This window comes from Lepidochelys olivacea, assembly GCF_965140295.1.
Source record: "Lepidochelys olivacea isolate rLepOli2 genome assembly, chromosome: 6".
Classification (NCBI taxonomy): Eukaryota; Metazoa; Chordata; order Testudines; family Cheloniidae; genus Lepidochelys; species Lepidochelys olivacea.
The window spans coordinates 98740684-99001943 of record NC_140416.1 but is presented as its reverse complement, the minus strand read 5'-3'; the positions used below and the strand labels follow the sequence as shown (position 1 = coordinate 99001943).

General features: G+C 42.5%; 3 protein-coding genes and 1 long non-coding RNA gene across 7 annotated transcripts; 3 read left to right on the top strand and 1 right to left on the bottom strand.

The window, feature by feature from the left end:
* Nucleotides 1-4374: 4374 nt before the first annotated feature.
* TRIP11 (thyroid hormone receptor interactor 11) lies at nt 4375-69889 on the top strand. Of its 2 annotated transcripts, XM_084632375.1 has the most exons (20): nt 4375-4844; nt 10474-10550; nt 11179-11289; nt 12785-13063; nt 16220-16288; nt 20162-20327; nt 22701-23066; nt 24706-24746; nt 26564-26770; nt 34000-37032; nt 38760-38900; nt 40792-40985; nt 47898-48061; nt 48426-48529; nt 48840-48939; nt 61780-61861; nt 62768-62882; nt 63505-63630; nt 65091-65235; nt 67734-69889. In XM_084632375.1, the coding sequence occupies exons 1-20, from the start codon at nt 4706-4708 to the stop codon at nt 67952-67954; spliced, it is 5880 nt and encodes a 1959-aa protein (XP_084488501.1). In that variant the 5' UTR covers nt 4375-4705; the 3' UTR covers nt 67955-69889. The 2 variants fall into 2 exon arrangements, with proteins under 2 accessions (XP_084488501.1, XP_084488502.1); XM_084632376.1 differs by lacking the exons at nt 4375-4844; nt 10474-10550 and having other exon boundaries at nt 11203-11289; nt 12928-13063.
* Nucleotides 69890-91285: 21396 nt separating this feature from the next.
* On the top strand, nt 91286-159107 carry FBLN5 (fibulin 5). 2 transcript variants are annotated; one of them, XM_084632433.1, is made up of 11 exons: nt 91286-91597; nt 93785-93839; nt 96710-96758; nt 97894-98124; nt 128402-128524; nt 134815-134931; nt 136303-136422; nt 138911-139033; nt 145547-145673; nt 147885-148080; nt 151146-159107. In XM_084632433.1, the coding sequence occupies exons 1-11, from the start codon at nt 91572-91574 to the stop codon at nt 151305-151307; spliced, it is 1329 nt and encodes a 442-aa protein (XP_084488559.1). In that variant the 5' UTR covers nt 91286-91571; the 3' UTR covers nt 151308-159107. The 2 variants fall into 2 exon arrangements, with proteins under 2 accessions (XP_084488559.1, XP_084488558.1); XM_084632432.1 differs by having other exon boundaries at nt 96707-96758.
* Nucleotides 159108-175514: 16407 nt separating this feature from the next.
* On the top strand, nt 175515-220511 carry TC2N (tandem C2 domains, nuclear). 2 transcript variants are annotated; one of them, XM_084631256.1, is made up of 12 exons: nt 175515-175640; nt 197618-197744; nt 198369-198599; nt 202463-202630; nt 206142-206233; nt 207460-207535; nt 209221-209321; nt 210588-210704; nt 214026-214217; nt 216252-216366; nt 216855-217054; nt 220137-220511. In XM_084631256.1, exons 2-12 carry the CDS (start codon nt 197678-197680, stop codon nt 220245-220247), a joined length of 1470 nt encoding a protein of 489 aa, XP_084487382.1. In that variant the 5' UTR covers nt 175515-175640; nt 197618-197677; the 3' UTR covers nt 220248-220511. The 2 variants fall into 2 exon arrangements, with proteins under 2 accessions (XP_084487382.1, XP_084487381.1); XM_084631255.1 differs by lacking the exon at nt 175515-175640 and adding an exon at nt 175670-176282.
* Nucleotides 220512-230372: 9861 nt separating this feature from the next.
* LOC311522781 lies at nt 230373-248270 on the bottom strand. The gene is made up of 3 exons (XR_014712181.1): nt 248124-248270; nt 231540-231727; nt 230373-230507 (listed from the first exon to the last, which is right to left on the bottom strand). It is a non-coding gene; the product is annotated as an uncharacterized lncRNA (long non-coding RNA).
* Between the last annotated feature and the right edge of the window lie 12990 nt (nt 248271-261260).

Here is a 261260-nt window from a genome sequence, read left to right as displayed (position 1 = left end):
CTCCCCTGCCTCAAAACAGTTCCACCAATCAAACCCATAGGGCCACATGGACATTCTGAGCAAAAGCTGATCATGTACCTATATTTTGGGTGCTAATGCTATTGTTTCAGCCATCTGGTTACAGTGGCTTCTTTACATTTATCCTATATGTAAGGTGGGGCCATGCCCAACCCATAACTACACAGTTTAACTCAACAAGTCCATTTACTGAAAAGCTGATTCCACTTTGATAGCTATTTCTGTTTCTAAGGAAAGTGAATTTCCTCAGAGGGTGAAGTTCTTTAACTTCACCAAAGGTATAGTGCAGGCTTTTTTTTTTTCACAGCACTGACAGCATGCCTCAACTCAAATCAGCCACCCAGAAGTTCACTCTGTGCCTATTGAGTTCTTGACCTCTCTGTACAGTTAAGATTTCAGTTTGTGCTGTGTGTGTGTGTGGGGGGGTGTTGTTTGTCTAATTTTTCAGCGTCACTTAACCTCCTACACCTGTCCCTGAGTAATAACCTGATAACCGCTAAAGTGGCTGAATTCAAACCAGTCCCAATAAGCCATCCAAACCCCTGGCTAGTTTAGTAACAATATGAATATAAATCTTATACCTGCACCTTATACTGATGCATTGTCTGTAAGACTGTGACTGCTCCCCAATTATGTTGTTTCAGGAATGTCTTTTTATTGCCATGGAAAAGCTAAATGGATATACAGTTTCTTTGGGGAGAAAGGTTGTGATTAATTTTTTTTAAAAAAGTCCATGCTGTCTAGGAAATTTTTTTTTTAAAGCTTAATCTTAAACTTAAAAAAACCTAAATACTTCCTGAAAATTCCTGTTAGTGTTAGAATTTGTAATTTTTTTTCTTATACTACCTATATTTAAGGCCTAAATTTCATGAAAATATACTGTTAATAGGTAAGCATGTGTATCTGGGATAAGTTTCACATTAATCATAGGGTTTTATTGGCCCAGTTTATGCTTTTGGGTGACACGTCTGTCTGAATGTGGGGTAATAGCTTTGTTTGTCTGCATGCCTCTGATGCAGCGTCATTTGCTGACACATCAGTGAATGAACGAGGAGACTAATGAAGGTTGCTGTCACAATCTGATTTGTGAGCTATTCATAGAACAGTACCCAGAAGAACTCTCAGTAATTTTGCAATTATACAAAATGGTACCCAAACAAAAAAAGTATAGTTAATGGAAATGATGATCAGGCTAACATACACTTTCTGGTGAGAGAATGACCATAATGGAAGAAACAATGAAATTAGTGCTGGTCAAATTTGCAGATGACACAAAAGTTGGTGGAATTGTGGATGAGTCGGGTCTACTGCCTAATCAAGATCACTTGCTAACATGAGCGGATATGAATAACACACGATTTAACACAGCAAAATGAAAGGTCATACATCTAGGAACATAGAATGGAGGTCACATTTATAAGACGGGACTGTGTCCTGGAATACACTGACTGTCAAAAGGACTTACTTTAGGAGTCACAGCAGCTAACCAACTGAACATGACCTCTCAGAGTTATGCTGTAGCTAAGAGAGTTAATAACAATCCATGGCTGTATAAGCAGGGGAATATTAAGAGTAGAGAGGTGATATTACCTCTGTATACAGCATTACTGAGACCCTTACTGGAATATTGTGTCAGTTCTGCAGTCCAAATGTCAAAAAGGATGTTGAGAACTGGAAAAGGTTCAGAAAAGAACTACAAGAAGTTGAGAAAACATGAGTTATAGTGAGAGATTTAAGAAGCCCAATCTATTTAGTTTGTGTAAGAGAAGGTTAATAGGTGACTTGATCATGATACACTACACACACTATATGGGGAAGAGATTTCTGAGAGGAGATGACTCTTTAAACTAGCAGAAGACATGATGAGACCCAGTGGTTGGAAGCTGAAGCTCAGAAAATTAGGTGCACATTTTTAATGGAGAGGGTAACTATTGGAACAACTACCTAGAGCAGAGGTGGGCAAACTATGGCCTGCAGGACTGTCCTGCCCAGCCCTTGAACTCCTGGCCGGGGAAGGTAGTCCCTGACCCCACCCCTGCTGTCCCCCTCCCCCGCGGTTACACCGCCGCGCAGGCAGCGTGGCTGGCTCCATCAGGGCAGCGGGGCTGTGAGCTCCTGCCACTCTGAGCAGCACGGTAAGGGGGTGGTGCGGGGTGGCGACATTGGGTAGGGGGTCCCGGGGGGGAGGCAGTCAGGGGACAGGGAACAGAGGGCGGTTGGATGGGGCGGAGGTTCTGGGGCGGGGCGGTCAGGGGTCATGGAACAGGGGGGTTGGATAGGGTGTGGGAGTACCGGGGGGCCTGTCAGGGGGCGGGGGTGTGGATAGGGGTCGGGACAGTCCGGGGACAGGGAGCAGGGATGATTGAATAGGGGGTGAGGTCATGGGGGGCCTGTCTGGGAGCTGGGGTGTGGATAGGGGTCGGGGGACAAGGAGCAGGGAGGGTTGGATAGGTGTGGGAGACCCGGGGAGCCTGTCGGGGGCACGGGTGTGGATAGGGGTCGGGGTAGTCAGGGGACAGGGAGCGGTGGATGGGGGATGCCAGGAGGGAGCGGTCAGGGGACAAGGAGTGGGGGGTGGAGGGTTGGATGGGGGCAGTCAGGAGGCGGGAAGTGGTGGGGGCTGCTAGGGGGCGGGGGCCAGGCTGTTTGGGGAGCAGACTTCCCTACCTGGCCCTCCATACAGTGTCACACCCCAGTGTGGCCCTCGGGCCAAAAAGTTTGCCCACCCCTGATCTAGAGAGTCTAGTCAAGAGTGGATATTTTTTAAAGGATATTCTATTGTTCAAACAGAAGATATGGGCTTGATACAAAAATTATTGGATAAGGTTCTTTGACCTGCGTTATGCCATGTGTTTGTGTGTAGCTGCTCTGGTGTGAGAGGACTCAGGAACTCCCCAGGGGCCAGTGTCTGTGTGTGACTGGCAGGGTGCCAGGGGCCAGGTTTGTGTGTTGCTGGCGGATGTGAGGGGCTCAAGGACTCCCCAGAGGCCAGGTTTGTGGGTAGCTGGCAGAATGTGAGGGGCTTGGCTCAGGGACTCCTCAGGGATTGGGTTAGTGTGTAACTTGAAAGGAGTAAGGTCTCAGGGACCCCAGCAGCCAGGTCTGTGTACCTGGCAGGGTGCAAGGGGCTTGGGGATTCCCCAGGGGTCAGATTTGTGTGTAGCTGGCAGGATATGAGGGGTTCCGGGACTCTCCTAGGGGCCAGGTTTGTATGTAGCTGACAAGGTACTAGGGACTCGGGGACTCCCCAGGGGTTTGTGTGTAGCTGGCGGGATGCGAGGGGCTGGGGACTCCCCAGGGAGCCAGATTTGTGTGTAGCTGACGGGGTACAAGGGGCTCGGGGACTCCCCGGAGGCCAGGGTTGTGTGTAGTTGGCAGGGTGCGAGAGGACTCCCTGGGGGCCAGGCTTCTGTGTAGCTGATGGAGTACAAGGGGCTCGGGGACTCCCCAAGGGCCAGGTTTGTGTGTAGCTGGCGGGGTGTGAGGGGACTCCCGCGGGGGCCAGGTTTGTGTGTAGCTGATGGTGTACGAGGGGCTCAGGGACTCCCCGGAGGCCAGGTTTGTGTGTAGCTGGCGGGGTGCGAGGGGACTCCCCAGGAGCCAGGTTTGTGTGTAGCTGGCGGGGTGCAAGGGGCTTGGGGACTCCCCCGGGAGCCACATTTGTGTGTAGCTGGCGGGTTCGAGGGGCTCGGGGACTCCCTGGTGGCCAGGTTTGTCTGTAGCTGGCAGGGTGCGAGGGGTTCAGGGACTCCCCCCCCGGTGGCCAGGTTTGTGTGTAGCTGGCGAGGTACGAGGGGCTCGGGGACTCCCGCCCTGGTGGCCAGGTTTGTGTGTAGCTGGCGGGGTACGAGGGGCTCGGGGACTCCCGCCCTGGTGGCCAGGTTTGTGTGTAGCTGGCGGGGTACGAGGGGCTCGGGGACTCCCCCCCCCGGTGGCCAGGTTTGTGTGTAGCTGGCGGGGTGCGAGGGGACACCCTTGGCAGCCAGGTTTATGTGTAGCGGGCGGGGTACGAGGGGCTCAGGGACTCCCCCCCAGTGGCCAGGTTTGTGTGTAGCTGGCGGAGTCTTCGCACAAATGAGACGAGACCAAGGGCGCCTGGAAGTGGAAGCAGCCAAGTTCAGACGCCCCGTGCGGCTAGTGCTGGCGTGGCGTGTGGCGGTGCGGGTGGCGGTGGCGGACCATCAGTGCACGGGAGCCGCGGACACTTAACATTCGCCTGCACACAACATGTCATTCGACCGCCGCCACTATCCCGAGTGCCTTTGCTGCCTTGTACACGTCCTTGTAGTCGTGACGCCGCTCTAGCCTCACGCAGCGATTCTCTATGGTTAAGCAGGGAGTCTTTGTGGGCTCGGAGGTGTCATGGCGTCCGTCGAGGTGGCAGCGCCTGAAGCTGCCGGGAGGAGCCGCTGACGCCGCTCTCCGAGCCGGGGAGGGAGTAATGGCCGGGGCGCTGGGACTCTTTCTCTAGGCTTCAGCCGGAGCCCGGTCTTTCCTGAGCGTGCGAGCCGGGCGGGGTGGCAGGAGCCGGCTCTCCGAGCCCAGGCTGCCCAGCCCCCGGGGGAGATAGCGAGCCGGGGCTGAGCTGTTCTGGGGTCCAACGCCACCCGTGGTGTGGGTGCTGCCTCGGGGAGGCCTTTAGCCAGCGCTGAGGACAGTTGGGGCCCGTTGAGCAGCAGCAGTAGAGATGGCCTCCTGGTTAGGGGGCCTGGGCTCGGGGCTGGGCCAGTCCCTGGGGCAGGTGGGGGGCAGCTTGTCCTCCCTTACCGGCCAGATCTCCAGCTTCACCAAAGACATCCTGCTGGAGGGCACCGAGGAAGTGGGAGGTAAGTGCGAGGGGTGGGGAGGAGTTGCTGCGGCCACGGGGGTGCCAGCCCTCTGCGATTAGTGTGGGATCGGGCGGCACTGAGTGCTGGGGAAAGGTTGTCGGCTCTATGGGCTGTGATGCTTTCTATATGTGTGTTTAGTACCATGTACTCATCTGGTAGCACATTAATGATAATTAATAACTAAGATGTAGCATTTTTTTAAAGTGGGAAACAGCTTATTTAGGACTGTGCCCAGCTAGACCACCTGAATTTAGAGATAAACATGACTGAGCTTTTAAGAGTCTTACTGGAATATACCAGTTTAACAAGAGAATTGCTACCTTCATTTTCCCTTTTTAAACAATAATAAAGAGAAATAAAATGTTTAGTGGTAGTGGAGTTTGTTGTTACACCTGTTGGATTTGGTGTGGGGTAGCATTAACACTGGTGATCAAAACAACCAAAATTTTGCTGTAACAAATTACTTCTGTGTTTTTTTCCGGAAGGGCCATATGCTTGCTCTCTCTCTTTCCTCTCAAGGTCTTAGTGTGGTGTGCACACAATATCTGGGCTCTGTGGAGAGTAAACTTAGCAAAGCAAACTATGTATAGTATAAACTTATTTAGAGGTATATTGGCATGTAGTCTTATTTTTGTTGTCCTGAAGTGTTGGAATTGCGCTAGGGTACTCTGTTGATCAGGTTTGAAAGCATATCAAACTTGTCTTTAGCTTATTATGTTTATTCAGTTTATCTACAGCTTGGTTTAATCTGTTCCATTTAGAGTGGGGGAGGCTTTCTAAAACTGCAAACAAATTGCTAGTTCCATATTTTCCACATATGTATGTGATTGTAAGTCTGACGTGTCATCCAGGCAAGGCTTTAATATAATTGAATCTTTTCTTATTTATATTACAGTAGTGCCCAAAGAATCCTGTCAAGATCGGAGCCCATTGAATAAGTACAACAAAATAGGAAAACACAGTCCTTGTCTGAAAGAGCTTTCAGTCTAAAATGATAAAAAGAGGCAAAGGGGGGAAAAAAGGGATGCACTGTACAAGGAAAGTGATCAATTCAGTGACAGTCATACACAGTGTTAATTCTATGTCTGTTTTAGTATTGGTGTCTAATTTTTCCAAGGCATTTAAGCTTTTTAAATTAAACGTTGGACTTTGCCTGTTATAGCTATCTGCATAACATTGTGAAAATATACATACGTTAATATAGTTAACATAATTTTACATCTGAAAATTATGGCTTTGTTAGAGAAATACTCTTTAATTGAAGTCTTTGTGATTTTAATGGTTGTGTCATTACCAATAGTAGGCTCAGAATTTGGAATTAAATAACAATTTCACAAGTTTGATGTTATGAAGTGGGTAATCAGCAAAGTAGGTCTCTCTGGTCACGCAATCACAGACATGAAGGTCGCTATCTTAAAACAAAAAAACTTCAAATCCAGACTCCAGCGAGAAACTGCTGAATTGGAATTCATTTGCAAATTGGATACTATTAATTTAGGCTTAAATAGAGACTGGGAGTGGCTAAGTCATTATGCAAGGTAGCCTATTTCCCCTTGTTTTTTCCTACTCCTCCCCCCCCCCCCCCCGATGTTCTGGTTAAACTTGGATTTAAACTTGGAGAGTTTTTTTTTTGGATGAGCTATTGCCAGCAGGAGAGTGAGTTTGTGTGTGTGTGTGTGTGTGTCCCCTGGAAAAAAAAGGGGGGGGGGTGAGAAGGCCCACCTTGATTATCATGCACATTGTAGGGAGAGTGGTCACTTTGGATGGGCTATTACCAGCAGGAGAATGAGTTTGTGTGTGGGGGGGTGGAGGGTGAGAAAACCTGGATTTGTGCTGGAAATGCGCCCAACTTGATGATCACTTTAGATAAGCTATTACCAGCAGGACAGTGGGGTGGGAGGAGGTATTGTTTCATGATCTCTGTGTGTATATAATATCTGCTGCAGTTTCCACGGTATGCATCCGATGAAGTGAGCTGTAGCTCACGAAAGCTCATGCTAAAATAAATTGGTTAGTCTCTAAGGTGCCACAAGTACTCCTTTTCTTTTTGCGAATACAGACTAACACGGCTGTTACTCTGAAACCAGCAAAGTAGGAATTCTCTACAGGTAGGCTGTTCCAATATTAAGTGGGATAAAGATATTTTGGTTACAGGACTGCCTATATAAAAATGCTTCAAAAGAGAGAGGAGTTTGTTCTGATGGCTGCAATGTACTCTGAGAAAAGATTGTCCATTTCCCTCTACTCTGAAAGATCTACAGTTTTAGATTTAATAATTTTTAAAATTCCCAAGCTTATATTACAGTACAAGCTTTGTTATCTGGCATGTTGGGGGAATGCGGGGGTGGGGGGGTGCCAGTAAGTCAAAAATTCAGGTTAACTAAGAGGGAGAGAGTTTGGATGTGGGAGGGGGCTCAGGACTAGGGGTTGGGTACGGGAGGGGGTACGGGGTGCTGGATCTGGGCGGCGCTTACCTCAGACGGCTCCCCGCAAGCAGCGACATGTCCCTGCTGCTCCTAGGTGGAGGTGTGGCTAGGTGGCTCTGCATGCTGCACCTGCGTGTTGCTTCTGCCTGCAGGCGTTGACCCCACAGCTCCTGAAGTGCAGAGCCAGCACGCGGGGCAGCGCACAGAGCCGCCTATCCATAGCAGCAGGGACATGTCGCTGCTTGTGGGGAGTCGCCCGAGCGCCGTCCAGATCCAGCACCCCACACTTCTTCCTGTGACCCCATACCCTCCCCCAAGTCCTCTCCCACATCCAAACTCCATCCCAGAGCCTGCGCCCTGCGTCCCTTCCCACATTCTGAACACCTCGTGGCCGTTTCTCCACCTAGGAGCAGCAGGGACATGTTGCCGCTTCCGGGGAGCCATGTGGAGCCAGATAGGGAGCCTGCTGGCCCCACGCCAACCAGATTATAAACCGGATTTTCAATGAGGATCAGAAATGCCAGTTTATAGAGCTTTCCAGCTGGTAAATTGCCAGATAACACAGCTCTTACTGTAATTTGGTTTTGAACCATATTTCACTTAAATGGATGCATCATCATGGACCATTCTTCTGTTACCTGGAAGTAGTACTAAGGGAGATGCAGGATTCAAACTTTCTTTGACTAAAGAGTTGACAATTCTTTTACTATGTTTGAATGCTGTCTGTAGTGATGTCAGTGTGTGTTGCTGTTGCTCCTGTTCTTCTGCCCAGTGATGCCTTTGGAAATGTGGTGTTTCAGCTCAGTGTGAATTCTTTCCATAAATATTTATATAACCCTTCTCGCACCTGAAGCTAGCAGCAACCAGGGCCAGGTTCAATATCTAGAGGTTCCTTTTCAACAATACAACACAGAACCAGCTCGAGCCCCCGTCGAGTAACCGGGGAAATCTATATACCTCCCCTGGGCACCTCTGAGAGGCAATATTCCTCCACTCCCAAGCACAGAGTCTGAGTGTAGAAAAGAAACTTTTAATGAAAAGAGGGAAGTCACGCGATAGTAATTAGGGAAAATGCCACAATCAGGATTCATAATCATAAAATTGTGAGCAGGACACCTACCCCAGAGTGCGTGGGGCAGTGCCTTCTGCCTCTTGGTTGTAGAAGTCAAGAACATAAGTTCCTTATCTGTGCCCCTCACTGCTCCCTCACCATACCCCACTCACTGTGGTTGTCCTTGGGAAGTGGGGACCCAGGGTTCAGAGGTGCATCTGTCTGAGTTCACCTCCCACCCAGGGAGGAAAGCACCTTGCTTGCTCTGCCATCTGAGCACTTGCTCTGGTTGGCTGCCCCGCCAGTCGGTCATTCCTCTCGGGTGGCCACCCTGTCAGCTGCTCTCCGTCTCCGGTGACCCTCTCCTTTTTCTGCTCTGCTCACCAGCTGGTCACCATTCCACTTGCCGGTCACCTTCTGCCACCTGCCTCTCTTCTGTGACCTCTGCAGGTCAGTCTCTTGAGGTTTCACGCAGCTCTTTGTGATAGTCAGCTCTTAGGCTGGGCAGAAATGCTGTTCTACCACAGTGATTGTAAGGTCTTTTGAGCACTTAAAATAACCAAAGCCTCCTAATGGAGCCTCTGTCTTTGAACAGTGGGGAACAACAGGTTACACCAGACCAGGAATCCTTAGGGAGAGTCCACTTCTCTTGGCTGAGGCTACCTGTCCCCACCCCTCTTACTTTCACAGGGATCTGGTATTCGAGCCCCTGGCTTAATGAGGTCCATTCAGCTGAGGATGACCCTCCTCATTTGGGACAGGTTAAGCACAGTTCTGTTCCCCTTTATTCATACAATAAAGACAACAACATTGAGAGGATTTCACTATCCCTGCATTCTGGACTAAAGTGATTTGTAACCCAACACCAGCCAAAGTTGATCACTTTGAGCCACACTGCTCTATCTGTTGGATATCTAGGCAGAGTAGGTGTGTTTATGTAAGTACAGTTTGTTCCTGAAATCTATCCCACTCCCAGCTAGCTGTGAGGGGAGAACTCATTCAGACCCTGCTTACATCTAGAACCAGGTACTGGTTGTAATTGGCAGCAGGGTCCAGGCCTGTCTGTATGAATCAGTGTAAGTCCCTTTGTGTATGTACCTCACAGTGAACAGCTGCCCCTCCAAACAGAGACATGGTAATAATGGGTCATAGTCATAAGGAAATTTTACAAATGCTAGGGGGAAGTGGGCTAATGGAAGCGAAGGATATTTTCGATTGCATATGACCCTTGGTAATGATACAGAGCACGTTTCCCAATTGCTGCAAATTATTTTGGTTAGTAAAAACTATGGAAGATTGTGAGCAGCTCCAGTTGAATTTAAACACAGTGGTTGCAGGGTGCAGAATTGGTAACATGATGACAAATTACATTTAATTTGGATAAATGTAAGGTAGTGCACACTGACAAAAATGGTCTAAATTTCTATTATATGGGTAATGAGCTCTGAATTTTACAAACTCCTTTGGGGAAGATGATCTAGTGGTCATGCTCAATGAAGAGACATATCCCCCATCACACAACTGTAGTAAAGAAAAAATACAAATAGAATACTGGAGTGCTTTAAAATGGGTTTAAAATCATGCAGAAAATATTATCTACAAAAGGGTAATGTACCTTTAGCTATAATACTGTGCTTTTTCTGATTTTGGTTGTCTTCCTTCAGGAAAGGTATAGCAAAATTGAAAAAAGCTCAAAGAAGTGGGACAAATTTAGAGGCAACTTGAGATTTGTGTTGGAAAAATATGATAGGGGGAATTTCATTGAGGTGTTTTATAAAGGGTACAGTAAAATAGAACATTTAAATAATTTCAGATTAGAGTAGTAGTTTTAGATGCAACAGGAATAGATTTACAGTTTAAGTTACAGTTTGCCATTGGTTCCAAGAAGTTTCTTAAGAAAGCCTTGGTAACAGAAAATATTCCAAAATCCCAAATTGAAGAGGTTTTTTGCACTGTAGTGCATAAAATGTTTTTAAAACATAGAAAGGAAAATAACTAATAAATGTATGGAGTAATAATATGTAACTAAACCATATAAAGACTTTAAAATATTCTCTTTACCTGAGAATGCTATTTTGTGTCTCGTCCTGTGGAACTGTTACAGCCAATTCAGATGAGCACCATGTGAGTGATTTTTTAACTCTTTCAGATGCACCAGCGGAACTCCAAGTATCCAATTCTAGGCTAAGAGAAATAGAAAGTACTCATGCAACACAGAGATTGGAGGTAAGCAATTCTGGAATGCAGGTAATTAGGAGAAATAAAGAGATGCTGATCAGGGTGATTTTGTTTCTACATGCATTAGAAATATGATTTTAAAAAAATGCTCACTCTAGAAATGAGAGTAACAGTGATGTTTAAATCCCAATTTTTCAGCCTGGTGACCATCCATCATCACATTCAGAGGGCCAGATTTGTTTAGTGGGCATGGACATGTGTGTGTTGTAGATTCATCACCTCTTACATTGTTCATGTCAGACAGGGGGACCTTGAAATGTAACAATAGCCCCTGGCTCTGAGATAGTCTCAAATCCAGGTTTCTTGAAAGTTTCAGCATTTTTCTGGCTGATAAGGAAATAAGTAGATGCTTTATGAATGACTGGGTTTGCATTTCAGACTTGGCCACAAATCAAAACTAATCTAGAAGGTGTAATTTCTGTCTTATAACCCTCAATCCAGATTTTTATATGCAGTATTTTAAATTTCAAAGAGGTATTTAAGTTTTAAAGAGTAAAGTAGGACAACATGGAAAGACTGCAACCTAGCTATTTTAATTTTTTCTCCCATTAGCAAATCCCTTAGGAACATAAGATTTAGTTTTACATTTATTAATAGTCACTTTGTGCTTTTCTAGAATGAGAGACTGAAGAAGGTTTGCAGTGATCTAGAAGAAAAGCATGAAGCAGCAGAGCTTCAGATAAAGCAGTTGTCCATAGAGTACCGAAATCAGCTGCAGCAAAGAGAGGTACAGTGCAGCGTAAATAATTTCAGGCAATATATGTCTGTATTCTTTAACAAAAATGTACTACGTTAAGTTTGTATAATAGCTATCTTTATCTCTTCAATTAGTATACAATCTCTAAAGGTGAGAGGCAAGCAAACTGTTCATCATGGTACAAAGTACACTATTGCTCATCCTGTCATTTATGCTGTTGCACGTTTATAAATGTACAGATTGTCTCAATCATTCACAAAATGCTTCCAAATCACGTCACATCAGTTTACACTTACACCTGCTAGATGACTTAATATAATGTAGCTACTGATCTAAATAGCCTCAGAAATATCTTGTCTGATGTCACAGTTTCTCCCTATTTTATTACCACGAAGGAATAACAGAGTAGATTAATCACCACATATTATTATAAATCATTAGATAGTTCTAAATCATGATTTTTGGAAGGATAGGTAAGAAAGGAGAGAATTCTCTTTAAAAGTGTTTACTTCTGTTGTTCTTTCAGATATTTATTTGGTTTAAGAGTAGACTTAAAATGGGACAGAATCAACATTCGCAGCTCTGGAAAGTGGATTTTTGGGCATAAAGTAATCCTCTATGCGTGCAGTTGTATAATGTGAGATTTTTAGAGTCTTCTAAACAAGGAAAACTAGCAGTACATTTGTAAAACTTGCTTTTACAGAATAGTTTTTTAGCAGAAAGAATATCTTTGAGACGTGTGTTGCATCCATTGAAGTCAATACCACATCTCCCATTGACTTCAGTGAGAGCAGGATCAGACCCTTGATTTGTATGTGCATAGGAAAGGACATACTGAAGTTGGAAAAGCAACATCTGGATATTGTAGTATTTTGTGCATTCTGTATCTTACTTAATGTAAGCAATTTTCTTTTGATCTAAGTGACTTCTTTAATATAGTGTGTTGTGAATGCAAAACCAGCAATACATTGAAAAGTTGGAGTATAAAATAAACTCAGTTTTAATATCAAAATATATAACTTGAGGAACCCTGTACTGGTTGGTTTTATTTTAATATTTAATTAAAAAATCCACCACTTTTATATTTAACTGAGTTGTGGGACTTGGCACTCAGAAGCCTTGCTGTAGAATTTAGGTACATTTGCCTGCTGAATACCGCAAAACCTTTATTTACAAGGAAAGCATTCTTTTTAATGGGCAGTGCAGATACTTTGCTTATATGTTGCCTTTAGCTGACTAGTGCTTAAATGGTAAAGGAATAATTTTTAGAAGCAGTTCTACAAGAGTCCTTGCTTTTATAAGAGGCCAGTCAAGAACGTTCCTCTCCATTGAACTGGAGAGAAAACAACCCCTCCTCCCCCGCGCACGCGCACACACAGTGAAAGAACAAGGAGACCTCAGTAATTTTATGTCAGATGAAAATACAAATAGTAGATTTAAATTTCATCTATTTACAAGAGATAAAGTGAATATACTTTGAGATTTTCTTCTTACTAAAATCATGCACTGTATTCTATATATTTAGGTTGAAATCAGCCATCTAAAAGCTAGACAGAATGCACTGCAGGAACAATTGCAGAAGTTGCAGACAGCTGCTCAGTCAGCACAGTTAGGAGCTGGTGTTTTGCCGCCAACCACTACATCAGCTTCCTTTGTCCCTGTGGTTAGACATCATTCTTCAGGTTTTCAAGGGGATGACATGGACTTTGGAGATGTAATCTGGTCCCAGCAAGAAATAAACAGATTGTCCAATGAAGTTTCTAGACTTGAATCTGAGGTTGACCACTGGATGCAGATAGCACAGGTGGGTGATTTTTCCGTATATTTAGTACATTGAGTAAATTGGTCGCTCTTGAAACCAGTCATGTGCAAGTTCATGTTAGGCAATTATATGTAGAGAAATAGCATTTAGGTTGACATAGCTGCTGTGCTCAAGGGTGTTACAAATGCACAGCCCTGAAGACCACATAGCTATGCTGACCTAATCCCCAATGTAGACACGGATAGGATGATGGAAGAGTGCTTCCAACGACCTAACTACTATTGCCAAGGGAGGTGGTGTTCCTACAGCAACTGAAAAACCCTTTCTGTTGATGCAGGCTATATCTACACTGCAGGGTTATGCTGGCATAGATGTGGCACCTTAGTTGTGCTGCATTAATCCCCAAGGGCACTAATACATTCTAACGCTGTTTTTTCTGGTTGGTTGACCCTGGGTACCTTTTCAGTCACTGGTGTCCATTTGTTAAAAAAAAAAAGGTAATACATAAAGACCTGCCTTGCAGAAGTGATGTAAGGATTAATTAACCTGTAGATGGTGCTTTGAAAAATAGCTAGTACTATATAAGTTCTAAATATTATTTTTACTTTCTGAGAAAAGGCGCCATAGTAAGACTTAGTTATGGAGATGAAATTTCTTTACTCTTCAGCATTATATTAATAGTACAGCCTCCCCACCCCTTTAAAATCTGTTAAATTGTTTTATAAATAGGGCTGTCAAGCCATTAAAAAATTAATCACAATTAATCATGCCATTAAAAAAATCAATCACACAATTAAACAATAAGAGAATACCATTTATTTAGATATTATTCGATGTTTTCTACATTTTCAAATATATGGATTTCAATTATAACAGAATACGAAGTATACAGTGCTACTTTTTTTATATTCATTGCAAATATTTGCACTGTAAAAAAAAAAAAAAGAAATAGTATTTTTCAATTCACCTAATACGAGTACTATAATGCAATCTTTTTATCATAAAAGTTGAACTTACAAGTGTAGAATTGTATACAAAAAATAACTGTGTTCAGAAATAAAACAATGTCAAACTTTAGAGCCTACAAGTCCACTCGGTCCTACTTCAGCCAATTGCTCAAACAAACAAGTTTGTTTACATTTTCAGGAGATAATGCTACCTGCTCCTTGTTCACAATATCACCTAAAACTGAGAACAGGTGTTCGTTCTCATGGCACTGTTATAACTGGCCTCACAAGATATTTATGTGCCAGATATGCTAAAGATTCATATGGTCCTTCATGCGTCAACCACCATTCTAGAGGATGTGCGTCCATGCTGATGAAGGCTTCTGCTCGATAACCATCCAAAGCAGTGTGGGCCGATGCATGTTCATTTTCAGTATCTGAGTCAGATGCCACCAGCAGAAGGTTGATTTTCTTTTTTGGTGGTTTGGGTTCTGTCGTTTCCTCATCGTAATGTTGCTCTTTTAAGATGTCTGAAAGCATACTCCACACCTCTTCCCTCTCAGATTTTGGAAGAGATTCTTAAATCTTGGGTCAAGTGCTGTAGCTATCTTTAGAAATCTCACATTGGTACCTTCTTTGAACTTTGTCAAATCTGCAGCAAAAGTGTTCTTAAAATGAACAACGTGCTGGGTCATCATCCAAGACTACCATAACATGAAATATATGGCACAATGTGAGTAAAATAGAGCTGGAGACATACAATTCTCCCCCAAGGAGTTCAGTCAGAAATTTAATTAACGCATTATTTTTTTAGCAAGCCTCATCAGCATGGAAGCATATCTTCTGGAATGGTAGCCGAATCATGAAAGGGCCTACAGATGTTTAGCATATCTGGCATGTAAATACCTTGCAATGCCAGCTACAAAAGTCCGATGCTAACGCCCGTTCTCACTTTCTGATTTTATTGTAAATAAGAAGTGGGCAGCATTGTCTTCTGTAAATGTAAACAAACTTGTTTGTGTTAGCGATTGGTCGAATGACGGAGTGGTCGTAAGACGATGATGATGATGGTCGTAAGACAGAGTGGACTTGTAGGCTCTAAAAGTTTTTTGCATTGTTTTGTTTTTGAGTGCAGTTATGTAATCAAAAAAAAAATCTACATTTGTAAATTGTAGTTTCACGATAAAGAGATTGCACTACAGTACTTGTAAGAGGTGAATTGAAAAATACTGTTTCTTTTTATCATTTTTACAGTGCAAATATTTGTAATAAAAATAATTCTATAAAATGAGCAGCGTACGCTTTGTATTCTGTGTTGTAATTTAAATCAGTATATTTGAAAATATAGAAAAACATCCAAATATTTTAAATACATTTGCAATTGGTATTCTATTGTTTAACAGTGCAATTGTGATTAATTTTTTTGAGTTAATCGCGTGAGTTAACGGCAATTAATAGCCCTATTTATAAGCCTATCCTATTTGTTCAGGCAAAGAGTTTCATAAACATTTACAAGGGTTCTACCCAAAATATTGTAACTTCTTTGGGGATTTTCATATGTAGGCTTCTAAAAAGTACTTTTGCTCTTGTTGTATGTGCTATTGATTGTAAATTACTACTCTGCCAATACACAAAGTGATACCGTAGTTGCAAATTTTTATTAGAGATTTTACCATCTGTAATTTTCCCTTACCACTTCACTTCATTTTCTGTCAGTTACAAAAATTCTCATTGCTGTGATCAGTCCTGCAAACTCTTACTCATGTGACTGATCTTTACTCAAGTAACTAGTGCGTTGGATTTCAGTGATATTACTTGTGTCCACAGCATCTACAGTTATGTATACTGGAAATAAAATATAGTATATATGTTGGTTTTCTTTAAATGCAAGAAACTGTTAAATATGCTAGCATGTCATAAATGCAATCAATATACTGTGAAATTTGCGCACAAAGAAATCCAATAGCTGTTTTTATGTTTCAACAGAGAAATGCTATTTTATATTTTTTTATTAGAAATAAAGCTATTGTAGCTTTAAACTTTACATTTTAATAGCCCCTCTTTATAATCAAAGTACCTACATTTTGAGTGTTGTGGTAGACGCTTACTTACTTTTAGTAAGTACTTTTAGCGTACTTGCATTTTCTATTTTATTAAGAATTATTTGCTGTTGAAATGCTCAAAGGAAAATAAACCGTTGTTTATCTCAATTTATTTCCCAAACTAAAGTATTATTTTTCTTTTTATCTAGTCTTCCAGAGTAGGAGGAACAGATAACGCTGATCAAAGTGAAATCTGCAAGCTGCAAAATATTATTAAAGTAAGGTGACAATTTTGACAAATCAACCCACATACATAATTTTTTTATAATTTGCAGCTAAGCCCCCAGTCCTGCAAACATTTACATGTTTAGTCCCAATGACTTCAGTCACGTTTCATATTAATCAAGTTAAGTGTATGCATAAATGTTTGCACAATCGGGGCCTAAGTCCTCTGTACTAAATGAAGTGTATTGGCATATAATATAATTGTGTTTATAACTGAAATGTTTCCACACCTTCTGTATTTTAAAAAAGATTCTGATTGAGCAGATGAACGAGTGTCTCTCAGGTTGGTCATACAACAGACTTGTTACAATATTATAGGCTTGAAAGTATAAAGTTTGTAAGATTAAGGCCAACGCATCAAAAGTAGCCAGTGATTTGTAGTGCCTCAATTTTTGGCTGCCCATCATGGGATACCTGGAGGTTGCTTTCCCCCCCAACCCCTTGCCCCAGTGTGCTAAGTCTCTACAACTCCAAGTGAAATCAGTGGAAACTATAAGTGTTAAGCACTGCTGAATTTCAGCTCTTTGATGGCTAAATTAGACACCATAAAAATTTTTGTCTTCATTTGTATGGTACATATTTTGTACAGGTGCATATCTGGATGTAATTTTGCTCTATTCTGAGTCCTGTTTCTTAAAAGCTAACCATTCTAACTTATTAATGTACTATAGAGGTGTGAAGGCATATACTGGTAATGTTATATGGTATATGTATATAAATACATATGTAAATGGTGAAATAAGACAAATACATTTTTAGACTTAAAATTTATTTGATTTTCCAGCTTCATTGTATCTTCAATACATGGTAAGGTGAGAGTAACTTAAATTTTCTAGTTTGCTTTCCTCTCATGTTTGTGTGTTTTAATATAAGCTATAATGAATGATGGAGAGGAGACTTCCTGGTAATTATAGGGAATGACAGGAAAACTCCTCTTGATCACACATTGCTGCTATGTGCTGTTAGTTATTGCATCCTTATTATTTATCCTAAGTAAGTAAAGAGTGCTCATCTTTTTTTCTGTATGGAAAGTGGAAAACCTAATTGCACTTTGCCAGGGATGCAGAATTCTAGTTACACTACTAGAAACAGTTATTTTTTCTAGTTCCAATAAGCTTATACCATTTAATTTATAAATATGATTAGAAGGCAGGAATATTGTTGCAGTCGTCTCTTCCCCACAGTCTAGGATACTTAAGGCAACTTTCAGATTAGGAAAAGCTCTAAATCAGTAACTCTCAACTTTTCCAGACTACTGTACCCCTTTCAGGAGTCTGATTTATCTTGTGTACCTCAAGTTTCACCTCACTTAAAAACTACTTGCTTACAAAATCAGACCTAAAAATACAAAAGTGTAACAGCACAATATTACTGAAAAATTGCTTACTTTCTCACATTTACCATATTATAAAATAAATTAATTTGAATATACATACTGCACTTACATTTCCGTGTACAGTATATAGAGTAATATGAACAAGTTGTATGAAATTTTAGTTTCTGCTGACTTTGCTAGTGCTTTTTATATAGCCTTGTAAAACTAGGCAAATATTATCTAGATGAGTTGATGTACCCCCTGGAAGACCTCTGCATACCCCAGGGGTACTCATACCCCTGGTTGAGAACCACTGCTCTAAATAAGTATAACCGAAGTCTGAGTGAACTCTGCAGCCCTTTTTACGTGTACTTTTCATTGGGGACCAGCCTTTTCCTCAACTTATGTGACACTTTGCTCTGTGTCTGGTTCAGAAAGTTAGTCTTTCTTTTGCCTTCTGTGATGTACTGTTATGTTGCCTTTGTCTACTAAGAGGTGTAAATAATCCATACACTGTAACTCTTCCCAAAACAAGTGCCAGCCTCTAGTCTTATGGCCTGTTCATGCTCCAAACGAAGTCTGTTGCAGGGCTCTCATTGACTTCTGTGGGAGTAAGGTTTAGCCCTCTGTGAGAATTTCAGGGTTGTGGAATCTCTTCCAAGATGAGCCCAGGTTACAGAATTGAGCACACTTTCTGTCAAAGAAGGAGCAATCCAGTAGTTAAATTTTTTTATCCATTTGTTGCAAAAGTTGTGTGTTTTTTCCACCAGTATAAGTAAATTGACCATGATCCTGATTCTTCTTTCAAGAATAGTCCCAGCTACTCTCCTCAGTGAGGCTGAATTTTCTTGTTGCTTAAAGAGGACAAGGTTGACGCTAAGGTTGTGGGCTTCATTCTGGCTTTTAGTAAATTCCTGTGTTTGCATAAGGTAAGGGCTTGTCTACGTGGAAAGTTAGTCCCCAGCAAGCCATGATGTGAATCTACATGCCGTCAGCTTGCCACACACTAACTCACCATGCGGACACTGTTACCACACAGTAAAAGTCCTGGAGTGTAGAATAGTACTTTGGCGCTTTCACTGCACTGCAGTAATGTCCCCATGGCGAGTTAATGCATGGCAAGCTCATGCCCTGTAGATTCACATGCTAGCTTCCCAGGCACTAACTTGTCATGTGCACAAGCCCTAAGTTACTTTTTTGGTGAAAGAACACTGCCAACTATCCCTATAGTTGATAAATGTTTTTGTTTTCAATTTTGCATTACGGTCAAGCTCCAAGACTATATTTTTTCCTTTCAGTATTTGTAAAGTTCTTAGAAGATGAGACATGCTGTATAAGTGCTAAGCACTTTTGTTATTTAAGCGATAATGTTCAGAGTGGGCACTTCCAGGGACTTGAGGATCTGAAGAAAAGCTAAGGGGACTTAACATAGATGGTTATTAACTGCTGCTATGGATTGCTTTACCTGGGAGTGTAGGGGGGTTTTGGGTTAAGTGTCACTATTGCAATACTTTGTGCTGAAAAGATCAGAGTAGAAATGCACTTTCATGGGACACAGCATGGTGTTTGACAAAAGTGATCAGACAACATGTACAAATAGGAAAGCAGCATTTTGTGCTCATGATTCCATTAAAAACACACACGCACACAGATTTTTATTACTTTTTGTATACAGACAACAAGAAACGTGTTCACCTGTTTACTTGGCAGCCCTGATGTATCAATGGTTAGAGTTTCCTAATTTACATGAATTCTCCATCCAAACAAAAATTATATTATCTGAACTTTCATTAATAGAGGTTATTTGACATTTGAGACAATATTAACCTGATTATAATTAAACTGTGTGGGTGAGAGTGGAGTGTGTATATGTGAGGGGTGAGATGGTGGTGGAGGAGAAAGAGAATCCAGTCATATACCATCTGGATGTCCTGATGCAGGGATCGACAACCTTCGGAATGCAGCCTGTCAGGGAAATCCGCAGGTGGGCCGGGACACTTTGTTTACCTGCAGCGTCTGCAGGTTCGGCCGATCGCAGCTCCCACTGGCCGTGGTTCACCATTCCAGGCCAATGGGGGCTGCAGGAAGCGGTCGCCAGCATATCACTTGGTGTAGGAAGCGGCATGGGCCAAGTGATATGCTGGCGACCGCTTCCTGCAGCCCCCATTGGCCTGGAATGGTGAACCACGGCCAGTGGGAGCTGCGATCGGCCGAACCTGCAGACGCTGCACGTAAACAAAGGGTCCCGGCCCACCTGCGGATTTCCTTGATGGGCTGCTTGCCAAACGTTGCCGATCCCTGTTCTAATGTATACATTCTCCTGTGTGTGTGAGATCACAAGTTCTTTGAGGTGGGGCTCTTTATTTTTGTAATTTGTACCATGCCAACCACATTGTTTGTATAAATAAATAATTTTTAAAGAGGCATGTTTTATTTTTGGTGTAAAATATTGGGCAGTATCTCTGCAGGCGCAGAAAAATATCCTTTTAAAATGTATACATACTATGTATCTGCATTCTAAATACATTTTTTTTTCAATTACACTTTTTAGGAGCTGAAACAGAATTTAAGTCAAGAAATAGATGAACATCAGCATAAGCTTTCAGTGTTACAGGATGCACATCGACAGAAACTAGCAGAGATAAGTCGTCGGCACCGGGAGGAGTTAAGTGAATATGAGGAGCGAATTGAAGAACTTGAAAATCAGTTACAGCAAGGTATTTATTACCCTGCGATCATTCTATTTTATTGGGTGTTACCCTCAGCTTTTATATGGAATGAATTTTATTCAGAATATCAAATACACATACAAATGAACAGTATAATTGACATCCAGTAAATTCATATGGATTTAGCAAATCTTTAGTTTGGTTATATTTGACTTGAACACATTTAATTGCATTGTTAATGGCTGCTCTTCAGAAGAAAATGCACATGTAGACTTTCAGGTGTCCACCATACAGATTCTGGTCTAGATACTGAGAAACTCTTCAAGCCTGTTAAATTAATTTTTCAGAGCTAAGGGGTTACTACCTGTGGAAGGCTTCTCTCCTACTATTCCCAATCCACTAGAGTTGAAAACTGTCTGAGAAACAGATATATCTCTTCACTTGTATTCATTGTGTGATATTTTTTTAAACTCCTGGACAATAATTTGTCCCCTCATAATCTATTTACATCCATTTAGAGTGATGATATCCTCAGGCAGGTGGTATGCACTAAATCCATAAAACCAACACATGTTTGATTTCAATCCAATATTGATTTGGAAAGAGACTGCAGAATAGAGTGAAAACTTTTCAACCCAAAAAATATTTCTGGAGGCAAGTAGTAGGTACTAAATGGGTCACTCACTGAATGATATGAAGTCAGATGTGATGGTGATGAGGGCTGTATAAGTTCCTGGTTGGATAGGTTTATAGATAGAATACTTTCTAGCAAGAAGTGCCTTTATCTATTTTTCTTGTACTGGGATATCTTTGGATGCATAGAAGTGAAAGTTTTGTATGTCATATTAATTGGGTCTCTCTTTTTGAAGGGGGCCTCATTTACAAGTTCATTTCTAAACTTAATAAGTTTCGTTTGTAATTGATTCATCAAAGCTATGCCACCCAAAGAGCGTGTGTTACCATTTGGGAAAGAGACATACTTCCAATGTCCCTTCTCAGAATGAAGGAGAAACTCCATCACAGACCGTGTCTCCTCAGATATAGAGTAGGCAGAAGCCCCATGTAAGAACCTTTTTGAGGTCTCAACCAGAGGTGGTAGGGGATTGATTCATGGTGTCTTAATGCCTGTTAAAATTGTTCTGTCTTTTGACTTCTTTCAAAACAATCCTTTTAAAGAGTCTTTGGTGAAATCAAAGGCATGAGCCATGCATCTTTTGCATCATGACTTGGCTGTAAGACAAAATACTTCTCACACTTCTTAGCATGATATTACTTACCTATGACCATACCCTTGCTAAATTGCATTTTCACTCATCTGGGATCGTCTGGATGCCGATCCTAGAAATTCTTGTTTTCAGAGTCTGCGTAGTCATGAATGGACAAGCAACATGTCTTCTTTTAACAGCTTCTGTCTAAAGTTTGGCTTTCTGCCTTCTTGAGCTCTGTAACTTGTATAAATGATTTGCATTATAAGTTACGCTGGCTATACGGAGGCTCCTAAAGTTTTAAGGACATTATATGTGGTACCTATAAAAGCCCAGCTTCTCTTGAATATGACCTTTAGGTTTAAAGTCTGAGAGTTTTATTGCAGAATAATATATCTTCGCTTCTATGCTTGGCAATTTACATTTTTAATTTAAACCTTTAAAGGAAAAGTCAATGCTGTTTACTGTACATTGAATTATAAATATAAGGATTTATGTATAAAATGGCAAAACCAAATATAATGAGAATTTGTGTTCATCTATAGAATATATGATTGTCATGAAAACATTCTTTAATTCTTGTAGGAACTTAAAATAAATCTAATATGTTTGTATTGATTACCAATTTCCAGCCACAATCCTGAGAATTTAAATATGGACTAAAATGAATACATGTGAAATATGCAAATTATTATAACCTGTGACAACAGTTCATTAACTGTTACATTAAAACAACAAACCACAAAACCTCATGTCCTTTGATCTGAGATGAACCTGGTAGGCTAACAGTATTTTGGTCAAATAGTTTTAGGAACGTATGAAGGACTGACTAGACAACTTTATTTTTGATACTCATGTTAAGTTTTTTGATTATTTTTCCCTTTTAGTCAGTTTTTTAACTATTGGTGATTAGAACCGTATCTGCCTCACTTCACGTGTTTCAAAATTGCCATTTTATAATTATCAGTATAAGGAGCTGTGAGGTGTATCTCTTCTAAAGCAAATCACATATTTTTATATACTTCAAACATTTGTTCTTCTAAATGTGTGTCTTGCTTTCTATAGATGAAGTGAGTGCCCCCATTTCACTAAAGTTATTGTTTAACATTGCCAACCTTTCAAGAATAAAAATTCTTAGATGGTAGCTGTTCCAGGAGAAAATTCTATAATGCTGACTTTGAACTTAGACTCGTAACCAATCTCTTGTGCTTTTCAGGTGGTGCAGGCATTGAAATCTGTGATCATTCTAAAATTAGTGACCTGCAAAAGAATATTCAAATCCTACAATCTGAAAAACCAGAGGACACGCAGACTATGAAGGAACTGGAGGATAAAGTAAAAAATTTAAATCAGAAATTATCTTCTGTAGAAAATGAGAACAAAATCCTGCTGAACGAAGGAGAACTGGTAAAGGTGGAAAACAGCCAAATAACACAAGAATATGAAAGACTGAAATTTGAGGTTATTAAGCTTCAAAATTATGTTGCAGAACAGGAGACCATTCTGAAAGAAGAGGGGAAAAAACTCCCACTGATGACCTCATCAGAGGAAGAAGTGCTCCGACTACAACAAGCACTGTTGGGTATGAAGCAATTGAGATTTTCAGATCCTATCCAAAAGATTTTACACATTTAAAAATAGAGAGAAGCCATTTTAGGAAAAGTAGTATGAATAAATATGAGATTGATTACTATGAATAGAGCCATCTTAGAAAAGGGTTTACCCCTGAAATGATCAAGTAAAACAAGATCTGAAAGGATTACCTTGGCACTACTCTGATAGTGAGGTAGAAGTCTCTGGATAGCTTAGTGAAGATGCCTGCCTAGAACCTGTCTGAAAGACTAAACCTAGCTGTTTTGCTGAAAGACTAAAATAATAATGCCAGTTTTATGATGATGTTTTCTAAAATTGTTTGCATCACTCTAAAGATATAGCTAAGATTAAAACGTGTAGAGAGAGGCTGACAAATGTTAGAAATATGGCTGGTCTTAAAATGTTGTTGAAAATACTAAGATTAGTTACACTGGAAAGAAGAGAAGCTAAAGATGACAGCTGAACAATTTAAAATTATGGCATGACACACAAAAAATGACCTTTCCTGTTTGCTTGGTTTGCCTTCCCTTATCAATCTGGACTTGATTTCTTTTACTATCCTGCTTCGGATCCATTTGCTGTCTTGCTCTGACACTTTGTCTTGTTTTACTTCTATTGCTCGCAGCAAATCCTGGGCTAGGTATGGAAAACTGTAGATATCTGAACACAGAGGCCCTCTGAATATGCATTTCCCCATCTGCAGTATTTGCTTTTTCCCACAGAACCCACAGATAGTTCTCTGCAGGTCCAGAGATCTTCTTACAGAGTGTGTGGGGGAGGACTGCAGCTCCCCAAAGTAAATCTGCTCAAGAATTAATACTGAGCCCTATCCATTTTAGAGAAGCTACCATTCAAGGGCTTCCAGGGCATTCAGTCTGGGAAGTCCTGGCAACATGATGGTCCAGCCAGGGAGCCTCTGCAGTAGTTTCCCTGACTGCGGAGTCCAGAACAGACTGAGGGGAACCTCATAATGCTTCTTGCCCCCTAAACTTTTTCTACATAGGGCTTTTTGGGGTTTCTTGTGAGGGAATTGCTTTCAAAACGAGACTGTTAGCCATGAGTTTCCCACAGTAATGACCACTTTTAAGTAACAGAAGCATATGCTTTTGCTTGTAGCCGTTATAGAAACTCAGTAGTAAGAGTTACATTTAAATGAATATTTTTCCATTATAACAAATTGGTTTTTGGTGTTATAGGAGTGTAATTCACAAAAATAAAATGCTGTATTTGTGATTTATAGGCAGTGTCTGTGTTGTGGTAAAATATTTAGTTGTTTCATTTTGAATATTTTTCTTTGGTGTTTTATAAAAGTCTTAAGTACTTAGTCATTCAGAGCTAAATTTCAGTAACTACTGATGGACTGTGTCTGAACTTCACTTGTGTTCTAACATCTTGGCCTGAATCTAGCTGCGAAGAGATGAAAACTGGATCATACTGTTGTGTTTTTACATTATGGGTTTTTTCCCACTGATTGGAGCATGCTGATGGAATATAGCAGTTTACTGCTTGGAGACGTTAATTTGGTTTTAGTTACCTAAGATTTTTCTACTTAATCTGTATAGCAATTTAAATGACTTAATCTTCCGGTTGTCAACATAAATAATTTAATTTTGTTGCTGTTTTTACAGATGCAGAAAAAGAAATAATGAGACTTAATACCTTAAATCAGGTAAGCTGCTTTCGAAATGATACCAATGCTGAAGTCATAATAGTAAGAACTAAGTGAATCATAGAATCATGCAAATGTAGGACTGGAAGGGACCTTGACAGGTCATCTAGTCCAGTCCCCTGCACTGCTATAGATCGAAGTATTATCTAGAACATCTCTGACAGGCGTTGTCTAACCTGTTGTTAAAAACCTCCAGCGATGGAGATTCCACACTCTCTCTAGGTAATTTGTTCCAGGCTTAGGTATCCTTACAGTTAGACATTAGGGAAAACTTCCTAAACTAAATCTCCCTTGCTGCAACTTAAGCCCATTACTTCTTGTCCTTTCCTCAGTGCCTAAGAGAACAATTTATCACCCTCCTCTTCATAACAACTTTTTATGTACTTGAAGTCTGTTATGTTTCCCCTCAGTCTTCTCTTCTCCAGACTAAACAAAGCCATTTTTTTTTTTAAATCTTTCCTTACAGGTCATGTTTCCTAGACATTTAATCATTTTTGTTGCTCTCCTCTGGACTTTCTCCAATTTGTCCACCTCTTTCCCGAAGTATGGTGCCCAGAACTGGACACAATACTCCAGTTCAGACCTTCTCAGTGCTGAGCAGAGCGGAAGAATTGCTTTTCATTTTGCTTACAACTATTCTACTAATACAACCCAGAATGTTGTTCGCTTTTTTTGCAACAGTATTACATTGCTGACCCGTATTTCGTTTGTGGTCCACTATGACCCCCAGATCCTTTTCTGCAGTTCTCCTTCTGAAGGTGGTCATTTCTCATTTTGTAGTTGTGCTGTTTGCATTTGTCCTCATTGAATTTCATCCTATTTAATTCAAATTATTTCTTCAGTATGTCAAGATCATTTTGAAATTTAATCCTGTCCTCCAAATTGCTCACAACCCTCTCCAGCTTGATGTCGTGCGTAAACTTTTAGTGTATTCTCTGTGTCCATTATCCAAATCATTTATGAAGATATTGAATAGAAACGGACCCAGGACAGATTCCTGTGGGACCCCACTCATTATGCCCTTCCAGCTTGATAGTGAACGATTGATAATTACTCTAAGTATAATAGTTTTCCAGCCAATTGTGCACCCATCTTATAGTAGATTCGTGTAGGCTGTAGTTCTCTGAGAAGGTCATGTGAGACAGCATCAAAAGCCTTACTAAGAATCATGACACCACCCTCCCTTCCCCGGACTGGTGGCCTGAACCCGGGGCTGGCAGTGGGCTGAGCGGGTCCAGCAGACAGAACCCCAGCTGGCAGAGGGCCGGCAGACAGTACCCCGGGCCGGCAGCGGAGCCCCCAGGACTGATGGTCAGGACCTGGTCGGTGAGAATGCCACTGAAAATCAGCTCACATGCCGTCTTTGGCATGTGTGCCATAGGTTGCCTAGCCCTGCTTTAGAGATTTTTATTAAAATCAAGGAAAAAGTCATAAAAGCTCCAAACCATAGAATCAGAAAGAAATAATATAGTTCTATGGGTACCTGTGGTATCATTCCTTACAAAAGTTACTCACACCCTTCCTTGGGGACCTGGTGATAGGAGACCAAGGATCAACCTTGTCTCTGGCATGCTAGATGAGTCCGATGGTTCAGGTTCCTCAATGCTGAGAAAGTGGATAGAAGGGTCAAATGTAGAGTAACTAAGCTGTACTGCAAAAGCCAACGTGGTAGCTAAACAAAAGAGGAACTTAAAAGAACTAACTCCACTTAGTTATCCACTTAAAATGCTCTGGTTGACTAAATATAAAGCCTGTTTTTAAAACAGTGTTTAAAAACTTGAATAATAATATAAAATCCAATTTATGTCCAATATAAGGAAGAACTTCAGAAGAAACTGGCAAATTTACAACATAAAGATGAGGATATTACATCTGCATCTATTGAAGACCAGAACTTGGAATTAAATCAGTTAAGGCAGGAATTGGAAAGGAAAGAGCATGAACTCAAAGAAAGTATTATAGAAAGAGCAACACTAACAGCAGAATTAGAAGAATTGGACAAGCAGAATCAAGCAACTATGCAGGTAACAAATATTGCTGAGAATTAATGGACTTCTTTACTTTTTTAGACATTCAGTGTGTGATGTTAATCTTTGCTCACAGATATCAGGACCTATTAGGTTCCTAATAATCTCTTCCTGCCATACTGGATAAGACCAGTGGTTTATTTAGTCCATCCTCCTTCCTGACAGTGTCTGATACCAGATGCTTCAAGGAAATGCAAGAAATCCTGTAGTGGACTGTCAGGGTTCCCTCCCCACTCTGAACTCTAGGGTACAGATGTGGGGACCCGCATGAAAGACCCCCTAAGTTTATTTCTACCAGCTTAGGGTAAAACTTCCCCAAGGCACAAATTCTTTGCCCTTGGAGGGTACGCTGCCACCACCAAGTGATTTTAAAAAAGAATCGGGAAAGGACCACTTGGAGTTCCTGTTCCCCCAAAATATCCCCCCAAGCCCTTACACCCCCTTTCCTGGGGAGGCTTGAGAATAATATCCTAACCAATTGGTTACAAAGTGATCACAGACCCAAACCCCTGGGTCTTAGGACAATAGAGAAAAATAGACAACAGTCAGGCTCTTAAAATAAACAGAACTTTATTAGAAAGAAAAAAAGTAAAAGAAGCACCTCTGTAAAATTAGAAGGGAAGCTAACCTCACAGGGTAATCAGATTTAAAACACAGAGGATTTCCCTCTGGGCAAAAACTTTAAAGTTACAAAAAGAAAACCAGGAATACACCTTCCTCTCAGCACAGAGAAAATCACAAACCAAAACAAAAGGAAGCTAATGCATTTCCTTGCTAGTACTTACTAATTCTAATGAAGTTGGATTACTTGCTTTCTTGATCTCTCCCCGGCAAGCACACAGAACAGACAGACAAAAGCCTCCCCTCAAACACCCCTCCCCGCCCCATTTGAAAGTATCTTGTCCCCTTATTGGTCGTTTTGGTAGCCAGGTTACCTGAGCTTCTTAACCCTTTACAGGTAAAAGGATATTGTGCCTCTGTCCAAGAGGGATTTTATAGTACGCATATACGGGAAGGTTGTTACCCTTCCCTTTGTATTTATGACGGACAATTATGGAATAACATACCCGCTATCCACAATGGAAATTTCTTACTAATTTCCGTCAGTTAGTGGTTATGTGCCCTCTATCATGAGGGTTTATTCCCCTTTTTAGGAATGTTGCAGTACCCAAGGATATGTTTAGGTTTATATAATCCTAATAAAATCTTGACCTCCATAAATACTTGTGACAATGTGTTATATAAAAAGTATTTCCTTTTATCAGCTTTACATTTTATTAGTTTGTAGTAGCATAACGTCTTAAATTTTTTTTTAAAAAAATCAGATTTTGAGCAAAATATGTGAAACTTAGTGGTCACAGATTATTTTTAATCAAAATCAAATATTAATAGATTTATATTTGTCACTATTTTAACTGCTATTAAGGTTTTAAAAATGTATTTGAAATACATTTGTTTCAGATTAACTACTTGACTTTTCAGAAGGAAAATGGCCAATACCACAATAATTAGGTCCCTACCAAATTCAAGGTCCATTTTGGTCAACTTCACGGTCATAGGATTTTAAAAATTATAAATTTCAGCTATTTAAATTTGAAATTTCAGGGTGTTGTAATTGTAGGGGTCCTGACCCAAAAAGGAGTTTGTGGGGAAGGGAGGTCACAAGGTTATTGTAGGGGGAACCGCAGCCAATGGGAGCTTTGGGGGAGGTACCCGCAGGTGAGGGCAACATGTAGAGCCCTCTGCCCCCCTCCAGGGGCCGCAAGGACATGGTACCGGTCACTTCCAGGAGCGTGGCTGGGCCAGGGGAGGCAGAGAGCCTGCCTTAGTCCGGCTGCATGCTGATGCCATCCCGGAGCCGCTCCAGGTAAGCAGTGCCAGGCCGGAGCCCACACCTCAAAAACTTCCTGCACCCCAAACCCCTGCCCTGAGCCCCTTGTGCACTCCAACCCCTGCCCTGAACCTCCCACCCCCTACCTTAAGCCCCCTCCTGCACCCCGCATCCCTGCTGCACACCAACCCCTTGCCCTGAGCTCCTTCCTGCACACCACACCCTGCCCCACCTCCCGCACCCCAACCTCCTGCCCCAGCCCTACATTCATGGCCCTGCATGCAATTTCCCCACCCAGATGTGGCTCTCGGGCCAAAAAGTTTGCCCACCCCTGTGCTAGAGCCAAATATACTGATAAAATGACTTCTCTACTACTACTCGAGATTCCCCTGTTTATGCATCTCAGGATTGCATTAGATCTTTTGACCTCAGCATCTCACTGGGAGCTCACGTTTAGCTGAATATCCACCACAACCTCCAAATCTTTGTCAGGGTCACTGCTTCCAGGATAGAGTCCTCTGTTCTGTAAAATATGGCCTACATTCTTTATTCCTCTTCATTATTTACCACTTCTCCAATTTTTGTCATCTGCAAACGTTATCAGTGATGATTTTATGTTTTCTTCCAGGTCATTTGATAAACATGTTAAATAGCATAGGGCCAAGATAACAACCCCAGAGGAACCTCACTGGGAACAGACCTCTTTGATGACAATTCCCTGTTTACAGTTACATTTTGAGACCCATCAGTTAGCAGTTTTTAAACCATTTAATCGGTGCCATGTTAATTTGATATTCTAGTTTTTTAATCGGAATGTTGTGTGGTGCCAAGTCAAAGGCCTGACAGAAGTCGAAGTATATTACATCAGCACTATTATATTTATCAAACAAATTTGTAATCTCTGTAACAGGGTGAGCTGAATCAGGAGTTGACTCAGCATCCTGTCTCTCAAATCCCCACCAATATAGATTGACCCTTCTCAATTAATCAGCTGAGTAGAGCTACAGCTGAAGGGCTAATTAGAGGGGGACGCAACCCTAATATCTGGGAGCCTATAATTTGAGAGGAAGGAAGCCATGGAAGGGGGAGCTGAGAACCAGAAGGAAAGCACAGCTGGGCCGGGTTGACTGCTGCCAGCTCTATTCCCTTCTCCAGAAGCAAGTGGTGGAGCTGGCCTAGGGCTTGTAAATTATAAGGTAGAGGCCGCTGGAACAACAAAATAAAATATGATGGTGGTAAAGGAGACATGAAGTGGTTTGGGCTTTACTTAAGGCCTGAAAGGACTCACAGGGGATCCCCCCCATAACAATTTCATCAAGGACAGATATCAAGTTTGTTTGACAGGATCTGTTTTCTATAAACCCATGTTGATTTGCCTAAATTACATTGCCCTTCTTTAGTTCTTTATTAATTGCATCCCAAATGAGCCATTATATTCTCTTCCCAGAATTGATGTCAGGCTGACAGGCCTATAATTAACTGTGTATCTCATTTACCCTTTTTAAAAATTTGCACATTAGCTTTCAGTCTTCTGGAACTTCCCCAGTATTCCAAGACCAATTGAAAATCAACCTTAATGGTCCAGCGAGCTCAGTGGCCAGTTCTTTTATAACTCTTGAGTACAAGGTGGCTGGACCTGCTTATTTTAAGATGTCTAACTTTAGTAGCTACTGTTTAACGTTCTCCAGAGATCTGAGTGGAATGGAAAGTGTGTTATCACCATATGATGAGACTATATAATCTGTTTTTTCCCCAAATATAGAACAGTTATATTTATTGAACACTTCTGCCTTTTCTGCATTATTATTGATAATTCTACCATTTCCATCTAGTAATGGGCCAATACCATTGTCAGGATTCTTTTTGTTCCTAATATATTTTAAAAACTCCATCGTATTATCCTTAATTCTCGGGGCCATAGATTTCTGCTTCTGTCCATGGGCTTCCCTTATCAATTTTCTACAATTCCTAACTCTGATTTATATTCATTAGTATCAACTTTCCCTTTCTTCCACTTGTCACGTATTTTTTACAGCACAGCCTTCTTCCTTGATTGTGAGATTGTGCCTTTTGGGACATCTAGTAAGGTGTTCTTAAAGGATTCCCAAGCATCATTCACATTTTTCTGATTAAATTCTTTCTCCTGTCTGTGATCATTGCACACACCAGCGACTCCTTGCATTCACTCCAACAAGCCTCTTGTGTGCCACCCTTCTATTCCCCTTTTACTTCAGTGACTCACTGCACACACACAGCCCAGTACCAGAGGATCTTTGCTTTCTGCCCTCCATTCTCACCTCCACCAAGTGTTCTGTGTAACTCCCCATTCCAGAGGCTCTGTGTGCTGTCTCATTACCTCTTCCCCCATACCAGGGTCCCTCAATCTCCCTCCCATGCAAGAGGCTATGTGCACCACTGGACCTTCCTTCCAAACTGTACCAAGGTTCCCCATTCTCTTCCCCCCCCCACCATTAGGGGTTCTTTGTGACCCCTCCATTTCCCCTCATGCCAAGAGCTATGTGTGGCCCCAAATTAGGGTCTTCCCTTTACCTCTTCAGTCAGGGATCTATGTGCTCCCCATTTCTCCCTCCTTCCCAGGCCAGGGGTTCTGAAAGCCCCCATTTCCAGGTCCCCCTTTTTCTGCTGCCAGAGATTGTGCCTGCCCCTATTTCTTCATGCCCCTGTACCAGGATCCATCATTCTCTTTCTCCGTCTGTGTGCACCTCCATTCCCCACCACCATTCTTAGTCTCCTTTCCCTTTCAGTGTGTCAGCAGCACTGGGGGGATTGGCAGAACTCAAATGAGGGGGTTTGTTATGCTAGAATATGTTAATGGGTGTGATAAATAAATTCTTCAATTTATAGACAATTACAAGGGTGGTTGGAGGTGTTAGCTCTGCAAGCCAGATGCTTAATGTGTCCCCCATTTTCCCCTGAAGGTTTTCATATTTTTCACCAAAATGTTTAGTGTTCTGTCCATTAATGCTTAGAATATTCCCTTAATTTTTGGAATTGATTGGATGCAATGGTCAGAAGTTATTGCATTACACCCAAACAAAGAAATGACTCAAGCTTGACCAATAATACATCTGCACAAGGAGGCTGAATTAAGGTTGAATGGGCAACCTTATTCAAGCACTTTATAGGCTTTTTACTTTGCTACCTCAGTGTTTTCTTAATTTTTATATTAATTTAAATTTAAATTCTACATATATTTTTTTAAATGTAATTTCTTATGTTTTTAAAAAGCTTGAATTTTTTTTTTTCAGTTATATGGAACCATGTTGGCCCCCGTGTGGGTTATCTGTAGGATTGGGATCTTTAGATCCATAGCATAGACCTCTGCCATGGATCTTTAGATTCGTTACATAGACTTCTCCCACATGACCTAACAGAGTAACTGGTAGCAATGGAACGCTGTCACCTTCCTTGTGGACCTGCCATTAGATGAGGAGTGAAGACACGCAGTCAGGTGGATTTCACTGCTGTTTGCTAAACAGCAAAAGAATATTGAGGCTCAAGAATAATGGTTTAAATTCTAGGTCCTGTTGGGGAGTGTATCCCAGCGGTTATAGACCCTTCTGCCCCTGTCTTTCTGCTCCTATTCCTGCCTTACCCTCACCCTTATTCTTCATTTGAGTCAAGTAGCTTCTTTCTCTTCTACTTTGCCTGCATGTCTGCAGAGAGAGCATCAAGAGTTGCTCTCAGTTCCTGTCCTTGTCAACAGCTCCTGGCAGGCAGGAGGAGCAAATGCAGTGAAGGTCCTGTTCAGTCCCTGGAAGATGGTGCATGCTCCAGCATGCTGTGGGAACGGCTCATGTGCAGTCTAGTCAGCACATAAGCACTTTGAGGAGTGGAGCATGCTCAGTGCAAATGAAATCTTCAGAGAATTAAGCTGCAAAACTGTAGTGTGTCTCTGAGCATGTGCAAACAGACTTTTTTTCCCAAAGGATTAGAACTTTGCCAAATTTGGATGAATTTTCTCAGGGACAACAAAAGCACATCACTAGTGTTAGTGGAAGAGACTCCTCCTCTTCCCCCCCCCCCATTCCCCCACTACAAAATTTCAAGTCCCTGCTCCAACGTATGGAGGTGCTAGAGATGCTAATTGAAACTATTGTAAGGAGTTTTTTAATGCGGGCAAAAGTGTGTGTTTCACTAATCTCATTCTCAAAAATGGCTGAAGCATTTTAATTGGAACTGTCCCCAAAACATCAGCCTTGGGCACCTGGCATGGGAAATTTCAGCCTAAATGGTTGGTTTGGCAAAATTAATTGAAAACAAAGTCTTACCATGGAAAGTGTCAGGCAACTTAATGGTATGCATCACTGTGCGGCCTATAATAAATGAGCTGTCTGTCAAATTTTCAATTGTGTTGTTACTGCTGTGTTAAGAATTTTAAAGTTCCAAATGTTCATTTGACCTAGTTGAAAAAAGTTTTTCTTTGTCTTAACCAAATCTTATATACACCTGGGGTTTCTTTGATGTTAAGACTTCATGGCTTAAGCTATCTTGTAGCCCAAAATGGGTTCTCTTTTAAATGTAATATGCTATTTCCTTCCAGAACATCACTTGAACTCCAGTGGTTTGATAGAATTATTACGGTATATCTGAAAACCTTATGCAGTCTGCTTTTGGGAAGCACTGACCCCTCTTAGGGGCGCTCAAGCAAGTCCATAAAAGGACAGTATGTTTTGTTAATTATTGGATTTTTTAACATAAAAATGTTCTGAAACAGAGCTGTCTATTGAAAAGTGAATATTCAATAAATTTGTCGTTGCTGTTGTGTGCTAATGTCATTGTGTTTTGACCATGATTTTAAAATACAGTAGTTTTAAATGTTCCATATTTTCCATAGGCTTTTGAAATGGAAGAAATATTCCTATAGTTTCTAATAACATGATTAACCTCTGTTTGAGTCCCAAATATTCTGATATGGTCTATATTAGGCAGGCATGCTATATCAGTTTATCAAGTTTTGTGCAATTCAAATATAAACACTTCTTGCATGTGTTACAGACTGTATGTTAATTCATATTTATGTATTTGTGTGAATGAACATTAATCACATTTACTTACTTGTGACTTGATTTAATGCCTCACTAGTTTTAAATAATAGCTCAAAATATTAGTTCACAGCTAAAATGGATGTTTATTTATGCCAATTTAATTATCCTGAGAAATCCTGGACATTTTTGACTTTTACATTTAACTTATTGTTTTGGAGAGTGATTCTGTAGGTTTGATGGAATATATTTTTAATAATTTGAAAATGACTGCTCAGTCAACTCCTTTAAAAAAAAAAAAAATCCTTACATTCTTTTGTTATCCAGATGATTAAATGAATGAAAGCTCTGTTTTTATCCTGATGAATGCTTGTTTCTGTTTGTTTTAGCATATGATTACCCTGAAAGAGCAGCTATCAAAACAGCATACAGAACCTGATAGTACCATCAACCAGCTGAAACTTGACATAAATTTTGAAAGAAGGAAAGTGTCTGAAGTAGAAGTTGAGAAGATGGAAATGAGTAAGGAACTAGAAACCCAGAAATTAAAAATGAACCACTGTACATTTGCACTTAATGATTTGCATATGAGTAATCAGCAGCTTCAGCATAACATTAAGGATTTACAAGAACAACTAAAGAAATCCCAAGATTGTAACTTGAATAATAAAAAGGAAATTGCAGAATTGAAGCAAAATCTGAAACAAAAAGAGGAGGAACTTTCTGTTTCCCAGAACGAGTTAACAAAGATAATGAATCAAGAATCTAACAGTAACTATCAAGATCTTTCACTTAAAGAAAGAGAAGCAGAAATTGCAAAACTAAATGAAGATATTTCAGAAAATAAACAACTAAATCAAAATTTGGAGAGATCAGTTTGTGATCTTAAAATAGAAAATGGAAAGCTGCTGACAGTCTGTGAAGAACTAAAACAGCAGTTGCATGAAGCCTTTGCTGAGAAAAATAAGGTTTCCCTGGAAAAAGATACTATGTTGGAGGCTTTGAAAATGGAAAAAGGACAGTTGGAAACTGAATTAAGCCAGACCAAAACGCAGCTGTTGGAACAAGCAAAAAAATATGAACAAACCACTGAGGACCTGTCAAATGCACGTAACATGAACACCACTGCATTACAGCTTGAACATGAGTGTCTAGTGAAATGCAATCAAGAAAGGGACTTTGAGATAGCAGAACTCAAAAGGAGCATTGAGCAGATGGAAGCGGACCATGAAGAAACTAAAGAGATGTTGACAACTAGCTTAGGAGGACAAAAGCAGTTGACAGAACTCATAAAAGAGAAAGAGGTGTTTGTTGAAAAATTTAAAAATAGAGCTCTAGAGTTGCAACAGGAACTTGAGGAATATGTTAAGGATTCCAAAAAGCATGAGATTTTAAGACAAAATTTAGAAGAAAAGGACAAAAGTCTTGCAGCCATGAAAGAAGAAAACAATCATCTGAAAGAAGAGATTGAAAGACTAAAGGACCAGCAAAGCAGATCTCCACCTGTGGCTGAGCCTAAAACACTAGATATTATTACTGAACTTGAAACTGAGATAACACAGTTACACGTAATAAAGAATAATCTTGAAGAGGAAATAAAACTTCACAAAAAAACAATTGAAGATCAGAGTCAGAAGACTGTGCAACTTCAACAGTCTTTGCAGGAGCATAAAAGGGAAATAGGTGAGTCTAAATTTCAGTATGAGCAAATGAATGTCATGCATGAAAAGCTTTTCTTGGAGAAAGATGAGGAAATTAAAAATTTGCAGAGGACAATTGAACAAATTAAAACTCAGTTGCACAATGAGAGGCACGTCTTTCAGACAGACTCCTCTGATCTCTTTCAAGAAACCAAAGCCCAGTCGCTGAATGGAGAAAATGGTAATGAAAAACACGACTTGTCTAAGTCTGAAATTGAAAGACTAGTAAAAGGTATCAAAGAGAGAGAGAGGGAGATTAAGCTTCTGAATGAAAAGAATGTCTTTTTAACTCAACAAATTGATCACTTGTCTAAAGATCAAGTTGGTAAACTCACTCAGATCATCCAAGAGAAAGACTTAGAGATACAAGCTCTCCATGCAAGTATTTCCTCTTCATCATATAGACAGGATGTTCTGTACCTTCAACAGCAACTTCAAGCCTATGCCATGGAAAGAGAACAGGTGCTGGCAGTTTTGAGTGAAAAAACTAGAGAAAACAGTCAGTTAAAAACAGAGTACCATAAAATCATGGATATGGTAGCAACTAAGGAAGCAGCTCTGATGAAGTTACAAGAAGAGAACCAAAAATTATCTAATCGGTTTGAAAGTAACAGCCAAGATATGTTTAGAGAGACTGTTCAGAATTTGTCCCGTATCATTCGAGAGAAAGATATTGAAATAGATGCCTTGAGTCAAAAATGCCAAACCTTATTGACTGTCCTACAGACATCCAACATAGGTACTGACAGTGGGTCAGGAGGTGTTAACAGTAATCAGTTTGAGGAGCTTTTACAAGAGCGTGATAAATTAAAGCAACAAGTAAAGAAGATGGAAGAGTGGAAGCAACAAGTAATGACTACAGTCCAGAACATGCAGCATGAGTCAGCTCATCTCCAGGAGGAGCTACACAAGCTTCAGGCACAAATTTCAGTTGACAGTGATAACAATTCTAAATTGCAGATGGATTATAATGGCTTGATCCAGAGTTATGAGCAGAATGAGAAAAAAATGAAAAGTTTTAGTCAGGAGTTAGCACAAGTTCAGAATAGAATAGGACAGCTTCATAATACCAAGGATCTTCTTCTGGGAAAACTTGATATGGTAGCACCACCGCTGCTGATGGCTTCTTCAGTTTCACAAGCATCAGATATTCCAAGCAGTACTTCTCCTGAAATAGTCAGTGATGCGTCCAAACTCCTTCAACAGGAATTGGACCAGCTTAAAAATATGCTACAAGAAAAAGATGTGACTATCAGAACTCTTAAGGAAAATAATCAAAGATTGTCTGATTCTATGGCTGCAACATCGGAGTTAGAAAGAAAGGGACAAAAGGACACTGATCCAGAGATGAAGCAGATAAAGGGAAAATGTGATGTTTTCCAGAAGTCACTTAGGGAAAAAGACCTCTTGATTAAATCTAAAAGTGATCAGTTACTTTCTGTAAGTGAAAATCTCAGTAACAAAGAAAATGAAAATGAGCTTTTAAAACAAGCTGTCACTAATCTTAAAGAAAGAAATCTAATTTTAGAAATGGACATCTGTAAGCTGAAAGAAGAAAATGAAGAAATAGTAGCAAGGTGCAGGGAGAAAGAAACCGAATTCCGGGCATTACAAGAAACTAACATGCAGTTTTCAATGATGCTGAAAGAAAGAGAATTTGAATCCCACTCAATGAAAGAAAAAGCTCTTGCCTTTGAAAAACTATTGAAGGAAAAAGAACAGGTATGTGAGGAATTTTTATTTGTTCTATTAGTTATAAATATTTAAGGGAGAAAGTACAAACTTTTAAAATCATACATGTGACGGAATTCTCACAAATATAATCTGAAAGTATTTGCCTGAAAGTAGCTTCTCATTTACTGAATGAAACTTTGCAGAAGTGAATGAATTTCAAAGTTTTGAGTGATCTTACTGCAAGGTTCTGTTCTGTTCAGGATCTCTTAGAAACCTATATTTGTTTTCAAAGGTTATAAGTATTACTGTTAATAAGAGTAATGTTTAAATAAACCACTGCAAAGTGACCTGACATAGTTTAGTTACGATAATATATTTGGCATCAGTTAGAGCATTTTGTATCTACCAAACAGAATGTAGAGCACCATTTCTCTGAAAAAGAACATTTTCATAGATTTTAAAAATGTATTTGAATTTCATAAAAAGTAATTTAATCTTTATGGCATAGTGTTAATGGCAGTTAAAATTTTGTGTGTGTGTTTTTTAATCCATGACATCTTCAGATACCTGTGAAGTACTCTGCCAGTCCAAGTTTCTTACTCTGTACTATTGTAACTAAATACTATGAAATTGCAATAATAAGGCACTTCAGTGATTTTAAAATAGATTGGTTATGTGTAAATTATAAAATGTCATTGTGGGGTTTCATGTTTACTCTTGATCACTTCCATATCAAATACAGTTACAAATAAAAAAATGTGTTGTTTTTTTTTAAAGGCCAGCCCTGCAAACTCAGTCTGGGCTCTTAAGAGTCAAACTTGTTTCTTTCCATTTCTTGCATAATCCTCAGTAATAAAAGTCATGCAGACTAAATTAGGCCTCTTGGTGTAACCAGTGCAACCCAAATGTTTTCAGTGGGGTTTCACAAATATAACTGACGGGAACTTAGGAAACAACTTGTTTGATGTTGCATGAGATAGTATAAGCTCTCTTAGCTATGTTGGATGTGCAGAGCTAATAAGAGTAGTAACTAAATAAAAAGTTTCTAGTGTTTTTATTAAAGTCAACTGATATGATTTTGAATACATGCAGAGAGCAGATCTCTGTAGATTCCATTTTTTACATAATCATTTTATTTTTATTACTGAAAGTTCATAGTGTGCCTAAAAACATTAGTAGCCACTATTTTGGTTTTTTTATTTCATTTCTACTCATCTGACTTTATACCTTTTGGAATGTGTTTATTTTTATATAGCTATCATAAACAAATAACATAAATAATAACATAAACCACATGCCTAAAGAAGATTCAAATCACATTACTTAGAAACAGCTATCTTAACAGGAAGTATAGCTTCAGAAATTGTGTTTAGGGGAATTGCAATTTTGAAGTACACATGTCTGAAATGGAAGGGTGCTAGATATCTATTTTACTGCAGTTAGTGAATACATTGTAGTTGTGTAGGATGACTTTAGAAACCGTTTTTAATCTATCAGACAATATGTCAATAAAATCATTGCAAAACAGACAACTGTTTCTTTAAAGGATCTTCTGTGCAGTAAGCACTCTCTTCTTCCATATATGTCTGTCTGTCTCATCTATTTTTGGAGTGCAAGTTCTTTGGGACAGAAACTGTGCCTCCTTTTATACAATGTCTAGCATGTTTGTGCAGAAATGCCTAATAAATAGTAATAATAGACTTGTTTAAGCATATATTCCTCCAAGTTTTTATACATTTCCAACCTTTCTTTAATTGTATGTCCTTCTTCCAAAGGGCAAGATGGGGGAGTTGAATCATCTGTTAAATGAAGTTAAGTCAATGCAAGAAAAAGCTGTTTCTTTTCAGCAAGAACGAGACCAAGTCATGTTAGCACTCAAACAGAAACAAATGGAGAGCAGTGCCCTACAGAATGAGGTATGACATTAAACAAGACTAAAGCACAAAAAGGGTGAGTGAATAAGAAAAATCAGAGAATTTACCTTGCCTTAAGAATGATCTTTGATAAGTACCAAAAAAGGCATCTAAAATGTATATCTATGCAATATAATTAGGGCTGTCCATTAATTGAACTTAACTCAAGTGATTAACACAAAACCCAGTTGGGGATTGATCCTGCTTTGACCAGGGGATTGGACTAGATGACCTCCCAAGGTCCCTTCCAACCCTGATATTCTATGTTTCTATGAAAACAAATTAACTAAATTTAAAAAAGTCGTGATTAAGAGCCGTATTAATCATACTGTTAAACAATAATAGAATACCAATTTAAATTTATTATAAATATTTTGGAAGTGTTTCAACATTTTCAAATACACTGATTTCAATTACAACACAGAATACAAAGTGTACAGTGCTCACTTTATATTAATATTTTTGATTACAAATATTTGCTCTCTCAAAAAAAACCCCAAAAGATAGTATTTTTCAGTTTACCTCATTCAAGTACTGTAGGGCAATCTCTTTATCGTGAAAGTGCAACGTACAAATGTAAAATTTTTTTTACGTAACTGCACTCAAAAACAAAACAATGTAAAACTTTAGAGCCTACAAGTCCACTCAGTCCTCCTACTTGTTCAGCTAATTGCTAAGGCAGACAAGTTTGTTTACATTACAGGAGATAACTCTGCCTGCTTCTTACTTACAGTGTCACCTGAAAATGAGAACAGACGTTCGCATGGCACTGTTTTAGCCGACTTGCAAAGTATTTATGTGCCAGATATGCTAAACATTTGTGTTCCCCTTCATGTTTCAATCATCACTCCAGAGGCCCTGCTTTCATGCTGATAACGCTTATTGAAAAAAGAATACGTTCGTTAAATTTATGACTGAACACCTTGAGGGAGAATTTTGTCTCCTGCTCTGTGGTATCACATTCCACCATATATTTCACATTCTGGCAGTTTTGGATGATGACCCAACATATGTTGTTCGATTTTAAGTACACTTTCACTGCAGACTTGACAAAATGCAAAGAAAATACCAATATGAGATTTCTAAAGATAGCTACAGCACTTGACCCAAGGTTTAAGAATCTGAAGTGCCTTCCAAAATCTGAAAGGGACAAGGTGGGGAACATGCTGCCAGAAGTCTTAAAAGAGCAATGCTCTGATGTGGAAACTACAGAACCCGAATCACCAAAAATGAAAATCGGCCTTCTGTGGTGGCGTCTGACTCTAATGATGAAAATGAAGGTGCATTGGTCCACACTGCTTTGGCTCGTTATGAAGCAGAACCACCTGTTCTCACTTTCAGGTGACATTATAAATAAGAAGCGGGCAGCATTATCTCCCATAAATGTAAACAAACTTGTTCGTCTTAGCAATTGGCTGAACAAAAAGTAGGACTGAGTGGACTTGTAGGCTCTAAAGATTTATATTTTGTTTTTGAGTGCAGTTACATAAAAAAAAAATTCTACATGTGTACATTGCACTTTCACAATAAGAGATTGCACTACAGACGAATTGAAAAATACTATTTCTTTTTTTCACAATGCATATGTTTATAATAAAAAATAATATAAAGTGAGCACTGTACAGTTTGTATTCTGTATTGTAATTGAAATCACTATATTTGAAAATGTAGAAAAACATCCAAACATATTTATAATTTAAATGGGTGTTCTATTGTTTAACAGTGTGATCAAAACTGCGACTAATCATGACTATTTTTTTATCTCCCTGTTAATTGCAATTATTTTTTAATCCTTTGAGAGCCCTAAATGTAAATCGAAGGAAATAATTTGATTTGCTTATGGTATCATGCACAAAGAAGTATGAGTCATTGAACGTAAAATATATTTACCCAGGTGCAGCATTTACGTGATAAGGAGCAGCGTCTAAACCAGGAACTGGAGAGGTTGCGCAATCACCTCTTAGAAATGGAGGACTCCTATACACAGGAAGCTTTAGCTGCGGAGGACCGAGAGACCAAGCTAAGAAAGAAGGTCATGGTTTTGGAGGAAAAACTAGTATCCTCTTCTACTGCAGTGGAACATGCCAGGTAATATTTGCCTCCATCCAGCATTAGCATTTCATTGAGTAGTTGTAGTATTCTAGAGTGATGGTGATGTGATTTTTTTAATTAGCTTTAAAGAGTGTAGATGTGCTAAGCACTTAGTAAAATCAAGACATGGAATATTGATATTCTTCAAGTGCTTGTTCATGTCCATTCCAATCAGGTGTGTGCGCGCTGCGTACATGACAGCTGGAAGGTTTTTTTCCCTAGCAACATCTGTAGGGTTGGCCTGGGCCCTGCCGACCCGCCACCCCCCCAGTTCCTTCTTCCTGCCAGTGACGGCTAGCTTCTGCAAGCGCCTTTAGCAGTGTCCCATTTTATTTTGCTTATAGTTAATAGTTTTCGTCTTAAGTTAGTAGTAGTAGCTGCAGCAGCAGCAGCAGCATTAATAGGTTAAGTTTTCATTGTGGGGCCTCTCTGCCCCCCATCCCCACTTCTCCCCCGCCACTGGGGCATGCCTTGGTTTCCGGGGGTTCAAACTCTGTTAAGTTTGCAGAAAGTTGATGCGAAAAAGTGACCCACACACTTCTTGTTTGAAGTGCCTTGGTGAGAGTCACCAAAAGGACAAGTGCCACATTTGTAAAGGGTTTCAGCTGAGGACCCTTAAGGATTGCAAGCAGAGACTCAGACTTATTCTCATGGAGGCAGCCCTCCGCCTGCAATCCAACCCTGGGTTGGCGGAGCCCATGCCAAGCACCGCTGCCTCCGTGTGCAGCGCAACAGCGCCAATGGCGCATGAGTCAGTTCCTAGAAAGGAGACTAAGGACTCCCAGCACTGACACGTCACCGAACATAAGACTTCTGGTACGTGCTGATCTGTATCCCCGGTGCCCCAGAAGACAGAGGCAGGAGGGAGGGCACTCTTCCCCTCCTAAGCCTAAAGAGACAGCAGCAGGGAGACCTCAGCCCACCCAGCCTACTTCGGGCCTGGCAGCTCCCAAGGGCTCGTCAATTCCTGCGCCAAAAGGGGTCCAGTCAAGTCCATTCCACTACCGCTCTCCGGACCGTCATGGCCGGGACATTCAACTCCCCTCCACTCCAGAGACTTTTGATCTGGCACAGGACCTTATTCGCCTGATGGCTCCACCTTCTCCAAGGAGGGACAAGGCACCGCTGGTAGCCAGTCCGCCTATTCCATCTAGGAGAAAGCCAGCGATGATGTCACACCGCTCCCCATCTCTGGTACGCCATTCTCTGGCACTGGCCGCCCACATGGGGGAACCGTATCAGTCCCCAGAGGCTCAGCACTGCTCTTCAGCATTACTCAGTACCGCTCCTCCATGGTCGTCTTTTTTGGAGACCTCGGAGTCCAAGGTGGAATCCTATCGTTCGGATAGGTCCAGCGGCAGGAGGTCTAGATCTAGGCGACACCGCCAGCCTCCTCAGTCACTATAGCCACCTCTACGGAAACCACCAACTCAGTGGCCCTTTTGAACTCCCTGGGCTTACCATCAGGCCCAGGGTCAGAACCAGGCGTCAAAATCCAGATAGTGTTGATCGTGTCAGCATCCATTGCCCCTCTCCAACAACTGGCACGAGGTCCATCTCCGGCGATGACTCCTGCGCCACCGTCTGCCACTTTGAGCTAGTCACCAGCAGCCTTGGCACACCAGCCCCACAAGTACCGCGACCCTCTTGGCACCGCGAGCGATGACCAGGGCCATGGGCTGTGTTTTCATTCTCCCCAGATGAGGCTGTTGTGGGCATGTCAACGGCCCCAGCCTTGGAGGATAGTAGGGTCCTGCCACAGTTGTTGCGCAGGGCGGCCCAGAACCTGGGGATCCAGGCAGAGGAAGTGGTAGAGGATTCCGATCCCATGGTGGACATCCTCACCCCCTCTGGACCTTTGCGTATCGTGCTGCCACTTATTAAAACTATAAGTGAACCCATGAAAACTTTGTGGCAGACCCCGGCCTCCTTGCCCCCGACACCAGGGAGGAATGAAAGATGCTATTTTGTTCTCTCAAAGAGGTACAAGTACTTGCATGCTCATCCTCCACCCAATTCTCTGGTGGTGGATGCTGTGAACCAAAGAGTGCCAGAGTTCCAGGGGTCCTCTCCTAAAAACCGGGAGGCCAAAAAGCTTGACTTATTCAAGTATACTCCCACGGGTGGTTTGCAGCTCCTGATTGAAAACCAACAGGCCATCATTCGTAGATATTCCTTTAATACCTGTGAAGTGATGGCCAAGTTTGCCAAGCTGTTACCACCAGACTTCCAATCTGAATTTAATGCCTTGATGGACGAAGGCAAACTCATTTCTAGGGCCTCCTTGCAGGCGGCTCTTTATGGCGCGGATGCAGCCGCCTGTACAATGGCTCCACGTCTCTTGACTACCTCACAAAGTCCAACAGACCATCCAGACTACCCTTTTGAAGGTCAGGCATTGTTTTCTGAAAAGACAGAAGACTGGACAGTTTAAAAGACTCAAGGGCTACCATCAAGTCCCTGGGTATACACAACATAGGCATTTCAGGCCACAACCTCCTCTGCGGTTTTACCAACAAGACTGTTCCTGGAGGAGAAATAAGAGTGGCAGGAAGAGGCCGCACCCGTCCTCAGGCCAGGGCTCTGGCCAGACCAAGCCTTCTGTGGGCCAGAAACAAGCCTTCTGAAGGCACACAAGAGGACGGCATACCAGGTCAAGAGCTGGATCTACCCCGCCTTACCTTTTCGTCCCAACTATCCCCTTTCTACCGTGCATGGTCCCATATCACTTTGGACCGCTGGGTGCTCTGCACAATAGAGAGGGGATACTCCATCCAATTCTGTGCCCTCCCGCCCTTCCACCCCCTCTTCCCTGTCCTCCTTCAGGGACCCCTCTCACGAGCAGCTCCTTTCGGTAGGGGCAGTGGAAGAGGTTCCTCGGGATCAGAAGGGCAAGGGCTTCTATTCCCAGTATTTCCTAATACCGAAAGCCAAAGGAGGGCTCAGGCCCATCTTAGATCTGTGAGAACTCAACAAGTTCATGAAGAAACTTAAATTCCACATGGTCTCTTTGGCCTCCATCATCCCTTCACTGGATCCAGGAGACTGGTATGCCGCCTTTGACTTAAAGGACACTTACTTTTACATAGCGAAAACTCCGTCCTGCAGAAAATACCTCGGGTTTGTGGTGAACACCACCCAGTACCAGTTCAGTCTTCCTGTTCGGCCTGTCAGCAGCACCTCTCATATTCACCAAGTGCTTGGCAGTTGTGGCTGTGTTCCTGCGCAGGCGACGGGTACAGGTGTTCCCATACCTCGACGACTGGCTAATCAAGGGCTCAAGTAGAGATGCAAGTTGCCTTTGTAAGAGCATCTTCTGATGAACTCAGCCTGCTACTGAACGAGGGGGAATCAAAGCTGTCCCCGGTTCAGAGGATAGAATTTGTTGGGGTGGTACTGGACTCAACACAGGCAAGGGCATTCCTTCCTGAAATGAGATTTCAAGCCCTCAGCAACATCATTCAGGGTCTAAGGCAGTTCCCCACCTACACAGCACGGAACTGCCTGAAATTTCTAGGACACATGGCTGCTTGTACCTACGTAGTACAGCATTGCCAGACAGGCACCAGCAAACAGAGCTGTAAAACAGGGGAGTTTGAGTGGGAATTCTGTTGGAGGAGAAGGTATTTTTATTTTGTTTTGTGTTTGTATTATTTGTATGTGTAGAGGCTTGTAGGGGCTTTGTGCTGGGAGAAAAGCTGAGCCCTGATCAGGGGGCGGGGCTTCTCTGAGTAGAGGTCCTATAAAGGTAGCCAGCCAGTCAGGCAGCAGTGCAGACAGTTGCAGCGGCACAGGAGCCAGCAAACAGAGCTGTAAACAGGGGAGTTTGAGTGGGAGTTTGTAAGGGGAGTTGGTATTGCGGTGCTTGTTTGGGGTTTGTTTTTGCTGTGGGTGCTAGTGTTTTGGTGTGGTTTGTGTTTCCCAGATTAACAGGATTTAGGTGGGAAGGCTATGACAGACACAGAGGCAGCAGTGGGAGTGACCCAAGTAGTGGAAGACACAATGAAGATGACTGGATGTGACAGCTGTGGTATGTACGTGATCCTGGAGCGGGGACCTGGAAAGAGTTTCGGCTACATGAAGTGCTGCCTGATAGAGCTGATGGAAGAAAAGATCTGAGGATTGGAGATGCAGGTGGAAAGTCTGATTGAGTTTAGAAGGGGGTTCGAGCGGATTATGGAGCAAAGACATGAGGCGGCTGAAGGGAACCGCTCAGGCTTGCAGATGGAAGCAGGATCAAAGAACTCTGAGGGGAGACTGCTGGGTGAAGAAAATGGACAGTGGAAGCATGTGACTAAGAGAACCAGGCAGAGGAAAAGATGGGCTAGTGAAGGAGAAACAGAGCTCAAGAAGAGGTTTGCAGAGTTGGAAAATGAAGAAGGGGCTCAGCAGGTGGTCAGTGAAGGTGGAAGGGCAAGGAAGAAGAGAAGAGTGGCTAGTCCTATAGGAAAAGGGGAAGAATCAATGGAGACTACAGCAAATATGAGTCCCAGGAGGATACAGGATGGGTTGAAGAGGATTACAAGGGAGAATAAGAATGGAAAAAACTTGCAGCCAGAGGGAACAGGGAATAGACTGGAGAATCGCACTGTCACCAGGAAAAGGCAGGTCTACGTGATTGGGGACTCCTTACTGAGAAGAATGGACAGGCCTGTAACCAGAGCTGATCCAGAGAACAGAAGGGTGTGCTGTCTTCCAGGTGCTAAGATACAGGCTGTGGACCTGAGGTTGAAGAGGATCCTAAAGGGAGCAGGAAAGAATCCACTGATCGTCCTTCATGTGGGAACAAATAATACCGGTAGATTCTTGCTGGAACGTATCAAGGGAGACTGTGCCAGGCTGGGGAAGACGCTTAAGGAAATAGAGGCTCAGGTGATCTTCAGTGGGATTCTGCCTGTCCTAGAGAAGGGCAACAAAGGTGTGACAGGATTATGACTATCAACAGATGGCTTAGACAGTGGTGCCAGGTTGCTCCAGGCTGGAGCATGTCCTGGGCTGCCTGGAGCAATGAGCCCACCTGCTCATTCCCTGCTGGCCATGTCTGGACCCGGAGCTCACAGCCAGAGTAGGAGGCTGCCCTGTAAGTCCCGTCTCTGGAGGTAGAGCTGGTGTGGGTTGGAAATATGTCCCGTGGGCAGCTTCCCTGGTAGGGACCCCCATGGCTCAGTGCATGAGATCACCCCTACCCATGATTGTCTGGGAACATGCATCGAGGGATGTGTGCCTGACGAGGCAGCCACAACAGGCAGGGTGATAGATAGATAGATATATGTGGATGTGACCCACATAAGAGAGCTGCATTTGTGGACACAATGGTAAATAGTTGAGAACCGCTGCTTTAATACCTGTCATACTCTTGCTGTTAAAGTATGACTATCTTTGTAACAGATTCAGAGATGTAAAATTATCCCGTGATTGTCTTAAAACTCATATGTTAATGTAATCTAACATAAAAGAATGTCTGTCTTATTTTAAAAATATAAAAATTTGCTTTCCTGTCTAATTCCAGCTGACCAAACAAATAAACAAGTGGTCAGGGCTATGGATGGGTGTTCTTTCTGTCTGATATATTCCCATACCTTCTTGTTTTAAAATAAATTTGGAAAATGGGTATTAGTGTTCATGAATGATTAGTTTAATAAAAAGCAAGGGCAGAAACTGTGTCCAAATGTTGTTAAACTTAAAAAATGCTTAGCTTAAGTACAAATTTTTGTGACCTCTTGTTTATAAACAAGTCTCTTGTACAATTTATTGTTTTGCTGTTACCTCAGTCATCACTATAAATTGTGTTAGCACAAAAACAGGGTCTTTGCTTTGCAAAAAATTTTCTGCTGCTTCTTTCTAGAACTGTTGGGAATGACTGAAAGAAGTTATGTGCCTGTCTTCAACAAAATGTTTTTCCAAATTTTTCATAGAAAACTTCAAATAGCCAGCTCTAGTTACTTTTCATAAATTCTAGTCCTAGCATAAAATGGGAGTAACACAGTAATGAATCAAATTGATAATCTTCTGGTTGTAATAAATAGAGGAATGTGACGTCAAATGGAGAATAAGGAACAAGATCAACTGAACTCTGTGACACTAATAACTCACATGAAATTTGATGGAAAGATACCCGTTGATTTCAGTGGGAAAGAGATCGGGCCTTTGAGACCAGAATGCTATTTCTGTGAAAATATCTTCAGTCATGAATAATAAAGGAAGAAAATAGATACAGTAGAACAGCAGTTTGCAAACTGTGGGTTGGGACCCCAAAGTGGGTCGGGACCCCGTTTTAATCAGTTCGCCAGGGCTGGCTTAGGCTTGCTGGGGCCTGGGACCAAAGCCCGAGGCCCACTGCCCAGGGCCAAAGCTGAAGCCCAACAGCTTCAGTACTGGGCAGCGGGGCTCAGGTTACAAGCCAGTCAACCACACATCTCATTTGGGTCCAGAAGTACACAACCAGGCAGCAGCAGAGACCAAAAAATGGTAGAGTACTGTGTTAAATGTAAACTACGACAGAATTAAGGGAAAGCAGTATTTTTCTTCTGCGTAGTAAATTTGCAAAGCTGTTATGAAGTCAGTGTTCAGTTGTAAACATTTGGAAGAACAACCGTAACATTTTGTTCAGAGTTACGAACATTTCAGAGTTATGAACAACCTCCATTCCTGAGGTGTTTGTAACTCTGAGGTTCTACTGTATTCAACAAGTAGTTGACGTGCTATACTACACTACATTCCCATTCATCTGAATGACCTGGGGGACATCCCAAACTTTTGGATAAATGGAAGTGCTATTAATTAATATGGAGAATGCACTCTGGATTCAGATGACTATCAGCTTATTGGATAGAGGGAATTCAGATAACTGGAATTTTATGGGGGTGTTTCTATGTATGTATATAAAAAAAATATTTTCTTTTGATGAAGCCATCAAGCTAGTCTGCAGGTGGAATCCTTGCAAGAGCAGCTGAACCTAGTATCCAGGCAGAGAGATGAAACCTTGCTTCAGCTTACCATGTCACAGGATCAGGTGAAACAGTATGCACTGTCACTGGCCAACCTGCAGATGGTACTAGAGCAATTCCAGCAGGGTAAGTTGCATCAAAAATCTTGAAGAAAAGATTGCAATGAAAATTTTCAGTCAGTATAATAGGTGTGGTTTGGTGCATTGTTTATAATTTGGCTATCACCAATTGCCTTCAAGTAGATTTTAATTTCAAAATCTCTATTTTACCTTTAATACACTTAGGGTGAAATTCTGGCCGCATTGAAGTCCATGGTGAAAATCCCATTGATTTCAGTGGGTTTGGAATTTCACTGTTAGCGGTGCTGTATTTGGATTTCCATACCTAAGGTTTGATGTTATACATCACAACCTAGAGGATTAGAAAGTGTGAACTGATTGTGTGATTTTTTTTTATTTATTTATTCCTCCCCTCCCCCTTTCTTTTTTAGAGGAGAAAGCCATGTATTCAGCGGAACTAGAAAAACATCAAAAGCAGACTGCAGAATGGAAAAAAAAAGCTGAAAAGCTAGAAGAGAGGGTTGAGTCTTTACAGGTGGGCTGAAAAGATTTTTAAATTACTGGATTAAATAATCCTGATTGTTGAGTTTTTAAATACGTTATTACACAGGAATATATTAGATAACACTGTTTATAAGTGATCAGTAGAATTTTTGACTAGTGGAAGGGAGGAGAAAAGGAGGGCAACCTAGCCAATAAGATGAAATTGTGCTGCTTATCCATTTTCTTCTGATGTTTACAGTCCAAGTATTTAAAATAACAGTGATTAAAATCTTTGAGTCTGAAATATTTTATTTTTGTTATCACAATAGATTATTGTGATAGTGACTTTCCTCTCCTTACAGGAAAGTTTAGAGGAAGCAAATGCTGCCTTGGATGCAGCATCAAGGTTGACTGAGCAGTTGGATCTCAAAGAGGAGCAAATTGAGGACCTTAGGAAACAAGGTAAACAAGTTGATTTTTTTTAAAGGTGTGCAAAAAATTGAGGAGATGGTGTAGTACTCCTGAAAAGTTAGCAAAGGTGTGAACTAGTAACTTCTTTGAGTGTTGGTCCCTATGTGTATTTCACTCTGGGATACAAACATTCTCCATGTATCTGGGACTGGAAGAATCTTGTCCATTGGTCACACCTGCTCCCTTGCTCTCCTTGTGATTCAAACCACAGGCATAAGGGGCAGTGCAGACCAACCCACTCTCCAGTTCCTTCTTACTGCCACATGATCTGGGACGGACCCTCCAGTATCCAGAACTGATCCTTTCTCTTCATTCTGTAAATATTCAAAATTACATAAAGTTTTGTGGGGTTTTATAGAGTTTCTGCTAGCTAGTATTAGTTAGCCATTAGTTAGAATCCCACCCCCAGCCCCCTGGTACTCTCCCAGCCTCACCAGTATAGGATTTAGATTATGTCCAGGATACCAGGCTTCAAAAACTGTCTCCTGTCCTTGCTCCTTTTCAATCAGTGACAACCAGCTAACGATTCCTTTATTTCCTCAAGGAAGCCCATATCTCCACTAAGTTCAGTATCTGCTAAAGCTAAAGACCCTTCGTCTGAGTGGTCTTATGAGAGATGGGGACATTCATAAGCATAAAAGCAGATGCCTTTGTAAATCCACTGCAAGAAGGAGGGATCCCTCCCTGGTCCTGTCAGAGTGGGGAGAGTCACTGGATCCAGGCCCCAGAAACTTAGGTCCTCCTAAGCCACATGACCATGATCAAAAGACGCAAAGGAGCAGAGCTCCTTTGGTACTGACCTCTGCACCAGTTCAGACACTGACAAAATCTAAGCACTGGGACTCTATAAGGACCCAGAACCGTTGTTGTCCATGAAGAGCACTCAAAGGGAGATGCATTACCAGCAGTACTGCTGCACCCCTTTAATGATTCACCAACCACTAAGACTCAAGCCATGCTGACTCCGACGGTGCTAGGTGATAAGACTCCATTATCCTCAAGGAGGGTAGAGACTTACCGCTCTGGAGGATATCTTCCTTCTCCCAGGTCTTCAAACTCCCCTATTGTCTGGGCCAACCTGACTCGGGAGATGCTGACTTCAGGAGGAAGAAGCGTCTCTGAAAGAAGTTCACCATCCTGTTTGCTAGCTGCAGATTCAGAGGAACCGTCATCACCTCCACTGAGAGAGAGCAGCCCAGATAGGTGATTGAAAGTCTCTTGCAACCAGCCTCATCCACCCAACCTAGCACATCTTTCTCGGGAGTAGTAGTACCCCGTGCCTTTGGGACCTCCACAACCTACCTTTGATCCCTTCTATTGGCCCTACTGGTACCCAGAATCCATGCGAACAAGTAGGGAGTCATGTTACCCCTCTCCTCCAAGGGGTCAGTCAGAACCTCACCTGGAACCCATGGAAGAGGAAAAGGATGAGCTAGAATCATCAATACCAACAGTGAGATGGTCACTCAGACTTCACTGTTTCCTCCAGGTGTTCATAGAAAGTTCCAGGAGCTGCTATGGAGAGTGGCAGAGGAGTTCCAGATCTCCTTAAAAGAGATCCAGGACACAGCATAAATTTCTGGATATCCTACAATCCATGATATTCAGTTGAATAGTGCTCCTGATCAGTGAAGCCATACTGGAATCGGCAAGACCCATATGGTATATATGACATGTGCTCCTACCCCCAAGAGGGAGCAGAGTTTTTCACCCATCCTGCCCCAAGCTCCTTGGTTGTTCAGGCAGCCACTGAAAGATCCAGGCAGCATCACCCCTGCAGGATCACCCCTGCAGATAAAGGGGCCAAATGCTTAGACCTTTTCAGGTGGAAAGTATTTATATCTACTAATCTCCAATTTGGAATATCAGACTACCAGGTTCTGCTGTTCAAGTATGACTTTATAAATTACTCAAAGTTTCTGGACTTCAAAGAGAAACTCCCTCAAGAAGACCAGGCTAAATTTCAAGTCCTTACAGATGAAGGCAAGTTGGTGGCCAGAACCTCTTTGCTTGTTGCAGCCGACATAGCATCAAGATAAATGGCAACTGCCATAGTGATGTACTGTCAGTTATGGCTACATGCTTTGGGAGTCTCTAGAGAATTCAGAAATACCACAGAGGACTTGTGCTTTGACAAAACCAGCCTTTTCAATGAAAAGATGGAAAACTCCTTGCACTTGTTAAAGGACCCCCAGGGCAGCCCTCTGCTCCCTATATATACACCAATCCTGTAAAGATGATTTCATAAGCAGCCATATGAACATATGCCCTTTCCACACCCTTTTATTATTAGTGTTTATATGAGCCACCTTGCGAACAGCAAAAGGTGCAGTGATCTAGATTCACTGCTCCTTCTACATCAGCTGCATCTACTCAACCTCACCCCCTGCTCAAAAAATATTTTTGACAGAACACTCAGGAGCTGTGAACTGATGTTGATGCCATATCCACCCAATTCCAGTGTTCACTTTGGTGGTCACCTAGCCCGATTTTCCCCATAATTGGAGAATAACAACAGACAGCTGGGTAGTGGATATTATCCCTCCCAGCTATACCATTAAATTTCTCTCTCCAGCCCATTCAAAACCCTGTTCCCTATCTCTCTTCAGGGATCGCTATCACGAGGGGACTCTCCTGCAGGAGATTATTTCCCGTCATAGGAGAGAGACTATCGAGGGGATGCTACCTCGGCATCAGAGAAAAGGATTCTATTTGAAATATTTCGTGGTCCTCAAGAAGAAGGGAGGGTGGAGGCCTATTCTTGACCTACATCAACTCAGTGTTTGTATCTGTAAACAGAAATTTTGCATCATCACAATGACCTCAGTAATTCCATCCCTGATCAAAGACACATGGTTCATAGTTGTTGATGTGTAAGATGCTTATTTTCATGTGGACATTGACCCTTCTCACAGAAGGTTCCTCAGATTTGTAGTGGGTCCTGACCACTACTTGTATAGAATGTTTCCATTTAGCTTGCAGCTGCACCCCAGGGTCTTTACAAATGTCTTTGCAGTCGTAGCAGCACAGCACAGTTGCAACAGCTCCACCATCTTCCCATACTTAGATAGCTGGCTTCTGAAAGGCAGGTTGTCATGGAGTCACCGGCCAATGCTCTGGAACTACTCCATACGAAGCCAGTCAGGACTCTGGAGCAGCATGCCTCCTCTCTCTGAGCATACTGTTGCCAGGGCAAGAAGCTTATATAGCTTCAACTGTACTGGGTCTGACTTTGGAGCATTCAGCATCCCCTTCCACACCGTGCGCTTCCCTCAGCGAGTCTGCCTGGACGGGGCTCCTGGGGAAGCCAGAGGGCCCTGCACCCCAACTCTTCAGTCAGCAGTGACCCTCAGCCAGCACGCAGAACGGAAGGGTTTATTAGTTGACAGGAAGACAGTGTAGAACAGAGCTTGCTATCACAGAAATCAGTGACTTTCAGCGAAGTCCATCTTGGGGAGTCCTGGGCCAGACAGCCTGGACTCCCCCTCTTCCAGTCCCCCAAGCAGACTGCCAGCCTCCAGCTACTCGACCTCAGACATCCTCTTTGATCCTCCTTGTCTTTGTCTCGCTTCCTGGGCAGAGTCACCTGGTTGCATCCCCTTCCTGGGTCTCAGGTTACGAAGGGCACCAGTCATAGCATATGTGCAGGCAGCTAGAGCAGCCTCACTTGCCCCAGAGGTCTCAGCCAAAGTCACTCACCCCTATTCCTACCACAAGGTATTGGTGCAGCACACAGAGAAACTGAGGCACACACAGTATTCATGCAAAACAGTAAAACTCATAGGCTCAATAGTAAGACTCACATACACCATAACAAGGGGAAATCCCCATTTTGTCACACAGGTGATGCCAGAAGTCCTGGCATCAACTCCATTGCTGCTCTATATCTTAACATTCCTGGGTATCTGCCTGAATTTGGAAAAATTTACTCTGACCCCGGCGACAGTCCATAGAACATAGAGAAGTAACTCTGGACTCGGTCAGGGCAAGGGCTTATTTTGCTACAGTCAGATTCCATGCCACAATTGATCTGATAGACCAAGTCATGTGCAACCCTCAGACATCAATTTGGGTATACCTCACTCTTCTAGAGCACATGGCATCATGTACTTATGTGATGTGATGCCGTTTGCCAGACTACAGTTCCGTTGCCTACAAGCTTAACTCTGAACAGTATGTATACCCTCCCGGAAGGCTTCGCTGCCATGGTGGAAAGTTCCTCTGTGTGTATGCGTAGAGCAACACAAAACAATAGTTACAGATACTCTCCTGCTAGGCTGGGGAGTTCATATAGATGATCACAGAGCACAAGGCACTTGAACACTTCGGGAAACTAGAATGCACATAAATTTCCTGGAACTAAAAGCAGTCTGAAGCCTGCATGGCACTCGTACCACTCATATGATCCTGATATATCCTGATAATGTCAGACAAAATTATGACAATGTTCTATGTAAACAAGCAGAGAGGGGCAAAATCCACCCACCATGCACAGAATCAATCGGTCAACTTACGGAATTGGTGTATTGAGAAGCACATTATGCTGTCCTACTAGGTGCCCACAATTCACTGGCAGACAGCCTCACCAGACATTTTGCCACTGATCATGAATGGGGACTACATGACTCAGTGGTGAACAACATCTTCACTCAGAGGGGAACCCCTCCTTGAGATGTTTGCATCCCAGGTGAGCAGGAAGTGTGACACATTCTGTTCCAAGAGACTTCAGGGATGCAGCTCTGAAGGAAATGCTCTCCTGTTGTCTTGGACAGGCCACCTGAGGTATGCTTTCCTCCCATTCTGCTATTACCTCAGGTTCTGTGAAAGATCTGACAGGACAGAGCGCTAGTCATTCTCATTGCTCTCAAATGGCCCAGGCTATTGAAAGCTGTTCATTTTTTCATTCACCTGGTGACATCAAGGGTCTGATTAGAACCCTCCCACCAGTGATGAAACCAACCCCACAATGGGAACTCATCTTCATATTCTCGACATTGACTAGGCCAGGGGTAATCAATTATTTTTTAGTCAAGGTCCAAATTTATTGGTTAAGGTATAGTCAAGGTCCAAATTCCAGAGAAAATAATACAAAAATAATAACAATAATGATCATAAGTAAATAAAAAGATTTTGTAGTCCATTCAAAAGCATCTGGCGGTCTGAATTTGGCCCATAGTCTGCCTGTTGACTACCCCTGGACTAGGCTATTTGAGCCGCTAGCCATGTCCCGCTTGTCCATAAAAGTTGCCTTCCTGGTTGCCCATCACTTCTGCTAGAAGAGTAGGTGAACTCAGGGCCTTGATGGCTGATCCACCATATGCAGTATTTCACAAAGACAGTCTCGCTATGGCTGCACATAAAATTCACCCCTAAAGTGGTTTCAGATTTCTACGGAAATCAGGCGATACACTTACCTTCGGTTTTTTTCTGAAGCCTCATATCACCAATGAAGAGACCCGACTTCATTCCCTCGATGTGAGACATGCATTAGCATTTTACCTGCAAAGAATAAAAAGTATCAGAATGCCACCTGGATTATTTGTTTCTATAGCAGAATGAACCAGAGGGCAAGCTTTATTCTCCCAAAGAATCCCTGAGTGCATCTTGGGTTGTATCTCCCTTCCTACAAAAGCAGCCTCAGTAGTCACTTCATGAGGTGTCCTTCCTTACTTTTGCAAAGCAGCAATGTGGAACTCTAGCCATGCTTTCATGAGGTACCACACCCTCATTCAAGCCTCCACAGATGATTAATTCTTTGGGGTGGCAATCCTACAAGCATCTAAACTGCTTGTAGCTTTGCACCCTCTTCCTACCTCAGTATTGCTTGTGAATCATCCACAGCGGAATACAAACAGGGATGAGCACTCGGAGAAGAAAAGAAAGTTACCTTACTGTCACTGGAATTCTTTGAGATCTGTTGTCCCCAACTACGTTGCACAACCCACCTTTCTTCCCCTCTGCTTCAGATCTTTAAACGATTTGCAGTAGAGAAAGAACCAGAGGTGATTGGTCTGCACCATCCCTTATGGAGTTCTCACACTTCATTGCACCGCCGCCCGCTTCTGATAACAAAAATTACTACATGACCCCGGTGCGGGGGGGGGGGGGGCAAAGCCTGAGCCCCGCCACCCAGGGTGGGAGCAAAGCCAAAGCCCTACTGTTCCATGCAAAGGGCTTCAGCCCCAGGTGGGGGGCCTGTAACCTGAGACCCACCACCCAGGGCTGAATCCCTCTGGCTTCGGCCCTGAGCAGTGGGGCTTAGGCTTCAGCTTCAGCCACAGGCCCCAGCAAGACTAACACCAGCTTTGGTGACCCCATTAAAATAGGGTCACGACCCACTTTGGGGTCCCAATCCATAGTTTGAGAACCACTGCCTTATATCATTGTTACACATTGTTACAAAGCACAAGGAGAGCAAAGACATAGGCATGGACCAATGAACACTGCTTGCAAATTCTTCAGTCCCAGGTGTGTAGAGTGTATACCCCACAGTAGAATACAAGTAACAGCCATGCATATTGAAGAACTCCAGTTACAATATGGGAAATTCCCCTTTTTTCTTCTGTGAAGTAAAAGAGCAGATTTGTGCCATCCTTGAAGATCTTTAATTTTTTCTTAAACTGATTATTTGAAGGAAGTTTATAGTTTTTATTCATGATCTCCTATCAGGAGAAGCCTTTTGTATTCAGACTTCTTTCTAAGATACCTGTGCCCTTGAGTTAGTTTTGTCACCTTCTTTAAAAGCATGTTTCTAAGGTGCTCAGATAGGACCGTGATGAGTGCCATAAAAATATCTTAACTATAATAAAATATAGGTATGCAAATAGCTCTCTCCTGGAACTTCAGCTTTTTCTTGAACGTTCACTGTTTTTCTGTTGTGTTTATAATCCTGGGTCTGTGTTTCTATCCTGTTTTAAAAAAAATACTGTGTCTTTGATATAAATTGTATTTGGAAGTTTTGGTCTGAATTAAATAGTTACCAAGTTAGTAACAGCAGAAGAAAAATGAAAGGTAAGTATAGAGACAAGGGATGAAGATGTGTTTGGCTGAGATTTGAAATGAGTTGAAGAGGCAGTGAGGCAGAGAAGTAGAAGATGTTCCAGCTAGCAGAAGTTGCACCAGCAGAGGTGAGATTGGATGGAGGGGCATACAGAAAGGTAGTGATGGACATTATAGTGGAAAAAGGATATGAAGTGTTATGGCAACAATTTCTTAAAAACTTTTTGACATCTGTGTGGCAGTAGGCAAAAAGCAATTTATATTCATACTTTCTGCTTGTTTTTTTTAATCTTCATAATAAAGCGTCCGATCACCGCACATACACATTGACATCAATGGGAGTTACGTGTCTGTATCAGAGATTAGTTTAAAGACTATATTTTCGGATCTGATTTCACCTGTTTTGGAATGCAAGATTCTTGATTGCTCTATTGTTTAGAAAGATGCCTTGGACATATTTAGAGTACTTAATCTAAGAATGTTGATAAATGTTGTTATAGTGTACTTTATTTTTAAGACACAACTTGGCCAGACAGTGAAGAAGTTTGCCAGGAGAAACAATTTTGAAAAAGATAAATGGTTTTTGCTTTATGACTGCACTTAGACATGAATCATATAAAGAAGAGTTGTGTGGCTTTTTCTTTCATAAACAAGCTGGAGATTAATGATTCATTGACATAGAGTTTTAACATTAAAACAATGTTAGGAAACCTTAAAAGGCACAGTAACATTTTAGTAAAAATGATCAGCTCTGCTTTTTCATATCTGTATCCGCACATTGTATGATACAGTCTCAAGTTCACAAAATGAAAACTTAGTTGTGAAAATTTAGGTATTTGTATATGGCAAACATCAGTAAGGTTAGATTGTGAGAATATTAGTTTTAAAACAGATGCCTTTGATGCAATTCAAATAATGGCTATATGGAGAACTTTGGATTTGTTTTATTTTTATTGTTGAATTCATTGTAGTTGTCATCAGAGTGGTCTGAGAGCATCAAACGTTGTGCTAGCTCTCCTACACAGTTCTGTCAATATAACCCAGTCCTGACTTGTTATCTCTTCTACATTAGTCATGTTCCTTTCTTGAGGCAAGATTTACAGTTATGCTATTGCCTCACATTTTATGGTGGTTTTGTGATCTGAAATACCCACAAATAATTAAGAGTACTGAGCTTGTTAAATAATCTAGCCAAGTTTTAAACCCTTTTTTCCAGGCATGAGGGGATGTTCTGCACCTGTCTTGTTACCTTTTCCTTCTCTTCTCCTTCGCTCTCCTGACTATTCCTCCTTCTGCCCCCCATTTAGGTGACCTAGTCCAACCTGCTTTGCCATTACTCCACTTGCATGCCTTGCTTTCAACCTACCCAGTCCACTGCATGGATTCAGGCTTGATATGAGGATCTGGGAGTAGGAAGAGAGCCAGAAGGTGTCCATGTTAATTAGTGTCTGAAGATGAGGGGATGGCAAAGGGTCACTTGTGCCCTGCAGTCACTAGCAGCTCTTGGTTTCTGCTCATTCTCTTCCCCCTGTCAAAGGGAAATTATTGAGGGATCCTTCTTTCCCTGGGGAAAGGAGCCCAGAGTGTCTCGTTGCCCCCTGTAATGGTAGCTTCTGCTGTTGAGCAATGAACATATTCATCTGATTCCTACCATTCATTTTAAAACTTTTTTGGTGTTTTTATTTTTTTTGTTCCTCATCTGCATTGATCAACTCATTCTTGTCCCTTAAAACAAACTTTTCCTTTTAAAGCAAACAGATAGGAAAGCTTGGGGTCAGAGAGGAAGTAAGGGTGCAAAGTAATTTGGCAACTCTCAACTGTTTCAGCAACAATTCTCCAGAAAAGCTGTGACTCTTACTAGTTGATTGAATGAGTGTTTACTCAAATTCCAGTTGTGTGTGCAAAACTTTGGCCTCCCATGGGCAAAGTTTGGGGTATTTTTCCCTAGTTCACATATGACTTCTACAACGTAAATTAAACATCAAGCCGCGACATGAATGTGCAGCTAGTTACCTTTTTTAGTGAGTTGAACCATCTGTATAGCTTGATTTCAGTATAGTCGTTCCCTGTGAAACTCTTCCTGACACCAAGGACCAAACTGAACCTTGGTGTAAGCAGACAAAACTCCATCTCTTTTGTGAGAGGGTGTGCTCATGCCAGAGTGAACTGAGTCCCATATTTTTGCATTTGGTGATTGTGATGGTGGGAAGGTTGGTAGGTCTCAGTAGGTTTGAACTTAGAGGTAAGGTTGGATCTTAGTATGATTTAAAACAATAATGTGATATTTGCAGTGTTGTTTTAGCCATCTTTGTCCCAGGATATGAGAGACAAGGTGAATGAGGAAATATTCAGATCTCAGGAAGAGCTCTGTGTAACTTAAAAGCTTGTCTCGTCCACCCACAGAAGTTGCTCCAATTGAAGACACTACCTCACCTACCTTGTCTTGCTTAATGTGATGTAAGCAGTTTAATTTAAAAACTTGATGCATAAGGGAAACAACATTTCACTTGGTTACAAGTATCTATCAAACAGTAGATTTTTTTTTTTTCTCAGAAAAGGCTCTCAGGTTTTTAACACGTTATATATTCAAGACAACATATGATGTCCTGTTGAAAATGGGCCAGATACATTCCCAGACGCAGCTTTTTTGGCCAAATCTTTTGAAGAATTTCTTTATGGATTTTTTTTTGGCAGTAGAACTGATATTTAATGGGAAAATATAAGACGTACCAGATGCAGTTTTTTGATTTGCCATAAATGGTTAACAAATTATTGGAGACTGTCATAAATGTCTCATTTACAGCAATCCATGCTGAATTTTGTCTCCGGTCTCGTCTGCTATGCACTCTTTTCATACCCATGAAGTAAATGATTAAATTGTATTCAACTGTGAAATTATACTTGTGATGTCACAATACTTTAGAAGGAAATATATTTCTGAGATGTGGACTGATTAGAAAACTGTTTATTCATTCTACAAATGAGAGTAGATTGACCCTTATTAAACTTATGATGGAATATAGCCATTAAAGTGACCCTTAATGAGCTCATGATAGAATAAATGTTTTGGCAAAAGTAGAATAATATATTTAGCAAGAATATTTTCACTTTAAAAATGTATTGGTAATGTTTGTATTGACTATGAGGAATAAATTTTGAGATGGTCAGTTGAAAAATAGTGTAGGCTAAAACAACATCATTAAGTTGAAATATGGTCAATTTTTTTTAAAAAAGGGAGGGGAGCTGTTAAAAGCTACTTTCAGATACTACATCTGCTCCTGAGTTTCCTTGTCAATTTTTTGGTTTTCTAATCACATTTTCCCATTTTTTAAAACTATTTTCTCTTCCCTGTTGCTCTCTGAAAGACCTACACAACATACAATATCAACTAACATATATAGGCCCCCCAGAGCTGTCATCTTTTCTTAAAATTTCTTCCTTTAAACTTTGGTCTTGGGGAATCCCACATATTAAGTTATTTTATACACATGCTAATTTATATCTTTAAAACCTTGATTTTAAAAGCAATGTGATTTTTCTCTCCCCCACGCCCTTTAATGTCTAGGATTTGCAAAACTTTTGTAATTTTCAAATGTGTTTTTGTATTTAAGCAGCCATTCTTTGGCACTTTACGCATCAGGATGGTTTTCTGATCTCATCGCACCCTCAAAGTTTGTTAATGCTAATATGTGGGATTTCTCAATATACCCTTGTATTCAGAGTGTAATTGATACTGATGTACAATAATAAATCTGATTGCTCTCTCTTTGCAATTACACACACCCCTCTAATAATCAATCTATAAATAGTGTATAGAACAGTTTTTGTTTTGAATAAAAAGCTTAATCCTTATGCCCCTAGAGTATGATTTTCCCAGCATTACACTAGTTACTTTCCTTCCGCTCTGTATTCTATAAAATTCAGTTTGTGAAGCAAAATTATTACAGTTATACTTGGAGTCCTCAAACAGGATACATTAGAACATATCAGTTTCACAGCTAAGCTCTTTGATGTATATAGAAAGTCCTGCTGAGGGTGGCATGGGAGTTATTACTGTTAATTGAGAAAACCCCACTGTGCCAACACGATTGTGGGCTGAATATTACAAAGGATTACAAGCCATGTGGAAATTAGAGTGACGTGTTTTTCCATGTATGTCAGATGATTTGTTACAAAAAAGGTAAATGAAGTTACCCCGCAAATACATATTTACTTATTGATAGTTCTTCATAGGAATTCTACTTACATATTTTAGTGATTGGGGCTAGTAGATGTCCATATCTTATGGTCAGCTTCTTAATACAGAGAATATTGGATTTAAATTTAAAAAGTTTACTTAAAATTTACAAGTATAATTTGAAATTCTGACATATACACACACATGAGCGGGGGAACCTTCTGGAAGGGTAGATTAACTTGACAGACATTTCCTACAGGATTGAAGATGATAGCCACTCAACTCTGCAGAGGAAGGGAAGGAAAAGCTCCTGGTCTCTGTTAGTGTTAGTTTATTTGAGAGTGAAATCCATTTTACCACAGAAGCTCTGCACGAAGCTCCTGTGTCCCAGTTAAGCCTTATATGTGGTACATAGATATTTGTACCTGCCCTTTGCTTTAGGGTGAATGTAACCCTGAGGGAATATGTCTTGCAAAATCCAAACTTGGCAATCATTTTAACCCTAGTCAGGGGAGAAGACATCTCCAGGGTCGTTCATGTCATGAGGGTGTTTGTCAAGGTGGTCAGCTTCAGTATAATCTAGGCAATTGTCCATGTAGCTGAAGTGGCTAAGGGATTCTCTGCCACTGAGGTGAAACTGACTAATGAAACCTTCTGAAAGGGCCATTCCCGTGTCCTGCATGTTGGTGACAAATGTAAACTAGACAAAGATTGATCCAGGTGGTGCTCAAACTGCAAAGAGGCCATTTTCCTTTGGGATTTGCCAGGATGATGATAGGAAAAGAAACCACCATAGTTTAGCATTTAACACTACCGTTTAGCATCTGATACTACCCTGGAAATACCTTTTAGTTCAGGGGTCGGCAACCTTTCAGAAGTGGTGTGCCGAGTCTTCATTTATTCACTCTAATTTAAGGTTTCGCGTGCCAATAATGCATTTTAACGTTTTTAGAAGGTATCTTTCTATCAGTCTATAATATATAACTAAACTATTGTTGTATGTAAAGTAAATAAGGTTTTTAAAATGTTTAAGAAGCTTCATTTAAAATTAAATTAAAATGCAGATCTTATCAATTTAATGTGATCCTTGCCCTTGCTGAGTTTTCCAATGTCTGGCGTGTATTTGGATACTTTAAGCTGCACACAGGCTTCTAAGTGATCAGTTGTTAACCAGCTCCGAGAGGGACAGAAGACAGATTTCATGTGTGAAAATACCTGTTCACAGAAGTATGTGGATCCAGATGCTGAAAGCATTGCAAATGTAATTTTCTTCAAACAGTTAAATTTCACTGGCAGGGACATCCAGTAGGTCAGAATAGATGCCCCATGATCTCTCTCGGTAGCTTCAAGCACACTCCGCAGATCTCCAAACTTTGATGCCCACAATTCTGAGCTTTTTAACTGAATGAGCTGCTGTCTGTGCTTTGGCTCACTTTGCACTGAATGTGCTGGGTATTTTAGCTCATATTAAAATATTAAATACCTTATTAAGTGAACACTTTCCAAATACATCTTTATTTAAAAAAAAGCTTATTTTAATAATATTGATGCATTTTATTTGAAAACATAAACGTGTATATGACGTTGAAGTGTACATTATCTTAAAATCTTCTATTTTAGTTAATTTACAGTGAAATTACATATTAATTCTCTAGGTGAGCTCAAACAAGAAATGTTAGAAGATGCACAAAACAAACTAATGAACCTTATAAACAGCACAGAAGGGAAAGTGGACAAGTAAGTGACTCTCTTTAATTGGTGTATTTATAATTTCTTTGCTCTTCATCCTATACATCCCTTCTTAAAACTACAATAACAGCATAAGAATAGTAGTCATGGTGTAGAATTAGGTTTCTGCATAAAATCTTTCAAAAAATAGTGAATACATGATATTTTCCATTGTACAGTCATTTTAAAGATTAGTTTTGAAAATGGAAATTAAAATGTTTGTCTAAACAAAATTAGCATTATAGATGCTTATTTATAATTCTAGTTTGACTCTAATTTCTTTACTTTCCATCTGTAGTTCAATGCATATACATTGTAATCTGTATAGGGCCTTCTCACATAGCTGGTATCATCTGGATATCAGACTCTCATTTGGTTCCCCTCTCTTAGAATTGATATTAAAACTATAGCCACACTACTGTTTCCTCCCTTAGGACTGGTTCAAGACAGTACTTCGCTTCTTGTTTACATGCTATCGTAGGTAGGGATGATTTCCTACTCGAACGAATGAACGTTTTACCAGATTGTCCAGTTTACGTCAAAGCTAACTCATGCAACTTCAGTTTAGTTTCAGTGGAATTTTCAGTCTCTCTCTCTCGCTCCATCTCCATGAAATATATCACTTCCTCAGCGTGTGAATTATTGTTCCCTCAGTCTCCGTAGATAATGCCGTTTGCAAGCGTCTCCAAATTATAACCCACAGTATAGGAAGTGTTTTGGGAGCTTAAAGGAAATTTGTGAGGTTCCCATTTATTTCTTGAATCATACATTTTGACTTTGGTGTATCATGATGATAAATTAGAAAAGAGTATGTGAAATCATTTCAGGAATAAGGATTAATATGTTAATATTTTGACGCCTTGAGTTCTGTAAAAGCTGAATGGATTAATTAGCTCTTTCTCTTCATTTTTGTAGGGTCTTGATGAGAAATCTCTTCATTGGGCATTTTCATACTCCAAAGAATAAGCGTCATGAAGTCTTAAGGTTAATGGGAAGTATTTTGGGGATCAAAAAGGAAGAGCTAGATCAGGTAATACTGCATTAAAAACTAGACTTCCTCTTTCATTTGACATATATTTGTGATGTTAGTAAAACAGAATGTTGTTTTCTGCTGCTACGTTAAATGTCAAGGCAAAGCAATGTTTATGGAAAATAAAAAATTTGGCCTTTCATCTGTGTTCATTCTTAAAGAGGGGCATGCTGATCCTACTGGATCTTATGATGATTTTAATAGAATAATAGATGCAGGATGTCATTTTCTCTGATGGATGTTGATGTAGTGGAAGGAAAGAGCTTCACTTGGTTGCTAGTACAGTAGCTGTAATATGACAGTCTCAGAATGTTTACTTCAGTTAGTCAAACTAGTTTAACTCATATATATAGGCTTATTTAAACAATGGTTTTATGCATAACAGGATTTTAGATCAGGAGGATATTTCAGAGAGGTGGAGAACAGTTTTCAAGCTTTTGTCAGTAAATAAGGGTTCGCTGTTCATCAGTAGGATGATCTGGATCAGTTCCCTTTGCCATTTGTGAGCAAATGTAAGGGAGCCAGGCCATAAGCTGATTGTTTTGTTTGCTTTTTGTTGGTTGGTTTTGCTGTTTTTTCTTTGTTTCAGCATTTCTCTTTTTTTAAAAAAAATTCTCTCTAGTTATTGTCTGAAGACCAAAAAGGTGTTACAAGATGGGTGACTGGTTGGCTCGGTGGAGGAGGAGCTGGATCAAAGAGTGTCCCGAGCACACCTATAAGACCAACTAATCAATCGGTTTTCAGTAGCGTAAGGATTAATTATACAGTTCTCTGCATTTTAATGCAAAAACCATGACAGTTACATATAAATGCTAACATTTTTAGTTTTGGTATTTTGGTCTTGATTTAATGTTGGTTTTATTGATAACAGATCTTGAATTACTTGTGTGGTTAGTGCAACTACTTTGTTTTCCAACCTTTTTTTAAATGAGTAATAAATAGAAGGTTAAAAATCATATTGGCCTGAGGTCCGTGCTAAGTGCTGGGCTACTACCAAAATATTACAGCTCTTCTAGGGACTGATGACACCATTGTCCACCAGGGACCTTTATTGTGTGGACCTTCAGAGTTAGAGGTTAAATATGTTGTTTGAAAGCTGGGAGTTTTTTCAGCAGGCTGCAGGATATCAGACCATGAAATCATACTTTGATTACAATTTTGTCCTTCCCTTTCCCCAAGTGCCCCCCCCACCCTCCTTTCAATTTTAACTTGAAAGCTGGAATTCCTAGCTTTTCTGTGCTGTACATCATTGGTCTTAGGTTCAGAAGTTCTTGAGAAAGCAGCCACTTTTCAAGTTGTATAAAGTGGTGATTCTGACACAGTAGAATGGAGCTGGCGTTGGTGGTCGGCAGAATGGGATGTTTTTGGGGTTGTTTTTTGTTCACTGTTCCACAGAATAAAAATGTTGGAGAATTGATGTAAAGCATTAATCTCTAACTGTAAGGTTATGGGAGGATACTGGCTACTAAAATGACCCAAGCAATGAAGTGGAGTAGTAAAGTAAGTCACCAGCCAGAGTTGTGATTTTTAAGGTGTAGATGTCAATTAATTTAATTTAGAACAGGTTTTTTCCAGTGTGTTTGCTAATTATAAAAATTGACTCAGTAGCTTCACAGGCATAAAGAGGAAGGTTAATAATTTTGTATCTGCAGTGCTTGTTCTCCTAGCAAAGTCTGAGTCTGATGCTCTTGCTGACATCATAAGCAGTTCCTGTTCCCATTGCCATGGCATAGTGTCTCAGGTAAACAAAGTGGAGAAAGTAATGGCCTTTAAAAAAAAAAAAAAAAATCTGGCATTTTCTCCTCTTTATTAAGCTGTTGTAACTTGAGTGACAATATTCCTGTGTCCATGTTCTTCTGCTTATGATGTCAGTAGCAGCATGGGATTCAAGAAACAATCAGACTTTGATGGTGGAGGTACAAATGTTACCTTTGAAATTATTAAAGTTTTAAATTATATTTTTGCTGTGTCACTGAAGGTTAACTGATAATTTTTTAAATAAATTCCATGATCACCACATGTTAAGGTCTGATTTCTCGTGACCTTAGGACTAGAAAAATTCTAGTAGCCCAGTAAAAATCTTTTCGGGACCAGTCATACTTTCTAAATCCTGGCCCCGAAGCAGTTACTAATTAAAGAAAATTATGTTCCTTAATGTACCCATAAAATTATTGAAAATGTTCTAATTAGTGGGCATGTTCTTTCTAGTCCTTTTCAGAACTGTTTGTGAAGTTCCTCGAAACAGAATCACGTCCAAACCTTCCCCTACCCACACTCTCTGTTCACGACATGAAACCTTTAGGAGCAACAGGAATTTGTAATCCTAACAGTACCAGATCCAGCAGCCTTACAGGTAACAGCATATCTTAGTGGAAAATTTTGAAGTTCTGTGTTAAACTTTAAAGGGAGAGGGAGAGACTGTGTGTGTGTGTCCGTCCATCCTTCCGCCCTTTCATTCTGATTGGATATTCTAAAGGGCATATGGGAGTTAAGCTCCTAGCTCCTTTAGACCACTTTGAAATTCTGTTTCTCCCTTCCCCCATCCCCCAAAAAGTCCCCTTAATCTCTGAGTGAATATATTGCTTTTGATGGTGAGAGCCAGCACTAGAGCCAGACAGATGGTGGTTAATCTTCCCTGCATGTGGTTATGTCTGTGCTCTAGTCCTGATTTGCAGCATCCCTGCTGTTCAGCCTGGGTCTCATAGAGCTAACAACGCCAAGCTTGTGGTGGTTTGTGATGTGTAACACCAGTTCACTTCCTAAGTATTAGGCTAAAACTAGCAGATTAGTTCACATTTTTAAACAATCTGAGATTGATTTTTGATCTGAGAAAGGATCTCTAATTTGTTCTCCACGTTGGTAAAGTCAGAATACTTGAACAATTATGCCTATGCTTGAAATACTTCCTAGCAGGTATGTGCAAAAATATCAATTGACTTTCCTTTAGATTCTGATCCTGTAAGACACTGAGCACATGCTGCTGAGTAATATATGTTTAGGATCCTCAGCACTTTGTAGGATCAAGTCCTTAATTTAATTAATCAGAGTTTTGCATATGGAATGATTTTTTTTAATATGCTTTTTAGGACTTCATCTTTAGATGCCAACTGTTGCTGATCATAGAACCTTTTTAAATTAAAACTTCAACAACTGTAAGCTGCAATATTAAGTTTTAAATAACTGTTTCATGCTACAGGTAAATTGGAGAAACATAAAGAATGAATTTCCAATTTGCCCTACCAGCTTATCTCTGAAAGTAATATTTTCAGTAAAGCTAAATTAGGTCTCATATTTCTTTGTACTCTTGTCATTTATAATATAATAGGCAGGGTACCCTATTTTATTTGGCAAAAGCCCATTTTCATCGTATGGAAAAACTAAGTTCTGAGGTACTTTATTCATTCAGGAACCATATTGTTCCCTTATAAAACAAGACACCCATCCTATATCCCTTAATTGTTTTGGTATCTAAGTTTTCAGTTGCTAGAGATAAACCATATGGAAGAAGCATAAGATAAGGATGTAAATCCCATACCAATGCAAAAGGACGTGAGTAGCCTTGCTGTATTTATAGGAGTTTGAGCCAGTTGTGTGGTAAAAGATCTTCTTTTTAAAAAAAAATAATAAACCTATTGAATTATTATGGAGTGGCAGTAGCAACTTAATTTCCACTATAAACCTGATTATTTTTGCCTGCTTCCTCTTCTGATATTTGAACTCAAAAGAAAAACATAGGTTATATCTAGGGCCCTACCAAATTCACAGTCCATTTTGGTCAATTTCAGGGTCATAGGATTTTAAAAATCATAAACGTCACGGTTTCAGATATTTAAATCTGAAATGTAAGTGTTGTAACCTTGGGGATCCTGACACAAAAGTGGATCATGGGTGGGGTCGCAAGGCTATTTATTGGGCGGGGGAGGAGGAGAGCGCTCGCGTTATTTCCACCCTTACTTCTGCACTACTCGTGGTGGCACTGCTTTCAGAGCTGGGCAGCTGGAAAGCAGCGGCTGCTGGCCGGGCCCCCAGCTCTGCAGGCAGTGCCGCCGCCAGCAGCAGCACAGAAGGAAAGGTGGCATGGTGTGGTGTACTATTGTGGGGAGCCTCACGGTATTGCCACCCTCGCTTCTGTACCGCTACTGGCGGGGACGCAGAAGAAAGGGTGGCAGTTCCATACCATGCCACCCTCACGTCTGTGCTACTGCTGGTGATGATGCTGCTTTCAGAGCTGGGCTCCCAGCCAGCAGCCATGGAGCTTCCTGCAGCTGGGGGGGTTCCCGGAGGTGGGTCTGACCCAGCCCCAGGAGTGGTCTCATCCCTCCCCAGCCCAGCTGGGACTAGCAGCTGGAGCCTGATGCACAGTAGGAGCCCCCCAGCCCTGCCACTCCACTCCACTAGACAGATTTCATGGGGGAGATCAGATTTCACAGTCCGTGATGCATTTTTCATAGCTATGAATTTGGTAGGGCCCTAGTTTTATCTGGGACTGAGAGAATTTTTATACTGAATTTGAAATTACTTGAACACAAGCTAGTATGGGCAGGAGTTTTGTATAAGAGGGGCAGATTGTGAGAAGTTGATACATGGGCAATCAAAGCTGGTATAATTTTACCATTGGGATGTAATAATAAAGCAGATAAGTTGAGAGGATGCAGAGTTGTGAAAGGCCTTGAAGTGTAGGGCAAGAAGATTCAATTTGATGCAATGGAGGAGGAGGAGCCAGTTGAAAGCCAGCTGCTTTCTACACATACGTGTTGAAAATTGGTGGATTGTGAATGTTTTCTAACGTGATTTTTTTTGTTTTTTGGTTTTGTTTTATTTGTTTTTGTTTTTGTTTTTTTTAAATCTCAGAAACTACAGGCTCAGGAACCAGTAGAAGACCAGATGTGAATCCATTCTTGGCACCCCGATCTGCAGCAGTGCCCCTCATCACCCCCACTTCTCTTGGAGCAGGTGGATCGGGGCATCTGCTTATGAAACCTATTTCTGATGCCTTGCCTACTTTTACACCACTGCCAGTGCTGCCTGATGCCAGTGCTGGTGCTGTACTAAAAGACCTCTTGAAACAATAGATGGTTTTGAATCAATATTGATGATGATAGCACTTTAAGGAAAATGAGAACTCTATATTTTAGATAATTTATCACAAAGAGGCCTTTTGTAAAAAGTTGTGTACTTGTTTGCAGATGTACATCGTTTTTCTTTTAAATTTAATTATGAACTAAACAGTGCTTTGGAAATTGTAGGAGTCACGGAAATAACTGTCCTCTTTATTCATATTGGTTCTGAGGTAGGTTTTAACTGGAGAAAAATTATTCTATCTCAGTTGTAGAATTGTAAAACAAACTGTTGGACTCATAAACACTAGCTATACTCTTGAGTTGTTTCAGGAGTGCAACAACAATATTAACTCTTCGGTTTTGGGGTCAGTTTGTCAAAGAGCACAATCTGTTGACAATGGGCATGTGAGGAACCACCACTGCAAATTAAGATTTCTAACCAAAATTTATACAATATTTGGGGTGTGCATTCATGACACAAATTCCAAAGAATGAGGTAGGGAGGCATGTAGGAGCTTGATTATTGGAGATGACAAAAATACTTGCAGTTACTCAACTATATTTATGTAAAAAGGTATCCCTCTCTTAATAAGAGGATAAGTTGCACCCCAAATTTTGGACCACTTTGAGGCACATCAGTCCTTTTTGCACCAGGAGCTACATTTTTCCCAGTCTAATAGCCGCTTATGGCAATCCAAAGTCACTGGCACCAAGGTATTAATTCTGGAAACAAAGGAGTTGGAGAATATCTTTGATTTTTTTCTAAAATCTTCCATGTGGTGCATAGCTATCAATGGAGAATTTAACAGGTCCATGGGAATATTAATATATATACACATGCTGCAGTACAGTAATGGTTTAAGATGTATATTTAAGACTTTTATCTTGCAGGATTTGATTTGAAACAGGTTTAAAGTTTGAACATATGTATAGAACTTAAAGGTAAACAGATGTTTACTTATCCCAGATTTGTAAATAGGTCTATATAAGACCATAGCCAAAGCCAATTATTATGTAAATTTTGCTGTGATGACTTGTACATTTTATACTACATGTTGCAGATAAAGTATTGAATTGCATACTGAAAGTTAAAACTGACCTTAGAAAAACAGTTAAAATCTGCAACAAAGTTTCTTCATTTAAAAATGTCTAGTTTCTAATCCTGTTTGTCATCCCTTGTTTAGTCAGTGTTAAAGGTGATTATTGTGCAAGTTCTATATTAGAACTGTCAGCCTTTGATCCTCTCCATTTTTATTACATACCCTTAGTTTAAATCATTATGAGAGTTATGTTTAAATAAAATTAATCACAGAATCTTGTATAGAATCTGCCAAAATAATGACTGCAACAAAACTTTTCTTTCTTTATTTATAGATAAAATGGTAAAATCCCTTCATTTCCTTTAAACTCTTCTCTAGCAAAATTTCTCAATTTGTTACTCCAGTCATCACGAAGAATTCAACTTCGGAATCACTTTCATACAATGACATTCCCCAATGTAGCAGTGTTTTATGGATTTGAAATGGAAGGTTAATGCAAATTTAGAAGCAGATCAATCATGCTAAATTTTTGTTTCAGATCACTAGTATCTGTTATAAAATCTCTATTATGGATAAATTAATGAATGCTTTAAAGTCCTTTGAAATTTGATTTCTGAAAGGTCAGCAAGAATATTTCATGTATGAAAGCAAGTATTATGTTGTATAAGAACTAAATTTTAAATTCCTATTAAATTTTTGGATACCTTTGTTGAGAATATTCAGGTAGGTTACTTAAAATGTGTATTGTCATTGAAAAACCACCATCATGGAATGGTTATTTTTTGTCCAAAAGACTCTAAAGAAAGTTTAAACCATGTGGTGTGTCTGTGCAATCTCTTATATTCGTGTAATTATATTTATTTCGGGGTGAGCAATCACTTCAAATAAAATCCTTTTGATGAGCTGATATATACAGAAATATTTACCTTTTAAAAATAATGTATTTTACAGATTATTCATACAAGTGGACATAGGCTGGCAGCTGTCTCCTGAATATAGTGGTTGACAGCCACATTTTGGCTGATTACTATTTTTCACAAAAAAGTCATCTTGATTTTTAAAAACTGTATAGAACTTAAAATGCACAGAAGTGAAACAAGTTAGCTTCATAGCTACCAGGAAATACTGTATATTGGGGACCATTGACTTCAGTGGACTTTAGATCAGGTCTTTTATGCAATAGCTTGGTAACTGCCACCTAAATCTTCCCATGCTATGGAAAACTTGGGCAGAGGGCAAAAATAGTCAGGAAATGTCAGAGTCCCTAATTCATGTTTCTTTTGGAGAAAGGAAAATGTATCAAATTCTGAGAAGCCTATGGAATTGTAGAGATTGCTTCTGTAGGCTTGGGAGTATCTGTTTAGAGGGAATGGGGTTTCCCCACTGCATTCCTCCTTGGGAAATAATGGCCATTATTCAGCTGCTAGGGAGTACAGAAAGGACTGAGTTAACTTAAGTACACTTCCGTCTGAGAATGTTTTGCCTGCTGCTATTGTAAGTAATGCCCAAGATTGCTGTTACTGAAAGATCAGTGAAAATATCTTTTCTTCTGATCTTTTCTCTTTATTTGCTTTGTGCATTTGATGATTCTTCTACATAGTCTGTTTCCCATATTTACAGTCAATTAGTTAATCAGTTTTTCCTGTTATTTGTGTGGGTCTTTCCCACAGTAGTGGCTGGAGAGAAACCTTTTACATAGCAAAAAGATGAGTATAAAATCACAAATTGTCAGTGGGGCTTAAGAGCAGGTGCAGTCCTTGAAACTTCTTTTCACTTAATGGACTAGATTTTTCATTTTTAATTTGACTCTGTCCCCCAAACCTCCTTTCCCACAGGAAGAGCTGCATAGTGAGTGCTCCCCAGGTTTGATCTGATAGGCCCATGTATTATCTGCAGTGAGAGAACTACATGATATTAATGTGAAGAAGCTTTTGGTAGGCTCGATATAAAGGGAAAATCAGACATTGCACCATTTTGGGTTCTTTGCTCAACTCCAGGCTACACAATTGAAGGGAAGTATCTGGCACTTCATAGTAGTTCTGTTGGAAACCAGGGGCATTATGCAATAACGTACATCTTGCATTAAAGCTCTTCTGTGCAACTGTATCTGCAACTGGCTTATATCACTGGTGTAAAATAAAAATGAACGCGACTCGTTTATCACAGTGTAAACAAACTGTTGGCAGCAACCTAGGTGGACACAACTAAGTCAAATGGCAACTCATAATCTGATTCTCATTTACCTTCCTGATAATTTATGCACTTGACAATGATATTTCACTAATAATTTGTAACAAGGCAGGCGACTTGAAAGAAGAATTTATAAAGCAATAGTTGACTGATATATTGCATTATTAGTACAAAAGAAAATGTAATTTAACTCATAAATGTTTCTTTCACATTGTGAGTAGGCTTGGAAGAAGGATTAGTTTATCAGTAAATGTTTATTTCATTGTTTACACACAAACCCGATGAAAATAAAATGTCTTGTCAATGCTAATTGAAATTTACTGAGAGTCAAAGTAAGAAAAACACTACTTGAGAACTTATTGGACTCAAAACCCAGTGATTTAGACTTCTGAATTAGGCTTATTGCAAATGGACTAGCAATTGATTAGTAAAAATAAGTGAGATGTTGATATAAGAATATTTAATTTGTATATTTTCACATATGATGTTGACAAATTATGCTTTAACAGTTTATAAGGCTTAAATAATTCTGACTTCCCCCAGCGCATAATTTCCAACAACTGTGAAAATTTAAAATGTTTAAAAACGGGGAAAATGGTTAAACCCATAATTTCATGCAACTGAGAAAATTTAAATCAATAAAATCTAAAACAATGCTTAAAAAGAAACATCAATATTATGCACTGAAATTATTTTAAAAAATTGAATCCTGCCAAGCCTGTTGCTACCACAGTTTTCCAAGTAGCTCAGCTGCTACTTTACCACTGTCTTAAAGTTCAAGACTTATATTTCAGTCAGTTGCAATAAATCATTTAATATGTTAAATACACATTTGTTTAATTATGTGTTGTGGTTTTCTAGGTATCTTGACAGTCCCAGTTCGGGAGAAGATTTAGCTGTAACAAAATGTCATTAAACTTTTATTTAAGAAAAAAATGCAAATTTTTAATTTACTTTGGAGAGAAAAACTTTGCTGTGAAAACAGCAGTGACAGCTTAAAGAATCAATTGCACAAATTCAAGCAGGGCCTAAATTTGGAAGGACAAGAAGTATTTATAAAAAGAATTTTGAAATCTGAGCTCAACTTACATTCTGATACAAATAATACCAAGAGTGTTAGATTTATGTTTATGTTCAAAGTCTTCCTTTCATCAAAGTGCAGTTTTTGGAAATGCCTAAATATCAAATGCAAATTGAGAAATTTAATTCTGTCCATATAAATGAGAGAGCATGCCAGCAGGATGTCTTTAAACATTTAAAAAAAATTCTGGCATATTTTGATATGTCTTTACAGCAGGAGATTTCTTATTTTGCCACACCTGATAGTTACTAAAATCCTTATTAGCTGTTAGGTAAGTGAATATCTGTAAGGTGAAAATCTACAGCTTGTGGCATTTGTTTTGTGCTGCATTGTGCTATATAAGTTTATATACTTTTCCATTTTTTTTGCAGAATTGCAAAGCTTAAAAGCTAACAACAAAAATGATACATGTAAGTTGGCAATGTATGTTGCACAATAAAAAAATTAGCAAAACAGCTGCTGGCTTTTATTTAAAAAAATAACTTGCACATGTTGTTTACAGCAGCACAAATGTCATATGTTGGGTGAGCTGTTGCATGCAATTTCCACAAACTTACACTTAAGGACAGTTTTTGGGTTTTTTTTGTTTTTTGCAGTTAAGATTTAGAAACCTTAAGTGTGTAATATCAGTAGAATACTTTTTGTATCAAATAATTTAGTGCCCCAGAGAACTGATATATTAATAATAGCTAGGGATAAAAGAGGAAGCAAGATCAGAGAAAATATGGCTCTTCTATGGTGGCTGTATTAGTTGATATTTTAGAATTGTAATTTGACCAAATTACTAACGCTTTCAGATTTGGTCAAACAAATGAGAAGTAAAAGCAATTGATCAAAGAAATAAATGTGCTTGTTGAAATAAAGGTTAATATCAATTAGACATAAATACCAGAGGACACTTATCCAGTAAGTGCACACATTGCGTGATTTGGCATTGTTCTGTGCTTCCTTACTGGCGCATGTGACATGGACTATTAATTTTCATTTTTTTTTTTAAGGATTGCTGTTTGTGTCAACTTTGAGCACACTCTTTTAATGAATTTGTTCGCAGCCAGTGTAAGGTTCTTATTGAATGGCTTCTCACAGTCTTGATGGGGTTTAATGGCATATTTGCTCAGAATTTTCTGACAGCCCATGTTTTCCTGGCTTTGAGAGGTGACCCTCTATTGGTCTTTGATGGACAACCCATAAATATTATTGTGAATTTCACGGTAACACTAATAATGTTTCCTCAATTTTCAGACCTCTCTAAACAAGCAAAATGGATACTACTTTGTAAATTTCCCTCTCTGCCAGCAGACATTTTGATTTGATTGTTTTATCTTTTTTTTTCCTACTTGCTCCTACAGAGCTGCACCATAGTTATCTGCTTGATAGTATTTTACTTCCTCTAGGAAAAGACACTGAATCCCCTGATGATATTTTAAGCTAACACTCAAATGGAGTGTTTACATGATGGGTAGAGATTAGGCCTATTTTAAAAAATAATAAAGGGAGATTCTCTTTGAAGAAAGACATTCATCCTTTGACTCCAACTTGCTGCTATATGTGTCTATAATAACTGTGTAAACAAAGGGTTACTATTGTGATTGCATAATTTCCTTGGCCACCTCCCTCTTTTTCTGAGAAGATGCTGTCTGTTATTTTCCCCAATCCTGTCTTTCTCCTGCCACAGTTCTAGCTTTTTCCATCTGGCTTTGAAAATACACTCTTCACAGTGCTCCCGCACCAGTAGAAGATTAGGACACATCCTGCTGCAACAGTCAGCGTGACTTTCCTGGTTGCAGGTGCATAAGATATAGATCCTGCCAAAGAAACCACCATAGTCCTAGAGACTGGAGAGATCCTCTTGGTGCCTTCATGCAGCTGGGATGTGTGGAGTGGTGGTGAAAGGATAATATTCGGGTTTTCTTGTGGCCAAAGAAGAAAAGATACAGCCTTTCCAAAGAATGGAAGTGAAGAAAAGCATCTTGTACACCACTAGTCCTAACTGACGAGAAGTCACAAGTGCTTCTCTGCAGCCACATATTGGGAGTAGAAGAGTTTTGGCAATATTAAGTGTCAGCAGCAGTCTTTGCAGTGAATTATCAAGTCCCTTGTGGTGTAAAATATATGTAATCAGTGACATGGTCCCTGAAGGTCTGCCTTCATAAGTCCAGAAAAAATAAATTGATCTGTATGTCTCATTTTCATCAACCCTCAAATCCAGCTACAGGCTATTTACATATGAGCCAACTTGGCACTCATCACCTTGCTCGATTTAAAACTATATTCATGTTTGCTGATAATAAACAATAAAATATTCAACTTTATAGCCATCACATCTGCTGCTTAGGGAAAAAAATCCTGACTGAAACATTGATACTTGGGAAAACGCCTGTATAAACTGATGAACCCTACCTTCTGTTCTCAAGTTGCAAAAGCTGGGCTGACAGACCACAACAAGGAACAAATTCAACAGCTAAGGATCTGTCTTTTAAGACTGCCCAGCTACAAGCCTTCAAGAGAAGAACCCTGGGAATTGAAGACCACAGTACCCCTAGCTGACTTCTGCAGTTGCAACAGGCAACTTCTAAACCAAGTCCCTGCATCATATAGCACTATCAAGAAGTTCTTCAGTGGTCTTGAAGGATAGCCTAAAGTAAAGCACATTGCCGTAGTCTAATCTGGAAGTGATAGAGGTTTGAGAGAGGGGTGCATGGCTGGGGGGAATAGCTTAGTGGTTTGAGCATTGGCCTGCTAAACCCAGGCTTGTGAGGTCAACCCTTGAGGGGGCCATTTAGGGATCTGGTGCAAAAACTGGGGATTGGTCCTGCTTTTGAGCAGGGGGTTGGACTAGATGACTTCCTGAGGTCCCTTCCAACCCTGATATTCTACGAGAAGGCTGCCATTTCTTGGTCAACCACAGATGAAGAAATGAACTCCAGGCCACAACTTTTATCTAAGATCCTAGCAACAGTGATGTATCCAGTAGGACTTCAAGATTGCCGTCTGTTGACAAAGCCTCTGCCACATACTGTCACAACCAGCCAACATCCTCTTATCTTTTCTGGATTGTGCCCCAGACAGTTTGTTCTCATCCAAGCCTCAATCTCCTGCCAGAAATTAGGAAAGCAAAGAGACTACAGAGAATATAGAGACTATAGAGTATATAGAGTACCATCTACATTAAGATTTCACTACAACCCTAAATGTCTCAAAATCTCCTTTAGTGACCTCAAATACACATTGAACAGGAAGGGTCCCAGGAAGAAACAGTGTGACCCTGCACAAGAGAGCCCCCACACATATATTTCTAATGTCCTTTTTCTACTGAACAGTTGCTCTGGAGAAATCCAACCTGCAATTGGAACTTAAACCCCTGTTTTAAAGAAATGTTTAGTGCTGACCTTCAGCTGATTTGATTGCATTTTTCTTTGTGTTTTCTGAGATCCTATTTTTATGGTTTTTGGTAAAAGTTACAAGCAAGGTACTGTAGAACACAATAGAACAGACAGTGAATGTTTTGGAGTACTAATAGTTACAGAGAAACATTTTAAGGAGTCCAAGCCACAAATTGGCAAGAATGCGACTTAGCGAGGTTGAGAATGTTGATCAACAACAATGAGGGCCAGCTATTTTGTATGTGGAGGGGGTAGGGGTGATGAAACTGCATGGTTTCCTAAAAGGACGCTTATCTTTTCTGGCCTATGTGATTCTTGAGTCTGCTAAACTAATCTAGCGATACTGAAATATTTATTTGGGGAGAATTCATGCGCGTTCTACAAATTTAAAAAAAAAAAGAAATTTAATAGATACACATTTAAAAATACATCTTATAGCATCTGGTACACACTTTTTTTTCTATCCAGCTATTGATTTCAGATCTGACACAAGATGGGTAGCGTCTTTAAAAAAATCTGTATTACAAGACCAAAAAGTCATGTTTTTAGGATATGCATCACTGTTTAAGAGCGTGATTAGAAAAGACAGATGTATCTGTAATGTAATACAATGCATACAACCTGTGAGTAGTTCCAAGGAAAAAATTAATAATTTACTCCAAGTGAAGAGTATTTTGCAACCCATCAAAATGCTTTCACATTCATGCAGCTGTAGATGCAGGCTGTATTTCTAATTTCAAAACCTTAATGGAAGGAACTTACTAGAGGAAGATGGTCCTCGTCATGGGTTTGATTAGGAGAGTATTTGCTTTTATAATATAGCCAATGAAAGCTTCATCCAGATCATTGGGAATACTTGAAAACAGCCCTTCTCCATGCTCTGCCTGTTTCTACAATATTTGAAGTCTGACTGTTCTGTAAACGAGATATAACAAGTGAAGTGAAACTGAGGTACTTGTACTAGATTTGTGAGACTCAGAACTCATTCTGTCAGTGTATTAAATGCTTGTGAAAGGTGCCGGATTGAAAGCTGTAAAGGGTGACATCCTGAGCCTATCCACAGAACAAGAACAATATTGACTGCATGGTATTCCCTCAGTGCCTTGCCAACTTCCCTCAGTCCTGGAGAGGATCACTTTTATGGGCGAGAGGGTGCTGTGATTTAGTCTCTATAGTAAATCAGTGCTTGGCCTGACTGCTGAGCTTTCCAGCAGTGGTTAGTTTTCCATGTGTGTCCACTGGGAAATGAAATTAAACATACTTGTGTAGTGTGTACCTCTGTACATATGGCAGTTTTTGAGAGGGAATGGATGATAAAATCAGTGTCTCCAAAACCCTAGTTTTAAATGCTTTTGATTTAAACATTTGTCTTCATGAGAAAAACGCCTCATTTTTCAACATTGTTTGGAAAGAAGCAAGAAGACTTCTAAGATTAGAGTTAGGGCAGAGTTGATAGGGGAGAGTCCTGCGTCTGTATTCACCGACAAAAACTTAGTTCACGCAGATTTGAGGTTGCCTAGAGATATTTCATCATTCCAAAATGTCGACTTTAGTTAAACTTGGAGCTCTGAAAACCAGGAAACCTTAATTTTGCCCTTCTGGAGTTGGTAATAGCCACTGGGAATGGTTCAGTAAGGGTGACGCAAAGGCTAACAAACTACCATGGGACATCAAAGATGGGAATGGTGAAGAATTGTAAAAGGGGATGAAGAGGTTATACAATTTAACAAGTGTGAGCTTTTCTGTTGAGTAGCCACCCTGAGTGTAGAGCAGGGGTAAGTGGCTTCTGTTGAGTACACCTGACCTAAACACAAGTTTTGCCTTGCCAAATTAAAGGTGTTAGGTTCTGTCCTACAGTGCTCATGTTCCCTATTTATTTAATGTTCTGTAGTATCTGCAAGAACATTGTGATAGTACGTGTGTCATGAGGGTATTGGGGCCTGCTCAAAGAGGGCAGCATTAAGGTTGCATTGCACAGTTGTGTAGCTTAACTGTATTGCCTAGTTTCAGGAGTTGAGGAACAATTAGAGCCATAGTTCCAAACCCAGGTATGTGCCAAAAAATGTATGAAAGAATGAGGTAGTTCTGTAAAATGCTGTTTTTAGGAGAGTGTATCTTGGAAATACCTTGCTCAAATGACCCCAGATTTGTACTAACAACCCTACTCCAGGAGCCACAGCAAATTTCAAGACATTCCAAGTAAGTGTGCAGATTTTAGAGAATTTAGAATAGTCAAACTTTAAACAGAAAGCAATACCTCAACTTGAACTTGAGCAGAGCTCCTGCTCTGCTGTAATATATGTAAATAGGTAATGTGTCAGTAGATGGTGCTCAAGAATATTCTGAATTGTCCACAGGTTTTTTAAGATGAATAAAAGTAGTTGTGTACTGCAAATGGTTCCCTTTGTGCAGCTCTTTACATCAGATTTTAACCAGCGTGGTGAGTGTGAAGGGCAGATTGAGAAGGCTGTGGAAAGTGGTATTGCAGAAATTCCACTAAGGCAAACACCCATTCCTTTTTTCTGGAAATAGGTTTCTTCACTGTACTCAAGACCAGCCCAGACAGTGGGTGTTATACACTTCTGTCAGCATATGGAAACAGGAAAAATAAAAACTTTTGTTATGTAATTCCCTCTCTAAAGGGAGCTGGTTAGCTGGAGAGTGCTCAGTTCTCCTCTTGTACTCAGCAGATAGACCCTCTTTAGATTAGAATAATAGAAACATAGGGCTTGAAGGGACCTCAAGAGGTCATCTAGTCCATCCTCCTCTGTTGAGGCAGGACCCAAGTCAACCTAGATCATCCCTGACAAGTTTTTGTCTAACCTGTTCTTAAAAATCTCCAATGATGGGGATTCCATACTGGCTGATGAACCAAAGCTTTTAGCCTCAGGTGTTTCTTTGTCAGCGGCCTTGCTCTGCCTCCTTTTCTTGGCACTCTTAGTGAGTGTGAAATGTGATAATGACCAAAATCAACTGAGCCAGAAGGCTGACCACCAGTCATATGAAGTGCACCTCTCCACTACAAACATGGGTATTCATGAGCACAACTTAACTGCAGAGACGTTTATCTTGTCTTGACCCACCTAAATAACTTGTCAGACACCCCTTTAGTCAAATCCCTTAGTGGAGAGAGAGTTCAGTAATCAAAAAGACCAAAAACACAATATAATTTTTTTTGTAGATCTCATAACTTGGGGCCCAATCTCATGGTTTTTGGGGTCTGATTTATGATTTTTGGACCCTTATTGAAAATACTGTAACTTTGGGTAATCTGCAAGTTTAGCTACCTCACTGCTCACCCCCTTTCCATATCATTAATATATTAAACAACATGGTACCTGACATACAACAATGATGCACTGCTGTTAACCTTTTGCCATGATGATATCATTTAATCCTACTTGCTTTCTGTCTCCTAGCTAGGTTTTGATCCATGACAATATTATGTCCCTCACCCCTTGCCAGCTAAATTTCTTTAGCAGCCTGTTTTGTGGGACCTTGTTAAGGGCTTTTTGGAAGTCTAAATAAATTGTCAACTGGTTTTCCTTCATCCACTAGTTTGACATGCTCAAAGAATTCTAAGAGATTAGTGAGACACCATTTCCTTTGCCTCGTGACATCAGCAAGTAACTAAGAGACAAACTTTCAAAAGTGGCCACTAGAGTTGGGTGTCACAAATTGGGAGCCCAGCTGTAGATGACTAGGGCCTGATTTTTCAGAGGTTCAAAGCACAGGCAGTTTCCATTGACTTCAGTTGGACTTGTGTTGAGCACCTCTGAAAATCCTAGCCTTTGTGGCTAAAGCAGAGCACCCAAAGTTAGAGACTGCTTTGGAAAGTGCTGGTCTTAACCTCTCTGTCCCTCAGTTTCCTCATCTGTAAAATAGAGACAGCTTCTAAACTCTCTGGGAAGATGATAGCATTAAAGTTTGTAAAACACTTTAGCTCCTCAGATGGAAGATTCCATAAAGTATAACACATTATGTTATATCTGTATTTAATTTCTATATGCATTTCTGTAGTCAGCATAAACTTCCTTGCATCTGTCTAGTAACGTATCTCTGTAGTGTCTGTGCTGACAAATGCTTGAGTCAGTCCTAAGTGGAGCACAGGATCTGATCCAAGAGGTGAATATAGCTGAACAGCTCAGTAATAGCAACCATAATGTAATTCAATATAACATCCTTGAAGGGTGGGGAAATGCATAGAAATCCCACCACAGTAGCATTTAACTTCAAAAAAGGGAAATACAGAAAAATGAAGAAGCTAGTTAAAAGGAAATTAAAAGGAACAGTCACAAGAGTGAAATGCCTCAAAGCTGCATGAAAACTTTTTAAAAACACCATAATAGATGCTCAAACTACATGTATACCCCAGATTTAGAAAGGGGGGGGGAGGGGAATAAGAGGACCAAAAAATGTCACCATGGCTAACCAGCAAAATAAAAGAGGTGATTAGAATCAAAAAGGCATCCTTTAAAAATTTGAAGTCAAATCCTACTGAGGGAAATAGGAGAATAACTATGGCAAATCAAGTGTAAAAGTATAATTAGGCAGGCGAAAAAAAAAGGAATTTGAAGAGCAACTAGCAAAAGACTAAAAAATTGCTGTTCGTTTTTATAAGTATATCAGAACCAGGAAGACTGCTAAACAATCAGTTGGGCCACTGGATGATCAAGCTGCTAAAGGAACACTCAAGGAAAACAAGACGAATGCAGAAAAGCTAAATAAATTCTTTGCTTTGGTCTTCACTTCAAGCGATGTGAGGGAGATTCCCACACCTGAGCCATTCTTTTTACATGACAGCTCTGAGGAACTCTCTGATTGAGGTGTCAGTAGAGGAGGTCTTGGAACAGACTAATAAACAGTAATAAGACATCAGGACCAAATGGTCAGTATTCACCGAAGAGTTCTGAAGGAACTCAGCTATGAAATAGCTTATATACCACAGTTAATAGTTCTGCAATTGCTTAAATCAGCCTCTGTACCAGATGACTGGAGGATAGCTAATGTAATGCCAATTTTTTTTTAAACGGATCCAGAGGTGATCCTGGCAATTACAGACCAGTAAGCCAAAATTCAGTACCACGCAGATTGGTTGAAATAACAGTAAAGAAGAGAATTATCAGACACAAAAATGAACCCGGTATGTTGGGGAAGAGTCAACACAGCTTTTGTAAAGGGAAATCATGCCTCACCAATCTATTAGAATTCTTTGAGGATGTCAACAAGTATGTGGGCAAGGCTGATCCAATTGCTATGGTGTACTTGGACTTTCAGAAACCCTGGGACAAGGTTCCACATGAAAGGCTTGTAAGCAAAGTAGCCAACCATGGGATAAGACGAAAGGTCCTCTCATGGATCAGTAAGTGGTTAAAACATAGGAAATAAAGGGTAGGAATAAAAAGTTAGTTCTTCTTTGCTTGCTTGCTTATGTCTATTCCATATTAGGTGTGTGCTCACCACATGCACCAGTGCCAGAAGTTTTTCCTTCAGCAGTATCCGTAGGGGACCAGCTCTGGGGCCCCCTGGAGTGGCGCCCGCATGGCATGATATAAGGGGTGCCACTGGCTCCCCCCACCCTCAGTTCCTTCTTGCTGCCAGTGCTGGCGATGGAACATCTGCTGCTTTTGGCTAGTGTTGTTTTGTTTTCTGTTCTTGTGAACTTTAAAAACCTGTAATATAGTTAGTAGTTTCTTAGTTACCCTTAGTAGTAGTTCTCAACTGTTCATTAGTCCCAAACGGGACTCAGCTGGGGGACAGGGCATGTCCCAGTCCCCAGACTTTAAGCCATGCGATCGCTGCAAACAGCCTATGCCCGTCAGCGATCCACATACCAGCTGCCTAAGGTGCCTAGGCATAGGGCACATAAGGGCACGTGCTGTATCTGCAAGTCCTGTAAACCTAGGATGAAGAAGGAGTGCGATATTCATCTGAAAGCACTCCTAATGGAGTCGGTTCTCCGGCACTGGAGCAGCGGTCTGACTCCGCACCGAGCACCACACCTTCTGTGCACAGTGCTCCACCAGTGCTGTCCACAAGCCAGCACCGGTCCCCCACCACAGATCCAGGGAAGAAGCCGAAAAAGACCGGGAAGGGAAGATCTCCTATCTCCCGTAAGAGACAGGAGAGGGTTGGGGGTGAAATGGGTAGCTCAAGTTCAGGAAGTCAGGCCCCACCTCAAGTCGAGTGGTGCAGCCCATCCCATGCTTTGCCTGCAACCCCAGATAGTGGTGCAGGCCCTAGCCAGCTTCAGGTGCCGTCAACGCTCGAAGCTCTTCGAGTGGCTCAAGAGATCCTGATGCTCCCAGTGCTGCTCACACTGGCTCCTGCGGTACCCCCGTCTCGGGGAAAACCATGTTGGGGCCTATGTGTATATTCCCACCTCAGAGGTACTAATTCCCATTGAGAGGGAAGTCCCGCCAGCATTTGCCTGCCTGAAGCCATCATGCCTCAGGACTGGGCAGGCAGGCTCAGTGGAGCCCTCTTTGGTCCCCACACCAGGAGCACCGATCGAGGGACTCGAGGCATACCTCACTGGTAGATTGGGGCAGACCCTCTGAGGCACGCGCCACCCGGAACCCCGATCGGACACCAGAGACCACCGATTGCTGGGCTGTCATTCCCTGTTGCTAAGAAGGCGGTCGCCCAACTCCAGACGATCCTCCCAGCAGCCGGCCCACAGTAGCTCCAGGTCCCATTTGATGTCCCGGTACCAGTCAAGTAGAGTGAGGTGTGGATTGTCAGGTATCCGATGCAGATCCACCAAATGCCGTCGGTCCCCAAGAGCCCAACCAAGACAGTCTCACTCCGACAGGTCAACTTCAGGACACAGTGACCATCACCGGTTGGACAAGAGCCACCGCTCAGCCCGATCCTGGTCACCCAGTACCGACCACTCGGCTGGTAGCTCCAGCTTGGAGCGAGGTTCCCTGCCCGGGGGACAAGCCCCAGTACCAGTGGTGCCATCTACATTATCGGCACCAAAACCTGTCCTGGGGCTGGCACCATGGAACCCTTGGGGGTTCACCAACCTTCCCAGGCTGTCTGATGGGTGTCAGGCACCTCAGAGAGGCCAGTGGCCTCGGTATCCCATCCCTCTCTGGTGCTGGAGACTTTAGGGAGTATCATAGAATCATAGAATATCAGGGTTGGAAGGGACCTCAGGAGGTCATCTAGTCCAACCCCCCTGCTCAAAGCAGGACCAATCCCCAATTAAATCATCCCAGCCAGGGCTTTGTCAAGCCTGACCTTAAAAACTTCTAAGGAAGGAGATTTCACCACCTCCCTAGGTAACGCATTCCAGTGTTTCACCACCCTCCTAGTGAAAAAGTTTTTCCTAATATCCCACCTAAATCTCCCCCACTGCAACTTAAGACCATTACTCTTTGTTCTGTCATCTGCTACCACTGAGAACAGTCTAGAGCCATCCTCTTTGGAGCCCCCTTTCAGGTAGTTGAAAGCAGCTATCAAATCCCCCCTCGTTCTTCTCTTCCGTAGACTAAACATCCCCAGTTCCCTCAGCCTCTCCTCATAAGTCATGTGTTCCAGTCCCCTAATCATTTTTGTTGCCCTCCGCTGGACTCTTTCTAATTTCTCCACAGCCTTCTTGTAGTGTGGGGCCCAAAACTGGACACAGTACTCCAGATGAGGCCTCACCAGTGTCAAATAGAGGAGAACGATCACGTCCCTCGATCTGCTGGCAATGCCCCTACTTATACATCCCAAAATGCCATTGGCCTTCTTGGAAACAAGGGCACACTGTTGACTCATATCCAGCTTCTTGTCCACTGTGACCCCTAGGTCCTTTTCTGCAGAACTGCTGCCGAACCATTCGGTCCCTAGTCTGTAGCAGTGCATGGGATTCTTCCGTCCTAAGTGCAGGACTCTGCACTCGTCCTTGTTGAACCTCATCAGATTTCTTTTGGCCCAATCCTCCAATTTGTCTAGGTCCCTCTGTATCCTATCCCTACCCTCCAGCGTATCTACCTCTCCTCCTAGTTTACTGTCATCTGTAAACTTGCTGAGGGTACAATCCACACCATCCTTCAGATCATTTATGAAGATATTGAACAAAACCGGCCCCAGGACCGACCCTTGGGGCACGCCACTTGATAGTGGCTGCCAACTAGACATGGAGCCATTGATCACTACCCGTTGAGCCCGACAATCTAGCCAGCTTTCTATCCACCTTATAGTCCATTCATCCAGCCCATACTTCTTTAACTTGCTGGCAAGAATACTGTGGGAGACCGTGTCAAAAGCTTTGCTAAAGTCAAGGAACAACAAGTCCACTGCTTTCCCTTCATCCACAGAGCCCATTATCTCGTCACAGAAGGCAATTAGATTAGTCAGGCATGACTTGCCCTTGGTGAATCCATGCTGACTGTTCCTGATCACTTCCCTCTCCTCTAAGTGCTTCAGAATTGATTCCTTGAGGACCTGCTGCATGATTTTTCCAGGGACAGAGGTGAGGCTGACTGGCCTGTAGTTCCCAGGATCCTCCTTCTTCCCTTTTTTAAAGATGGGCACTACATTAGCCTTTTTCCAGTCATCTGGGACTTCCCCCAATCGCCATGAGTTTTTAAAGATAATGGCCAATGGCTCTGCAATCACATCTGCCAAATCCTTTAGCACTCTCGGATGCAACGCATCCAGCCCCATGGACTTGTGCACATCCAGCTTTTCTAAATAGTCCCGAACCACTTCTTTCTCCACAGAGGGCTGGTCACCTGCTCCCCATGCTGTGCTGCCTAGTGCAGTAGTCTGGGAGCTTACCTTGTTCGTGAAGACAGAGGCAAAAAAAGCATTGAGTACATTAGCTTTTTCCACATCCTCTGTCCCTAGGTTGCCTCCCTCATTCAGTAAGGGACCCACACTTTCCTTGACTTTCTTCTTGTTGCTAACATACCTGAAGAAACCCTTCTTGTTACTCTTAACATCTCTTGCTAGCTGCAACTCCAGGTTTGATTTGGAGGAGGGCTGCAAATTCCAGGTGTGATTTGGCCTTCCTGATTTCACTCCTGCATGCCCAAGCAATATTTTTTTACTCATCCCTGGTCATTTGTCCAATCTTCCACTTCTTGTAAGCTTCTTTTTTGTATTTAAGATCAGCTAGGATTTCACTGTTAAGCCAAGCTGGTCGCCTGCCATATTTACTATTCTTTCGACACATTGGGATGGTTTGTCCCTGGAACCTCCATAAAGATTCTTTAAAATACAGCCAGCTCTCCTGGACTCCTTTCCTCCTCATGTTATTCTCCCAGGGGATCTTGCCCATCAGTTCCCTGAGGGAATCAAAGTCTGCTTTTCTGAAGTCCAGGGTCCGTATTCTGCTGTTTTCCTTTTTTCCTTGTGTCAGGATCCTGAACTTGACCATCTCATGGTCACTGCCTCCCAGGTTCCCATCCACTTTTGCTTCCCCTACTAATTCTTCCCGGTTTGTGAGCAGCAGGTCAAGAAGAGCTCTGCCCCTAGTTGGTTCCTCCAGCACTTGCACCAGGAAATTGTCCCCTACATTTTCCAAAACTTTCTGGATTGTCTGTGCACTGATGTATTGCTCTCCCCCACAGGTCCAGGAGGACCCAGGGGAGCAAGCTGCTGGACCACTAAAGGACATGGAGGTTCCTGTGGCACCAGCATTGTTCTCGTCATTGCCGGACAAGGCTATTACGGGGCCCCCTCATCCAGTTCCTCAGGATGATGCCAAAGTGCACCAGGAACTCGCTTCTAACCTGGGGCTTCAAGAAGAGGAATTGGAAGAGCCTTTGGACTCCCTGTTTCGATGTCCTCTGCTCCTCGGCTCCTGCCAGGGTGGCGCTAACCCTTTGTGAAGGGGTTTCCAAAATCACTAATGCCCTGTGGCAAACCGCCTCTTCCCTGGCCCCTAACTCTAAAAGGGCCAAAGGCAAATACTTCGTGCCAACCAAAGGGCATGAGTACTTATACTCCCACCCAGCCCCTAATTCCCTTGTGGTTGAGGTGGTTAACCACAAGGAGAGGCAAGGACAACCCAGGGCCACCACCAAAATGAAGACTTGAGGAGGCTGGATTTCTTTGGATGTAAGGTTTATTAGTCTTCCAGCCTTCAGCTGAGAGTGGCCAACCCCATCAAGGCCTCCTTGGCCAATATGGTTTTAATATGTGGTAAGCCATGGCTAAGTTCGAAGGGTCACTCCCTGAGGCTTCCAAGAAGCAGTTCAGAGCCAGCCTTGGGAGGACCAGCCCCATAAATGAGCCACCTGAGCCACCTGCCTCCATCCTCGGCCCAGTCGGGCTCGACCCATAATAAGTAAGGGGCCAAACAGTCATTTTGAAGGTGCGCCCGAGGGCAACCTACCAGACTATTTCCCGGATCCATCTTTCCCAGTGTCCTCCAACTGCCTTTCCCCTTTCCTCCCAGCGTGGACCACTATAACTTCAGACCGCTGGGTCCTCAGCACAGTGGAATGGGGTTATACCCTCCAGTTCCTTTGTACCCCCCCTTCCTACCCACCTTCCCTGTCCCTCTTCAGGGACCCCTCTCACATGAGTCTTCTCATGCAGGAGGTAAAAGGGTTGCTACAGCTGGGTGCAGTGGAAGAAGTTCCTCTAAGTACAGGAACAAGGGGTTCTATTCCTGGTACCTTTTAATCCCAAAGGCCAAGGGTAGTCTACAGCCCATCCTGGACCTGCGAGACCTCAACAAGTACCTACAGCAGCTAAAGTTCTGCATGGTCTCTCTGGCTTCTATTATCCCCTCCCTAGATCCAGGAGACTGGTATGCTACCTTCAACTTGAAGGACGCATACTTCCACATAGCAATCTTTTGAGGACACAGATGCTTCCTCCAGTTTACGGTGGGGCCCCACCACTACCAGTTTACGGTCTTCTCGTTCAGCTTGATGACAGCACTGAGAGTATTTACCAAGTGCACGTCAGTGGTGGTGGCTTACCTCAGGCGCCGGGGTATCCAGATCTACCAGGACTTTGGTGCCTGGCTTGTCAAGGGTGGTTCCAGGTCTCAAGTCCGAAGGGATGTCGCAGTGCTTCAAGCCACGTGCCACTCTCTGGACCTACTGGTGAATGACAAAAAGTCTACGTTGGTGCCAGTGCAGAGGATAGAGTTCACTGGAGCAGTCCTCGACTGTACCTTCACCAGAGCGAGCGTTCCTGCTGCTGGAAAGGTTCCACACAATGGCGAACCTCATCACAGAACTCTCAGCATTCCCTCTGATTAAAGCCAGGGTCTGCCTGCGCCTGCTGGGCCACATGGCAGCGTGCACTTACGTGGTTTGCCATTCCAGGCTCCAGATGTGGCCCTTGCCTCAATGGCTGGTGACAGTCTATTCTCAGTCCCAAGACCCCCTGGAGATTATTGCCATTCCCCTGGCGATACTTACCTCGCTGAGATGGTGGACCGACTACAGGACAATCCTAGAAGGGTTTCCGTTCAACAACCCTCCTCACTCCATCGAGTTGGTGTCAGATGCCTTGGACCTCGGCTGGGGTGCACATCTCAGCAACCTCCAGACACAGGGAATGTGGTCCCTGGAGGAGTCGCGGTTACACATAAATGTCAGAGTTCCAAGCAATCCGGCTGGCATGCAGAGTCATCTTGCCTCACCTGTTGAACAAGGTGGCACGAGTCCTGACGACAACATGGCCTTGATGTTCTACATCGACAGGCAAGGGGGAGTGAGCTTGTTGGCTGTCTTTCAGGAGGCGCTCCATCTGTGGGACTTCTGCATCAGCGACAAAATCCACCAGGAAGCTTGTCACCTTCCCAGCGTCAGGAATACATAGCAGACCAGCTCAGCAGTAACTTCTCCTCTCACTATGAGTGGTTGCTCCATACAGTGGTAGCCTACATGATCTCCCAAAGATGGGGAACTCCCCAAGTGGACCTGTTCGCTACCAGACAGAATAGGAAATGCCACCGGTTTTGTTCTCAAGATGGTCCGAGACTCCTCTCTGATGCCTTCCTCCTGTCATGGTCAGGGAGCCTGATGTATGCATTCCCTCCGATTGCACTCATCAGCAGGGCCCTGGCAAGGATCGAGACCAGGCACAGGTTACCATGATCACCCTGGCATGGCCTTGCCAGCATTGGTTCGGCACGCTCATGAGCCTGTCAGCAGCCCCTCCCTGGCCCCTGCCCAACCAACTGGACCTGCTGTTGCAGGACCATGGTCGGCTCTTACACCCCAACCTCGGGTCCCTCCATCTCTCACCATGGATGCTGCGTGGCTGAACCTGGAGGAGTGGACCTGTTCAGAAGGAGTCCAACAGGTCCTCCAGGAAAATAGGAAGCCCTCAACTAGACTGACTTACCTGGCCAAGTGGACGAGGTTTTCCCGCTGGGCATCCAAATGGGGCATCTCTCCCTTGTGTTCCTCCATACAGGCTGTCCTGGACTACCTGCTCCATTTGAGGAACCGGTGCTACACTCTTGGCGCACACTTCCATTAGAGTGCATCTTGTGGCCATCTCTGCTTTTCACCCACCAAACCAAGGCCAGACTGTGTTCTCCCATGACATGATGGTCAGATTCTTGAGAGAACTGGAGAGACTCTTCCCACAGGTGTGGGCTCCTGGATTTGTGCTGGAAATGGCCCAACCTGATGATCACTTTAGATAAGCTATTACCAGCAGGACAGTGGGGTGGGAGGAGGTATTGTTTCATATTCTCTGTGTATATATAAAGTCTGCTGCAGTTTCCACGGTATGCATCTGATGAAGTGAGATGTAGCTCACGGAAGCTCATGCTCAAATAAATTGGTTAGTCTCTAAGGTGCCACAAGTACTCCTTTTCTTTTTGTCCTGCAGTGGTATCTTAACTTGGTCCTCTCTAGCTCACTTGCCCACCCTTTGAACTGCTGGGGTCCTGCTCCCTTTCCCAGCTGTCATGGAAGGTCACATTCCTGGTGGCAGTGATGTCAGCGAGACAGGTCTTGGAAATTAAAGCCTTGACCTCAGAACTGCCATACACCATCTTCTACAAAGATAAGGTTCAGTTGTGGCCCCACCCGGCCTTCCTGCCAAAGGTGGTCTCCATCTTCCATATGAACCAGGACATCATCTTCCCAGTGTTCTGTCTCAAACCGCACAAGACTAGTGAAGAGAGGTGTCTTCATGCCCTGGACATCCAGAGGGCCTTGACTTTTTACTTAGAACATATCAAGCCTTTCCGTAAATCGACTCAACTCTTCATCACTACAGTGGATAGGATGAAGGGTCACCTGGTGTCCTCACAGAGGATTTCCAATTGGATCACCTCATGTATAAGAACCTTTTACGACCTGGCGGGGATTCTGCCACCGCCGATTGTCAGACGAGAGCTGAGGCATCTTTGGCGGCCTTCCTGGTGCACATCCCTATCCAGGACATCTGCAGAGCTGCAACATGGTCCTCAGGCCATGCGTTTACCACTCATTATGCCATCACTCAGCAGGCCAGGGATGACGCTGGGTTCAGCAGGGCTGTGTTGCAATCTACACGTCCGTGAACTCCTACCCACCTCCAGGGGTACTGCTTTGGAGTCACCTAGTATGGAATGGACAAGAGCAAGCACCTCTCTCCACTGTGAAAAAAGACAATTACCTTTTCCATAACTAGTGTTCTTCAAGATGTGTTGCTTTTGTCCATTCCATGACCTGCCCTCCTTCCCCACTGTCGGCGTTTCCGGCAAGAAGGAACTGAGGGTGGGGGGAGCTGGCAGAGCCCCTTTTACTACGCCATGTGGGTGCCACTCCCGTGGGTGCCAGAGCTGGCCCCCTACAGATACTGCTGAGGGAAAAACTTCTGGCACCAGTACATGTGGTGAGCACACACACCTAATATGGAATGGACATGAGCAACACATGTCGAACAACAACAGTTACAGAAAAGGTAATTGTCTTTTTTCACAGTGGAGAGAGGTAAATGAACAGCATAGGTCCCAATACAGATCCCTGGGGGACCCTGCTAATGTGTTCATAAATGATCTGGAAAAGGGGGTAAAGAGTGAGGTGGCGAAGTTTTGCAGATGATGCTAAATTACTCAAGATAGTTAAGTCCAAAGCTGATTTAAAAGAATTACAACAGGTTCTCACAAAATTGCAGATGAAATTCAGTATTGATCAATGCAAAGTAATGCATATTGGAAAAAATTATCCCTACTATATAGGCAAAATGATGGGTTCTAAATTAGCTGTTACCACTCAAGAAAGAGATTTTGAAGTTGTGGCTAGTTCTCTGAAAACATCTGCTTGTGTGCAGCAGCAGGCAAAAAAGCTAACAGAATATTAGAAACCATTAGGAGAGGGACAGATAATAAGACAGAAAATATCACAATGCCACTATATACATCCGTGGTACACCCACACCTTGAATACTGTGTGCAGTTCTGGTCGTCCCATCTCTAAAAAGATACATTAGAATTGGAAAGGTGCAGAGAAGGGCAACAAAAATTATTAGGGGTATGGAACAGCTTCCATATAAGGGGAGATTAAAAAGACTGGGACTGTTCAGTTTAGAAAAGAGATGACTAAGAAGGTATGTCATAGAGGGCTATAAAATCAGGAATGGTGTGGAGAAAGTGAATAAGGAGGTGTTATTTACTCCTTCACATAACACAAGGATCAAGGGTCACCCAATGAAATTAACAGGTAGCAAGTTTAAAACAAACAAAAGGAAGTACTTCTGCACACAATGCACAGTCGATATGTGGAATTTGTTGCCAGGGGATGTTGTGAAGGCCAAAAGAATAAATGGGTTCAAGAAATAATTAGAATTCATGGAGGATAAATCCATCAATGGCTATTTGCCAAGATGGTCAGGGATGTAAACCCATGCTCTGGGTGTGGCTAAACCTCTGACTGCCAGAAGCTGGGACTGGATGACAGAGGACTGGTCACTTGATATTGTCCTGTTCGCTTCATTGCCTCTGAATCATCTGGCACTGGCCACTGTCAGAAAGCAGGATACTGGGCTAGATGGACCATTGGTCTAACCCAGGATGACCGTTCTTACATTCTTATATATGTTCCGCTTGACATACTAAAAGTCTGTGGCAAAGTCACACAACACCTGACAAAGTATTTCTCCTCCTCCCTCTTCAATCAAAGCTGCAGCCTTAAAGCAGACAGAAGGAAAGTGCTTTGGGTTCCCTGAGAAATCTTACATTTTACAAACTGAAGCCTTAAGTTTGGTGTCACCTTGAAAATGGCCAAAATTTCAGACAGTGCAGTTACTTCCCCTTGACTGTCTAATTTGTTTTCTCTTGTTTTGAAATAAATCAAAATTCTATAGCCCCTTTAATTGCAATTGCCATGAATTCAAGTCATTCAGCTCCAGGAGGGCCAGAGCTTTCATCAGTACGCCATTGGCATGAAGTATTGTAGTGCTGCATATTCATCATCCAAGCTGAGACACCAGCGACAGGGCCCCAGGTTTTTGCTCTGAACGAAAACAGTCCCTTTTCCAGCCCCTTGATAAGGGATTCTATCCAATAACAATGCTGCCTCTGCACGAGGCACGTTTACTTGTAAAGTTTGCAGTAGGAGAGGCTTTCCTTAAAGCTGTGAGTCTTTTATCCTGGCAGGCTCCTCAAGATTGTTGTGAGGAGTCTAGCCAGTTGGTGAGCTCTGTAATCTAAACCAGCTGTCCCCAGACTGAGGCCCCCATTTGCATTGTTTAACATACTTAGAAAATGAAGTGTTCATTTTTAACATTCCTCCTCCAATTGGTTTAATGCTGAATTACAGAAGAGAACTAAGCAAAACCAGGTGCTTTTGCTGTATTCTCTCCAGTGTCTGAGGAGGAGCAGACCTCTCCCTGCCCTGTCTATTATTTGGTATTTCATTCTTTGGAATACAAATGACTGAGGAACTCAAGTGCTAGCAAAACGCCGATGTTCAGACACATTTTTTAGTTATTCAGCAGTACAGACTTTTTTTTTTCCCCATCTTTCCTAACCAATGTTGGACATGCAAGAAGTAAAGAGGTAGGTACTGTGCATCAAACTTTTTTACTCACTGAATGGAAACCTACTCATAGAAAACGTCTGTGGCTACAAGTCCCTGTGCCAGTTCACTCACTAAAGCCATTTGCAAAGAGACAGGATCTTAATGATCAGAGATCGGGTAAAGCTCTTTTTGTTTGTTATAAAAGCTGTGCTGTCCCTAGCAATTTCCGTCTTGATCTGTGCTATATTCTGCATTTAGGAATCTGTCTCTTGTGGGAATGCTGGATTGCTACAGTGAAGGGTCTTCTGGCTAAAATCACAGCTGCTTTCTCTGCAGATATGATTCACAGTAATTGATTTAAACTTCACTAGCTATGGTTGCAGAAGTTAATTGCTGTTTTATAACATTTTGTCTGCTGACTAAACCAACAGGGTCAGCTTAAAGCAATGTTTTCGGGTTGTGTTATATGCCTGTTAATAATTCTCAGGGGGATGAGGGATCTGATAGTGTAAAGTAAATTGAAGTATGATTGCAGCCCAAACCCACCATCAGGAAATTCTCTGTATTCTATCACCTTCCCCATAACTCAGAAGAACCTAGTGGCTCTTAATTCTTGAAACTGAAGGATGTATATAGCTGTGGATATTGTCAGTAAGTAGATATGAATTTTTGCTGTACAACAAAGAGTAGCCCTATTAGGAACTTTTAACATAGAGTGATAAACCTTTTCATTTCCTTCTGTTGTTCCTCTTTCTATATACAAAATGAATGTGCAGTAATGTACACAATGCATGCTTGAGAAAATGTGCTCTATCCCGCAAAAGGATTTAAGGGATCCATAAAAGAGATGCGGTCCTAAATGGATAATACAGTGCCTTAAATGCATTACCTCCATTTCTAGGGAGGAAAGTCTTTACAGAATTTGCCTGTTTGTGTCCCTACAAAACTTGCCAAACAAGTAACATTTGCCCGTTACACAGCACCATGAACAACCATGTTAGGGGTTGTGTGTACTTTTCGGTGCTTATTTCTCAACTAAAACATACTGATGTTTTAAAATGTGCCTGTCAGTCTGTGAGTAGTCTTGTCTGATGTATCTATTAGGTCATGTTCAGTACCTTGACTTGCTCTACGAATCACAGACAGAGCTAAAAGAGCCTGCGGGGAAAGTTGGCTGCTCCTTTAGGTAGCAGAACTGAGGCCACCTAAAATTTTCCTGCTTCCCATGTCATTTTTTTAAATATACTGTATTCGCTATAGACATTCAGTAATAGTCTCCAGTGTAAACAAGACATGGCTCTAAAATGTATTGAAAAGGACCTTTGTACAAGAAACTGGAAAACATTGAAATTAAAGTACACAAAATAAAATAAATTTCTGATTGTTCTTTCCAAATTTGAATCTGGCTCTAGTTAATATCCAACACTTTGATTTGGCCAGGGTATTTATATGGTCAGAGCATACTTCCAGTCCTGTAGATCAGGGCTCAAGCTATAGCCAAATATTTAATAGCTAAGGGCCAGATTCTGTCACCAAGAAGTAACTTGCTTTACAAAAAGTCCTTTGGAAATACATTGGCCAGACTCTCAGCTGCTGTAAATCAGCACGGTTTCACGGAAAACACTGGTTTATATCAGCTGCTGATCTGGCACAATGTGTCTACTTGCAGAGCAAGATAATACTCAGTGTGAGTAAAGAGGCAGAATCTGACCCTAGGAAATCGGTTGATTTGGAGTACTTTCTTGGGGATGAAGCATGGTCTAGCCCTCTAATGACTTGTTCAGTGGGGTTTGTGCTTCAGTTTATCCATCTGCAAATTGTGTATAATACTTACCTAACTCCTAAGGATGTTGTAGACTAAATTAATGCTTGTGAAGGGTTTTGAGATTCACAGAGGGATAAAATTTTATCACTGACTATTATAAACCTACCCTTTGAAAGACTTGTGTATAGCCTATAATAAAGGACATGGATTAGGCTACAGATATTTAGGCCCTGATTCTGATCTCACTGATGTAAGTTCAGGGTAAGAACACTGACTTCATGGAGTTCTGAATCTGGGCCATATACTTAATGTTACATGTCATCAGCCAAATTCATCTATAGTAAGGCTCTGGGGGGGTGCACTGGAGTTACACCAGAGATTAATTTGGCCTCATATCTAAATCTGTGAAATGAACATGTGCATAAAAATGTTTACACCTTATTTTCTATGCATATTACAGGATACTGACTGTTTTCATGCTGGCCACCTGTCTTACACACCCTGGGAAAGCACAGGTGAGATGAGCAGACCGAAAACATATACTTTCTTACACTAAAGCATTTCATAGAATGAGGCTTACTTGGATAGCAGGTGAATAGGAAATCTGTGGTCTGGGGCTTAGATGAACAGGAAGCTATGTGGTCTAGGGTTCAGCGTGGAGGAATGGGAGCCAGCAGAATCCTGGAGTCTAATGTGGACTGTCAACTCAGCAGGAAATTCTTGGAGAAAGACAGGCCTCAAAGAAAACCAGACACTGCCTCTGAACTAAGTGGTCCTTGAAAATGAATGCGCAAAAGTACCCACAAAGGAGCTTTGAGTCCTGACTTCTGCCAGGGATGACCCTCCATGTTTGGAACACCCATTGATTTGAATGGGAATTCTGTGTGGGGAAAGCTTCCAGGGTCCAGCCCTAGGCCTTTCACCCATGGGTTTGGGAGCCTGGTGATGTCATCCTAGTCTTCATTCTAATTCCTGGGAATATCAGTAGCATTGGAGCTCAGGATAGAGGGATATTACATTAGTAGGGATGCATAAAGAAGTTTACACAGTTCCTGCCTGAATTAAGCCTGGCTCAAGCAAATTTTATTAGTCCTTCATGTTCCTGGGCATTAAATTCACTGTAAATTAGGGGGGGAATCAAAGAGATGTTAGACTCTAATTTAAAGGTAATAGTCCTATATTGTTCAGGGCTGTGTTTCCAAATACCTTTTACAGAAGGGTTTGAAATTTAGTTGGTTTTTTTCTCTGTTGGATTGACAGTTGACTGCATGTGGCTTATTAATATTGATATTTTGCCAATATTAGAGCTGGCAAAAAAAGTTTTCCCATCCTGTGAGAATTTTGGAGATTTTGAATTTTTTTCCCATCCTGAGTTGGGATGAAAAGTGGAAATATCAAACATTTTTACAAACTGAAAATAAAATTTTAAAAAATTGGATTGAGTCGATTGAAATTTTTTTTCTTTTTATAATTTTGAAATGTTTCATTCTGATTTGGACATTTTAAATTTTTTTAAACATTTTTTTTTTGCTATAAATTAAAGTTCAAAACAAAGTCATTTCCAGCTGAAAAATGGAACTCTTTCATTTTGAAAATGTCAAACTTTTTTTTAGTTTTTTTTTCAAAACAAGACATTTGTTGAAACCAACCTAATTCCCACAGTTTGTTTCAACTAATTGGCCTTTTTTGATTAAAAGATTTTTCATCTAAAACTTCCCGTCCAGCTCCAGTCAACATAGACAACAGCCAAAAGATGTGAAGCATGTCACTGTAGCTAGGTGAACAGGTTAGAAGCACACAGAGTATGTATGTTCTTTACATGGCAGACTGAAAATAGACTCTCCATCAGAATACCTTTGGCTTCCTCCAGATGATGCTAAAACATCTCAGAATGTCAAAGTAAGTGCCGGCAGAATTCCCCACCACATGATCTGTAACTGTAGGTGATGGCCTGGAGTGCTCTTGTGGGTGGATGGAGGGGTAGATACATGACCATTCATGTATTTCCTTCCATGTCCCCTTAACCCCCTTAAAAATGCCTGTCTCAGTGCCTTGTTCATTCCACTCTATCACTCCCACCTGCAGTTTACATTGCTACCAAATATGCATGACACTTTCCCTTCCCAGCTCACCAAGGCAACATTTTCTACTGATTTCAAACACTTTTAGAAAACTCACTTCTCCCTTGATGTCCAGAAGAAAAACATCACTAAGTACTCCTGCTCTCTGGTTCTTCCAGTGCATCCTGTCTTCGATGTCCCTGTTTCTTACACTGTCAGTGTAACCTACTAACAGATTGGCTGTCATGCTCCCCTCTACTGGCTGATCCACTGTTACCAGCTGATGGACTGATCCAAAACCCATTGAAGTCAATAGCTGCCTTTAAACTGACTTCTCTGGGCTTTGGAGGAGGCCCTACAGGAATTACTTCTGTAGCTGATGTGGAGAGGGCTCTGCTGGCATACTAGAGACCTCTGTTCAAGCCCAGCTCAAGGTCTGTGGGGGGGGGGGGGGTGAGGGGACTGCTGTAAAGCTTGCACCCTTGGAAAAAAAGCTTCCGCTAAGAATTTGTCTACAGTAGGATTTAAAGGTGTGGTATTAGCAACGAGTCTAGGTGTGTGCTAAGGTGGTAGAGTTATACCCTAGGTTCCAGCTCCGCCAGCTTAGCATGTGTTTAAAAGTATATATTGCCTTGTCGACACTAGAGTTGGCTAACAACTTTTAACAACACACCTTTTCTCCTCCTCAAGACAAGTGCTAACAGGACATATAATAATAATTCCTAGATCTTATAAAGCACTTTTCATCCATAGACCTTAAAGTGCTTGACAAAACAGGTGGTCAGTATCATTATTTCCATTTGACAGACTGAGAAACTGAGTGGGAGGTGACTTATAGAATCATGGAATATTACCGTTGGAAGAGACCTCAGGAGGTCATCTAGTCCAACCCCCTTCTCAAAGCAGGACCAACACCAACCTGCCTAAGGTCACTCAGATTGGTGGCACAGCCAGAAACTGAACCCAGCTCTCCTGAGTCCCAGTCCAGTGGCCTATCTACTAAGCCACTGGCAGACTAAGTTTTGGTTTCTCCATTAGAGAATGACCGCCTGCAACTGCTACCCACTTAGAGAATTATTGCATGAGCTAAAGCAAGAGGTCTGTGCTGTGCTGCTGAAAGTTCAGAGTTCAAAGCCTACTGACTTCCCATGTGAAAGCCATGACACAGTCCTTTGGCGAAGGGACTCTGTTCATTTTTTGCATACTGTACAGTGCTGAACACATCACACTATAATAATAATCCAGATGATCATGTGATTTTGGGGGGGCGGGTCATCATCCCATTTCACAATCACTGAGTGTCCTTTCTTTTCTTGTTTTAGCAGCAATGCACTAACGGGTTTGACCTGGACCGTGCCTCTGGGCAATGCTTAGGTAGGATTTTGACTGAATCAATTCATTTACACTGGGGTTCAGACCCACTGGCTTTGTTAAATTAATCATGTGCTACTATCTGTGTATTTTGGCTGAAGGAGATGCTCTCAGTGTCTGGCAAATATATATCAATTATGCACAAGCCTTTGGAAATTGTTCTCTCATCATTCGTTCAATATGAAAATGTCACTGTTCAGACTGAGTGCAGTGCTTTTCGCATGGCTGTGTTAACGAGAGTTTGGGAGCTCAGTCTAGTTGCCAGAGAACAGGGGTTCAGCATCATAAATACCCACTACTTGCTACTTTTGGCAGCTTCAGCCTGGAGGCCATGGAGAGTTCCTCTCACCCTCTAGTTCAGAATTAAGGTGCACTTTGGGGCAGTGCAGGGAAGCTTGCACTTTGCCCGTGCACCATCTTTTCTGTGGATGAACAGAGGACTTCAGTCTCCGGGGCAGTCAGTATAGCACCTTCTATAAGCTAACAAATAGTAAGATAAAAACATTAACATAAAAATGGAGATGCCCTGTCTAAGCTGCCTAGCAGTTCCATCCTCCCAGCCAAGGAAATACTCAGATCCTAATAATTTCTCTGCATCTTTCTAAGGTCAAGACAAAAAAAAAAATCCCAGTGAGAACAAAAAAGAGACCTGAACCAAATCCCCAGATTTGAACATCTCAAACTTTGTGTGTGGGAGGCACTGCGGAGTCCCAGATCAGGATCCAAGTTTCACAGCTGGGCAAACCAAACCACCAGTGTTTTGAAATCTGGATCTGAATGTTGTGGCTTGGACAGATCCATTAGGAGAAACAGGCTGTAGGACGCTCTTGCAATGTGTAATCAGTGTTTAAACGGAGTGTCTATAGAAAAGAAAAGTGTGGTTTGTTTCCTGATTGTAAAGTAGAACAAGTAGAACACATGCTAGGTTGAAAATATGTGCTGTTTCCTGTTATGATGTGGGCTGACTTCAAAGTGAGACTCCACAAAGGAAGCTTTTCCTAGCACAAGCCATGTATCACATATTCAGCAAAATCCCAAGTAAACCATATCATATGTGCTGTTCTGTGCATGTGTCACATTAAGGACCAATTGTGGAAATTGCTGATCTAATTGCCATTCTGTTACTACATCCTTCCAGATATTGATGAATGTCGGACTATTTCTGAGGCCTGTAGAGGAGATATGGTGTGTGTTAATCAGAATGGTGGCTATTTATGCATTCCCCGAACAAATCCAGTTTATAGATCACCATATCTGAATCCTTATTCAAACATTTATCCACCACCACCAGCTCCCAACTACCCCACTGCTACAAGACCTCTGATGTGTCGGTTTGGCTACCAAATGGATGAAAACAACCAATGTGTTGGTAAGTAGCAGAACACTTTATATATATTAAGGCTAGAAAGGATTGCTGTGATAATCTAATCTAACCTGCTGCATAACTGAGGCCAATGTCACACACTAATTCTTGCTTGAAGCCTGATAACTTGTGTTTGAACTATAGCATTTCTCATAGAAGGACATATGTTATGCTTCTTGTATGGTCTTAGTTCAGGGCAAGCAAAGGTATTTTCTCCAGTCTGCATATTTTCTTTAAAAATGAAAATCCATCCTGGTGATTTGAAAGATGGCTCTGTTAGCTGATTTACTGGTGCATACAATATATGTATTTCCACTATCATGAGTCTGTCCTTGAGAGAAAGGAGGGTCTGTGTTTAAAGAACTGGAGTGGGATTCGGGAGCTCTGGGTTCAATTCCAAGCTCTGCCACAGACTTCCTGTGTGACCTTGGGCAAGTCTCCTAATCTCTGGGCCTCAGATCCCCATCTGTAGAATCGGTATAATAAGACTTCCTTTCCCCCACCCTTTGTCTGCCTTGTCTATTTAGACTGTAAGCTCTTTGGGACAGGGACTGTCTCTTACTATATGTATGTACAGTGCCTAAAACTACTATTGGTACTAGGATAACTTTAATGCCTAAAGGCCTCAACTAAAAGTGGGCCCCACGGTACTAAACACTGTACAAACATACAGTAAGAAACAGTCCCTGCCCCAATAGAATGTGGATCCTGTAACACAAATAATAATATAACTATTCTTACTGTTTTCTCCGTTTTGTAGCTTTTCTAGAGGTGCATCTTTTGGGCTTGATTCTGACCCCACACACACTACTTTTACCCAGCTATGATGCTTGAAATCCATGGAATTACTCCTGATTTACATCAGTTTAAGTGAGAAAGAATCACAACCATGTTTGTTTGTTTGTTTTTTTCTAGCTTTAAGAGTACAGCTTGCAAGCCAAATTCTAAACTGACATAGGTGTATCAGACATAATGCCACTAATCAGCAGAGTTACTTTGGTGATAAACTGGTATCAGTGAGATCACACTCAGGCTCCAAGTGTTCTGTAGTGCAGGAGTTATGGGTTCAGCCTCTGTCATTGACTCAATGTGCAACCACTATCTTCTGCTGCACCTCAGTTATCCCACATGTAAAATGGACACAAGAAGTTGAAAATTTTCCGTCAAAACTGTTAGAAAATTTGGGTTTTCAACAAAATGATTTTTTTCATGAAAATGTCTGCTTTCCACAGAAGAATATTTTTTTCATTGAAAAACTGAATGCCCAAATCCTGAAATATTTGTATTTGGATATGCTGCTGCAATGCCTCGTAGGAGTCGTAGTTCAATTTCCTCATGCCCCTGTTCTTCTCATGGGAGATATAACTGAACCCCTAGATGCACCACAGCCAGGGACTCCCATGATGCACTGCCTCCTCTCTCTAAGAGGGGAAATCCATGATGGGAAATGTAGTCTGACCAGCCAATAGAGAAGAATTATAGAATTATAGAATATCAGGGTTGGAAGGGACCTTAGGAGGTCATCTAGTCCACCCCCCTGCTCAAAGCAGGACCAATCCCCAACTAAATCATCCCAGCCAGGGCTTTGTCACGCCTGACCTTAAAAGCCTCTAAGGAAGGAGATTCCACCACCTCCCTAGGTAATGCATTCCAGTGTTTCACCACCCTCCTAGTGAAAAAGTTTTTCCTAATATCCAACCTAAGTTGAAAGCAGCTATCAAATCTCCCCTCATTCTTCTCTTCCGCAGACTAAACAATCCCGGTTCCCTCAGCCTCTCCTCATAAGTCATGTGTTTCAGTCCCCGAATCATTTTTGTTGCCCTCCGCTGGACTCTCTCCAATTTTTCCACATCCTTCTTGTAGTGTGAGGCCCAAAACTGGACACAGTACTCCAGATGAGGCCTCACCAGTGTCGAATAGAGGGGAACGATCACGTCCCTCGATCTGCTGGCAATGCCCCTACATATACATCCCAAAATGCCATTGGCCTTCTTGGCAACAAGGGCACACTGTTGACTCATATCCAGCTTCTCATCCACTGTCACCCCTAGGTCCTTTTCTGCAGAACTGCTGCCGAGCCATTCGGTCCCTAGTCTGTAGCAGTGCATGGTATTCTTCCGTCCTAAGTGCAGGATTCTGCACTCATCCTTGTTGAACCTCATCAGATTTCTTTTGGCCCAATCCTCCAATTTGTCTAGGTCCCTCTGTATCCTATCCCTACCCTCCAGCATATCTAACTCTCCTCCCAGGTTAGTGTCATCTGCAAACTTGCTGAGGGTGCAATTCACACCATCCTCCAGATCATTTATGAAGATATTGAACAAAACCGGCCCCAGGACCGACCCTTGGGGCACTCCACTTGATACCGGCTGCCAACTAGACATAGAGCCATTGATCACTACCCATTGAGCCCGACAATCTAGCCAGCTTTCTATCCACCTTATAGTCCATTCATCCATCCCATACTACTTTAACTTGCTGACAAGAATACTGTGGGAGACCGTGTCAAAAGCTTTGCTAAAGTCAAGGAACAACACGTCCACCGCTTTCCCCTCATCCACAGAGCCAGTTATCTTGTCATAGAAGGCAATTAGATTTAGTCAGGCATGACTTGCCCTTGGTGAATCCAAGAATGGGAACTTCAGGCATCCAAATGACAATTCTCATAAGGGAAGCATTTCTGAATCAATACATTTTGGTTTTCAGACAAAATATTTCTGGATTTTTGCAGAAATTTTTTTGTATTTGAATTTTTGCCAAAAAATTAAATTTTTCATGGGGGGAAAACCCATTTTCCAACCAGCTGTAATAATAATTGATGTTGTGAAGTTTAATTCATTAATATTTTGCAAACTGTTTTGAAATCCTCAGATGACAGGTGTTGTGAGTTAAGTATAGTATTAACTAGTCCGACTGACCCTACTGAATCAATTCACATCATTTATGATGTATGTCAGTTTGGAGACTTCTGGGAATGTTTTGTATTTTCCTAACTTTGATGTAGATGGGCCAGTAAGTGCAACATTTAAAATTAAAAGTAAGTGCTGGAATTGGAGGGCACAAAAAAGATCTCACTTCCCACTCTGAAATTTTGGGCCGTCCTTTCTGCTATGTTCACACCCATCCCTAAAAATCAAAGTGGGTAGGATTATTAAACCTTCCGAGTGGGACTTGCAAGCCCAAGCACATAATGGTTCCTGTAGGGGCTTTTAGAACTATGAAGGCCAATGCTTCTTTCAATCCACACCATTCCAGTAGAGCCACCTGGAGTTGTGACTACAGCAATTAATTGCTAGGGGAGACTGTGCTGAATGCAACCACCGACCAGGTAATAGCTGGGAAAAGATGGAGAGTGGCCCATCAGAATCACAATGAGCTGGAAGCATTTTCTGAACCTCCCCCATCAGTTTTGAACTGAGGCAGATAATAGTGTTTGTGTAAGAGGACAAAGAATAAAGCTTAAAGAAAGAAAACAAGACCTGGCCACAGCCATTGGGTCTCCACTGGGTTCGACTTTGTTTTAAACTGTGTGTTTATTTAGTGAAATGCTCTAGAGACAATTTGTGTTTCACTTCCCTGAGATGGGAACGGTAGGCACCTAAGCAGACAGTATAGAAGATTGTCACGCTTTGCTGTAGCATCTGTAAGTTCCTCTGCTGTAAACGTAGGGCCCATTTTAGTATTTCTTCTACAGCCAGAACAGTGTATTTTATGGAGGAAAAGTTCACCCTTGCGCTCAGGGTTTAAGTAATGGATTGGCCTTGTTCTGACCCTCTGCATAGGGGTGAATTTCACCAGGCATACACAAGAAATGCTGAACCAAAGGGGTGCCTGAGCCATAAAAACAACTGCCAGTGTCAATGACCCTTCAAGCTGCCCCGCCCTTCCCCACATGTCAATGTTCTAGCCCCATAAAAACCTCAGACAGTCTTTTACAATGAAGTTTTCAAACGTGCTCACTACCAGCCAAACTACTTCTATTGAGGTCCATGGGACTTTTGGCCATTGAATTCAGTGGGAGCGGAGGTAGCCTAGCACCCACCTGTTCTATGGAGCGTAGGCTATAGAAACTCTCTCAGATCACATTTAGGATTTATAAGATACCCTTTTGCCAAACTAATGCAATAGAAATCTTTACTTTTCTTTTTTTAAATTCCAGTGCAAACATTCTTTTTAATGAATGAACCATTCCCTGACAAACCTGTTTTCACTATCCGAGCTGAGAGAAATGCAAGAACATTGTGAGTGGGTCTGTCTATCCCCTCCTGGTAACTGGTTGGCCAGCCAACCCTCCATTTGCCTTGACTCTCTAAGGAATGCACACCCCAGGTGGTTCAAATAATATTCCCCCTCCGAGGGGCTGATTTATTCCAACATAGCTAAAGATAAACATAAGTAGTTCGTCGCCTGGTCAGGAAGAGTTCACAAAGAATCCATCCCTTTCTAGCCCTCCAGGCCTCATCCTTTCTGGCCAGAGTCACAGGAGCAAGGTGAACAGATTCCTTCCCCAGTCCTGCCACTGCTTGGCTCTCCTCAGTCCTAACGCAGTCCTCGCCCACAATCCTGCAGCCAGAGAGCCTCCCTGTAGATCCTCTTGCACTGGGTGAAAAGCAGCCCCTCTTATAGTATGCACTGCTTCTGCCTCCCCTCCTGAGAGTCTTTTGAAAATGTCTCTCTCTCACCAACAGACGATGGTTCAATAAAAGACGGAGACAATCACCTACCCTGTGTCCCTAATATCCAGGGACTAACACAGCTACAAGAACCCTGCATGCACTAGAAAGAAACGGCTATTGCCACTTACAGGGCAGAAGGGGTTAACCCTTTCCCTGCTGGTCTAGGTATGGGGCTTCTGCACCCTGTCCCAAAGGGAAACAAACAGCTTACAGACAATAAATGAAAACTTAGGTTATTAACACTGAGAGCACTTAAGAGCTGCTGTTAGCACCACAGGGAAGGATATTTGTTTTCTAGAAAGACAAGCAGGGCAACAGAGAATCTGTCCTCATCTGGTATAGTCATTATGTGTGCCCCAGCTGCTGGAATGGTGATGTTGTGTAGAAATACTCCGCTTTCATTTAAAAAAAATTAAGTTTCTAGCCCTTATAGTTGTAGAGAAAAGCTGGAAAATAGTACCCACGTGCCACCTGAAGTTTCAAAAACCACCAGGCATAGAAAACGATACCAGAGTGTGGTGGTAGTGGTAATTTTTAAACCTCCTGATTCTTTGGGGACCGACTCATGGTTCTGAACACTTGGGGCATGTCTACTTTACAGTGATTATACCAGCATAGCCCCATAGTGTGTACACACAGACAAAACCAATGGAAAGGGTTTTTCCATTGGTGTAGGAACAATACCTCCCCGACTGATGGCGTTCTTCTGTCCATCTACCTACATCTACACTGTGGTTAGGTCAGCACAGCTATGTTGCTTAGGGGTGTGGATTTTTCATACCTCTGAGTGATGTAGCTCTGTCAACCTAAATTTTAAGTGTAGACCAGGCCTTGGGGTTGGCAAATGCAGTGTTCATTACACCAGTAAAAAGTGTGTGTAACCTGCTACTTAAAATGGGAATGATTTACACCCACTCTGCACTTTATTTGCACTGGTGTAAACAGCAATCTCACCCACGAGCTCTAACCTGACAGTGTCCCTTTTAATTTATATAATTTCTGACTCTTTTCCTTTCAAATTGTGACTGCTTAACTATCATAATGCCCCTTTTGTTAGAAGAACTCAGTCCAGGAACTGTTGGCAAGACTGGATTGGAATTAGAGCCCAGGTTCTTGCATTATACATTCATAAACTGAGAGTTCTTTCCAATTTCCCTTCACTCCACCGCACCATTTCCTGATTTACAATGATTTTTAAAACATGCCTGAAGTATAGATCCTTCGGGGCATTGTAGAAAGAATTGTAAGGGATGGGCTTTTGTTTTTACTTTTTATCCTATTAACACATCTGTCGAATGGGAGGAGCCAGGAGTGGAAGAGGAGAAAGAATCAAGGAAAGCAGACAGAAGCAAGAGAGCTGTGGTTTTAGCTCAGTGGGGCTCTGGTTCAAGCCTCAGTGCTGGCAATGATGACAGCCATTACACCAGCACAGTTGCAAGTGTGGGTGGCCTGGGAGAGGGTGTTATTTCAGTGTTTCTCCTGAGTATCCTGCACCAGCAAGGTGTCTATGAAGTCCTGCCCATCAGCTAATTCCCCTCCTTCCCCTCCCCCACCGACCCTAGTGGAACCTGTAAGGGAAAGAAATTATGCGAAAGCTGCCTCCCAATGGCGTGAATCAGTCCATGGTTCAAGCATCTGTGTGTGCTGGCATAAACTGAGCCCTCTGGGGTTAAGATTTTCATCCCCATAAATCCCTGTGCAGAAGGAGCATGGTCTAGTGGTTAAAGCACAGGGGAGCACACTGTGTGTGTGTGTGTGAAGGTTACTCCTTATATAGAAAGAAGTAACTCCCTATATAGAACCAAGAAATATAATGAGTGAGCCAAGAAAACTTCATGTAACTAAGAAAACTGGCATCTCTGGAACATGCTGCAAAAAAAGAGCTGGCCGTCTGGGGATGGTGAAGTGTAATAGTAAACGTAGAGTCATAGAATATCAGGGTTGGAAGGGACCTCAGGAGGTCATCTAGTCCAACCCCCTGCTCAAAGCAGGACCAATCCCCAATTTTTGCCCCAGATCCCTAAATGGCCCCCCTCAAGGATTGAACTCACAATCCTGGGTTTAGCAGGCCAATGCTCAAACCACTGAGCTATCCCTCCCCCCAAGAGTATATCATCCTGCATCTCAGTGCCTTTCTAACATCACTGACTAATTGTACTGATGTGTGATGATGTGGGGAGAGACGCTAAAATAACACACCAGCAGTAGAAGCATAAATTAACTCATTTCAGCTAAAGAGAATCTTGATGTCAGAGGGCCAAAGTCTACTCTCAGATATGGGTGTGATTCCCGTTGGCTTCAATAGGATTTCAGGATCTTGGAGCCAAATTTGTCCCAGTGAGTCTATCTGAGTTAGTTTAATCAATTCATGGGCCTAAGCCACTATGTCCTGGCCCGGATACAGAGCTGAAGCAGCCCCAAGTTCAGAGCTGTTCTCCTTCTGCAGCATATGTTGCTGTTGCTGTTAAAGTCTGATCCCATTTTGTCCCAGGAGATGGTTGGGATTCAGCTGGAGGCAGTTGAGGTGGTGGTGTCATCTGGGTCCCTCTGTCTGGCCCAGTCTGGTGAGGGCATCTCTCAGGATTAGGGTGACAAAGGCCTGGGGTTCGGGGAGATGGTGGAGGTGGCAGCCAAGATGGTGATGCTTTCTTCAGTAGCCCCTGTTTGTTCTTCCTTCGTTTTTTCCCCAAGTCTTTCTTTAAAGACCCAGAAAGGAAGTGATGGGAGAAATAGCCCAACTACTCACTATTTTGTCCTACAGTTAGGCCTAATATCTGACACACCAATTCTGGGCCATTAATTTCCAGTTCCACATCTGTTTTTACCAAGCATGATTTCAACACAGCCCTTGAATCATGTCAATGTGGCCTTTTTGGTTTTGACTAATTTAGTCTCTCTGTCTGGTTCTCTTTCATCGGTTTATAACATTCATTATTGAAAGCAGCTTGACTTATGTTCCATCAACATGTTACTCTAGGTTATTGTCACATCTTTTGACCTTCTGTATATTTTTTACAATTGAGGTCACAATTCAGGTAAATTGGTTGGCCCAGTTATCACAACGGGGCCCTTCTTTAGGTTAATTGGAGCTACTCCTTGTGATTGCTGAGTTGCATCTGTTTATAGTAGTTTCTTTAGCTGCTTATTGGGTGGGTGACTAAAAGTTTTGGGGTTTTTTTTAAGCATGTTGGTGGGGAGCTGGTTGCGGGTGCTAGAGCTGCTTTCTGAACCTGCTGAGGAGCAGGACAAAATGAAACCAAGGAGAGTGTGGGACCCTGGTTGAAAGGGGAGGTGTCACTCCACAGCATACAGCAAGGGACCCTGCACTCAGGCTGGGCAGGCCCAGCTTTGTAAGCACATATGGGGCAGTTGGGCATGTGCACTTCCCTATGTAAACAGGGATCCTGTCATAGCCAGGTTCACACCCCCATAACTGGGAACTCTCAATCTCATCAGAATCTGTTTTTCTTCATTACTCCCTGTTCTCCCCTTGCAAGCTCCAGAGTCACCTTGCTGTATGATGCATTGACCTATTTCCCCTGCCCCAGGCAAGCTGCAGATCAGATCCTTTCCACAGTGCTGGACAGTGTGCAAGGGATAACCTCTGCACAGTGCTGGCTAGTATGTTGGCTTGCATGCCATGGCCTCAAGTGAGCATGATCTGTGAGTCAGGGGTCACCTATCTTTAGACTCCCAACTGAAAGCAGCTTGTATGCTGCAATTGGCGGCAAGGACTGGCCAGTGGGAGGTTACACCAGCTTCAATTGAGAGGAGTAGCATTTTGATGCCCAAGCCCACCATGTCTTTTCCTGCAGCAGAGGACATGCTGAGCACTGCGTCAGTCAGGGCAGGATTTGACCCACATTGTTAATCTCTAATCAATTCCTTATACTCTTTGTGAATCCCTAATTTAATATGTGGGACTGCAAGGCTGTTTGCCTTCAGTGTATCTTACTTTTCTCTCACTTCCAGAGATTTCAATAGGACCAAATCAGTTAAAGTCAGAATGTGCCGATTAATTCTGTCTGCTCTGGGAGTGGATTAAATGAACGCTGCTTTATGGGCTAGCTCTTAAAGTAAAAGAATGAACAGGTCACTCTGGCCAACCAATTACAGCATTTCTTTTTCTTGAAGTCATGACTTGATCTTGGAAGATCTGCCTGAGTCTTTCTTCTCCAATCCATCAAGTCTGGGACTTGTTCCTCTCTCCATTTTCTAACTTGACTCTGGCCAACAGTCCATGCATAACATTCCATTGAGACCTGAGGGCTTCCATGTTTCCTGAACAAATCTCTCTCTCTCTCCTCTCCAGCAGCATAACATGGGTAACTTCAGTCTGAAACATACTGAAAGCCTTATTCATTTTCATTGTAGTATCAATGCAGTGCTCAGCCCTGCATAAGGCTGTGTGTCTATAGTGCCTAGAGATGGCAGGATTCTTCATGACATGAAAGTCATTGTTGTTCTTGGCTCCTGCCTTATATTTCTTGGGTCAGCTTCGTTTCTCTCCATTTGGCTCTAGGCTGAAATTGGCCAGAGTTTATATGTCACAATCGAGATGTTTGGCCAAAATATATAGAAATATGAATTGGCTCTTTCACAAATGTAAATCTGCCAGCTCAGCCATGTGCCGTGCCAGACTGTATAGGCAGAGTAAACGTGCTGGCGTTGCTCTTGTGTTTTGTCCCTAGGACTCAAGAGGCCATGAGGAAGCTGCAATGCAGAAAAATAAGAGCTGCCTTATGTTGCGTGGAGGCTAATATGCTCTAACCTTTTCATCCACCAGTTCGCTGGTTTCCCACTTTATTACTTAAGAGATGTGAGAAAGTTTTAAAGAAAATAAATTTACTAGCACATGCATGAGGTCTATACTGTCCCAGCTCTGTTCAGTAGAATACCGATTAGTATTCCAGCTGTGGGCTGAAGGGGCTGCCTAGCAGGAACAAAGGGTCAAACCCAGAAGTCCCTACTCAGTCTTGCCCCGACAAGCCTCTAATTGGTATCTCGTTCCCACAGCCATGATCTATGGTTGTAGGTTTCCTGTCATGTAAGGGAGCACAATGGCACATGGAGGAAGGACTGTCCAGTGGTTAGGGAATTAGCCTAGGAGAGACAGAGTCAAATCCCTGCTCTGCCATAGACTTCCTGTGTTACCTTGGGCATGTCACTTAGACCAAGATTTTCAGATATTCAACACTAACACCTTAAAGGGGCCAGATTTTCGGAGGACAGGTGCTCAGAACTTCTGAAAAATCAGGCCCTTGGAAGGTGTCCCAATTTAGGCACCCCCAAATCACTAGCCATTTCTGACAATCTTGGCCCATGCCTCAGTTCCCCCATCTGTATAATGGGGATAAGAGTTCCCTACCTCACACAGGTGTTGAGGTTAAATACAATAAAGATTGTAAGGCACTCAGATCCTGTTGTGAGGAGGACCATATCAGTACCTCAGATAGACAGATAGGGCCTATCGTACTGGAGAAGAGGGATAGATAATTTAATATAAAATAGGCCAAATTCATCCCTGCTATAACTCCACTGAAGCCAATGGAGTTACACCATAGATGAATTAGGTAAAACATTTGATACAGTATTGTGAAATACTAATTCAAATTAGTATTAGCTTGAACATAAACACTGACACATGGGTTGAAAGCTTGCTGAAGGGCTATAAACAAAGGATAATGATACTTGGCAATGACCTGAGTAGAGAGAGGTTTCTAGTGGGGTGCTGCAGGGACCATTATCAAGTCTGGTCTTATTTAATATCCTCATTAATTATGTGGAAAAGAGTGTTCGCTGATTTCAGAATGGTTTTATTGGACATCCTCAGCCCGTGGTCATATTCCTCCAGTCTAATATTGCTGTGTGTCACTGTTGCTGGGATTATTTGCAGCTGGCTCCACACTCCAGAGGGAATCCTATTAGTCATTGATCGAACAGCACATGGCTGTAAATATGGCATTTGAATGGCTGGCGGTCGTCTTCTACAGCGTGTGTACATTTGTGAGTCTTTGGATCTGCTAAAGGCACACAGCCGATAGCCTCCACTTCGCTGAAAGTTCCTACAGCCTCAGTCACGACGTGTACTGCTGCTGTTTATTTCCTGGGGTAGCTGCAGCATTGGTCAGTGCTTAAGTCAAGGGGAGTCTTTCCTTGGCACTGGCTCAGGTCCTGTATCTGCAGATCACGCTAAATGGGAAGGCTTTGTGAACTACACTGTGGGCAGGGGAATAACCCAGGGAGCCTTAGGGTACATCTACACGGTGTATTAGAACCTGCAGCAGTGAGTCTCGGAGCTCGGGTTTACAGGCTTGGGCTTGCACGATGGCGCTAAAAACAGCTGTGTAGATGTTGTGGCTTGGACTGGAGCTGGGGCTCTGAAGCTCCCTCCCCATCCCTTGGCTTCCGAGTCCCAGCTCCAGCATGAGCCCAGACATCTACACAGCTGGTTTCCGTGCCACAGTACAAGCTTGGCAAACCTGAGTCTGTAGCCCTGGGCTCTAAGACTTGCTGCCTTGGGTTTTAAAATGCGGCGCAGACATACCTATAAAGCGGTGTTACACTTTCCTTCCTATGGGCAAGAAATTAACAAAAGGAAATTCAACCTGGACAAATATATGTAGGGGAGGGAAGGAGAATCCAAAAGGGCACCTATTTAATGGCAGGGACAGTAGGAGGCAGCAGAAGGGCAGAACCAGGGCTGGAGGTAGGGCCTAGCACCTCCATTTGGAAATATTTTGGGGGCTGAACTATGTTTCTGCCCCTGTGTGTTGGGCTGGGGATGGAGCAAATAGGAATTGGGGTGAGTGGGGCCTTGGTGCCAGTGCCCAGTGGGAGGAGTTGGTCTTGGGCCAGGCAGCTCCTCCCCCTCCCTGTTGCTGCAGAACATCATCTAAGTGGGCTGGGCACAGGCAGAGGTGCTCAGTTGTGGGTCAGTGTGGATGAAGCCGGAGACACTGCAGCCAGGACTGGGGAGGGAGCTGCTGGGAGCCCAGGGAGGACCCAAAGCCGGGTGACATTGAGGGTTGGGAAGCAGGCAGTTGAGACAGCAGAGCCCTCTGTGGGGAGCAGGCGCTGGGCACAAATAATAGGGAGGTGGGGCTTTGTGGGGAGTTATCTGAGGTCCCCCAGATTCCCCAATGCCCTATCTTCCTCCCTCCACTACCTCCCCTGCTACCCTCTGCTCCCTCCCAGGGCCTATACCCCAAATATGCATCTCAGCCCTTTTTCCCACCCACCCCCATTGAAAGCAAGCTTCTGCTGCCTCCGGAAGGCAGTAAGGTGAAGAGGAGCCTTGGGATGCACAGCAAGTTACAATATCACATGGCAGCAAAAAATTATATTGCATGCACGGAGGTTTCACATCACAGAACAGAAAGTACTTCCAACCACTGATGGTAATGGAGAAGCATAGGGACAATGTTTTTTTAATTACTTTTTTAAATCTGAGACTGGAGAAAAGGTTCATCGCACACAATCAGGTTTTATAGCCTCCACATTTAAAGAACTTATATACTTATTGGGCCAGATTATAGTCCACACTAAATCAGATTTCTGCCACTGTTAAAGCTGGCCTAAGTGGCTAACTAAGGAGTATTCTTGTGTAAGAGGAATCCCAATGTGCTGTAGAGTCCACTCCTCACAGCCTCTAGTGTAGGAGCTAGGTCAGAGGGAATGAGGTGTTCTTGGAGCACTGCAGTCTCTGGCAATCCCCAGCTGTTGTAACATCCCCTTATGCCCAGCTACAAAGATTCCCATCTTAGAGCAGCTTCGAGGCTATACTAATTTATGCATGGGGGATGAGCCCAACAATAAACCCAGCATGTGCTGCTCGTGGATCACTGAGCATTGCAGCTGGGACTTTAACCCAGTAGCCAATTGCAGTCCTTGCATTTGGTGGTGTAGTTTTGTGAAGCTAAATACCAAAACAATTATTCCATTCATACTCTGTGCTTATCAAGTAAAACTCTTGTTAAAGTAAATGAATTTTTTGTCTGAGTAAAGACTTCAGAAATTGGCCCATTTATATTTTCAAAGGGCTTTGAGCTTCTCAGAAGGAAGGTGCTATATGTGCAGTGTTATTGTTAAAGTGTTGTCAGGAGTAATTTTAAAACATAATACAGATTTTTAGGGTGGAAAACCTAAGGAGTTTGATGCCCAGTTTCCATTAAAATGGATGGGGATTGGATGTCCAAATCCCCATGGCAATTCTGAAAGTCTCAGGCTAAATTTGAAGCCAGACAACTTTGACATATAAACATATAAGTGGACTGTAGAAAACCTTGTAAATTTAAATAGCTGCCAACCAGTCTGTGCCCAGTTTCAAAGATCCCCCACCAATGGCCAAGCAGAACATGTGAAATGCATTTTAGTTCTGGAGATGATATGAAATTGAAATGTCCTGAAGTTATCATGGAACATCCGCGAACTGAGATTTACTAAAATATCAGGTTTCAGAGTAACAGCCGTGTTAGTCTGTATTCGCAAAAAGAAAAGGAGTACTTGTGGCACCTTAGAGACTAACCAATTTATTTGAGCATAAGCTTTCATGAGCTACATCCAATGAAGTGAGCTGTAGCTCATGAAAGCTTATGCTCAAATAAATTGGTTAGTCTCTAAGGTGCCACAAGTACTCTTTTTCTTTTCACTAAAATCTCAGGCTCACGTGTGGAAGCTCTTTGAGATCTTTGAATGAAAGACAAAATACAATGATGACAACACTTAGCACTTTTCATCTCAAAGTGCTTTATAAATATTTACCAAATATGCCTCACAACTCCTGTGGGATGAAGAAGGTTGTGTTTTCTCTTTCTATGAAGGGATGAATTGAGGTACAGAGAGTTTGTCCACACTAGGACAAAGGTTCTGAAACGTAGGGTTCTCTTAAATCAGCTAAAAGGTGTTAAATTGGCAAACTGCCCTGTCTACACTATGGGTGAAATCCTGGCCCCATTGAAGTGCAATGGAAGTTTTGCCATTGATTTCAGTGGAGCTAAGGTTTCAAAACATGTCGGCTATTGTGTCTTAGCTATCATGTTATCAAAAAACCACTACAGACACAAAGGAGGGGGGCACAATCAAATAAGTTTGAGAACCTCTGTGTTGACCTAGCAGTGTTTAGGTCAGATTAACTACATCATACAGGGTGTGACATTTTTCACAGACCTGAGTGATGTAGTTAAGCTGAGCTAACTCAGTAGTGTGGACCATCCCTAAGTATTGCTGCTGAATAGGACGGATTCGTTAGAGTAACGGATCTTTCACGATCCATTATAACTGATTTTTGTATAGTGTCAAAAGTTTCACAGTATACTCTGTGTACATGCATAATCAATCTATTTGAATGGATAATAGCTTTCATCTACAGAGTGTTCTCTGCATAAAACAAACTATTCCAACTAATCAATCCCACACGCAAAAAGAAAAGGTATTTTACAGCCATTTATTTGTGATTCAAAGGGACAGTTACAGGTAAACAAATGTAAACATGCACATACCTACATTTCCATTGGTTGAATTAGAAACCCGGTATAGACAATTTCCCCATCTATCACCCAAACCAATAATAGACACAGTCGGTTAAAACATTAAAATAAAATAAGATTTCTCAGGTCTGTCATTGATCCATTTATTCCTCTGAAGTGTAGTTGGACTTTGAGGTTAGTGTTATCTGCACAGTATAACTGAAGATGAACTAAAAATATTGAAATGTGTCTGTGTTAAAGGAATTACTAGGAACTGTTTTGTACTGAAGATGTTGCATTCCCAGCATGTGGTGGCTTTTTTATATGAATAACTATGACAAAAGCCCTTGTAGCTCTAAGAGGTTAATAAACAAAATGCTAAGACAAAGGGAAAATGCAGTTTGGTTTTGACAACGGCAGGCCCATATAATGATGGAACATGTGCGAGTATGGAATTCCAGCCTGCCTGGGGGAGAGCCAGAAAAATAGTTTGCTCCAGAAATAACACTAAATGGTCTAGTCAACAAGTACCTCCAAACTTGAGCTGGTCAGGAATTGTCTGTCAAGTCCTTTTAACTGAAAATGTATTTTCTGCAGAATTGAAATTTTCTGCAGGAAAATCTAAATGTTTTGTTTCAGGTCAGCTTGAGTCAAAACATTTCCTCTTGTCTAATTGAAACATTTTGGCTTGGGTCAGTTTGACATTAACCTGAGTCGTCTTAGCTGCAGTCATGTGCCTTATGCTCCCATACTCCCACAGGGGCCAGGCTCCCTGGCTGAACTATATATCCTATGATGCACCATGCTGCCCCTCCGGCTGAACTGCATCATGGGAGATGTAGTCCAGCTGGGGAGCCCAGCCAATAGAAGAGAATGTGGGCTAGAGGCCACCGAACTACAAATTGTAGAGATAAATGTTGAACTGATCTGAAATAGAACGTGGACGTTCCAGAATCAACATTTTTCAGACTCTTGGTTCCGCAAAAAATGTTGGTATATTGACTTTTTGTTCCACATCAGAATGGAAACAAATGTCTGCCATAGTAATTTCTTACACTTGCGTTGTGTAAGGTTTTCTGTGTTCTAAGCACCCCGTCACCTACTTATGTAAAAAGAATTGGGTTGAAGTACCAATTTTTAATGTACAAGGAGAAGTTGTAGAATTAGGACATGAGGCCCCAATCTAGCAAAATACATTAACACATTTAAGCACGTGAGTAGCCTCATTGACTCATTTGTGTGCTGAATATTTAGAGCTGGTTGGAAATTTCTAAATTTGGGGCACTTTTCATAAACATTCTTGGGGGAAAAAAATTTCCCACTTTTCAATCACCTCTATTAAAGTTATTCACATGCCTGAGTGGCTTGATAGGTCAGCACTTGAATGCTCAGGTTTCTGTCTTGTATTTTGCCCATTGAACTTGTTCTTGATCATTATTTTTACAGAACACAGCATAATGGGGCCCCAATCCTGCTAAATATTTACCTTTAACAATAAATTACATAGGAGCTGCCCAAAGTATGTGATACCGAGGAGCCACATTGGTCACAAAGATGGCACCTAATCTGCATGCAAATGTAAAGGAATTTTTAAAATAAAAATAAATGTACTCAGGCTTGGATGAGTAGATGAATCAAAATTACCTTTTTTTTTTTTTTTTAGTTTGCTAGGAATAAAGCTTTGCAATTGATCAGCTTTGACCTCTAGTTTCTGAAGGTGAAAAGTCAATGTATTGGTGCAGTGTTTAAAGCACAGTAAGGGGAGTCTGGAGAGTTGGATTCTCTCTGTCTCTGACACAGACTTCCTGTGTGACCTTGGGCAAATCATTTAACCCATATGTGCCTCAGATTCCTGATCTGTAAAATGGAGAATGCACTTTCTTACTTCACTGTCACTTCCTGTTTCTAAACTGTTGCCAGATAGATGGTGACACAGGAAAGTGAAGTATTAACAATAACCTGAAATGAAGGGCTTGAGTCTCCTTTTGCTTATGCTGGCTTACCAGCAGCAGAGCTATGTCGTCTTCAGTGAAGTAATTTCTGATTTATACTGAGCGAGAGGATCACCAAGGCCCTCGTGTTCAACAGATTCATTTTACACCTGAACCAGAACAGGGGAAGAGGATCTGACTCTCTTTTTTGAGTCATTTGTGTTGTGGGATATTAAGCTGGTCCAAACTGACCTAAGTGAAGCTTCATTAGGCAGTCATTTCATTGGCTGCACTTTGAACCCTGTCCCCTACCTCTTTGCACTGACAGGAGCCATAGGTGCTAGAACTATAGAGGGGTGAGGAGTGCGGCCGCACCCCCTGGCTTAACCTAGTTTCCCTCATGTACAGGGTTTACAGTTTGGTTCAACAGCTCTCAGCACCCCCACTACAAAAATTGTTCCAGCGCCCCTGACAGGAGCTCCGTTACCATGCAAAACTTGGCAGCCTCCTTAGCACCACTGTGTTGTACCTGGCTGGCTGTTGGGTAAGAAGGAAGCAGCCTTGGAAGTTGGTGTAATATGTACCCTCTCTTTGCCGCTGGAGGCTTGGAGCATCTCCCAGTTCTTGCCAGTCCAAAAGTTTTGAGGGTTTTTGTTTGAATGTACCCGTTTAAAGAGAGTTCAGTAGAGGGGGGAAACAACTGAAACGAAATGTCTCTTTTCCACCCTAACCCTATTCTGAGATTGGGGAAGCAGGGTATAATCAGCTCTGCACATCCTCATTGCAACAAACTAAAACAAGCTTAAAAACTCCATATACATTCAGTTTTCATTTATTGGGGAAGGTTTAGATCCTGTTTGGCCAGCAGCACTTTTTGGTAGACTGTGGCTAGGAATTCCAAGCACATGTGGCTCAGTGACTTTAAACCAATACGTGCTAAATCTGATCTTAGATGAGAACTGGTCTGAGTTGGGATTGTAGGGATTTTCCGACTATCACCATTGCAGAAACAAATCAATAGGTTCTTGTTGTGTGCAGAGTTAGAGGAGAATGTTGCTCAACACGCATAGCTCTTTTCAATTAGCAGTAATGAGGACACAGCTGTCTGAGCCTGAAGCCAGTATTTTCAGAGAATAATTCTCAAGGATTTTTCTTCCTCCGTTGGCTTCTGTCCAGTACCAGTTCTTTGCTTACAAATGAACCAAAAGGCCACAATGTTTAGACAAGAATTACCTTGGTTTGTGGTGCTTTTAGTATTGTTGTAAAGCCCGTCGGCACATGGCCAAACTCAAAATCAAATGAAATTTGAAAAATAATGTTCTCCCCTGATACGTCCTTAACTTCCACAAGCCCAAGCATCAGAATCTTCCAACCAAGCAGGAGTGGACAACCTTCTTTTAGGAGCCCAGCAAGACTGCTCCTAAAGCAGCTGGCAGGGGGCGCTGCTGCAGAGGGATATGCAAGGCTCACTCTTTCCAAGAATGAGGGCACCGCTCCTGTAAAACTCCCAGTGCCTGCAGGCCTGGAGCATTAGTGGTGGAGACTGAAGATCAAACTTCAATCCAGAAGAATCTGATCACTAGGCCACCTAGAACTGGCTAGCACTGCAGACAATTTAAACTGCTGCTTCCCAGCCAGAAGTGAGATGTCTCACCTTCCTCCCTGCAAACATAGGGGGTGCTGCTATATTATTTTCCTTCTTTCCTGAAAGACTTGCCTGCTATTTATTCCTTTCAGAACTCATCAGAACACTGCGAAATGCTCACTGATGGATGGAGGTTTTGTCAGCTGGGTTCAGGGCAAGAGGTATCAGATTGCCAAAGGAAGACAAAACATTGCAATCTTCAGCGTAGATGAAGGTAGCTTGCACAGAGCAGGGGGGTGGTGAAGCTATCTACAGCCAAAGCACCTTGGGCTGGGACCCCTTTACATCTCATAACTACACAACTTTGGATCTACTCAGTCCTTGAATGGGATATCTCCAGCTAAAACCCCAAAGTATTGGGAGAAGTAAGTTCATGGTTAGGTATCACACAGCCAATTTTCAGCATGGTGTTAGAGCTGTGGTCCTAAAACTTTTTCCGTCGTGCCCCCACCCCTTACCTGTAATGGAATCTGTCCATGCCCCACCCCCAGAAGCGGGGGCCGGGGCCAGAGCCAGGACTGGGAACAGAGCTGGAGCTGGGCTTCAGATGTGGGGCTGTGGCCTTGGCCGGGAGTGGGACCCATGTCCGGGAGCACAGCTGCATCCAGAGGTCAAGGCTAAGACTGGGGGTGTGGGTGGAACCAGAGCAGAGCTTGGGAGCACAGTGGGTCTGGATGGCGCTTCCTCCCTGCCCCCTGTGGAGGCTGGCCTGTACCTTACCATGCCCCCCCAAACATTCCTTTGTGCTCCCTGGAGGGGGTGACCCCACAATTTGAGGACCACTGTGTTAGAGAGAACTTCCAGCATTACAGTGGCCCCTGTAGTTTGCATCTGTACCTGAGGTCCTGATCTCTTGTGAACATTAAAGACCCCATGGCACTTTCTGGGACAGTAGCCTCAACATCCAGAATGAATTTCTAATGTGGGTAATTACATGCTGCATACCCGAAATTTCTCTTGCATTTTTAATGGACTCACTCATTCAATATCCAGCTAAATGGCTAGGTACTATTCCTGCACAATGTTTAAAACAGCTGGCACATTTCATCCCAGAAGTGGCTGCATTTCAGTGGCAGGGTCCACCAGGGTGAAATATACCATGATCATTAGTTGCAACTGGATATTTGCACACATCTGTTTTCTTTAGTACCTTAATTTCTGTTTAATGTCTCCTTTGGGTTGGCTTCTTCTGATAAACTATACTTAAAAACATGTTTACTTCCCTTTTCACTGGCTATTGTGATCTATCAACAGCCTCTATCATCTTTCGTCTGCCAAAGGAACTCTTGGAAAAGGAGCTCTTAATGATTCAGTTAAAAGTATGGTCAAGAAGTTCACTCCTTACAGGAAATGTAAACTGACCACCAATTGGCTAAATCAGCTGGCTGAGCGGTTTGTGCTAGTGATTCCTCCAGGCTCCCTGAGCTTGAGAGCAGTAATAGCAATTCTGTTCCATTCCCTCCTCTCCCCCTCCCCCCCCCCCCCCCAGTTTCCTCATGTCCTAGTCCCTAATGGAAAAGTCTTATAGATTTCAATACGTGATTAAGTCAGTAGGATTCTATGGAAATATAAAAGGGTTTTATACATGTTACTCTAACAGCCTATATATTTAACAGAGGTTTCCATAGGTTCTTTGAAAACCATCCTATAGAATTCAATAGTAAAGCTATAATTAAAAGCTATAGAAAAGCTAACATTTTTCTATAGAGTTCTATAGGACTTTTCTATATGGGTTGGTTTTTCTTTGTATCCAGACCCACATTTCTTACCATACAGCAATGGGATAATATCAATGCCCTTTTGCTAGCAGTATGTCCCAAGACACTGAAATAATTAATATTGTGGTTGTCTGTGCAATTTTGGATTCCAGCTGCAACCTCTTTCGGCTACCATTGCTGATGCAATAGAAACTGTCGTTCAGTAAATAACTTCACAGCAGCTGGGAGTATTCTATCCAAGCACGCATCTGGCTCCCATCGCTGAAGTATTCAGTACGGACCTTGGAGTCCTGTAGTGATATTCTTATGTAAGTGTCATACATTATGACACAAAATTGATGTATTTATTCAGCTGGATAAATACAATTTGTTGGTGATGAAGATGAAAATATGGGGATGCAAATTTTCTGCTAATTCATTTAATGGGATTGGTACACTGAATATTATAATAAATGGTCCCCACCCCCACAGGACATCCTGCTCCCTACTGTTCTGTCACATTGTGGCTACTCAGAACTTCACAGGGAGAGCAGGGAAATAAGTAAGATTCTTGTGCTCCAAAACTAGGCCACTAGCACTTGAGCTAAAGTCCAATCCCTGTAACACAGAGAGACGGTATTCAGATTCCATCTACTCCAGACTAATGGCATGCCTGCACTCTAGCCAGTTTATTACATACTCTCTTATTTAGACAAAAATCTTCCCGGATAACCTGGGTTTCAAATAATTTCCTACCTTGTTATAACAAATCTGTGGTGACACAGAACTGCACAAGTGTGAGCTTTTTTGGTGGGCAAGGACTGCCGCTCGTTGTGCATTTGTACGCAATGGGCCCCATCCTGGTTGGGACCTCCAAGCACCGTTGTAATATACGTAACACCAGCCGCAGGGCTAGAACGCCACTGTGAAAGCACAGCCTCCTACCAGTTGAGCTACTGCTTATTATCATCATTATTTCTTCAGAGCTGAAAGGGTGCTAGCTAAAGGAGACTCTCCATTAGCTGTCAGAGATATTGAGCCTATGACACACAGTCAAGCAGTTCTTATATTAGCCAGTAGGAGCAGTGCTACACATGAATGATTACCAATATTCAGTGACCAAACTCAGGCTGACCATCTATATATAAAACTGCTTTAGCCCTAGCAAACAACTGTTGCTATAATGTAAATGGGATGCAGAGCTAAAATGAGTTCAACAGTCAAGGGCCAGTTCTCAGACACTGAAATTTGCAATTAAACAGGTGTATAGGGAGTTGGTCTTGGATAGTTTCCAATCTCAGCTGGGCTGGCTGTCCTTAGAAAATAGCACTGACCCCACACAGCAGCAGTTTGAAGTTGGCTTCAGTCTGCACTTTAGGAATGTGGCATTGTTATTTTCCCCTTTCTTATCAAATGTAATTATCATGAGAAAAAAACCTTCTGAGAAAACATGTGATTTCACTGTGTAAAAATCTACTACCAAGGAAATTATTTTCTCAGTGTCCAAAAAAGGAATGGTGGAGACATTTAGGGAAAGAGCTTTGTTCCAAATAATCTTGGAACCAATACCCATGTCCCAGAGCTCGGCTGTTTAGTCCTGGCTTGCGATTATTCCTATAAACAATAAGAAGACATTCATTCTATTTATCGTTCTAAAAGTGAGCTGCCAGTGTTTTAAATTACCAAACCAGCTCCATTAGTTAGGGAGGTGGGAAATGATGCTGGGAACCTGCAGTTCCTCAACTTGTTGCAAGATCACTGGAAGATGCTTCCCTAGAACCTGGGTAAGCTACCGTGGCTATGTTGGTTTAATGGTAGGGAGTGGGCGGGGAAGAGAAGAAAATAAGACATCCCTGAACCAAAACATCTAGACAGGAGTTTTCAAACTGGGCGTTGGGACCTCTCAGGGGGTTGCAAGGTTATTACATGGGGGGTCACGAGCTGTCAGCCTCCATCCCAAACCCTGCTTTGCCTCCAGCATTTATAATGGTGTTAAATATATAAAAATGTGTTTTGAATGTATAAGGGGGGTTGCAGTCAGAGGTTTGCTATGTGAAAGGGGTCACCAGTACAAAAGTTTGAGAACCACTGAAGAAGGAAAAGTCAGACTGCACTTGTCTTCTCTATAACATACATCCACCGCTACACAAGACATCCCCACTTGGATGACTGGGCCACACCCAGTCACACACACACTCACGCTTTCTCTCCCTAAAACAAACTGATCAGCAGAGGAGCTAATCGTTTTTTGTGTGAAAATATTTTTTTCTTCCAAAATTGGCCCTCTCTCAGAACCAGAAGTTTTCATTAAAAATTGTTGATATTGTTGTCCCGTTGACCTGAGCAGTTTAGGCAATAGTCAGGGCCTTAACAAGCTGTTTCCATTAGCAGGTGTTTCTTGGGAACAGCCTTGTTCATTTACAAAGAATGTGCACAAAGTCCTGTTTCCCTGAATGCCATAGAACAAACAACAGCAGCATCTTCAGCAGCAGCAAATTGTATTTATTCAGCTGAATAAATACCATGTAAATTTTGTGTTTTAATGTATGACACTTCTATAAGTATATCTCCCCAGGACTCCTAGGTCTGTACTGAATACTGCAGCGATGGGAGCCAGATGCATGTTTGGATAGAATACTCCCAGCCGCTGTGAAGTTATTTACTGAACAAGCGTTTCTATTGCATCTGCAATGGAAGCTGAAAGAGGTTGCAGTTGGAATCCAAAGTTGCACAGACAACCACAATATTAATTATTTCAGTGTCTTGGGACATACTGCTAGTAAAAGGGCATTGATATTATCCCATTGCTGTATGATACGAAATGGGGATCTTCTCCAAATCTCTCCATATCACTGTTCCGTTTCAGTGCCGCTCTCATAACGGCCTCTCCTGCTCTCTAATTTTCTCTCACACATACAACACTTGCTAAAACAATTCCTTAGGTCTTGCGTTTGTAACTAGTTCCAGGGATATCCCCTCAGACTACATGACTTAACCCTGCTCAGGATTTCCCATGCAGCGAATTGCCTATGGCAGTAGCTTCTATTGTCTTCAGCTACCTCTTTCCATTAAGGGGCTTAGTTGCTCCTTCCCTTCTGCCGGAAAGAAGGGTGTTTAGAATATCCATTGGCTTTAACCAGGTCTAGGATTAAGGGCAGCCATTAACATCTTCCAGAATAACAATATTATCAGCATTTTCTGATTTTCAAAGTTTTCTAGGCTGGAAAAGGAAGAAAGAGAGGGTAATTGTTATGTCTATTTCTGAATCTTCCAGTGGAGCTCAGATATTATGGTGATGGGGCTCCTGGGTACCTAGGTAGATAACGGTGGTAACTGAGTCATTAATTGATGGTAATTGATTCATTAATTTTAAATCAGAAGGGACCATTACAATAATCTAGTCTAACCTCCTGCATTGCACAAGCTGTAGAACCTCACCAATAATTTCTACATCAAACCCATGGTTTGTAACTGAGCTATAGCAGATCTATTACAAAGATAGTCTGTCTTGACTTTAAAATTTCAAGCAATGGAGAATCCACCTAGCTAAGTTGTTCTGATGGTTAATGAGCCTCAGTGTTAGAAATTTTCACCTTATTTCTATTCTGAATTTGTCTAGCTTCAGCTTCTAGCCATTGGATCTCTCTATGCCTTTTTCTAACAGATTGAAGAGCCATCTTCTATCAGAAACCTCTTCCCTGCACAGGTACTTGTAGACTGTGATCAAGTCTCCTCTTAATTTTCTTTTGGATAAAGGAAATAGGTGGCGATCTGAAGTCTCTCACTGTAAGGCGTGCTTTCCAGCTGTCAGATTATTCTTGTGCTTCTTTTCCAGGGGTGAAAGTAAGTTAGAGGACTTACCGGTATGCCAGAGTCCTGAGCAGGGGGAGTGGCCTCAACCAGAAGAGGCGTGGCCTTACCTGGAAGAGGCAGGGCCTTAAATCCCCAGGCCTTTAAATCTTGATTTAAAGGGCCAGGGCTCCAGCTGCGGTAGTGGTGGCTGGGAGCCCGGGGCCCTTTAAATCACTCCCGAGCTACCAACTGCAGAGGCAGCTGGGAACGCCGGGGCTCGGGGGCGATTTAAAGGGCCCAGGGCTCCAGCTGCCGCTACTGCAGCGGAGCCCTGGGCCCTTTAAATCACTGAGGAGCCCTGGGGGCTCCCGGCTGCCACCGCTACCCCGGGGCTCTGGGCTCTGGCAGAGCTTTAAAGGGCCTGGGGCTCCGCTGTGGTAGCAGCTGCTGGAGCCCCGAGTCCTTTAAATCCCTGCCTGAGCCCTGCTGCGCGAGCCCTGGGGTAGCGGCGGCCAGGCTCCATCGGGGATTTAAAGGGCCCCGGGGCCACTACTACAGCAGAGCCCCAGGCCCTTTAAATCCGGCCCTTTAAATCCCTGCTGCCGCTACCCCAGGGCTCGGGCAGCAGGGCTCAGGTGGGGATATAAAGGGCCCAAGAGCTCCAGCCTCTGCTACCCCCCTGGCGCCCTTTAAATCCCCGCCTGAGCCCTGCTGCCTGAGCCCTGGGGTAGTAGCGGTGGGGCTCTGGCGGGGATTTAAAGGGCCCCAAAGCTCCAGCCACTGCTACTGCCCCGGGGCCCTTTAATCCCTGCCTGAGCCCTGCTGCCCGAGCCCTAGGGTAGTGGCGGCTGCAGTGGGGACTTAAAGGGCCCCGGAGCTCCAGCCCCCGCTACCACCCCGGCCCTTTAAATCCCCGCCGCCACTACCCCAGGGCTCGGGCAGCAGGGCTCAGGCGGGGATTTAAAGGGCACTGCAGAGTTAGCAGCAGTTGGAGCTCTGGGGCCCTTTAAATCCTCGCCTGAGCCCTGCTGCCCGAGCCCTGGGGTAGCGACGGCAGGGATTTAAAGGGCCGGGGGGGGGTAGCAGGGGCTGGAGCTCCGGGGCCCTTTAAATCCGCGCTGCAGCCCCGCCACTGCTGCACCTACCCTAGGGCTTTAAATTGCCCTCTGGGAAAGCCGGTCCCGGTACGGCGCACCGGCTCTTACCGGTACGCTGTACCGGGGTGTACCGGCTTACTTTCACCTCTGCTCTTTTCTCAACCCTTTTCAATTTTTCAACTTCTTTTTTGAAGTATTGATACCAGAATTGGACACAGTATTCCAGTAATGGCCTCGCTAATATTATATACAGAGATAATCCCACCCTGCTAATCCTAACTTGATATTCCCCAGCAGCATCCAAGGATCACATTCACCCTCTTACCTATAGCATTTTACTGGGAGCTCTTGTTCAGATGGTTGTCTACCATTACTCTTTCCAGTGTCATTGCATTCCAGGATATGGTCTCCCATCTTGTGGGAATGACGTGGGTTCTTTGTTCCTAGATGTATGACCTTGCATATATCTGTGTTAACCCGGGTGGTTCCGATTAGCTCACCTTACCAAGCAGTCTGTATAACTGACCTCGCCCGACCATTATTACTACTACACCAATTTGTGTCATTGGCCTTCTCCAGTGATTTTATATTTTCTTCTGGATCATTGATAAAATTGTTAAGTAACACTGAGCCGAGAACAGAGCTGTGAAGGGCCCCACAAGAAACACTCCCACTGGCTGATGATTCACCATTTACAATTACTTTTGAGATCTATCAGTTAACTAGTTTTTAATCCATTTAATATGGGCTACATTGATTTTCTATAATGCTTAACTGACATTATCCTATTCTCCCTGACGCTTTTATTGGGGGGTTTTCTCTCTGTGCTGTGATGTCTTGTTATATTGATGTTACAAGTGATCTTAGACCCAATCCTGTGTTCTTTGTGCATCTGAGACCATAAAATAATCATCATGCATTCTGTTGATGAGTAGCATCACTAGGGAGGGATGATAGCAGCTTCTTGTTTGATTGCTATGTTTTCCTTTTTATATTTACTCTTTTTTTTATGTTTTTACGTGTTTGCATGCATTCCTTTTTTTAATAAAAACCCAGAGAGTTAATGTTCATTTGAATTATGGAAGTGAATACAACATTTTATTCATTATATTATAATGTTGTTAATTTCTAGTCTCCACAGCAGCCCGGAGCTCGATTCACAAAGGGGACTTAGACACTGCAACGCTCAGTGTCTCATTACCTAACTCTTCAGAGACTTTGCTGCCCAGTGTAATCCATGGCCCTGAGTTATGTGCCCAAACTCCCCTAGACAATGCATGGGGAGAGTTAGGTGCCTAAGAAAGGGATTCTCAGGAGCCAGCACACATTGAGCAGAGAGCTGCCTAAGCTGATCCAGGAGTAAAATGCAGAGGACTGAGTTAGGATTTAAGGTCCAGATCCACAAAGGGACTTAGACACCTAACTCCCATTGATCTGGGTGACAGGCTGGAGGGAGGCACCTGTCTCTGGTCAGAGTCTCCTAGAGTCAGGCACCTAAGCCAGGTCAGTCCTTTCTTGTGAAAAACCAGAGAGGCACTCACCCCACTCAAATTCTGGTGGATAGGGCACTGGCCTGAAATGTGAGACCTGTTTTCAAATCCCTGCGCTGCCTGATTTGGCTCAGAGACTTGGACTCCGGTATTCCAGGTGGGTGGGATATAAATACTGTGTGTCGCATAGAAGAAGCAATCGTTGCACTGGTAAAGCATTTGAACTTGGTTGAACTTTTATAGGGGAACTTGACACATAATAGCTATGGATTCTCATGTACCATTCGATCCTGCAGTCTGATGCATCACTTGTATTGCCGTTTACCATATCGTAGGAAATCAGCTCCTGCATTTTTTGAGACACGTGAGAGAGAGTGTGTGGTCTAAGCGAAAGGACTGAGAGCACGGAACTTCTGAGTCCTGATCCCAGTTCCGTCTGTGCGATCCTTCAACTTCTCAGCCTCACTTTTTCCATTTGTAAAATGGGGGTAGTAATGTTGACCCATCTAAGAGGGCTCCGTGAGGACTAGCAGTATAATCAGTATTCCAGTATCACTTAGAGGGGCCATTCAAAAGCAAATCTCATTGTGCACAGGTGCTGAACGGGGGTGGAGGGAGAATTCCTGCCCTAAAGAGCTCGCAGTAAACGAACAAGAGAGACAAGTTGTGAGAGACAGGAAATATTATTAGCTTCACTTTACAAATGGGAAGTGAAGCCCAGAGAGATTCAGGCCCAGAGCCTCACAGGTATTTAGGCATCTAACGTCCATTGAAATAAATGCACATTAGATGCCCAATTACCTTTCAGGATGGGGCCTAAATAAATTGACCAAGATAACAAGGGGATTGCACTAAAGCAGAGTATTAAGTCCGTGTCCTCCAGGCCCAGTCCAGTGGCTTAACCACAAAACTCACCATCTCCCCTTTAATTAAGTCACACTTTATAAAGTATCTTGAAAGGAAAATCACTAGCAAAGTGTTAGATATTATTGCTTCTATAGTCATCATGATGTGCAGAGATGCCAGGAAAAAGCCCGGGGAGCACGCACCTAGCCATTTACCCTTGTATTGAGAATGGGATAGAAATAACATGCTCTCCAACCAGAAAAGGAAGTGATTTTTACAGAATGCGCTACAGTTATATTACTTTTACTTTTAATTTTCCACTGTACCAAAGGATGCCAAAGAATGTCCTTGGCGTGGTTGAATGTATTTTTCCTGCAGGTATTTTAGGTCCAATGTATTCAGTGTGGGCAACCTGTCTATGGGTCACTATGTTTTATAGGTAGTTTTTGCCCCGGTTGGTTTGCTTTTTTCCTACTAACTGTTTAATTTCATCTTTATCAGAGCACCAATCTGACAGATGATGTGGAGTTCTCACTGCATGTGCCCCTGTGCTAACAGGAAGCAGGTGTCAGCTGGTGCAGTGTTGCCAGTCCCTCTGCACCCGCCATCTCCCTGCTCCATCTTCTTTCAAGGATATAGGCAAAGGTTACTGAATGCCTGGGCAGATATTTTTCCCAGGGTATAACTGTCATCCATCACTTAACAAGCCAACACCATGTAAATACATGCTGGCAGACATGAGCATTACATATTATACTGGAATTACTCTATATATTTGAACTGAGAAGGCGACTTGCCCAATAATATTTATTTTATTCCCCTGACTGGGGCTTTCAAAGTTTTAAATGTGAATCGTCGGTGGAGGAAACCAGCCAGTGAGGTGGAACGTAAAGATTGAATGTTTACATTAAGGCCTGGTCCAGGGCTAAGAAGCTGCCCATTATGCTTACAATTTCCATGGCCCATTATGTTGCTGCCCCATACAGTTCATACCTGCCTTCTGTGTGCAAGGCTAGTCTTACTGTGCAAGTCAATCAGGTGACCCCCATGGGTAGCAAAATATAAGGGGCAGCAAAATGATTTGGGTGGGTGACTGCACACTTGTAGAAGTGGAAATTGGCCAGTTTTCCTAAGGTGGCAGAAGCATTGCTGGTAGCCCTCGCTGTCCAAATTTTGCTTTCAAATGGAAATAGAGGTTGAATTATCTTCTCTACCATGGCGGAAGACAATGGTTTGAAAGTAAGCTAAGGACTCTTCCCAGTAGGTAGTGGAGACAACAGCAGTGATGCCTTCATTTCTAGAAGTAGGTTCATTCCATGTAACTCTTTAGCAATCTCCTCACAAGGCCAACACATAAAGCAGAGCTGATCTCAGAGCAGCCCGCTGCTTTAGGTGAAGGCAAGTCTTATACCCGCTTCAAGTACCTGAGTTTAGAGAGGAAGGGGAGCTACTGTGCATAAAGAATGAAGAGAAAACAGTGAAGGAAGGTCAATACTCTTCAAACACTATTTGCACCACATAATACCTTGAGATCCTGCTCCTGCCCTCATTTTCGATCACACTGTGCCTCTGCCATTAATGGCACTGGAAGTTGTGAGCATGGAATGAGGGCATGGCCTGAATGCAGCCTTTTGTGAGGCGCAGGGCCAAGCCCCACCAAGAACTTACTGTGGGCACAGCAGTCATGGCTGGTAGGGTCCCATGTTCCTGCTCTTAAAATAAAAAGTGTAAGTAAAAAACTGAAAGCATTTTGATGAAAAACACATTACCATAATTATCTGTTATCTGTATTTGGCTGATACCCACAATGTGCTGTCTACATGCAGAAGAATATACAATCCCTACCATCAAGGGTTCTCAATATACAAAGACAAATAACACATGATGGGTGCGGAAAGTGTACAATTTATATAAGTATACATTAAATACACTGAGTCTGCGTGGCTCAGTAATTCTATTGCTATTGTTCTTTTACAACATCCAGAGTGCACTAGATGCCTCACAAGATAGATGCACAGATGTGATCCACGGCTTACACGCAGATTTCAGTCATGACACTACAAAGTTGGGGTTAACAAAACATCAAGGGAGGGTTTGAGGGAGTAGCATCAATATGATGCCATGATAACTCAACAAAGGCCAGCACACAGTATGATGGAATCAAGAATAATTTTAAAATCATCAATAAAACATAGATATCTAAGTTGGCTGAAAGAATGTCACCATTTATCATCTGACTATTCCATTTCTGATCTCTAGAGCCAAAAGCAATGCCAAAAACATTGGGAAAGATATCAGACAAGGAGGGGTTCAAATTGAACTTATGACTGAAAGGCAGTGTTAATCAATCTTCTTCTTTGTATGGCTGATGTAGATGTAGAGCAACAACTATAATTTTACATTCAGATGGGTAAGCCAGATAATTGTGTCAAGATTAGCGGAGGGTATCACACTGATGCCTCCTTCATATCTGTGAATCGGGCATTGAATTGTTATATGTTCCATGGTCTGTTCTGGGTGACCACAGTTACACACTGGAGAGACTTTAATTTTCCATTTGTGCAGCAAGTATCTGCATCTGCCATGGTTTGTGCGGATGCAGTTTAGGGTTGCCTATGAGCTTCACAGGAAATCAAAGCCAGGGATCTTCTGCACTGGGTCTTTCACAAAGTGTTTGTAACTTCTTGTGAACTCCATTTGACTTTCCAAGCTTCAGAGTTGAAATTGCATTGATGAAGGTTAAACACATGGGTCCAAAAGGGCTTTGGGACTTCAAGTGGTGGTGAGGGACGTTGTTAAGGTCCCAGTGGATGTGGAGACGTTCGTTTTCTATGATCTGCTGGAATTCTCAAAGCGTTGAGGCATCGCAGTGAATGGATGGGGGAGCAACATGTGACAACACCGGCAACCAAGGTGATGGTGGCAACTTGAGGGCTCCAGTGATGCAATTTTTTAATCAATTAGGTTACAGTATCCCAGTTTATATGAATATCAAAGTGTTATTTGCAAACAAAAAAACCCCCAAAGAAGGTGGTAATAAAATGCCAAATGCATTGAAAATAATAAGGCTGGTTAATGTTTTTTGAGTGACACATTTTCCTATTAGAAAGACAAGTGAGTAAAGTGTAATACCTTTTATTGGACCAACTTCTGTTGGTGAGAGAGAAGATTTGGAGCATACACTGAACTCTTCTTCCTCTTGGAAAATAGGGTTTCACTGAAATTTTCAACAAGAAATCAGGGAAATTGAAATGAAATGTTTTGTTTTGGGTAGGTTGATATTAATCTTCGCAACGGAGCCACCGAAAATTTCCTGTGGGATGGAAATTCCACTTTTTTGATCAGCTCTAGGAAACAATCACTTTTGTGGGATTGATCCTGCAGGGATCTGAGTACCTTCTGAGAGGTGTAGAGTACCTTCCCCACTGACTCCCGCACCTTGCAACTTGGAGTTTTCTATGAATTTCTGTGCAATGCCTCAAACACTGAGTATGTTCGAAATCACTCCATCTAGTCCAACTTCCTTTGATTTCTTCTCAGATTCATCCTCTGATATATTTCAAGTGTGCATACAATTAAAATAAACTCAGCATTTGTTTTAATAATTATATAAAGCTTTGTTGGTACATTTGTATATTTCAGATATTGATGAATGTGCTTCCGAGTCACACCAGTGTAACCCCACCCAGATCTGCATAAACACTGAAGGAGGATACACCTGCTCCTGCACTGAGGGCTATTGGCTCTTAGAAGGCCAGTGTTTAGGTATGTTCTTCTGGAGTGTTGATATACATTCTCTAGAGTGATTCTGGAAAATCAGTGTCCATTTGATGAATCCAATTCATTTTAGTCATGATTATAGTCTCTTTCTATCTCCCCAATGTTTTGATGATAATTAAAGTTGGATTGTTAACATGGGTCTTCCAAATTCCATAATTTTAATATTTCTTCTGTGTTAAAAATCTTCCATCATTTTGGACAATTTAGGATTCTGGTGTGTGCATGGTGGTACAGAGGTGAACTGACATCACTGAGAGTCTTTGTCAAATACAGAGCTCACCCTTGGCCTATGTGGAAAGCTAACATCTTTCTCATTTGTTAAGTGCCAATAGTATTCTTGGCAAAAGACTCCCACATGGAACAAAATGGCAATGCCATATGACTGGCATCCATGTTACTGACTTGCACTATGAAAGCAGCCCCTTTTGTATATTCTAGTTCACAAAAATATGACACACCAGCAACACATGTCCTTTTCACCTGGTCACAATCCTGATCTAAGGTGCTTACATTACTAGAGAGCAGGAGCTCAGTAATAATAACATCAAGAAACAGAGCAGTGAACCCACTGGAAAATCTTGGACATAAGCAAACATGTGAGTCTGAAACCAGTGCTGTTTCAGCAGATTCAGAGCTCTTCTCTCTGTCAGCTGCAGAGAGTCAATTAATCTCTCAGTGTCTGCAATGCCCTGCAATGTGAAAAACCAAACCCTATCAAACAGCAGCAACAGCAAAGGTGCAAACTCCACCACTTCCCCCACGCCCCACCCACTCCCCTCAATCAGTAGTCACCGGCACTGACATGGGCTTTAATTTTAGGCCAAGTTATCTAAGTCAGAGACATGACTGAATGTGTTTTTAATGTTCTCGTTACACTCTCTCCCTGCTTTTTTCCCCCTCTCAGCACAGGCTGTTTGCTCACCTGTTCTCCATAATGGGACTTCAGTGTCATACCACTTCAGCTGGAAGGAGAATGGGATTTCCCGGCTCATTTTCCTTGGAATTTGTCCTTGGAATTTTCCTTGGAATTTATTTCTCATCTCCTCCTCCTCCTGTCTAGCAATTGGAATGAGGGATTGCATGGCTGCTTTTTTAACTGCTGCTAAAAGCTGTTGTGTAACTCACCTGGGGGTGGTATGAAGTTAGCAAGTCCCCTGCGCCTTTAATTCTAGTGCAGGTTCCTGTAACTCCTATTCTCCTAGAGACCTGGGAAACAGAAGACAGAGTGCTAAATTCTCTGGTTTAGTAAGGGCCACAGAAAATCCTATTTTCAGTGGAAATTGAGTCATTCTGCCTCCTGGGATAGAAGATGTCACAGATAGGCCATTCAGGAAGCCTATATGCTTTCTGTGTGACTCCTCAGCCTGCCTCTTGAGGTGGGGAGTTGGGGCTAGTGAGTGATCTGTGATATTATGGATTCTTGTGCATGGGGTTGTGTGGGTGTTCTGCACCATGCCCTGTCATGTAACAATCCCCATGTAGTTCCCCTGTGCACAACCCAAGTACATGAGCTATGTGCAAGAACCAGGATTTGGCCCTGAGTCAGAATTCAAGCACTTTGATGCTTGGTGTAAGTATTAGAGACCCACAGTGACTGCCCTGCTGAGCTGAGGTTGCCCAAGAATATCTGTTTATGCTATTTTAAAGAGACAGTAACATCTCAATGGTTGATTTAGGTAACTGTGAGTAAGGGTGGGGAAGATCACTACAAAGCAATGCAGGGATGTAACAAGAAAAGCTGTGCTGAAAAAACTCCTCTGCATTTTTCCAAAAATGTCAGAAAGAGTCTTCTCGGTTTTCTGTACTTTTCCACAGGCCCTGGAGAATCCATTTCCAGTGGGCACATGACAAAAAAAAAAGATAATTTAAACATATTTGGAGGGCTGGGTTGAGTTTACGAAGGCAGTCTCTGTTGGTACATTTCTTCACTGCTAGTAAGAACAGCACATCTGTCTAACCAAGTTGTGGTTGGTGGTGCTATTTAACATTTAGCCAGTAAGTGCCAGCACAGTAGTTACACAGTGGTGCCAAGAGGGGCCAGTCAGGAAAAAAGGTTCCTGCAAAAACAAAGTCCTTGTCTTGGAGATTTTACAGTTGTAGGTCCTGATCCTGCAAGGACTTAAGCATTGTGACAGGGTCGGGCCAGATGGCTACAGGAGAGTGATAGAAGGCAGATATATTAGCCCCAGGTTAAGTAGGTCCCTTTTCCCTGGGTAAGGTAACAGGGAAGGTTCCAGAACAATCAGGAACCTTCTGGAAACAATTAAGACAGACAGGCTGATTGGAACACCTGCAGCCAATCAAGAAGCTGCTAGAATCAATTAAGGCAGGCTAATCAGGGCACCTGGGTTTAAAAAGGAGCTCACTTCAGTTTGTGGTGCATGTGTGAGGAGCTGGGAGCAAGAGCAGTGGTGAGCTGGAGCTGGTTCGCACGGGTTCATTAGAACCGGTTGTTAAATTTAGAAGCCCTTTTAGAACCGGTTGTCCTGCGAGGGAGAACTAGTTCTAAAAGGGCCTCTAAATTTAACCACTGGCCAAAAGTGGCACCTTAGGTGCCAACTCTGTGGGTGCTCTGGGGCTGTGGCACCCACGGGGGAAAAAAAAGGGTGCTCAGCACCCACCAGCAGCTCCCCGCCCGGCTCCAGCTCACTTCACCTCCACTCCGCCTCCTCCCCTGAATGCGCTGCCCTGCTCTGCTTCTCCGCCCCCCCAGGCTTCCCACAACTCAGCTGTTTGCGCAGGAAGCCTGGGAGAGCTGAGAAGCAGGCGGCAGCTTCGCGCTCAGGCCCAGGGAGACGGAGGTGAGCTAGGGCAGGGGGGCATGAGGAGAGCCGCCCGTGCCACAGCTGGTAACCTGGGGGGGGCGCCGTGCAGGGGAACCACTCCCCACCCCAGCTCACCTCTGCTCCGCCTCCGCCTCCCTGGGCCTGAGCACGAAGCCGCCGCCTGCGTCTCAACCCTCCTTGGCTTCCCATGCGAACAGCTGATTTGCGGGAAGCTGGGGGAGGCGGTGGAGGAGAAGCAGAGCAGGGCGGTACGTTCAGGGGAGGAGGCAGTGCAGAGGTGAGGTGAGCTGGGGCCGGGCACGGGGCGGGGAGCTACCAGTGGGTGCTCTGCACCCACCAAATTTTTCCCGTGGGGGCTCCAGCCCTGGAGCACCCAGGGAGTCGGCGCCTAAGGCGCCACTTTCAATGTGATCAGTGGGGGAAGCGGCCGCTCCCCCGCCCCTAGGAGCCAGAGGGACCTGCTGGATGCTTCCCGGGAGCTGCCCCAGGTAAGCACTGCCGGGACTCCCCACCTCGCCCCAGCAGGTCCCTCTGGCTCTTAGGGATGGGGTGGGAACCCACTACAGTGGCCCACGAGACCCTCTGGCCCGGTTCTAGGGGCAGTCAGGGGACAGGGGAGGGGGGTAGATGAGGCAGAAGTCCAGGGGGCGGGGGTGGGCCGCAACCCCCTCATGGGGTGAGGAGGGAACCGGTTGCTAAGATTTTGGCACTGAGCAAGAGGCGCTAGGAGCTGAGAGTGAGAACGTGGACTGTTGGAGGACTGAGGTGTACAAGCATTATCAGACACCAGGAGGAAGGTCCCATGGTGAGGACAAAGAAGGTGTTGGGAGGAGGCCATGGGGAAGTAGCCCAGGGAATTGTAGCTGTCGCACAGCTGTTCCAGGAGGCACTCTAGACAGCTGCATTCCACAGGGCCCTGGGCTGGAACCCGGAGTAGAGGGCGGGCCCAGGTCCTCCTAAACCTCCCAACTCCTGGTCAGACACAGGAGGAGTCGACCTGGACCGTGGGATCACGAAAACGGCCAAACTGAGGGTTGGCGTGAAGCTCCGAGGCGAGCAAATCCGCCAATAAGCGCAAGACCCACCGAGATAGAGCAGGAACTTGGTCACAGCATGCACTACGTTTTCAGTGCTGTGAGTGGTGCCACTAAGGAGAACAGACGTACTGACATGCTTAAAGTTGAGAACGCAACTAAAACTTTGCAGGATTAGGGCTTAACCTATCTATGCTGATGTTTGTATGACACACCTGTCACTAGTATGTGGGTCATCTTGGCATTGGACTAAAACAGAAAATAAATCTATTAAAGGTGAAAATCAATGCCCCTTTTAAACATATTTCCATTACTTTTGTCCTGTTTAACTTAGCTTCCTCAGCCATTTCTTTGACAAAATTGCCACACAAACCCCAAAACTTAAACATGATAAACTGGATATAGCTAGCTAGCAGCTACCCAGTGTGGTCCATTCTTCGTGGTAATATAAAATCACCTCAATATTCAAACTATTCAAATATTCCATTGGATGAAATAGTCTTTAACACCAAATTTCTTCTTTAAAATCCAAACCGGGAACATAACCAATTTGAAGTAAGACGTCAGAGAATGCCTATATTATGACAAAAAGTACATGATAAATGACAAACAACGAACTGCTATTTGTACATTTGTGTGTGACAGAGACAAAACTGAAACTATTTGTATTCTGATTTTCGCATGTGTTGGAGCTTCTGGAGACACTTCTGATATACCTGACACCATAAAGAGCAAATCCTGCTTTCCTTACTCACCCTAGTAAATAGATGGAAGACAACAAGTCTGATTGGCTTATGCCAGTGGAGCTCCATTCACATCAAAGGAGTTGCACCAGCATGGAACTGGTATGGCAGAGAGAAGACTCAGGCCCAGTGGTTATAGCCTTGTGAGTAAGGGGAGCAAGAGTCAACCTAGAAAATCAAATTCAGAAAATGCAGCTTTCAAAAGTTGCTGGAAACATATGGCCTGATTTTCAGAGGTGGTCAGCACCAGCAATTTGCACTGAACTCCATGAAAGTTGCAGGTTCTCAGCACCACTGGACATTCAGCCAAGAATCATCCCCTCACTCAAGGAAGTGTTTGTTTGACTGGTTTTCTGTGTATGTCGTAGTGTTTCACTGGCTGGATGTTATCATTTAATATTGCACCGGAGTGTCTTAGGGATGCAGTTTTGAGGAAGCTCAGGTCTGGTTCTCCAAGTGCAAGTCTGTTAAGCTTTCATCAAACTGAGTTGTTATTTTTCCAGATCACCACAGACTTTTATATAATTATAGTTTTTCCAAACACAGCAGTACTTTCCAGCTCAAACAAAAAAAACAAAAAAGAGAGAGAGTGAGAGAAGAATGAGTTGCTATTCCAGTAAACTATTCACCCATGGCCTTGTTTACAGGAAGCACTCATATAGGGAACGTCTTCCAAGATCATCTTTCCCATCTGCTGTCACTACAAGGCTTGGGCTGTCACTAGAGATAGAAGTTGAATATCAATGCAGTATTTGCTCTGAGAGCTTATTTGAATCACCCATAAAGAAAAATCTAAGCAGGGTCATAAACTTTTACTCACTGTTGGAAGGATATGAAGTTTTGAGGATAGCCAAAAAACAAACCCCATAAATTAGAAGGCAGCTGATCCGAAAGAAAATGAATAGCCACAAAAGAGACAATTCATCAGGTGTTTTATTTCTGCTCTGAAGCAAGGATTAAAACTCTTCCTAACTTTTATAATTATGTTTATTAGGTTCCAGTGCCATCAGAGAGCAAATTTACATTATACTTGTGTCTTTCAATCTTGTCTCTTGCTCATGACAGTCAAATGCAATGATTGTTAATGCTGCAGTTCAACAACAAAAAAGTTATTTTAGTGACGCTATGAATTCTTATATTTTAAAGTTTCCTCATAAACCAGTGAAAACAGACCCATAAAAATAGTTTTCAGGATGATAAAAAGATTGCCACGTCTAAGACTAAAAGCAGCTTTTGGGGCCAAATCCTGCTCACCTTACTATGTGAGTAGCCCTGATATGTGTGTGTAAGTGATCGGGAGTACAACCTAACCATTACAAAAATACAGTATAATATTTTGTACTATATGCGAATAGACACAATTCAAGAGTAGCTACTGATGGTGTGTGACCTGGGCTTTTTGATAATGTAGCATTGAGCAGAATCTTTTACAACTGACCATGGAACCAATCAGCTCCCATGGTTACATTTCAGCTACTTAGAACAAAATGTATTGCTGTGTTGTCTTGGGGAGAGATGGACTCGAGCAACCTTCCATCTGAATGCTTCAGACTTTGGCTGTTCGAGATCTGGAGTCAGAATATCGTATATTAATCCCTTCCCCCCTCGTTATGAGTAGATTTTAGTCCTACGGTTACATGAGTTCATCTAATGCTATGTAGGACAAGTACAACTACAATCGTGTCTGTACTTTGCATCTTTTTTATTTTTAGACATAGATGAATGTCGCTATGGCTACTGTCAGCAGCTGTGTGCCAATGTACCTGGTTCCTACTCCTGTACATGCAATCCAGGTTTTACCCTTAATGATGATGGACGATCATGCCAAGGTACTGTATACAGGCAATAACTACTGCAGTGTTGGCTCCAGCCCAGCAGAGCACTTAAGCGTGTGTGTAACTTTAAGAAAATGAATATCCGGCTGAGTTCACATGTGTTGTACTGTCTGTTATAGGGTATGGCTACACTTTGAGCTGGAGGAGACACAGCTGTGCTAGCTCTGATTGAGCTAGTGTGCTAAAAATAGAGCGTAGCCACTGCGGTGTGAGCAGCTAGCCGTCCCAGGTACATCTCTGTCCAAGCTGTTAGGCACATGCTCAGGGCAACCTGCCACAACCGCACTCTGTTTTTAGCATGCTAGCTCGATCCTGCAGGTATGTCTCCTCGTGCTGGAATTTCAGCTTTCAGGGTAAAGGTTCCTGTAGGTACTCATATGACTCCCACCACGGTAGTATCTGAGCACCTTTTAGTCATTACCATATTTATACTTACGACACCCCTGTGAGGTAGGACAGTACCATTAGCTTCAGTTTCCATATGGAGAATAGACTCAGAGAGATGAAGTGACTTGCCCAAAATTGCATAGGAAGTCTGTGGCAGAGCAGGAAATTGAATCCAGGTCTCCGAAGTCCCAGATTAATGCCCTATTGGACCATTCTTCCTCTCCAGTGTGTTTAAGTGCCTTACAGGATCAGAGCCTCTATGATCTCACGATCAATGTTATATGTCTGTTTTTGAACAGTAAAATACTTCAAAGCAGCTCTCAGGGAATGTCTCAGTGTTAATGGGATAAAGACTTGCCAGGAGTTGCAAGTGTCCTAAAAGGAAAGTCTTTGCTTTATGGTAACCACAGGATTGTATAAGGAGTGTTTCCTCATTACATCAGCATTCCCTAGATTTATCCTGCTGCTTTGGGCCTGGTCTTGCTCAGATTAAATCAGTCGGAGAATCTTAAAATTACTAGATAAACAAGGAAGCATCTGCAGTAAATAGTTTATCCCAGTCTTTCTTGTTATTTTCTGATCATAGACAGATCAAGCAGCTTTTTCCCCAAGAAGTCTCAGTTGTAAGTGACCCTCTTCCTTCAGCAGGGGTAGGTTCAAGAGTTGGCAGACTTGTTAAATATCAGACTCTCTGATCTCATATTCAATGCTATCAAGTGCCTCAGCAACAGCATTAGGGAAGATGTTCCCAATTGCTTTACATACAGCATGGCCTGTGTTTCCAACCACTTTTTTCCTTACAATTCATCAGCCTTAAATACCAACAATACAAACTGAGTCAAACCTTTGCAAGAGAACCAGACGAAACTGCTATGCCTGTACTATTAAGTCCTTTCTAATGTTTGATTGTAATAGTAATTAATTAGAAGCAGTGCCTTGGGAGAAGTCATTGATAAACTGAGTATTGGTTTCCTGTAGATGTGAATGAATGTACAACCCAGAACCCTTGTGTGCAAAACTGCGTCAACACATATGGCTCTTTTCTCTGTCGCTGTGATCCTGGCTATGAACTGGAAGCTGATGGAATTAGCTGCAGCGGTAACTGTCTTCTGTGATTTGGTGCGGGGAGGGAGTTAACTGTATTTAAATCATTCTTTGTAATGTATTCTTTTTTATATGCCTTCCTCTGAAGTTTCAAGTATGGTCCACTGTTAGAAGTAGGATATATCTACCTATCCAATCCAGTAGAGCAATTCATCTCTTCCTAATTTCAGTTAAACAGGAAGGTAAAAGCAAGAAACCACACAAAAATCAGTGGTGGTGTTTCTTTTTTTCTCATAATGGTTTTAAAGAAATAGACTAAGCATTAGAACTGTTCTGTGACAATGGTAAAGAACCACAGAAAAGAGTTGCTTTCTTCTAACACTCACCAAGGAACTTTATTGGCATAAATAAAATAGCATTATTCCAAAATCTACTCTTGCCCTGATATACTAAATAGCTTACCTTAATTCAACAGGTACTTAAGCACGTTATCCGTCTTGCCCTGCTTTACTGCAGAACGTCCCCAAACATTTTCCAGCCCCACCTGCCTGCTACAGATTTAAAGAAACAAGAAACATCCTCATGAGCACTGTTGAATTTAATCAGATAGGAGTGATCCATCCACCATGTAGCAGTATTATTGGAAAATTGTGACAACATTGTTTTTTTCCCCTCTCTCATTTTCATTTTGTTGCTTTATTTTGCTTAATTGAAAAAGAATAGTTAGGCTTACTTCTTTGGTGTGTGTCCCCACAGTCTGTTTAAATGAGAGAATCCAGCCAATATTTCTTGGAAGGAAAAAACCTCACTGGAAAAGCTTTGTTTTTTAATTTACACTAAACAGATGTAAAGGGCTGTGTTTGAAAGAAAAAACATGACGTGCAGTGTATGTTCAGCCATTGTTCTTTGCAAGCCTAATTATAAAGAAAGGGATTCAGACCTTCTGTGCCTTAGATTAGAGCTAGGTCAGGTCTGTAACATCTGGATCATGGAAACATACCTATGTAGTTCTACCTGTGAAGCAAGATGTAAGTGAATGGCCAACCACATGGACAATTAGAAACAGGTTTTCTGATAATAAGGAAATAAGAGGAATGTATCCTTTTACTCTCCAGCTTCTCATTCAATGCTACCTCACCTGTAGAGAAAGCTTAATTAAAAAGTTGGGAAGTAACATTTCAGTTGGATGCACTGATGTATCAAACAGAATAGATGACATAGACGGACTCCGTTATTTGCAAAGCCTCTGCTCTACACCCAAACCCTCCCCTTGTCCATGCAGGTTAGCGGAGGGTGTACTTCTGCTACTGAGAGTCAGAGCTGAAAATGTGCTGAATGCATTCACCTTCAGCTGCCATCAATGGGACGTGAGGCACTCAGCTCCCTACAGGAGGAGAGCTAGTCCCCTATATAGCTGCACAGAGAACTGTCAGCAAGTCATTATGGGCCTGACTCTGTGTTTCTCGCCCACCAAAAACCCTCCCTGAAGTCAACAGGAGCCTTTGAATGTACCAGGCATGCAGGAGTGGGCCCTAAGGAGCATAAATAATCTGGTGACACGGCAGAATTTGGCATAGCAAAGAGCTTTAGAAAATTGCACTGGACTTCTGAAGGCAATGCCAGTTTTGCCATAGTCTTCCAGAAGAATTAACAAAACAGGTTGTATTTTTAAAAATATAGAGAAACCTATCATAGGCCACCCCACCCCCTTGACTTCCATGACCTGCAACATTCAGTTGCATAGTAGAGATGATCCTGAATTAAAATGGCGTAGTAGCCTTGGGGCTACTTGGGGCTGAATGGTCTTCCCTGGTACTTTATTCTAAAAAGTAGCTATTTAAAAATGGCCCCCTGGAGTTCCATGTCTGTCATGACCCAGATCACAGATGTCAGTTTAAAATTAAAACAATTTTAAAAATTTTTTATCTGGGGACCTGAGAGTCAAGTTCCTTCCATCATCACCAGTAATAAAGCTTCTGCAGGCCAAACTATACCCTGCGTGACAAGTAACTGACTGGAACTTAAACAATTCTCTTGATGATGCATAAAAAGGAATAAAATCCAGTTAACTCTCTCTTAGCTGTGTTGGCTCTGCAGGGCTAACAAGAGTAAGAAACACTAGAAGGTTATTTCAATCAGTCAAGTAAGCCACCCTGACTGATTACACACACCGAGCAGGTATATCTCCTGAGAGTGGGTTTCATTATCATTTATTAATAGTTGTAGGCCTGGCTTGACATAGGTGAGGCTTCGTAAACAATAGTAAATTGGATCATTTTCCTTTTTCAAGTAAAGTAATAATTTACATTCATTCCTAGCTACCATGAGCCATATTCACCCTGGTATAACTTCAGTAAAGTCAGTGGATTGACATCAAAGTTGAATCTGGCTTATTAAACTGAGCTGAATAGCAAACACCATGATCTTATAGCTCTATGAACTTTTGTTGTGACAGGCATTGTAGTTAGGACGGACTTCTGTTTAGGGGAAAGTCCTTTTTCCTTTAACACAAAGCATTCTAAACTTCATTCTACAACTGCAGACATGGATGAGTGCAGCTTCTCAGAGTTCCTTTGCCAGCACCAATGTGTGAATGAGCCCGGTTCTTACTACTGCTCCTGCCCCCCTGGCTATGTTCTGCTTGATGATAACAGAAGCTGCCAAGGTAAGAACATTCCAACCGTGAACTAAAACCCAACCAAACAGTAAATAGCTCATAGTTCTGGAAGGAAAATTAAGCTGATTCACTGAGAATCAAGACTTGAGATGTTTGCCTGATTTTGGCATTGCAAAAGATAGGAAATATTCTTAGGGGGTGTATTGTGCATATGCTGGTGAGTACTTACTCCCATGAGTGATCCTATTAAGATAAATGGGGTTATTTGCATGAGTAAGTGCTCACTATTGTGAGTAAGGGTTGCACAGAAAGGTACCTAATGGGCCAGTTTTTCTCTCACTGAAGACAGTGGCAAAACACCTACTGACTCCAATGGGGGAAATGAGGATTGGGTCCACTGCCAGCCCCTACTTTACTCTGGAGCTTTTGAAATGCTATTAACTCATTAAAGTATATTACTGAGTAGAGCTAATCTCAAACCTAGAGCACTGGTCCCTGCATCTATAGGTGTGTCCTGCACTATAGGATCAGAAAGTGATCAACTGACTGCCATGACTGTGTGCCTGGGGCATTTTCTTTTTTATTGTATCTCCACTTATTGTTCTGTATGTTCTGCATTAAGCTGTAGCAGTGGTTGTACCATAGCTGCTGGACTCACTTCTCCCTTTCGATACAGCTTTCTGCCTGTGGCTTCTCGGCCAGTTTTAAGCTGGCTGTGAGCATAGGAGCAGTCTGCTCTTTCTTTAATGTGCACCCTCTGTACAATCACTGAAAAATAAATCCTGCAGGGTTGAGATGTTATGCGGGGTTGATCAATACAGAGATTTTTTTTAATCGTCTCAGTAGCAGCATTCATGGAGTAAGGTGTGGTTTGAAATTTTTAATGCCCAAACCCCTCGTTCCCCCCAAATGGCACTTCCAATAGCAGAGTGTACCTGACCCCATACTGAACGGCACTGGATCAGTGCCCTGTATTCTGAATGTTTCATTTATTAGCTGGCTAAGAAGAGCAAGGTTGAGGGGCAAATGGGGACATTGTATGTCCAACAATTCTTTCAGAAAACTTTGCATTATCAGTATATGGGCATGTTATACTCCCCTTCCCTCCCCTGTGTCTGTTTAACTTTTTAGATTGCAAGCTCTTTGGGGCAGGGGCCATGACTCCTTTTATATTTGTGCAGTGCCTATCACTGTGTGGGCTCTGCCAGAAACTGAGAAATAAACTATTAATAATATAATGAAACCTGGCTTAAAAGAGGGATGGATGAAAAAACGTTTCTCCTTAGAGTGATTGTCCCTCTGTGTAGTGCACTTCGGGTTGGGCATACGCTCTTTGTACCCGTGACTGGGGAACTGTCTTTAGCAGTGGCTGTGTGGTCTACGTATGCATCCCCACTTTCCTTGTGTGCCATCCCAAAGAGATGAGAGGGGCTGCTAGACAGCCACCCTCTTATCTCTTAGTTTGTTACCTTTAAGTTCCTTTTTACTGCACGTGGGCTAGGAGGGAGCATCAGTGTTCATGCTGACTTCTTCAGATTTTCTCTGTAAATAGTTTTCAAAGTTGTGAGAATTTTCATAGTTAGATAGTTTTATAGTATAGTTAAGCAATAGATTTAGGGGTCTGGTTCCCTATTTTTGGAAACCCTTTCCAATGGTGGGAAGTCATTGCTGTATACACACCCACACCCACCCACCCAATGGTTGTGGGGAGTATGCCAAGAATCTCTGGTTTCAAAAATTGCAATATATGCTCCAAGCCCTTCCTGGTCACCGACTATTGCGTTATCTGTCTGTACTTCCTGGGGGAAGCCAATGTCCTTTCCAGTATTCTGCAGGTCATTTCTGAGTAGGAAAAAGCAGTCCAGGGAGTTTCAGCTCCAAAAGTTTCTCTTTGAGGAGTACATGAAAGTGAGGGGAATGCCCCTGTACACCAACTTGAAGAAGGTAGGATTGGCCCCTCTTCCTCGGTCCCTGGGCAGTTCCAAGACCTCCACCCCTCACCAGCTCAGAGAGGCTCAGGAGAGCAGGGAAGGGAAGGGAGACGCAAGTGCGTTCATAAGGACAAGAGGGAAGATTCCCCATTCAAATCTAAGAAGAGGCAGAAATCCCTGCCCCATTCCAAGTCACTGGGAGATTTGTACTTCAGAGCAGGACCATACAGTACTGAGAAGGAACAGACTGGGACTTCTTCAAAGGGCAAAACTGCAGCACCTTCCAGTACTGGGGACTGCTTCTTCATCACCAAAACCCTCATTGGTACCATCGGATTTAGTGACCTCTTATTCAGTGGCCTGAGCTGTGGAGACATCCCCATCAACTCTGTCTGGCTTTCTGATTCCAGAAAATCTTCTGCTATTCCTAGAACTGGAGTCACTCCTCCTTTCCAGACCTCAACACCTGGCACCAAGACTTCAACTGATGCCACTTTCTCTGTGGTACCACTTTCCAATCCCCACCAACAAGTTGGGGATGAGGCAGACTGTCTCCGATACCATCAACGAGTAAAGGCAGATCACGACCACCTCCTGCAACATGAAGAGCCTCCCTTTGAGGATTCTGACCTCAGATCCAGAAAGTCAGAAGAGAACTACAGCAGGCACCTGTCCCAGACTATGTCCCTCGGGACTCCTGCAGAGGATTGAGCCCTGATAAAATATTGAGAGTCTCCACAGTATCTCACTACTCTTGTACTAGAGGATACCCTCTCCCCCATATACTCACTGGTACCCAGCACCCCAGCGTCCATTACTGAGGGGCTACAATGTCATGCAGTGATGGTATTAAGTCTCAAGGCTCTTCAGGGACCATCCAATCCAATATACCCACCTTAAGACATACAGGACCTAAGGAGATAATGGATCCCAGGGTGGAGGAAGAACTTCCTTAGCCTGCCCAAGAGCCTCAACTCCAGCAGCAGGAGGATGAAGAGCATCATAAGGAGGATTTTGTGCCTGTGACCTTGTCCTCCTCTTCCCCAGATGATGCTGTGATTACAGATTCCCCTATGCACCCCAAAGGCCTTCCAAGACTTACTCAAGAGAGTGGCTGTCACTTCACATCCCCCTGGAAGAGGTCCAGAAAGCACCACACAAACTGCTAGACATTTTGCATAAACTGGACCAGAGCAGTGGTGCTCCCTATTAATGAGGCAATCCTCAAACCCCCCAGGACTCTCTGGCAGACAACCATGACAATCCCACCAGTGTCCAAGCAGGCTGAGGAGAGGTATTTAGTGCCTGCAAAAGGGTCACAGTAGTTATTTTCTCACTGGCCTCCCAAATTGTTGGTAGTTTCAACAGCCACTGAGCATAGTTGACAGAGACAGGCTTAGTCAATGCTTCATGAGAAAGAAGTGAAGAGGCTTGACCTCTTTGGCAGAAAGTCTCATTCCTTGGCCTCTCTGCAATTCCAAGTCTCAAACTGCCAAGCTCTGATGGTCAAATATGATTTTACTATTTATGACAAGCTGACCAGCTTTTGGTTCTTCAGGATATTAGAGACCACTTCCAGACTCTACTTGATGAAGGAGGGTTGGTAACAAGATTGGCACTCCAGATACCTTAGTTGCAGCGGACATGGTGGAGAGATTCATGGCCACTACTGCCATGATGAGACACCCGTCATGCCCTTCTCAGGAATCCCAAAGGAAGTTCAGATGATGCCGAAACACCTTCCGTTTGAGTGTGACACTCTATTCAGTGCTAAGACAGATGAATCTCTCAGTTTGTTGAAAGACCCCAGAGCCACACTTTGATTGCTGGGTATTTACACATGTGCAGTGAAGAAGAAGCCCAGTGAGCCACAGTGCAGATGACCAACCCCACCTGCCTTTTATCACTAGTGGGAGTATGAGCTACCACACAAGCAGCAGGGGACACATAGAAAGGGTGCCCAAGGTCAACTATCTTCCACCATCTGGACTGGTATTTTGACAGGACCTGCAAAAGCCAGACACTAACTGTCCCTCCAGATCTGCACAAACTCTCAGATCTTTCCCTCCCTTTGGAGGTTGACTTTCCCACTATCTGCCTGGACAGAAATCACAATGGACAGATGGGTCCTAGAGGTTGTCTCCTTGGGATACACTATTCAGTTCTCTTTCCTCCCCAATGGCCCTCCCTGTCCTCTTTCAAGCACATTCTCACAAGCACATGGACATGTCATCCAATGAAGTGAGCTGTAGCTCACGAAAGCTTATGCTCAAATAAATTTGTTAGTCTCTAAGGTGCCACAAGTCCTCCTTTTCATAAAGCACAAGCGCATTCTTCTGCAGGAGGTAGAGTCGCACCTTTAAATGGAGGCAATAGAACTAATATCTCCAACAGCAAGGAGAAAGGGATTGTCTACTCAAGGTATTTCCACATTCCCAAGAAGACTGGGGGATAGAGACCCACTGTGGACCTCAGGGAACAAACAAGTTCATTCACCACCCAAAGTTCAGAATGGTGATCCTATCATCCCCTTTTCTGGTGCTAGATCCAGACAATTGATTCTCAGGCCCTTGGTCTCAAAGATGTCTGCATTCATACAGACATTCATCTAGCACAACAGAGATTCCTGAGATTTGTGGCCAGTCAACACCCCTACCAGGGATCTCCTCTTTGGGATCTTCATAGAATCTAGAGTTTTCACCAACGTACCTTCATTGGTAGCAGCTCACTTTCATCTTCAAGGAATGACAGTTTACCCTTACTTAGATGACTGGCTCCTGAAGGGGTGATCTTACAGGGAAACACGAGAAGCAACTGCCATACTTCTACATCTGTTTGAGAGGCTGGACTTCAGAGTGAACCTGGAGAAGTCTACCCTGGAACCCTCACAGTCGACAGAGTTTATCAGGGTCAGGCTGGATGCTGTTACAAACATACTTACCAGATGACCATTTGCTCTCCATCACCAGGCTCATACAGCAGATCTGTTTGAGCCCCAGAACATCCAGAGAAACCCTGCTCATCACTGTTGGGTCATATGGCCACAAGTACTTATGTATAAGGCTGTGTGTCTGTCTCAGAGGTCACAGAAGTGACGGATTCCATGACTTTCTGTGACTTATGCAGCAGCTGATGCTGGCTCAGGCTGCAGTAGCAGTTTGGGTGTGTGGGAGGGGGCTCGGGGCTGGGGCAGGGAGTTGGGGTGCATGGCGGTGGTGCTTACCTGGGAGAAGGCTCCCCAGCTCCCACCAGGATGTTCCTGCAGCTCCTAGGCGGAGAGTCCGGGGGGCTCTGTGTGCTGCCCGCGCCTGCAGCCACTGCCCTCGCAGCTCCCATTGGCTGTGGTTTCCGGCCAATGGGAGCTGTGGAGCTGGCACTTGTGGCAGAAGCAGCGTGTGGCGCCCCTCTGGGCACCCCTTCCCCTAGGAGCTGCAGGGACATGCTGGTTGGAACCAGGTAGGGAACCTGCCAGCCCTGCCAATCCTCCTCCTCCAGGACCAGCAGGGGTCCTGGGCCGCACGCCACCACCCATCCTCCCCCCTCTCAGCACCAGCGGGGGTCCCAGGCCACGCACTCCCAGCCTTAGTGGGGGTGCTGGGCCGTGGGCCGTCACCCGCCTCCCCTCTTCCACCCCTCCCCTGCTTCTCCCCCAGCACCTACTCTGGGAAGTTGAACAATATGTCCCTTGAGGGCATCATATGAACTCACTCAACTGGAGCTCAGGCAGCACCGGTAGCTTTCTTTAGAGACGTTCCTATTGCTGACATGTGCAGAGTAGAAACTTGGAGTTCTGTTCACACCTTTGCTAGACAATATGCACTGGTGCAAGCAGCTGCTTCTACTGCCTCTCCTGGCAGGACAGCTCTGCAATCTGCTGTGTCATAGGACTCCAAGCAGACACTTCTTTGAAACGGACACTGTTTGTAAATCATCTGAAGTGCATTACACATAGGGACAGCCACTTGAAGAAGAAGGATGGATTACTTACCTTGCAGTAACTTGAGTGCTTTGAGCTGTGCAGTGCACTACCAACACTCCTTCTCCACTGCGTGGTCTCCCCCTGCTGGGCACTGATGGTGGAGAGGGAACTAAGATGGCCATGATCTGGCAGCGCCCCTTATGCTGCACACAAGGATGCGCACATGGCCCAGACTCTGCTAGTGAAAAATCTCTGGTCCTGGGCCTATGCACAATCTAAATAGCACAAGAGCTCAAGTTACTACAAGGTTAGTAATCCATCCTTACTTATCAGAGGTAGCCTTCTAATACAGATGGAGCAGAGTTGTACTTTGTTTGGTGATACTTTGATGCAATCTCTTAATAGGGGAGGTTGCTTCATTATAATAAAATACAAATAATAAATGAAATCTAGCTATTATATAGCTGTTTTCATCCATAGATCTCGAAGTACTTTATAAAGGAGGTCAGTGTCATAGCCCCCATTTTACAGATGCGGGAAATTGAGCACAGAGGGGGGACGTGACTTGCCCAAGGTCATCCAGGAAGTCAGTGGCAAAGCCAGGTCTCCTGAGTCCCAGTTCATTGCTCCAACCACTAGGCCACACTTTACAAGGGTGGCATCTTGTAGAGTTTTCCTTGTATTATCTTTCCTCTCATTTTTGTGTTTCAGATATCAATGAATGTGAGACTAGAAACTTCACTTGTACTACGCAGCAAACCTGTTTCAATATCCAAGGAGGATACAAATGTCTAGACCCAGTAAAGTGTGAGGATCCTTATATCCAGATCAATGACAAGTGAGTAACAGACCCATAGAAGTGGAAGGGCAGTAAATCTGCTTGAGGCAAATAAATTGCACTTCTGCAACATGACAGCAAAGTACATCTAAAGTGCTATACAGACATTAGTGTTGCATTTATTATTAGCAAGCTTTATAAAAATGATAAATTGCAATTACTTGCCAAGTCATCAGGTGGCAGGAGATTCAGTTGTGTGGGAAGTTAAGCTGGAAAAGCCCTCACCAAAATGAGTGCAGCAGAGAAGACCATAATGGTTGTAATGCAACAAAAGAAAGTTAGTTACTCCATTGCCACCTGCCTTTAATCATACTTGATCAAACCTAATCTATTTGTTAATAATAGTACTTCCTTACCTACCTAATCCAGGGGGTTGTGAGGATTCACTAGTTAATGTTTGTCCAGTGCTTTGAAAGCATAACACACTGAACTAGAGAGGAGTGGCAGCTCTGCTAGAGTTAAGATTGAGTCCCTTACTGTTTAAAAGATGACTCATCTAAGAGTTGTAAAATCCACCTGCTGACTGACATTGTCTTGAAATTTGCTTTGCCTCCTGGGGGTCCTAGGTACTGTTAGTGGTCCACATGTGGGGTCCTTTGAGCCCGGTGTTCCCAAGATACAATCCCCCTGCTAAAAACCCCAGCATCTTACAAAATCACATGGTTCTCCTAACTTTTTTTGCACACACTTGGGACTCAAATTATGGCTGAAATTCTCCCCAGTTTTATCTCAGTCACTTGGGATTTATTTCAATTGGCGTATGGCACCTGCTGCCCCCTTGGGAAGTTACTCAATATTAAGCTTAAATCTCCAGATGGTATGTCAGTAGCTGAAGCCAAAGAGAACAAAAGACGTGCAACAAGACTAGGGCTCTGTTAACATCCAAAGGGTTGCCAGCCAATCTATTATCACCAGTTATAGTAACTGGGTGGCTCAAGGTGACATACTCTGGTCACAACCTGAGCAACACCGATGCATTGAGAATCTGAGCACTTTCAGCAAATGTGGCTTGTACAAGTTTCTTGCTCTCTGCCTGCGATCTGCAGGGGCTGCTTTTGGAAGTTTTGCCCCAAGGTCAAAATTCTGGTTTTAAGAGCCATATTTTAAAGTGCTCTAAAATATATATGCAGACTCTGAGTTTACTTTAGAAGTACTGTCAAGGAAATTAGCATTACTTCAATAGAGGGAACATGAGAGATTCTAGGAAGCAGTTAGGGTAATGTCATCAGCCTGAACAATGGGATTAAGTGTGATCAAAGGAAAGCAAGTTGCTGGATCTTTTAATGTTCACAGAATTTAAGGCCAGCAGGGACCATTAGAACATAACATTGATAACAAAATTTACCTTTATTGGCCGTCAGTGCAAGAGTTTGCTCAAGTTTGGACCATCCATGGGGTGTTCATGGATTACGATTGGTGTGTCTAGTAAAGAGAGGGGGCTATTTAGATCATCATTGTGGACTGTCTGATTTAATTAGAGCTGTGTCTGAACCAAAACTCCAGACTCAGGCTTAGGAAGAATTGGGCTTTGTGGCTCTGGCCAGTCTTTAAATTTATTCTTTGACTGTATTTAATCTATGGCCTGTACTCAAAAGGTGTCAGACACACCTTATAGCACCACTGATGTTCATGAAAAGAAAAGGAGTACTTGAGGCACCTTAGAGACTAACAAATTTATTTGAGCATAAGCTTTCGTGAGCTACAGCTCACAAAAGCTTATGCTCAAATAAATTTGTTAGTCTCTAAGGTGCCACAAGTACTCCTTTTCTTTTTGCGAATAGAGACTAACATGGCTGCTACTCTGAAAACTGATGTTCATAGTTCTGCACCATGATCTGGGCCAATAATTAGCAGGTCCCTACCCTGAAGAGTTTATAGGCTAAATTCCTACCAGGACAATCGTGCAATGGGAGGCCATAGCTGCAGAGCTGCCAGAAAAGAAAGTCCAAATTTTTGAGCGATCAAAGGAGACAAAAGTTGCAGTATGAAGAGCAGTTTTGGCAGAGCCCGGAGAGCAGGAGGAAGATGAAGGCAGAGATATAGGCAGGATGGGGGTGGAGCGCTGAATGCAAGCAAAGGAAATGAAAATTGCATTGGTTCTTTAAGCCGGTTAAGTTTTGTACTCCATTATTTTTTGCTTTCATAGCAACATGTAGTGAATTAGATGTTGCAGAATTTGCTCAATACTGATGATAATTCTGTCCACATTAGTCGCTGCATGTGTCCAGCTGAAAACCCCGGTTGCAGAGATCAACCATTCACCATCCTATACAGAGACATGGACGTGGTGTCAGGACGATCCGTGCCTTCTGACATCTTCCAAATGCAAGCAACAACTCGCTACCCTGGTGCCTATTACATCTTCCAAATCAAATCAGGGAATGAGGGCAGAGAATTCTACATGCGGGTGAGTAAGTCTGTATAGAGCCCTACCAGTATCTTATAGTTTGCCACATCCTTCTCTGACAGCTGTACTAAGTTTTTAATGTATACTATTTAAAATTTCAGCGCAAGATCTCTCATAGGGGCAGATGTGTGTCTGTCATACTACATCCATAGCCATGTAGTGTAATGTACTGGTCCATAATCACAGTGGGCTGTTCAAACCCAGAAAGGCTGTGGATGCTGGTTCTACAGAAAGGTGACGTATCCTAGGGAAAGATCCTCGATAATGGCAGTGTAGGAAATTCACCAGACTGGCCCAGCATGCCCCACTTGTGCTATTCCATACATGGCAATAGGGCGCAGTGAGATCTGTGACCTCACATCTTGAAATAGCTGAGGAGGGAGGCTGGTTTAAAATGTTGTCAGTTTCTTTTTTTAACTGAAAAACTGAGTTTTCTATTAAAAGAAAGTTTGTGCAGAGAGTGACTGTTTTCTTCAAGACTTCTCGATTTTTTCATCAGAAAACTGAAAATCCAAAACTCAAAATGTTCATTCAAAACACAAACGTTTTTGGCTAAAAACTGAAAAAAATTCAGTTTGCAGGGTTTTGGATTTTCAATACAAAGTCCAAATTTCCCACAAAATTTGCAGCTGACCTCTTTCTCTCTCCCGCACCCCTCCCTTTCCATTGGATAGGTATTGGACAGCTGACATTCTTAGAACAAGGAGCATCATGCTTGGTGGGACTCAGAAGCTTGGGTAGTAACCACAAGCAGAATCTGTCCCTGATAATCAAACCAAGTGCCATTCATTGGAATACATGAAATGACACTTTCAGAACATTATAGGAAATAATATTAGAACAGATTCTGGCATTTCCCAATTCACATTCTTCATGGTAGCATCGGATTCCGAACTTTAAAATGGCATCAGCTTTGTCTTAAGGTTCCAGGCAGTTCGGGAGATAATCATTTCCATCCTGTTAGAAGCATTTTGCTGTTGCAAAGTTGTATTGTTCCAGATTTTTTCACCTATCTGGGCTGATCAGTAAGTTGTCTGGGGTTCACGGACAAATCCCATTGTTCATATCTGATTCCTGTCTTTCATTTATCCCAGAAAGTACCCAAGGCCTTTCTTTTATTGGACATGTTGCACTTTTCCTTTAACTGGTAACAGAATATTCCCAGAGTGTCTAGGTTATAACCAGCAGGTGGTGCCTGTTCCTTTGTTTTGAAAAAAAAATAAAATAAAAACGAGAGGTTGCAGATGTGGGGGATGAGGGTGGGGCAGGCAGATACTGCTGTATTGTTAAAGGTGCCATCAGTCAGGTGGGTTGTTAAACTTAAGACCATGCTGCCCATCTCTGGTGAGCTATCCCACTGTCAGCTCAAATTTTTGTGGTACTTTTTCAAAACCTTGCAGGAGCTAACCCAAGCACTCTAGCTAGCATTATGTCTCTCAGTAAAACAGGTCCCAGGCTGTGTGTGTGATGTTCTGCTGAATGGTGATTTGCTACTCAATTTACCAACACAGGACCAGATTTTCAAGTGCTGAGAACCAACCATTCTGGCTAGATTATCAAGCATAGAACCCCCATTTAGGTACCTAAATGAGAGTCAGATTTTCAGAAGTGCTTGAGGGATGAATTTATTATGAGTGCTGAGTACATCTGAAAATCTGACCCACAATCCTAGCATTGCTTTCACCTTTGTGTATAATACATTTAAAGGAGTCTCTCAGAAGGGTCCAATTTTGCAACACATACTTATGCAAATGAAAAACCAATCCTGTTTCCATTGAAACCGGAAAAATATTCATGAACAGTTTTCTAGACATATGAAGTTTTTGTAATATATTCTTTTTAAATAAAGTCTAAATATTGGTACTTAAAACCACTCCACAGTGTCTCTTTAAGTGGATAAATTTTCTCTGCATCAAACCAAAATGAACTTCATGAAGCTTAAGAATTAACGGAAACAGGAAAAGAATACCTGACCCAACATGTCAGCACCTCTTGAATCCATGTTCTTGCTTTTTCTCCAGATAATAACAATAGATTTATATGTACAATAACAACTTTCATCTGCAAGGATCCCCACATGCTTTACAAACTGATAAAACTGTACAAAGTGACACTTCCTATACCATTGAAACGCAGCCACCTCTGGGGTGAAGTGCAGTAGCTCTCAACAGTGCATGTAAATACACAACAGTTCAGAACAGGAAATGCAAAGCGCCTTTTCTAATTGAAAGTGGACTGGGGGAGATATTTAGGCAGGCAGAATGTAATTATCTGCTTAAGAATTTACGGTGAGTGACATGGGTCTTTAATTACCTCTGTTTTATACATCAGTCAAAATACAGCAACCACAGCAGCACAGTGTCCTCTACCACTATGCTAGAGCATTGCTTCAGTAACGACAGGGTATGTCTACACAGCAAATGAAGGGTGTTTAAAGCTAGTGTAAATCTAGCTAACTTGTAATTATGAGAGAAGAGACAAGGCAACACAGGCTTCATCACAGGTTAGCAACCCAAATATGTACCCACGGTCCCCAGTGGGCTTGTACATGGGCTTGTACTAGCCCCACTGGAGCCCAGGCTGCTACATCTTTACTACTATTGTTACCCATATAAGCTAAATTAAAGTTAGCACAGTTATGCTAATCTGCACTATGATCACACCTCCATTGCTGTGTACGTACCTTTAGAGAAAATAGTGAGACCTATTGAATCACCAGTACCTGGGTTTTCTCTGGAGGTGTCCCACCCATGTACTCACTAAGTCAATGAGTTACAATGTATAGGACACTAAACTAGGGGTCAGGAAACCTGGCTTTAATTCTCAGCTGTACCATTGACTTGCTGCCTGACCTTTGTTCACTTAACTACTCTGTGCCCAAATCTTTTCATCTGTCAAAGAGGAATAATGTCATTTGCCCATCTCAGCAAAATGGATGGAAGGGCTAAGTAAGCATCGTTTTGAGATGTTAGACACTCAAACATTAAGTGATATACTCTAAGATCATAAACTTCATGTGTCATCTTTGGAAATCTCACCTGCTTCTCTCTCTGTTTTCCATGCAGCAAACGGGACCTATCAGTGCTACTCTAGTGATGACCCGTCCTGTGAAAGGGCCACGTACCATTCAATTGGACTTGGAAATGATCACAGTCAACACTGTCATCAACTTCAGAGGGAGCTCTGTCATCCGGCTGAGGATATACGTATCACAGTACCCGTTCTAAACCTTCAGTACATTCCCTTTAAACGTTAAAAGCAACAACAAAAAGACATTAGCCCCTTTCTGCAGATCTTTTTCCTCAGAAAAATATAGCAGCTCAAAAGCTAACCAGTGTTACCACAGCCCCAACAGCCTATGCCATCTGATGAGAGAAGCCTCTTCATATGCAGTCCTTTCCAGGATGCAGACATCAGAACATGTATTGTCATCAGACCCCGTATGATTTTATATGTGATTATATGTTTTAAGAACCATTTTTGTTGTTGTTGATTTTAAAAACTTTTCTAGGGTGTGATTTCATGCTCCAAAAACTGTGAACCTCCCCACCTCTGTAACTGCAATACTGCTTAGCAAAGGCACCAAACAAACTGAGGAAAAAGCTGGCTTTTGCTATTTTGCTTTTTTCATTTTAAAAGGAAGGCAAACAAACAAAAAATTCACCTGTCCAAAAGTGGAATCTGAGAAGCACTAACTACCATTGCCAGTTGTTTCTGAAATTGTCTGTCTCAGTTGTCCCTACCTTTGTCTTAGTTCCATCTGTCCTTTTTGATCACATTTTTTAGATGAGTCATTGTAAGTTCTTTCTAAAATACATGTTGTGCTATGCTTGCTGGATCTATAAGCCCTCCTTTTTAACAAAGTGTCACCTGCGTGGGTTCCTCACTGTATTAAATATTTCTACATAATTGAGTTCAAAGAGATCTATCACTGGATTGTGTATTTTAAAATAATTAGGGCCTGATCCTTATTTTCACCAAGGCCCTACCCTTTATACCACCAAGGCAGCATGAGCATAAATTTATGCTGCCAGAACAGTATAAAGGGGCCTTAGCATAACTGAGAATCAGGTCCTGAGTGTTCAACTGCTTTGCATACTTTAATGATTGTGCATAATTAGCGAAGATTTGAAGTGCTTTGTGCTAGTTCTGTGGTTATGGCCAAAGCTAATTTCCCATTGTAACCCCAATATTCAATTTTGCCAAACCCAATTTCCTCCAAAAGAAAATAATCCCCCTGAAATTACCTATGCCAAAGCTTTTCCCAGAATAGAATTTTTCTGAAAAGTTTTGGGGAAAAAAATAGAAAATGAATTTTTAAAGTTGTGTGGCCCAGTTGAAATCAAGGGGAGTTTTGCCATTGACTTTAATGGGCCAGGATTTCACCCTGATGTGGTTTTTGTAAGTTTCTCTCTTGTTGACTATTTGCAATGTTTCCAGGTTTTTTCCTCTCCATTGGCTAATCTTACCTCCCAAATGGGCTTGGCCAACAAAGGCTAAATTGTGCAGGCCTGTCTGAAGACAAGTGACCCAGTGTTTCTCAGAGGGCTAATAGAGGGTATACAAAGATCTATAATCTGAAAGAGCTCAGAATGAGGTGTTTGTACTCCCACGTTATGGTAGTCTGGGAAGCAGTATACTAGAGCTTCATTAGTGTAGTGATGTAAAAGAGAAGGACTGCAGGCTCAGGAAGCTCTCAGGCACGGATTGCATGAAGGAATGGAGAAACTGACTATCTTGCTTATAATAGGCTTTGCAAATTCAGGACTGGTTTTTATTTCCCCCAGCAGAAGTACCCTTTGTTTACCAGGTTGCTCTTTATTTTTAATCAGCCTGAAGAAAGCCCCGGCACATTGGACCAGAGCAGAGAAATGCTCTGCATAGAGCAGAGTGTGCCTTAAAGTAGCAGGACACTGTATTTTGTTTCTTTATTATTTTATCTTTTCCTGTTACCTCAGCTGCAGTGTGGGACGCACTGGGACAGAACTGTTTTCATGTGTCTACAGACCATCATATACAATCCTTTATATGATTATATAACAACCCTGCTGATTTCTGCCAGGCTGTGCTGAGCCAGAAAGAAAAGATGGGAGGTCAGGGAGACATGTGGTCAGGCAGCCATCCTGGAGGAGCTAGGGAAGGAGTATAGAGAGAAGTATCAACAGGGACTGAGGCTCAAAAGGGGTCCAAGCATCATATTCTTCAGGCTTGGAAGAAAGGGGAGGGCAGGTGATGGGAGACATGGTTGGGAGGGCAGGATAGAGTAGCACTGACAGGTGACAGGGGAAGGTAAAAAGTGAGAAACAAGAGATCTGGGAGCAGGACAGGGAAAGGCAAAGTCTTGCATTAAAGACGTTTAACTCTTAATGCTGTCTGTTATGAAACTTTAATGCTTATAGTTTTCTATGTAGCAAAAACCCTCTCCTCTCCTTCTCCCTCCACTAATCCCTTAGCCCACGAAGGAATCCTGCTCTGTCCACCCCCAATATCACCCACTGGAGAGAAACCCCACTTTGTTGGTCCTTATATAATCTCTTGGAGCAGGTCTCTTCTTCTGGGCCACCCTGTGCGAACTTAATCTAGCCTTTGGAATTCATTAAAGCACAAGAAAACACCAGAGGAATTCCATAACAAAACATTTGTTGAAAGAGACGTAAGGTTGAAAGCGTGATTCAACAGAGCCCAGGAATGCCCATAAAACAATATCACACTTTCAACACAAACACTTTGTGTCTAAAAAAACCTGAAAATGTCTGGAAGCCTTGAAAATCAGCCACTTCCCCTCTGCCATAAAGTCTTCTATCACTTGCTATCACCCTGGCCAACCTGAACCTTGCCAAACTATATACCAACTTCAAAATAACAAATTACTAATGATTACAACATCTAATGCCCCCACATTTTCTATTCAAAGGATCCATTTCCAATATACTAGTACACAAGCATAGGTTATAGCAGTTCTCACAAATAAGGACTACACATGTTAGTTTTCACATACTATAGATTCAGATAGTTAAAAATGCAAACTTTCAAGCTCTGCAAACCTTTACATAACCCTGTGTCGCAAGATAACGAGGCCCTGTCAGCAGAGCAGGTGTGTCCAGTTGAGATAATTAAATGGGATAGAGCTACACCTGTGGCTATAAAAGACTATCAGAGGGCAGGGAGAGGAGGCATGACAGGCTATGCCTGGAATGAGGAACTGTAGAGGAGTGGTGCTCATGTCTCTGGTAGATCCTCAGAGCAAGGAGCCAGGTACTCAGGAAGGTTATCCTGGAGTTGCTTTTCCAGAAGAGCACCAGAGCTGGCCGAATGAGGACTGGTGGAGCAGGGAGCTGGATGGAGTAGTAGGAAGCAGTATTACTAAAGACACCTGGGATGGGAGGCTGTGAAACCATAGGACAGTGGGAGGACCTTCTTGTTTGCTTCAGTTTGAACAGTAAACTGGGCCTAAAGCGAGTGCGGGCATCGCTATGAGTGCTTGTTACACTGGGGAGAAGCCCTGCTCTGCCACCCCCTCCAGCTCCAAACTTTCTATAACACCAGCCAGAGCCATAATTCTAGTCTTAGTCGTACAATTAGTCTCCTAGTCCCCCACTGCGTCATGCTGAACTCTGACATGTCTCTATTTGCTGCGCATTTAATAAACAATAGATCTAATCAACAGTATAGAGCTGGCAGCACACGTGGTCTAGTGAATATGGCACTAGACTGGAAGTCAGGAGACCCGTGGTCTGTTTCTGGTTCTGCCACTCACCTGCTGTGTGACCTTGGGAAAGTCACTTTGCATCTCTTTCCCCTTCCACCCTGTGACTGTCTTGTCTCTTTAGACTGTAAATTCTTTGGGGCAGAAAGTCTCTCTTGCTATATGTTTGTAGTATCTAACATAATCTCTGTAGGGGCCTTTAGGGGTATGGCTACACTGCAATTAAATATCCATGGGCGACCCATGCAGCTGGCTTGGGCTAAGGGGCTGTTCAACTGTGGTGTAGATTCAGGCTCTTGGACCCTGCGGGGTGGGAGGACCCCAGAGTTTGGGCTGCAACCTGAGCCAGAACATCTGCACTGCAATTAAATAGCCCGAGCTCCATGATCCTGAGTCAGCTGGAACGAGCCAGCCATAGGTGTCTAATCGGAGTGTAGACATACCCTGAAAATACTGTAATACAAATAAATAATAGTAACTTCACTACAGAACAAACCAAGCGGGGAATCTATTCCCACAAATGGATACAGGGGGTGATGCGAGCCAGGTAGGATGGCAAATGAAGATTGTGCCATAGAATCTCAGGGTTGGAAGGGACCTCAGGAGGTCATCTAGTCCAACCCCCTGCTCAAAGCAGGACCAATCCCCAATTTTTGCCCCAGATCCCAAATCTAACCCTGGGTTTAGCAGGCCAATGCTCACCACTGAGCTATTCCCCCCCCTACCCAGATGAGTGGTGAAGGATGATATGATAGTGGGGAACTGACTGGATCCTCTAATTGTTTATTTCCAGACTGTTCAACTTGGGGATCTTCTTAGGGGTATACTTTTTATGCAGCAAATGGGATGTTATTTTCTATTAACTGACCTCCACTGAAACATACTTTCAACCTGAACCCCTTTTTTTTTTTTTTAAATGAGGGTTTGTTTGGGCATAGTTCCTATTCTGCTTCCTGCTGTAGAATCATAGGATTGGAAGAGACCTTGAGAGGTCATAAAGTCTAGTCCCCTGAACTCATGGCAGGACTAAGTATTTCTAGACCATCCCCCTACAAGGGGATACACAATCACAGGCCAGGCTTCCATTCATGGATTTTTAACTGAATAAAATTGACACTGACCTACTTATCAGTCCTCTAACTTAGATTAAACCAAATTCTCGGGGTTTGTCTACACAGCAAATTACTGCACAGTAAGCCAGAGTGTGATTCTATAGTAAAACAGCTTGCTGCACAGTAACATCCTGTGTGGACGTTGAGCTAAATTCCTGGAGTGTGGCTTGATGTGCTACTACTTCAAAGTATAGTCAGCCAAGCCATACTCCAGGACTTTCAAGTGTGCTGTAGCAAAGTCCATGCAGGATGTTACTGCGTAAGCTGGTGGGCTGTAGATTCACACCCTGGTTTGTCACACGGTAACTTGTCCCTAGAGGGTCTGAACACCCAAGGTTGAGAAGAGTTGAGATTTCAGCATCTCTCAGGACTGAGCTCATGCATAAGTCAGGATTGTTAGTTCTCAACATGGGAGTCTACATTCCACTTTAGCCCTCTCTGGCCCTCTCTTGAAAGATTTGTCCCTCTGTTCAGATGTAGTCCTGGGTCCTGCTCCCAAGCATAGCTTGGGTCTCACTTTACCTTTCATTATATCTTAGGTGCATCATTAGCATCAGCGCAATCAATAAATCCAGTCTTCTCTAGCTAAAAATAGATGGAACAGTATCACTGTTCAATGGTTCCCAAATCTAGTCTGTCTCTAGGATTTCCTGTTGCACTTGTCTCTGTAGTATCTATCAGTGTTAAAAACCTTCTGAAAGAAATTCACAGCTCAGCAACATGGAAAAGAAATGAATCTTGCTTGTATGTTGTTTAATTCTGCCTCATGATTCATTCTTGCTACAGTTAAGTGCAGAATGTTGTACAAAGGCGAATAAGTCTGTCTACTGCATGGGCAGATCCTCAGCTAGTATAAATTGGCATAGCTCCATTGACTTCAATAGAGCTATGACAAATTACACCAACGGAGGATCTTCCTGTAATTTGTGGGTGTGTGTGTGTGTGTCTCTCTCTCTCTCTCTCTACACATTTCTGCATGAATTGAGAGAGAATTTACAATGGCTAAAATTGGATATGATATGGTGTGTATATATACATTTGGAAATAGCCATAACTAAAGAGTGCAAGGTGAAGAGAGATGACTGAGCAGTGTTTGATCATCCCAAATGGGTACACATAAATAGCTTGATTACTCCACATGTTGCTGCTGTATATTGTGAGTCAAATTGTGGCTTGCTCTGCATAGAACCATGTGCCATCAAACCTATGGCCAGCTGTAGGAGCGTGGGGCAGATACTGGCTAGCCCTAACTTGGGCCCCTCTGCAATTTCACAGGTCATTATGATGTGGTACACAGGGGTCCTGGAGAGTTCATGCTTGGATACTCTGCCCTCCTGCTGGGGCTGAGTGGGGTAGCAGGGTGGAGGTAGGGGCTTGGACATCTCACCCTCTCCATAGGGAGTTTGCTCTGCAGCCTGAGTGACCTACCCCCAGCGACAGCCCACCGTAGGCACCCCTGCCCCAGTGTTTATATGTGGATACCCCTAATCCAGCAATTGCTTCTCTTCTCACCTCATCCCTATGTAAATTATTCCTACTTTTTGTATGAATAGGCTGCACTATGGGTCTTGACCAGAATACTCATAGACCCAAAGGCCAGAAGTGGCCATTGACATCATCTAGTCTGATCTCTTGTATAACAAAGACCAGAGAACTCCCCCAAAATAATTCCTACTGCAGATCTTTTAGAAAACATCTAATCTAGATTTTAAAATTGCCAGTGATGGAGAATCCATCATAATCCATGGTAGATTGTTCTAGTGGATAATTGCCTTCACTGTTAAAAACGTGCACCTTATTTCCTTCTGAATTTGTATAACTTCAGGTTCCAGCATCGGAATGTGTTATACCTTTCTCTGCTAGATTGAAAAGTCCACTATCAAATATTTGTTTCCCATGTAGGTACTTTGATTTGATCAGTCTTTATCTTCTCTTTGTTAAGCTAAATAGATAGATTCAAATTGTTCAATCACTATAAGATATGTTCTCTAATCCCTTAATCATTCTTATGGTTCTTCTCTGAACCCCCTCCAATTTATCAACATCCTTCCTGATTTGTGGACACCAGACTGGAGACGGTATTCCAGAAGCAGTCACCCCAGTGCCAACTGCTGAGGTAAAGTAAACTCTCTTCTTACTCAAGATTTCCCCTGTTTATGTATTCCAGGATCACATTAGTACTTTTGGCTACAGCATTTCACTGGGAGCTCACATTCAGCTGACTGTCCACCATGAGCCCCAAATCTCCTTCAGAGTCACTGCTTACTGGGAGAGAATTCCCCATCCTATAAGTGTGGCCTACATTCTTTGTATACATTTATATTTAGCCATATTAAAATACATTGTTTGCTTGAGCCCAATTTACCAAGAAATCCAGGATGCTCTATATCAGAGACCTGTCCTCTTTCTTATTTACCACCCCCCAATTTTTGTGTTATATGCAAATTTGATCAGTGATAATATGATGATTTCTTCCAGGTCATTGATAAAAATGTTAACCAGGGTAGGTTCAAGAGTCAATCCCTGCAGAATCGCCCCAGAAACCCTGTTTGATGATGATTCCTCATATACAATTACATTTTGAGAGCTTTCAGTTAGCCAGTTTTTAAGCCATTTAATGCATGCCATGTTAATTTTGTATCCATCTAGTTTTTTAATCAAAATATCATGAGGTACCAAGTCAAATTACATAAACACTTACTTTCTTCAACCAAACTTGTAATCTCATCACAAAAAGATCAAGTTAGTTTGATTGGGATCTGTTTTCCATAAACCTGTGTTGATTGGCATTAATTATATTACCCTCCTTTAAATCCTTATTAATGGAGTCCTGTATCAGCTGCTCCATTATCTTGCCTGGGATGAATGTCATACTGTCAGTCTTGTAATTACTGGGTCATCCTGCTTACCTTTTTTAAATATTGGCACATTAGCTTTCTTCCAGTCTTGGAACACCAGGGAAGTTCCAGAAGATTTATTGAAAATCAACATTAATGGTCCAGCGAGCTCCTCAGACAGCTCTTCTTAAGAGCTCTTGAGTGCAAGTTATCTGGACCTGCTGATTTTAAAATGTCTGTCTGCTGTTTTACATCCTCCTGAGATACTGGTGGAATGGAAAGTGTGTTATCGTATGATATGAGTTTTCCCACAAATACAGAACAGAAATATTTATTGAACACTTCTGCCTTTTTGCATTATTATTGATAATTTTACATTTCCATCTAGTAATGCACATATTACTGGGGGGGGGGGGGAGTTATACCTATTCCTAGGATGTACCAGTTAGAATTTTGATGTCTATTTGTATCATGGATATCCATGGGCCAACTTAATCCCTAGTGTGAACTCCATTGACATTACAGGAGTCACATCAGGGATGGATTTGGCCCAATTTAGATCCACCTTGATGCAAACAAGTCAATATGAATGCATAAAAATAATTATTAGAGTCAGGCTGGGTAAAAATGGGATCTCTAGAAAATGCTCCGTTTCATAAGACACCCCTAGCAACTATATATCCTGATGGCATTAAATAGTCTCCTTTGGGAGGCTTTCATTTCTTTCCATGCTTTGATGTATCCGTAACTGTAAGTTACCTCACACTCTCTCCCTCTGCAACCCATGCGCCAGGTCACAATGGCTGGAGTGGGGAGCCAGGCCCAGACCTGTGGGACAGGAGCTGCTGCTGCAGGGCGAGCATGGGGCAGACCCATGCACTGCCACCCCGCCCTACTGGAGTAGGAGACGTGTGTTTTTACCTGACTCCCACCCTTGATTTCAGGGTTTCTATGAGTGCAGCAAAGCCCAGGCTAAACCCGCCACTGCTGCCCAACCCACGGTTTGTACAGCAAGCTCTCAACATTCTTTCTTATGTTTCCTCTGGAACCACAGGCATGACACTGCCCTGCCAGCTGGTTGGTCCTCCCTGCAGTTACTGTGAGGTAAAGCTGCAGATCCTGTCTCTCATGGGGAAAGTGTTAGCTTTGAATTGATTGCCCAATCAGCAACCTGGTTACAGGATGTAATTTTATGAAGAGGATAAAGAAAATTGGCTTCCAAGGTAACACTTTGTGGTTCTAGCAAGTTGCTTCTCTCCTGAAATTTTGACTGTCTCATGATGGTTTGGGAGTCTCAGTGCTTCCTATAAAAGTATGAACATGACTGTCATGTCATACATATTTGGATACTTCACATTTTGGATGTTCTCCCAGTTTGTGAAAACAACAACTAGACCAATTCATACGTTGTGCAATGTGAGCACAACTGCGTTGAAGTCAGTGAAGTTGCCACCTGCCTTACATCTGGCCTGGATTTTGCCCCGTTTTAGTTTAAGGTTTGAGTCCCAATGTCAGTTATAAATGTATCCAGATATATAGGATTTTCACACTAGGGCTGAATGATTCATTTCTAGTAAATAATATAAACAGCTGTACAATTGCAGCTTCTCTTTCTGTTTGGGAAATGTCCTCAGGCATTTTGAGATTTTCTTATATTTCAGATTATTCACTGAAATATTGCTGTGAATGCGTGCCAGTTCTGCAAGGACTCAAGCCCATGCTTAACGTGACACATTGGGAAAAGTCCCTTTCACCTCAATCATAGAAGATTAGGGTTGGAAGAGACCTCAGTGCGACTATTCACAGTGCATAAAGTGAAGGACACGTGCATATCTTTGCAGGCCCAAGAATCATTCAGAGAAATCATTCATTGAATTATCTTTCCACCCTATAAGTAATCTCAGTGAATTCAATGGGACTGCTCAGTGTGTAAAGTCTAGCATTGTGCATAAGTCTTTGCAAGACTGGAGCCTTTGTCTAGAGATTGTTCATGAGCACTCATTGTGAGCGTTCAGTATTCAAAGTGTGCAATTATAGTTGCATCAGTTAGTTTTAACTGGAGACACAGCTCATCTAGCATTGTTTGTGTTCCCTGATTGGCTAAATGTGATTCAAGTTTCTAGCTCCAATAAATTCAGATTCTCTAATGCTCACTTCAAATTGGCTGTTTTATAGAAGCATTCCAGCCAGAAAGCTCATTTGATAGAATGTTTATGGGAACTGAACACAAAATGGGCATGAATGCAGCCAAAATGACCAATATGGTGACAGGATAAATATTGCCAAAAAAGGGGATTCAGGGTTTTCACCCTGCTGTAACTGATTTTCTAAAACCACCTCCTTTAGACCTGACAATCTGGTATTATTCCAACCTTGAAGGGGTGGGGGTGGGATTGGCAACATCAAAGAGAAGGGTGCGCATTTTCCAAAAATCTCCCCCTTCATCATTGTCAGAAGGACTGATCAGGCCTGAGTCTCCATTGCCCTGCACCTTGTGCAATCAGTTATTCTGGCACACAGTGGGTATCAATTTTTACCACTCTAATTTGGTAGCACTTTGTACCAGTTTAAGTGACTACACAAGGTGCAGGACAATGAAGAATCAGACCCATCGGCTAAGATTAGAAGACTATGATGGGCCAAAACTGTAATTAAATCAGGGAGTTATGAAAATAAGGGGTCGTCACCTTCAAATCCGCGTCTATAGCATCACAGCAGCTGCCATAGATAAACACCCAAAGAGAGACAGACAATCTCTTTAGAATAATGTGTGGGTGCTGTATACAGCTCTAGGAGGAAGGTTTCAGAGTAGCAGCCGTGTTAGTCTGTATCCGCAAAAAGAAAAGGAGTACTTGTGGCACCTTAGAGACTAACCAATTTATTTGAGCATGAGCTTTCGTGAGCTACAGCTCACTTCATTGGATGCATACTGTGGAAACTGCAGAAGACATTATATACACAGAGACCATGAAACAATACCCCCTCCCACCCCACTGTCTTGCTGGTAAAAGCTTATCTAAAGTGATCATCAAGTTGGGCCATTTCCAGCACAAATCCAGGTTTTCTCACCCTCTGCCCCCCCCCCCAAACTCACTCTCCTGCTGGTAATAGCCCATCCAAAGTGACCACTCTCTTTACAATGTGTATGATAATCAAGGTGGGCCATTTCCAGCACAAATCCAGGTTTTCTCCCCCCTCCTCCCCCCCTTTTCAAAAACCACACACACAAACTCACTCTCCTGCTGGTAATAGCTTATCCAAAGTGACCACTCTCCTTACAATGTGTATGAAAATCAAGTGGGCCATTTCCAGCACAAATCCAGGTTTTCTCACCCCCCACCCCATACACATACAAACTCACTCTCCTGCTGGTAATAGCTCATGCAAGGTAGACTATTTCCCCTTGTTTTTTCCTACCCCTCCCCCCCCGACGTTCTGGTTAAACTTGGATTTATGCTGGAAATGGCCCACCTTGATTATCATACACATTGTAAAGAGAGTGGTCACTTTGGATGGGCTATTAACAGCAGGAGAGTGAGTTTGTGGGCGGGGGGGGGCAGAGGGTGAGAAAACCTGGATTTGTGCTGGAAATGGCCCAGCTTGATTATCATACACATTGTAAGGAGAGTGATCACTTTAGATAAGCTATTACCAGCAGGAGAGTGGGGTGGGAGGAGGTATTGTTTCATGGTCTCTGTGTATATAATGTCTTCTGCAGTTTCCACAGTATGCATCCGATGAAGTGAGCTGTAGCTCACGAAAGCTTATGCTCAAATAAATTGGTTAGTCTCTAAGGTGCCACAAGTACTCCTTTTCTTTCTAGGAGGAAGGGATCCCACACTGATTCTGGAAAGCAGGGGATCACCACCTCAAACATCCAATCACCCTTGTCTTATTCTAAAAGGGATTAAGTGCATGTGCTCACCACAAGAACACAAAGGAGCCAATTGCCTGACTGGTGGGTATATAAGCTTTCAGGAGAGGCTAGATGAGAAGGAAGAAGGCAAAATCCTGAAAGAATAGTGGGGATTGGCTTCTTGCCACCTCAGCCTGAACATCTTTTCCCTGTCCCTTTAGGAACTTTGGCAGAAGGAAGCTCTGTTCAGGCCTTAAAAGGGCAGGAAAATGTTCAATTACTTTTGTTTAAGGTGTTCCAAGTCTCTTGCTTATCCTACTGCTGCTTCAACCTATCATCTAACAATTAATACTAAAACGCATCCAGGGCTTCCAAAATAGCAAAGGTATAACCGTTTCTCATGTAATTAGTGAGAGCTGGAGGGACAGATTCACTGCCTAGCTCAGCAGCTGTTCCATTAAACTTCTGCTTCTGTTTAAACTGTCATTTCCCTAAACCTTACATGCAGGCTTTCCAGATTTCTAAACACATGCTATGTTTTGTAACCCTAGGTTGTAACAAAAGAGATAACTGTAATTTAAAATAGATGGCTTCACTGTTGCTCGTGACACTTTAACGTACAAACCCTTACTTCATTTGTATCTGAAAAAGAGTAATTTGTGTACTGTTTTGCCACTTGTGGGACTGTTCTTAAAGCTTTTTTAATAAAAATACATTTCCAATAAAACTATAATTGAATTAAACTATGTTGTGACTATCTGAATGTGATACATTTTCTAAGTGGTGGTTTTGATTCCATTTAACGCATTCATTCTGAGGGAACCTCTTTACAAAGGAAATTGAGTGAGTTTGATATCATTACATCTATCAGGCATAAGTGCTGTTACAAAATATATAGTATTATAGCTATATATCAGTGTTCCTTTAAATATGCCATGTGGTACTAGATAATAAGCCATGATTAGTGAATGTCATGGATAATTAAAATTTCATCCTTAAGAAACTAGAAGACATTAATGTTGTTGCACAGATTCACAGTTTGAACATCCATCTAGACTGCAACTAGCTTTTGTGTGCATGTGTCTCAGCTTATTCTCCGACCGATTTTTGTGTCTGTTAAGGCTCATGTTAAGACAGATTAACGCTTCAGCAGGTGTGCAGGGAGAGAGATGGGCACAAGGGGCCTTCCTCCTCCTCAAACTGCCCATGGAAGTACAGGATCACTTATACTCCCCTCCACTCTTCTGAATGCAGGCACCACTTCCAGCTAGCGCCCATGGGGCCTTAGCCAGGCCCTATCCCAACACATGGCAAGCATAGCTAGCCAGCTGCAAGGGGGCGTGCATGCTGCACCTTCTCACATGTGGTATGCTGCTGCTGCCTGGTGGGGAGGTGATGCACTTTCCTGGGCCCTGGGGTAGTTTCACTCCATGCTGTCCCAACAATCTGGCTCTTTGCCTTTGAGGGAAGGTATAGAGTGCACATGTAGCTGCTGAGGTCAGAATTTCACCCTTAGCTTTGCACGGTGAACTAGCCTTTGTAACAAATAACTTAATATGATCTAAATCAGACAACTCAGTCTGGTGGCCATAAGTTCCAGGGGGTCTTCCTGATCGTTAAATCAATAACCAGTTGTTAGTTTTCATCCTCACATGTGCTACATGGCTTATGGCTCTAATACAAGAAAGTATTTCCAGTTTTTCTGCATGACAGGTTTAATTATCTCTAATTTGTTTTCTTTCAAGTGGAATGTTCTCCCATTGTTTATTACAGTAAATTCCAAAAGCAGTTGAGTCATTGACTGTATTTCCTTTGTCTAGGAGCTAAATGACGCTGGGTCATAGTGTTGCTTTTCCTTCCTCTCACCAAATAACTCCTACGGCTGACTGCAGTAATGCGTGCCATGTCAATTTGACATTCATTGGGAATATGTTGACTTACAAGCTATTCACGGCGCTGATAAGGATCTTTAGCAGTTTCAAATGCAAATTGACAGCTATGTTGCTCTTTAACAATGTCACCAGTGCACTGAAGTCACGGCACTGCAAACTCTGAATCAAGTGATGTTGACAGAGCATGATACAGTAGTTGATGGGAAGGGGAAAGGAGCTCCAGGGCAAGAATATTGGTTAGAAACATGTGAGCAGAACCAAATGTCCCAATAAATCTACCCATGCTAAATGTTGTTAGCACTGTTCTATGGTCCATGGCCAAAATTTTTCAACTGGGAGCCTAAAATCAGGCTCTGGCAGCCCTATGGTGGCATCTAAATAGAAATAGCCTGATTATTAAACCTGCTGAGCATCTGCAGCTCACAAGCACTGCCATAGAATAGGGGCTTGTGTGGAAAGCAAGTCACTTCCATTCAGGTGCCTGAATATGGCTTTAAAAGCCTGACTTCAGGCTCGCAGCTTTGAACATGGTGGCCTCTCTCAAGCTGTTTCCCTGTGTGCTTTTAAGGTCAGTGCTGTTATAATCATAGGAGTGCCACTGTCTTCTGGGTTTGTATATAGCACTACTGTCCCCTCCTTTGGCCCTATTTACAGCACAAGGATAATTTATTTCCATGGCCAAGGGCTGTCCTCTGCTAGGGACTGTTCCACTGGCCTTTTTATATGATCTCACAGGCAAAGCAGATGGGGTTGTCTTTCTTCAGGGAAAACCCACAAGGGCTGTGGAAATCTGTATAATACATGAAGAGGTTGCACTCTTCTCTCTGTCAGTACTGAGCCACTGCACAGCTGGACATGTCGTCTTTTGGCTAAGGTGTAAAACTGAGGTCCTGACAATCTGTAGTCACTACATTTCCTGTTGCATTTTCCCTAAGGATAGGGGTATTAACCTAACTTTCCTGCCTAAATCCCAGTTGTGGAATTGCATTCAACCTACCTAAATTTCCCCCTGCACTCTCACTGGCAGTATGCATTCCTCCCCTCCTGTGTGTCTGGTGCTACTGAATGCTGTTAACCCCTTCCTCCATTTCAGTACCCAGGGGCCTACATTACTGGGAGGGGAAGTGAATTCTATAAAGCCAGATTGTGAATCCAGTATTTGTACTAGGGAGCAGTTTCTCACACCGTTAATCCTATTGCCTTCATTTGGATGACTCATATGAGTAACTGCTCATCAGCATGAGTAAGAAGTTCCCAATCTATCCCATAGTTTATAAAGCATTTTGAGGTCCTCTTGGATGAAAGGTGTTATTCAAGAATAAGATGAGTAGTAAGGATCTTCCCGGTGTCTCATTTCCCATTCTACCTTTAAATAACTCTCCCAGCCACGGTTCTTCCATAATTCAGTCACCATATCATTTCAAGATGATCACAAAGTTCTAGAGCACTGAAACAGGGTTCAAAGCAAAGTCTGCTTGACCTTTGCATGTTAATGATAGATTTGAAGATTACAAAGCCACTGTGTTGTTTTAACCGACAGCACTTGGGGAGCAATCAGTGCATTGACTGAGAAGTGTGCAGTAAAGTTTACTTAGTCCTTGAATAGGCGGTGAACACATCGTTGTCTGTTTGAGTACCTTTCACCCTCACTGGTCATTTTTCATCCCATCACCTGGATACATATACATGTGTTTTTAATGTGATGTTAATCTTTGAGCTGCAACAAAATGATTAACCCTTCACCCCAGAATGCCTTGCTACCACATATGTGGCTCTTATGGTGTTAAGAAATTAAAGCAATAGTGACTGCTGAAAATATAGGAATACGTTCAAATGGATGGGTGTTTCAAAGTTAGCAAAAGACCAGTCTTTGTGGTAAATATGAATGTTTCCTGTCAGAGCATCAATAAATACCAAATATAGCTACCTTTCCTTGCAATACATATTACACATATAATTCTTACTGATGCCTCCAGTTGTTTGGAATTACTCTGTCAATCAAAAAGAAAAGGAGTACTTGTGGCACCTTAGAGACTAACCAATTTATTTGAGCATGAGCTTTCGTGAGCTACAGCTCACTTCATCGGATGCATACCATGGAAACTTCAGTAGACATTATATACACACAGAGACCATGAAACAATACCCCCTCCCACCCCACTGTCCTGCTGATAATAGCTTATCTAAAGTGATCATCAAGTTGGGCCATTTCCAGCACAAATCCAGGTTTTCTCACCCTTTTGTGTGAGGGGGTATTGTTTCATGGTCTCTGTGTGTATATAATGTCTACTGCAGTTTCCACGGTATGCATCCGATGAAGTGAACTGTAGCTCACGAAAGATCATGCTCAAATAAATTGGTTAGTCTCTAAGGTACCACAAGTACTCCTTTTCTTTTTGCAAAGACAGACTAACACGGCTGTTACTCTGAAATCTGTCAATCAAATACTTTCAAGAATAAATGCTTTGCAATTTGCAGCTTTTAGTGTTTATGCTAACACTGGTTTGGAATATAATTGATAATGCAGCTCAAGTTATGAGATCAAGTTACACATGAATGGAACACATCCTGCTCTGTTTAGTCTCTGATGTGAGCTGGGTAAATATATACACACTCATCTCATGGAGCATGGATTTATGCATTCAGCTTAATGGGAGTTGTAAAACCCTGTCCATCAAGGTGAGGATACATTCCACTATGGGCTATAGTTTATCCTCATTCATTGCATGGAAGTCCTGGTGATATCAACAGCAGTTTTGTACAGAAAGTAGAATATCTACTGATTGCTGTTTCCTGTTGCCTAAGAATTGCACACACAGGTAATCTGTGCTACAATACTCAGTGATTTTTCTTACCCTGTCCTCTCACCCCACATGCCCCCCTGTTTTGGCTCATCTACATGTTATTTCTTGTATACTTGATTGTAAGCTTTTTGGGGCAGGGACTGTTTTGTTATATGTCAGTATGGTGTCATAATTCAGGGCAACTACAGCTGTATTTGTCTTTTATGGTCCAGCAAGGACACCCACCCTCAGTCTTCTGTCAGCTATCTTGGGTGGAGATACCTCTCTCTCTCCCTCCTAACCAGGGTATTACCAGGCTACACAGTTCCGTTACTATACACACTGTGTTATTCCCCAGCAAGGCATAGAGATGCTACATTTAATTCCACAATAATACATAAATATTTGCATTTTTAATATAGTGAACTCCTAAAATACTTAAACTCTTTTGAATTAAATTGAATTTAATTACATATAGTTTGTCCAGGATTTTGCCATACCTGTCACATACAGCACCTAGTTCAATGGATCCCTCGCTTGATCTAGGTGCTGTTGTACTATAAATGTTAATTTGTTGATGAAGAAGAATGGATTATTGGTTTAATATTGACTCAATGGTAAGAGGACTGCCTACCGAATCAGTACCACCACTTCTTACACCACTCTGGATTTTCCTTGAGGGTTTGGATAGGGCTCTCAGCTAAATATTGTCCAGCTCCAGTCCTGCATAACCTGTAAGAGATGACACAGTCATGGACTGGACCCTCAGCTGATAAAAATCAGCATAGCTCTATTGAAATTGGAAATGGACTTAAAATGGAGCTATCCTGATCAGAAGCAGATTAAGATTTATTGGGCACAAAGAACATTGGGGGTCCCCATGCACACACCCCATTGGGGGTCCCCATGCACACACCCCACCTCCAACTCCTCCCCTTCCCCCATGGCCCTGCCTCCTGGCCTGGCCAGAAGTCAGGGCATGGTAAGAGCTGCCCAGGGACAGGCTGGGGGCTGCTTTTGGGCACCCCAGCTCCTCACCCCGGACAAATGGAGGATCTGGGGCTCCTGACAGCTGCCCGGGCTACATAGAAATAAATAGGAATGAAAATAAACAGTTCAATGCACTAAAATGTGGCTATCTTGTCAATAAATGGTTTGGTTTTGAATTAATAACCCTGCTGATACTTGTGGCAATAGTTCTGGAGCCTGTACTTTCAGGTGAGTGTGGACAGCTGCAGCTGTCTGTACACACTGTACAGCATTATGCCAGAGAACTCTGCCAAAGTGCCAAACATTGTAATAGCTGAGACATGAGGTTTTTTATTAAAACAATATCTATTGGTAAGTGTTGAAGACTGGGAGTCAGGACACTTGAGTTCTCTAACTAGCAGTGATACTTGATTCACTTTGTGCTTGACTGTAGGCAATTTACTTAACCTCTGTGTGTTCCACTGTACCCATGTGTAAAATGGGGGAAGGGGAGACAGCTCTGTGCAGGAGAGAGGGGGAAGGAGAGTGGCTCAGGAGGGCAGCTCCACATGGGAGGGAGGGACTTGGGGGGGCGGGGCAGATTCGCACAGGAGGAATATGCTCAGTGCTCACCTGGTCCGCCTTGGTTGGGGCCTTAAGGGGGGAAAGGAGGAGCAGCCAGTGGGGCCCCAGTAGGAGGGAGAGGAGGACCCGGGGGGGGGTAGAGTTCTGGCTTGCAGAGGGGACCCTCCAATTGTCCAGAGCCCCTGGGCACGGGCCCATATGGTAATCCACCGCTGATCCTGATTTACACCAGCTGAGGATCTGGCCCCATACTGCAACATGGCATGGCTGTAGTAAAACTCTTGGTAGGCTTCCACCTTGAATAGAGGCTGCTTCCTCTTTGAGAATATTGTGCATTTATTTCTTTAGCTTCTCCTTTTCTTTTCCTCCTTCAGTAGCAACCTCCAGCATTTGTATTCCTTGAAAGGTTCATATGTTAGCGAGAGTATGGTTCTTTTTAAGCCTTGATTATGAATGTACTTAAGTGCTCTCCTGAATCGGGGCTGCTATTACCAAGCTAATTGTGACTGCACTACTTAAAAACACAAAGACTTGTTTGTTTATAGCTATTGTTCCTTAACATAACTTTGATTCAGGTTAAGTAAAGTAGCTCTGTGAGAGCTATGTCATGTCCCTGGCTTAAAAAATAAAATAACTTTTTATTAGGTTACACTAATATTTTGTAATTCATTCTTAATATTATTCAATAAAGCTCTGCACAAACAATCTATCCCACAGGAGGAATATGTGGCAGATGCCAGATGTTAAACAACATTTGCTTCAGATACCAGAGTTCATGGGCTTTTATGTTTGTTAATGTGATGCCATGGAAATTATTTAAAAAAAATAAAAGTATAGCAGGGTCAGGTGTTCTTATGGGCAGTTTTCAATGATATAATCTTTCCTGGAACAGGTCTTTCCTGTTTTTTTCCTAAGCATTGAAATATGGGGAACAATTGTAACCTTACTATTGAACAGAGTCCAACTGTACTATGATCTGCACTGAAATAAAGACAACGACAAAGACATCTCAGGTTTCAAAACTTTCCTCCTGTGAGCTGTAGACGACAACCTCCTACTTGGTTCTCCTTTCCCCTTGCATAGTGGTTGCAAATTGTAGAACAGGTCGCACAGTCATGTGGTGCATAATTTGGTTTATAATATAATATCAGAATGAGAAACTATTTTAACTATACTGATTAAAATGATAAAGGTGGTATGCCCACTATTATTGACTGTTTGTATTACTATAGTGCCTAGGAGCCCTAGAGGTGGACTAGGACCCCACTGTGATTCTTAGACGTAGTGTACTAGGTCTTAAAGTCAGAGACCCACTGCCTGGCACATTCTCATAGACTTAAGATGCCTTGAAAAGGTCCTGCGATGTCATGGACTTTGTTGTCCACAATATGCTGATGGTATCTAGTTCTATCTCCTTGTCAGTAGATATGACAATGGCATCACAAAGCCTGCACAAGGTCAGTACCCAGATGAAGAGCAGCTGGGTTGTACTGAATCCAAAGAAGACTTAAATGATACTGTTAAGCAGTGCCAGAACTATGGCACTGACCTCTCCATCAGCCTATCCTCTGTTAATCAAGATGGTATGACATCTCATGATCTTCCTGGTTTCATCACTAATCCTGGATGCCCAGGCAGAAACAATGGCAAGAAATGCCTTCTTCCACCTCCTTCTTGCCAAGAAACTGCACCTGTTCCTCTCAGATGATTATCTCCCTCCAGTGACCCATACATTTGTCATTCTCTAGGGCTGAAGATGGAGCCAAGATGGAAACTCCAGCTTACACAGAACCCAGTGTCCAGCCTTGAGAACAAATCACATTACTGTCCCACATGCCCCGCCCTCCACATCCCATCCAGTTCCTGGTCAATGCCAATTTGAGGGCTTGACGAAGGCCCAGCTACCTCAGAGACAACCCTGCCATTTACAACACATCAGTACAGCTGAATAGTGTATTAGATTTATGTTCCAGAAGCATTGCAGTATTGAATATCTGGCTGCCATTACAAACAGTAACTAGAGTTCTCAATGAGAAATGTCAGGAAAGTATTAAATTAAATATATACTTGAAAAAAGGAAACTCAAATGTAATAGCCCCTGGTTGAATTATGACAGCTCTATATAATGAAGGGTGTGACCCACAACCTGTGTCTGGGGGAGAAAAGGTTTAAACTCTCAATGAGCAGAGAAGGCAAGCCAGGTGTCTGTTCAACTGCAAAGTTTGCACTGGGGTGGAAAAGGCACCCTTTGCTGTGTGTCCCTGCAGAGCCCTAGTTTTAAATCCTGAAAGCTGGACAAGGAATAGATGCTGATGGTTGTCAGCTGACTATGCCAGAATATACAGGAGAGTAGTTGGTTTAACACTGATCATCAGTACAAGAACTTAATTATCTCCTGGAGCTGAAATATTTCAGACACATTAGCCCTTCAGACACTGTGTTTTAATATGGCTAAATATAAATGTATACAAAGAATGTAGGTCATACTTACAGAATGGGAGATGCTATCCTAGGAAGCAGTGTCTCAGAGATTTGGGACTCATGGCAGACATGAACATGAGATTCTAGTGAGATGATGTAGCCAAAAGGGCTAATGCCAACTTGCATAAACAGAGGAAATCTTGAGTAAGTAGAGAAGTTATTTTACCTCAGTATTTGGTATTGCTGTGACCACTGCTGGAATACAGTGTCCAGTTCTGGTGTCGTCAGTTCAATAAGGATGTTGATAAATTGGAGATGGCTCAGAGAAGACACTTGAGAATTATTAAAGGATTAGAAAACATGGCTTACAGTGATAGATTCAAGGACCTCAATCTATTGATCGTAACAAAGAAAGTTCAGAGGTGACTTGACCACAGTGTATAAGTACGCAGGTGATAAGTACTCCAGTACGCAGATGATTGTGCTGTAGTTGCACACTCAAAGGAGGATCTTCAAACAGCCCTTAATGGCTTCTCTGGGGCTTACAAATGCCTAGGGCTAGCTCTGAACATCAGCAAAACAAAAGTTCTCCACAAGCCAATCCCCAGTCAATCATCAGACTCAGCAGGGAAGATCTATATCGACAAAGAAGATCTGAAAAATGTAGAATACTTTGCCTATCTTGGCAGCTATCTCTCACAGAGGGCAGATATAAACAGAATTCGCTGTGCCAGCCTTGCCTTTAGAAGACTGTCTCACAGGGTGTTCAACAATCACTTCATCAGAATTTGTACTAAACTTTTAGTTTATAAAGCGGTGGTAATCCCAACTTTCCTCTACAGCTGTGAAACTTGGGTAACCTACAGAAAACACCCGAAAAACCTGGAATGCCAGCACCAGCATTTTTTTCTGAAGATCCGCAACATCAAGTGGGAGGATCATTACACAAATGTCAGTGACCTCACAGATGCCAACATCTTCAGTGTTGAGGCCCTGATTATCCAGCACCAGCTGAGGTGGAGCGGGCACTGTGTGCACATGCCTGATGTACGCTTACCAAAACAACTGCTGTATGCCCAACTCACTAAAGGAAAAAGGAAATGAGGAGGCCAAAAGAAACGCTTTAAAGACACCTTCAAGGTAAACATCAAGAGGTGTCAAGTATTAGGGGGTAGCCATGTTAGTCTGTATCCACAAAAACAACAAGGACTCTGGTGGCACCTTAAAGACTGAAAGATTTATTTGGGCATAAGCTTTCACGGGCTAGAACCCACTTCATCGGATGCATGGAGTAAAAATTATAGATCCAGGCATTATTATACTGACACATGAAGAGAAGGGAGTTACCTCACAAGTGGAGAACCAGTGCTGATGGGGCCAATTCGATCAGGGTGGATGTAGTCCACTCCTAATAATAGATGAGGAGGTGCCAATTCCAGGAGAGGCAAAGCTGCTTTTGTAATGAGCCAGCCACTCCCAGTCCCTATTCAGACCCAAATTAAAGGTGTTAAATTTGCAAATGAATTTTAGTTCTGCTGTTTCTCTTTGAAGTCTGTTTCTGAAGTTTGTTTTGTTCAAGTATAGCTACTTTTAAATCTGTTATAGAATGTTCAGGAAGATTGAAGTGTTCTCTGGCTTTTGTATGTTACCATTTCGATGTCTGATTTGTGTCCATTTATTCTTTTACGTAGGGACTGTCCGGTTTGGCCAATGTACATGGCAGAGGGGCACTGCTGGCACATGATGGCATATATAACATTAGTAGATGTGCTGGTGAATGAGCCTCTGATGGTGCGGCTGATGTGGTTGGGTCCTCTGATGATGTCGCTAGAGTAGATATGGGGACAGAGTAGGCAACAAGGTTTGCTACAGGGATTGGTTCCTGGGTTAGTGTTTCTGTGGTGTGGTGTGTAGTTGCTGGTGAGTATTTGCTTCAGGTTGAGGGGCTGTCTGTAAACGAGGACTGGCCTGCCTCCCAAGGTCTGTGAGAGTGCGGGATTGTTTTCCAGGATAGGTTGTAGATTGTTGATAATGTGCTGGAGTGGTTTTAGCTGGGGGTTGTACGTGATGGCCAGTGGTGGTCTGTTATTTTCCTTGTTGGGCCTGTCCTGTCGTAAGTGATTTCTGGGTACCTGTCTCGCTCTGTCAATCTATTTCCTCACTTCCCCAAGTTGGTATTGTAGTTTTAAGAATGCTTGATAAAGATCTTGTAGGTGTTTGTCTCTGTCTGAGGGATTGGAACAAATTCGGTTGTAGCTTAGGGCTTGGCTGTAGACAATGGATCATGTGATGTGTCCTGGATGGAAGCTGGAGACATGTAGGTAAGTATAGCGGTCAGTAGGTTTCCGGTATAGGGTAGTGTTTATTTGACCATCACTTATTTGCACTGTAATGCAAATCAAGAGATGTGGCATCAACACCACACCCTGGGAGACAGCAGCCCAGGATAGGGATAACTGGCGAAGACTTGTCAGAGAGGGAATGTCCACTTTTGAGGAAAATTGCCTTGCCCTGGTCGCAGAAATATGCTAGAAAAGAAAGGCAACTGTCATGCAGCAATTGTGGCTCAACCCTATCTTTCAACACCACCTGTAATGACTGCCAACGAGCCCCTGGCTCAAGAATCAGACTCTTCAGTCACCAAAGGACCCATGAAAAATAAAACCTGTGAAAGAGATCATCCCTGACCCTGAGGGATCGTCGATGACAATAAGTACCTACATGAGGAACAATTATCTAATAATAGGCTCTTCAATCTAGCACACAAAGGTATAATGTGAGCCAATGGCTGGAAGTTGAAGTTGAAGCTACAGAAATTCTGACTGGAAAAAAGGAACAAAAAATTTTAACAATCAGAGTAAACAACCATTATAACCACTTATTAAGGGTCATGGTGGAGTCTTCATCACTGACTATTTTAAAATCTAGACTGGATGTTTTTCTAAAAGATCTTCTCTCGAAATTATTTTGGGAAGTTCTCTGGCCTGTATTATACAGGAGGTCAGACTAGATGATTACAGTGGGCCCTTCAGGCCTTGGAGTCTATGAAATCAACTGTTAGTTGTCATGAACAGTAAAATATATATTGTTCAACTCAATTAATTTAAAGTGATGCCTTGAAAGATTTATTTAAAGTAAGCTTCAGACAAACAGATGTTTTAGAAACAGTAGCAAATTACTTTTATGCCTTTAAAATATTGTAGCATATTAACTAGCATGCCCTCTGCTGGAGAGAACAAGGGTTGCTCAGCCATCTGGCAGCAGGCTCTATACTGGTGACAGAGATTAAGAGCCTAGGCTTTTGGAGTAGGAAGAGCTGAGGCTCTGAAATTTCATGTGGCCATGCACATAGCATGGTGACAGAGATGATATTCATAGTTGGTATCAGATCTGTGACAATATGAATTTTAAATATTCTAGGACTGGGGGGAACCTCAAAAGCGCTATACGTCAGGTGCATTTAGTATGATCACTCAAAATTTGGAGATTTTTTTGAACTTTCCAAGCTCCTAGATTCTGCAGAATTGCACTGGAAATCCTGAGTGCCGGGTGTCTCTATTTTCCATTTCTACAGCTGAAAATTCCACAAGTAGAGCCTCTCTCAAGGGATTTTGTCATTTCTGGTTTTGAATCTTGCCAGAACTAGAAGGGAGGAAGGGGAAGTGGGGGGAAAGAGGGGACCTACATAAACACTGAACCTACCTAAATATTTTGGAATCTCACAAAACATTCAACAAGGGACTGAGTCTAGAAATGAGCAAATGTTCCTGGGGAAAATTCTGAGTTACTGCTTCACTGTATAGATTGTGAAGTATTTTATAGACTAGGGGGAGCTTTACAGTACAGGGCCTAGCACAATGGGGAGCTGTTTCCTGACTGGGGCCTCTGGGCATCATAACAATATAAATAATAATTCACTCCGCCCTAAATATTCTCTTCTATAAAGGTTTTATTGCACTCCTCACCATAGTATGTGGGCCCAATCCTGATAATAAGGGCCTAATCCCAGTCCCAGTTCGTTCATTGGGAATGTTGCCATTGACTTCAGTGAGAAACAGAATGGGCACCTATGTGCCACAGTAACGGGGGAAGCCAATTTAATGAAATGGGTGCTGAGTTTTGGCCCTATGAGAAATCCCATGAGCAGCCACACCTGTGAGGAGCTGCGGGGTCCGCCTCGCAGAGGGGAATTTACCAGGAGAACCAGCTCCCTCCTCTCCTAACAAGAGCGATCAATCACTCGCCAAGGGGAACCACTCCACCGAGGGAGGACACCTGAGCTTTACAGCGGGCCGGGACTGCAAGCTTGGAAACTCCCTCGTTGGCAGCCTGGACTTGTGAAGCGTTAGGACCTAGGGGAAAGGCTGCTGCCGCCGGTGTAATGGAAAGCCCTGGGCAGGTAAGGAAGCCAGTGCCTCGGGGAGACAAGCGAAGAAGGCAGAGAGCTGCGCCACCAGGATCGCTTTCAGGGGTAGACAGGCGGGGAGCGGCTGAGCCCAGCCCCAGCCGTGGTACGGGAGCAGGCGGGGGAAGCCCTGGCAATAAAAGCTTCAGAGCCAGCTGTGTACAGGAGGGTCGGGGAGAGGCTGAAGCTGGGAGGGAACCGCACTGAGCCTGCAGGTAGCTGGGGCAAGGTCCAGGAGCGGGGTGCCGGGGTAGGAGCCAGCTGTGCAGAGGAGGCTGGGGGAGAAATGCTGGGCACTGAGGGCTCGAGCCAGCTGTGCGCAGGGGCAGTGAGGGAGAGACACTAGGCGGCGAGGGCTCGAGCCAGCGGCGTGCCGGGGAGACTGGAGGGGGAGCGGCGTGGGGAGGGCAGGTGCAAGCGCCGTCCGCTCTGCAGCATGGCGAGGGAGCCCGGCACCCAGCTGCCAAGTGCCCTGCCCGCCCAGAGGAAGCTCCGCAGCGGTTTTGCCAAGCCCCGGCCCCTGTGAGGAGGGGAGAAGTTGGCGGCGAGTCTCGCACAGTAGTCAGCCCCCAGCCTCTGCCTAGCCCCGCCGGGAGGAGGATGAGGAGCCGCCCTGCCCGGGGGGAGACTGCCGAGGTAAGCAGCCCAGTCCCCGGGACCGCCAGCGGTATCGGCGCGGGGTCAGAACGGGAACCCCAGCAGCTGGCGCCCGGGGGTTTCCCTGCGGGGCAGCCCCTCTCTTTGGGATCTTCGGTGCAGACTCGCCTGACGCGGGGGATCTTGCTGGTCTGTTTGAGGAGGCGCCAAAGTTCTGGGCTCTCCCGCGCTCCGCCTGTCCCAGCCTCGCCGGCCCTTTTAACTCTCAAGGGGATGCGACAACGGGTTAAAGGGTTTTCCTGTTGCACTAAACGTAGCTAAAAAGCGCAGCGGAAGCCCCTAACTGAAACATGACCCCTCTGTAAGGGGCTGGCAGCAGCATGTGCTTGGTTACTTACCCACTCTGAAAACCCGGGCAGAGGTCTTCTGAACATGTGCTCCCTTTCAAACAAACTACTCGGTGTTAGTGAATGAAGTTGCTCTGTCCTTCAAAGGCCTAATAAAGAAACCCACAGGCCCCTGCCAACCTCAACCCCATGTCTTGCATTGTTGCACTCTAACATTAGGGAAAGTTTCCAGGGCCGTATATTGTGACGGTGCCTTCTTTTTGCCAGATGCTGCCAGCCCGCTCTCTTCGGCAAATTGCAGGAGTGAGTTGGCAATGTAGCTACATAACCGATAAAGCACTTATTTTGAAGGAGTGTCAGACAATCCCCACAAGTAAGTGGTGGGCTCTAGAAACAGTTGAGTTGATGTCCCCCCTTAGGTAACCACTAATCTGAAGACTAAAGTTTAGCGTCACAGGTTTCACAAGAACTGCATTATTGTAAACCCACACTGCCACAGCAACCTGCTCTGTAATTCATGCTGTGCCTGGCTATTGCAACAAGTGTTACCTAAGAGTGACTAGGAACAGAGTTAGGAGAAGGTGTTGAAGAAATTCTGATTAGGGCCTTTAACTGTAACCATTTGGTTTGTTGGTATTTAAAAATGTAAATATTAAGAGCTGATTGGGGTGTGAATTGACATATATGTATATAAACCTGATGCACATACAAAATGTAAAATATTAGAGTGCAGATTATCATTCCATGCTGATATATACAAGGCTCCTGTGCAAGTAAAACAAACTAATGCACTGATCCTGCAAACTGTTGTGTATGCTTAACTTTATGTATGAGACTGTTCATGTGTGTAAAGTTAAAGACATGCATAAGTGTTTGCTAGATCAGGGCATTAGTTTTTATAACTTCACTGAATCTTTGTCACTTTTGCTAATGGGATAAAGAGAGTTCCGTGTAATTTCAGCTGGCAAAGTATCAGTTGTAGATATTAGTAATGGCTAACGATCTGCTCATGAGAGGGTCTGAGCACCCACAATTTCCATTGACTTGAGTGGGAAGTCAAATTGAGACAGTGGGACTCTGAAGGGATCCATCTATGTGCAACAGCTTGCAAGATTGGGGCTTTTGTTTTTATTACACCTCAAATCAACATATTCTAAGTTATAATATGCTTTGTCTCTTAACTCTGGTCTATTAAACTCCAAGTATCATTTGTGAATTAGAAGTGGCTTCAAAACATCCTGTTCTAAAGCCAGGCTGTACTTTTGTTAATGCATTCTGTGTGTTTGGGTTACTGGGTGTGTTCAGATACTCTCGTCATTAAAGTAGCACTGTAAGAATAAAGACTGGTTGTAATTAAGCTCATCTTATAACTTTCTTTAAGCATTAGGCATGCTGCCATACTGAAGGCAACACATTTCACTAGTTAAGAATGAAAGGGCAAATATTGTGGCACTGAATCTCCTTTAATTTATACTGGTGTAAATTGGCAGTAACTCCACTGAAGTCAATGGAGTTGTAACAATGAGAGGAGGAGAACTAGGCCCTGGCCTTTCCTCACTAGCAAATCTAGCAACCAATAGTAGAAGTAGTTTGTGTTCAAAGATGTTCATTCCTGCACTCTGGGTTAAACTGACAATAATACTCTTTTAACTTGGACTTTGCTTAATTGAGATGGCACTGTTTATTTCAGTTAATCAGTGGGTCTTGTCTGACCATTAGCAAAACTACTCATTCCCTTCTTTCTTTAGGCTTTTATTTAATTTTGCAACCTAGCTAACTGTATTTAGAGCAAGCAAGCTAGTATATTTCTTCAGATGCCTTAAATCTGGTAAATATCCTCACTCTAATCTTCCTCAGACAAATCCCTAACTCCCCAAACACAGAATTTGGGACCTGTTCCTTTTGAAGTCAAGGGTCAAACTCTCACTGACTTCAAAGAGAGCTTTGTGTTAAATCCTGTTATCCTCCCAGTGAATAATACTACTCGGTTTCCCTGGTAGCCTGATGGTTGCATCAATGGATGATCCCCCTCTTCCTCCAGCCATCTAGATGGTGAGAGAATTGTTAATGATAATGGGGAGGTGTTACAGTTAAAATGTTCTAAATATATTTTACTTGGATAGCAAACACACATCTAAGATTTTAATTGGGACCCTTAGAGAGAACAATCAGCGATTGGGGATACATAATGAACTCTGAATACATTTTATGTAAATATGAGAGGCAGTGGCTTCAAAGTAAGTGTGTGTGTGTGTGGATTCTGAATAAGAATCTGCTTATGGATTTCCCAGAGGTCCTGATCCTGCAAATAGTTAAGCACATTCTTAACTTTACTCATAGGAGTAGTTCCATTGAACTTCCAAGACTTACTCATGTGAATGTAGCGGCAAAGAGTCCTGTGGCACCTTGTAGACTAACAGGCGTACTGGAGCATAAGCTTTCATGGGTGAATACCCACTTTGTTGTCATGTGAATATAGTTAAACGTGAGCATAAATATATGTAGGACTGGAGCCTAAACTAGGAAGAGAGTTAGATCCTGGGTTTGGTTTGAACCTATCAGTATTGCATAATGTCTCCTAGCACATCAGAACATACAGAATTAGCTAGGTCACATCTCTTCTGCTTAGTATGTGTGTTTGTCTGACAGTCATCTTAGCTAGGTGTTACCTTGTCAGTGCTTTATTATTATTATTACTATTTAAAACCCTAAAACCACCCTCACTATAAATGCTGATGCTTATCTTCTCTCTGGATTGCACCCTTGCTTTTGTTCTGAAATTCTGTACTCTAGTGAAAATTGAAAATATTTGACCAGCTCTAGCGAAGAGTTCATTTTCATGAGCTGTCTGTCCATACACCAAAAATATCTTAAGTGTGTCTTACATAGTCTTGGCGCTCAAGAGATCTGGATTCTATTCAATGCTCTGCTTAGTGTGTTTCTTTGAGCAAGTCACAAAGGGACACATTTTCAAAGTTGAGCCCTCAATCTAGCCTAAGACACCGAAGTGATAAGATCTCTTCTGCCTATGGTATTCTCTCCTGGTTATAGTGTTTGTGAATACTTACAAATGACTCCAGTTCTTCAAGTATCAAAGGCATAGCAGAATACCTGATAGTTCTGTTCTCTCGCTACTCTTCTTCCATCTCACGTAAGAAAGAGGAGAGAGACTTCTGGGTGCAAAAACATCTTGGAATCACAATAAATTTTAGAACATGTTAGATAAAGGAAACCTCTTATACTTAAACTAGATTATAAAGTAACTGTTGATGACTAGGATAAATTCAATATTCTTCTGGGTTAAAATGGATGAAGTCTTTCATGTTGGAACTACTGCCACATTTTCACTAAAAGTCACGTTCTTCTTGCAGAAGTTTCATTCTCGGGGTATGTCAACACTACGGAATAAGGTCGAATTTATAGAAGTCGTTTTTTAGAAATCGGTTTTATATATTCGAGTGTGTGTGTCCCCACAGAAAATGCTCTAAGTGCATTAAGTGTATTAACTCGGCGGAGTGCTTCCACAGTACCGAGGCTAGAGTCGACTTCGAGAGCGTTGCACTGTGGGTAGCTATCCCGCAGTCTCCGCTGCCCATTGGAATTCTGGGTTGAGATCCCAATGCCTGATGGGGCTAAAACATTGTCGCGGGTGGTTCTGGGTACATATTGTCAGGCTCCCCTTTCCTCCCTCCCTCCCTCCGTGAAAGCAAGGGCAGACAATCGTTTCATGCCTTTTTTCCTGAGTTACCTGTGCAGACGCCATACCATGGCAAGCATGGAGCCCGCTCAGGTAACCGTCACCGTATGTCTCCTGGGTGCTGGCAGACGCGGTACGGCATTGCTACACAGTAGCAGCAACCCCTTGCCTTCTGGCAGCAGACGGTGCAATACGACTGGTAGCCGTCATCGTCGTGTCCGACGTGCTCCTGGCCACGTCGGCCGGGAGCACTTGGGCAGACGTGGGCTCAGGGACTAAATTTGGAGTGACTTGACCAGGTCATTCTCTTTAGTCCTGCAGTCAGTCCTATTGAACCGTCTTGTATCGCCTGCCTGCTCATCACAGATTGCTAGCAGTCATACTGTACCATCTTCTGCTGGGCAGGCAAGAGATGAGGATGGCTAGCAGTTGTACTGTACCATCTTCTGCCGAGCAGCCATGAGATGTGGATGGCATGCAGTCCTTCTGCACCGTCTGCTGCCAGCCAAAGATGTAAAAGATAGATGGAGTGGATCAAAACAAGAAATAGACCAGATTTGTTTTGTACTCGTTTGCTTCTCCCCCACTCCCCTGTCTAGGGGACTCATTCCTCTAGGTCACACTGTAGTCACTCACAGAGAAGGTGCAGCAAGGTAAATCTAGCCATGTATCAATCAGAGGCCAGGCTAACCTTCTTGTTCCAATAACGACAATAACTTAGGTGCACCATTTCTTATTGGAACCCTCCGTGAAATCCTGCCTGAAATACTCCTTGATGTAAAGCCACCTCCTTTGTTGATTTTAGCTCCATGAAGCCAACCCTGTAAGCCATGTCGTCAGTCGCCCCTCCCTCCGTCAGAGCAACGGCAGACAATCGTTCCGCACCTTTTTTCTGTGCGGACGCCATACCAAGGCAAGCATGGAGGCCGCTCAGCTCACTTTGGCAATTAGGAGCACATTCAACACCACACGCATTATCCAGCAGTATATGGATAATGGCTTCATCGTGTGGACGGGTGCAGGTTTACATCTATTTAACGCTGCTAAATTCGACCTAAAGTCCTAGTGTAGACCAGGGCTTAGAGTCTTCTTTCATTTCCAGCCCCCATCTGAATCCAAATGATCATGCAATCCAACATAATGGTTTCACTCATTTGCATTAACCACCTCCACAACTTATTTTATTATCCTTTCTTGTCCGAATCAGTGAACATATCTCCAGCTCTCAGGAACATTGTTATCAATACAATAATTGCAGTGGTACTTACCTAATGCTGTGTTAGGCACATGGATATAGTACCTCTAACAGCTATTACAGGCCATGGCCGGGGTGTGTGCATTTCAGTACATTTAAAAAAATAGGTTTTAAGCTTTATCATGGGGCCACTTTATAATGTCCTTTCCTTTATATTTGAGCTAATCTTGCATGTGAAGAATTGGCTGAGATTTATGGATATTATGCTTTTGGCCCTTTTTAAACTATATTAATCATCTGCTTACTAGGACTTGGATGATGACTGCATTTAAGAACTGCAGGTGCAAGACTAGAATGCTAACTAAAAAAAGAAAGTGATTTGGACATCAGCAAACAGCTGCTCAACTCATTGGAGACTCCTGTTGCTGCAATGTTTTTCTCCAAGGAGCTTTTTAAAAATGTCTTAGTTTAAGATGCTCTTTCACTTTTTTCAATTAATTTTTGTCTTTCCAAAGCACACTGGCCCAGCATCAGGGGAAGGTTGTCTCCTTTCTTGTGATTATTGAGGTGCAGGGAAGGGGTGTGTGGGTCAAAGCAGAGTTGTCATTTGGGGCCATGTCACAGAAACAACTGCCCATTGTGTTCTCCTGCCAAAGTTTACTTCCCCTTTCTCCAAGGGGTGTCTTTAGAGCAGAGGCAATTGTTCCTACAGCTGCAAAGGTTCAAACGCACACCTGCTCAACTTTATTTTTCTTCAGGGAAGTAGCCAGCAGCAATTGCAGTTTTACTTTGTGCCTTACTTCTATGTTGGTGGTCTGTTCCTGGGCTCTGTGCACAGATGTATTGGTTTGGGGTGGGCCAGGGGTGAAAGTAAGTTAGAGGATTTACAGGTATGCCAGAGTCCTGAGAAGGGGGTGTGGCCTTAACCAGAAGAGGCAGGGCCTTAAATCCCTGGGCCCTTTAAATCTTGATTTTAAAGGGCCAGGGCTCCAGCTGCGGTAGTGGCGGCTGGGAGCCTGGGGCCCTTTAAATCATCCCTGAGCTACCAGCTGCAGAGGCGGCTGGGAACCCCGGGGCTCGGCAGCAATTTAAAGGGCTCAGGGCTCCAGCTGCAGCTACTGTAGTGGAGCCCCAGGCCCTTTAAATCACTGAGGAGCCCTGGGGGCTCCCGGCTGCCACCGCTACCCCAGGGCTCTGAGCTCTGGCAGAGCTTTAAAGGGCCTGGGGCTCCGCTGTGGTGGTGGCTGCCTGAGCCCTTTAAATCCCCACCGCAGCCCCACTGCTGCTACCCCAGGGCTTTAAATTGCCGTCTGGGAAAGCTGGTCCCGGTACAGCGCACCAGCTCTTACCGGTATGCCGTACTGGCTTACTTTCACTTCTGGGGTGGGCTGGTGAGGTGTTTTGTCTGCCTTCCTCAGTATCTGAGCTCTCTGCCTGATGATGCAGTTGCTGAAGCTAGATTACACAAGTGTTCATCCTGCAGAGTGCCTGGAGGGAGACGTGTATGTAGATCTTCTTTAGAAGGGTGGAGACATCTGAACAAGTTACTGTTGGCCAAGCACGGCAGTCGGGAGATGTTGGCTATTCTGCTAGAGGCAAAGCCCCATTCGCAGGCCTCTATGGTAGTTCAGCCATACCTCTATCCCTCCCTCAGCACAGGAGCCAGTGAAATGAGTATTGGAACCACAGTGAGCCATATTTCTGTTATCAACAAACCAGCTTCCTTTGGGGCTTGTCTGCACATGGATGTTACATCAGAGTAACTGTAGTTTGTTTGCTTCACAGTGCCTTGTGTCCAACACAACTCTTCTTTAAAAAAAAAAAAAATTCTTTGGCGTCTTAGGCTGCAGCAAATAATCCCTCTTGGAATAGGAGTAACTACGTTCGCATTGAGTTTATTCACTTTAAGGTACATGTGGTCCCTTTCCTAACTATTCCACTGCTGTCAGTCTTCCCAATGCTATCCCACGCTGCCCTGCATCACACCTAAATCAGCCTGCCCGTGTACCTTCCACTGCTCCAAGGTCTTCTTAATTGGGTGTCATCTCTCTGTTTAAATGTTAGTGTAATGCCACCAGACCCCAGTCATCGGCAGGCAGGATCGAATGGGGGACCTCTGGAGCTTAGTGCATGAGCCTCTACTGAATAAGCTGAGAGCCACCTGGCTGTTAGCTAAGGCTGTAGAGCAGACTCATTTTATTTCTCTCCTTTTTCTCTCTCTCTCATCTGTCCCATCTTGTGGCACTGAGAACACCACACCCAGGAGGTGTATGGGTTACCTTAGCACTTAGCTAGGTGTGCCCCTTATGGATACCAGATAGTGGTGAGTTCACACATCCACTCATATAGCAGCTGTGCTCCCCCGCCTCTGCTTGCATGTAGACCTTTGCAAAGCTCTTGGAATTAACTGCCAAATTTGGAGAGCTGCATGCTCCGTCCCATCTGGAGAAGTCACCAGAATGCAGACATCTGCCAGCTGCTTTCTGAGCAAATGAAGATGAGGGGATGTTCCTGGAGGTGGGGCCAGTGCTGACTCAAAGCCCAGGAGCACTGGCTCAAGGCAAAGGACCAGAACAGGACCTCTAGTAATGCTCCCACTCCTGCCCATAACATTCATACCTGGACTGCATTTTTTTGAAGGGATACCACTCGCACCACACAAAAATGATGCGATGGAACACTTTCCAGAAAGCAACCAAAATCCACAGAAGGTGCTTTTGACTGCCCTGGGATCCAAGTAGGAGGGGTTTTGGGTTTTTTTTTGGTTTTTTTTCTGGGCAGGCAAGAACTGTATGACCCAGCAGATTCAGAGGTTACACAGGAACCCCATGCAGTGGAACATAGCTCTACCAGCAGCCAGCCTGAAAATGCTGAAAAGAGGAGCTGTAGCAGTCAATATTATGGGCTGTATTACAAAACAATCTTTTCTGGGTACCAGCTGTCCTCCACCATGTTCGATGGAGCTAGGAGGCTCTCTCCAGCCGCTTTGCATTTTAACCCCCACCCCAACTATGCTCAAAATGGCATCTACACCAGAGAATCAACGCTATCAAATCCCACAACCACTGGCCACACTTTTGCCACCTGCAAGCCCCCTTCCTGAGCTGCTTGCTGTTGTGGACCCCCTCTCACCACTCAAGATGTCAGCACTATGGTGATTAAAAATCAAATGCTTTGCATGGCAGATAGTCAGAGAAATGGCAGTAGAAAAAGTAGCTTGACTCAAAGTTCTATAAATGCCCTCAGCTTTTAGTTAACTTGAGATTTTGAGAAATTCCCCCAACCAGCCTTCAAAGATATTTCAGAATACATTTTTAAGCCACAAGGCATTCATTCCTGGCTATCTGGAACTCTTGGGTTCAGAAGAATTACTGCAGTTTTATTTATTTTGCAGTGCACCTTATGCTGAGGGGAGAGTGTCATAAAGAAAATTTAAGACGCGGACAGTGCTTTCTTGGTGCACACAAATTACATGGAAGGATAGAGAGATTGGATGGTCCAATAGTTAGGGCCCTAAGGATTTGAGACACACTAATTTGAGTTCCCTGCCCCACCACAGACTTCCCATGCGACCTTGGCCTAGTCACTTAGCTTCTCTGTGTCTCAGTTCCCCATCTGCGAAATGGGAATAAGAGTAATCCTCTATCTCCACAGGGGTGTTGAGGCATTTGATACTATTGTGATAGGGGCTATATACATTCCTAAGACCAAAGGCAATGTACCTCTTCTGGGACACCTGTATATAGCTAATGTTTTTTCCCTCCTTCCACTCCTGCTGCAACTGGAGCATCACCCTCCTAGCCAATAGCAGGGCTGTGTAGCTTCCTGGTTTTCCCATTGCCTTTTTGAATAAGACCCTTCTGTGTCTCTTTGGGGAGTTTGTCTCAGAGGGACATATGACAGCCTGCAGAGGTGCACATATAACTACTAGCCTGCCTCCACCCACCCAATGTTTTTTTTACAGTGCTGTACAAGGCGGAGGAAACTTGGAAAACATCATATCGTCCCAAAGCAAACCCCAGCATGGGAAGAGGAGATGGGAATGGCTTCCCAAAATGGTGGGGAAAGCAGCCCTTTATCAGTGTTGGCACAGCAACTAGGATTGGGAAGATAAATACTTGGGCTTTTTCTGACTTCCCTCAGCACCTGCAATGCCCCAGCTTGCACATACAGGGGACTTATCACCTGCTGAGAGCAGGACAAACCTCAGCAGGAGAAGAAGGCAAGAGGCAGTGTTCAAAGGATGAATGACTGCAGCCCAACAGGGGGCTGGGAAGGCCAGAAATGTGGAGGGAATCGCTTCTTGGAGTACACTCAGAGGCTCAAAAGGGAGTGTGTGGCCCTGGAAAATGATGTGATGCAGCCAGTGCAGAGGCAGTAGCTGCAATGCAGCACCTTCTGTTACAAAGATCAAGCACAGCACCTGATCCTAGTACTGTCCTGCAAACTATGGGGAACATACCACACTGGGATCACCCTTTCAAGCAACTAAATTTCAGGCTTTTCCCACTGCAATCCACCCCCCCCCTCCCCCTGGAGAAAATAGTTCACAGGAGCGTGTGAGCACGCTACACTTTGAGCATGCCACAGCTCCATTGGTTTTGTGTTTGAGCTATGTTCTTGGTTATTTTTTTAAACTCAAGCAATGTTATCTGTTACCTATGAAACTTGTAAATGTGTTTTGTTTTGTTTTTTTTGTTTGGTTTTGTTAATAACTCTGCTGAAAAAGTTTGAGTAACAGCTCCCTACATCAGTCTCACATGGCTGTCTGACAATACACATGCATCATCCTGATCACAGTGCACATCTTCCATGCTGCCTGACAGCAATGTGAAAATGGCACTGGCAAAATACAGATACCAGGAGAGGAATGATGGGAGTTTGTTTGACACTACGTCCCAGAATTCCTGTAAGTTCTAGTAGGCATCCCACAATGCACTGCGAGACTATCACTGTACACAGCTGAGTGGCAGAACGTTGTACCATGGGATATCTGCCCAGAATACTTCATAGTTAGTTTGAACAAGCATATAGCTGTGTACACGTAACCGACACACCTTCTGGGTGTGGTGTTCTGTCCCATCTAGTGGCAGTGAGATCACTTAAAGAGAGATAAAATGAGTCTGTTCTATAACCTTAGCTAACAGGCAGTTGGCTTTTAGCTCATGCAGTAGAGGCTCATGCACTAAGCTCCAGCGGTCCCCGGTTCAATCCTGCCCACTGACAACTGGGGTCTGTCGGCATTACATACACAGTGATTCATAAGGGAAGTACTTTAAACCAGCAAAACAAAGCAGTGGAAGTTCAGTTCAGTATAGTTAATTTGTTCACTCTAGGAACAGTGAATTAATCCAATGTAACATCTTCTTGTATGTAGTGCCTTAGACCAGTGGTTCTCAAACAGGGGTGCGTGTACCCACGGGAGTACGCAAAGGTCTTCCGGGGGTACATCAACTCATCTAGATATTTGCCTACTTTTACAACAGGCTACATAAAAAGCATTAGTGAAGTCAGTACAAACTAAAATTTCATACAATTACTTGTTTATACTGCTCTATGTACTATACACTGAAATGTAAGTACAATATTTATATTCCAATTGATTTATTTTATAATATGGTAAAAAGGAGAAAGCAAGCAATTTTTGAGCAAGTGGTCTGTGAAGCTTTTGTATTTTTATGTCTGATTTTGTAAAGAAGTAGTTTTTAAGTGAGGTGAAACTTGGAGGTATGCAAGACAAATCTGACTCCTAGAAGGGGTAACAGGTGTCTGGAAAGGTTGAGAACCAGTGCACTACAGATTTGCTCAGAGTAGGGTCATCAAGAGTCTACAAGAGTCTCCCATTCAAGGATTGCACAGAAAACTTTCTTTAAGAACATTTCTGCTTTTGTTGCATTGCTGAACGAACTGTTGTGTGACATTATCCATCTGGAATGATGTGGACATTTTAAATGGGGCCTCTGGGTTTGACTGTTAAGAAATGGGATGCTAGAAAACCTGAAATCGTTTCTGCAGTACAGGGAACTGTAGTATCTGTATCTGGCCTGTGATTTTTAGTTGCCTATTACTAGCTCTGTGGCAGAATAGCAACACAGAGCTTACTTATGTATTATACCCCAGCTAAAGACTGCTTCCTGAGCTGATACTCTTCCTCCACCTTGGCTGGCAACCTGCTAAAGTTGGTAATAATAGCAGTACTTCCTAGACACATCCTGAATGCTAGCAACAAAATGCAGGACAAACCTGTTGGTCACAAATACTTTTTAAAGTTTAATTTTAGCTGTGGCTGTCCTCCCCTGGTGAGCATAGCAGTCAGCCCAATCTGAAGGCTCTGTATGAGGCTGGTAATGGAGGGATGGGGGAGATTAGAGATCATTCATAATGGCAATGGGGTCACTGGGCTAGGGAATGAGTGTAAAAATGACTCTCTAGCCTGGTGGTTAGGACAGTCACCTAGGATGTGGGGAAACCCACGTTCAAGTAAATGCTCCAATGACTCTTTATTTACACACCGTGGAACAGCGTCAATGGGAGAGTTGGAGGGAGCTCTCTGCCAGAATATCCCCTAGCCCTATGGCTAGCGTACTCTCCTACAAAGTGGAGAGTAATCCCTTCTCCACATCAGGCAGAAGGTTGAACACAGGTCTTCTACAGCCCAGGTGAGTGTTCGATTCACCTTTTTTATTGCAATTTTTGGATTTGGTTTGGGTTGAACCAAATATATATATATTTTTAAATAGGGCACTGCTAGCAAATCAAAAAAATCAGTTATTCACCCAATTGTAGGTTTAAACTTACGTGGGAGACCTAAGGAGCTCAATCTACTTATCAGAGAGAAGGTAGGAGGTTATTTGGTCTATAAGTGCCTATGTGGGGAGAAGATATCTGATAGTTAAGATTTCTGTTAATCTAGTGGGCAAAGACATAAAAGATCCAATGGCTGGAAGTTTAAAGATGGGAAAAAATTTGAAACTGAAAATGTTCAACAGTGAAGATAATTTACCACATCCTTTGATTCTATGTTCCAATGGTTGATTCTGTTGTCCAGTCTTGATATAAAAACTCCATCTTGCTGAAAGATTTGCCCCAGTTCAGTCATATTCCTGCATCAAGTGCAGTATAACTGGATGAAATTCTCTGACTTGTATTATATAGAGGGTCAGACTAGATGATTGGAGTGGTCCCTTTGGCATTAAAATCCATGATTCTATTATGATTGGGAAGCATTCTGGAGAGGAAAGTCTAGTGCTTGGAGGAAAGTGTTGGTTTTTTTTTTTGTTTGTTTTTCTTTTGCAAGTTTCAAGCAGAGGACTCGCCAGTGGAAACATGATGGGTGGGATGTACGCTGATTAAGAAGAGAAACAGAATGGTGGGAATGCTGAAGACTATCAAAGCTATGTCCTGCTGCACAACCTGGGAAATCCAACTGCTTGCATGCACAGAAGGAGAAAATATCTTCTTTGCGGTCAGGCCCCAGAAGGAGCCTGACACTTGTCAGGCTCAAAAGAAAAAGCACTGGGAGTAATATGGACCCTCCAGCCCTGCATCAATTTCTTCTTGCCCCTGCCAGTCTTGAAAACTAAATCAAATCAGAATGTTCCCTCTGTTTCTATGGTTCAGCCTCCTTCCTCCTCTGACCCTGAGGTTGTGAGATGGCTCTGGTTGACTCATCACAGTGGCTGGCACTTAAGTTTCTGATACAAATATGTAACTGTCTATGTCCTGGCAGCTTCGGGTGACCAGATGTCCCGATTTTTATAGGGACAGTCCCAATTTTTGCATCTTTTTCTTATATAGGCTCCTATTACCCCCACCACCACCACCACCCCGTCCCGATTTTTTTCATATTTACTGTCTGGTCCCCCTACAGCAGCTGCTCAGCAAGCACCAAAGCAGCACTTCCAGAAGATCAAAGGCTGAGGTAGCCAGGGGCCCCAGTTTTCCTCATTGCAGGATGTAAGTAACTCCTGCTGACTTCAGGCAATATTACTCATATCCTGCAGTGGGAGAGTAGAGCCCCAGCAGTGAATCTGATCTAGTAGATCAGATCTACATCTCACAGTCAAGGGCATTCATTTCCAATGTCCGGGTATCCTCGATACAAGAGAGGCATTGAGGAACATGGAAATTGCCATGCTGCTGCAGACCAATATTCCATCTAGTTCTGTATCCTGTCTCTGACCATTGCCAGTACCAAATGCTTTACATGAAGGTATAAAGCCCCCACACTGGACCATTACACAATAACCTAAGCAAGTGGGACATTTCTTCCTAGCCCCAGGCAGTTAGTGGTTTGTTTGCAGCATGCCATTTTATCTTACCCTGTGTAATTATATTTTTATTACTCATATTTAAATGGGAATTTTTTAAGCCCTGCTATGCTCTTTGCCTCAGTACTGTTTTGTGAGACTCCATCATAGCTTTGTGTGTGTATATATATTGGAAATTTTTTCTTTTATGGGGTGTCATCTTGTTTCTTGTATTATGAGAGGCTTAATAGCAAAGCCAGATTTACTCTGTTCATTATGTAATACTTTGTCACATAGACTTCCATCTGAGGAAGAGGCTTTCTGCCCGTAATAATTTTCATTGCCCTTCTCTGGAACTTTTCTATTTCTACTGTAACCCTTTTGGTGTCTCTTCCAAGATCCATTGATTTGAGGGGCTACATCTCCTATCTCCTTCTGGGGATGGGTACAAATGCCCTCCCTGCATTTTCCCAAAAGACATAAGAATTGGGAAGAGACTCTGTATGCAAACTCCCAAGATTTCCACGCTCTTAAGTTATATCTATGTAGGGAAGAATAGGGTCCTTGGTGAGTAGATACTTAACCACTAGCTTGCTATAAGCATTACTGGCTGTAGTTCTGCTACTCCAGGCAAACCTGCCAGCATCCCTCCCTACCAGGCTGTAGTTACATACCCAGTAACTTCTACCAGCAGAATTTAGTAGTCTATACACTTAAATTTTTAGTTGTTTAACTTGCATTCACTAGAATTGAGTAATGGTAACTTAGACAGGACACAAGTGTCTATTCCTACTCAAACAACCTGCTGCTGCCTAGGGTTAAACTCAGCTAGGAACAAATATTTGTCTGGCCTATTAACAATTGTTTGTACACAATTAAAAGTCAAGTTTAGAGTTTCCCTAAGTGACCGCATATTCTACCTGTATGGTCTGAACCAGCCAGACCTAGCTACAGAACTGAAAAAGCAATACTTTGTTTTTTAACCACACACTCACTTTGGTGCTTAGATGTGGTGAACAATGAATATGTGTGCTTACCTTGCTGCTACTGTCACAAAATATCTTTGTCTGAAGGCAAACTTCTCAAAACCATTTGCGCTGTTCCTCCAGTTTCTCGATATTTTAATCTAGGAGCCTCCCCTTTCAAATCACAGAGTCTCCCCAGCCCAGCGTCCCTTACGCAACTACTCCCAATAACCCACCCGACATTCGGCTGCAACCAGTTGGTCCTGTTAAGACATGCACTGAGTGTCTGAGAGAGCCTTTCCAGCCTGCAGCGGAAGCAGCTTTTGCTGTAGTGTGTTTTGTTAGACCTCCAGTGATGTGTGGTGTTACAGCTATGCTCTCTGCAGGATTTACAAGGCTTAAAGTGGACAGGGTCTCCTAGGATTGAGATCCAGCCAACAGGAAAAAACAGGCTTGAGTGATCAGTACCTGGAAGTGGTGAAGTCCAAAGTGGCACTGTTCAAGGGGCTGATGGTCAGCTGGTGTAAAGGCTCCCAGCGCCGATGAAGTCAGTAGAGCTATGACTACCTATGTCAGCTGAGCATTAGCCCCCAAAGGCTAATCGGTACTGGCCATTCCTCTTCCTAGTTATTTTGCTGAATACTTCCTATTTTGTCAGGACACGTTGCTATTTGCAGTGGTGCTATAATGTACTTGCGGAACGGAGGTCTGGGAATGAGTTGTATGTATTTCAGGCTAGAAATAAATCTCATAACTGTTTTGGCATGTCTTCTAAATGTAATCCTTTGGCAAACTGCAGTATGGCAGATCTGTCAAGGATCAGAATGCTTAACTTTTATCTTCATTTAAAAACACCTGTCCACCTCCAAAGAAGCAGTGGCGGTATTAAATAAACAAGCTATTCTAGCTCTAATTTTTTTAAACCATATATTTGCATCATGGGACAATAACACATCTGACATTTCTTTGAGACCACTTCCAGCCTTGAGTATTTATACTATGTTCAGCTATTTCCGATCCTGTTTAGTTTATTTAATGAGTTGTTGAAAAGATTTGCATCTCTGTCCAAACATTTGTCTCATGTCTTGCAATTATTCTGAAAGCATCTGGCAGTAAAGTCTTTGATATCCAGTTTATCTGATTTAACTCATTCAAAATTTCTGTCTGAGAAACCTGAAAATCATTAAGGTAATCTTCTCTGGTCTAAATACATTAAAATAGCAGTGATTTAATTCTCTGGATTGTGTGTGGGTTTTTTTTAACTATATTCTTTCATCTTGTCTTCCATGTTATTAGGGGAATAATTGGACTTTCCCTTTCACTTATGTTTTTGTTAGAGGACTATCACTGAGCTATATTTGATTATCCAACCGTTGGATGATCGGGGCTTACCAGAGCCAAATTCATATTGAGATGTGGTGCGAGGAAAGATTGGACTTTGTGGATAAAGCACTGGACTGGCACTCAGAGCTGGGTTCAGTTTCTGCTCTTCTACAGTCTTCCTGTGTGACCTTGGGCAAGTCACTTAATTTCTCTGTTCTTCATCTGTAAATTGGGGATAATAACTTTGTCTTGTCTATTTTTACACTGTAAGCTCTTCACAGCATGGACTCTCTATGTATGTATGTTTGTATGTATAGATCAAAATGGGGCTCCAAGCTCAGTGATTGGAAGATAAAGAAGCACAGGATTCCTGAGGCTGACACAGATTTTCTGCGGTGCAGTGGGACATCAATCTCTTGTGTGCTTAACATAGAGTTTTGCTATTTTATAAGTATTTGTTTTAATTGAGACTAAATATAGATTGGCCCTCATTCATATGTGAGTACAGTAGTGAGGCACTGAACTGAAAATTCGTGACTAGATGTCTGAGCAAAGGGTTCTGGTTTACAGAATCCATCCTTCCTAGAGCCAGCACCTAAATCATGCAGTACTTGATAACTATTGGAACCTATAAGGACGGTCCTATACGAGTCCCCAGCAGGATTTTTTTTAAATAATCCATGTATACAACAGAACTTCAGTATTGCCAATCTTAAGAGAACCAAATCATGAATCGGAACCCTCTAAAATTGAAACAAACAAATCCATGTGTGGTTTTTTGTTTTTTTTTAGTCTTTTGACTTCTCTCTATTCCTCTGCCCCTGCGTGTGAGAATTTCAGGTTGAAAAGTTAACCTTTAGTACAAACACAAATATACACCTCTCCCTAGCTGCTCAGGTGGTGACTCCTGCCCTCAACCCTATGAGAGGGGAACAGACATCCATTTCTTATTACTGTCTGGGACTTCTCCATCCAGGATCCACCAGCATCACCCTTCCCCCGTTCTACTGCCCCAGGCCCCTCTCTCTGCTCTAGGACCATACCTGAAAGTAGGGCTCAGTGGCAAGACAGGTCTGTGCCCTCAGCCCCGGGATTCACACACATAGCTCTGCCCGCATGCCCAGCCCTGAAAATTGTGAGATAGAAGGAGCTACTCACACCATAATGATAACTCTTCCTGCAGGTGCCAAAATACTGTGACTTTGCCTACCACCAGGCTGGGAGAGCTCCCATCAGATCGCCTTCACTATTCTCTGCTCCCACCATTCCCCTGCAATTCCATGATAAGCTCCCTCCATTCTCCCCATTTTCCTTTCAGAGTCTCCACTGCTCACAGCCCCGGTGTCTTGTCTAGCCCTGTGAACCCTGCAGTGGCAGCCATTTTGCCTGTGGACATGGCTTCAATCTCACTGGAAACAGTGGGAGGTCTCAACCAACTTTCTCGGGCAGCCTCGCTTCCATGTGCACACAGACTGTAGGGAAGTGTCGGCCATCTTGCTGTCCTCAGCCCCATGGGCAGTAACATAAGATACTTGCAATTTTGAATAAGAGAAGATCCATGAGTTGGCAGCTTTTGATCAGGTTTTCATGAGATAAGTTAAAAACATGCCAGAATTGCTAGAGTCCTGATAAAATTGTGGGAGTTGGCAATGCTGGAACCTGTTAAACAAATCTCTATCCTACATAACTTCACTACTACTAGATGCATAAAATCAGTAGCAGTTGTGTGGCTAATCCTATATGGCTCCTTGAAAATGTAGGAGTGAGAAGCTAAGTGCACTGGGGACTGGTAGATAAATTATTCTGAATAATTTAACTGCTACTCAGTTTCTAAAGTGGAAACAAGGGGCTGTAACATCTGAATTTGAGAGTAAAGCCTTTCACTATATTCAGGGTATTTTGTTCATGGTTAGCTTTAAAAAGTAGTTTTTAGAGCATCCACTTTATCATGCAGGAACCATATCAGACATGCTAAGCATCTAAAACATGGGTTTGACTTACGTTGATCAGTCCCACAGCAAGCCTTCAACATGCTTCTGTAATGTGTTTGTGGCACAAGCAGAGGCTTCAAAACTGCATCCAAAACATGCCACCTGCTTTGAAACCATTATGTTCTTTAACACAAAAAATGCTAGCCCAAACATGGCTTTTAGTTACCCATTTGCTCTGGGAATTTTCTTTTTAAAAAAGTCTAATTTAAACTAATGCTGTGACGTAGACACTGCTACGTACGTGTCTATATACTCTGCAGCTTGCCATTGATATTTCTATGCCAGTAAAACATTAATGTGTAAATAGCATTATCTGAGCATGTTTGTTTCTGTTCAGTAGATGATGAATTACTCTTGTACATACTTACACTATAGAAATGTATGGCTGGTCCCACACTGGACTTGACCTCTTGTTTTCATTAATCAAATGATAAAGTACAGTTTGTTTTAATTTTAACAGAAAGTGGCCTGCTTTTATTATTTAAAAACAAAAATCTGCCTAGGATGCAGAAATAAGATACTACTACTGTTATTATAAAGTCCATTAAAACAATGCTTACGTCCTTCTTCCCAGCAAAGGACTTAGCACAGTGATGAAAAGGAGGTAATTCGTCATTGGGGTAGAAAATGGGGCGTAACTATTTCTGTATCACAGTGAGTCCTGTTCAGTATGTTAGGAGTATGAGTTACTAGATCTGTTCTAGCTGTCATGTACTGAACTAAAAGAACAGGAGGACTTGTGGCATCTTAAAGACTAACAAATTTATTTGAGCATAAGCTTTCGTGGGCTACATCCTGCTTCATCAGATGCATAGAATGGAACATATAGTAAGAAGATATATATAATATACACACACACACATATATACATACAGAGAACATGAAAAGGTGGAAGTTGCCCTACCAACTCTAAGAGGCTAATTAATTAACATGAGCTATTGTCAGCAGGAGGGGGAAAAAACTTTTGTAGTGATAATCAAGATGGCCCATGTACTGAACCATTTCTGGTACATATGTGGAAAATTAGTTTTCCTGCCCTTGGAAGCCTGGGAAGTTCCAAAAGATTTGTGGTCTCTGTGCTAGTGGTGGCGATAAATTCAACCTGGGCATTCTGAGATAGAGAATGTTATGCCCAAGCAAACTGTCATCAACTCTTAGGTACCATTGTTACAGATGTTAGAGCAAACTTAGCAGCTGTTACAAGCCCAGTTTAAACACTGTGAAAAAGAGAAAAGCATATAGGCTCCAGTTCTGTACTAATAAAAACTGGGAAGGAAAATCAGTAAAGTAAACCTCTAATTCCACAATGCTTAGCCAAGAGGTAATATGGGCCTGAGGGGTAGGGGCAGTTCAGTAGATTTGACATTATATAGCATCTTGCTTTCCTTCATCAACCAGATAAGCAGTTAAATTCTTATATTGTACATCTTTTTAACTGATTTGCAGAAAATCTATTGGTGTAATCCATTGGTAGTGTTCCCACCTCTGGAGATTGTAGATTCAAATCCCACATGATAAAATGAGCTCATGAATGATTCTGAGGCCACTTCCTACAGTATATATCACTTCCTCAATGAGAAGTGTCCTCTTTAGAATGGGATATTAAACCAAGGTCCTGCCTATTGCTGAAAGTTAGAGATCCCATAACAACTTTTCCAAAAGAGCAGAATGTTCTCCAGTTTCCTGGGTAGCATTCTTTCAGCAAAACATGTCCCATATTCAGGCTGCTTCTGAGCCAATAATAGTTACGATATTTGACTATATAATCACTGGACTACTGGTGTTTTATCTCCTTGGCCCACAGTGAGATCTTGAGCATGAAGGGAAATAGATAAGAAACCATATTAGATGAAGTTGTGGTCCCCAGCTTCTTTCCTGAAAATAACCACAACCCTTCAGAGAAGTTAAAGTAAATTAAAATTACCATAGGCTCTTGCCATGCTGGTGGAACATTCGCTTTTGTGACTTAGTAGGGTTTCAAACACCTGAAACTAAAAGCAAGAGGGCTATGTGTGACACGTATTTCCCTTTAGTCAGTTCACCACCACAGCTCCCCGTTGAGAGAGAGAGAGTTGGTGAAGCAATATCCATTTGCAATAGACCATTCTGGAACTTTTATGCAGCAATTGTAATAATGACAAACCTTTATCTAGAGAGAAGACATTTCCATTTACTTTTCACTTATATTGCCATCTTGAACTCATGTAATTCACAGCCTTCTAAGTGAAGCCACATGTGGGTTATGCATGATCATGGCTAACAAATTAAAACACAAGGTACAGTGCATTATAACTATTCCATACCAAAGAGGGGCCTTGTGTTTGCGGAATATATTCTATACTTGCCATTAGTATAATTAGGTACCTACTGATTGCTTATTTCCCACTGATAGGTACAGTTGAGAGAAAAGTCACATATGGCAAAACGCTTGTGTTTTTTACTTAGATGAAATGTGTACAAATTTACAATGGCTCCAAAAGGAATTTATTGAAATATTTGGTGGTATCCAATAGAAACAGTATTTGTTAATAGAATTAACATTTAGCAGTAAAACCATTTGATTAAAGTGTGTGGTGCTCCCTAGGTGTCTCTCTTTGCATACAGAAAAAGACCAAACTGTTCAAAGCACACATGGGAGTAGTCTATACTGGAGCATGAAAACGTTCAGCATAATTTCCTGTGACTAAGATGTACAAAAAGCAGACTTATGGTTGGTTAACTCCCATCTTTTTTCTTTGTTGTCTTTCCCACCCCTTCTGCTTGTCTCCACGTTCTGTTTGGCCTCATCTTGTAGCTCCAAAGGGAGGGGATTGTCTCTTCACTATGTTCTGTAAAGTACCTCACATCTGAGATGTGTGTAAATAATAAGGCAGCTAAACTGTTCGACAGGAGGCAGTGCAGCTGTGTCTCTCTGAAAAGAGATTATAAGTAAAAGGACATTTAAATAAGAGGCCATTTATTACTGTCAAAGTACTTTTTAACGTTAACCGACTGTTATAGGTTTGCTTTTATTCCTCTCCACTTAGTTTCCTAGAAGCTGTCAGCAATTTCCACTCTTCTGTATGTGTGGAGGACACAGTTGTATATGAAATGGGTCTTCCATTCAATACATAAACAACCTGAGAAAGCAGTAGTTCCATGGAAAAACTAATTTTGGTATCATGCATAAATATTGCATGTTAATATGTAAAGCATGGAATTTACACTGAGTAATGTAAAGTTGTGTGAAAATATTAGACAATGAAAGGACTATGTGAACAAAGTTGGATAAAAAGAAACATCTTGTAACTGACTTGACTAATGCTAATAAACTCTGTGGAGCTTAGTGGCTGATATGAGTGTGAGGAGAGAATTAGCACTCTTGAAAAGAACCATTTTGTTTATCTTCAGTGTCCCAGCCTTAGAAACACCAAATCTTATGATATTTTTCTCCACCTCCATGCTTTATGTATAAGAGAAACTAGTTAAAATAAGATAAACCTAATGGTGCTGCTCTTGCTCCCATTTAAGTCAATGGTGTTGGCCTCGGGATGTGATGTGACAGTATTTATAAAATAATGGTGTTGCATTTTAATTTCTGCTACTCTCATGTTGTGTATGTTTTCAGGGTTGACTTCTGCACTGGAGCCTTGTTTGTGTTTCACTTAAGTTTGAAATATTAGAAGCTATGGCAAAAGAATGCCTAAAGAACTGCTGCAAAGGGTGTTTCTACATGGAGAAGGAAAAGAATGACTGTGAGTTCCACACCATAATAATAAACATGCCTGTTAATAGTTTTGAAATTGAAGCTTCATTAATACTTCCTGGGGATAAAATGCTAAATCATCCACTTCTTTTGGATTAACTTGAATTATTTTACAGCATCCAAACTATAGCCTCGATTTGAACATTAGCATATGCTGATTAACATTATTAATCAGGGATGGAAAAAAGACAATTGTACGAAGTCTGCAGCGTGTTGTATTTGGCCCTGGAATACTAGCAAAAACCAAAACCATTGTTACACCAAGGGTCATGTAAAGGTCTTACCTCTCAAATAACAGGCTAGAATGCAGTGCTTTACTTTCTGCAAGCTTGTAATCACAGCTTTCAATGGGTATAGTGTATTAATCACTTTTCCTACTGGATCATGATACACTGTGTGGTGAAGTCTTGTAAGAGCTGAAGTGAAAGCAAGGTGCTTATTACAATAAAGTCTGGGTGGCAACACATTTTGGGCCAGTACAAATGCTTCCAGAATCAGTAAACTTTCCAGTGCTGCTCCTATATGCAATGACCGTAAGGAAACCCTGTGAATCCTTGATCCCGTTAAACACAAAAATCTCTTCAGACTGAATGCACTTTATTTTTTTTAACAGTTTCCATGGAGAAGGAATCTGAAGCTGCAGCCAAAAACAGGCAAAGCATTGTGGAGAAACCTCCATTGTCTTCTGTGTCAGTGAAGCGTCAAGTTGGCTGTTCCGAGGATTATCTCCTTGCGAAACTGCCATCGGATGGCAGGGAGGTCCCATTTGTGCTCCCTCAGCTTAAACTAGCTTACATACAACCCAAGAACCTTGGCAGTTCGTCGCACGTTGGGGGAATTCAAGGTAAATTTAAAAATCATAATGGTGAAATAGCGCCAAAAAAAACCAGCAGAAAAATGGCAGCATTTCATTAGATACTTTAATTAGGTCTTTGCCCAAGCGATGTAAATCGGACCAGTCTCTAGATTGGGGTGGGCAAACTTTTTGGCCCGAGGGCCACATCGGGGTTGTGAAACTGTATGGAGGGCCGGGTAGGGAAGGCTGTGCCTCCCTGAATAGCCTGGCCCCTTCCTGCCCCCCCTCTGAGCCCCCAACCTATCCAACCCCACCTGCTCCTTGTCCCCTGATCACCCCCTCCTGGGATCCCTCACCCCTAATTGCCCCCTGGGACTGCACCCCCTATCCAACCCCCTCTGCTCCCAGTCCCCTGATTGTCCCGACCCCTATCCACTCCCACACCTATCCAACCGCCCTGCTCCTTGTCCCAGAGCCAGCCACGAGCCAGCCACGCCACCCAGGAGGAGCAGCAGCCCAGAGTGCTGGCGTCATGGCAAGCTGAGGCTGTGGGGAAGGGGGGATAGCTGGGGAGGGGCCGGGGGCTAGCCTTCAGGACCGGGAGCTCAGGGGCCGGGCAGGACACTCCTGTGGGTTGGATATTGCCCATGGGCCATAGTTTGTCCATCTCTGCTCCAGATGCTGGTTTGGATTCCAATGCTTCCCAACCTTCCTGCCTAACCAAAATTTGAAGGTAGGTCCAGGAATTTTGGTTTTAGACACTCTGTTTCTAATGTTTAAACTAATTTTATCCTGGCACTATAGCAAAATGAGGGTTTGGTGTTTTATTTTGGCTTTTTTCACATTCTTAGTAAAAATCCATGCATCTAGAAATTAGGTAATAGTTAATATATAGGTCCCAGAAACTGCTGTTCAGCCATTGTTACATCTTGGGGAAACCAAAGATGCTGAATGCCCCTTCTGTAAATATTCATGGCAGATTCTGAGATTAAGAATTTCTCCAGAAGCCCAGTCTCCTGCCTTTTTCCTCAGTCACTGCTCTCTTGCCCTCCACAAGAGCTGCTTTGAGGAAGACTTTCACAGTATGGAACCCACTCATTCTGCAAGATGAGAAATGTTCAAAGTCGACATCAATCAACAAAGCCCCCAAGTCTCAAGTTTCACTCAGAGTAGAGAAGGACACCTGGAGGAAAATGAGTTACCTGCAAAAAAAAGCAGTGTGAAAAGGCAGTTCTGTAAGGTCTTGGAGACCAGAAAAGGCTGAAGACATCCACACCAGCCAAACTTCCCATGTAAGGAATGGGGTGCTGAGACTCACCGGCAGCAGTAGTGACTCAGTGGCTTTCTCTCCAAGCAATGATCAGTGTGTGCAAGCATTTACAAGTTACTACACAGCTCTCCAAAGCAAGCACATTTATTATAATGACAAAAGCGCACAGAGAAAACCATAAAATGTCCTATATACCTACTAAACGTGCCAGGAATCACCCATCTTCCATGTGGAGAGTTCAGTAGGTGAATGGCCTTCCAACCTTTCAGCAGAATTGGAAGAAAGCTCACATCCATTTGCTGGATCAGAAAGTCTGTTTAAATTCAGCTTTTTATACCAAAAGCACAATTCTTATCTCCTAGTTGCTGGAGAACCCAGTTTGAGTGAATATATGTAAACCACATGTCGGGGAGTACCTCTCTGGTACTGTTCAGTCTTGGCAACTTATCTTAATCACGCCCTCGCCCCGGGAACTTGGAGGAGCTGTGCTAACCCTCCCCCATGAAGTAGAACAGTGGTGCGCAAACTGTGGGGCATGAAGGAACATCCGGGGGGGCGAGTGGCGGCACCAAGCAGCTCGTGCCAGCCCCATGTGGCAGGGCCTGAACCATCCCCCACCAGAGACAGGGAGGGAGTGCCATCTCCACCCTGACTGACTGACTGCAGGGGGCCACCTAGCCTGTGGGTCTGTAGGCTGCACCAGTTTCTGCTCCTGTCAGCCTCCGTGCCCAGCGCTGGCTCCACCCCCAGAGACCGTCACATGCACCTTCCCCCCCCCGCCCCCACTCTGGAAACCCGAGGGAGAAGGGGCAGATATTGGTCCTGCCCTAGGAGTGCAGCCTGGCTGCTGAGGAAGCCTTGGCTGTGCGGTAATGGAGGCGTGCCATGGACAGATTCCGTTAATGATAAGGGAAAGTTTGCTCACCATTGGAGTAGAACACAATCCTACATAAACCATTCATAAATTTAATACAGTGGTCCCCAAAGATACTGCATGGGGTTGTCCTAAATTCCTTATTTTGTAAGCATAGTGCTTTTGCAAAAGTATAGACATTTAGACTTTTTTCTTTTTACTATACATTATGCTACTATCATGTGACTTCCTGCTCGCCACCCTCTTGCTGTTCTGCCCAGTTTTAAAAAGTGGTTTATTAAGCGGTACTTTTGTTCATTGGAGTCTTGGATCATTGTTTTCTGGAGAGCTCATGATAAGAAAAGTGTCTCTTCACAAATATGCCTCATGAGTAAGCATTTAATTTAAGCTTAAGTATAATTCTTACAGCAAATAAGAAGCTGTGTCTTTCTGAAATGATTATGTTAATTTTTAGCAGTAAAACTGTATATTTGTATTTGGAAAGGACAAATAGCTTTTAAGAGTTGTGAAAGCTATTTGTGTTAAAGGCAAACTACTTTTTTTGGAAGATTTATTGAATTTAGAGAAATGTGCTACAATTCCTTCTTCACTATAATGTAATACTAACTAAAGCACTAGCATGTTAAAGAGAACCATTAGAGTACCATTTGATTTAGTTGAGGATTAACCCTGCTTTGAGCAGGGGGTTGGACTAGATGACCTCCTGAGGACCCTTCCAACCTTGATATTCTCTGATTCTACCTGATTTTCAGACTCTTGGTAAACAGCCATAACAGTCCAAACTCTGCTTTTAATGCAACACCATTTTCTATTATGCTTTGGCAAATTTTCTTTGCAAGGCTTGCAACAGTTTGTTTCTCATGGTCTTACATGAGAAGCTAAGCTAGCGAAAGGAAATATCAGTTTCTGACCACATATGTTAATGTTAATATTAATATTCATCTAAATGGCTGAATGCTCTGAACTAATTTAACTTTCTTGTGTTACTGCTTCCATCACACTTGAATTCCTGAATGATCATCTCTTTGTTACATATGATTCTTTTAGTTTATTTTTTTTTATTCATTCTGACACCACCACCTAGAGGAATGGATGGGGGGCTTTGATAAATAAAATGAAATGTCAATCTTTTTTTACTGTTCTGTTTACCAAGACCTTAATATGTTGCCTGAACTCATTAGAAGGAGAGGAAAGAAAAGTAGGTCTAATGGACTGAGCTTGCAGCTGGGAGACAGGCATTCTATGGTCTATTCCTGATTCAGCCAACAAGCAAGTGATCTTGGGCAAGTCTGTTTTACTTCTCTGTACTGATAGGTATCCTATGGAAATTAAGCAGAGTATACAAAGCCACAGGCTATATTCTCTCTCCTTCCTAGACCCTGCTGAAGGTTCTGGGGCTACTATAGCAAAGTGGGACACCCCACTGGGTTAGAACCAACGTGAAAGCACAGGTTCTCTGCACACATGACCCAGTTTCCTTTGAATATTTGACTTGCTCTCAGTCTTTGGAACTATCTATGTATAAATCAGGTTAGGTTTATATTAAGGAACTCCAAGGGGTGTGTGTGCATGACTTCTCAATGTACAGTTTCAAATTTGTGCCAGTAATTCCTAAGAGTGCTGAAATCTGACATAACCTGTTAGTTTTTCCTAAGCAGGTAGCAAAGTATCCTTTGCCTGAAAGACATGTTGCTTGCTTCATGAACCATGGCAATATGTTCATTAACTGCTAAGACTCTTACATGTGGTTTATGTTGTGTTTCACAGGATCTGCCAGAGCTTTTGTTGGTGACAGGAAAGCAGAACTTTCCAATATATACCAGCAAAGACCCCATGGTGATGTGGTGTATAATCCATTCTATAGGCAGCAGCATATTTCACCGGATATGACTAGGCGCTTCCCAGAAAAATCAGATGTGAGATTATATGGATCAGGTAAGAACTCATCCTGTTCTCTCTCCTTTCTGACCAGAAGGTTTAAATGCAGGAGAGCGCGCACATTGGGAATATGGAAGGTATGTCTGAATACAGCAATTCTCAAACGGTGATCTGTTGGTCCCAGAACTAGCTGGTCATCCAGTACTGGTTCCTCCTTCTTGTTCCCAACTACTCTGCTTGCTTCTTGCCTCTTCATGGCCTAAAACACCTCATATACAATCTTTGGTACACACTAAGAAAATATTTGACACTTGATCTTTAATATTAATAAACCTGAGAGCAAGTACTATTGTTCACGAGACACTTAAGTGAAAGAGTTGAGACTATTTATTATTGGAGCAACTTCTGTTGGTGAAAGAGACAAGCTTTCGAGCTTACACAGAGCTGAAGAAGAGCTCTATGTAAGCCTGAAAACTTATCTTTTTTCACTAACAGAAGTTGTCCCAATAAAAAGATGCCAACAGTGATGAGTACTGTCTTTAACCATTTCCAGCTAACCAGGAGACTCTGCTCTTCCTCAAATGAGGACCTTGCTATTGTGATATCACACTTTGTCGCTTCCCAATTAAACTATTTCAACACAATCTACCTGAAGTTATATGTAGATGTAACAGGAGAACTGCATTATTAATGACTTTATATACATTTTTCCCTTGCAAGGTTTCTGCCACCTCTTTCAAAATCTAGCTGGCACTCTCCTAAGCCTGCTGTGCTGCAGCACCTAGAAGTGCCACTGTGTTGCATGCTTGTGAACTTAAAACTAGAGCTTATTTAAAAAGTGTAGAAGGGAAAAATTATTTTTGAAATTTTTCACTTCATAGGGTTCAAAATAAACAGTTTTAAAAAATTGGTTAATCAAAATTTTGTTTTTTATAAAATGAAATTTCACGAAATTTTAAATTGTGGTTACCAATTGTTTGTGAACATTTTTGGTTTTGGAAAAAGCCACTCTTTTGTCAGTCTATTCATCTGAAAGATGTCAACCATCTGTCCAAGAAATATACTGTAAATATGCCATTTTCAAAACGTCCAACTGATTTGTAATCCTTTTCTTTAGCTAGAAGAGTAAACAGCTGGATAACAGTTTCCCAATAGTTTCCCTCTCGGTTTTGCATATGGATTATATTTCAGTAAATTATATTTTCACTTTTTATTGAATCAAGTTATGGGCTTGCCTCAGCTCATTTGCTTCCATTACATCAAAACTGTGTTTCAAGGGCTTGCTTGTTTCTGTAACACAGTATTTCTGTGTAAGATTTTATAAACAGACCAGAAGTCCTGTCTCTCTCTCTTTGAAACAAAGAAAGATAATTTGGAAGTGATCCCAGACTGACAGATCTTCACTAAAATGTATCTGAATACTGTTATTGCTTTCCCCTCCCTCCTTCAAGCCAAGTCAGAACTATTTTTTTCCTTTTTGCTTCTCTTTCTCCCTCTCAGGAAGAGCATTACTCTGTCATGACAGCTCATACTAAGCAAAACTGATTATTTCCATTCGGAGGTAGTGAGGAGGCAACTGAAATCGACAACATCCAGATTTTCATTGCTTCCTCCTTTTGAACTGTGAATAATGGAAATCTCTTGAAATATTGGAAAATACAGACCAAGCAGTAAGGAAACCAGTGCAGCGTGACAAGTGGCCTTCTAGTAGGTTTAAAATCGGAGATTAGTCAACCTGGTGGAGTTAGAGGTATTTGCAGGCCTCTTGAACACTGATATTGGGATGGAGTTGAAAAGCTTCTGAAAAACAGTGACAGTAACTCACGCATGTTAAGGTGTATTTTCTGTTATCAATGTTGGGGTATTTGGCTGGTGCACAGCCTCTCTGCATGGCTTCTGGGCAAAAAAGGATGCCAACAGTGATGAGTACTGTCTTCAACTATCTCCAGCTAGCCAGGAGACTCTGCTCTTCCTCTCAAATGAGGACCTTGCTATTGTGATATAATACACTTCTTTTTTGTCACCTCCCAGTTAAACTATTGCAACTTGATCTACCTGAAGTTAAATGTAGATGCAATATGAAAACTGCACTATGAAGCAGTCTGCCCATTTAGCGAGAAAGGTTGATGATAAATTACGTCACTGGTTCTCTGTGCCAGTATGGCCTCCAGACTGACTTTATAGTCCTAGTTCTAATCTACAAAACGCACTAGGAACTGGACAGTTGAGACCAGTTTCCCATCTGTGACCCAGCAACACAATTATGATCTACAGGGACACTGCAGCAAGCACAGCCAAGGATAAGATAAGACTCCTGGGTGCAGAAGACAAAGCATTCTTGGTGATGAGACCCTTGTTGTGGAAAACCTTAACTAACGAGGTCAGCCTGAACCCCAACCGTGACCAGATCTAAAGATAAGACCCATCTCTTTGCTAAGGCATTCCATAAACAATGCTACTTCCTGCCATTAAGGAGAAGAGAGAAGTGCATGAAGAAATAAGGAGGCAGAAGGGGAAGTCAGTTTGGTATTTGGCACATAGGTATTTCTAAGGCATCTATCATTTCCCTTTTTCTGGTTATATATGTAGTTCTGTATATTGCTCTTTGATCTTTTAAAATTTGGAGGATGTGTGCAATGCAGCAGAGTCAACTTTGCTGCTGAAACCTTAACTCTTGCACTTCCTTATTGCTTACAGTGTAAACTATGACACTTGTGCATGTAGCCTGACTGGATTTGCAGAGCACCTAATGGCTTCTTGAATTTAATAGTAAAATAAAAGCTGAAAAAGCTTCTGGAAATTCTCATTTCCTTATGTCTCTTTCTTAGTGATTTATTAAGTTATAAATAGAGCTGGGCATCGTTTTTTCAAATGTAAAGCTTTCTCATCCAGCAATGGGCTCTTTTTTCCTCCCCAAAACAAAATTCATAAATCACTGACTCTTTCAGTCAAAACTCCATTTTCAGTACCCCTTTTTGGTAAAAATGCTGATCTTTAAAAATGAAAGGGAGCTGGGTCTTAACTTTTCAAAATGGAAACATCATTGCAATTTTTCATGATTCCTCCCACCCCTAGGAACTTTTAATGAACTATCTCTTAAGGGTTATATTAACTTGTTCAGCAAAAGCCACAGACACGTTTTTTTTTCCTGCTCCAGGTATGAGCTGTCACTAACCTAGACTTTGTTTTGTAGCAAAGTGTATTTTATGCTGTAATTAATATCACTATGAAAGTTATTTTTCATGCCCTTTGCAGTTACAATGTGTAACCCTGTAGTTAATATATTAAAAGTTGCAGTGATTTGGGATTGGCTCTGGAGTGTGCGCGCTCTACTATGCAGAACATCCACATGCACCTAAATTGTTAGGAGTGTTTTCAAACCCGTAATTGTTTGGCTCAAGACTGGGTGAAAGAAGCAAGTTTAGGGATGGACAGACATCTGATTAACTTGGCTTTGAATCTGGCATTTACTAAGAACTACTTTCTCCTCTTTTCTTTTCTTGCCAATAAAAATGTTAATGTTATTCCTGCTGTTCAAAGTGAATATGTTTGTCCCTTTCTGTTTCAGTTTGTGATTTAAGGAGTAGCACACTTCCTGGATCACCTGGTTTAAGCCATTCCCTGTTTGATCTCACAAATCCACCCCATCGTGTCATCCAGGTGAGTTCTTTTAATAACTTAGGCTATACGCAGCACTCATTTTCTTTTGTGTACCTGTGCCTGATACCATCACAGTTCAAGAGTAAACATTTTAAGGGCCATTTTGATGTGCAGTAGAAGAGCTTGAGGAAAAAGCTCAAAATAGTAAATAATTTCACTAGGTTTTTTCCTAATTCCTCCCTTCTCCCCCCACAGTATAGTTGGGAAACTTGAGTCAGTTGGTTATCAGACGAGAAGCTGGATATGAGTCAACGGCGTGCCCTTGTTGCCAAGAAGGCAAACAGCATTTTGGCCTGTATAAGTAGGAGCATTGCCTGCAGATCGAGGGATATGATCATTCCCCTCTATTCGGCATTGGTGAGGCCTCATCTGGAGTACTGTGTCCAGTTTTGGGCCCCACGCTACAAGAAGGATGTGGAAAAATTAGAAAGAGTCCAGCGGAGGGCAACAAAAATGATTAGGGGGCTGGAGCACATGATTTGAGGAGAAGCTGAGGGAACTGGAATTATTTCTTCTGCAGAAGAGAAGAATGAGGGGGGGTTTGAGAGCGGCTTTCAACTACCTTAAATGGGGTTCCAAAGAGATAAATCTAGGCTGTTCTCAGTGGTGGCAGATGACAGAACAAGAAGCAATGGTCTCAAGTTGCAGTAGGGGAGATTTAGGTTGGATATTATGAAAAACCTTTTCGCTAGGAGGGTGGTGAAGCACTGGAATGCGTTACATAGGGAGGTGGTGGATTCTCCTTCCTTAGAGGTTTTTAAGGTCAGGCTGGGATGATTTAGTTGGGGATTGGTCCTGCTTTGAGCAGGGGGTTGGACTAGATCACCTCCTGAGGTCCCTTCCAACCCTGATATTCTATGATTCTAAGTATAAGCAGCTGTGGTTCCCTGTCTTGCACAAGTATAAAATTGGACAATGGGGTGATGTAAGGAGTTAGTTTTCCATTGGTGCAGCAGGAAATAAAGATGTTACTAATTCCCATTTATGCAAATGGGGAAAAAACCTTCATGCATCAGTAGGGGAAAAAAATCAATGCCAACTGTGAATGCATTTTATGTTTAAATCCCACCTCCAAGGAATTCCGCACTACCAGCTTCAAGGGGTTAGTAACGAATGAGAGAACTTCAATTTACATCCTCCCAGTTATCACAGTGTCCCATCTTTTATGATCAGAACTTGCTGGGCTCTTTGTCACACTCACCACTAAAGAGGCATTTTCTTTGCAGAGATATGATTCAGTCTCCAGTGTACCCAGTAGTACCTCCTCGAAGAAGGATTCGCAAGGCAGTAACAGGAGCCTGGGTAATAACTGTTTGTTTTGTAACCAGCAATGGAATAGTTTCCTTTACACAGTGATATCTAAAATATTACTGTATTACTGCAGACAGTGATTTTTATGGAGTGGTATCGAGGAGCAAAACAATTGGTGGGTAGTTTGTAACTTGAAGTGTAAGATGCCTACTTTACTCAGTCCTCCATCTGCAACTTTCCTATTGAAAGAGATTGAACATGGGATTTTTAAGAGCACCTTAGTGATCCAAGGTATGGAGATGCTGTAATTGCACTCTGTGTGATTAAAGCTAGCTAAATTGGCAAAGCTGTGGCAGCACAAGCTTCAGCATGGGCTAGCCCTGTGAGTAATCACCCAGAGGTCCAGGCGTGCTTGTACAGCCCCTGCTGAAGCATGTGTTGCCACAGCTTCACTGCTCCAGGATCTGAGCTAGCTAGATTAAAGCTAACTCTGATATGTCAGCTCAAGCTGTAGTCGCACCCTGTGATCTACAGTATAGATCTACCGACAGGAGCACAAGTTTTAGTGCTCTGGAAAATCCCACCCTGAGTTAACTCGCCGGTTAATTAGGATATTAGTCAACTCTGTTGAGGGCAGGGGGAAAGGGAAGTATCATGGTAATAGCTCTGGTCCTTTCTCCTCCTCTTCTAATGGAGAAACTCGCAATCCAATACCACTATTATTGTTGAAACTGATAGTGGAATACTCTATACAGTTCTAGTGTAAACATTTTTAAAAAGGATGGTGAAAACCTGGAGAGGGTGCAGAAAAGAGCCACAGAAATTATTTGAGGATTGGAGAAAATGCCTTTGTAGTAAGATACTGAGAGCCCAATTTGTTTAGTTTATGTAAAAGATTGAGAGGTGACTTAATTACAGTGTATAAGTAAGGCTGCAATTTTGTTACAGAGGTTGCAGAAGTCACAGAATCCGTTACTTCCAGAGACCTCCATGACTGCAGTCTTGGGGTGGTAGGGCTGGAGCTGTCAGCTGGGGTGACTCCCCTGCAGCTCCCTGGCCACCACAGGCAGTGGGGAGCCTCAGTAGCGATGGGTGCAGGAACCTTCTCCCTCCCCATTTTTTCGCAGATATTTTTAGTAAAAGTCACCAACAGGTCATGGGCTCCCATGAATTTGTCCTTATTACCCATGACCTGTCCATGACTTTTTCACTAAAAATATGTGAGACAAAATCTTAGCCTTTATGTATAAAGTACATTCATGGGGAGAAAATACCAGCTAGTAAATGTCTCTTTAGTCGAGCAGAAAAAGGCATAACAAGAACAAATGGCTGAAAGCAGAAGCCAGACCAATTCAAATTCGAAATAAGGCACAGAATTAACAGTGAAGATGATTAACCACTGGAACAGACTACCAAGATAAGTGGTGGAGTCTCTGTCTCTTGATGGCTTCAAATCAATACTAGTTGCATTTCTGGAGGATATGTTTTAATCAAATATACATTATTAGGCTGAATACAGGGCAAATGGGTGACATTTAATGCCCTGTAATATACAAGGGGTCAAATTGAAGATCTGTTGGTCCCTCCTGGCCTTAAAATCTGTGCTGAGATATTTCAAACTCAGTTTGAGAGTTTTAAAATATGCGGGTCACAAAACTGAACAGCATCCCTGCTTTTCAGAATGGGCTGGAAGATACTGCAAGGCTTTTAAAAAGACTGGTTGGCTTTTTCCCCAGATACCATTACGTTATCAGGTGACGAACGAGACTTTGGAAGAATGAATGTGAAACTGTGTTATATTCCTTCTGCAGAACAGATCTGGATCACAATCTTGCATGTAAGAGAATATTGCTGGGCTTGTATAACTGACTCAAATGGAGACTTTATTGTACTTAGTAATCTGTGGCATCAGTTCTCCCAGCTAGATTGGACTCTTTTGCTTCTGTAAAACTATCTCAGAACTGAAGTATCAAAATATACCCTCAGTTTGGCCTAAATGTGATACACCTTTCCTTGCTTCTTTCAAGATGTCATCTCCTCCTGGATTCTTAATGTTTTAATCACTAATGGATTTCTTTGTGCCATGGTTAAGGCCGTGAGTTTATCACGGAGGTCATGGAAGTCAGATTCCATGACTTTCCCAGACATCCGTGACTTCTGCAGTGGCTGGTGTGACTCCAGTTCCCAGCCAATGGGAGCTGCTGAGCCAGCGCTTGGGGTGGGAGCAGGGCACAGAGCTAGGAGCTGAGGGAGGGACACGTTGCCGCTTCTGAGGAGCTGCAAGGAGCCGGGTAGAGAGCCTGTCTACCCCACCCCAGCACCAGCAGGGGGTCCCGGGCTATGGGCTGCCCCCATCCCGAGCACCCATGGCATCCCTGTCCCCACCCCCCAAGATTTAGTCAGAGGTATATAACAAGTCATGGACAGATCATGGGCCATGAATTTTTGTTTACTGCCCATGACTTGTCCCATGACTTTTACTAAAAATCCCTGTATTTAAAACGTAGCCTTAGCCATGGTTTGTCATTCTGGATAGTATGACTGCTTGTGGAGTAAGGTAGTGTGCAAGAGTGGCAGAATCAGGCCCTATGTGATTGCTTTGCTCTTGAAATAAGATGCAGTGAAGCAATGTTTAATTCTGCCAATACTTCAGTGGCAAAACTACAACACCGGTAAATTATGGGATGTAACTTCTTGTGGCTTTTCTATTTGCATGTGCAGCAAGTGTTTATACAATTCCATGAACTGTGAATGATGTTGTGGTAGTGGAATTTTGAATAGCCAGGGACCCTGCAACTTTGCATGGAACAATACACACTGCCTTAAGGGCATTTTCCTGACTGATTACTATTGTAATGTCATATCATTAATTCACTAAAGTTTCCTGGATAGCTATTCTACCTTGCTGCAGAAATTGATTATCTAATACTTCAAAAATTAAACTCTAAAGCAACATGGACATCACACTTGCTCTGATTTACCTTAAAAATATATCCTGAAGCTTTTTCCTTACGCCATACAGTAAACAAGAATGTGTGCTTCTGTGTTAGCCTAAAGCAAGGGGCTTTTGCTGTCTAAAGTGACTTTGTTTTCAATGCTGTAGTGCAAAGATCTGAGCTGGCCTTCTAGTTGTGGAGAAAATCCTTCTATTTCTGTCAAAGGAATTCTGATGCTGCCTAAGCCAGTGCAGTTCAAATCTTCAGCCAAAGAAGGTTCCAATGTAAGTGGTGGCAGAAAAACATCAATATTTTTTTTTCCCAGCAAATGTAAATTATTTTGATCCTGTTTCTTTGCACCATGTTTTCCATAAGAATTGTTTAGTGTCAGGACATTATCATTATAGGCTTCTAAGAGGTTAAAAAGGGGAAAATCTTGTTTCTCTCGCCTTTCCTCTTCTTCATCCACCCGCATTTTGCAGATGTAGAAAATGCTGAAAAACAGCAGAATTGTTGTGGTCCTGTTCCTGCTCCGAATGTGGAGATGGAGTTCGAGTGACAGGGGACTAAACCATAGAACACTAATCTGCAGTGCCTTTCTCTGCAGCAGTTCAGAAGAGAGGTCAGGAGAAGTGTAGGCACGTGGCCAATGGGTGTAGTTGTTACATATATCCACTAGCTAAGACACTACCTTGGAGTGTGTACATGGCTCTCATGATTCTCCTCATGTTGGCTCTGGCTTGGGGAGCAAAGTGGAGGTTTCAGTTCACCCCTATCTCTGCACAGGTCCCTGTGCAAACCTGTTAACTCTGCCTCTGTACAAAGAACAAGAATTTGGCCCGAAGTGTGACAATTAACAGTACACTTTGGAAAATATGAACTAGTATTGGGTGGGGGGGAAGCGAAGGGGCAAGACATGATTATCTTTGTAGGCAGTGTTGTCATAGTTGTATCAGTCCTAGGATATTAGAAAGAGAAGGTGGGTGAGGTAATAGCTTTTATTTACTCCTGGGAGAATTCTGTGCCACTGCACACAAGCAGAATTCATGTTATCTGCAGATTTCTTTGTTTCCACGCAGAAAAATGACCCCTGACGGGAAAGGAAAGAGCAGACACAACAGTAGTCATGCACCCTTCCCCGGCAGTGCAGGCACATCGGTTCAGGCGCCCAGAGCAGCCAGTAGAGACGTAAACCACAACCGGGGGAGGCAGAGCAGGCAGGTGTGTGTGTGTGTGTGAGAGAGAGAGAGACAGACAGACATTCTGTCCCTCTCACTTGCTATTGCAGCACACTCTGAGGGGAGGGGTAGGCGTGGGGGACGTGGGCATGGGGCAGGCTCTATCCCCTCAGGCAGAGCAGAATGTAGTAGCCTGTCTTAGTGAATTCCCCCCAGAGTATAAAACAGATGTAAAAGTTTTAAGGCTCCTTTACATTGCCAGAGTAGTGTAAAGGAGCCTTATTGTAAAGGATAGTGTAGCCTTATAAATGCTTATGGTGCTTTAGTGATTAGAATTGGTCTAAATTTTTGTACTGAAAAAATTTCCTATCAAAATGTGCTCCATGAACTGTTTGCTGCTGACCTTTCTGGAGATGGTCAGTAGCCCATATAAATTGTTTCATTTCCTAGCCCTCACTTGCTCTTCAGTTGCCTGTGAAGTAACACTGAGCATGTGGCTGCATATATTTGTTGACTAATGCTTAGAAGTAAAGGGTCAAACCTAGCTACATTACTAGTAGGCAAAGGGGGGTTGGAGATTTCCTCCCATTCTCCATCCATTGTATTGTAGTTTAAATAAATTACCAAAATGATTGAAACCGGCGTGATTATTTTGCATTAGTTTGAGAAATGAAATGTGCAGAATTTTAAAATATTGTGAGCAGAATTTTTAATTGTTTGGCACAGAATTCTCCCAGGAGTATTTTATTGGACCAACTTCTGTTGGTGAGAGAGACAAGCTCAAAGGAAACCTGCACGCCACTTTCAAAAGACAAGCCATGGAACTTAAATTCATAACTGTGCTAGACACTAAAAATCATGAACTGAACAGAGACACTGGATTTAGGGCTTATTACAACAACTTATAATCCACTAGCAACTCCCCCTACGCCAGGTTCTTTCCCACCCCCTTCCTTTTTCCCTTATGATTGGAAGTGTTATCATTTGGTGCCTTGAATTGGGGACTGTATCATTTGGTGCCTTAAACGGGCTACTTCACCTGGAATGGTCCCTTGAAATATGTGTTAACTACTTATGTTAAACAATCTGGTCCACCTTATATGTAGCTGTGACACTCTGAGAACTTTCCCCAGACCTGAAGAAGAGCTCTGTGTAAGCTCAAAAGGTTGCCTCTCTCACCATGACTATCTTTGGTGACATTTGATTATTAAAATTGGGCATGAAGGGAGAAAGTGGCATAGTTTGAAATGTTACCCAACACATCTAGATCATCCCAACCCTTCTGGAGAAATGTGCAATTTAACCCTTTTTCTGAGTTCCCTTCTCCCTGCTTCTTTGTACAAATATGAATTGGGGACTGTATCATTTGGTGCCTTAAATTTTACTCTGCATTTCTCAAGTGTGGGGGTCCTACTGGCTGATTAATGACCGAGCGTCCACTTCAACCTGTCAGGAGGGTTCCTTTTCTCTTTTAGGGTTACATGAATTTAGGCCTGTCTTTCTCTCACCTTGCTTGTGCAAAGGGGTTAGAAAACCTAAAGTTAGGGGCCTACTTTGTGGAAGCCAATCCTCAAACTCCTACTGACTTCGGTGAGAGCATAATGATATGTTGTGGTACCATCTAGAGGCCAACTGAGAATGGGACCCCACTGTGCTGGGCACTGGATAGGCAGAGTAGTAGGTAGTCCCTGTCCTGAAGGATTCATAGTCTAAAAGAGAGGTCAGACACCTGGAAGGAGTCAGAAGTGTAACATACAAGCAGAGGAATGGTTTGTAAACATCCATGTTGGTGCCACAATGTCTTTGTTTGCTTTTGTTGTTGAATTCCTTTTGGGGGCTTGGTAAGGAGGACATTAGCTATATAGAAAGTCATCGGAGATGGTAAAGACAGGTGGGGCAGAGAGGGGAGTGTGGAGGGCAGGTTGAGTGAGGCTGAAGTGAAAAGAATGAGAGAGATGGGGTGGGAGGGATTAGCACAAACAGCCAATCAGCACCAGGCAGAGAATGTCCTCACTGAGAACTTTGTAAGGCTCTGTCTTCACTGCCAAAAAAGGTGTGTTTTTTATGATGAGATAACCAAGGAGTTTTAATTGTCTCCTAGAATTTTACAGTGAGACTTGGTGCATGTAGTTTTTACTGCAGTGTATCACACGATTGGTGTCTCATGTGCAGTTGACCTTGCCTAGTTACACTGCAGTAAAAAATCCAGAGCGTTGTCTCCATTAGGATTTTACACGAGATAGGTAGTCCATGTTAGTTATCTAGCTATAAAAGAACACCTCTTTAGGTAATAGACACAGCCTAAGAATATCTCCAATTACACCTTTTGTAGGACTCAGAATTTTTTTTTTCCTGGGTTTCATGCTGTATAGGGCTCTTTATTGTTTTGATTGTACTGTTCTATTACATATGTGTCCTTTCTTCTAGAACATTGAATTCATGGAAACCTTTGTGTTTACTATCAAATTGCAAATTCTGCAGACTGTAAGACTAGTGTTTAAAATCCAAACTCAGACTCCTCGGAAGAAAACAATTGGAGAGTGTGCCCTGCCACTACGAGAGCTCAATTCACAGGAATCGGATCATTGGCTGGATATAATGCCTGCTTCCAAAGTTTCAGTAAGTGACTGATCACCAGTTACACACCATATACCATGGTAGCTAGTGTTATCACATACACTAGAAAGAGAGCTGAAAATTAATGGGAAGAAAAGTAAAATCACAAGTATAAGGCTAATTCTAGAAATATGAGTGTTATAATTAATATCTTCCTTCACTTTGTATTTCATTCCAAAAGACTTTACAACTGTACGCTTTTTATAACTAAGCTCCTGAAACTCAGCTGCTTCTGAGGTGAAGGGCTGCAACCAGGTGTTACACAGAACAACACACACTGTGGCAACTGGGGAAATTTTTGACCAATGACAAATTCTCATCCCTCGGACCTTTATTGTTCACACAAAGTAGACAAGGCCTGAATTCTTATGGATTAAAAGTACTAAGTAGCATTACTTGCTCTTTATTGATATTGTTACCATGTAAATGTGTTTGCTCCAGAGCATGCAGCTTGAATAGAATAATTCAGGCAGTTAACTTAGCAATAAACAGCAGGTGGTTGTTAAGTGTTACAGGAAAGAATAATAAAACCTGGGTTAATTTATAGGACCAACTAAATCAGAAACTACAGTAAAGCGATCTTTTGAGAAATGCAATAAAGGGTTTGTTTACTTGTTATTCCCAAGCCCAGTGCAGTGTCACACCCACAGTATGGGAGTACTTGTGGCACCTTGGAGACTAACACATTTATTTATTATAAGCTTTTGTGGGCTAGAGCCCATTTCATTGGATGCATAGAATGGAACGTATAGTAAGAATATATGTGAACACACACACACACACACACACTCACCATGAAAAGGTGGAGTAAGAGGCTAATTAAGATGAGCTATTATCAGCAGGAGAAAAAAACTTTTGTAGTGATGGTCAAGATGGCCCAGTTAGACAGTTGACAAGAAGGTGTGAGGATACTTAACATGGGGAAATAGATTCAATGTGTAATGACCCAGCTATTCCCAGTCTCTATTCAAACCTTTTCATGGTGTGTGTGTGTGTGTGTATAAAATATATGTATTCTTACTATATGTTCCATTCTACGCATCTGATGAGGTGGGCTGTAGCCCACGAAAGCTTATGCTCAAATAAATTTGTTAGTCTCTAAGGTGCCACAAGTATGCCTGTTCTTTTTGCAGATACAGACTAACATGGTGCTACTCTGAAACCCACAGTATGGCAGTTCTTACAGAACTCTGTGTCATAACAGCAGGATCATCTTAATTTTCATTGTGGGATTTTTCCCCCCTAAATATGTTTGACGTGAAAATGTGCCCAGATGCTAATGTTTTCTATAAATCAAATTTGAATTAATGAATTTGGAAGCAAACTGCATCTGAATAAATCTGCAATGTTCCAATGTAAATGGTACTTGCCCTGTGTAGATATCATTATTGAATAACCATAAATGCTCCTCATTCTTCACATGACTCGATAATCCTCTGTGTGTGTGACATCAGAGAGCATTAAAAAATTAGTGGTAGGAGTCAGATGAACTCTTAAACACAAGCAGCCCCACAAAGAGCCAACTCCTGAGGTTTGTATTTCAGGAGGAATTCTGTGGCAGCTTCCAAATTGTGTTCATGAAGTTCCAGCCTAATAATTCAAAATAGGGAGAGAGATGCTGCAAATAATGTATAATCATAAGCATTATTTTTATAGAGCTTCCTAAGATACTCCAACAAGTCTTAAAGTTTGTCCTGAGCATTTCATTTGTGTAGTGTTCGTTAAACTCCGAGATCTTATTACATTTACACTGTTTGTTCATGGAAGAAATAAATTCTACATAGTAAAACCCCAAAGCCTCTGGTCATCCATAAACACATTGGGTAAGTGTCAGGGTATTTATGGAATAAAGTGATATTTTTCTGTCTATACCTCAGTATACAGAAATGCATGAGGAAAGGGTCACCAAAGAATGTTTTGGGTGCTTGTGGAATAAATCTGGTTTCTATTTCAATATCCACATAAAACACATGCATTTACTTATGAGTTTATATGCAACTTAATCCAGATATTAAAGCAACATTCTTCTTTTTATAGGTATGCAATGCAGAACTTCAAATAGGAACCTGTTTTCAAGCAATAAACAACAGGATTCAGTTACAGATTCTTGAAGCCCAAAGCCTCCCAAGCTCATCCACACCGCTCTCTTTAAGTAAGTACATCAGCTGTCTCATACCTCCTGTCTAGAAGCATTTGTAACAGGTAGAGTACTGCTTGAATGACTTGGCAATTCATAGCATTCCACACAAACCTCGAGCTAATACTACATAGCACAGTAGATTTCCATTGCCAAGATTCGTTTCCATAGATGTCAAACTAGATTAAATTTGTTGTTTGGTTTGATGCTGTGTTTGTGTGTTTGGGGTTTTTCTTTTGTCCTAATATTATTTCGGACATGCAAGAGCATTAGCCTGCCCTTGCCATTTGGATGCTGTGTTAATCAGTTCAATGTTGTTGAATATATTAGGCATGTGTGATTTTAATGAAAGCTATTGTATGGTTCTTGCGATGGTTAAGTAAATATGAACACATTTGGCCCAGCTTTTAGGTAATTATTAGACTATAAACTACACACTTGGATCTTGTCAGGTTTTAGTGGACTAACCGCTTTGTGTGTCTCACATTTTTCCTTTATCCTAGATTTCATTGTGAAGGTTTCAATGTTTAGTACAGAAGGATTGATTTATAAGAAAAAGACGCGTCTATTGAAACCCACCAATGGACGAGTGAAGTGGGGAGAAACAATGACTTTTCCAGTTAGCCCGAATGAACAAGGAATTAATTTTCTCATCAAACTCTACAGCAGGACCTCAGTGAGAAGAAAACACTTCCTGGGACAGGTTGGTTTTTATTCTCTGCCCCCCACTCCCCCACCCCCGGTAACTAGGATGAAATCTAGAGATTAAAAATTTACTTGACAGGATCACTGCTTAGCTAAATTATGTATTGAACAAAATGGTCGACATTCAGAGATTAAACAGCCAGTAGCAGCTTTGGGCCCTGTCCTACATTTCCTGAGCATTTCCTGAGTGGTGCTGTGCTCCTACAGTGCCCATGCAGTTGTAGTTGAGGGTGCTCATTGCCCCTCAGAAGACACTTTGTACCTCACAGGATTGGGCTCATTGATATTTCTTCCCCCAGAGTCCCACCATGTGAAATACCTCTTTCTCTCTCACTCACATACATACAGATAAACTCCTCCTTGCTGAATACCTAACCGACTAAGGCTTTGTCTACACTACCTCTTTTGTTGGTGTGGGGGCCCTCCTAACCCACAAAAGTTTCACTGACAAAGGGGCTGGTGTGGTCAGCGCTATGTCGGCTGGAGACGCTCTCCTACCAACATAGCTACCGTCGCTTGTTTAGGGTGGTTTAATTATGTTCATGGGAGAGCTCTCTCCCACTGGCATAGAGCATCTACATGGGAGACCTTACAGCAGCATAGCTGTGCGACTGTAAGGTTGGTAGAGTAGACAATAGCTTAGACTTTCTAAAGTAAAGCAAATCCGGCATTCACAGGAGCACTGCGGCTCTGAATAGCCTCTAGAAAAAGAGGGTGTATCAGCTTGCAGTGCTTACGCAAGTATGCAGAGAAGGAAATGTCAAGAGCTTAAATGACTGCCTTCCCTCTCGTCCCCTACTATTAAACATTAAATGTTACCTTTGCTTCCCTTTCAAGTCCCTGAAAGGGAAGCAGGAAACTCAGGAATCTATTGCAATGGATGTTGAAACTAGCTCAGTTCTGAGTACACAAGACCTAATCACAGTTCTGTTGTTATCTTGAACCTCGTAATGATATTTGTTTTTCTGTTAAATAAAATGCTTGAGGGGAATGCAATATTTTCTTTATGGTAAAGTTGGTGGTTTCCATTGCACCTTCCTGAAGGTACCGTGTGGCCACAATTATTTTAGTAACTAAGAGTTTTTAGTTTGGCTTTTTAAAATCTCCCCTCCCAACTTCCTGTCTCTTCTGTCCTCCTTTCTTTCTCTCGTGGATCACAGGTCAGTCTTGATAACCCACTATCAGTGCTGTCTGATCTGTTCCAGAGCCCTCAATGCTAGGTAGTGGTAGTTGTCTCTCTGAGAGCCATTAAATAACACATGCACCTAAATTTTAGAACCCCAAAATGTCGTCTGGGTTTTTTTGAGAGCCTCGCCACCTTTATAATGTTCACATCCCACTGAGGTCCTATGCTCTTAATCACAGTAAACATGTAACTTACCATTGTATCAGTATACCTTCGGCTTATGACATTTTAAACGTGCACAGTTACTGGAGAGCTGTAAGTGCTATGGAAGTCCTATTCTAGCATGAGTGATTGTAAGGTGAGCTTCCCCATGCTGGACAGAGCAACATTCCACATGTGTACTGGATCTCATTGTGATCCTGTTAGTAAAACTATATTACAAAAGGAAAAAAATAGGCATGTGCTTTCTAGCTATTTTAATTTGGGTTAAATAATAACATGTGCATGATGCTGCAGTTATCAAGCTTCGTCACTTCATCTTGATTTGTGCTTTTAATAATAAATCTTATTTTTGAGGGGAGGGGGGGAAGTGCACTACCTCTGCTCTTTAGAGCTGATTTCGAAAGGCTTGTTTAGGCTGAAACAGGCAGACTCAAAACATGGCCATAGGAAAAATGTACTGCGAGCACTTGGCTGCAGAGCTGGAAAAAGAAGAATATAGCCACGTCCAGAAATTTCATTCTTTAAGAGACTGTGATATTTAATTGGATGACATTCTTAGAAGACAACTTAAAGCTTAGACTGTGCTGTTTGTAGGTATGTCTTTGATCATAAGCATGACCATTTTAATGCATAAAGGAGTTTATTTAGTGATCTTATGTATACAAGGGATCCAATCCTTCAGTCCTCTGGCTGGCAAAATTCCCACTGACTACCCTGAGAGCCAACATTGGGCATGCATAGTGTATTTTGACCAAAAAAATCACATTTTAATCATTGGGATTTGTATTAGAAAGATAGTCCTCTGAAGCACAGAGAAAAGAAGGAAAAGCCTTCATAAATATTGATAGAGTTCTGTTTATCCCAATAACTTTTGTTAATGGAAGGGGGGTGGTATGTGGGAGAGAGATGATTAGACAGAAACTTCCTCCTTTGCTCTGCACTTCATTTTGTATCTGCTGTCTATTACTTGAACACTGCTGACAAACTGATTTTTCTCTCGTGATTATACATGGTATGGGCACATTCCTTCATGTGTTGTTTTGGCCACTTCACCTGGAATGGTCTTTTAGACTGTGTGTTAACCACTTATGCTAAACAATCTGTTCCACCTTGCCTTTAGTTGAGACTCGTTGAGTTTCTTTCCAAGATCTGAAGAAGAGCTCTGTGTAGCTTGAAAGCTTGTCTCTTAGTCTTTCACCACCAGAAGTTGGTCCCATAAAAGAGATTACCTCACCCACCTGGTCATTTGGGCAAGAAATCCATTAAGTTCAATGGAGTGCACAGTTAGGCCATATCTGTTTTTTAATTGTGAATGTAAATGTATTGTGCAAGTTCTGTAGAGCCATTCCCAGTCCTAATGGGTTCTGAGACTCCCCCTGAGTGTTGACTTGCAGCAGCCATGGAACTCGGAGATGGCAAATGATGCTCAACTGGCTGCATGATGCAAAGTGGAGATATGTATGTTGTTGCCTATGATGAGTCCACCAAACTCCTAGTCACTGTCCGAGGCAGAAATTGAACTCAGTATTTTAACACCCTGTGCTCCCAGGGCCAGACCATACTAACTATGACAGATTTTTATTATACTCTGCTTCTGACGAGTTATTGTGCATGCATATAATGAAAGCAAGCATATTATCAGCAATGTTGAGGGGGTTGGCTGAGGCTGCCAGTAATGTGATCTGTATGACAACTCAGCTGTGGTGTGTTGTTTGTTCTTTTCTTACCACAGGTCTGGCTAAGCTCTAATAGCAGTAATAGTGAAGCTGCAGATCAATGGAGAGATACAATCACAAACCCCGAAAAGGTTGTCATTAAATGGCATAACATAAATCCATCCTGAAGATGTCAGATGAATTCAGTACTGATATGGACTTGCTACAAGAAACTCCTGCACTCTTAAAATGAACTAATACAGATAAGAAAAGGGAAAATACTGCCTACTCGAATGGAGTCTGGGCTTGCATCACATATTGTTAACTGGAAAAAGCCAAAAGGAAAAGGGATCAGAGCTTTCACAGAGTACTGCTGGCAAAATACTGGTATGATAACAAGTGGGAATTAGTGAAACTGTATGCTGAAGTAAAACACCACCTTGAGAAGTGAACAGTTGTTGCTGTAGTTTTTCCAAGAAGGATTCTATAATATAGTGCTCATGTACATTTAAAGCATATTTTAAAAGGGAGTGTGTGGAATTGAGCTCATGCCCTCGTGCATTTTAAACTTCTTTATAGAAGGCTGGAAAGGGGGTTTGTGAGTAGTTTTGGTTTTGCTTTGGGCTTTTCCCAAAAGGATTCCTCTGAACTTTTTAGTAACAATAGAAACCCAGTTCTCATCTTCCCTGGAAGTGTCGATAGATGACTGGAGAACTGGCAGGAGTATATTTTTGATATCAAGCAAGTGAAACTTTTTGTCAGTAACTCCTGATTAAACAGTAGAAAAGATGCAACATCACAACACTTCCATTAAGGCTTGAGAAATGTTCCCATCCTCCTGAGACTTTCACAAAATCAGGGAAATGAAGACCTGATATTACTGATATTTTAAAAACAACACAAAAGCAGCAGAATTTAAAAAATGAACAAACCCCTTTTAGGCCACATTTTTCTACTTTTTTAAGTAAAAGAGGCAACAAACATTTTTTTTTTTCCTTGCAGTCTGTAACAATGTTGGTATCCAGTCTCTGAAAGCAGAAACTTGATTCTGATTTTTCCCCATTGTTCTCTGTTATGGGTCTACGTGTGAGACCTTTAGTTGGGCAGGCTCACGTTGACATTAGTGGGGCCCCTTCATTAAAATCAAGGGGTCACATGAGTGTTGACTTCCTTTGAACAGAATGAAATGAACATCTCTACAAATGAGCAAACTTCATGGGGTAGAGCCTCAGCTGCGTCCTTGGAGCACTTAGCACAGCTAAGGAGTGGGGAACACACGGGGATCCTGGGGTCACCCCACGCAGCAGTCAGAGCTCAAAGACTACTCTACCCTGTGCCAGTTGGCAGCAGCCACAAAGGGCCATTAAAACAACCAGGGATAGCGGTGGGGCATGGACCCTCCTTCCTCCCAGCTGCCACTGCTATTCTGACACAGGGAGTGGAATAGTGCTGTAAGAGTTACTATGGCTACTCTGTGCCACCCAAAGATCTCCCTATGCAGGTGAGGTACTGCAGGGGCTGGATCTGTTTGCTTTAGGGCTGCTTTGTGCTGGTGAAATGGTGAAAAGTGGCCAGAGCAAGGCCTGGGATTGGGGCCAGTATTTGTGGATAAATTTCTCCATTTGTATTTTTTATAACATAAACCACTTCCTGTCTAATCAATGATGTTGTAGTGTTTACTTACATTTTTTGAAAGCCAGACTAACCTGTACTGTGGAACAGGCAAATATTTACTGATCTAGAAGTGCTTATAAAATGTTCATTAGAACACAGCACACCGTAGGACTCAAGTTTTATTTAAGCGGTAGGCTGAAAGTGAGAGTAAATTTTAATACAGCTCTAAGAATCAGAAGAGTAACAATCTGAGGTACATCTTCGGTACAAATGGCACCAATGATTTTTTGTGGTGCCACCATGGCCACACAATAGTTAAATCTAGCTTCTTTTCATTCCATATCTTCACATAGCTGTTTATGAAGAAGAATTTTCACTCTGGGCTTTAATTTGATAAATAAGCTGCATGTATAATATACAGACATCTAAAACCCACAAACCTTTTTGCGCACCTGCAACTATTGGATTGTTAAGAAATAAATCTGTAAATAAGTATTTACACGATCACTCATCCCTTACCAGTTCCTTATTCGCTACCTATACAGAGTGCACATACACTGTCTGCGTACTCTAAAAAGATAGACAAAATGAAGTTACCTTATTGGTTAACTTCAAATCCACTCACACACGATGGGTTTGCATATTTGGATTTGAATGAGAATGTTTTTGGAATATGCTCTTCTTAGAGGAGAGAGAGGCTGTGAGAAGGAACAGCTGAGGGCCAGAAAAAATAATTTAATGGAAGAACACACACCTTGTAGATACAGTCCTGTAATATTTGTTTACAGTTTGATGCAGGGAAGGATTTTCATGAATGTCTTTCCAGTTTTTTGACCAGCTATATTGTTGGCTGAAACTTTTCAAATTTCAGCAAATTTTCAATGACATTTGAGCAAAAAACAAACGTGGGGAGAATGCGAAGATTTGTGTGTGTGTGTATTTCCACTTTTTTCACCAGCTCCAGAAAACAACTAAAACCAGGTTTTAATATTTTAGCCCTGGATCCTCAGAGGCAAAGGTTGAATCCTGCTCCCACTGATGTCAGTGGCAAAATTCTCATGGGGCCAAACTCATCCTAGGTTATAGTACTGATTTATGTCTGATCAATTTGACCTGCTGACTTCAGTGAGAACAGAATCTAGCCTTCGCTGCTCTTTCTGTAATCTCTCTATTTTAATATGTCCGATGTATCTCCTTTCATGATAACAAAAGTATTGTAAGCTGAGTATCTGTTGCTTTGCGCAGGCCTGGTCAGCACTACTACTGGGGGAGGGAAGGAGAAGGGCAAGGAATGTTCCAACATTTTGGAAGCCACAATTTAAACACTCCTCTTTAGAGAAGACTTTATAATAAAATTACTTCAGACACTGAGCCTTGTTTAAAACATAACTGGTCATGTTCCCTTCTTGCTATGTTGACATTTTAGTATATACCTTTACGTTAACATTTATTCTATATACATAAGTAATAAACAGTGTGTTTACATCTGATTTTTGTTGTTGTTGGTTTCTCTAATGCTTACTTAGCCCTTCATACTCCAGTACAATTCCTACATTTTTCTCTACAAAACTCCTTTCAGCTTGGTAATTTGTGAGGGGTTGTTTTTAATTAAAAAAGGTGTATTTATATTACAACTGCAGTTGTGTGTGGTCTCTGCATTTTTGAGCAGCTGCTCAGCTATCAAAGCAGTAGCATAAGTGTCTATGTAGAATGTACTGATCCCCTTGGCCCTCACAAAATGACCCAGAGCTTTCAAGAGCTGTACTTAAGGCTCTTCGTACTATTGTGTAACAGTCGCATAACATTTTTAGCAGCTAGGAAGATGAACAGAGCAGTGAACTCCACTGTTGACCTTAAGGAACATTACTTCTGTGAAGTCACTTAACCATCATGGAGTAGGGGTTTTACAGCATCATCTATGTGGAACTGATTTGGTAAGACTCAGAAACTAACTAAAATGCATGGAAACACCATCTCTCTACCCCTTCCCAACACAATTTCTTGACTACGTCCTCAACTGCTTCCAGACCCTTAGCATAGATGAGCTTCTTAACTACAGAATGAAGATCTAAGACTACCTTTTAAAAAGGGGGGGGGGGGCAAAAGGTTTCTGTGGGTCTGATTTTTTTTAAATATATATTTAAGAGCAGTTGAGCACCCACAGCCCTAACTGAACTCTATGGCAGTTATAGGCACTCAGAAGCCCTGACACTGACAATCAGTCCTCAACCTGTTTCTAGATGAAGCTTCCCTGTGCTGTCAACTGCTTTATACATTTCCTTTCAGTGGTGCTTTGTTCTGTTCTTCGTACATGGAAAGTAGGAAAATTTAGCAATGTTACACATGCCTTTTTCAGCTTTCTTGATCTGTTGTAGGACTGTCCAGTCTAAGCTTCAAGCACAAAAGGATAGGGTGTAAAAACAATTATTGGACTCCCTTTTGTAGCACAATATAATACTACTTTATAGGGTAAAGAGGACTCTCTGCAAGTCTCTTGAAACAATAATGTTCAGAAGGAGGTTTGTGGGGGTAGAAGTGTGTGTGTGTGTGTGAGAGAGAGAAATTAGATGACAAGGTTTTCTACCATCTAGAAAGAAAATCCCATTAACCACATACAGCAATTAATATTTTCCAGCTTCAGTATTTTTTTCCACCGACAAACTGGAGGGGCATCACATGAGTCCTATGTTAAAGGACTACTCGTTTGGGTTCTGAAAAGAAAGATCTCTCATTTAAAATTAGCTCTGGATCTCTCTTCATTGCCAAGGTAGCCTAGAATATATAAGCAATGCAGAATATATAAGCAATGCAACATGATGAGATTTGAAAGAAATTGAGAGCTATAGGATTCCTCTGCAGCAGGAAAATGGGGGAGAAGGAGGAGAAAGGGGTGAAATATATTTTCTTCCTCCCTCTCTCTCTCCCTTGCTTGCTTTTTTTGTGTAAAATAGATTAGTTGAATGGGGAGTGTAACCTCAAGAATCTTCTCATCTCTTTCCCCCCCGCAATCCCCCACCACTTGAGTGATGATCCAGATGCAACCAGGTAAGAAAGCTGCTCACCCAACACAAGCCAGAGACTGCAGGATGACCCACCTGACAACACTGCTGAGGGTCTCAAAGAACAGCTACCAGGTAAGGGAGTTACCTACAGGAGCTTCCATGAGGTGCTGGGAAGGGGAAAGAATACAGTGGGTTGGAAGGTACTGGGACAGAGGATTGGGGTAGGGAAGAACTGATGCATTTGAAAGTATGGAGTAGATTTTTATTGTTGGGAATGGGAGAAGTGTGTGGTGCTGACTGGATAGGGAAGAAGTATTTTACCCAGGGGACATAACACCCTGAAGTGGAAATGTTTTTTGAGTGCTTCCTGTTTAAAACAAAAAAGGCAACAAACTGTGGTATTATGCCAATAACTCAGTTCTCAGCCAGGGGGGATTCATTCAAGGTCCTTGGAGCAGATGCAGTAGCAGCTAACCCATGATAAACCATGAATCAACTGGGAGGTGGCTGATCAAGGACTCCATCAGCAATGTAGACTAGATGGGAAGTCTGCTTAGGGAGGCAGCATGGGGATCGGAGATCAGAGACTGCGGGTGTGGAGTCAGGACCACAAGGAAATATCTGCGTAGAAAGGCTTGACGTACACTAGCGGAGTTGAGCAAAATTTTGGTGCCTCTGGGCCTGACCTAGATCCTGAATTTCCTCCCAATGAAATCAGCAATAAAACTACTATTGATTTCAGCCGAAGCAGGAGTTTGTCCTTTGTCTTCATCCACACATAGGCCTCAAAAGCATTTACAAGTTATTGCAATGTTAATAAGAGATCAGCTGACACCCCAGGTAACTTCTCATATATGTATACGTTGAGCTCCTGAAAGTTTGGCTCTTTGCAGCAATTTGTAATGAAAGAGGTGCTGAGGCTCAAGCAATTTAATTTACTTTCAAAACTGATGCAGCAAGCCCTGAGGTACCAGAGTTATGAACTGCCAAGCCCAGTCTCGGCCCTGGAAAGCTGCAGCACAAATTAAGCACTGCTTTGCAGGAGAATGCTCTAAATCATATGCAAAAGAAATTAATCCCTAATGTGCGGGTTTTTTTTGTTTTGTTTTCTAATAGATCCTCTTCCTCAGCTTGTCTTGTATATTGTAAAGAAGTTAAGGTGAATCAGTTACTGAGAGCAGTGTGACTACCTGTCGTGTGAGAGCTGGGGGTGCTGGAACAATTTTTATAATAGGGGTACGGAGAGCCATTGAACCAAACTGAAAACCCTGTATATAATGGAAACCACTTTGGGAGTGCGGCAGCACCCCTCACACCGCTAGTTCCAGCACCTACGGTAAGAAATTCTGCTTCTTTTCTTCAAGAGCTGGTAGCTGCCATGCTATCAAGACTTGTGTGAGACAATGACCCCACTGAAGTTGATAGCAAATCACCCACAGACTTCAATGAGGGCCAGGATTTCACCCATAAAGCTGCAATAGTGGAAAAATAGCCATCACCTTAGGAGCAATCTTCTGACACCAGTTAGTGAAGTCGCATGTACACTTGATGTCTACTTCTGACCATCCAAAAAAGATGGAGGAGAAGGGAAAATGTAGCAAAGAGCTTTGCTTAAAGGGGCAACCTAAAGAAATCACTCTTGCATATGAACATTTTTTAAAACTACTTTGGTTACAAGTAACGCCCAAGCTGGCTATCACTGAAAAGGCTAGAGAAAATATTTCTCTTTTATTTCAGTTAATTTACTTTGTGCATTTGGCAATAGGTGGTGTATAATCACTTTCACCATTTCTCCTGAATAGTCCATTTCTCCTATATGTTAGTTTGATTCTCTCACAGCAACAAGGGGTAGAGAAAAACTTTTCAAAATGTAGTTGTAAAACCACAAACAATGGGAAGAGAATTTCAGGGCATCTTCGAGGACACACCAGGGTTTGGCCTGGGGACCTCCACAGCTTAGCTTATCAACAATGTCCCTCTCTGTAGCCAAGCAAGAGCACCTGCTCTCAGGTGTCAGCTGTTGCCTTTCTTGGGTGGAGACCTGTGTGTCTCCCTCCTGAATGGAGTATCTCCAGACTGATCAGTTCCCTGCCTTCACTGTGCTAAAGAGGGTCTGCCTCAGCTGACCTGTTTCACTTTTTTCCTCAGAGATGGTACACAGTGTGATTGCTACAGTTATAAGGTACCAAACATCATTTCCTATGCAAGCCTCTTTTATTAAGGTAAAAGCACTACAGAGGAAATGTACTGAAAACAGTAAAAACTTCCATGCATACTAATAAGCTTACCAGAGATAACCCCCTCCAACATGGGCTCTGGAAGGAGCAGTTCTTCAACACCCCACCCAAGGGTTTTCCTGTGATTTCAAGTTAATCACACCTTTTGCTTAGAAGAAAAACTCAGTCTTATGAGGGCCTCCAAAGGTCAAAGTCCTTCCAAACCTTCCCTAAGGATTGGAACCCTCCGTGGACCAGAGGTCCTGTTCATCTGCCGTATCAGAAAGAAGGCCCTGAGTCAGCTTAAACTCAGGCTACTTATTCAGAAGTCCTTTCTTTGTCTGGTCCTTGGAGAATCCAGTTTGAGTCTTTGAACTATCCTTATGTAACAGATATTCAGCAGACAAAAGGTCTCCCCCTTCAAAGGCTGTTCAAGTGGGGGTTTACAATCCCTCCCCCACGAAACCCAGAATTTCCTAAGAATGCCACTTCACACATTGTCCCAAAAGGTCAGTTGTCTGCTATGTTGTTCAACATAGTCTTGTTTTGAAGTTCACAATACCCCAAATATTGCCTTAATCCTGTCTTCCTCCAAAAGTAGTTCCATATATCCCACAATAGTAAGTGAACATTTGCATTTGTAATGCAACCAGCTCCCAAAATACTTAAATTTCATTCCACATGGTTTAACTTACTTCACTAAGGTTTGTCCAGGAAATTGCCCTTACTCACAGAGATAAGGAGCCAGGGATTGGTAGCTGTCACTCTAACAGACCCATATCTTCTGTGTGTTGGGTAGATAGGGACATGTTTACACACCCAGGGACATGTTCACACACACATACTACTTCTGGACAAAGGAAGTTCATCCAAAGGGTCTGAGGCCCACAGTAGCTTGGTTCCCAGACATGAGCTTATTCCCTATGAGGATCAGCATAGAGGGAGATCTGTATCGTGCATTGACCAGTGGGTTACAAGTGCATGGCCTTGTCTTAACTCAGAGGTTGCACCAGTACAACTTAAATCAGTTTGAAAACAGACCTAATTGAACAGGCACAGACACCTGCCTGGGCACACTTTTCAGTTTAACACTGGCTATACACCAGGTTTAAACAGACTCTTAAGAATGTACATACATAAAGTTGCACCTGTTTAACTAAATCAGTTTAAAATAAACTTTTAGTTGATCTAGATGTAGAGTTGCTTCTAGACCAGGCCCATAAAAATGCATTTAACTCTCTAGATTTCAATTTGATGGTGTTCCTTTGAGAAAACAATGCAAGATTCTTATTTTAAAGATGGATGAATGTTGTACTGAGCTTATAAATCATAATATATTTTAAAAAACCCTCAACTCCTTAGGTAATTGATTGTGTTTATATTTAGGGAAATAATAGCTTGTAATTTTCTGTCCTGGAAAATCCATTTGATAACACCAGCTCCTTTCTTTGCTGGCAAGACATGTATATGTAACGAGGTAATTTCTAAACATTAAAATAAATACACATGCTGCTTAACTTGACATTTGTCTGACACACATAGCTTTAGCTCTGAGTTATGAGTTTGTTTTGCAGCCAGAAAACCTGTCCAGTATGATTTATGCTGAGTCACCTTTCTTGTTTTTCCAGCTTCTGTGTAAAATTACATCACAATGTAAACACAACCCTGTACGTGATCTGATGCTTGGTGCATGGGAAAAAACCATTGCTAAGAGCAGCACCATGTTCTACAAACATTGCTTTCGATGGCTTACATTCTTTTATCTAGCTTACAGTGAGATCCCAGTCTATATCCCATCAAAATCCTTGACACAACTTCCATCGCATTCAATGAAAGTGGGATTGGTCTCGAAGGCTATTTTAGGTATCACAGCATCACTATAATATAATGTATCTCCTAAAATAACATGTCTCCCATAATTTTTTACATAGAGAAGTCTGTAGAAGGGCTTCTGTCTTCAACCATATTTCTATAGATGTACATCAGATATACAATTTTACAGACAATGGGCATGTTAAATCTATCAATCTCCATTTCAGTGCAGACTTAGATCCCTACAGTCCATGGACAAGTACCTTGTCTATTTTTTTTGTTTAAAACACACAAGTCATAGTGCTTCCATCTCTTTTTCACTGGGAGAATATTACATGTCCTAATAGATCTCACTGTCACCAGTGTCTTCCTAAGAGGGTGATTCTAAAGCCTATTGAATTCAATGGGGATCTTTCCACTGACTTCATTGGCCTTTGGATTAGGTCCATTACTGCTAGAGCTATGTAATCACTTTCCTTGCTTTAAATTAGTTGAAGACTCTTTTCAGAGTAACAGCTGTGTTAGTCTGTATTCGCAAAAAGAAAAGGCGTACTTGTGGCACCTTAGAGACTAACCAATTTATTTGAGCATGAGCTTTCGTGAGCTACAGCTCACTTGCTGTAGCTCACGAAAGCTCATGCTCAAATAAATTGGTTAGTCTCTAAGGTGCCACAAGTACGCCTTTTCTTTTTGTAGACTCTTGTACACGTTCCTCTTCTTTCTGCCCCCCCATTCTCTGTTGATCATTTTGTAACCAAGCTATGCATATTTCTCTCTTAATCATTTCTTCATATATCACGCTCCAGTCCCTGGATCATTTCTCTTGCTCGTCTCTTAACTTCCACCATTTGGTCAATATCTTTACAGGTTTGGGGAGCTGAGGAGCAGCTGGTTTCTATGGCATGCTACTTTAGAGTCCATAATGAGTTAGTCTCAAACCCACCTGTAAGTTGCAGCTGCAGTGACTTGCAATAACAGCCTATGTATCTGCAACTCTCCCTCTCTACCAGGTATGTTTTTTCCCTGCCACTGATAATGGGAATGCATGGTAGCTTGATTTCCAAGACCCATGTTGCCATAGTAGAAGGGAGCATTAAAGGAACTGTGCTGAGGCCCAGAGCCTCCAGGCGTTCTTTGTGTTCCATGTACATCAATGTCCCCAAATCCACATGCTCCTTGGGCTAGTTACTAACTCAGAAGGTAGAACCTCTGCCAGGTGTGCTGAGGAAGGAACAATCACACTACTTATTGTACCCAGAAGGGAAAATCAGGGAGAAGTTCTAATGGTGGTTCCTGGCATCTACATAAGGAAGTCCACCTAGGAGTAGCATATTGCTCACAGATTTCTGTGCAGTGAGAACTCAAAGCATGAAATACTTGGGGACTACTTTTAAAATAAATATGCTAGGAATCCAACTTTTCCTGATTTGTAGCCAGTGTTTATCACCAGCCATGGCAAAAGAATGGACTTTGTCCTGCTAGTTTGTAGCACTAGAGGAATACTTCACATTTCCAAAATCAGACGTGGAATCAGTGACATGGAACAAGGCAAACCCAGTTGCTTTCTTGCCTTGCTTGTCTTGCAAAAAAGAGGTGCAGATTGGAGGGAAAATAGTGCAGGAACAAAAACAAGGATTTGTTTCTGAAAACAGTGCAACATACTGGTAACTACTGACAAAGTTTTTTATTGCAATGATTTAGTGTTGGTGATTTTAGCTGTTTATTTAGGAACTTTCAATAATTTTTCAGCTTTGTTAAATCCCATGTACTTCCTGATGCTTCAGTTTGGTGCTTTTCTTGGCATCTATAAAACAAAAAATGGCAGATGACATCACTCTCTACTCTTCACATTCAGTTAATTCAGTGCAGTCCAATGAATGTTCAGTGGTGGTTAGAAACTAGGATACATCCTTCCAGAGGTCTTGCTGATTGTCCCACCTATTTTATAATGGCAAGTGGGCAGAAATATTGAATAATACTGTAACTCTTATTACACTTGCCCATCTATCTCAAAGCATTTTACCAAGGAGGATAACTGTCATTATCTAGTCTTATATTATGGATGAGGAGGTGCCTAAAACATTTGTGAACTTCAAAGCATTTCACAGTGGATTTGAACTTTTCTCATAAAAATAACCCCTCTGTGATCATCTCAAATCTTATTAGATGTGGAGAGTTAATTTATGTTGTCTTGTAAGAAATGCTTGATAAGTTTGTTAGGTAATATAATGGCCAGTGGCAGCATTCACAAGAATGGCACCATCACAATGCCCACATGCACTCTTATCTGATCGGAGAATCCTTTTAAGGACCACAGCTTGCCAATGGTAACAACTTTTCTTTGCTACCAACCTATGCCACATGTGAACCAGTGAACTGAAGACGAAAAGTGCAGGGCAATCCAGTCCTCTCCAGTCTAGTGTGTATCTATATTAAAAGATGGCTGCATAGACAGAATTCAAGTGCAAGCTCTTCTGCTGAAGTATAGTCTTTGTTTGGCACTCTCCAATTCACAGTCCATCTTCTGCTATGCTCCCTTCCTCCCTAGCCTGTGGAAACCATCCCTTGACTAGTCAAGTATGAGTTGACTTGGAAATTCAGAACTATACCTAAGTTATACAAGCCGGAGTGTTAACTTTTTACCACAGCTTCAAGACTTGCCCTGGGATCAGGACAGAACCTCAGAAGTTCTGCCTGTCAAATCTGTGTAGCTTGAGGCAATGATGTTTTTCAGAGCGTATTGACCACATCTCACTGGGATTTGGCAAAAAAAAAAAAGAGAAAAGAAACGCAGGCATGGGACATGTCTTTTACTACAAGACCTTTCTCAAAGTACCTGATGATGATGGAATGAAGTGAGAAACTGGAACTACTTGAAAATCAAGTTTTTAAGTGCAGCACATATAGATACTGGGAATCATGGATGGTGACGGTGCAACACGTTCTTGACATTATGATGAAATACTGCCAGTTTTCAACAGTAAGCTGATACATCGTTGTAAACAGAGGAATGCCTCAAAGCTCCTACAAAGGAAAGTACGGTATGTGAAATGGGATAGTTGCACTGTTACAGAGGAAATGCAAAATTAAGGATAAGTATATTCTCCTCCTTAATGTACAGATGAAGAAACTGAATCTAGGAGACATTAAATGACTTACCCAAGCTCCACATTAAGTCGGGCTGCAGCTGGGAATAAAACATGGGTCTTCTGAGGCCCAGCCCTGTGTTCTAATCCACTAGATTTTGCTGCCTCCATCCACACCAGGCATTTATTGGCCCTACAGCATCTACTCTCTGGGGGGGGGGACTTCTTGAGCAAACTATATCCTTTTTTTATATGATTGATTCAAAGCAGGTTATAATTAAAGGACTTATGGTATTAACCCAGTTTTCAAAGCCAAAACTCACATAACAGAGAAAATGTAACAGATTCTATATTGTCCATGTACTAGTTTTGCTTATGATTCACGAATAGTAAACCTCCAAACACCTTTCTGAGATATAGCAGATGCTGACATTCTCATCAAGCTCAAAACAGCCTGAACAGTACCCATGGCACCTTCTGATTCTCAGCTACTTTTTCCTCAGCACCCCCTTTCTTCTCCCCACGATTGCACCTCTGCATTAGTCACCTGACAGGCTGGGGTAGTTAAATATGTCCAGTTATTATTACTACTACCTCTAACCTGTCAAATAGTAAGTCACTGGGGTGATAACTTTCTTCTATCCTCTGGGAAGAGTCTGAAAACAGTTTGCAAATGGCAAGCTGTATGACCAGATCAAAGTGGTCCACAAAAGGAGCCAAAGCCAGAGTACCAACCTTGCCACCTTCATCAGCACACCAGCTTCTGGCAGAACATGTACGTCAGAAATTTGACTCTGAGCTAGATCATCGGTTGATATAAACTGGACTTCACTTCAATGGGGCTACGGCAATTTAGCTGAGAATCTGGACCTACAGAGATGAATGAGCTCTCAAATCCATAGAAACAACAGTCTTCAGTTACAAAGTGATAACCATGGTTACAGCAATGGATGCAAGAGTCACCATTCCTTACCCAGCAAGGCTGCATTTGAAGCTCAGAAATGGATATTGTGGGATGAAAGTTCAGCTTCAAAGCTATAAGTAGAAATGAGGAAGGAGATGCATGGCAAAAGTTTCAAATTGACACTGATTATTATTCTCTTTTCCCTTTCCCATGAAGCTCCATGAACTTTCTGATCTGGATATTTAAAACACTAGTATTTTAAATATGGTTTTATGATCACTTAATAAACCTCATTCTTTTTTTTTAACTTGCTGAACAAGATTTCTTGATTTTTTTTTTGTTGGGGGGGGGGGGAGGACGACAGTGTATTGTAACCTTTGTCAACCGTTTAGTGGGATACTTTGATGATTTCTTCTGACAGACAGAACTCTGGTGTCAATGAGCTGCAGGCTGATCCCTTTGTTATTTGAAGGATGGCCTTGGTAGGGTGACCAGATAGCAATTGTGAAAAAACGGGACGGGGGTGTGGGGCAATAGGTGCCTATAAAAGAAAAAGTCCCAAAAAACGGGACTGTCCCTATAAAAACGGGATATCTGGTCACCCTACTTGTGGGTAAGGTACTGGAACACACCTGGCTTTTATTCTTGGTTCCGTTCTATTTTTTGTGACTTTGAGAAAACCACTGAATCTTTGTGGGCTCACAGGGATGTTGTGAGGCTAAAGTCATTGAGACGTGCTCAGATAAATGCCATGGGAAAATCTACCAATAAAATACATTTGGAATTATAGTAAATACTACACGTATTGTGACATTTGTACTATTTTAAACCTGTTTTTTTTAAAGTCCTAACCTGTTATTTAAACAGTTCAGATCATTAAAACTGCAAGCATTTTTAAATGTTTGTTAAACTCTTGCATTTCTCTGAGCTCAATCAATGCAAATAGACTAGTCTAGTTTACTTTTTTTTTGAGTGAATTACATTTTTCTTCATGAACAAAATGTTGCAGTATTTGGGCTACTGGGTGTGACATTCCCCAGGGTACAATCTGGGTTGTTGAACAGCTGTGTCTCCTCCAACTCTCCAATCTGAGGTGCCTTTTACACTGGTTGGCGGTGAGAACAACCATTCCTGCTCTGTTCTCTCACAGCCTCTAGCATGCAAAATCACTCTCAGCTGAATAGGAGTGCTTCTAGCCAGCCATTCCTGAATCGTATTACAGAGTGACATCAGCAAATTCCCAGTCCGAGACTTGTCCCCAGAAATGTGCATCTTGTACTGCCCAGCTCTTTCCTTCTATGCACTACCAGCTCATAGCAAGTCCGTCATTTCATTAGTAGAAAATGGTATTCACAAACCTTGTTTCTCAAATGGAGGTTCCCAAGCCCTTCAATCCAAACAGATTTGCTTCGATAAAACAAGTTTAGTAACTACAGATAGATTTTAAGTGATTACAAGTAATGAGGCATAAAAGAATTGGTTACAAAGAAAAAAATGTAAAACTAATACCTAATTTATCAAGCTAAGTGAACTCAAAGCTCATATTTCTCTCACTATATGCTTACAGCAGTCTGGCTGGATCTTTCAGCCAGGACAGTCCCCCAGTTCAGTGATTCTTCTTTTGTCTTTCAAACATTTTGGATGCCGTGAGTAGAGATGAGGGGACAGAGGTGACTTGTGTTCTCTGTTCTCCCTTGTTATAGCATTTCTCTTCTTTAAGAATCCTCTCCAACTGAGGTTCAGGCGATAGCAAGTCTGGCTGCCCAGATGTAAATTTCTCGCTCACACCCTTCTTCCTGCTCAACCCAATAATAATCCATTTGATTATGTTGACACCTCGCTGAGGTGACGGCTAACCTTTTGCCTTTGAGGAACTGGTCTGTGCCTGCTTTTCTAAACTTGGAACATGTCTCAGCAATGTCCTACAGTAAAATCTTATAACTTTACTTGCAGTGTTGCTACTCACATTTTACCAGGATAGTAGTGTCCGGTAGATTGAGTTTTCAAAGGATACCTCACAAGGCATTCTTTGTACAAAATGTATCAGAGTCTTGTAGAAGTGGTGAATGTAAGGGTACAGTCTGTGACACAGGAGCATGTTTATTTGTTCAATAATTGTTTAATTGGAATTGTTTTTCTTTTTAAATGAAACCTCTCTATAGCAGGTAGGTTTTGTGGAAGTTTGTTCCAAAACCTGTGTGCGTGGTTCAATTTCACATTGCAGTTAAATGGACAGTGCAATAAGCCAAATAAGGTGTGATGTAAGCACGGGCAGCATGTATCGTAGACTGCAGGAAGCTATGCCTCCCACAAACAGCCCAGCATGGCCCTGCCTACACTCTGTCCGGAAGGCCCCCTCCTGTCCTGCTTGCTCTTCCCCCTTGGTCCCAGCCCAGGCAGGATGGCTGCTCCTCTTAAGGGGAGTATGCTGGTTGGGCCTAAGCATAGGGCTAGAGTGGCCGGAGCCAGCCAGGACGGAACTTGGGGTGACTGGGGTCACCTAGCGCTGGGGGCCCCCCAGGGTTCTGGGGCTGTGCCACCTGATGCTTGCGGGGGGGGGGAAGGAGGAAGACTGCTGGGGCTGCCCGCCGGCACTCAGGGGCCGGGGGAAACTCTGGGCTCTGGCGGGGGTAGAGGGTGGGTTGGGGCCGGCCAGGGGCTAGCTTCCCCAAGCCGGCGGGTCACCCGCTGCCCGTGGATGTAAGATTGGTCAGATGTGAAGTTTGCTATCAGTCTACTCCAATGTTGTAAAATATTATTGTGAGTTGGTTAAATCTTGTCATGGGTTCTGTTAAACCGCATTGAAACTGATGGGTGTGAATGTGTGCTTCATTTAAGACCGCTGTAAGAGACTGTTAAGAAGCCCCACCTAAAACAAAGCATAATGAAGTCTGCCCAGGCATTTGCACTGCTGAGCAGTGGGGCTTAGCTGGGTATTGTTTGGATAGGTATATGGAACAGACAGCACAAGGAGTGACATGCAGGGACAAAGAGAGCACACAGAGATAAAACCAAGCAGACAGCCTAGAAGCAAAGCAATGTGGTCCTTTGCTTTCTCTAAGTCCTAGTGTACACTTAAAATTTTAGCTCAAGCTAGTTATGTCACTCAGTGGTATCAAGCCCTGGAGTTTAGCCAATCTAATTTCTGGTGTAGATGCAGCTAGAAAGATGGAAGAATATCCAGGTTGAGTAACTAGATTGTAGGCCTATTTAAACCATATTAGTTTAAAAATTCAGCAATATTTCCACATTTATCTATTAATAAAGTAATCGTATTGCTGCAATCTACAGTAAGGATGTAGGAAAGCAAAGGAAAAACAGTAAAACACTAAATCTATGGAGCACCGTGTTCAAAACTCTAATTTTCAGTGGAGGAAATAAACATACTTCAGAGCAAAGAAATTATCTTCATTTTTTCCCATCTGCCTTTGCCCTACCTAATTCTGTGTTGCACATCACACTCCCACTCAGCATGGAATGGTTTACATTCTTTTATGTAGTTAACAAAACAGTACTTCACAACATGAGGGGGGAAAAATCAATATTCATGCATTACAAGCTCAAAGCAAGAGTGTCTCTCAGCACTTAGTCAGAACCTAAATTACTTTAACATGTATAAAGCATTACAGCTTGATCTAATAAAGGAGGACTTCACTTTTTGTCACAGATTCTACAAAACCATTGCTTTCAGTAGCTCAACTCAAAATGTTCTGTTTGCAGCAATTTTCCCAGTCCCCTTTAGGCCTGGTCCACACTAGAATAGTAGGTTGGCATAACTACATTGCTCAGGGGTGTGAAAAATCCACATGTCTGAATGGCAAAGTTAAGTCAATTTTAATCACAGTGTAGACCGTGCTAGATTGACAGAAGAATTCTTCTGTCAACCTACCTACTGCCTCTCAGGGAGGTGGATTACCTATGCCAACAGGAGAATCCACTATTGCAAATTTTCTTTACTCTACCACTTCTCCCTTGCCCCTTTCCAGATATTGCTACTGCGTACTACCCTGGGGGCTCTATATGGGTCACTATAAATATTTAAAGGGAACCGATCCAATGTTTAAAAGACCATCCAGATGACAAAAAGCACTTTCAACAGGACAAGTAAAGCAAAATACAACCCTTAAAGTTGTGTTAATGAGGTAAAATGTTATGGGATCTTCAGATCTGCAAATAAGTCCATTCACTGAGGTGTCTATATGGGTTTAGGTACCTAATTTTAAACTGTTTAGGACAGTCTAAGGCCATATACTAGGTCAGTATCAGAAGTTGAAGTAGAACGCAGGAGTTTCTGACTCTCTCTCCCATGTTGGATTCCCTAGGCTCTAATTAGCAGGGAAATTCTTTACTACTTTTCTGTAAAATTTACAATTTCATCAAATGCTGTTTTCAATAGATTATTCCTGCCTTCATGTTCATCTCATACATTACTTTGAAACTGAAAAAATCTACAGAAAACAGGAAAGTAATTTAGAAATACATCAGCTCTTTAAATACATATGTAAAGATTGTAAATCCTTTTGGGAAGAATTTAAACCAGAAAATCTAGAAGCCTGAGATCTTTGTGTAGGTGATGTTTATTTGTGAACAGCAGTCACAGATGGACTTATACTAGAGAGTCTCTGATTCTATCTTTAAACTGCCTTCACCCCTCTATCTTGTTATAGTGTTAAAACAGCTAAGCAATGCAAAAATGTTGGTGTAACCTGAATGCCACAAAAACTCACTTATAAGGAATAAAACTCTGAAATCCTTCCTTTGGGAATGTACATTCTGCTCAACACAAGTAATTATCAGTCTGTTAAGTAACTTTAACACTACTATTACCATAGCACATAGGTGTAGAGCATGCAAGACCCAGGCTCTGCATACTGTGCCTCATTCGCTAATTCCTCATGGTCTGGGTCTGGCCCACATAAGATGTTTAGCTTTGCATCATAAAAGAAATGGATGAAAGTTTAAAATTGAGCTCTACTGACTTTCTTATTCTTGGGCCCTATCCTGTCTTCTTTGTCCCTCCCCCCTCCATTTCAGAGGGAGTTTGGAGTGTGCAAGGAATGTATTTTCAAGCCACTCCTGCATTAATATGTATCTCCAAAGAGCTAGTGAAAGCTTTTTAAAGCATTTATTCAATGTCACTTTGAACTTGCTTTGGAGGCTTTTGTATTGATTTCCATTGACTCTCTCCATCCTCATCTGCTTAGCTGATGACAAAGCTGTTTAATAAAAGAGGATAACTGTGTCCACAGGAAAGCTGCCGTGGTATGCAATTGAAGGGGGATTTGTTCCAGCAGCGCAAGTTCTGGCTGCCTCCTGGACACATCCAGGACTGCATAGAAATCGGTGAAAATGCTTTCTTTTTTTTCCTTTGAGAGGGTGTCTCCACCCACACCACTATCATTTTCTTCTTTTACTTAACAGCAGGAATCTGAACTCTCTCGTATTATGCATCTCTGTGGGGATTGCAACTATTTACTCCATGGAGACTGACTAAGTTAATAATGTGGAACACAACACCGACAATAATAAAAACAATTGTTCTGAATTCAAAGCAGGAGTGAGCAAAATGCAGGTTGTTTTAGTATGTTGAATTGGTGGTAAACTTAAACCTTTATCTGCACTGGCTTATTAAAGTTCAAAGTGTCATTCTCTGGTAATTTATGCCTTGAAATTTAAGATTGTTTTTTTTTTTAAGTGCAAGTCCTAATATCAACAGGAACATTTTCGTAAAGTGAATTTCAAAAAATAGCTTGTGTTGAAACGTGGTGTTTTTATTGTACTTATGGTAACATGGAGCTATCTCTGCCAGCCCCATGGCACAGTGGAATTGAGACAGTTTAGATTTTAATGCCTAATATTTATTATGCATTTATTATTTCCTTTTCAATCTTGGTTAAATGTGTTCTTGAATTTTAAAACCCTTGTTGACCTAGACATAACTTTTAGGGCCTGATACTGTGGTATTCATTTAGGCAAAATTTCCATTGACTCATCTGGGAGCCATCCCTCACTGCCCCAACTCCAAGGGCTGCAGGGCTAGGCCTAGAGTGTCCGTGAGTTGACTCAGTGATGATCCTTTATTGCACCTTACTGACAGACGGAAACCTTTTTCCTTTACAGAGCTTCCTGCTAGCACATGGGGTTTTCTGAAAAATATATAATCTCAGCTAGTTATGCAATATAGTGCAGTCTAGTGCCAGCTCTTTGTTTAAGAAGGGTGTGAAAGGATTTGACCAACGAGAAGGTGATGCCAAATGTTAACTGCAACGTCATTCAAGCACCTGCCTCGTGCATAATCCCAGATCCTCTCACAGATGTAAGTACACTTGGAACTCTTATCAACTTAAACATGAAACCAGCCATAAAAATCACATGACTCCTTTTTATCTTTAGTTACTACACTAAATAAGAACTTCTTTTGTTTTATATGAACCTTGAATGAAAAGGACTTCAACATTTAGTACTTATCAAACTGCTTTAAACTGTATGTTCTCGACAAATTCCAACTGTAATAATTACATTTTGCCATTGTAAATTTCTCCTGCTGTTTTATTTTGGTACTGCAATCTTCACTTCCCATCTTAAGCTATTGTGTAGTGTTGCAGGGTACTGCTAAACAAATGTGGTTCACATCGGGGTAGCTGTTCTTCAGTAGTTGTCAAAGTTATTCCTATCTCTTCCTTTCTTGAAGTAAAAAGCTGTAAAGCGCTTTGGTTGTGCTTTACCAATGCAAAATTATTGAGCAAGGCAACAGCTGAGAGTCCTTTTTGAAGGACCTGATGAAAATGGATACTAAGTAGTCACAAGAGATTTTGATTTAAAATTTCATTTTCTAACAGTTTTGGGTCCTCTGCCTTTGCATGTTTATATTTATCTAGGTTAAAAATGTCAATGGGTCAAATCTGCTCTTAGTTACATTGGTGTCTCTTTAGTAACTTCATTGACATATAACTGAGTGAGTGAATTTGGCACAATAAGCAAACTTCAGGTTTTGTATGTGTTTGGGCAAATATGTAGTGAGTACTTTTAGCAATCTTTAAGATGAAAAGCACTATGTGAAGCTAAGAAAATAGTACAGATTTTAAAAGATTTACTTCTTTATTTACTGTCCATCTTGTCAAGGGCTGGGATTTTTTATGTAAATAAAGTTTAGATATGAACAAAGAAAGGGATTTAACAAAACATTGATTGTAAGTAAAGCTGCTTTTTGAAATAGTTGGCTTAGAGCTCAGGCTAGTGTTAGGACTCAGGGTAGGGTCCTTCAGTAAACAAGTACTGCCTTCGCTATTCAGTCAGTGATTATGAATCATTTAGAATGGTCAGGTTTCAGAGTAGCAGCCGTGTTAGTCTGTATTCGCAAAAAGAAAAGGAGAACTTGTGGCACCTTAGACTAACAAATTTATTTGAGCATAAGCTTTCGTGAGCTACAGCTCACTTCATCAGATGTCAGTATGCTCAGCAATGTAGAATTCAGAGGAAGAGGTGCAAATTTGTTGTTGAAAGGTGCAATTTTGTATTACAATTGTTTTTAAAAAACTCCAGATTTATAAAATACCGAAATTTTTAAGATGGGAAAATATAATATAGGTGTGAATTAGTGAAACCATTATCCCCTGATACAACAGTTAAACATGCTTCAAAGGAGACCAAGGTCTGTCATAACTTGTGTTTACACACACACGCACATCTCTGGTATTCTGAATGTGTAAGAGACACTAGGATTCTCTGTTAAGAAGCTCTGTGTGTATTTATAAAATGAAGTTATAGGCGGGGCTGGTAGCATTTCCTGTTAAGGTTGCCTGACACTTCCCATTATAAGACCCTGTTCTCAGTTGCTCATAACTTTGCTAAATTTTTATGGGCTGGGCTAAAATTTTCCTTGCTGGATGCCTGCCTCAGGCTGAATTTGTTTTAGAAGACTTCAGCTGGTTCCAAGAATAAGGCCAGGGAAAAATACATGTTTTTTTTTAAAAAATGACCTTTTACTTGAAATACTGAAGGGTCCTCTGTTTTAGAGTAAGGACTGGAAAATCGGTAGGGTGGGGTGACCTTTGTATCATGGATGTGCCTTTTGCCATCCCCACAAAGATCTGTCCCAATTTTGACAAGTTATAAGCTTTTGAAAAATCACAATTTGCACATGCCTAGACATTTCTTAGTTTTAACAGCTTAAAATCTGCAAAGTCCATCCTCTCAGCTGACCAGACTGCATATGAGCAACTGAATATGCTCCAGACCACGGCTACAGAGATGAAGCAGGACTTGTCCTGTAATTGCTGCTACCAGCTGCTCCTGGTAACGGCCAGGCACAGAGAATAAGGAGCCTGTCGACCCTGTGTTCTCAATGATCTGCTATCCCTGCTAGCACCCAGGCAGTATGGAGCAGGAAGCCATGTAAGAGAGGGAAAGAAGTAGATTTGGAAAAGGGTTCTAATGAGATTAGGGTGGAAAGAGAGGAAGAAATAGTGTTGCCAATTTTGGTTGGATCTATTCCTGGAGGTTTCATCATATGACAATCATTAATTCCTGGAGACTCCAGAACAATCCGGAAGGGTTGGCAACCCTAGGGAGAGAAACTATGACTGACAGTTGGAGGGAGGAAACTGGGCCTGGCTGGTCAGGGAGACTGTGATCAAGAACGAGCAGAGGGGGAGGAGAAGAGAGAGGTCTGAGTAGCAGCAGGGGAGAAATGGAACTGGCTGGGCAAAAAGGCCGGTATTGGAAAAGGGAGGACAAGAGACTGAAGGAGGTGAATAGGACTGGGTAGACTGGGACAGGAAGCTGGTGTGGGGAAGAGACAAGCCTAGGACAGGGACAAATTGGAGGGGATGGAATAAAAAGGGACAGAATTTTGGAAAAATGAGCAAAAGGTCTGTGTTAACTAGAGCACACTCCCCCCTGGAGCGGACCCCAAGATGCCTGAGTCTCTCCATTGCTCTGCTGGGAGCAAATATCTGTGAAACCCAGTGGCAACGTGTGTGCCCCATCCCACGCTAGTGCCAGTCCACATGGAGAATGATAACCTACTATTCCTATCATTTTCTCCTTTAGCTCAAGTCTCCATTAGCTCAAAATCTCAAGTGGAGGTCTGTGCCTTGGATCTAAAGGTTCGAACCCTGCTGATGATCCATGTAAGTGTCAATAAGATGCCACATGATGGAATTCCTGTGGTGGTTTTTTTGTTTGTTTGTTTTTTTTCAGTTTGCTTTTTTGAAAATCTAGGACACTTCACAGGAAAAATGTTAGAAGAACATTTTCTTTCAGGCTTTCAGGATGGATCAAGGTTGTGTAGTGAAGGAGACTGTTGTCTGACTGAACCCTTGCTTTATTTATTGCATAAGATGGAAGCTGTGTAGTGAATGAGGCAGGGAACTACAGAAAGAAGAAAAGTTGGTCTCATGGTTAAGGCAGTTGAATGCTGCTCTGAGAAATTGGATTCTAACCTTGTCTCTGCCACGCTGTTCCTGTGTGTCAAGTCACTTAAACCAGACTTTTCAGAGGTGGTCATTAATTGTAAGTTTCTCATTTTGTGTGTGTTTGACGTCAGACCATGAGGGTCTGATTTGCAGAAGCTCTGCGCACTTACACAACTCCATCTGATGTCAATGGGAGCTGTATGCTGAACGTAATACTAAGTACTCCAAAAAAATCAGGTCCTAGGTATCTCACATCAGGCACCCAAAATTTGTGATGCTTTTGACTCTAATTTCCGTTCCTCCACTCATCTGTAAAAGGTGGATAATAATGTTCTGTCACCTCAAAGGGGTTTTATGAAGATAAATTGTTTCTGAAGCATTCAGATACTATACTGATGAATGCCAGAGAAAATCCCATAAGGAAGGGGTGAATAGTGTGCAAGAAATAAGGCATGAGGCCACACATGGAAAAATGAGGATAAAACAAAACATTGAGTAGTTGCCTATTAAATGAGCACTGTCCATCCTATGCACTGAATAAGGCAGTTCTGTAGAAACACTAGAATGTGATCATGTAACTGAAGACTGTATCATATGCATATGCACAAGGGCACAAATTAAGGTTGCCCAGGTAACTTTAATACTGACATTTCCTAGCTTTTGAGGACTTGACTTTTCAACCTTTAATGTTTTTACAGTGTTTTGTGTATTATATGAATATATGGGGGGGGGGTGTCTGTGTAACATATATATATATCGGATCAATAATTTCAAAAGCTATTAGTGATTTGGCGTCCTAACTTAAGACACTACAAACGGCCTGATTTTTTAGAACATGGTGATTCAGCTCTTTCTGAATCACAGACCCCTTTAAAGTGTCAGATCATCTCAAATGGGCACCCCAAATCACTATCTCTTTAACATGTGTGGATTTCTTTTAAATTTTAACCTTAACTCTGGATTGATGATGCTTGGTTTTGTGATTATTACATCATTCCTGTAATACATTTTACCCTAAATTATTGATCTATATGCTCAACCTACCTGTATCTTTAACATAGTTTTTGTCTGGGAATATAATTGCTTGGGTTGGTGGAAAGTTGTCTGATGAAAATGTTGGGGTTTTGACTAAATGCAAATTTGTTTTGTGAAAGTTGCTTTTCTGTGGAAAATTTCAACTTTTAATTGAATAACCAAATACCCAAAAACTATAACATGTTTGATTTTGGGCCAAAACCTGAACATTTTCTGTTTTGGAATTGCCACTGTGATGCGTTATGGGAGTTGTAATTTGGGTTTATCACTCTCCTCAATTGGCAGGGTTCCTCAGACAGACTACATCTCCCATGATACACTTCAGCAGATAATGAAGATGGGAGACTGTGATGTGTCTTAGTTGTTGTAGCCCGGCCAGGGAGCCCAGGTCATAGAGGAGAATGGGGACATGAGGTATCTGAACTAGACCTCCTATGAGGCACCATGATATGTCTGAATTTAAATTTTGGGATTTTGGATGAAAGGTTGTTTTTTTGGGGTTGTGGCTGAAAATTGTCACATCTTGATTTTTATTTTTATAAAAAGTCAAATTTTTCCATCAGTGGGCAGGATTTCCAGCCAGCCTTACAAATCACAGTGGAAATAATGAGCATCACCTCCCTCCCGCTCTCCAGTCCCATCATCCTTACTCTTTCTTTAGATATTGCCTTCTCTGAGGTTGTAAGTGGCCCTCGTGTACATTTTAAGGTTTCCATTGAAGGGACATCCCTTCTAAAGTGTTAGAATTGAGAGGACTTGGCATCTTTCAGGATTGGTGCCAATATTTTCAGCTAACAGTTCCTCCAATTGACAACTAATTTTCATACTTTAAAAACCCACTAGTTCAGGGTCTGTTTGTCTTATAATGATACTTTTGAAGACATAAAGTGCTACTTAAATTTTAAGCAATGTACAAACATGATCTAATCCTCAGAATATCCATTTATGACTGGTAAACAAATAATCTTACCCCCATTTTACACTATCCTCTTCATCTACCAGTAATTCACACTCAACATCTGGTTTCATCTGGAAAGAGCAGACTTACGGTAACCTCTAGAGTCACCTGATTTTGATACAAACAATAATTCATAACAGAACATCTGCCTGAAAGACTCCCCAAGCTTGATGATGGATGTTTAATGGGCCTTAATATACCTTTTATTTATATATTTCTTACTGGGTGGTGTTTAATCTCTCTAAGTATGTCACAGACATAATTCCCCCAAAATATTAGGCTTTCTGGTTTTTTCGTTGTTCTACCCCTCCCCCCACAAGTACATCCTAGCTTTTTATTACATATCAAAGAAACCGTGACCGAGGTCCCCTGTATCAGAGGCAACTTGGATCTATATTTTGCAATAAAAACATAAGGATGGCCGTACTGGGTCAGACCAATGATCCTGTCTTCCGATAGGTTTGAGTGGTAGCTGTGTTAGTCTGTATCAGCAAAAGTAACGAGTCCTTGTGGCACCTTAGAGACTAAGAAATTTATCTGGGCATAAGCTTTCGTGGGTTAGAACCTACTTCATCAGATGCATGGAGTGAAAATACAGGAGCAGGTATAAATACATGAAAGGATGGGGGTTGCTTTACCAAGTGTGAGGTCAGTCTAACGAGATAAATCAATTAACAGCAGGATACCAAGGGAGGAGAAATAACTTTTTTGAAGTGGTAAGAGAGTGGCCCGTTACAGACAGTTGACAAGAAGGTGTGAGTAACAGTAGGGAGAAATTAGTATTGGGGAAATTAAGTTTAGGTTTTGTAATGACCCGACCACTCCCAGTCTCTATTCAGGCCTAATCTGATGGTATCCAGTTTGCAAATTAATTCCAGTTCTGCAGCTTCACGTTGAAGTCTCTCTTTGAAGATTTTTTGTTGAAGAATTGCCACTTTTAGGTCTGTTGTTGAGTGACCAGAGAGATTGAAGTGTTCTCCTACTGGTTTTTGAATGTTATGATTCCTGATGTCAGATTTGTGTCCATTTATTCTTCAATGCTAGGTGCTTCAGAGTGTGTAATATTCTATACCTTGGGGGAGCATCCTGTAACCCGCATATTCCTCATTTATATACAATTGTGATATTGCATATATAGCAGGCAGTGTGAGGTATCAGGGGAAAGGTTATGATCTGCTGAAAGTAATTTTTCTGTCTAAATATTTCTATCGTTAATGCATATGAAGTTATGAGAATGTGTTGTATGGTTGTCACTAAAATATGCTGTGGGTTTGGGAGGCACCCAGATACTAGCTCTCCAGAGACAATATCAAGGGAGGTAACCAACACCCAGGTGGGTGCTGAACAGACATCTCCAGCAATTGTCCAGCAGAGGAGTTACAATTCAGTGACTCTCACTCACAGGAGAGTCACCAGGATATTGCTTCACCTTGTGACTCCGCAATACCCACCAGACATGTCTGGACTTGTGTTCTCCAAGCACATGGACTAAGGCAGGGATAGGCAAACTATGGCCTGGGGGCTGCATTCGGCCCTTCAGACATTTTAATCTGGCCCTCAAGCTCCTGCCAGGGAGTAGGGTCTGGGGCTTGCCCCACTCTGGCACTCCAGTCAGGGAGCAGAGTTGGGGGTTTCTCCCGCTCTGCGTGGCTCCTGGAAGCAGCAGCATGTCCCCCTCTAGCTCCTACATGTAGGGGCAGTGGGCTCCGCATGCTGCCCCTACCCCAAGTGCCACTCCTGCTGCTCCCATTGGCCAGGAACCACAGCCAATGGGACTTGCAGGGGCGGTGCCTGTGGATGGGGCAGTGTGCAGAGCTTCCTGGCTATGCCTCCACATAGGAGCCAGAGGGGGGACATGCCGCTGCTTCTGGGAGCTGCTTGAGGTAAGCGCCACCTGGAGTCTGCACCCCTGGCCCCCTCCATGCGCTGAACCCCTTGGTCCCAGCTTGGAGCATCCTCCTGCACCCCAAACCCTCATCCCCAGCCCCACCGCAGAGCCTGTACCCCCAGCCGGAGCCCTCACCCCCCCCACACACATCCCAACCCCCTGCCCCAGCCCAGAGCCCCTTCCTGCACACTGGACCCACCACAGAGCCCTCACCCCCTCCCGTACCCAACCCCCCAATTTCATGAGCATTCATGGCCTGCCATACAATTTCTATACCCGGATGTGGCCCTCGGGCCAAAAAGTTTGCCCACCCCTGGACTAAGGGTATAAAACAGAACACAGTGGGCACATGCTTGGCCTTTCTCCTTCCCCCCACCTATGCTGCAAACAACAAGGACACTCAAAGACTGAAGACTCCAACAGAGGGAACCGGCCCAGGTTTCAGGAGTGAAACCTGGATACTATGAACTGCAATATCCCGTGGGGTGAGAAAAAAAAAACTGCTTAATCTAGATGTTGCCCAGTCTAATAGGGTTGAGAGTTTAGACTGTACTTATGTTTTATTTTCTTTTGGTAACTAACTCTAACTTTTTGCCTATCACATATAATCACTTAAAATCTATCTTTTTGTAGTCAATAAATCTGTTTAACTGTTTAACTTTACCAGTGAGTTTGCATGAAGTGTTTGCTAAGGGTGTTTGCTCAGGTTTACAAAGGCTGGTGTACCAATTAATAAATTTGCACTGCTCATCTTGAGGCTACAAGATGACATTTAATATTATCATCTTTCATTTTCAGAGTCAGACTTTATGGGGCAAGTCATTTTTCTTCAGAGCCTTAAGGACTAGAAATTTGTTTTGTTAAATAAGTGATTCTGCAGTAATGAATAGATGCTGTTGCAAATTCTCCAGCCACAAAATTGTGGAATAGAGTATAATATTATAAATGAGCAGGGGTGGAAGTAAGGGGGTACAGGCCGGTACGGCATACAGGTAAAAGGTAGCTGCCAGTACCAGCCCATACCACTGACTTTAAAGCGCTGCCGCAGCAACGCTTTAACATTGCTGCCCCTTTTGCACCCCCGAGCGGCTGTGCTGCCAGGTCCCTACCAGCAGGGCTGCCAATGGGGGGGGGGCGCAAAAGGGGCAGCGATGACCCAGTAAGGCAGCCAATGAGAGTAGGGTGACCAGATGTCCCGATTTTATAGGGAGAGTCCTGATTTTGGGATCTTTTTTCTTATATAGGCTCATATTACCCCCCAACCCCTATCCTGATTTTTCACATTTGCTGTCTGGTCACCCTAGATGGGAGGTGCAAAAGGGGCAGCGATGTTAAAGCGCCGCCCCTTTTGCCGCGCCTCACCCTCCCCTCAGCTGCCGAAGTAGCTGCCCCGGGGCTGCGATTTACAAGGGCCCGGGGCTCCGGCCACCGCTGCTGCGGTAGCCCTGGGCCCTTTAAATTGCTGCTGGAGCCCCTGGCAGCGCAGGCCAGGGAGCGCAGATGACTGGCTGGGGGACGCTGACCCCCCACCCCTTCTAGGGGGGCCAGAGCAGCCCCATACCAGTAAGAGCTGCTGTCAAGGTTCCTTCCCCACTCTGAACTCTAAGGTACAGATGTGGGGACCTGCAGGAAAGACCCCCTAAGCTTATTCTTACCAGCTTAGGTTTAAAAATTTCCCCAAGGTACAAACTTTGCCTTGTCCTCAAACCATATGCTGCCACCACCAAGTGTGTTAAACAAAGAACAGGGAAAGAGCCAACTTAGAGACATCTTCCCCCAAAATATCCCCCCAAGCCCTACACCCCTTTCCTGGGGAAGGCTTGATAAAAATCCTCACCAATTTGTACAGGTGAACACAGACCCAAACCCTTGGATCTTAAGAACAATGAAAAATCAATCAGGTTCTTAAAAGAAGAATTTTAATTAAAGAAAAGGTAAAAGAATCACCTCAGTAAAATCAGGATGGTAAATAACTTACAGGGTAATCAGATTAAAAACATACAGAATCCCTCTAGGCAAAACCTTAAGTTACAAAAAGACACAAAAACAGGAATATACATTTCACCCAGCACAGCTTATTTTACCAGCCATTAAACAAAAGAAATCTAACGCATTTCTAGCTAAATTACTTACTAACTAACAGAAGTTCTGAGACTCCATTCCTGATCTGTTCCCGGCAAAAGCATCACACAGATAGACGAAACCTTTGTTTCCTCCCCTCCCCCGATTTGAAAGTATCATATCTCCTCATTGGTCATTTTGGTCAGGTGCCATCGAGGTTATCTTAGCTTCTTAACCCTTTACAGGTGAAAGGGTTTTACCTCTGGCCAGGAGGGATTTTATAGCACTGTGGTTACCCTTCTCTTTTATTTTTATGACCACTGCATTTTACTTTCACCCCTGTAAATGAGTAAGAAAAAGTTACACTTTTAGTTAGGCCATATAACTGATGGTCATTTATTAACTTAACTGTCTGTGCTTTGCACTGTATAATGCAGATCAAAACAGTCTGATAGTTTAGAAGACATGAAGAAAAGCCAAATGAACAGAGATTCCTATGGAGAAGTTTAACTTCGATAATATTTCTTTCTTCTTAATTTCCTTCATTTATTCTACTTGCAAAATACTCTGTGTTCTTTGCACAATAAGGGCCTGATTCCACATTCCATGCACAGCTGAAACTCTCCTTTAGTGTTCAACAGGAGATTTGGGTGCAACAAGAAATGTGGGATCAGGCCCAATATTTGTGGATTTTTTTTTTACACTTTTTTTGTGTAAAGTAATTTTAGTTGAGCTGCTTATCAGCTTTCTCAGTACTTCTGCTGTTCCACTGATTTCTCATTGCTCTATTACCCAGTTTTATTACCTGTTTAACTTGTAGCTCTTTCTTGGAAACTACTTCAAATTCTAAAAGGGCATGGGATAGGTTTGCATTTGTTGCTCATGAAAGTGAGGAACTGCTAGCATAAAACGGGCAACTTCATCCCGTAAGAGGGTCAGCTCTCCGCTCCAGTTTAGCAAATTACTTTAAGCATATGAGTAGCCCCATTGGCTTCTTTGCAACTAATCACACACTTAAAGTTAAGCACGTACTTAAAAGGTTTGCAGAGTCAAATCAGATGGCTCAGTGCCTTATTGCACAACGGTGACTTTTTTATTCAGAGACTGAAGAAGAGCTTTCACTGGCATTGGCCTGCTAAATCCAGGGTTGTGAGTTCAGTCCTTGAGGGGGCCATTTAGGGATCTGGGGCAAAAATTGGGGGATTGGTCCTGCTTTGAGCAGGGGTTTGGACTAGATGACCTCCTGAGGTCCCTTCCAACCCTGATATTCTATGATTCTACTATTAAAACAATGCACAAGTTGGCAGGACAGAATCCGTCGTCTCACACTGCAGCCCAGAGGTAAGGTGCCAATCTACTACTGAAAGCTCCAAAACACAAAGCTGAACTGCCACATCTCGCCTTGTCCTTTTACACAGTTTCCACGCACAAAAAATCAACCCAAGTGTACTCAATTTGCAGGCTGTTTGCAAACTTACATGAGTTTTGTGTTTGCAGGAAAACTCCAAACCTTGGTGATTTTGCCTGGTTTCACATTTCTCTATCAGTATTTCACAGGGCTATGCTTAACACTATTCTCCAACCACAGCCTGATTTAGTTCTGAAGTGTATATGGTAAAATGGCCTTATGGGGAGTTGATAGTGAAGCTCGTGTGCTGTGACCGCTGCTTACTACACCAGTCATAATTGTCTCACTGTTTCCTTGTATTCCTCCACATCTGTTTGTTATGTCTACCAGTTGTTTCTCATCATATACTTTGGGGCAGGGACCAGCTTCTCTTTGTGTCTACAAAACGCCTAGAACAACAAGTCCTTGATCCACACCTGGGGCATCTAGGCCCTACCACAATACAAAGAGTAGTATTTCATTATTATTTAGACAATTGACCAGGACTGATTTACAAAACAAAGCACTTTTCTCATATCTCTGATAATCATGTGCAACGTTTTATTTTAAATTATAATTAAAATGCTTGTTCTCAACAAATGTTTCTTGCTCTAATGTCTGTGGATCACCAGCTTTTATGTTGCTGAGAGAACAGTCTTTTGAGGCCCCAGCACTTAAATTTATGCATTACATTAGCCTGGACTTCCCCAAGTTTTATCTGTTGCCCTCTTTGGAGATGATTGCATTTAATTTAATTCTTTCAAGTTGTTTTTGCGTTTTGCATGGCTGACCAGCCCCTTCTGACATGTCCACCTTCAATTCATGCAGCCTCCATGCCTAGAACCACCTTCCTGGCTTGACCTTCCTCCTCAAATTCCTTCTTGAAACACACTTTAATAAAGTTTTGTATAAACCATAGCCATAACCACACAACAACCCCTTCCCCGTCTTTCCTGGTGTAATGCTCAAGATGTGTGCACTAACCTAGCCAAGCCGCAGCATAAATCTATTTTCTTCACGCTGCTCCTCTCCCCACGTGCTACTCTGTTTTGTCTTCTCATGGTGTACCTATCTTATTAGTAGTACTGTAATGTATTTATTGTGGGAATGCACCGATGCCTGGATCAGGATCCCATTATGCTAGGAACCCCACTTCCTGCCCTGCCCTTCCCCCACTCCCTGTGCCCAAAGATGGTTCCTGCTAGCAAAAGCTTATCTAGAAGAAAGTTTGAGCGCTGCCCCATGTATGAGACTGTCTGTTGAAATGTTGGCCTTCTGGGGGGAGGAAAAATAGTTGTGTTCTACTGCAACACAGTGGCTGCTGTGAAGAACAGCAAGGAAACTTAAGTCTTGTCTAAACTACTTACTATTGGAATTATGATAGAGACTGCCAGAGCTGAAATCCAAGACCTCTCGTGGTAGGAGGTGTTAGACTAAATAAAACAGTCCCAGCAGTGCAAGACAGAGCCTTATAACCTCTTGTAATGGAGATTAGACTACACAAAAATTGGCCGCCTAGCTCTGGCTGTGGAATTCCAGTACAAGTGCGTGTCTTCAAGATTTGCTCAGGTTGAGGAAGCTGGTTTCTGCACTATGAATAGGTGAAATAGGCTAGCAAAAATCAGTCTCTCTTGATCCTTAATATCTACAACTGGATTTATGTCTGATAAGACCGGTCCCCAAAGAAATCTTTGTTTAATGATCATTCTGGAGGGAAAAGAGGTGTTTGATGTGTATTAGTCTTAGAGTGTCTGACACACAAAGTTCAGGTAATGCCAAAGTTGGGAGATGTTTGGAGACGGTGTTCCAGTTTTGGCTCATAGAAGAGAACGCAGGGGAAATTTAAATTTGGACCTGGATCAGGATCAGAGTTTTTGGACCCATTGTTCCATTTCAGGCCCATTTCTGATTTTGTTTTGAAGAATTCCTGAGCTAACCTGAAAATGAGCACTCAAATTTAAGGGCATCCACTCTGCATTGAGAATTTTTCGTTTAATTAACTATGGCATTATTATTTGTATTGCCCAAGGAATTTACAATCTAAAAACATAACTGTTATAGAATTGGTTGGGAAGTTTTCAGCGAATCATTTTATTCAAAAAATGCAAATCTGTCTGTTTTGAAACAGGGTTGGTTTCAGTGAATCTCCCAACTTGAAGAAAAAGAAAAAGTATCAAAATTGTTTACACCTTCTGCCTTTGATGCTTCCTAAATGAAAAATTCCAGTTTTCCAATTCAAACTGATTTTGTTTTCAAATTAAATTAGGTAGACCGAAAAAATGTTTTGGAAAAATTAAAGGGGAAAAAAATCTTCAAATTAGAAGCAAAATGTTTTGTAATTCTCAAAACAAAACATTGACGCACACTGAACTCTTTTTTTCAGTTTTCGATCATGAACATTTTCAAGATTTTGACTTTCCAGATTTGGGATGGGAAAATTCTTTTAATTGAAAATATAAGATAGGATAACCAGAACAAAAAGTTCCTGTCCAAAAGAGTTTACAACCTAAGCATGAGACAAGAGTCATCTGCTATTGTTCTCTATTCCAAGAAGACAATTTGAGTGCCTACAAACTCAAAACTTAAAGGAAATCCCATTGTATACAGTAGTTTTAATATGATGGGGTCAGTACACTTATTCTGGGTTAGCACAAAAGAAGTCACTAGTTGATGTACCAGAATTAGTTGTAGAGTAAATTTTGGGGGGAAAAATCTTACATAAATCAATTTACCTGGCTGTGTTGAGGTCTACAAACCCCACACTGGGATGGAAGGGGTTAAAGGGAACTACTGGGCCTGACTAGCCCCACCCCTCCCACTCTGCAGGGCATGCCCCAACTGGAGACAGGGTTGAAAATGCTGCAACCCAGCTCAGAAGGCTGGAGATGAGTACAGACCTACCCTGCTGGCTCCAGCCAAAAGAGGATAGAGACACTTCCCTAAAGTATCGGGACTATATGCTGAGTGCAGGTGGGGCTGACCGTTTGGTTTCCTTTTTATTTTTCCTTATCTGGGACCTGAAGTGTAGGGAGCAGTGCTTGAATTAGAAAAGAGGATTTAAATACTAATCAGAGAAGGCAGGGACACAAATACTCTGAAGGGTACAGTGCTACCTGAAAAGTAAGGCATGAAAAATAAGAGCAATAAAAATGTCAAAGGTAACTAGATAGTCAAACCAATTAATGTTAACAACAAGGGGCAATGAACCGCAACCCAAAATAAGGGAAGAACGCATTAGCAACTTATTTGGATAAGTTAGCTGTATTCTAGTCTGCAGGGCCTGATGCCATTCCCTTTACTAGGTTACCCTTCCTTGTCAAGGGACTCATCATGCTTTGAAGTAGCTGCTGCAGCATGTGCAATTGCTTATAAAGTTCTAGAGGATTTTTTGTTGCTCAGCCTGCTAACTAAGCAAAGCCTGTCTTTCCAGAAGGTGGGCCTGCTGAAAGGCTTGTAGGGCCTTTTGCATTTCTTTCTGCTGTTCAACCACCATTGCAGAGTCTCCACCATGGTCCAGGCTAACTATCTTCACCAGCGACTTTGTCAGGCCCTCCATTTGTACAGATAAAGGCAGAGACCGGACAAGCTCCCATGTGACTGGGTAAGGTCCCGCCCACTCTTCTTTCTGTCTGCACAGACTATTTGGAGACCTTCAATTCTTTAACACCACCATGTAGTTTATATACATTGCTCCTCTCACCACCTTAGTGAGCCACACCATAGCTTTTCCCTGCTGAGGAGAGGGAAGAGATCTCTCCACCCAGAGATCCTTCTTGGTTCGGGCACGACTAGCCTATCTCTCCCCAGTGCTTCCTGCCTGTGCCTTCTCCTATCCTCTGTTTTAATGGGCTAATTAGCTTATTGACTAGCTAATTAGCCCCCCAACTCAGTCTAATTAGGCAGTCATGTCCATCCTGATGGAGTTAATTGGTGTTTAAGTGATCAGAGTGCAGGTTCAGCTGTTGGTTCCCAGCACACTGTCACAGTGATATATCTTGATTTTTAGTAAGGCTTTTGACAGTCCCACATGACATCCTCCTAAGCAAATTAGGGAAATGTAGTCTAGATGAAATTATTTCAAGGTGAGAGCACAACTGGTTGAAAGATTGTACTTGGAGTACAGAGTAGTTATCAATGGTTCCCTATCAAACTAGGAGGCTGTATCTAGTGGGTCCTGCGGGGGTCCATTCTGGATCCACCACTAGTCAATATTTTCATTTGTGACTTGGATAATGATGTGTTGAGTATGCTTATAAAATTTGCAGATGGCACTAAACTGGGATTGTCTGCAAGAACTTTGGAGGACAGGATTAGAACTGAAAATGACTCTGACATGTAGAAGAATTGATCCAAATTCAGTAGAGACAAGTGCAAGGTACTACACTTAGAAAGCAAAAAAATCAAATACACAACTACAAAACAGGGAATAACTGGCTAGTTGGTAGTACTGCTGAAAAGGATCTGGGGATTCGAGTGGATCACAAATTGAATATGAGGCAACAATGTGATGAAGTTATGAAAAAAGGCTAACATAATTACGGGATGTATTAACAAGAGTGTTGAATGTAAGACATGATATTTAATTGTTTTGGTCTACTCAGCACTGGTGAGGCTTCACTGGAGTTCTGTGTGCAATTCTGGGTGCCACGCTTTAGGAAAGATGTGGATAAATTTCCAAGAGCCTAGAGGAGAGCAGCAGAAATTATTAAAAGTTTAGAAACTGACCTATGAGGAAAGGTTAAAAAACTAGATATATTTAGTCTTGAAAAAGAAGACTGAGGGGAGACCTATAACGGTCTTCAAATATGTTCAGGGCTGTTACAAAAAGGACGTTGATCAATTGTTTATGTCCAATGAACACAGGACAAAAAGTAATAGGCTTAATTTTCAGCAAGGAAGATTTTGGTTAGATATTAGAAAAATGTTTCTAATTATAAGGATAGTTAAGCACTGGAATAGGCTTCCAAGGGATATTGTAGAATCCCTGTTATTGGAGGTTTTTAAGAATTAGTTGGACAAATGCCTGTTGGGGCTGATCTAGGTTTACTTGGTCCTGCCTCCGTGCTTCAGGACTATCAATGTCCCTTCTAGTCTGAGGTTTCTACGATTCTCTATTTTAAATAAGCTGTTGTTGCGATCTGAGGTCGCTGCCTCCCTCACACTGATTTTAGCTGATGCTTAGGGGTTATGTTTCCATTTATGTAGTAGTGGCACTGTTGGCAGCTCTTATTTTCCCCAAACAGTTTGTGCTTCAACTTGTACACTGTGGGTGCTCGTTTATTTTTCCATTCTCTATAGTTGGTTTTTATCTTGAGTGACTGACTTCTTTAGTGCTTTTATTACCAGTTATTTGAAGCAACCTCTAACTGACACAATTTTTTCCAGCTATGTTGATATTCCCATCTATGGACAATGGCTTATGACTGCCCTGCCCTTGGCCAATTTGTGTAGCTGGTGGTGGCCATGCCTACTGAATAGTACTGCACAAATATTTAGTGATCCCATTTTTTGTACCCACAGCTCATTTCTCAGTTTGTGCTCTACTTGTGCCTTCCTGGCATAGGATGGAATGAAAAGCCATCAGAGTGATGTGCCGCATTCGTTGATTTGCTCACACTGATGTTGTGGTCTCTATTCTCCAGCCATACAAGAATAAAGATGGGCACCTTCACAGAAAGGTGGCATGTTTAGAGGAAAAATATATAATGTGTGAGACTGTGTTTGTATTTCATTTTTAATGATTCCCATTTGATAAGAAGTGTAAGAAATCACGCTATGAACTCAGTAACTTTCAGGAGCAGATCAGGAAATCCTATACCTCACATCAAGTTATTTAAACTCATCAGGTCTCTTTCACTCCCCCTTCTTGTGTGGATTGGGGAGGGGATGATTTAATGATTCACTCCTCTTTGTGATCCCAATCTAACTGTAATTGTCCTTCCTCCCCATTGAGGAATTTTGCTTTCTTTATTTCTTGGAGCAGAGTAAGGGGCTTTGAGCAGGCAGAGAGAACAGAGTATCCGTCGAGAGAGCCATCGTGTGGATCCAAGAGCAGAATTTTGTCCTAAGTTTTTAGCTCTCTCTTTGTCATGCAGTGTGTCTGTTTTAATTATAAAAGGAAAGAAACAGCTCCTGGCCTGGTGCAGGAGCAGCCTGTGTTACAGGATAAGAACCAATGTGTAGATTAGCGTGTGCTCCCTGTTAACTCAGTAATAAAGACATTAATTAAGACAAGCCTGTTGTCAATTATGTGAAAGGGGGTGAACATAATGGCCCCATGCCAGTGAGGGATCTGCACTACAGTACTCATTGGCAGGGATTTCTGAGAGCCCTGTGCCTGCTGCTCATGGAAGCATGGAGCAGAAGGGCTGCCTCTCAACTATCTGAGGGGACAGTTGGAAAGGCCAACTGCCATCCTTCAGAACCCTGAAGCTAGTCCCGGGTTAAGGAACTGCTGATTGGCTGCTGCGGAAGATAGGTATGACAGTAAAGCCACGCAGATGGTGAAGCAATGATGAAGAGACCAGTGTCGGGTTGGGGGAAGAGAAGACTGGGTCTATTTTGCTCACTGTTTTAGAGCTGCACTCAGAGGAAATGCAGTGTCTTGAATACACAAAAAAAGAATAAAGTGAGCCAAATGGGGACAGTCTAAAGAAGAAAAGATCAAGACATAAAAAGGATTATCAAGAGTTGGGAAATCTGGATAGTTAAATGCTGTATATTTATAGAATATCTTCTATCCCAGGGTCTCAATGTGGTTTATAAATATTAGTTCTCACAATGCCCCTGTGAGTTCCCATTCTACAGCTGGGGAAACTGAGGCACAGAGAGGCGAAGTCAGTGGCAAAAGTTAAACAGACCGTAGCTACCAATTAGCACTGCCTCTTCTGCAGCATTCTTTCTACAAGAGAGAATTGTATTGTGGGGCATTGCAGGGTGGGTAGCGTAATCCAAATTATAAGGAAAAGTATAGATTTCAGAGTAACAGCCATGTTAGTCTGTATTCGCAAAAAGAAAAGGAGTACTTGTGGCACCTTAGAGACTAACCAGTTACTCAAGATCAGGCAAAAAGCCAGTGCCAGAGCAGGGAGTAGAAGCCAAGAGTCTTGCAAGTCTCTAGCATAATTTTTTGTGAAATGGCCTCAGTTTCTGTAGATCTGATGTAATAAGATTCTCATAATATATTGTTAGATTATAAAATGAGGGTGGTTGTTTTTGTTTTGTTTTAAACAGATGGACTCGCTGGTTTTATATATTGCAGTTGGAACAATTTTAAAGATGCCTAATCTATCTTCAGGAATCACTTATAATGTGGAAGGCAAGTTGTGATATAGCTCTATCAGGGGGCTTTCAGATATGTTAACTTACTGGTAGTCAGTGTAGGATGTGAATAGTTATGGACTCATGTTCAGAGATGTAAAGTGGTAATATTGAAACTATCCGTACCCTATGCCCATGAAGTGGTAATATTGAAACTATCCGTACCCTATGCCCATGATGACTTACAAATGTAAAGGGACTGTTGCCCCCTTACTACAATTCAGTGGGGGTGTTTTGGTTGGCTGTCTCCCAGTACTAAAAGGGGAAGGGTCGATGGGAAATCAGGACCCTGAGACTGACAGTCCCCAGGAGAGGCCAATGCTCCAGGTCAGCCTGAATGACAGGGCGGGCAGGCTAATCAGGGAGTCAGGAGGCCAGAGGGGTCCCGTCCTCCATGTGAGCTGGAATTGCCTGGGTCAGACAGAATGGGGCTGAGCTAAGGAGAAAGCAGGGGCCCAAGCTGAGCAGGGGAGCAGAGCTATGCCAGATCCAGAGGGACCAGAAAAGCAGCCCAGAGAGAGCAGACCCTGTCCTGGGAGCAGAGCTGCAGCCCCAAAGCCAGAGGCACACCTCAGAGAGAGCAGACTTGCCCTGGGAGGAGAGCTGCAGCAACCAGAGCCAGAGGGGCCAGAAAAGCAATCCACGAAGCAGGTCAGTGCTGGGAGCAGAGTCACAGAAGCAGCCTGCAGAGCAGACGTGTCCTGGGTGGAGAGCTGTAGCAACCAGAGCCAGAGGGGCCAAAGAAGCAGCCCAGGGAGCTGGAGTCAGAGCAGCAGCCGTGCTGAGGCAGAGTGGAGCTGGAGCAGTCCAGAGCCGGGTGTCATGAGCAGCTGGGGAGAGCGAACGGGGATCCTGGGCAGCGGGCCCAGCACAGGGAGATGCCTCAGCCAGGAGTTCTCTGCAGGCCAGACTCGGAGGGGGATTGGTAACCCTGACAGGGCTGGGGCAATGCTGGGAAGAAGGGCCCTGCCACCTAGAGCCTGAGAGCGTGTGGCCACCACCAGAGCGAGTGTCCAACGCACAGCATCCCTGCAGCACAGCCAGGGCCTGAGAAGAAGGCCTGGGACTTGCAAGGAACAGACTGTGAACTGCCCTGACATTCCAGAGACACTGTTTGTGATAGGTTTCAGAGTAACAGCTGCGTTAGTCTGTATTCGCAAAAAGAAAAGGTGCCACAAATACTCCTTTTCTTTTTACTGTTTTTGATGTTTCCCTGCCACAGAGCGGGGTGATGTTTCCTTTAACCTTTCCCATTTTCCCTTATTATTTTTAAAATTAATTGTTGATTAAATAACTTGCATTTGCTTTAAATTGTATGTAATGGTCAGTGCGTCAGAGAAGTGCCCAGTGCAGAGAGAGTACCCCGGAGTGGGGACACCCTAGCCCCTGTCCTAGGTGACCACAGCAGGGTTGGGGGTCGAGCCCCCCAGGAGTCCTGGACCCAGCCTTGTTGGCTTTACGAGGACTCTGCCAGACAGGAGAGTGGAAGGGGAGTCCTTAAGGGCAGGGAGGCCTCTGGGTAAAGTAAGTGGGAGCGAGGACTCAGATCCTTTCGCTAGCCCACTTCACTGGGGTAGTGCAGAAGCCAGAAAAGCTCCCCACAATAGCGGGACTATTCCCCCGTTTACACAAAGCACTGTCTTATATCATGTGGCGAGGTACTGTAACATTTTTATGCATGTTGGTCCAAACCATTCCTTTGTTCAATCTCATTTGATCTTTCCCTTGCGGATCACTACAGCATTTGAGCACTTTACAAAGATTCTATAATACCAACAAAAAGAAAAGGAGGACTTGTGGCACCTTAGAGACTAACAAATTTATTTTGGGGTGGGGGGGAATAGTTTTACTTTGTGTAATGACCCATCCACTCCCAGTCTTTATTCAAGCCTAAATTAATTGTATCCAGTTTGCAAATTAATTCCAGTTCATTGGAGTCTGTTTCTGAAGTTTTTTTGTTGAAGAATTGCCACTTTTAGGTTTGTAATCGAGTGACCGAAGAGATTGAAGTGTTCTCCTACTGGTTTTTGAATGTTATAATTCTTGATTTCCGATTTGTGTCCATTTATTCTTTTACATAGAGACTGTCCAGTTTGACCAATGTACATGGCAGAGAGGCATTGCTGGCACATGATGGCATATATCACATTGGTAGATGCACATGTGAACGAGCCTCTGATAGTGTGGCTGATGTGATTAGGCCCTATGATGGTGTCCCCTGAATAGATATGTGGACACAGTTGGCAACGGGCTTTGTTGCAAGGATAGGTTCCTGGGTTAGTGGTTCTGTTCTGTAGTGTGTGGTTGCTGGTGAGTATTTGCTTCAGGTTGGGGGGCTGTCTGTAAGCAAGGACTGGCCTGTCTCCCAAGATCTGTGAGAGTGATGGGTTGTCCTTCAGAATAGGTTGTAGATCCTTGATGATGCATTGGAGAGGTTTTAGTTGGGGGCTGAAGGTGACGGCTAGTGGCGTTCTGTTATTTTCTTTGTTGGGCCTGTCCTGTAGTAGGTGACTTCTGGGTACTCTTCTGGCTCTGTCAATCTGTTTCTTCACTTCAGCAGGTGGGTACTGTAGTTGTAAGAACACTTGATAGAGATCTTGTAGGTGTTTCTCTGTCTGAGGGGTTGGAGCAAATGCAGTTGTATCGTAGAGCTTGGCTATAGACAATGGATCGTGTGGTGTGATCTGGGTGAAAGCTGGAGGCATGTAGGTAGGCATAGCGGTCAGTAGATTTCCAGTATAGGGTGGTGTTTGTGACCATCGCTTATTAGCACTGTAGTGTCCAGGAAGTGGATCTCTTGTGTGGACTGGTCCAGGCTGAGGTTGATGGTGGGATGGAAATTGTTGAAATCATGGTGGAATTCCTCAAGGGCTTGTTTTCCATGGGTCCAGATGATGAAGATGTCATCAATCAAGTAGAGTAGGGGCACTAGGGGATGAGAGCTGAGGAACCATTGTTTTAAGTCAGCCATAAAAATGTTGGCATACTGTGGGGCCATGCGGGTACCCATCGCAGTGCCACTGATTTGAAGGTATACATTGTCCCCAAATGTGAAATAGTTATGGGTGAGGACAAAGTCAAAGTTCAGCCACCAAGTTTGCTGTGACATTATTGGGGATACTGTTCCTGACAGCTTGTAGTCCATCTTTGTGTGGAATGTTGGTGTAGGGCTTCTACATCCATAGTGGCTAGGGTGGTGTTTTCAGGAAGATCAGCGAAGGACTGTAGTTTTCTCAGGAAGTCAGTGGTGTCTTGAAGATAGCTGGGAGTGCTGGTAGCGTAGGGCCTGAGGAGGGAGTCTACGTAGCCAGACAATCCTGCTGTCAGGGTGCCAATGCCTGAGATTATGGGGCGTCCAGGATTTCCAGGTTTATGGATCTTGGGTACCAGATAGAATATCCCTGGTTGGGGTTTCAGGGGTGTGTCTGTGCAGATTTGTTCTGTGCTTTTTCAGGGAGTTTCTTGAGCAAATGCTGTAGTTTCTTTTGGTAACCCTCAGTGGGATCAGAGGGTAATGGCTTGTAGAAAGTGGTGCCGGAGAGCTGCCTAGCAGCCTCTTGTTCATATGCCGACCTATTCATGATGACGACAGCAACTTCTTTGTCAGCCTTTTTGATTATGATGTCAGAGTTGTTTCTGAGGCTGTGGATGGCATTGTGTTCTGCACGGCTGAGGTTATGGGGCAAGTGATGCTGCTTTTCCAGCAGCCCATGCACGTCAGCGGAAGCACTCTATGTAGAAGTCCGGTCTGTTGTTTCGACCTTCAGGAGGAGTCCACCCAGAATCCTTCTTTTTGTAGTCTTGGTAGGAAGGCCTCTGTGGATTAGTATGTTGTTCAGAGGTGTGTTGGAAATATTCCTTGAGATGGGGACGTCGAAAATAGGATTCTGGGTCACCACAGAACTGTATCATGTTCGTGGGGGTGGAGGGGCAGAAGGAGAGGCCCCGAGATAGGACAGACTCTTCTGCTGGGCTAAGAGTATAGTTGGATAGATTAACAATATTGCTGGGTGGGTTAAGGGAGCCACTGTTGTGGCCCCTTGTGGCATGTAGTAGTTTAGATAGTTTTGTGTCCTTTTTCTTTTGTAGAGAAGCAAAGTGTGTGTTGTAAATGACTTGTCTAGTTTTTGTAAAGTCCAGCCACGAGGAAGTTTGTTTGGAAGGTTGTTTTTTATGAGTATCCAGTTTTGAGAGCTCATTCTTAATCTTTCCCTGTTTGCTGTAGAGGATGTTGATCAGGTGGTTCCGCAGTTTCTTTGAGAGCGTGTGGCACAAGCTGTCAGCATAGTCTGTGTGGTATGTAGATTGTAATGGATTTTTTACCTTCAGTCCTTTTGGTATGATGTCCATCTGTTTGCATTTGGAAAGGAAGATGATGTCTGTCTGTATCTGTACAAGTTTTTTCATGAAGTTGATAGATAATACCAGTATTCGTCACTCACACTGGATGCCCAGATACTGACACAGGTGAGATGCTTTCTTCCACCTTCAGCTTGCTAGAA

Coding starts and splice junctions, on each gene's coding strand:
- TRIP11 (XM_084632375.1), top strand. CDS start 4,706: ATGGCCTCCTGGTTAGGGGGCCTGGGCTCGGGGCTGGGCCAGTCCCTG. Junction 10,551..11,178: donor ATGCAACACAGAGATTGGAG/GTAAGCAATTCT, acceptor GTGCTTTTCTAG/AATGAGAGACTGAAGAAGGT. Junction 40,986..47,897: donor ACTGCAGTGGAACATGCCAG/GTAATATTTGCC, acceptor CTTTTGATGAAG/CCATCAAGCTAGTCTGCAGG.
- FBLN5 (XM_084632432.1), top strand. CDS start 91,572: ATGTTGGACATGCAAGAAGTAAAGAG. Junction 128,525..134,814: donor CTTAGAAGGCCAGTGTTTAG/GTATGTTCTTCT, acceptor TTTTATTTTTAG/ACATAGATGAATGTCGCTAT. Junction 148,081..151,145: donor GCAGAGAATTCTACATGCGG/GTGAGTAAGTCT, acceptor TTTTCCATGCAG/CAAACGGGACCTATCAGTGC.
- TC2N (XM_084631256.1), top strand. CDS start 197,678: ATGGCAAAAGAATGCCTAAAGAACTGCTGCAAAGGGTGTTTCTACATG. Junction 209,322..210,587: donor TCTGGATCACAATCTTGCAT/GTAAGAGAATAT, acceptor TCAATGCTGTAG/TGCAAAGATCTGAGCTGGCC. Junction 214,218..216,251: donor TGCCTGCTTCCAAAGTTTCA/GTAAGTGACTGA, acceptor TTCTTTTTATAG/GTATGCAATGCAGAACTTCA.